General features: G+C 40.4%; 2 protein-coding genes, 2 long non-coding RNA genes and 3 pseudogenes across 4 annotated transcripts; 4 read left to right on the forward strand and 3 right to left on the reverse strand.

Annotated features, from left to right (window-relative positions):
- Window positions 1-17,297: 17,297 nt before the first annotated feature.
- On the forward strand, window positions 17,298-22,063 carry LOC150006212 (uncharacterized). Its single transcript, XR_016511736.1, has 2 exons — window positions 17,298-17,418; window positions 21,622-22,063. It is a non-coding gene; the product is annotated as an uncharacterized LOC150006212 (long non-coding RNA).
- LOC150006213 (U6 spliceosomal RNA) lies at window positions 19,789-19,859 on the reverse strand (annotated as a pseudogene).
- Window positions 22,064-23,467: 1,404 nt separating the features above from the next.
- LOC150006214 (large ribosomal subunit protein eL30-like) lies at window positions 23,468-27,412 on the forward strand (annotated as a pseudogene).
- Window positions 27,413-37,681: 10,269 nt separating this feature from the next.
- LOC150006215 (MIT domain-containing protein 1-like) lies at window positions 37,682-54,048 on the forward strand. Its single transcript, XM_090280125.1, has 5 exons — window positions 37,682-37,972; window positions 42,343-42,444; window positions 44,072-44,208; window positions 44,285-44,371; window positions 53,875-54,048. The coding sequence occupies exons 1-5, from the start codon at window positions 37,822-37,824 to the stop codon at window positions 54,046-54,048; spliced, it is 651 nt and encodes a 216-aa protein (XP_090136251.1). The 5' UTR covers window positions 37,682-37,821.
- A 20,746-nt stretch (window positions 54,049-74,794) lies between these two features.
- LOC150006216 (testis-specific gene 10 protein-like) lies at window positions 74,795-181,341 on the forward strand. The gene is made up of 15 exons (XM_090281514.1): window positions 74,795-74,926; window positions 75,482-75,637; window positions 81,861-82,031; window positions 82,120-82,197; window positions 83,099-83,250; window positions 112,989-113,104; window positions 115,417-115,571; window positions 119,473-119,528; window positions 120,617-120,785; window positions 127,238-127,348; window positions 130,922-131,107; window positions 161,707-161,916; window positions 178,777-178,979; window positions 180,902-181,006; window positions 181,188-181,341. The coding sequence occupies exons 1-15, from the start codon at window positions 74,876-74,878 to the stop codon at window positions 181,339-181,341; spliced, it is 2,073 nt and encodes a 690-aa protein (XP_090137640.1). The 5' UTR covers window positions 74,795-74,875.
- Window positions 121,003-127,843, reverse strand: LOC150006217 (uncharacterized). The gene is made up of 3 exons (XR_016511933.1): window positions 127,661-127,843; window positions 123,640-123,750; window positions 121,003-121,554 (listed from the first exon to the last, which is right to left on the reverse strand). It is a non-coding gene; the product is annotated as an uncharacterized LOC150006217 (long non-coding RNA).
- A 2,604-nt stretch (window positions 181,342-183,945) lies between the features above and the next one.
- Window positions 183,946-184,831, reverse strand: LOC150006218 (protein NipSnap homolog 1 pseudogene; annotated as a pseudogene).
- Window positions 184,832-268,842: the final 84,011 nt, after the last annotated feature.

Consider the following 268,842-nt stretch of genomic DNA (forward strand, 5'->3'; position numbering starts at 1 on the left):
GCAAAAGGGAAAAAAAGAAATTGGGGCAACTGTAATATAATAAACGATAAATAAATAAATAAATAATAGCATCTTAGAAATATGATGTGTCTCCATTTGTTTAGCTTTTCTTCTTTTTTCTTAAATAATGCTTTTAGAGTTTTCTTCAAATAGGTGTTGCTCTTTTTATTAATTTAAATTCTAGATATAGTATTTTTTATCTTTTTATTGTGTAAGATAGAAATAACATAAAATTTACCATTTTAACCATTGTAAATGTATATGTACAGTATTTTATAGCTTTTAGTTGCTATTGGAATTGGTGTCTTTTGACTTTTATGTTTTTAAATCACTTATTACTGGCATGTGGGAAAACTGTTGATTTTTCTATGTTGATCTTGTGTTGGCCACTTAATTCCCTTGATAGATTTAATAGTTTTTCAGTTAACTCTCTGCAACAATGATAATTTGGTTTCTTCCTTTCCAAGAAGTATTCTTTCTTTTTGACTTCTTGTTGAAGTAGTATCTTCATTACAATGTTGAATAATAGAAACAATAATGGAAATTTTTGTCTTGGTCTTACATTTTATGGGAATGATTTCAATATTTCATTACTAAGTATGCTATTAATTTATGGTCATTTTTCATTTGTCATGTTAAGGAATTTTTTTCTATTTCTAGCTTGCTAAAGTTTAATGGATTCTAATAAAACCAAGATCCTATAAGGTCCTATGTGGCTCAAAGATGTGCGTCATTCAAATCTGGCCTCCAAATATAAATCAAGAAGAAATTTCTATGTGTACTCTACTGTAACACACTTTCCAAGGGCCCCCTATTTTCTCCCTCCCCCAATCTTCTTTCACCTGGACCTACACTGGAGACCCTCACACTCTCCAACACCTCAATAAAGCTTTTTTAAACCCCAGTGCGGTGACCTCCCCCCTCCCATGGATTTTCTTTTTCCTGCCTTGTTTCATTATGTACTGCACTTCTCTAGATAAGGGCCCGCCTTCCCTCCAGCCTCTCGGTTGTATCTGTCCTTTCCCACCTTCTCTATTCCACACATAAGATATCCTGGGACCAGCTAGCAAAGTTTCTTCTTTAGAGGGCTGTCGATGGGGACACTCATTCACTTTTAAACTCTCTCAACCTTTGTATCCATTACAGTCTCTTTCAGTTATTCTGTTACCTCTCTGAAAGTTCTCACTCTCTCCGGCCAGCCCCTTAATTACCTATGCTTCCCAGACTGGGACTTTGGCATGCCTCGTTCTCGTGCCTCCTGGGCAATCTCAGCCACTTCAGGTCTTGCATCATGGCTCACACAAGATGACCCAAGTCTACCTGTCTAACCCCAATCTGTCCCGAGAGCCCCAGAATTGTATATCAGTTGCACAGTCAACATCTTCCACAGGATGTCCCTCAGGACCTCAGATTCCACAGGTTTAACCCCACTCACTTCCCCTGACTGCTCCTCTCCTGTATGCTCAAGTTTTGGATATCATACATGCTAGAAACATGGAAGTCAGCGCACCACTTCTCCACGCTTGCTCCTGTTGTTCATCCATCAAATCTTGCCATCCAAGTCTAGCTCACGCAGTCCTCCCCGCCAGAGCAAATGTGAGCTGAGCGCGGCCTCTTCTGGTAATTTTCAGAACTACAATTCCTTCGAGGGGCTGCGCTACCAGAGTGGCCGGCTGGAAATTCGAGTGTCTCCGCAGAGTAAGGTTGCTTTGGCCTCAAGGCAGTCTGTAAGCAGTGAGTAAATCGGCCATCTCCTCCTCTCCCAGCTCCCACCGCTCATTGCCCTCACTGCTCCAGGAGGCACACAACCTCTGGACCTTCCCCTCGCGGTTCCTCCTCTCCTGTCCTCTCCTGTCTCACAGCCGGGGCAGGACCTCCTGAAGGCAGGAGCCCCCTCTTCCCTTGGGCTAAACGAGGCCAAGCCAACGTGAAGATGGACATGCAGCCTGCTGAACCGGACACTACGTGTGGATGGATATCATCTCATCTTTCAGTATAAAGAAAGAGGTGCCTCTTCTTGATGCAAAGGCAACCCCTTCTCCTGGATGGATGATGGGAAGTGGGGAACTCGTAAGGGGCAGCCCAGTGCCCAGCAGCTTGGTGTTCTGAGAGCAGGCTGGGTTTCTTTAGCACAGCACCTTATTAAGGTGCCCTGAGTTCACAGCTCTGCTGCCTCTGAGATCAGTCCCATAATCTAATGGAGAAACAGACAAGCGACAGGCAATAAAATACAGGGATGGGAGGGGGGACAGGTCATTCACAGGTGAAACCAGCTGGACTTGGTGGTTGATTAAAGTCATTACATTAATATTAATTGAATGCTCCTGAGTGCCCAGTATTGTATGGAGTCTGAGGAAGAAGAAGGAGCAATTCCGAAATTTCTAGCATGAGAATCTGAAATGAGGAAAAGGGCAGAATGGACTAGAGAGGGTGGGGAGTGGCAGGATGGGTTCTGCGTGGACAAGCTGAAGGTGTGGTGTGGTGGAGACATCAGGTGAGAGGCCCAGTGCTCGGCTGACAGACGGGTGGGAGCTCAGGCTTGACAGCAGGGTGACAACCCTCAACATACAGAGGTAACTGAAGCCATGGAGAGTGAGATCCCCACAGAGGGAACAGGGGAAGTAAGGAGAGAAGAGGACCAAGGAGAGAGGAGCCCCAAGATCACCTGCTCTGAAGAGGCTGCAAAAAGAGGCCACAGAGGAGCATGTGGGGAGGAAATGTGTGGACGTGGAAGCCCAGGCAGGGTGCTTCAGGAAGGAGGGAGAAGGCATAGTGGGAAGTCCTAGGCTAATACAGGACCTGAGAAGTGTCAACTGGACTTAACCGCAAGGAGGCTGGAGAACAGTTCTGCTGAATGGACGGAGTCAGAAGGTGGACTACAGGGGACCGAGTTTGGGAGTGAGCTAGGGGAAGCAGTGAATGTAGGCATTCTCAGGACAAGAATGTCATTTGTTTTAATGGGGAAGACCTGAGCAGGGTCTGGGAAGAAATCAGGGAGGGGAATTGAAGCTAAAGGGCAAGAAGGGATGATTGAATAGGACAGATAACATGCGGCTCAAAACAATTTGGCCAAAAGTAATCTGGTGGAATGGAATTATTTAAGTATCAAAAAAAGGATTGGTTAGGTCAAACAAAGGTCTAACAACATGGAATTTATTGCAAAATATTTGTCTAACATCAGGTAACTAATTGAAACAAACAACATCTAACAATATAATTCTGAATGTTTTGTTATGTTTTCATCACAAAATAATACATACTTATCTCAGGAAAAATCAGAAAATACTACCAAACATCCATAAGTCCACTCATCTAAAGCTACTTATACTGGTATTGTGGGCTCCAGAACCTGTTCTATGCATATAACATTACTCTGCAAAAATATGGGATCATATGGTTTGCATGTTATGGATCTGCTGCAGAGCTAATTACCCCAATTCTTAATGGACTAAAACAACAGATATTTGCAGTTAATTTAATTATTCATGTAGTCTGTTTTTTGTTAACTCACCTACTTTTGAAAATGACCTTAAAGCCCCAAAATCAATACTCAAAGTACTTTCACAGTCATTTGCAGGTAAATGCAGAGCAGCAAAAAATTTGACTTGCCCCACGGGCACATTCCCAGCTGAGGTTGAACAATGTGCCCTCTGCCTTCTTATGTCAGCTCTCATGCTCTATAAACAAGTATACTTTCCTGTCTTTTTAGTGCCATAGTCATTTTTTAATTTTGTGCTTTCTGTTGGTGATTTTGCTGTTTAAAAAGGCCCCCTTAAACACAAGAAGGCTGAACATGCCTTACAGAGAAAATACATGTGCTGGATAAATTTTATTCAGTTTCTAATGAGTAATAATGCTGTTGGCCATGAGTTCAATGTTTATGAATCAACAGTATACATGAAGCAAAGTGTCCTTAAACAGAAACAGACATAACACAAGGTGATGTATTGATCTGTTGAAGAAAATATGACCAGACTTTTGTAGGAACCTAACTATATTTCCCCTAGAAACAATAGTTCAGTATTTGACAATTCAGCGTTCTCGGTGACTTTATAGAACATAACTGCCATGATCAATAAGAACCAATTGTATTGCCCTGGCTGGTGTGTAGCTCAGTGGATTGAGTGCCGGCCTGTGAAGCAAAGAGTCGCTGGTTTGATTCCCAGTCAGGACACATGCCTGGGTTGTGGGCCAGGTCCCCAACTGGAGGCACACAAGAGGCAACCACACATTGATGTTTCTTTCCCTCTGTTTCTCCTTCCTTTCTCTTCTCTCTAAAAATAAATAAATAAAATCTTTTTGAAAAGAAGAATCAACTATATATTATCTCACAGTTTCTGTAGGCTGGAAATTTGGGAGCAGCTTAGCGGGGTGAGTTGGCCCAGGGTATCCTGTGAGGTTGCAGTCCAGACGCAGGCTGGGGCTGTGGTTGTCTGAAGGCTCATCAGAGGCTGGAGGACCCATTTCCAAGATGCTTACCTCCCAGGGCGTAGGTGGGAGGCCTCACTCCCTTGTCGTGCAGACCTCTCCAGGGGCTGCTTCAGTATCCTTGTAACCTGCAGGCTACAGCAAGGAGGAGGCCCTAAGCCCTTTTATGCCCGAGTCTTAGAAGTCTGCCCACCACCACGAGGGAGTCAATTAGTGCAGTCCACCCTCAAGGGAGGAGTACCAAAGAATTGTTGGACTTTTTCAACTCCCACAACCAAATATCTCAGAAAAAAAATACACGAGATACCAGTATTTGTTTCCTGTGATGAAAAGAAATGGGCAGCTGAGAGATGAGAGGGAAAGAGGGAAAGGATACTTTGCATCCTTTTTATATTTAGAATTTTTAACAATGTAAATCTATTCGTTATCCAAAAATAAATAAACAGAATTTTAAATGACTCTTGAATACACCTTTTTTTTTTTTTTTTTTTTTTTTGGATGGCATAGAGGGTCTTGAAGAGCAAGCCTGGCATAGAGGCTCTATTTGGAGGCTGCGAAGGCCTTGGATCAGAATTGTGAGGCAATTAGAGCAATGTTTTAGGAAGAGCAGCCTGTGAGCTGAGTGTTAGTTGGATTTAGTAAGGTCTGCAGGCCAGATGGTCTGTTATAAGGCAATCTCAATGAGGAATGAGGTACAACGGTGTAGTCACATGCAGCACGCAGGCTCCACGCTGCTTGGGACTGAATACTGTGTCCACCACTTCCTAGATGTGATACTAAATCTGAGCTTTAAATGGCTAACAGATTCTTTCTTGTAAGGCTGTGTGAGGTTTACACCTGACTGGTAATTCTTGCACAGTGCTTGGCACATAGTAAAAGGCTTCATTAGTGCCAGCCCTTATTGTTACGGGAAACCCAGCCCCAGATGGTTGGTTGCAGAATTAGAAGGGAAGAACCACAGGGAGGGCAACATTTGGTGACTAATTAATGGGAGGAGAAAGTGAGAAGATGGCGTTATATGTGTGTGTATGGGAGGGGGACACAGAGTGTAGGGAACCGCTCCCCGTGGTTTAGGGAATTGTAGCCTCAGCCTGAGCATGACTGCTGCCACCATTCTGGTCACGCCTGTCTTTAAGCCTCAACGTAAGGCTGCACGGGAGACATAACCAAAAGCCACTCAGAGGGTTTTTGTGGGAATTGGATTTAAAAAATACTTCTTACGCTTTAGAACTTGCTCTGCTTTCTTTATCTGTAGTATAACATAAACAGTCTCTAGATAGGAATGTATGAAACCTTCACCTAATGCCAGTGTGGCGTCAAGATGTTTCATAGACCATGACTAACACAGACTAGTCACTGTACCCTCTGTACTAGTACATGTAATCTGTTACTGTCAACTGTAACCCTAATGCCTCTGAACTATTGATGATTCATGAATCTTGACCTTGTATCTCTCATGTGTATCCTCCTCAATAAAAGGCATGAGGGAAGAAGGTCTAATCGCTGTTCTCCACTAGAGAGGCAGCCACCTTCCTTCCCCCAGACATAATGAAATGTCCTGGGTAAAAGTTTGTTCCACCGTGGTCACGAAGCCTCTGCTGGACAGAGTGGCTTACAACCGAGCCTAGGGTGTGTGAGGCACATCCGCCGAAACAAAGTCTCCCAGTTTCCTGGTGAGGTGGCAGCTCTGTAAATAAAACCAGGGCACGCAGATAGGAGTAGCTTTCAAGGGAAGCAAGATGCCGAGTCAGGTTTGGGGTGTTGGCCTCACAATATGGGCAGGAAGTTGACTGGAGCTGAGAATGGAGGCCAGAACGGTGGACATAAAGTGGAAGCTGCCTGAATAAGTGTGGGTGGAGCTCATAGTGGGAGACAGGGGAGGCAGGAGAGAGCTGAGTGGGTCTGAGGGCTGAGAGGTTGTGGAAATGGGGAAGAGACCATCAGAGAAGCAGGGGAAACAAAAGAGGCCAGGAGCTCCAAAAGGGAATGTTTCAAACAAAAGGATGGGGTCAGCAGCATTGCCTGACTCAGAGAAATCAAGGAGAATGAGTGATGAAGGGCAGTTTCATTGGCTGGCAGAGGCCCGCCCAGGCCAAGAGACAGGGGAGGAGGGGAGAAAGTGGCAGTTAGGATGTACATTATTCTTTTCAGGTTTTCACCTATGACTTATCTTGTAGTTGTGTTCAGTGGCACAAGAACCATATACAAGGATGATTGTTACAACATTGTAATTCCCCCAAAACAAAAAATCCTTAATAAGAAGTTAAAAGTATGGTACATCTATATATGGAATAGTAGGCAGCTATAGAAAAGAATGAGAGAATTAAGAAAGTCTGATCTTCAACATCCTTTAAGTAAAAAAGGCAACAAAAGCAAAACATGTATTATCTGATCATTCGCATTTAAAAAAAAAAGATCATATGTTCTCTTTTTCTGTCTCTATCTCTGTCTCTCTGTTTCCCTTTCTCTCACACATAAGCAAACACATACATCTTTGTAAAAATACAGGGAAAAAGGTAACAGAGATTGCCTGGAAAGAAGATTTGCTCTCCATCTTTTATTTTTAAATAACTTGCACGTGCCCTGGCAATTCTATTGCTAGGTATTTACCCACGAGAAATGAAAACTTATGTTCTTACAAAAACCTGTACACCAATGTGTATATACCAGCTTTATTTATCATGGCCCCAAACTGGAAACTACTCAAATGTCCATTAACCCATAATGAATAACCTAACTATGGTACACCCATATGATGGAATACTATTCAGCAATAAAAAGGAACAAACTTAATACATGCAACAACAGAAATGAATTTCAAATGCATATGCTAAGTGAAGGAAGTCAGTCTTAAAAGGCTACATACTCTGGCATGTCACTTATATGACATTTTTGGAAAATGTAAAACTATAGGAAAGGAGAACAAATGTGTGTTTGCAAGGGACTGAGTTGGGGAGAGAAGTAAATAGAAGTAGAATAAGACAGGAGGGAGATATCTCGGGGTGTGATAGAACTGTTCTGTATCCTAACTGGGGTGAGGGTTACAGAACTCTCTACATGTGTTAAAACTCATAAAACTATTAGTGAAAAAGAGTGAATTTTACTGTATCCAAATTTAAATGCTGGGGCTACTTCTCTGGCACTTCTTTGTTCTACTCTTGTGTTGTCTGTCCCAGTGGAGACAGATCCAAAAGAAAAACGTGGCCATTTTTTTTTTTTTCTTTTTTCTCTGTGTGGTTGCCTTTCATTTGCGCCCCCAGCTGGGGACCTGACTTGCAACCTAGTAATCTGCCCTAGCTGGGAATCGAACCAGCGACACTGGGCTCACAGGCCGATACTCAATCCACTGAGCCACAGCAGCCAGGGCCTAAAATGTGGCCATTTTGATGCTATTTTCAGGTTATAAATAGATAAAATCATGCCCTGATATTGGAAGATGCTGGAATTGAAGGCGTTGGCCTCAGGGTCCCAGTGATGGCTGAGACACACCTGGATACGGGTATAGAGTAGGAACCAGCTCAGGGAAAGGGCTTTGGGGAGCAGGGTGCATTAAGGATGTTTTTAGTAGGAGTGGAGAAGAGAGGAGGGAGGCTGAACAGAGTATGAGAGCCCCAGTGGGGCAGGGGGAGGTTACCTTGAACAGGAGCCCTGTACCTGGTGGAGGGGAGGAGTGCAGTGTGCCCAGATGCAGAAGAGGGAGGTGGTGGACCACCCGCAACTGCCTGAGTGAGATTTGGTTGACAAAGAAGGTAGAGTGAGCGGTTCTCAGGGTCTGCAGGGTGTTTCTGCCTCCCACCTGACCTAAGGGGTCAGAGAGAGTGTAGGCCTGGCTCAGGGACAGTGATGGCTAAGATAGGTCTGGCTCTGGCAGTGTGTATGGCAGTGGGAGGGGTCAGGGGTGGTGGCCAGTCCCCAGGGCACAATCACAAGGGAGCTGAAGTCGTGGCTTATCAGCCTCATCTGAGCTGCTGCACTCCAATTCACCTCCCTTCATCCCCCTTCACCCCACGCCCCACCCCCAGCTCCAGCCCACTGCCCGGCCAGGGGAGAGGGTGGAAATGGGATCTCCTGGATTTCACTCACTTCTGCAGTTAATTGACCTCTAAAGCACTCCGCGGCCCCACCACTAACAGCACCTGCAGAGCAGAGGCAATTAGGAGAGAAAGCAGTATAATAACAATATCTTACACTTACTGACCTCCAGCAGTGTCCTTAAGGCTCTGCATGTATTAATTCATTTTATCTTTACAGCTCCTTGAGGGAAGAAGGCATTGTTATCTATGCTCATTTTACAGAAGAAACTGAGACACAGAGAGGTTAAGAAACTTGCCCAAGGCCACACAGCTAATAGTGAGAACTTGGGATGTGAACTTGGGGTGGGATTTTGTTCCATCTTTAAGACGGGGCTACCCATCAGGGAGGAGGTCTGGGCCCCTCATGTGAAGTGTTTTGGGTTCTCTCTCTCTCTCTCTCTCTCTCTCTCTCTCTCTCTCTCTCTCTCTCTCTCTCTCTCAGGACATGGAGGCAGGGAGGTAATAGTCCATAGTTTAATTCTGTTTCATAATGATCTAAAGATAGACCTCTATCTGGTGCTTGGATTGGTAGCAAAGGCGGCCAGCACTGCCACTCTGTGGTCATGCCAGTGAAGAACGTCTCTCCCTGTCCCCTCTGGGACTTGGAATGGGAGACTCCAGGATTCCTCTCCAGACTGAGGTTGGGGTTGTCCCTAAGTGCTCGATGGGCAAAACTCTCCCTAAGAGGGCCCCAGAGTCCCATCAGTTTAAACAGCATTTTCCCATAATGCTCATGAAGTCTATTTAGAGGATCACAACCAGTATTTTTAAAGGAAGAATTAGAAAAGAGTAGAAAATACTAGAGTACACAATATGTACTAAATGCAAACATCATTTCATGAAATTTCTGTTTGGAATATATGTACATATGTGTACTGAGATCTACTGAAAACCTGTTTCTCACTATGACACGAGGCCAAAATAATTGAAAAATACTGATTCAAGAATCTAAACTCCCTGGAGTTAAGAATCTATTTTCTTCAATTTATCATAACTCCTACATCCCCCTGTGTGCCATTTTTAAAAACACAGCTATTTCTTTTTTTTTTTTTCTAACAGCATTCCTCACTACATTTTTTGTTTTAATTATAGATGTGCTGTAAGAACACATTCTGGTTGTAAGAGTCAAGCATTTCAGGAGCGCAGACAGTAAAGTGAAAACTCACTCACCTTCTCCTCACTCCATTCCCAGGCCCGTTGGTCACCCAGGGGGCCCTCTGTGGGCTTCCTCTGGCCCTTTTTCATAGGTGACCAGGTGCATGTGTACATGTGTATATTATTTTTACTCATATTAAATTAAGCTGTATATATTATATCTGCATTTTTTTTCACTTACAGTATCTTAGAGATCTTTCCCTGTCCATACATGTAAATTTATCTTATTTCTTTTAAGGGCTGAGTGATATTCTACAGCGTGAACGAACCATACATCCTTAGCCTCTCCCCTGTAGGTTCCAGTAATTACTGGACTGTCTACCCACCCCCACCCCAGCCCATGAGCCCCAGCCTCCCTTTTCTAAACACCCGTACTTCCCTTCTCTCTCTATCACACTCATCTCCCTCATCCTGGCCTGGAAATATGGGGGCACCACCACCCCGCCTACTGGCTCCTCCCACCAGCCTCTGTCCTCTCAGCATTGGCCAGACCCTAGCTGGCAGCAGCCACCGCCTGGCATGAGGGAGCCTCCAGGACTGGAAGGCATTCACCGAGGGTGCTTAGCAACACTCTGATTTAATTATTTAATTGGGTGAAACATCCATTAGGGAGGATTCTCACTTTCCAGACAGCCTGTGAGTAAACATGTCGAGAAGAGTGAGGTGTTGGTGAAAGCTGCCATTCACCCTGGCTCCTCCCATACCCCCTCACCCCCCCACTTCCCAGCTGGGGAAGGGGACCCTGAAGGACTCTGCCCAGATGTTTCTTCTGCAGACTGGGTCAGGACAGGCTGGCAAGGCAGGCCCCTGAAATAGACTGTGTCCACAAGGAGGGGAAAATGTGTCTGGGGGTGCTCTGCCCTAGTACCACATGTACGACAGATGATGCTCTGGTCTGTAAACCCTGCTCACCCCCAGATAACTCTCTGGGGGGGGGGTAATTTGAGAACCCAGTTACTGAAGTGTTGGAAGAGCTGAAAACAGCTGAGTTGTGGGTGTATAGAAAAGCCCTCTGGGTATTTTAACCAGGGAGACATTTAATATAGAGAGTTAGGTGTTTCAAAACTATTGGAAGGGTCAACAGAGTAGGTTGTAAATCTGTAAATCTAGGAATGATTTCCAGAAGAATTCTGAACTGACTCTAGCAGCACTCCAACCCCTGAGACCATTCTTTGAAGTATAGGTTTGAAACCACTGTAGCTGCAATACAGAGATCAAGGAACCAGAATTAAGCCACTCTGACATTGTCACCACTGTCCTTGATACTTGACTCCCAGAAGCTAGAGAGTGAACTATGGAAGATGTTGCAGAAAAACACCATGTTTCTACAATCCTGCTAGTCATTGGAAACAACCAGAGGCAGAAAACAGCCTTGGCCTCTTGTCCACCATCCAAATTTCATGAGTGTAATGGATTGGTACAATCCAATTCAATTCCAGAACCCCAGCTGCAAGGAAGCCTGGGAAATGCAGTTTTTAGTTTTCCAGTCTCTCCAGCCAAAAGGAGGGTGGCATGGGAGGTTGAGGAAGCCCATCCTTAGTGTCTACCACCCCACTCATTGGAGATAGATTCAGCCAGGTGGAGGAAACAGTGCAGCACTGTGGACCACACTGTGTGATGGGGCCTCCAAAGGGTACAGAAGTTCTGAGCGGGCAGCTGGCCCTCTGGCTACCCAGAGTGGTGAACTAACGTGTATGCACATTCACAAGGGCCAGCCCCTGTGCCGCTCATTTTGTCCTCCCACTTACCTCATGAGACAAGGCCTATAGTATATCCCCATTTACTCACAGGGAAACCGAGGCTCAGAGAGGTGGACTATCCTTCCCAAGAGCACACCTCATTGTAGGGCAGAGCTGGGGATAGACCAGGGCTGCTTGACACTAGAGCTCTGGCTGGGTGTAAAGAGAGAGACGAAAATAAGGGTAGATGGGAGGAGAGGGATGGAGGCTGAAGGAAGACCCTCCAGGTGAGGAGCCCAGCATGAGCAGAGGCACCAGGGGTCTGAGTGGCATGGTGAACATGAGCCTCCATGAGCAGGAAGTTTGGTGAGGAGCGGGCACGCTGAGAGAAGGGCAGAGAAGGAGCAAGGCCATGCTTGGGAGATTTCCTGCACCACACAGCATGAGGATACTCAATGTGGACAGAGAGGAAGGGCAGCAAAGCCTGGCACCAGGGCAAACACCCAGGGGAGAGGGGCAGGAACTGGGAAGCAGGCACTGGTGAGGGTAAGAGCAAGGCCAATGTCAAAGGAAGAAGCTAAGGCTCAGGGGGCCACCAGAGCATGAGGGATCCTCGCCTAGGTGGGAGCTGTCTCCAATGCCAAGCAAACATCATTTCTGGGCTGGAGAACACACACTGCCAAGGGGAAACAAGGCCATGCTCACAGCTCTTCCTGCCTCATTCGTCCTCCAGAAAGCCCTCTTGGATTACCTCCTGGAGTCAGCTGCATGGTGTGTTGTCTGTGCAGTTGCCCAGGTCCCATGCTCAGAAGCTCTGCCATCACCAACTTGAAATTCTCAATAACTTTTTAACAAGGGGCTCTGCATTTTCATTTTGTACTAGGGTCCTGCAAATTATGAAGTTAGTCCTGCCTGGAATGAAGACTAATTTAAGAAAGGTTGGCCCTGGCTGGTGTGGCTCAGTGGATTGAGTGCTTGCCTGTAATCCAAAAGGTCACTGGTTCGGTTCCCGGTCATGGCATATGTCTGGTTCTGGGCCAGGTCCCCAGTTGGGGGTGTGCTTTTCTCACACATGGATGTTTCTCTGCCTCTCTACTTTGTGTCCCCTCTCTCTGAAAACATATAAATAAAATATTTAAAAAGGAAAAGAAAGGTTTTTGTGACTCCTGAGGATGTAGGGGGTTCCCCATGGACCTTTCAAGGAGGGTGGCTTGAAGGCCTTGAAGGCATTCCTCCTGTTGTTTTGGATTTCATGTGCATCCCCGATTCCTGCACCTCACATGCACCTGGAATGTTTCTTTGTAAATGTGCATGACTTTTTCAGATCCTGCTCTAAACACTAAGAAACAGGGCCTGTGTTGTCTGATTAGAGCACTTGGGCCACTAGCCCCTCCAACTCCACAAAGGGCCATGCACACAGTGGGTGCTCCAGAGGGCTCGCTGAGCCCGCCTCAAGGGCCAGGCTAGTCCTTCCTGCAGCCTGGACAGGAGTGGAGGAGGGGGTGAAGGGAGAGAGAATGTGTGTGTGTGTGTGTGTGTGTGTGTGCGCGCGCGTGTGCGCGCATTTGTGAAAGAGAGAGAGAAACAGAGGGAGGGAGGGAGGGGTGCCTAAAACAGAAACAAATAAAGAGTTCAAATGTGAAACGATTAAAAAAAATAAATCGAAGGCAGTGAGATAAGGCAGTGGAGCCTCTGCTCCCTAGTTAACATTCATTGGATTGAATAATCAGGCTTCATTATCTCAAATTGTCTGCATATTTGCCCTCAAAATGCTAATTTACAGTTGGCTGGGAGCAGTCTCGGCCTATTTTGACTAAAATATTATTTCACTTTATTGAGCGTTGTTCTTAGCTGTCGGGCATCTTGGTTTGGGAGGGAAAAGGGGATGAAATGGAGGGAGAGAGGAAAACATTTCCTATCAAAGCTCTGCCCCGCTGCAGCCTGATTATGGGTTCCCTATTTTGCGTAGAAATGGCATTTCTAAGCCTCCAAGTAAAATTAGAATCTTTATCATTTTTCTTTTAGGGGATAGACCGTTTATCATTAATCTCAGAGAAGAAAATAAGAGAAATAATTTTTTTTTCCTGTTTTACCGAAGGTGTGAAAAATCTTGCTCATCGCTACCCCCCTCCCTCCTGGGTGCTGAAACAACCAGCTCTCTCCTCCTCCTGCACTTTCTGCGTGATCTCCAAAGGCTCTGAATTCTCTGCCTTTTGCCCTTCCCTGTCCTCCAGGCCCCAGTGACCAAAGAAATGGTCAAAGGCTACTCACATCAGCTCAAAGGAGGTTCTGGAATTTCCTGGAATCTCAGCCCTGGAACTCTAGAGAGATGAGCTCCCAATGTTCTTCTAGAACTGAGTTGGAAGGATACAGCCCTTCTTGGAACTAAAAGTCCATAATAGTCCTTTCGAGTCTTTGTTCACATGGGAGTGCAGTGGTCCAGACAGCAAGATGTGGGCCAGGGGCTGGTTTTCAGCCAGGATGGGCGGCACTGAGGTGTCCACACTCTGTCCCTGCCCAACCTGCCTGTGAATGAGGACAGCAGCTGTGCTAACCATCGTCTGGGTCAGCACTCTGCCAGGCTGGTCACAGGGCTAGAGTTACAGGGGAGAGAAGCCTCGAGTTGTCTGATTCCAACCCCCTTAATCAGATGACAAAATTGGGGCCAGAAAGAAGTTAGTAGTGGAAGGTCACAAATCTAGTCAGTGGGTCACCTCTGTGATTCCTGTTACTATTTGGGAAACCTCTCTCCTCTCTCCTCTCCTCTGTCAGACTCCGTTCAGAACTCCCTCAATCCTCCTCCCTTTGTGTGTGTGTGTGTGTCTTACCCATCATAGCTCTCCCATGGGTGATGAGTGGCCATTCTGGGACTCCGTGGAGGTGAGAAGGTTCTGGATTGCTGGTGCCTTCCTTCTGCCTTGCCTTTGCTGTGGGGCCAGTCCAGGACCCTGAGACAGTATGCCCACCCAGCCAACAGGCCTCCAGCTCATCTGCTCCAAAGTCAGCCCCTCCCCAGCCAGCCAGGCCTTCCCTCTCCTCCAGAGCCTGGGGAGGAAACACTCTTCTTCACCCTAGAGGAACTGGAAGTTACAAGTTCCAAGGCCAAGGTCCAGGGTCACTGTTTATAGTTAGGCAGGTCATACACTGTGCATGGGCACCTGTACCAGGTGGGCAGTGGGACCGAGAACCTGCTCCTGCTTCCTTCACTGAGTGCCGTGCCCTGGCACGAAGCTGCTGCTGCCCTGGCACACAGGTGGGCTAGCCCTGGCCTTCAAGAGCTGGCTTACTCCTCTAGCCCACCTGCCCCAACCATCTGAGTTCAGGCTTCTCCCAGGGCTCCTCTCCTTCTGAACTGTCCAGAGCTTGAATGCATTGCATACATTGATGTTCTCACCCCCCTCCCTTGCCCTGAATCTATGTGGTGCATGGGGCCTCGCCATTTGTATTGAACAGAATTTGAAGCCTCCAGGCATTGGCCTCTGTGTACTGAGGGCAGCCAGCATCTGCCCTGGCTGGGTCTCCATGCCCCTCTGGCAAGCAAAGGGTCCTTGGTCAGGTATATCGTCAGGCATTTTACACAGAGGCTTCTGGAAGGCAGCATTACAATACAGCCTGCAGGCAAGGACCTGCAGGTAGAGCAGACAGGACATACCTACATTCCAGCCAGCGCTGCACCTGCTCTGCAGCCACACCCCGCAGATACCATTTACCCTCATTGTTAGCCAACACTAAAAACATACAGACACAACCCAGGAGATACTACATTATATGTACACCCACACTCAGCAGACACACACACCAGGTCAACACTCCCCACCAACCTACACTCATATTCAACAGAATCCATACACACCCTCCGCTGACACCATACACATACACACTCCCCAGGCACACACAGGCACATTCATACACAGCAGACATCACACATACATATATCCCCAACAGATACCATACACACTCCCACCAGTTCGCGCACATGCATTGTCACATTCATTGGAGTTGGTGGCCATGCACCTGGTATGATATGAGAAAGCTGAGACGACCCCACCAGCCCACCCCTACGTACATGATGCAATTTACTAAAAATAAGGACGAGATCCTCCAGCTTCCAGGATGCAAGCCTCTGGCTTCCGTCAACTCTGTCACTGCAAAGTCATGTGACCTGGATCACTCTTTCCTTAACCAGAAATAAAGCATTAGGAGGTGGACTTGTCCAAAGTCCCCAGATGGGTGTGAGGCCCTAAGGGTTCACCATACAACATATACTGAGGGCCACCCTGGGCTTTTTGCTGCAAGGCAGAGAAGGAATTTCAGGCCAGGCTTGGTCCTTACCCTAGGGGAGCTAGGCATCTGGCTTCTGGAGGGAGAAGTGGGGCTTGTTATAAGAGGACATGAGAATAAAAACACATCAATTGTGCAAATTTGCACTCTGGCAGAGTATTAAATGGGGTTAGAGGTAAAGCCTACCACCCTGGGGACTTGGGGTGAGGTGGGTGGGAGATGCAAGGTCATTTACACATTCATCAGCTATGTATTTATTTGGTACTCACTGCCTACTTAGGTTCTATTGACAATGACTTTGAGAAATGAGATCCCTGCCTCATGCAGCTTCTGTCCCAGCTGGGAGGCAGTCAGTACCAACCAGGTAAAGAGTGAAGAAGATGTCAAGGTGATGTCAGGCTGTGAGGCAAATCCCCAGGTAATGAATGGGCAGTGCCTGGGGCCACCTCAGGCCAGATCTGGGCTCCCTTAGGGCAATGAGGGCAGGCCTGGGACTGGGGTGAGGCAAGGAGGCACTCCCTCTCAGGTGTTGACCCTGCACTTGCTTGACTTTGAGAGGGAGTGCCTTCTTAAATGTGTGCCCTTGGTGGCTCATTTGCCTTGCCCCAGTCCCAGCCCTGTTCAGTGGTTTGAAGGGGAGGCACTGGGGCCTTGAGGTTCTCGTTTGCTACCCAGTCCTCTAGGCCTGATTTTTCTCCTGCCTGTGCCTTTGTGTTCCATTTCTGCAGACCTCCACTCACCCTGGCCCAGCCTCTGTGCCCGGCCCCAGCTTCTCCCTGGACCTTCCAGGCTCATGCCCATGTGCAGAGAAGCTAAGCCTTGAACTGTGGGCCAGAGACACGGGCTCAGAAGGCCAAGGCTGTTTTCCGGGCCTGGGGTGGCTGTTCTTGGAGAAGGAAGGAGTGCATGCTGGGTGCCTGGATGTAAGGCTGGGAAGAGGGGGAAAGAAACAAAACTGACTTCAGCTGGGAACCAGGTCTTGTTCCTTTGAAGCCATCACCCAGGCCTCAGCGAGTTTGCCCCCAATGACTTCCATATCACCCCATTTCTCTCTTCCCCTCTACTGACCTCTCTCGTTAACTACTTGTGGTGAAGGCCACCACGGAGGCACTGGGGCCTTGAGGGTGGTTGGGGGCACAAAGGGCCTCCCAACCCCTAGCTTCATAGTAGATCTCAGGGTGTCAAGCTCAGGCAGGCTCAACACCCTCTCCCTCATCACACAGAGGTCAGGGTGGTCTGGGGTCTCAAGTCCTGCAGCCTGGAGTGTGCCTGGGAAAGTTCGGAGGTTTTTCCTCTTCTCTTTCCCCTGGCAACCTGATGTCCTTCCCAGGGACATTCTCCTCCCCTAAGTCCGGAAGGACGTGAGCCCGAGAGGGGCTGGGGCACAAGGAGACCGAGGTGGGGGAAGGTCCTCACAGCCTCCTAGGCCCAGCGTGGGGTTTGGGGCGCCCGTCCCTGAGCCTGGCTAAACCCGCGGCTCACACCCTAATCAATGGGCCGCAGACAGAGGGGCTGGCGGAGGATTAGGGCGGAGAAGGGCAATGACAGCTTCCCGGCAGCGCACGGCTTTCCTCCGGCGCGGCTGTAATGCCACATTTCGGATGCAGCGCCGCTCTCCCCCTGTTTGCTCGGGGAGCCGGGGGCCCCGGGGCAGGAAGCCAACTTGCAAGTGTATCGGAGATTAGGAACTGTGGCGGCGGGGGCGGGCGCTGGGCAAACAGGCAGCTGCTACCTCAATCCCCGGTCTTGGATTCCGCCCGCGGCGACGCCGGCCGGCCGGACCATGGCTTGGCAGCGTGCGGGTGAGTGGCATGGGGAGCCCCGGCTCCTGCCCCGCCGGGGGCACCCTCGGAGCCCGCCCCAGGGGAGACTCGGCCGCCCGAGCCCGCAAGCAGACGGGGGTGCTGGGCTCCTCGGGGGCGACTAGGAGGAGGCAGGCATAGGGCGGGGGAGCAAAGGAGAACAGGATTATTTTTTTCTTGTTTCCAATGTTAGGAATTTGCACCTTTTCCTTAATGAGCAGCACGTAGAGGACCACCGATGCCTGTAAAATGAGAGAAAGAAGAGGGCTACGGGAGAGAGGGCAGGACCAGTGGGGTCGGGAAGACAAGGGAAGGGCGGAGGAAGGGGAAGAGGGAGGGAGGAGTGGCGCTGACTCAGGCACAGTCTCTAGTCCGCTCTCCTGAATTCGCCACCCCCTACCCCCCAGCCTAGTACTAACCCTCCCCTGTCCCTGCGCCTCTAGTCCTCCGTAGGCCTAGTGGAGCGAGGGTAAAGGGCTCCTGCTTGGCTTCCTGCCCCTGGGCCCCCGCTCCCCGAGCAAACAGGCGAGCGCGGCGCTGCTTGCGAAACGTGGCCTTACAGCCGAGACGGAGGACAGCCGCACGCTGCCGGGAAGCTGGAATTGCCCTCCTCCGGCCAGCCCCTCCGTCTCCCAGTCCAAGCCAGGGCTCCTCTCCTTCCTCGACTTGGCCAACTATTTGCGCGTGCGGGTCCCCGATTTCGGTCTTACGGCCAAAAGCCTCTCTTGGGCCATCTGCGGAAGTCTTCACGGGCCGCTGGACGGACCGCAGGCCCTTGTCCTTCCTTTGAAGCGCTTAAGAGAGGCTCCGAGCCCGGCCCCTGCTGCTGCCCTACGTATAACCCCCTTAATCTTTTCCTTCTCTGTATTGACAGTCCGGATGGCTATGCCCTTGGTCCCTTAGCACAGGGTATGGACCTGAGACCCAGCCGGTTGCCTATTTCTCCAAACCATTCGATTCTCCTTTTCTGGGATGGCCTGCGTGCCTAAGAGCTCTTGCTGCAGCGGCTATTCTTGTGCAGGAATCCTTAAAACTTGTTCCCTACGCTACTGTTGAGGTCTTCTCTTCCCACTCTGTCTCTTCTCTCTGAAGTCATCAGGCTGTAATTCATCTCCATCACGCCTCCAGTTCCTGCAGGCCGTCCTTTTACCAAGCCCTCAAGTGTCCCTTCACAGGTCTCCCCTTTCACTCCATGCGGCATCATTCCTTCCTCTCCTGCTGCCTATGAACACTTGACTCCAGGCACAGCTGCTTGGATATAGTAGATCATGTTCTCCATCCCTCCCCAAATATACAGGGCTTTCCTGTCTCCTCCAGTGCCTAACTGGTTCATTGATGGCAGTTCTCTTAAGCATCCCTGTCCAAGAGCAGGATACGCCACCGTCACACTTGAGACTACCCTTGGGTCAGGACCCCTGCCCCCAGGTACAACCTTTCAGCAAGCAGAATTAAGAGCATTAACCCCAGGCCCTAGTCCGGGCCAAAGGATTAGAGGTCAACATCTACACGGATTCCAAATATGCTTATCACGTCATTCATTCCCATACGCCCATCTGGCAAGAATGAAATACCTCACTTCTAAATACTCACCAATTATTAACAAGGATCTAATTCTCTAACTTTTACAGGCTGCCCCGTTACCAAAAAAAGCAGCCATCCTTTATTGGAAGGGTCATCAACAAGATAAGGGACCCCTAACACAGGGAAATAATGGGCTGATCACTTGGGTCACTCCATCACTGCTTCCCACTCCCCCAGCCCTGGAAAAGCCTTTCCTTTCTCTGGTGCCTCGATCGGTGTTCTCTGTGCTCTCAGTCTCCCCCAGACTAACAGTGACCGATGTCTAGGCCGCTCCTTACATGTGGCACATCAGCGGCAAATGGTGCCCCACAACTTGGTTTCATTCCCCCCTTCAAGAAGCAAAGAAGCAAAGTAAAGTCTGAGAGAGAGATATTTTAAATACATTCAGAATTTTAATTTAAACTATAAAATTATTATATAAATTATTATTTAAAAAGTTAAGCATCTTGCTCACATTTTTGAGAGCTTATTTTGTTAATTTTGTTATCACCATCTCCATTTTACAGACCAGGAAACCAGATGAGTCACATAGGTTAAGCTGGGACTGTCTTAGACTCTGTGCCCACCAAATCTCCGAGGAGTGGGGTAAAACTGCCAAGCTGAATAACAAATGAGTACAGACTGAGAACTACATTTCTTCTTTCCTTCCTTTCTTTCTTGTATAATGATATTTTTCTTATTTTTCTATCACAGTTATCTTTTTCCCCCCGTGCTTCCCCCTATCCCACCCCCACAGTCAGTGCCCACCCTGTTGTCCATGTCCATGGGTCATTCATACTAGTTCCTTGACTTGTGCAGGGGCCATGCTAATCTTCTCTGTATTGTTCCCATTTTCGTGTACGTGCTGCCAAAGCCAGCATGAGATTTCTTATCTAGCAGCTTTCCCCACTACATCTCTCCAATTTCAGATAGGAATCCTGACTCACTTTAGTAAGTATCTGCATAAACCCTCCCCAGGAAATAGAAACATGCTCTCATCATCTTAAACACAGTAAGCAAACTCACATTGGGAGAGGGCTTACCGTGCTGCAGGCACTCTGCTGGGTGCTCTGTGTTCTTCATTTTATGTCATCATCACAATATGTGCTCAGGGGGAAGCTATGTCAGTACTTCTACTTTTTAGGTAAGGACTCTGAGGCTCTGAGAGGTGAAATGACTTGCCCGAAGTCACACAGCAAGGTGTGGCCCAAACTCAGTTGGGACCCAGGTCTGTGTGAAGCTCTCAAGCCTTTGCACTGAACCCCTATGCTGAATAGAAATGACTGCTGCTTTTCCTTGACTTCACTTTACCAGTGTCCCAGGCTGCCTCCATTCATGATAAGAGGTGACTCATGTAATGCAGCCTGTTGTACCTGGGAGTCATTTTTAGCAAGTTCCTGCATAAATCCCTCTTCTCCTCGGTTAGGAAGGAGTCTGCTTCCTCGCTGCATTTTCTGGTTGGCATGTTGCTTTATGGTCTCCTTGATGTGCTGTGAGGTCAATCAGGAGGCTCTTGGAACCTGTTGAGATGGACGTGGGTCCCTCAACCAGCAGTTTGAAGAACACCCTCTTTGCCTTTCCTAAGCTGCCATTCATTGGGTGATCCGAGGGACAACCAGATTCCTTTCTGACCAAGCAAATGTCTTTGGTTTATCCTCTATGTTAAATTCAAAAGTAGTTGGAAACTATCTTTTGTTTCTGTACCGTGTTTCCAAAGATGTTTTAATTGATGGGTAGAGGTGGAGACCTAAATTATGTCCAGAGAATGGAGAGGGTGACTCCTAAGCTCATGGTCACATTCTTGACATTGGTAACTGGCTTCAACGAAGTTAACTTGCTCTCTACCTTAACAAAAGAAAATGAGTGTGCGGGTTACTTTTGCAAGGATACTTGGATTTTCCATTTGGGACCAATTGAAGTGACTTTTGCATCACAGTGACCTTTGCTGTCATCCATGCCAGACGTTACTAAGAGATCATGGCACTGTGGCCTGCTCAGAGCAGTCGTGATCTTAAAATCCTTCCCAGTTGAGGGCACCATGCAGCCTCTGCCACTGATCAAAATTGGTTTAGAGATAAAATCATTTTGTTGAGTGTGGCAGGGTGCAGTCTTTTCTTGTCCTGTTTTAGTTTAGGCATCTGTGTTTTCCTACTGCACAGCCTGGATATGGGCCAAATTGGATTGAGTTAAGATACTCATCAAGGCATCTGATAGGAAGACAAATTCCTAAACAGTGAGAGATGAAGGCGTAGGGGGTGATTTGTGGAAGGTCACACAGCTAGTAAGTGAGGCAGGAGATTTAGTAGATTTGGGAGTCAGATAGACCCAGCTTCATGTCCTGGCTAGGCCATTTCCTCCTTTAGTGATGCTGTGCACATCATTTCAAATCCCTGAGCCTAAAATGCCTCCTCTGTAAATTTGGAATAGAATGCTACCTACCTCACTGAACTTATGGTGAGGATTAAAATGAGATACTGCCTATGTAATGCCTAGGAGAGGGCCTGGCAGGTAGAGAAATTGCCTAATAAATGTTAGCCATTATTTGTACAGGTTTTTAAAAAATCATATGCACAAAACACTTAATATACATTGTTATGAAATGGGACAACTTTGTGAGGAGCTGTCATTACTCCCATTTTACAGATCGTCAGATGGAGACTCAGAAATAAGACGTCTTTCCCAGCATCACACAGAAGGTGAATGGAAGAGGTAAAATTCAAATGGCAGATATGGAAGGCAAAAATCCCCGCTTCCTTAAAGTCTTATTCAGATACCTCTATCTCAATGAGATGTAACACGACCGTCCTTCAAAAAGTTCAACCTCTTCCCGCGTGTCTGTTTTCCCGCATCCTGCTTCGTGCTTCTCTCCACAGCACTCTTTGCTTTCCCTCTCACTTTCTTGCTATATAATCTATTTATTTACTATGTGTATATTTTATTGCCTGTCTCACTCTTACTTGACTGTAAGCCCCACAAGAGCAGGGAATTTAATTTTGCTAACTGCTGTTTATTCACTGGACTGAAAACCATGCCCCACACACAGTAAGTGCTCAGTAGAATTTGCTGAATAAATGCATGAAATCTACCTTGCTCAAAGGATTGTTTTGTACCATACCATGTCCTCAGTGTTTCACAACTAGAGCTATCATTGGCTTGTTGTGGACCAAGTGCGAGAACCAAACGGTCGGAAACAATTAAATTAGAATGTAAAGAGCTTTTGTTAGCTGGCCAGCGACTACCCACTCTCACTCCACGCAGGGATTCAAGTGAGTAGCCCTGGGCCTCAGTACAAAGTTGCTTATATAATATAAACCCATATTCTGGGTTGCTAGCTGGGGTAGTGGCACAAAATAACCGTTACCGTGGGCAATGCAAATAACAAAACTATAGAATATAACATCCGTTGTTAAGCAGGCGTGGGGTAGTTGCTACCTACACTTGGCTGATACATGACTTGTTTGGGGGCAACTGTCCCTAGACTTTTCTTCAAATCTAGACAATTTCATTTCTAAATATTCAACTTAACATTTAGATCCTTTACTCTAGTTGTGGACTGCTTAGGTTAAAAATACTTTCCCAAACTTTATTAGAATCTTTGGGTAAAAATTAAACTATGTTCTTTTTCCCTGTTTTAAAATTAATATTTCCACAATCAAAAGGAATGGCAATAAATTAGCAGGGGCCAGCCTTTATGTACACAATCATTCCAACCAAGGGCAGCAAGGACACCTTTTGTTTCACATACTGGTCTCTCTTCAGTTAGACTAAGCTCTTTGTAGTTAGCATCCTCTCCAGGCCTTATGTGCACTGCATATTCAATAATTATTGAATTCAAACTGTAACTGCCTTTATAAATTAAGAATATCTGTTCTGGCTCTAGCCAGATGGCTCAGTAGGTTGGACCATTGTCCCATACACCAAACAGTTGCAAGTTTGATTCCTAGTCAGGGCACATGCTTAGGTTGCAGATTTGAGCCCCAGTCAGGGTGTGTACAGGAGGCCACTAATCACTCTCTCTCCAATCAATAAATATATCCTTCGGTGAGGATAAAAACAAAGAAAAAAAATGTTCTGGCTTCATTTCAGGCAGTGCTTGGTGCCCCAAAACATATATACTTAAGACAGGATGGATACTGGGATCACAAACAATGAATATGCCAATGTTATTGTTGCCTGAGCCAAATTTTACAAGAAAGAAAGGAAAACAATGGGTAACCAGAATTTGGATTCTTCACCATCATCAAAAGAATTTCCCAGAGACTTCCGGCCAAGATGGCGGCCTAGACAGACACACTCTGTCCCCCTCCACAACTAAGAAGGAATACAACTACTGCAAAACCATAAATAACCAGAAGTTCCAGAAAGTAAATGGAAGTACAACATATGAAGTTATAAAGAAGTGGTAATCATCTGGACGGGTAGGAGGGGCGAAGCCGGGGCAGAGAGGTCAAGCTGTGCTGGCGGCAGCAGCAGTGGCGACGTCAGAGGGATGACGGTAAGCACAGACGCCCGTATTTAAAGGGAGGCGAGAAGCGCCTAGGGAGAACCCTTGGCTGCAGACCAGACCCATCAGCTTGTGATTCCAACGCTGGGGAAGGCAGACACCCATTGCCTTGGACTGTGAGGCCCAGAGGGGGTGGGGACAGAAGAGGCGGCTCCTGGTCTCTCAGCAGACAGTGAATGGCAGGAATCTATCTTGGACACCCAACCCCACAGAATACACCACAGCGTGGTGAGAAGGGTCGTCCGGTTGTGACGAGTGCATGGGGCTCTGCCCCCTATAGCGTAGGAGGTGTGACAGCCCCACCCAGGAAGCAAAGGTAAACGCAAAACTGTCAGGATGGCACAGATCATGACAGAGATCCCGGTGACACAGATGACCAGACAGCAAATATCTAATCTAACAAAGCAGGAGATAGGAGATCTTTCTGAGGCACCATTCAGAGCTTTGGTTATAAGAATGCTTACAGACCTAACAGCAGATCTTAAACAAGACGGGGAAGGAATGAAGGCTAGTCCTGCTGAAATGAACAAAAACACATACGAAACTAGTGGTGAGGGAAAGAAACCAGGGACCAAATCAACAAATTCGAACACAGGGAAGGAACAAAAAGTCAACCAGTGCAGAAAGAGGAAACAAAAAGTGAGGAAAATGAGAGGCTCAGAAACCTATGGGACAGCTGTAAGTCGGCCAACATCTGAATCATAGGGTTGTCAGAAGGCGAAGAAGAACTAGAAATTGAAAAATTATGTGAAAAATAATGAAGCAGAACTTCCCTAATGTGGGGATGGAAATAAGACTTACAGGTCCAGGAAGCACAAAGAGTTCCAAAAAAACTGAATGCAGGGAGAACCACACCAAGACACATTATAATCAAAATGTCAAAAATTAAGGATAAAAAGAGAATCTTAAAAGCAGCAAGAGAGAAGAGAATTGCATACAAAAGGGTTCCAATAAGACTATCAGTTGATTTCTCAAAGGAGCCTCTGCAGGCAAGAAGGGACTGGCAAGAAATATTAAAGCAATGAAAGACAAAAACCCACAACCACGAATTCTCTATCCAGCGAAGCTGTCGTTCAAAATAGAAGGGCAGAGAAAGTGCTTCCAGGACAAAGTAAAACTGAAGGAGTTCATCAGATCCAAACCACTATTATATGGGATGTTAAAGGGACTTGTCTAGGAGAAAGAAAATCAAAACTATGAACATTAAAAATTAAAACTGTATCACAACCACCAAAAACAGAAGCTAGGGATTGAAACAAATGCAAACTAAGTAGGCAACGAGAGTGGGATAAGAATTATAAGTATGGGGAACATTCTTGGGGGAGGTCAGTGGGGAGGGGGAAAGGGGGAAAGGGAGGGAGATGATGCAGGAATTAAGAAGCATAGTAGGAGGAAGTGGAGTAGACAGGAAGATGTTGAGAAGAACTATATGCACAACCAATGGGCATGTACTAAGGGGGAGGGCAACTGCGGGGGGTGTTACTGGGTGGAGGAGAACAAAGGGAAAAGAAATTGGACAACTGTAACAGCATAATTAATAAAGCATATAAAAAATATTAAAAAACAAAAACAAAAAGTGGGGGCACAAAAAAAAAGAAAACTTCCTGTATTGCACCTCTCCTGAGATTCTTACTTCTTCCCACCCCTCCAGGTATCTAAAATAGAAAAAAAGAAAAAGAAATGAAACACTTCTAAAAGATTTCTCCCTTGTTTTTCTTCTTTTAAAAAGCAACCTCAGTTATTGGCCGAGGTTTCTTAGGAACTCAAAAAACACCAGTAAACTTTAGGCCAAGTAGATTAATAATTAGAAAACATTGTTAAATGAAGTAACAAACCTTATCAAATGTTTAACCACTTTCAGCCCAAGGTTTAATGACTTGGGCCAACACTCAGTTCTCTGGCAGAACAGGCTGTGAGCTCCTGAAGAGCGGCTCTGGATTTCTCCAATACATAACAAAGTGCTCACTCAAAGGGCCACTCACAGAATTCAGTTAAATGAGAAAACATTTTCTTTCCAGGTTAATGATTGCTAAGGTGATATATGAACCTAGATCTTCAAACAATGCCATTCTTACCCATGTTGTAGTGAAACTAACAGGGGCTAAGGGGAGAGAACTGAATCAAATAACAGCACTAAAACCTCCATGCCTATGGTAAGAATCACACCATATTTAGTCAGTAAAAATGACTAGCATTTAAAATATGTTTTAATAAAACTTTCTCACCATCTTTAAATAAAAATGATTTGCACTCTTTAATCTGAAACAGCTCTGACATTAGGACTTAATTACTTTCTGGTCCACAGGGCTTAGATGCCACCGCAATACTAACTCCCCAGTGCTCTTGAGGCAGGTGTGAGCCATGTCCTCCTGTTTTGGAAGTCCTTGTGGCAACCTCAGGGGCTTGATTCTGTGGCATAAGAAAATGATTTTAGAATTATACTAGGCAACAGCTTTTAAAAACTGCTGAAGTAACAAACAACAAACCTTATCAAATGTTTAACCACTTTTAGTTTTGCATTCACTGAAGGGATGTTCTTGTGAACTTGAGGAGTATGCGCCTACAAACGAAGGGAAACAGTGTTAGTGATCAATTTAAAAAACAGATGGTCCCATGTTTCAGTAAAATGTTAAGGTTAAGGCTCATTCTGCTGAAATCAAACTTTTAAACACATTCCACTAAATAACACATTTAAACAAAAAATAAATGATTAAATACATACCTTAAACTTTAAAAAGTGTAAAATTTAGCCCTGGCTGGTGTGGCTCAGTGGATTGAGTGCTGGCCTGCAAACCAAAGGGTCATGGATTCAATTCCCAGTCAGGGCACATGCTTGGGTTACAGGCAAGGTCCCCAGTTGGAGGCCGATGAGAGGCAACCACACATTGATGTCTCTCTCCCCCTCTTTCTCCCTCCCTTCCCTTCTTTCTAAAAATAAATAAGTAAAATCTTTTAAAAAAAAAGATTTGACTGTAGACTTGTCTTAACAACTTAAAAAATTATTTTTTAAAAAATTAAAATTTAATCAGCGGTAAAGATGATTAAACAGTTGCATACTTTTTCTAATCCAAGCATCTTTATTACATCTTTTTCCCAATATGGATGTCTTTTTATACTTTTTATTCTGGTAACAATATGCAGTTTATGAGGGTGCTGTGGGTCCCCACCATATTTTTCATGGTCTTCAGATGAAGGCTGAAATACTTAGAAAGGAAGAATCATAAATGGTAAATTTTCAACTTATACAATTTATATGTACCTGCACCCCCCAAAAAACCCAAATAAATACATAATAATCTCATTCCTAATCTGTCTATAATCCTCAATCTCAAATTGAACAGTTCTACTAGTCTGATTACTTTGATAGAATCTGAGAATTTCATACTCTTAAGAAAATATTGCACAGGCAAGGATTTTTGTTTTTTTGAAGGACAAGGCAGGAGCAACCAGGTGACACTAAAGAGCTTGGATGGGCATTGTGGGAATTCCTTCCTTTCTTGCTCATTGGCCATCCTGGCAGCTGCTTTAGTTGGTGGCTGTCCCACACTAACGCATGCAGGTGGCGGTCACAAAAAAAAGACAAAAAAGTCACCAGAGTAGATCACCTCTAGGCTCCACCTTATTATGAAAAGTGGAAAATATGTGCTGGAGTACAGGCAGACTGTGAAGATGATCATACCAGTCACAGCGCAACTGATCATCCTCGCCAACAACTGTCCCGCCTTGAGGAAATCAGAAATACAGTACTATGCCATGTTGGTCAAGACTGGTGTCCATCACGACAGTGGCAATAATACTGAATTGAGCACAGTGTGTGGGAAATAATGCAGAGTGTGTACACTGGCTATCATTGATCCAGGTGATTCTCGTATCACAAGAAGCATGCTAGAACAGACTGGTGAAAAGTATATCCTGCAAAATTTTTCTTAAATAAAACTGGTCAGTGCTTGGTTTAAAACAAACAAAAAATTTACAAAAATAAAGAGCTTGAATGCCAGGAGAATGTATTAGCACTATATGAACTGAGCATTGGGCTGCACCCCCTAACCCTGTTGAAATGGAGGAACAAACACGTAAGTCTAAAATGACAATAAAACATGAATATGATTTAAAGTATGATGAGAGTACAGACAAGTGACTGCCTATGACGAATCAGAAACAGCTCTACAGAGCTGACAGCTGAACTGATTCTCTAGGAATCAGAAGGTTCTAGGAAGCTATGCCACAGAAAAACTTCCATACGTACATAAAACTTCCATTAAGCATATCAAAAACTTAAAAGGCCATATCCATGTTCCTCAATAGACTAAATAAACTATGATGCATACATTCTAAATAAAACTAATAAAAAACTAAAAAATTATGATGTAACTAAACAAATTATAATGTGTCCTACTGGACACAATGCTGCCATTAAAACAAGTAAGTTTCACTATCGTAGCAGGTACTAACATTAGGATGACCAGAATACATTCTTGAACAAAAACAAAAAAAAAAACAAAAAAAAAATCCCCCCAAAACAACAACAAAACAACAACAACAAACCTTACCACATCACTTTATGTAGTAGAGTCTTGCATTTGTTTTATCTGTACATTATATGATGTAGTCTATAAGTTCGATTCTAAGACTTGTATATATATGCTTACATATGTCTAAAGGTCACAAAGGAATAGATCAAGAGTCACACCTCTGGAGCATCAGGCCAAAGAAGGACAAAAAAGGTGGTAGTTTAATAAAAAGGATCATTCACCAATTAAAAGTAATACTGTAGAAACTTATCCACTAAGAGGGCCACATTATATTACTAAATGAAGAAAGCAGCTAGAGAAACATTATACAGGGTGGGCAAAAGTAGGTTAATAATAAATAATAAATAATGAAACAATGAACTTGGTTTTACATACAACTGTGAACCTACTTTTGCCTACTCCTGTATATGAAAAAATTCACATGTCCATACAACAGAAAAGAATGTGAAACGTGTTTATAGTAGCGTAGGATTACAGGTGTTTTTTAGTTCCTTTTGCTTGCTTGTATTTTCCTAGTAATTCTGAAGAGATGTGGAGTGTGAAGAATAGCGGCAGGCAGAGGATGGGCAGGTGCGTCAAAGGAAAGGAGAGAAGATGGAAAAAAGTGTGAAGAATATCAAATATTTGGGAAAACCAAGTGGTTCCATGTGGCTAACATAGGAAAAAAATTCATTAAAAGCAATGCAGGGGATGAAGTTAAACTATGTTCAGCTATGCTGAGCCTTTAGAAATTTCCAGAAGGAATACAAAACTATTGAAGGTTTGAAGCAACATGACCACAATTCCAAGAGATTCAGAAAGAAAACTTACAGGAGAATAAAATGGGCTGGTGGTGGGAGACTGGTACAAGGAAACCCAGTTAAGAGACACTTAAGGCCATAGTTTAAGAGCCTGAACTACAGTAGTTGTAACAGGAAAGGGACTGATTTGGAGACTTGAGCAGTAAAATAGATGGGTTTGTGGAGGATGAAGGAGGAGGAGGGGTTGAGATTGACTCAAGAGGTCTCCAGTGTGGGAAATCAGGTAAAAGATGGTAGCATTAACTGACATAACTAATACAAGATGAGCACCCTCTTCTTGTTTAATTGACTAGAGGGCAAGTAAGCCAATGAGTTTAATATAGGACATGTTTAAACTTGAAATACCTCTGAGTTATTCAAGCACCAAGGTCTAGAAACCATCTGAGGATACAGGAGTAAGTTTGAAAGATAGGCAAGGGCTAGAGATAAACATCTCAGAGCCATTTCTATGCAGTTTAAAAGTTCGCGCATTTACTGCAGCTGGTGATCAAAATCAGTTCCTTACACATACATTTTAAACAAATACTAACATTTGTATTTATCCTCTTCCTCCAGAAGCTTACAGACTAAGAAACATGGAAAGACATAACACAATACAGTATTCCCTCACTTATCGTGGGTATTATGTTCCAGACCCCCCAGCGAAGTAGGAACCTTACATTTATTCTACACTCTTAAACCTACGTAACTTTAACAACATACATATACAGTACCATAAAATCCTGCGATATAGAGAAAAATCCATGATAAATAATTAAATATAATATTTTTAAAAATCCCACGATACAGTGAGGAACTACTGTACAGTTGGGGAAAGGACAGCAGCAGGAAGACCATGACTTGAAATGTGCTTGATAAAAGAACATCAAGTATGTTAAACTATCAAAATAACCAGTGGTAATACCATTTTATCTCAGAGAAGGAAAACTCTGACTCCAAAAAACCTCCGCTGCCTTGCGGCATACCTCTTCAGGGGAAAGGCTAAGGGAGTAAACCCCGACAGAAAATCCGGAGCCGGAGTCCCTAAGGCGGTTTGACGCTGTAGTCAACACCGGCAACTCCTGCGGCGCACCTGAAGCCAAGCTGTATTGACTCGGTCTTTCCCTTGGACCCTTCAGCTGCGAAGAGAGGGGGGGTCTGCTGCATGGGCAACAGCAGACCCTCCATATCACCCTGCCCAGGCTCTGTAGCTTCATCGCAAGATGTCGATTCAACACGGGAGGAGACAGATACCGTGTCACTCCCGAGTCGGACTGCACAGCCATTCTCGGCGGTGCAGATAGACTCTTAAGAAGCTACACCATCGTCTCTCGAGACGGACGGCTGCCAACGACAACGAATACCATTTTATCTCTTAAAAACATCAATGAAGAATGGTGGGTGCCGGGGGCTGGGGAACAGGGATGGGGACTTACTATTTAATGGTCACATAGTTTCAGCTTTGCAAGATGAAGAGGTCTGGAAATGGAGAGTGGGGATGATAGCTCATCCACTTCATACCACTTAAAATTGGTTAAGATAGTAAATTTTATGTTATCTGTATTTTACCATAATACAAAAAATGGGGGCAAAAACAAAAAAAAAAAACCTCTCAGGCTTTACAAAATTAAACATAGCCTTAACCACACATTCTAGCAATTGTATTCATTTACCTCAAATAAGGAGAAAACTTCCGTCAAAGAGCTCTATTTACTACTGCCAAAAATTGGAAGCAACCAAGATGTCCTTCAGTAGGTGAATGGATAAACACACTGTGGCACATCCTGACAATGGCATATTATCGGTCAATAAAAGGAAATAAACTGCACAGCCATGAAACTCAGGTTATAAATGTAAGTTTTGCCTTGGCCAGTGTGGCTCAATTGGTTGGCGCATCATCCTGTAACTGAATGGTTGCAGGTTGGATTCCTGGTCAGGGCACATACCTAGGTTGTGGTTCAATCCCTGGTCTGGGTTCGTATGGGAGGCAACCAATGGATGCTTCTCTCTCACATCACTGTTTCTCTCCATTCCTCTCTCTAAAAGCAATGAAAAAATGCCTTTGGGTGAGGATTTAAAAAAAAAAAAATGTAGCCCTGACTAGTTTGGCTCAGTGGGCTGGGCATCATCCTGCAAATTGAAAGGTTGCTGGTTCAATTCCTGTCAGGGCACATGCCTGAGCTGTGGGCCAGGTTCCTGGCTGGGGGTGTGAGAGAGTAACCAATCAATGTTTCTCTCCTTTTCTTTCTCCCTCCCTTCCCCTCTCTCTAAAAATAAATAAATAAAATCTTTTTTAAAAAATGTAGCTTTCATTACTTCCAAAACCTTTTTTGATTCTTAAGTCCTCAGATACTTTAATGGAAAACAAGTTAATGTTTGTAAACTCATGTTTTTCCTGAGTTCTAGCCAGATTTTCTAGTTCACTTATGGTTTATCATTCTTTGAATTAAAATACAGTTAACTAAAAAAAAAAACAAAAATACAAAAGAACTATCAAGTGATGGTTAAGACATCAACACACCTTAACTTCTTATTGCTAAGTGAACAAAGCCAGTCTGAAAGGGTTACATACTGTATTATCCCAATTATATGATATTCTAGAAAACGCAAAACTACAGACAGTAAAATGACCAGTGGTTGGCAAGGGTTGGGGATGAGGAGGGATGAATAGGTGTAGGAGAGAATTTTTAGGGCAGTGAAACTGTTCTGTATGCTACTGTAATGGTGGATGCAGGACACTATGTATTCGTCAAAACACACAGAGTGTACAACCCAAAGAGTGAACCCTGATGTAAGATTAAAACCCACCACTTAGATGGCAAGTGGCACATGTTTATTTTTAATAATCATTTACATAAATCCTGATGTTCTAAATTCTGCACTACTACCTCCATCCACAAATGATTTAACATAAAAGTTTTCAATATTACAAAAATAAGAACCTTTTAAAAATAACATGTTTAAAAAAACAGTAACATTAAAAAATAACCTTGTTCTTACTTTATCTGGAATTCTGCACTTGTTAAATTTATGACGAATCCGATCTCTACAACTGAGAGACTCCACACCTTTTGTCACAGTCTAAAATATGATATAAAACATCAGGTTTTTTAGAACTTGGCCTAGTGCAGAAATCCATACCCACCAATTTTAAGGTGACAGAAGTCTGTTTTTACCTCAGCTTTAATTCTTTAAACATTTATCTCAGCCCCCAAAATGAGTCTTACCACTAACATATAAGACAAAAGCACATAATTATAGACTTCTACGCCAAGCGTTGTCAATATTTTTCTGTACAGGACATGATAGTAAATATTTCTAGGTTGGAGCTATTTGGTTTCTATTGTCAAGTCTCAGTTCTGCCAATGTAGGCAAAAATAGCCTAGGCAATATAAAAACAAATGGGCATGAACAACAAGAGAAGCAGCAGGAGACGATGGGGAAGGAAAAGGAAAAACACAGGTTTTTGACAGGCTACCAACACTGGGCTTCCGTGCCTACCAGCTGAGAGAAATGAAGACCCTCTCAGAGGGTCAGTTTCCTCAGCCATAAAAAGGAAATAATACTGACCACACGGGATTAACCTGAGGTTAAGCTGATGTATGTAAAGCACCTGACATTACTATTATCTACAGCAGAAGGTGTGTATCTGGACTGTGGCCCTCATTAATAGGTTAGGCTGCACCACCACAGTTTCTATAAGAAAGACTTGAAGGAAAGATGCTATAGTACGAACATTAATGGTCTCTGGGGGATTGTTTGCCTTCTTTCTGCTTTTCTATATTTTTCTAATTTTCTAAGATTAAATGTACTCTTTTCATAATTGAAGGGGAAAAAAATCCATAAAACTTTGAAAAGATTAAGTCAGACCAAGGGGAATCAATGTTGGCCATTTTTCAGCAGCATGTTCTCCAGGAAAAGATCTTTAGTGATTCTAACTGCTTAGGGATAAAACAGCAAATAAACCATAATAAACAAAATTAATCCTCAACATTAAAAATAATATATAAAAATAGTTAAGTTTAAATTGCTTGTATGTTCTGTTAATTAGAAAACAGAAAAAAATTTTAAAGAGATAGAAAAAAAGATAACTCTTAAAAAGAAACACTTACATGTAGTTTGCCTGGGAGCCTCTGAACTATTGAATGCAAAATCCTGGCCATCAGTGTGGCGACTGTCCTCTGCAGAGGCTGTGAGAAGAGGAAACCGGTCTGTGGGTCAAATATGTCTTGGATACGACAGGTCTCCCCTCTGTTTAAAAAACTCAGCAAGAATTAAGTTATAGTAAGTGTTTTATACAGAGTTCCGCAAACCCGTAAGTACTAATTATATATTAACTACATCTCATTTTCACCAAATGAGTTAAGAGCCTTTGTTGATTAAACAAAAATGGAGCAATGAAGGTTACTATCATTTAAAAAATCTTCAACAATGTGGGAAAATAAAGAAGCTTTGTTATAGAACCACACACACAAAAAAAATCCCCCAAAAGTTGAAGGGACTGAAGAAATCCCTGCTCCTATCATTAGAACTGACAACCCTCTTAACTTATGTATGAGGAAAACAAATCCCAGAAAGTTCAATCACTCACCCAAGGGCACCCAGCTATTCAGGGAGTATATGGTCTGGAACTCAGTTCCATTAATACCTAGTCCAGTGCATTTTCACTAAATCATAACACTTTTCTGTAAAAAAAGAAAGTAGAATTCTTTTTGCTTATTTGTATTTTTAAACTATTCTTAACAAACAGGCATTGCTTCTATGGCCTACAAAAATCATGTTTATTTAGACACATAACAATTATAGCCTACTATACTGACATATTCTGAAAGCAGAAAGATAAGGTGCATGACTTTGGACCTCAAATATTACAATACAGCATAACAGTTTCTAGTTTAAATCATTCACTATTTACTTGGCTGGCTGTTTATATATTTGTACTGAGGCTTCCTTAGAAGAGATGCTTAGTCCTCTGGCCCTTCAATCAAATAGGTAATGCTAAATTATTTTCTCTACCATACCTCTGCCTCCCAAGTTAAACATTATATACAGTACTAACCCAATTCATTTAGCTTTATACTTTGCTAAATCTTTCTCTTATCACTTAGAATTCAACAAAAGCCTCCTACTTGGCCGTCTTGCTTCCATATCAACTTCCCTAAGGTCTTTTCTCCATAGCAGCAATCATCTCATTAAACCCTAAATCATATCATGTCAACTCCTTAGCTCAAAACCTTGCAAACAGCCAGGTTTGTCACTTTTGGAGAAGGTTACACATAAGAAGGGAAGGCTAGAATGATCCCTATGGTCCAATGACATGGGATTAGAGCTGGACCTCAGCTTCAGCTCAGTATAGATACTTATGGATAAAGACACAATTATAGACATGGATGCAAGATGGGCTAGCTGTTACCTCAGAAGACCTAATAGAAATGGCATCCCAGTAAAATGACCATGCCCAGTGACCACATCTTAGTTTCTAATAGAATTCTCTAATAAAAGGAACTAGGGTCCCTTGGAGAAATAGCTGAGTAAAGGGCTGCAGCAGGGTATATATAAAGGTAAGTCTGGAACACCTTGTAGTGCTAGAAAGGTACACTCAAAAAATCAAAATGATAAGGGAATGTCAAAGGAATGTAGAAGCCGACTGAAAGAGCTTCCAATGGCTAAAGTTGGACCAACTAATATGAGCAACAAAATAAGTAACGAAGTATTGGCTTATAACCCAAACCATAAAATAACCTTGAGTACATACTGATATAATTAAGTGAATAAATGAAATTAATGAGAAGAAACAAATCTCCCTTACTGGAGAATTCTAAATAGTTTATGTAGACATTCCCCCTCAAAGAGGTTGAGCAAAACCACTCATCCCGGAAGTGTGGGCTGTGGTCAATGACCTGCTCCCAGAGGACAATTTAGCAAAAGGAGAAAATAACACTACACTAGAGAAACCTGACAAACACTACACCAGCCAGGTGATAAAGATTAACATCAACTGTGATAAAGGTCAAGTTACTAGCCCTGTGCCCTTGATATGATAGAATGAGAATGGCACTTCACCTCTGTGGTCTTCTTCCCAAAACCCTATAACACCACTTTTTAAAGAAAAACATCAAACTCCAATTGATGGACATTGTACAAAATATTGCCTCAAAATTGTCAAGGTTATGAAAATAGAGCAGTCTGAGAAGTTGTAGTAGAAGCCTAAGGAGACATGATGATTAAACGTAGTAATGTAGTATCTTGTAGGAGACAGGCAGGCATGATTCAAGACTTTGATGACCACTGTGTGGAGCCTGGCCCGAGAACGGGAACCTGGGTCTTAACCGGCTGTTTTTTGTCTTTCATGCTTGCTATGAATCCCACTCTTCGGGGTGTTTTAAAGGTAGAATAGAAATGCAAAGTGGCTTTTAAGGAAAAGGGAACCTGCTCTGTTTTTCTCTGAAATGCCTCAAATTCTTGTCAGTAGAATTTGAAAAACAGAACAATTATATAAGAGGAAATATTTTGGAACTTGTGTAAAATACCTGGGCATTTCAACCCTTTATTGATCTGCATTTTCCTTTGTTATTACTCCCAACCATTTGGTGAAGGGCTGCATGTTTTTCTTATGAACTTATGCATGTAGAACATAGATAAAAACCCTGGCTAATAAAGAAACAGGGGCTATTTTCCTCAGAAAACTCCCCTCCCTTCCTTCCTCAGATGGTGAGTGTCTGAGTAGTTTCTTCATCCATTCCGAGGGACCCAGAGTCTCTCTCAGTATCTTGGATGGTATTCTGGAACAGTAAAAGAACATCAGGTAAAAACTAAGAAAATCTCAATGAAGTATGAACTTTTGTTAATAATATATCAAGTAATATTGGTTCATCAGTTATACTAATGTAAGATGTTATTAAATGGGGAGACTGGGTGTGGGGTATACCTGTGCTATCTTCACAAGTTCCTAAAATCTAAAACTATTCTATACTTAAGTTTATGTATTAAAAAATGAAAAACCTCCAAGGTCTGTCCATTTCAATCAGATTGATAGCCATCCTTATTCCACGCTTTTTGGACTTCATGGCTAAATATTCTCTTGCTCAGTTGCTAAACACATTGGTCCCCTTGCTGGTTCTGGAACTTGCCAGCTAGGCATGCTCCCTTGTGCTGGCTGTTCCTGCTCCTGATATTCACAGAGTTAATCCCCTTATTTCCTTCAATTTTGGGCTCGAATCTCATCTTTTCAATGAGGTCTACTCTGATTTCATCAGTTAACATTTTGACCTACACCATAATCACCAAGACTCCCAATCCCTCTTCCTTTATTTGATATTTTTTCCATAGCATTTAACTTCTTATATAATTTAATGAAGTTTGTTATTTATTGTCTATCTCGATCCAATAGCATGTTAGTCCCACAAGAGCAATTTTGTTTTGTTTTTGGTCTGTTCTGTCTATTCAGATGTATCCCAAGCATCTACCGAAAGCAGCACCTGCCATGTTGTAGATGCTCAATTAATTTTTGCTCAATGAATGAAATTTAAGTTACAAGACTTTAGAAGGTGTGACAGTCAAAAGCTATAAGTTTTACTAAAGGTTATTCTTAATAATTAGGCATATAAGTCTTGGACCTTGAAGCAATTATACTATCTCCTACTGTACAATAACTTTTTTATCAAAAGTGTTATTTATTTTTTATTGAATTTACTGGGGTGACACTGGTTAACAAAATTATACACCACATCATCTGTACACTATATTGTGTGTTCATCACCTCAAGTAATAACTTTTCTCTTGCACTGATGCAAAAATAGGAAAATACATGCATCATGAGAACTATAATCTTATTTCCATTTTAAAAAATGTCTGTTAATGTGTGTGTGTACACGGAAAAACTGTGGAAGGCTATCAGAAAAACGTTAACATCCCCCCCACCTCCCCACCGCCGCACCCCAGTGGTGGGGGGGGGATGAGGAGGCAGGCTCCCAGGGGAATCTTTCCTTTTCCTCCTGTAATGTCTGATAAGATTTTTTATTGCTGATCTTTTACAACACCATGCATGTAATTTTTACTTAAAAAAACAAACAATTTCCTTTCCTAAAGAGACATCTATGTAATAATGAGGGGAGCGGGCATTAGTAAAAATGAAAACAAAATTCCCCTTCCAATAAACCGAAATCTCTGAAGACAAGAAATGTCTCTTCTTTGAACCCCTAATGCCGGACAAGCACTAGGCAGCCTAAGTACCTTTTGGCAAAAATACGCAGCACAAACAGATTTGGGTAGGTAGCGACCAAGACATGGCTGCAAAAATCAAAGCTTTTAGTAAAATGACAAATATTTTAACTGCTAACTTCGATAAGTCCGCCTTCTTAAATGCAGCGACTTTAAAATAAAGCAATTTAAAAAATCTTCATTAACAAATTAAATTACGCTGATGCCCAATGGAAAGTCAGCATTATGAATAAAGCAGAAGCATAGAAAAGGCTAAACCAAACCTGAGTTTCCTTTCCCAGGCTGTCCAGGCTAGGCGGCTCAGCCCTTGAGCTTTGAGAATCCGGGCTCACGGCTCGCTCAGCAAGTGTCCCGGAATCCCTCCAACTGGGGAAGAGAATCGGGTCGGCCAGTGGCTTTTTGGGAACCAAAGGGACACTACCGGAAGCAGGCGCATCTAGGTTACTGTGACCCGCAGACTCAAATAGGGAAAATCAACGCGCATGTACATATGGTTCCCAGATATGTACTCCAGGCAAAAATGCAGTAGTTTTGGCCATAGATTCCCAACTTACTAGCGGTTGCTAAATGTTAAGTCTGAACTTACCCGTGGACAGGAAACTGAACAGAGAGACCATCAAGCGTTACACTCAAACTCTGCCGTTACAGCGCGCGCAAAACACTGCACTTTTGTTCCGGCTGTGTCCCTCCCACTCAAGGACCTGGAGAAGAGCGAGGGAAGCACGTTGTGTCACGTGATCGCTCCCCGAAGTGCGGCAGACCAGTGCAACTCTGGCTGGGTTTGAGGTGGAGAGGAGTTTTCAGAATTATGGCAAAATGTGGGCCGGGGCTGGATTCCGAGAGTGTAGCTGCAATCACTGTGTTAAAGCGGGCGGTGGAGCTAGATTCCGAGTCCCGATACCAGCAGGCTCTGGTGTGTTACCAGGAGGGGATTGACCTGCTCTTGCAGGTTCTGAAAGGTGAGCAATAAACCCTGGAGGGGGATTACAGAAAAAGGAGCGGGATCCCGCTGCGGGATCGCGCAGTGTAAGAGTTGGTGATCTTTGTGCACCACGAGAAAGCAAATGCAGAAGGTGACACATTTTACGGGTATAATGAATTGATTTCTTTTATATCTTTAATAGATTGATGTTATCAGGAAACGGGGGGTACTACTATAGATTTTTAAGAGACATAACCAAATATAATATATAAACCTTGGTAGGACTTGTGTTTGAAGTAACTAGAGAAGACGTTAGAAACCCCCCCCCCTTTTTTTTTTCACCCAGGACATTTTCATTGCTTTTAGAGAGAGAGGATTGGTATACTCCTGGGGGCCTAGACTGTGGATGTAGTGCCTGGTCAGGGCACCAAACCCGCAACCGGGGCTTGTGCCAGACGTGAATCAAAACCGAAACCTTTCGGTCACAGGTCAGCCCTCCAGCCAACTGAGCCACACTGGCCAGGGCTAGAAGACATTTTTAGATCATTTTGAAATATAGATTTGGTAACATTAAAATTATTAGCTTTCTTAAGCATTAGGGTTTCTTGGAAAACGTTTTTAATTTTAATTTTTAAAATTTTTTTAATTTTTAGAGATGTAGACCGAAATATTTTGGGAAGAAGTGTGGAAGCAAATGTAGCAAAAAAAAAAAAAAAAAAAGAACACTAACAAAAACCCTGGCTGCTGTGGCTCAGTGGATTGAACGTTGTCCTGTGAGCCAAGTGTCGCTGGTTCGATTCCCAGTCAGGGCACATGACTAGGTTGGGGGCGCGAGTGAGAGGCAAACACACAGTGATGTTTCTCTTCCTCTCTTTCTCCTTTCCCCTCTCTAAAAATAAATAAGTAAATAAACAAACAAATAAATAAACGCTAACAATTTTTAAATCGAGGTGCTGGGTAATAAGGATGTTCATTACACTCTTAACCTGTTCTGTTTAAACAGTTTAATTAAAAGTAAACAAAAATAAAATCACATAGTAGAAGAAAGGAGTTTTTTCATAAGAAATAGGTTTACTGATATTCGATGTGAGCAATGCTAGATTGTGGATGGGACAGGGAGATTTTTATGTAATTATTCAGTGTCGTGAAGTACCCACATAACCCTAACACCAGCACAGTGTCTAGTACTTAGTAGACACCCAGCAATTGTATTATATTGAATAAGACCAGCAGCCTCTGCTTCCCTCACCCAGTCTGGCCTAACATCTCTCCTCCTGTCCTCTGCCTTTTAGCCTGTGTATGTAAAGTAAGTGTTAAAGGGGTTTTGAGACAGCAGAGGGCGTTCTTCAACATTCGGTGCTTCTCTCTGCTATAAAACTGCCTTGCGCAGGGCATATTTAATGAGGATGATAACAATGAGTACCATTTATGAGTACTGAATGCTAGGCACTGTACAGAACATATTAAAAGCATGATCTTATTTCATCCTTAAGTTTCCCTATGAAGTAGGAGGTGATGTTATTCTCATAACGTAAAAAAAGTAGAGTTCGCTTTCCAATTTTGCTATAGTTGGTAGACTCACAATCCCAAATCAAAGCTTTAAAGACTCTGGTATTCTGACTGCCAAAAGGAGGGATGGTGTACACTGCTGGTCAGGTGGAACACTGCTCAAATACTGGCGCTTCAGGAATCTGAAGCAGAAGAATCACAGGAGTGTTGCTCCAGTGTGCTCCACTGATCCTGTAGAGGTTACAGAGACAGTGACATGATCTTACAGGTTAAGGTGCAGGTGGAAAATAACTAATACAGGAAATAAGTGCTAGGAGAGAGCTATAGACAAGTGCAATGAGGATTTAAACAGTTAAAGATCATTTGGGGGTGGGATGATGGATGTGGCTTTTGACAGATGGCTTTTAGAGGAATAACTAGAATTTCAGAAATCAGAAATTCAGCTAATAGTGTTCAAATTCTATCTGTGCTGTTTAACCAAATCAGTGGTTCACTTTAGTTCGGCATATGTCTATAGGGGAAGAGTAAGAAGTAAAGATTAATGGTAGATTTAGCTTTTAACTTATTTCATGGACAAGGAGAAGCCATTTAAAGTTTTTAACAGAGCAGTGATGTAATTAAAGTTGCATCTCAGGGCTTGTCTCTCTTAGAAATATCGTCTTCTCCCAAATATTTGCATGGCCTACTCCCTCTCCTCTTCTGTCTTTACACAAATATCACCTTTTTTTTTTTTTGTGAGGCCTTCCCTGACCTCCAGGGTAACATTACAACTCAACTTCAGGACTCCCTCATCCTTCTTCCTTTCTTTATTTTCTTTAATAACACTTACCACCATTGAACATACATGTTTTACCACCTGAATGATAGGGGAGAATTGTGTCTGTTTTATTAACTGCTACACCCCCAGTGCTTAGAACAATGCCTGGCATGTAGTAAATTCTCAATAATTATTTCTTGAGTAATCTGAATATGGCAAGATTGTAGGAGACACCTTAAACTGAAAAGACTGAAGTCAAGCAGACCAATTAAGGTGCTCCTGCAGGAATCAAAATGAGAGGTTATAAGGGGCCTAAATGAATCAGGTAGGTGACACCAATATTAGGAAAAGGAGGAGACAGTATGGATATTGAATTACTGACATTGGCATATGACCAAAATATCTGTATGACTCACTTTATTGTGATAATTGCTTTATTGCAGTCATCTGGAATTGAAGCTGCACTATCTCTGGGGTATGCCTGTATGTGTATATTTATAAGCCTGCATATACTTTCTAGCTGTGTTGACTGAAAGGGTCTAGATGTAGTGATAGGACTTTCCTAGTAGCAGTGAGACCACTTAGCACCCAGAAGTTGATTTCTTGATACCATTCTAATAAAAGGAACTAGGGCTCCTTGGAAAAATGGTTGCTTCCAGGGCTGGGGTAGGGAGAATGCAAAATGAATTTAAAACATTTTGTACAGAAAAGTAAGGAAGTGCTCGAAAAATTATCGGGCATGTTGAAAGAACACAGAAACCAACATTAAAGAGCTCTAAGCCAAAGCTGATATAATTTGAGAAAGGAAATAATGATAGTATTGGATTACAACCCATAGAATAAAATAAATACTCATGAATCCATATTGATATAAATTAATAATTGAATAAATAAATAGATGGGGAGAAGGGACAGTTCTTCCTTACAGTAAAATTCCAACTAATAAACAGGAATGATAGCAATAGAAAATCACCATCTGGCAAACACTATAGTAATACTTGTTGCTGGCAAGGACCATCGATGGATGCTAAAATTAATGGGTAAAAGAGTGATGAGAAACATGTCTTTCCACAAGATGCTTATTAATTACAAAGGAGAAAAATAGTGATTTTACAGTGGAGAGATTTGTGAACTTCACCTTAACCAAGTGGTCAGAATTAACATCACCGGTAATAAGACACATCAATATCATGTACAACTGGGAAGGGCACAACACTTCTGTGATTTTTTTTGCCAAGAAAACCATAACTTTAATCTAATCATGAAAGAACATCAAAATGAGAAACAAGTCTACAAAATAACCACTACTCTTCCTAAAGGACAGGGTAATGAAAGGCAGAGAGAGACTAAAGAACTATGACAGACTGGAGGAACAAAAGAGGAGACATAACAACTAAATGCTATGTGGGATCCTTGACTAGAAAACACACTTTTTTTAGTGAAAAAAATGGGGAAATAGGTGTATAGATGACTTAATAGTGTTGGATCAATTTTAATTTCCTAACTCTGATGATTGTGCTATGGTTATGTGATATGTTACTACTAGGGGAATATGGGTGAAAGGAGTCTGTGCTATTTTTGCAACTTTCCATAAATATATAATTAATTCAAAATAAAATGTCTTAAAAACTGAGCATTTAAAAAAAGAAGGAACCAGAAGTGATTTGGTAACTGATTAGGACTGGGGCAGGGGGCACTTTGGGGTAAGATTTTATTGATAATTATATTCAAAATTACCTTACATTTTGGGGTGGCTAGGAAAATGATTGAGCATAAGCTATAATGAAGAAGACTACAAGAGAAGCTGGTTTTGTGGAAGATAGATATTGTTAGCTTCCTTTTGATTATGTTAAGACTTCAAACCTGTGGGTGATTTAGGGCAAAATAGTGCTCACACTCAGGTATGACATGTATTAAGCCACCTTTGTTGCCGTACCAGATTTGGTGTATTCTGCAGTGAGACACAGTGTCAGAGTCCCCTCTTCTTTAGGGACTGCTTCAGATATTTAGTGCGCCAATGATCAAGTCAAAATTATGTGTTTTGGGGCAGAGGCAAACCAGGCAAAGGGGTAGACTTGGGAAGCTGGAAATAAGTAGAAAAACAGTTTTTGAAACTTGGGAATATATTTTTTAATTTGTAGGCACCAAAGATGATACAAAGAAATGTAATCTCAGAAAAAAAGTTTCTGGCTACATGGATAGAGCAGAAAACATAAAGAAATACTTGGATCAAGAAAAAGAAGGTAAAGTGGCCGTTTTAGAGAATGTGTTCATACATTATTGACAAAGCCCATTTCACTCAGTGTTCCTGGCTCTGCCTTTGGAGCTGTGTGAGATCTACATCATTTATCCCTGGAGCTGACAGGTTTACTCTGCATTTCTGCTCTCCTGTACAGAAGCTATTCTTACCCTTTGTGGGGGGAGGGGGTTGAGTGGGAAGTGAGGTGGTAGTCAGATAACCTCTTGAGAATCTGAAGAAAGCTATAAATACTGCAGATCTTTGCCTGCTGTTTTAAGGAATTCACAGATCCCCGTGGAGCTTATGTGTACATCCAGTTTAAGTTAACACTACACAGGAATACTGAATGTGAATCCTGTATTTAATTTCTTTTTTAATAAAATGCCCAAAACACTATAGTATCTGAAGAAATTCTTTGGGGTTTTGTTGTGACTCAAAACATTTCAGAAGTACTCCTAATGATTAGAGATGCCGTAATATTGCTCCCTGTTTATTACTAGTTTTCTCCTTATGAGCATTGAGTTTACAGACATAAATATAAGTTGCCACAGTTGCCTGAACTGCATGCACACTCTGCTGCTTTCTGCAGCCAAAGAACTTTTGCCCTAAAAAGCCAGTACCTCCAGCTCCCCAGTTGCTCTTTCTTCCTCTCCTGACTACAGCCCTCTCCCCACCTCTTCCTAGTATTCTGTACCAGCCACACCCTGGTTTCCCCACTGAGCTCCTCTGTTGAGTGGGAATAAAATTGTTTCCTTTACCCCAAACTGAAATCTACAATGAAATTTCTCTCTAAATAAGACATTGATGAAATACAGAAACATCAGCATTGTGGTTTGAATATATTGGGTTGAATTAACCTATGTGGCTCTTGGCTTCAGAACAGATTTATAGTTGCTAACAGTGTATCTGTGAAAATATTAGAAACAAAATACAAATTACTGGTTTTTAAACAGTTTGAAAGTGAAATCAGCATATAGATTAGAAACTACCCATTAGTTTTTTTAGCCTTTCCAATAATTATTTATTTTTATTGAACAAACTCATTGGAACTATCATACTAATCCTCTGGCACCCTAGTCTTTGGCTTGGGTTATTGAAAAGTACTATCAATTTCTGCTTAAAACACTCCCTGCAAGTTCTAAGAAAGACTTCTAAATTCCATATTATACTGCATTTATGTATTTAATACTCACTTTAGCTATTGAATTGCAGAACATAAAAGACTTAAATATTAAGAGAAGGACCAGAGAGCCACTCAATTATAACTTGTAGTTCTACTCATGGTGACAAGAATATCAGATATTTTTATACATATAGTCCTCTCTTGAATAAAATGCCTGGTTTCTAGGAATCAGCTCAAGAACCTGTTCCAAGAAATCTCTGGACCTTCCCACTTGCCTGGGCTCAGTAAAGGCAGAAATCACTCACAGAATGGTTTGCCTTACTTACCTCTGTATGTGTAGCATCTTGCCCTGTGCCTGGTATACAGCAGCCATTCACAAATGTTTACTGAGTGGAGAAGTTAAAAAATTAATTTGTACCTGATACTGATTAATTACTATATATAAATATAATATGTATAAAAAGTCGGCACTGGATTTTTTTTTTATATTAAAGCTTGTGTTTTGTAGATGGAAAATATCACAAGCAAATTAAAATAGAGGAGAATGCCATAGGTTTCAGTTATAAGACACTTTTTCAAGAATATCTTAATGAGTCAGTTACAGAAGTTTGGATAGAAGATCCTTATATTAGACATATTCATCAGGTAAGTGAAACAAACATGTGATAAAATGTTATTTAAAATGTATGAGTTAGTAATAACCCATCCTAATATCTTTCAGCTATATAACTTTCTTCAATTTTGTGAGATGCTTATTAAGAGACCACGTAAAGTAAAGACAGTTCATCCTCTCACTTCCCTGGATGAAGTAGGTATCTGAAGGCATTTACTCTTTCTCAACTTAATTTTATTCAGTTACAAGATGAAGTTCAAGCAAGGAAAACTGGATGTAATGCTTCAGCTAGAGCTATTTCCTTGGGGTGAACTTATTATCTACCAGTAGGCACAAAGCACCTTGAGAAAATGCTATTGATTTTAGTATCTTGTACTTTGAATTTGGCCACTTTGCTAAACTCATTCAAATATTTTGTTAATTTAGTCTCTTGGATGTTCTAGGAGGCAGTCACACTGCATTATTGACAATTTCATCTCATTTTTTTTCTACCAGTTACTACCTGTATCTCTTTTTCTTGATTGATTGCATTGGCATTCTGGGCGATCATATAGTATGATAGCGGACATCTCTCTTGATTTTGACTTACGTAGTTTAACAGGCTGTCATCCTTGTTGTATTAGACACTCAGCTAATGAGATCATAGGCTTAGCCCTCTGGTTCAATTTTGCTCATTTGTTTGTGTTGTTCATTAGTCTCCAGTAATAGGTGATATCATATGGTATTTTTCTTTCATTGCCTGGCTTATTTCACTATGCATAATTCTCACTAGTTCCATCCATGTTGTTGCAAATGGTAGAAGTTCCTTCTTTCTTTCTGCTACATAGTACTCCATTGTGTAAATGTACCACAGTTTTTTGATCCACTCATCTACAGATGGGCACTTAGGTTGTTTCCAGCATTGGGCTATTGTAAATAGCGCTGCTATGAACATAGGGGTGCATAGGCTCTTTTGAATTGTGTTTCAGCATTCTTCGGATATAATCCACTAGCAATGGAACTGCTGGTTCAAAAGGCAGTTCCATTTTTAGTTTTTTTGAGAAAATTCCATAGTGTTTTCCATAGTGGCTGCACCAGTCTGCATTCCCACCAACAGTGCACTAGGGTTCCCTTTTCTCCACATCCTCACCAGCACTTCTTGTTTGTTGATTTTTTGATGGTGGCCATTCTGACTGGTGTGAGGTGGTATCTCATTGTGGTTTTTATTTGGATCTCTCTGATGGTAGTGATGTTGAGCATTTTTTCATATGCCTTTGGACCCTCTGTATGTCCTCTTTGGAGAACTGTTTGTTCAGGTCTTTGCCCATTTTTAAATTGGGTTGTCTGTCTTCTTGGTGTTGAGTTGTGTAACTTCTTTATATATTGTGGAGATCAATCCCTTGTCTGAGGTATCATTGGCAAATATATTTTCCCATATGGTTGGTTCCCTTTTCATCTTGCTGATGTTTTCTTTTGCTGAGCAGAATCTATTTAGTTCGATGTATTCCCATTTGTTTATTCTTTCCTTTATTTCCCTTGCCTTAGGAGATATATCAGTGAAAATATTGCTATGTGGGATATCTGAAATTTTCCTGCCTATGTTTTCCTCTAGGACCTTTATGGTGTCATGGCTTACATTTAAGTCTTTGATCCATCTTGAGTTTATTCTGGTGTATGGTGTAAGTTGGTGGTCTAGTTTCATTTTTTTTGCATGTCCCTGTTCAGTTCTACCAGTGCCATTTATTGAAGAGGCTCTTTTCATTCCATTTTATGTTCCCCCTTTGTCGAATATTAGATGACCATATAGACCTGGGTTTATTTCTGGGTTCTATATTCTGTTCCATTGATCTATATGTCTGTTCTTATGCCAGTACCAGACTGTTTTGATTACCGTGGCCTTGTAGTATAGTTTGGTATCAGGTATTGTGATTCCTCCAACTGTGTTCTTCTTCCTCAAGATTGCTGTGGCTATTTGGGGCCTTTTTGGTTCCATTTATATTTTTGAGGTATTTGTTCTAGGTCCGTGAAATATGTCATTGGTATTTTAATAGGAATTGCATTGAATCTATAAATTGCTTTGGATAGTATGGACATTTTAATGATGTTGATTCTTCCCATCCATGAACATGGTATATGCTTCCACTTATTTGTATCTTCCTTAATTTCTTTCTTCAATGTTATATAGTTTTCTGAGTATAGGTCTTTCATCTCCTTGATTAAGTTAATTCCTAGGTACTTTATTTTTCTTGTTCCTATAGTAAATGGGATTTTTTTTTCTAGTTTCTATCTCTTTTATTGTTGGTGTACAGAAATGCCTTCGATTTCTGAATATTGACTTTGTACCCTGCTATTTTTCCGAATACACTTATTATGTTGAGCAGTTTATTAGTGGAGTCTATAGGGTTTTCTTTTCTTTTTTAAAATTGTTAGCGTTTTATTTATTTATTTGTTTACTTATTTATTTTTAGAGAGAGGGGAAAGGAGAAAGAGAGGGAGAGAAACATCACTGTGTGGTTGCCTCTCACTTGCACCCCCAGCTGGGGACCTGATGTGCAAGCTAGTCATGTGTCCTGACTGGGAATCGAACCAGCGACACTTGGCTCACGGGCCGATGCTCAATCCACTGAAGCACAGCAGCCAGGATTTAAGGGTTTTCTATGTGCACTATCATGTCATCTGCAAATAATGCCAGTTTTACTTCCTCCTTTCCAATTTGGATGCCTTTTATTTCTTTTTCTTGTCTGATTGCTGTGGCTAGAACTTCCAAGACTATGTTGAATAGGAGTGGAGAGAGTGGACATCCTTGTCCTGTTACTGACCTCAGGGGGAATGCTTTGAGTTTTTGCCCATTGAGTATGATTTTGGATTCAGGTTTCTCATATATGGCCCTTTATTATGTTGAGGTATTCTCCCTCTATTCCCATTTTGCTGAGTGTTTTCATCATAAATGGGTGTTGTACCTTATCAAATACTTTTTCAGCATCTATTGATATGATCATGTGGTTTTTGTCTTACATTTTGTTTATGTGGTGTATTACGTCTACTGATTTGTGAATATTAAACCATCATTGCATGCCTGGGATGAATCTCACTTGACTGTGATCTATGATCTTTCTAATGTGTTCCTGGATCCAGTTTGCCAATATTTTGTTGAGAATTTTAGCATCTATGTTCATCAGCATTATTGGCCTGTAGTTTTCTATCTTTGTTGTGTCTTGACCTGGCTTTGGAATTAGGGTAATACTGGCTTCATAGAAAGAGTTTGGGAGTCTTCCCTCTTCTTGGATTTTTTTGGATAGTCTGAGAAGGATAGGAGTTAGTTCTTTCCTAAATGTTTTGTAAAATTCACCTGTGAAAGCATCTGGTCCAGGGCTTTTGTGTGCCGGGAGTTTTTTGATTACTGCTTCAGTTTCACTAGTTGTTACTGGTCTGTTCAGGCTTTGTGCTTCTTTTTGATTCAGTTTTGGAAGATTATATGTTTCCAGAAATTTGTCCATTTCATCTAGGTTGTCAAATTTCTTGTGATACAGTTGTTCATAATAATTTCTTACAATCCTTTGTATTTCTGTGGTATCAGTTTTGATTTCTCCTTTTTCATTTCTGATTTTATTTGTTTGGGTCCTCTCTCTTTATTTCCTGATGAGCCTGGTGAAAGGCTTGTCAATTTTGTTTATCTTTTTAAAGAACCAGCTCTTGGTTTTATTGCTCTTTTCAATTATTTGTTTAGTCTCTATGTCATTTAATTCTGCTCTGATCTTGATGATTTCCTTCCTTCTACTTGCACTGGGTTTTGTTTGTTGTTATTTCTCTAGGTCAGCTGTCTCAACCTGTGGGTCGTGACCCTTTGGGGGTCAAATGACACTTTATAGAGGTTGCCTAAGACCATCGGAAAATACATATATAATTACATATTGCTTTTGTGATTAATCACTATGCTTTAGTTATGGCTGGGGGTCACCACAACATGAGGAACTGTATTAAAGGGTTACAGCATTAGGAAGGTTGAGAACCACTGCTCTAGGCCTTGTAGCTGTAAGTTTAATTTTTTATTAGAGATTCTTCTATCCTTTTTAGGTAGGCCTGTATTGCTATGAACTTTCCTCTCAGGACTGCTTTTGCTGTATCCCATAAGTTTTGGGTTGTTATGTGTTCATTATCATTTGTGTCCTGAAACGTTCTGATTTCTTTCTTGATGTCATTGTTAACCCATTTATTATTTAATAGCATGTTATTCATTCTCCATGAGTTGAATGTCTTTGAGTTTTTTCCTTGATGTTGATTTCCAGTTTCAAGCCATTGTGACCTAAGAATATGCTTGATATAATTTCAATTTTCTTGAATTAGTTGAAGCTTGTTTTTTGTCCTTCCATGTGGTCTATCTTTGAAAATGTTCCACGTGCACTTGAAAAGAATATATATTTTGCTTCTTTGGGGTGAAAAGTTCTATATATATATATCAACTAAGTCCATTTGATCTAGAGTGTTGTTCAATGCCTTAATATTTTTGGTGTTTCTTTGCTTCGAAGATCTGTCCATTGTTGACAATGGGGTGTTAAGGCCCCCTACTATGAATGTGCTGCTGCTGTCTATATCCTTCCTGAAGTCTTTCAAAAATGTCCTTACATATTTGGATGCTCCTATGTTGGATCCATATATGTTTACAAGGGTTATATCTTCTTGATGGATTTTTCCCTTAAGTATTATGAAATGTCCTTCTTTGTCTCTTTTTATGGTCTTTTCTATGAAATCTGTTTTGTCTGATATGAGTATTGCTACCCCAGCTTTTTTTTCATGTCCATTTGCTTGAAATATTTTCTTCCATCCCTTCACTTTCAGTCTGTGTAGATCTTTTGTTTTAAGGTAGGTCTCTTATAGACAACATATATGTGGCTCATGCTTTCTAATCCATTCAGCTACCTATGTCTTTTGATTGGTGCATTTAATCCATTTATATTTAATGTTATTATTGATAGGTACTTATTCATTTTCATTTTCCTCCTTTGTGCTTGTGTATCTCTCTGTCTCTGTCTGTTTCTTCAAGTTTTTTTTTAAATTAATTAATTTATTGTTTGTTTATTTTTATTTACTTATTTTTACAGAGAGGGGAAAGGAGAAAGAGAGGGAGAGAAACATCACTGTGTGGTTGTCTCTCATTCGTGGCCCCCAACTGGGACCTGACGTGCAACCTAGTCATGTGCCCTGACTGGGAATGAAACCAGCGACACTCGGCTCGCAGGCGGATGCTCAATTCACTGAGCCACAGCAGCCAGGGCTTGTTTCTTCATCTTCTTAAAGCATTCCCTTTAGCATGTCTTGCAATGCTGGTTTGGGGGAGATGTATTCTTTTAGTCTTCTTTTGTCTGGGAAACTCCTTATTTCACCTCCTACTTTGAATGAGAGCCTTGCTGGGTAGAGTATTCTTGGTTGTATGCCTTTGTTTTTCATTGCTTGGAATATTTTTTTGCTATTCCCTTCTGGCTTGTAGTGTTTCTGCTGAGAAATCTGATGCTAGCCTTATTGGAGCTCCCTTGTATGTTATTAGTTGTTTCTCTCTTGCTGCTTTTAGGATTCTCTCTTTGTCTTTGAATATTGCCATTTTAATTATGATGTGTCTTGAAGTGGGCCTGTAGGGGTTCATCTTCATTGGGACCCTCTGTGCTTCCTGGACTTGCATGACCTTTTCTCTCATCAAGTTAGGGAAATTTTCTGTCATTACTTTTTCAAACAGGTTTTCTGTCCCTTGGTCCTCTTCTCCTCCTCCAGGTATTCCTATGATATGCATATTATTATGTTTCATGTTTCTACGTTGTCCTCCAGCTCACTGATCCAATCCTCTGCTTCCTCTAGTCTCCTTTTAATTCTTTCCACTGTGTTCTTCAATTCAGAAATTGTATTTTCATTTCCTCCTGGCTCTTATCTCTTATTGATAGCTTCTATGTCCATTTTCAAGCTGGTTTAATTCTCAGTAAGTTCCATGTAGTTTCCCTGTTCTTTGTAGTTTTCTTTGAGCTCACTGATCTCATTGAGCTCCTCTATAATCCATGTTTTGAATTCCATGCCTGATAGTTTGCTTTCCTCTTTTTCATTCAGCACTCATTCTGGGGATCCCTCCTTTCCTTTCAATGGGGGGTTGTTTCCCTGTCTTCTCATTTTTGTGAATCTTCTTGTTTGTTACTCCTTCTTAGATTGATCTGTACTTCCTGGATCTGCCCCTGATGGCGTCAGATCGTGTACCAGTTTGGGCCTAGGCAGCCTGTTGGAGACTACTAGAGATCTACTGCCTTTTGTCTGTCTCCTTTAGTTGTTTATCTATTCAATCTGTGATCAGCCCTCAGGCTTAAGCACTGAGGGTGGGGCAGATTAATTCCTGTGGGCGGGGTTTTTGCTTCCCCTCAGGCTGATGCCACTTGGAGGGGAATTGTCTGCCTGCAGTATGGGAAATGAGTCAGCATTGGGACCCAGTCAGCTGCTCCCCCAGTTCTCTCCTCAAAGCCACTGCCCCAAATTCTCCCCACGCTTCTCTAGTCCTCTCTGCCTTCCCTCTGCTTGAGCCCAGGGTAAGTGGGTGCCAAAATAGTTTTGTACATGATCCACTCAAGAACTCTTTTTCTCCAGCCGTTTCTTTCAGGTCAGCAAAAATCCCTGTTGCTTTTTGTTTTTCACAGCTGGATGCTATTTTACTTTCTGCTCTGTTGCTGTAGGCTGGGAAGCCCAGCTGGGGGTTTAGACCCTGTCCTTCTCAGGGGAACTTCCGGCTGCTGAGCTATTTCTCAGTCCCTTCAGCTGACACCCATGGGAGCCCAGCCAGCCCTTTCACATCTCTGCACTTCCTACCCATCACATTGTGATGAAGTGGCCTTTTCTGTCTCTCCGTGGTTATAAGACTTCTCTCCAGCTAGTGTTCAGTTGGTTATTCCAGATGATTTCTCCACAATTAAGTTGCAAGTCCAGACTGGTCCTGGGAGGAGGTTAGTGTAGCTTCCACTTACTCCTCCACCATCTTGGATCCTCCCATGTATTTTCTTCCATCTTCAATATTCAAATGGTTATACAAAAATTCACCATTTTGATGTTTTTGTTTTTTTTTAAATGCACGCTGATATGACAGCTGTCACAATACAATCTTAACAAAATGTTTTGAATGAAGTTAAAGACAACTAAGCACAATAAGAGCCACCATATGGAAAAAAGAACCAAATGAACTTTTTGACCAATGCAGTAAATTGAGGTTGTTTTTACATGTTCCATGTTATCAACAATGTATTCATGAACATCTTTGTGGAAAGCTTTAATTATGCCCCTATAATATTTTCAAAACAATGCCTATTTGACATTTAGCTATATGATTTACTGGCAACATAACATTTAGATCAATATTAGACTGGGATGGACACCCTGAGGTCAGGCAATCTGAGTAGCAGGTTATATGGAAAGCCTATGAACAGTTTTATTATGTTTGGATGCTTTGCACATTTTTTTAAAGCAGTGCTTTATGAACTAATAAATGGCAAAAGGCTGAAAATACTAGCTACAGTAATGAAGTATTTTGACTAGTTATGGTTGTAAAGAAATCATTCTAGTCCAATTCTGTTTTTTAGGATGGTCACTATTTTCATTTAGGTTAAAGATCTGGGATAGAATGGATTATTTTATAATTTTTTAATCCTCTCCTGAGGTATGCTTGTTGATTTAGAGGGGGCGGTGGGTGGAGGTGGGAGGGAGGGAACAGACAGATAGACAGTCAATCAGTTCCCTCCCTTATGATCCCTGACCAGGGATGGAACCTGAAACCTAGGTATGTGCCCTGACCAGGAATCAAACCTGCAATTGTTTTGGTTTTCGTATTAAAGTCCATAACCAGGCTAAATCCTTTTGTAGTTATGTCCTAAAAACACAATTCCCAGGTTAAAGAGTCTCACATTTTCATCACTCTTGATGTTTTGAAAAATTATGCTGTGGAAAAGTTGAACTAGTTTACACTCCGTTCAGAAAGGTTAGGAGAGTTTAATAGAGGAAGGGATACTTAAACTGTTTTAAATTCTGATGGTGTTTACCAAGTGGATGGGAGTAGCATAATCCAGGCATGTGCAAAGACAATGAGTCATCTACTAATAAGGCATGTTTTGGGGACTCCCACTTCAGGGACAGAGTTACACAACTAGTCTTCTATGGCTACACTCCTCTAGGAAGTCTCTGTGGCTAGACTCCACTGCTTTGGTTAATCCCTTTGTTTTTGGTTCTGTTTGACTGAGTTTGATCTCATCCCTCATTCAGTCATCCAGTATTTATGGAGTGGTGTACAAGGCACAAGGTAGTAAGGGAATAGAGAAGGGGAGAAGACAAATTCATGTAATTCTAAAACATCTGGACTCCTAAAAGCAGCTGGAATCTATTGAAGTGTTTTTAAGCAGGAAGGTGTTACGTCACGCATTAAACAAAACTACCACTGCCAGTGGTATTGCGCATGAATTAAAGAAAAGCTAGACCAGGGGCATGGAGACCAGTTAATAGACTAATGCAATTGTCCAAGCTAGAGATAATAAAGGCCTCGACTTGGGTAGCAGACATAAAGAAGGGGACAGATATGAGAGACATTTAAGGCCACGGACTGGTTCTCGTTTTCATGGAACTCACAATCTAGTGGGAGATACTAAAAAGCAATTAAGGCAATAATTAAAATATTATCCTAAGGTGCTGTAATAGGGTAAGTACATTAGAGGGCCATCTATTACTCGGATTAGTGGAACTGACATTGAAGCTGAGATATAAAAGGGGTAAAGTATTACAGCAATATATAACAGCTTGGCAGGGAAAAAAAAAGACCCATTCAAAGAATTTAATTCCATCGGTTGACACTTAAGATACATAAAACCGCTGGTATTTAAGAGTGGAAGAATGGGGAGTTGCAAAAGATAAGGAGGCAGGAGAAATAGAGGTCAGATAATGAAGAGATTTAAAAATCCAAGTTAAATGCTTAATTTTACCGTGAGGGCCATGCTGAAGAGTTTTAAGGAAACTCAAAGATCAGATTTATACTTGAGACATCACCTAGAGATTTAAGCACGGAGAATCTACAATACTTGGCTGAGTGAGGGTGAGAGACAGTCAAGGATCTAATTTATACTTTTGCTTGGTGCATACTGAATCCAAACAAAAGAATTGAGTTATATGACTTCAATGTCTGATGGGATGACCGCTTTGGAAACCACTTTCTCAACTCCCGAGCCCTGGACAGATCCTGCTATTAAAACCAGGGTGTCCTCTCTCTCCTAGAGGAGGCTTGGATTCATCTGCGATAAGTGCACCTCTCTTTTATTTCATGCTTCAGTACCAGAGAGGTCCTCCACATGAATGATACTCCTTCTTTCGTGGTCAGGATATGGTCAAGTCTTGAAGGCATGGTAAAATTTTGTTTCAACTAAGTTTGCTTATCTCTTCTCACCTTGTAATGATGAATTTTATAGTTTTTCTTCAGAGGACAATCTTATTTCCACGTTCTAGGGGGCACTGCATCGCAAACATGTTTCATCACAGAACAGAAAACAAAAAATAATAGTCCCACTTATCCACCTAGACAGGCCCAGCTCCTTCAAAAGACTTCCAAGTTATTTTGCCATCTCTGACAGTGCGTCATTTACCCAGAGACGGTGATGTGCATGTTTTATTTCGCCTTTTCGTCTCCGTGGACACGAACGCGGCTGGAACCCAACACGTTTTAGTTTTTACTCTCCGGTATTGGCGAGAACCCTTTCACAACTGGAGCCGACTACTCCCAAAGGCTGAGCGCAAACTGCGGCACCTCCAGCACGAAGGTGCGGAGCCCGGCCAGCGGACCCCAGGTGCCCGGCCAGCCGCCGGCCCCAACACCCTGCGCCCGGAAGCCGCGTGGCTAGCATAACCCACCTGCTGCTTCTGCCCGCGCCCAGTGTCGCACGGCCTCGTGCCAGCTCCGGCCCTGCAGGATGCTCGCGCAGTTGTCGCCTCTTTCCCCACCCCGCCCCGGATGTAGCGCGGGAGGCGGGGCCTCGCTCTCCCCTGCGTGGTCCGGGCCCCACAGGGCAACCCAGGGGGTTTATTAGGGTCCTTGGGAGTGCCCGATGCGGCGCCAAGTCAGATTAGAGGCAGGGTCATGGTGCACGCCCAAAAGCCATAGATCCCCCAGTTCAAATGGACGGTCCCTGTGTGACAGCAAGAGCTAACGGTACTGGGGTGAAGGTAGGAACAGTGGCCGTGTCAGGCTGGAGGAGAGTGAGCCTAGGAGAGTAAGCCAGCAACCCCGGGCACTCAGGCCACACGCTAGGTCCAGGTGCCAAGTAAGTACTTTTACTGAGAGTTCAGGCATTGCGCCGGGTCCTTAACGGATCTCCCAGTCACAGCCCAATAGGCAGATAACTCTTCTTGGAAGGTAAGGAAACTAAAATCAGTTTTGAAAGACATTGCATTTAAAGGAATAAATGCTTGTATTCCCCATACAGAGATGGTAACAGGTAGGAAGGAGGGGGTGGGAAAACGAACACTGCGATGTGAATACTTCTTGGGGTGGCCCTCATTGCAGTTGGCAATAAAATCCTTGTGGCTCATCCAAATGGAAAATTACCCCCGCAAGCCAATGTCTCAGTTAACTATTGCTGCATAACGAGCTGTCTCAATAATTGGTGGCTTAAACCAGCAGTTTATTGTTTTCTAACATGTATGTGGGCAAGTTGGGTGATTCCTCCGCTGGTTTCACGTGGGCTTACATGTGTGGCTTCAGTCAGCAAGAGCTGGCTGAATGGGGCAGAGAGATCCAGAATAGCCTTATTCACACCCTTGACAATTGGTGTTGGCCAGCCTGGCCTTGGAAGTATCGCTTGGGCCACCTCCTTTTGGCCAAAGCAACCGCAAAGCAAGCCCAGAGTCAAGGGATGGAGTAATGGACCCCACCTCTTGAGAGGAGCCCAAGTAATTTGTGGTCCTCTTTGTCAATCTTCAGTGGAAATCAATTTCTCCTTCAGTTAGGATAGAAACCACGAAGAGTTGCATCTTGCAAAAAGAAGCATCCAGTGTTCACAGTTAGGTGGTGCTGATATGATAAATGACCAGGACTCCATATAAAGCTACAGTAAAGACACAACGGCTTCTCATTCATTTATTACCCTTTTGATTGAAGTCACTCTGAGTTAGTCTTTCTTGTACTATACAGATGGGAATGGATTCTCTGGGGAGTTGGCCCCAGTGGGAGTTTTCCTAGTTATCAAAAATAGCTACACAATACTATTGCACTCTGCTTATATTACATCTATCCCATTTCTCTGAAATCTGAGATGGTAGGTTTTTTTCCCCCTAATTTCCTACTGAGGTGGTTTTTTAGAATCGCATTCCCTCCTCTACTCCAAAACTTCTCTTCTTTGGTTATTCTCTTCTGCTGGAACCTTCTTTTACTGACAAACATGATTCCATCTTATCCTCACCATCTTCCGGTGACCTCACTTCTCTTTCCACCTTTTATCCTGTCTACTTCCCTTAGAGCTGAGCTTATTCGAGGAGTTGCTATACACATCCTGTATCCACTTCCTCACTTCCCATTCATTTTTCAACCTACTCCAACATGGTTTCTATCACTATTATTCTATCAAAAGTACATTTTTCAGGGGAATGAAATGAGTGAAGGTGGTTAAAAGGTACACATTTCCAGTTATAACATAGATATGTCCTAGAGATATAATGTGCAATATGGTGACTATAGTTAACAATACTGTACTGTATATTTGAAAGTTGCTAAAAGATTAGATCTTAAAAGTTCTCAAGATTGACAACTAAAGAAGACAAAGGCATTAGATCCCCGGAAGGCTCTAATAGGCTGCCTAGGGCCAGACTGGTACATGATCTGGCGCCACCATGGGCAGATCCAGGAAGTGCAGATCATTCTAAGAAGCACCAACAAACAATAGGAGTCACAAAAATGGGGAAACAGAGAAACAACCACCCCCCATTGAAAGGAAAGGTAGAATCCCCAGAAAGAGTGCTAAATGAAACAGAGGGGAGAAAGCTATCAGATATGGAATTCAAAACATGGATCATGCATAAGCTCAATGAGCTCAGCGGAAACTACAAAGAACTCCAGGGAAACTACAAGGAACTCCAGAAAAAGTACAAGGAACTTACTGAGAATTACACCAGCATGAAAAAGGACATAGAAGCTATCAATAAGAGCCAGGAGGAAATGAAGAATATGATCTCTGAATTGAAGAACACAGTAGAAGGAATTAAAAGCAGGCTGGAGGAAGCAGAAGATCAGATCAGTGAGCTGGAGGACAATGTAGACAAAAACTCCCAGACAGTACAACAAAATGAAAAAAGACTGAACAAGAATGAAGAGGTTCTAAGACAGCTGCAGGACAACATGAAACGTAATAATATCTGTATCATAGGAATTCCAGAAGGAGAAGAAGAAAAGCAAGGGATAGAAAACCTCTTTGAAAAACTAATGACAGAAAACTTTCCTAACATGAGGAGAGAAAGAGTCATGCATGTTCAGGAAGCACAGAGGGTCCCAATGAAGCTGAACCCCAACAGGCCCACTTCAAGACACATCATAATTAAAATGGCAATATTCAAAGACAAAGAGAGAATCCTAAAAGCAGCAAGAGAGAAACAACTAATAACATACAAGGGAGCTCCAATAAGGCTAGCATCAGATTTCTCAGCAGAAACACTACAAACCAGAAGGGAATGGCAAAAAATATTCCAAGCAATGAAAAACAAGGCCTACAACCAAGAATACTCTACCCAGCAAGGCTTTCATTCAAAATGGAAGTTGAAATAAGGAGTTTCCCAGACAAAAGAAGACTAAAAGAATACAACTCCACCAAACCAGCATTGCAAGAGATGCTGAAGGGTCTGCTTTAAGAAGATGAAGAAACAGAGAGAGACAGAGAGGAACATGAGTACAAAGGGAGAAAATGACAATGAATAAGTACTTATCGGTAATAACCTTAAATGTAAATGGATTAAATGCTCCAATCAAAAGACATAGGGTAGCTGAATGGATTAGAAAGCATGACCCACATATATATGCTGTTTACAAGAGACCCACCTTAGAACAAAAGATCTACACAGACTGAAAATGAAGGGATGGAAAAAAGTATTTCAAGCAAATGGACATGAAAAAAAGCTGGGGTAGCAATACTTATATCAGACAAAACAGATTTCACAGTAAAGGCCATAAAAAGAGACAAAGAAGGACATTTCATAATACTTAAGGGAAAAATTCACCCAACTTAGGAGCACCCAAATATGTAAGGAAAATTTTCAAAGACTCCAAGAAAGATATAGACAGAAACACACTCATAGTAGGTGACTTTAACACCCCATTGTCAACAATGGACAGATCTTCAAAGCAAAGAAACACCAAAGATATTGAGGCACTGAACAACACTCTAGATTGAACGGACTTAGTCGATATATATAGAACTTTTCACCCCAAGGAAGCAAAATATACATTCTTCTCAAGTGCACATGAAATATTTTTAAAGATAGATCACATGGTAGGACACAAAACAAACCTCAACAAATTCAAGAAAATTGAAACTATATCAAGCATCTTTTCAGATCACAATGGCTTAAAATTGGAAATCGACCTCAAGGTAAAAACTCAAAAACATTCAAACTCATGGAGAATGAATAACATGCTATTAAATAGTGAATGGGTTAACAATGACATCGAGGAAGAAATAAAAAAGTTTCTGGAAACTAATGATAATAAACACACAACAACCCAAAACCTATGGGATATAGTGAAAGCAGTCCTGAGAGGAAAGTTCCTGGCAATACAGGCCTACCTAAGAAAGCTAGAAGAATCTCTAATAAAAAATTTAACCCTACAGCTACAAGAACTAGAGGAAGAACAACAAGCAAAGCCCAGATCAAGTAGATGGAAGGAAATCATCAAGATCAGAGCAGAATTAAATGACATAGAGACTAAACTAACAATTCAAAAGATCAACATAAGTAGGAGCTGGTTCTTTGAAAAGATAAACAAAATCGACCAGCCTTTAACCAGGCTCATCAAGAAAAAAAGAGAGAGGACCCAAATAAATAAAATCAGAAACAAAAGAGGAGAAATCACAACCGATACCACAGAAATACAAAGGATTGTAAGAAATTATTATGAACAACTATGGCAAGAAATTTGACAACCTAGAGGAAATGGACAAATTCCTGGAAACATAGAGTCTTCCAAAACTGAAACAAGAAGAAGCAGGAAGCCTGAATAGACCAATAAAAACTAGTGAAATTGAAGCAGTAATCAAAAAACTCCTGGCACACAAAAGCCCTGGACCGGATGGCTTCACAGGTGAATTCTATAAAACATTTAGGAAAGAACTAACTCCTATCCTCCTCAGACTATTCCAAAAGATCCAAGAAGAGGGAAGACTCCCAAACTCTTTCTATGAAGCCAGTATTACCCTAATTCCAAAACCAGGTCAAGACACAACAAAGAAAGAAAACTACAGGCCAATATCGCTGATGAACATAGACACTAAAATCCTCAACAAAATATTGGCAAACCGGATCCAGCAACACATTAGAAAGATCATACACCACGATGAAGTGGGTTTCATCCAAGGGATGCAAGGATGGTTTAATATTTGCAAATCAGTAAACATAATACACCACATAAACAAAATGTAAGACAAAAACCACATGATCATATCAATAGATGCTGAAAAAGCATTTGATAAAGTACAGCACCCATTTATGATGAAAACTCTCAGCAAAATGGGAATAGAGGGAGCATACCTCAACATAATAAAGGCCATATATGAGAAACCTGAAGCCAACATCATACTCAATGGGCAAAAACTGAGAGCATTCCCCTTGCGATCAGGAAGAAGACAAAGATGTCCACTCTCTCCTCTCCTATTCAACATAGTCTTGGAAGTCCTAGCCACAGCAATCAGACAAGAAAGAGAAATAAAAGACATCCAAATTGGAAAGGAGGAAGTAAAACTGTCATTATTTGCAGACAGCATGATAGTGTACATAGAATACCCTATAGACTCCACAAAAAAACTACTCAACCTAATAAATGAATTTGGCAAAATAGCAGGGTACAAAGTCAATATTTAGAAATCGAAGGCATTTCTGTACACTAACAATAAAATCTCAGAGATAGAAACTGAAAGAAAAATCCCATTTACCATAGCAACAAGAAAAATAAAGTACTTGGGAATAAACTTAACCAAGGAGGTAAAAGACCTGTACTCAGAAAACTACATAACACTGAAGAAAGAAATTGAGGAAGATACAAATACATGGAAGCATATACCCTGTTTATGGATGGGAAGAATCAACATCATTAAAATGTCCATACTTCCCAAAGCAATTTATAGATTCAATGCAATCCCTATTAAAATACCAATGACATTTTTCACAGACCTAGAACAAATACTTCAAAAATTAATATGGAACCTAAAAAGAGCCCGAATAGCCACAGCGATTTTGAGGAAGAAGAACACAGTATGAGGAATCACAATACCTGATATCAAACTATACTACAAGGCCACGGCAATAAAAACAGTCTGGTACTGGCATAAGAACAGACATATAGATCAATGAAACAGAATAGAGAGCCCAGGAAAAACAAACAAACAACAAAAAAAAACGTTCTCATCGTGAGAAAAAAAACTGGTAACTGTGTGGTGATGAATGTTAACTTACTCTAATCATTTTGCAATATATACATATATAAAATCATGTTGACACCTAAAACTGATACAATGTCATGTCAATTATATCTTAATTAAAAATAAAATAAAATATTTAAATTATTAAAACAGTACTTATGAAGAAAGCTACTTACTTTCAAATGGCTGGGGTCAGGGACACAGAAAAGTCTTAGTACTATACTTGCAACTTTTCTGTAAATTCGAGTTGTTTCAAAATAAAAAGAAAATATATGTTAGGTGTCTGACATTGTAATACAGACTGTTAGTGCCCCCACACAGGCCCCCTTTACCTTCCTTAATCCATGCATTCATTCTCCAGCTGCTATGAATGTAGGAGCTGTCCTGTCCAGAGATGCCTGAGTGATTCATAACTTTGTGTCCCCTTCCCACTTTGGCTTGGTGGTGGACAACCAATGCCCAAATGGTATGAGGGTACAATAGGCCCCTTCCCCCAAAGTGGGACGGTGGAACAACTTTGCAGTGTGAATCCTCCAGAGTACCCTGTGGATCAGGACAAGAATTTATCCGAGTCCTCGTCCTTAATTGACTTCTTCTTCCCTATCTTGCTCTCCTCACACCTTTACAGGCTTTCCCCAAAAGTCATGTGCACCTGAATCCCTGTCTCAGGCAGCTTCTAGGCAATCTCAGCTAAGACAGTCACATACCAGATCAATAAATTATATATATTAGCATCAATGTGAACACCATTAGTTACAACAAACAATGCATATACCATAGGTATAGATACCCCTATTTCATGGGTATATTGAATTTAAATTCTCCTACCATCCTTATTTCTGCTGTATTACATTTTTATATGCACAATTTACTTATTAGAAACAACAAAACTCCAAAAAGTGCTCATTTGAGAATTCCCCTTGCAGAATTCTCCCCCAAAGAAATAGACATCTAAGTGAGGCTATTGCTCTGATCAAACTTATTCCATCCCACCCCTTACAGAAAGTCTTTGTGAATTTCCCTTCCCAGGTGTGCTGCCTAATCTATGCCTTGGATGGGATTTGGAGATCCCAAGTTTCTGATGTCTTAGCAGCAGTGGTTCTCAATGAAGGTAATTAATGATTGCATTTTTTGTTGTCTCAATAACTGGGGTGTGCCTCAATAACTGGGGTGTGCCTTTGGTCTGAATGACCAGGATGATGATGAAATCCTAGCATCAGTGCTGGCAGTGTCCCAACAAGAATATGTAAGACAGTATGAAGAAAAACAAAGCGCACAGAGATCCACCCCCAGAAGAGTTGATCGAGACCCAGAGACTGAAGACCATCTCCCAACCTTCCCACTCCTGCCACCTCACCTTCTTCGGCTTTCTCCCTCTTGCTTTCTTCCTCCTCCCCACCCTTGTGCCCCCTCTCATTGCTGCCACCACCATCGTCACCTGTCTCTTCACCAACTGATGTGCCCTGTTGCCCCCTGCACAGCACCATCCCTGCATACCACAGGGGACGTGGGCAAAGGGTGCCGAAGGTACGTGAATGCCGCACAGAAAAAAAACTAACTGGCAGCCAGGCAGCCCCCGAGGACAGACATTTAGGCAGAAGAAAGCTTCCCTGACCCCCATTCTTTCCAAGTTCAGAAAACCTTGTCACCCCGTCTTCACAACTATGCCAGGGTAGTGGGAGGAAGAAGCAGAGAATTCCTCTTTCCAGTACCCTAAGAATGTCTGAGCCTTCAATATTGAATTTATTTATTAAAATGTACTTCTATCTTATAAAATTAACCAATCAAACAACAAAAAGGATCATCCCAAATTCAACATCCAACACAAGTATCAAATGTCCCATTGGACATATGTGGACATGAAACACCAGTCTGTAATAACCTGAGCTCAAGTCCCTATTTTTAAAAAATGTGATTTTGCTAAGGTCACTGGTGACATTCATGTTGTTAGATCCTCATCTAACCTTTCAGTTGACCACCTCCACCTTAAAGGTTCCTGTGGGCAATCTTGACATTACTCCATCTTGGTTTTTCACCAACCTCACTGCCAATTCTCAGTCCCCTCCTTTGTCAGCTCCCCCTGCACTAACCAGCTCCTAAATGTTAGTTTCTTAGGACTTGATCTCAAACTATACATTCACCTTAAGCAATCTCATTCATTCCCATGGCTTTAAATAGCATTTCTATACATGACTTCAAAATTTATATTTTTAGTTCCATACATAACAACTGTCTACTTGCCTTGGATACCTGGTATGTCCCAAAACTGTGCGCCTGAGCACACCCTTTCCCCCCAGGAACCTTCATGCATTTAGCTATTTTTGCTAGAAACCTTTTCTTTGCCTCACTTCCCATTTTGAAACCATCAATATGTCCCACCAAACCTCACTTGGACTTCACCCCCTTCTTAACACCTCAGCTGGCACCATTATCTCACTTGGACAACCATGTCACTGCAAGCGCTATAAATGTGATGCCCTCAGAGAAGCCTGTCTAGTTCCCATTGTTAAAAATAAAGTTTATGTGTTATGTTTCCTCTTCTGTCATTGGACATTTTACTTTTTCTTCATGGCACATCACAATTTGTATCTTATGTAATTACTATCACCAAATTCAGCAGCATCTTAAAAAGATTATACATCATGACCCAGTGGGATTTATTTCTAGAATGAAAGGATACTTCAACATATGAAAATTGATTGATGTAATACACCACATTGTTGATGGGATTAACACAGTCAAAGGAAAGAATAGTGAACTTAAAGCTACATCATAGAAACTATCCAATTAAAAAAAAAGAAAAAAAGAGGATCAAGCAGCTTAACATATGTGCAACTGGAGCCCGAGATTTTTTTTGAGGGCACCGGGGAGGTACTCAGAATAAAAAGGCAAAATACAGGGTTGTTGTTTTTCTCATAGTGAAGCTTATAAAATGATGGAGAAACTAAGGGAATAGAAAGCCCAGGCCCAGAATTTCACAGGACTCTACCACAGGGAGAGGGCAGAGGTATTATGAAAGGGTTAGCTGGAGCACTGACCGCTGGGTTTTCATTGAGGGAAGAAAATTTTTACTTTCTTGAGCTGGTGGAGGAAATTAATAGTCCTTGATGTGAAAAAAAGGAAAGTTTTCATGCCCTGGTTTGGCTGTAAAATGATCTTTACATTTCCAAAGAGTCTTCAGTAACATCTAGGTGGTGTAAAAAAATGCTTAATTTTTCCCCGTAAGAGAAGTACTTTCCTACCTCGCATTAATAATCCCCAAGTCTTCACCTCTGAGAGTTTTGAGGTTCCTACATTTTTTCAGTAATGCTACCTAATGAGAACCTTTTATTCAAAATAATCTTAGTATCTGAAAAGAAAATGAGATTATACATTGTTCTCCCTAAAATAATTTTTCAGGTTGGTCTTTGAGAGCTCATGCTTTTTTGTAATTTATTCTATCAATTAGGTATAATCATATTTCAGAGGAAATGTAGTTCTTGGGACCTCTGACTTTTCTATATAAAATAGCAGCAACACTCAATTTAATTTTTTAGTATGTAGCTATACTTACAAAATATACATCTGAAAATAAACGCTACAAAGTATGAGAAAATGTAACGGCACATATAATGACAAAATCAGCAGAGAAGGAAAAACATGGCACTTATATTTTAAATGTACTTTTTATAAAGAAATTTGTTCTAATGTAAATTTTATTTATGCCTGCCAATAATATATTGTGGGAAAAAATGAATACGTACCTGTCAAAAACAAATTGTGAGGTTCCTTTTGAAATGCACAGGCAAATACTAAATCAAAATAATCAGATAACATCTTTAAAAACCTAGTTATCTATTTCCTCTGTGAGAAAGACAGAGACAAAGCCACCATTAAAGGGTCAGAAGCCCTTGAGTTATTTAAGAAAGGTGAAACATGTTAAACATTAAGAAATTAATTAAAGATTTCTTTTCAAGCTGAGCTCTAAAATTTTAGCAGAGTAAAAGGCAGTTCTCATTCTTTTTCATTGAAAAGTTCATTTTTCCACTTTTAGATAATGTGGTTAATTTTAACATAGTTGGATGGCCAAAAATATTATACCTGGTTAAGTTAAAATAGGGTTCCCTAATTAAGATGATACAGTTTAAATGATATTGAACAGGAAAACAATCGATACAGTATTAAATATCAATGATGTAGTAGAACTTTTCCTTTTAACCATCACCAGTTTTTCTGGAAAGGGGCTAGCATGTGGAGAAGGAATACCAATCAGGAATCTGACCTTTCATTGCTAGTTCTGCCACTGGTCGATTGAACCCTGAGCGGGACTGACAGGGGCTGACCGGGGCCTTAGTGCCGCCGGCGCTCACCCTCTGGGACCCTACCTGGGAGGCTCCCCGAAACCCGGCTACAGCAGGAGAGCGCACCAATTTTCCAGCGCCCAAGAGCAGCTCTTGGGAAAAACGAGTTCACTGAACGTGGATCCAGAACGGGTGTGGCTGATCTTTGGGAAAACTGGTACAAAGCCGTAGCAGCAAAGCAGCAGGTATTTCAGACCTTTGGGAAAGCAGCAGCAGGGCACACAAGCCTGCGCATGCGCCTTTCATCTCGGTGCAGCAGCAGGCGGCAGAGCGGAACTAAATCTTGGAGAACGGGTAGGGGCTGGTTACTGGGAGACGAGACGCTGGGGTGGGAGTCTAGGCACTGCGCCGGCGTGTATCTGCGCGGCGGGAATAGACCAGAAAGAGCTCTTTTTTAGGCGTCTGCTAGTGCTGGCAGGTGGACGTGCAGGGCTTGAGGTTCCCGCGAAAGGGAGGGTCAAGCCAGGTACAGTAGCGCACGGGGACTGTGGACGCGCGGGAAGGAAGGGAGGCGAAGGCGTCTGGGAGGTGGAGGACTAACTCCCTTCAGTTACAGAACGTGAAGGCGTAGCCTAAGGCGGCACCGGCCGGCGCTAATCGCCTCTGCCTCCTTCCCACCGGGTCCCCACTTCTTTCATCTCTACCGGGGCGGGGTCAGGTCGATTTGGAGGTGAAAGGGGAGGGGAAAGGGGCGGGGGATGGAGATGGGGTGGGGCCTGGGTCCCAGGCGGAGGTCCAGACCTGGGAATCTTCTGGAGGATCTCTAAGCGGGTCGGCGGTCGAGAAGTCCGGGGAGGGACCCGGAGCTCCAGGTAGAAGCAGCGGTGGTGTGCCGGGTTAGGGTACAGCAGCTCGTGGGTGAGAAGGCCCCTGAAAGGACAGCTGCTAGAGGGAGTGTGTGGCGAGGTTTGGCAGCTGTGGGTGACTCCGAAGTAGGTATTCACTGGTTGAGTGTTGTGAGGGACAGTAGCAGGCAGCGTTGCGGTCCCGGAAGCCCCCCAGGAGCCAGCTTTGCTCATGTTACCGTTTGTTAGGAGTTTAGGGTTGAGCCCAGTTCCTGTGGTGACCGCTTCGCTTCTTGCTGCAGCTCTCCGCTTGGTTGTTGGGGAGAGTATTGGAGTGGGGAATTTGGAAGTCAGAAATTTGAGAGTTAGACCTAGCTCATTCTGACTCCCAACCTCTCACTTCTAAGCCTCTTTACGAACTTTGGGAAGCCGAGATTACGTAGGTATTTGCATGAAAATCTCATATAATTTAAGTAGGTAAGGCAAGGTAAACTGGCTTTTGTTTGAATAAGTAGTTGAGACAAATTGAATAACCGAGGCGATCATGGAGCCAGATACGCATAGGAATCCTTTTTTCCCCCCTTTGAATAAAGTCAAGGATCGCGGCTTCAGGAAAAGTTTGCAAAGACGACAGTGTCCCAGAGTTTTCCTTCTTCCACTGCATGCTCCCGTATCTCAGGATATTCGGTGTTTTAAATTTCCTCTACTGGCATTTCAACTACACTTTTTTGCTGTTTTACCTGTAAGGAAATAAGTAGAATAACAATCGGTTTTTAAAAAGTAGAAGAAAACAGGTTAGTTATAAAAGAAAAGTGTCACATCATAAAACTGATTTGTTTGTATTTTAATCAATGAACTAAATCAGTCTTAATTAGTGGAAAATAAGTGGGAAGGTATATTAATGAAATATTTATTTTAAATAATAAACTTTGGCATTATTTAATGACAGTTTCCCAAATGTATCTTATTTTGTTTATCTTATGAAAAAAAATCACTGCTTTAGCCCAGCGTATAATCAGTTGTAGAGATTTTCTGGGCTCTCTTTCGGTCTTCTTTTTCAGTTGCTTAGTACGGTTCGTTTTAGGATAATTTGCTTTTGAAGTACTCCAGATGCGGAGGCAGTTAGAGCGGGTGTTATTTATTCCCTTTCCGTGCTACTCCGCAGTCGTAGCCACTATGATAGGCACTTGTTCTTTTTGATAGTTCTTTCATCTTTGTATGTGAACATGCACATTCTAGTTTGGCTTGTTTTTTTAACTTTATATAAATGGAATTTTACTAAGTATTTCTTTGCATTTTGCTTCTTTATTCAACATTGTTTCAAAGATTTATCCTTGTTATTGCTTATAGTTTGTTGTTTAGTGTTCTATTTTAAGAGTATACCGCAACTTACTCTTCTCTAGGTGGACATTAAGAACTTTACAGTTTTGGGTAAATGTGAACAACACTGTTGTGAACTTTCTTATACATGTACCTCATGTTAACCTTTTTTTTCCTTGATAATCTTTTGACGTGAGCTAGTTTGTAAGGCAATTCCGTGTCTTAGTTCTGCTACTAACATCAGTTTATATATCATTAAATTCTTTTAGTTCAGAAAAACCTCTTGGAAACAGCTTTTTAACCCCTTATGTTTCCAAGAGTTCTTGATAAGTGGTATTGCTACTAAGGCCATTTATTTATGCTCTTTTAAAAGACAAGTTATTTCTTCACAGTATAATCTTAATTGAAGAGAAGTGAGGACAGGGGGTTTGAATGGACTGACTAGGAGAGAGAACTTCTTTTTCATAGAAAAGGTTAAACATTGTGGCTTTACTGTTTTGTTTGAAGTGAATTTCTAAAGCATTTATTCTCTTATTTTTATTATAAACACAAAAACCTATCTCAGAATTACTCAAATTTTCGTATGGTTCTCTATATCTTTCTGTTAGTGAGGCTGTTCTTACTTAAAAGTGTTTATCAGTCTAAATATTTGGGGAAATTTTTATAAACAGAAAACAAGATGACCTTTTGTGGGACTAGAATTCAGAGTCCCATATAAAATATTCCAGTAGTTTCAATTATTCTATTAAAAGGTTCAGGAGACATTTGTTGAGCACTTACTATATCTCCGATATTTTGTTCAACACTGATGATAGTTTTTAGCACATGATCTGACTTCCATTTTCACTGAAAAATTAAAATTCTACCAGGCAGGGATCTCTTCAGATTTCTACCTCTTATCTTAATCTTCCCTTGACCTTGCTTTTTTCTTTCTTGTTTCAAAGGAGACAGATATCTACCCCTTGCCTAACTTCACCTGAACTTGCTTTTCTCTTTCTTGTCTCAGAGACCAGTCCACACCTTTTACCTGCGTTTCCTTTTGTTAGCCCAGTGGCCTTTCTCCATTAATTAGCATATCTTCCAATCATTGTGCTTACACTATAGGGCTTCCTAAACCTGGAGTATAAGAATTTAGGGAGTTCTTGAACCCCCTGAAATTGTAACGTTTTGTAGGTGTTTGCATTTAGAAGAGCAGCCAGGGCTTTTGTTTAATTTGGAAGCTTTCCTTAATGTAAAGAGAATTAAGAAACAAGTTTTTCTTCTTTTGTGATGACCTTTCAACTACCTTGGTCTTCTTTTGCTCTGCCTCTCTTCTCAGAATGGTACTTCCTAGAAGAAGTCTACATTTTCTATTTCCTTTTTATTACTAATTTATTTATTAGTACTTATCAAGTTTACTTTCACCTCATCTCTACCATTAAAGCTACTTTGTTCCAATCATTGAAACTGATTATTTTGAAAATGTTTTGTTAAGTACTGGTTTTGTGCTGAGCACATTTCTAGACATTAGAGATATAACAGTGGTCAGATAAGAATCTAGATCTCTTGGAGCTTACATTTTAGAAGGGGAATAAACAAGTGAAGAAATAAATGATATAACTTCAAATGGTATAAGTGTAAATAATCTACAGTATTCCCTCACTTATCGCGGGTATTATGTTCTAGACCCCGCTGCCCCCCCGCGATAGGTGAAAATCACGAAGTAGGAACCTTACATTTATTTTAGTATTTATATATTTATTTCTTTATCTCTTCACCCATCGATGGACACAGATTGTTTCCATATCTTAGCAATTGTAAATAATGCTGCAGTGAATTTGAGGTACATATTTTTTTGAGTTAATGTTTTTGTTTTATTTAGACATATGATAAATTTATTTTTAATTTTTTGAACCACCTCTATACTATTTTTTATAGTGGCTACAATGATCAGCATTCCCAGCAACGATGTATAAGGGTTCCTTTTTCTCCTCATCCTCACTGGCACTTGCTATTTCTTGCATTTTTGATAATAGCCATACTAACAGGTGTGAGGTGATATCTCATCATGGTTTTGACTTTTATTTCCCTGACGATTCAATGGTGTTGAGTATTTTTCATGTGCCTGTTCATTTGTGTATCTTCTTTGAAAAAAATGTCTATTCAGAGCTTCTGCTCATTTTTAAATAGAATTAAATTTTCTGCTATTGAGTTGTATAAGTTCTTTATATATTTTGGATACTAGCCTCTTATAAGAGCTATGATTTGCAAGTATTTTCTCACATTCAGTAGGTTGCTTTTTCATTGTTGATGCTTTTATTTGCTGTTTAGAAGTTTTTTAGTACAATGTCATTCCACTTCCTTATTTTTGCTTTTCTTGCTTTTGCTATTGGTGTCAGATTTAAAAAAACCATCCAGATCTATATAAAGGAGTGTACCATCTGTGTTTTCTTCCAGGAGTTTTATGGTTTCAGATCTTATGTTCAAGTGGTTAATCTATTTTCAATTAGTTTTTGTATATGGTATAAGAAATGGGTCGTTTCATTCTTTTGCATGTGGCTGTACAGTGTTTCCAACACCATTTATTAAAGAAACTGTTCTTTATTTTTATTCTTAGCTCCTTTTGTCATAAAGTAATTGATCTTTTATGTGTGGTTTTATTTCTGGGCTCTCCTGTTTCAATAGTATATGTGTCTGTTTTTATGCCATTACTATACTATTTGAAGTACTATTATTTTGTTCCCCTGGCTGGTTTGGCTCAGTGGATTGAGCGTCGGCCTGCAAGCTAAGTGTCGCTGGTTCGATCTTCCAGTCAGGGCACATCAGAGAAGGAAAACTCTGACTCCAAAAAACCTCCACTGCCTTGCGGCATACCTCTTCAGGGGAAAGGCTAAGGGAGTAAACCCCGACAGAAAATCCGGAGCCGGAGTCCCTAAGGCGGTTTGACGTTGTAGTCAACACCGGCAACTCCTGCGGCGCACCTGAAGCCAAGCTGTATTGACTCCGTCTTTCCCTTGGACCCTTCAGCTGCGAAGAGAGGGGGGTCTGCTGCATGGGCAACAGCAGATCCTCCATATCACCCTGCCCAGGCTCTGTAGCTTCAGCTTCACTGGAGAGGACACTCCAGCGTCATCGCAAGATGTCGATTCAACACGGGAGGAGACAGATACTGTGTCACTCCCGAGTCGGACTGCACAGCCATTCTCGGCGGTGCAGATAGACTCTTAAGAAGCTACACCATCGTCTCTCGAGACGGACGGCTGCCGACGACGATATATATATATTAAGGCTTTATAAACCCTTCCCACACCCTTATAAACTGTTCCTGGTCCCTTATTAACCTTTTCCACTCCCTTATTAACCTTTTGCCCACTTTTATAAACACTACTATGTTCTTAAACATATTCTACACTCTTAATCCTATGTAACTTTACCAACATACGTATACAGTCCCACAAAATCCCGTGATATAGCAAAAAATCCGCCATAAATAATTAATATTTTTAAAAATCCCGCGATACAGTGAGGCTGCGATTAGTGAACTGCGATGCAGAGAGGGACTGCTGTAATAAGAGAGTGACAGGGAGAGAGGATACCTTAGGTAAGAGGTCAGGGAAAACCCTCTGACATTTTAGTGGAGGTGCTGGGCTGAGGGTTAGATGAAGTCAACCATGAAAAGGGTTGGGGAGAGTGTTCCTTGCAGAGGCACAGCAAGGGCAGAGGCTTCGAAATGGAATGATACTGGTACAGTAGAGGAACAGAAAGAAAACTTACACAGCTGGTGGGTGAATAGAGAGTACTAGGTCTGTTTAGGGTGTGAAGGCAGGGGCCAAATCACAGAGGACCTTAAAACGTTTGGAAATTATACTGATTTCAGTGGGAAGCCATTGGAGTGCTTTTGAACAGGATCTCATTGTCTTAAAGTGATTGTTTTGATTTCAGTTTGGAAAATAGTTGCACAGAGCAACAGTAAAAGCAGAAATACAAGTTAGGAAACTGTGTGGTTATCTATGTGGGAGATCATGGTCACTTGAACCATGGAGGTGGTAATAAAAATGCAGAGAAGTGGGTGGATTTGGAGTTAGGACCAGCAGGGCTTGTTGATAGATTTGTTGGGGGTCAGGGAAAGAAGAAACAAAGACTCCTTAGTTTTTTGACCTTGGGCACTGCTCAAATGATAGTGCTATCTGACATGGGAAAGACTGGGAAGGAACACAGTGGAGGCAGGGCTGAGAGCAGAACTGCAGGTGGGAGAATTAGAGGTCTGTTTTAGACATGTTAAAGTTGCAATGGCTGTGGACATCCAATAAACACAATATAATGTGTTTATTAGTGTTCCGATAGGTCTATGTTCATAATTTTGGGGAATATGGAAAATATATTCTAAGTCTTTTGGAGTGATTCTAAGTTTTTTGTAGTCCTTTTCTCTATATTCTGTTAGCATCCATGTGCATTCCTCTGATGTGGCACTAATCATGCTGTACCCTAATTTCTGATTTGTTTGTTCTGGACTTCCCTAGGTTTATCAAGGGTCAAAATTATAGCTTTTTAATTGTTTTCCATCTTTCTATCTCCAGAACCTAACATTGGTTTGTCATTATTCTGGCTACATATAAATTTGTTTGATAATTGAATAAATGTGACTGTTCCAGTCTGATAGTATGAACTGAAACAGTGATAGAGATGGAAGAAGTTATTTGAGAGAGATTTTAGTGAAAAGATCAGTAGGACTTGATGGCCAGTTGAGTTAGTGAGAGAAATTAGTAATAATAGTAATTATTAATATTAAATATATATATAACACTTATTTTGGCCACGTACTTTTTAAGTGCTTTACATATATTAACTCATTGAATCCTCACAACAGCTCTTTGAGGCAAGTACTGTTATCATTCCTATTTTATAGATGAAGCCATGGCCAGAGAAAGAACTTGCCTATAGTGATGCAGCTAAGAAGCAGCAGAACTAGCATGACGAACATGAGCTGTCTGATGCTAACAAACATGCGCTTGACCACTATGCTTGCTATGTTACTTCCCACTTGAGAATGCTTGTGATTCTAGCTTGAGTGTTTGTGATAACAATTTGCTGCTTGTACAGTACTTTTACTTGCAATCTCTGAGTTGTGTACAGAACCACAAGTTCCATTTAGAGATCACAGGAATGTGGAAGATACTCAGATGGCAGGCTAGGTGGGGGCATTTCAGATACATTGATTTCTCTCCATTTTTATTGCCTCCAAAGCGAGTGCAGGGAAAGTAGTAACTTTAATGTGATTGCTCACAATTGTCAGGTAGTCTCTTGGCCTCTTCCTACTTTTAATTTCTAAATCAGTTTGATAGGTAATTTAATAGAATTTCTACTTGACTGTTGAGTTTACCAAAGAGAAGAAGGAAAATTCAATTTTATCTGCTTTAGTACACTGCTTCTTTATCAACTCTAGAAATTTTAGTGACATCTTTCTATTATACAAACAACTCTGTGAAGATTGGGGAAGTACAGAGAGCTCTAGGACCTTGCTTGTTCTTAACATTCTGGTGACCGTATGAGTAAGATATATATCCAGAACAACCACATAGCTACATAAATTTTTCTATAACCAATATATACAGAAGTCTCATTGAAGAAGTGATCACTATTTAATGGAGAAGACAGAGAAAACATTCTAGAGAATATGGAATTCAAGCGGAACTTCAGAAGTGTCTTACTTAAATGGAGAAAAGTGTGAGCAGACAATTCAATTAAAAAATGGGGAAAGGACCCGAACAAACACTTCTCCAAGGAGGACATACAGCGGGCCTTTAGGCATATGAAATGGTGTTCAACCTCGCTAGCCATCAGAGAGATGCAAATTAAAACCATAATGAGATACCACCTCATACCAGTCAAAATAGCCATCATCAACAAATCAACAAACAAGAAAAGCTGGCAAGCATGTGGAGAAAAGGTAACGCTAGTGCACTATTATTGGGAATGCAGACTGGTGCAGCCGCTATAGAAAACAGTATGGAATTTCCTAAAAAAAACTAAAAATGGAACTGCCTTTTGATTCAGCGATTCCACTGCTAGGATTATACCCAAAGAATCCTGAAACACCAATTCAAAAGAAGCCATGCATCCCTGTGTTCAAAGCAGCGCTATTTACAATAGCCAAGTGCTGGAAACAGCCTAAGTGCCCATCAGTGGATGAGTGGATCAAAAAATGGTGGTACATTTACACAATGGAATACTATGAAGCAGAAAGAAATAAGGAACTCCTACCTTTGTGATAACATGGATCAAACTGGAGAGTATTATGCTCTGTGAAGTAATCCAGGTGGCGAAATTAAAATACCATATAATTTCACCTAATACAGGAAACTAATAAACAAAACAAATAAATGAGCAAAATAGAACCAGAGGCATGGAAACAAGGAACAGATCAACAGTGACTAGAGGGGTGGAAGGAGGTGGAGAAGGGGGAAAGAAAGGGAAGGTTCTATCAAAGAACTAGTATAAATGACCCATGGACATGGACAACAGGGTGGAGATTGACTTTGGGCCAATGGGGGATGGGTGAGTGAGGCAGGGAGAGCAACAGTTTTTTGATCCACTCATCCACTGATGGGCACTTCGGCTGTTTCCAGCATTTGGCTGTTGTAAATACTGCTGCTATGATCATAGGGGTGCATAGGTTCTTCTGAATTGGTGTTTCAGGATCCTTTGGGTACAATCCCAGCAGTGGAATTGCTGGATCAAAGGCAGTTCCATTTTTAGCTTTTTGAGGAAATTCCATACTGTTTCCTATAGCGGCTGCACCAGTCTGCATTCTCACCAACAGTGCATTGGGGTTCTCTTTTCTCCACATCCTCACCAGCACTTGTTTGTTGATTTGTTGATGATGGCTGTTTTGACTGTCATGAGGTGGTAATCTCATTATGGTTTTAATTTGCATCTCTCTGATGGCTAGTGATATTGAGCATCCTTTCATATGCCCAAGGGCCCTCTGTATGTCCTCCTTGGAGATGTGTTTGTTCAGGTCCTTTGCCCATTCTAAAATTTTATTGTTTGTCTTCCTGGTGTTGAGTCATATGAGTTCTTTATATATTTTGGAGATCAAACCTTTGTCTGAGGTATCATTGGCAAATATATCTTCAGAAAACTTTGAAAACCCTATTCATTCTTCTGTCTCTTTCCTATTATCATCCTCAGTATTATAATTTGTATTGACTTTTTTTTTTGCAGTTTGTAGGGTGTGCTTTGGTAAAATAAAATTTATATTTCATACAAAACATTGGAAAATTTAAAGCTGATGTTATATTTTATTCTAGGTTCTTTTACCATCAAAGGTAGGCAAACAGAAAGAGGTAGAGTATCTTTTATTCTGTAAATATTCACCGTCTTCATATTTTATTTTAAGTGGATTACTTTTTTGATGCTTTTAAACATTTAAAAACCAAATCATTTTTTTCTGGCTTGATTTTCAGATTGAATTCATTTGCCAGCACCATAGTATAATAGTATTGGAAAATACAATGAAAAGACTTATATCTGTAAGTATACTTTTCTTAAATATATGTTAAGGAATAATTTTTATTCTGTTAGTATAGTAAAACTACAAAAAATTGTACATATGCTTTGACTCTCATGAACATTGTGATCAATAAAAAATGTGTTCTCAAATCAGCCACCTCTACTTCACCAACAAGGGTAATCCCATCTGTAAGAACAATGGTATTCATACTCCATTTCAACATTGCATTTTTTTCTCCTAAAGATGGAAGAACTTTTAGTTAGTTTTATTAATGCCTGTAGCTGTTTATTGATTTAAAATAATGACTGTGAGTAATTTAGTTCTCAAAATATAAGACGTATTTGTTTACACATTAACTTTTATTCTTCTTAGTAATGAATATCTGTATGTCACATTTTGTTTAATTCTAAGTAATGTTTTCTTTAACAATTTGAAATACAAACTGCTCTGTTTAGACATTTCAATGTTATTATTTAAAATATTTGAAACATCTCTTCTGTAAGTATATCTGTCATTTATTCCCAGTATGGCATTGGTAAAATAAATGCTGTAAAAGAAATGTTTCTAAATATATTAATGTGAATAGGAATGCACTTGAATGCTCATACAATGGATATCCAGCATTCATTTAATTTATTCATCCTTTGAACAATTACGGAACAAAACTTAGATGCTATACAAGTTATTCTAAGTAAATTAATTTTATTTCTAGAATTTTCGGCCAGATCTATGAACATTTCTAGCCTCTGAAATTTCTTTAACATTTTTTCTTCAAAATAACTGAGTAAATTTAGGGTAGTTAAATAAAAATATAGAACATTCAGAAATGCTAGAAAAGAAATATATCTAACTGCTTTTTAAAAGTTTGACTATTAAAAGTTATTTTTAAAACACCACATTCATTATATTTAAGGATCCTCTTTGTGTTCAGCTTCATGTAGAAAATGATGCTGTAGTTTAGCTTGAAGTAATGGCCTAATTTGTTCCTCCCTTTCAAGATAATTTTAGAGACTGAAAAAGCACAAAATAAATCTCTTTCCAGGCTCTGTTCCTTTGTGAAGGCTTTAGAAGCAGACAGGGATTACTACCAGAGTGAAGCTCAAAATTTGAGAAGGATGATCAGAAGTAGATCTAAAAGTCCAAGACGCCCATCTCCATCTTCCTCGGTAGGTTTTGAAAAATTGTAAATTATTGGAGTTTGTTGCTCAAACACTGACTTTTATTCTTTGATTTACCTGGAGATAATTCAAGTTGATTTGCATGGATTGGTATATCAAAGAGATTGGGAGACAGAGGTCTCTTTGAGAGACAGTGGATCATTGAAATTGGTTCTTTATCCCCAGCACTAGTCATGATTAGAGGGTCATCAAACAGATGTGGAGCAATTTGGAAAGAAGCTCTTTAAGGGAGAGGTGCTTTTGTCCTGGGCCGGGTAGCTCAGTTGGTTAGAGTGTTGTCCTGATACACGAGGTTGTGAGTTTGATCTCCAGTCAAGGGCACATCCAAGAATCAACCAATGACTGCATTAATAAGTGGAACAACAAATCATTCTCTCTCTCTCTCTCTGTTTCATCAATACACTTCTTAAAAAGTTAAAAGAGAGGATATTTTAAAACCTTTTTACATTTTCTTTCATATGTAGTGATGTACTGCAATCAGTAGCACTTTTCTATTCATACTACATGTCAAAGAATTTCAAATTTCTTATATAATCACTGTAGGGTACAAGCTGCGATGAAGAGTTTTTGAAGACAATGAGAGATTGTGAAGAACTTAAGCGCATGCTGGAAAAATATGAGTGTCATTTGGCAGAAATTCAGGGTAATGTCAAGGTTCTTATATCTGAGAGAGACAAGACCTTTCTTCTTTATGAACAGGTAAACTTGTTTATAAGGAAACAAAATATGTAAGTAACAACAGTTAACTATAGAGATTTGTTATTCTTTAGGTATGCTTAAACTTGCCAATCAAATTAACTTTAGTACCGTTTCGGAATTACCTTTGTTATTAAAGCATTTTTAATGAAATGTAATATATTTCCAATATAGTATGTGTGTAGACACACACATTATCCCCATTCCCATAAAAGATCATATACATGCATAGAAATAGTATGATTTTTTGAATAAGAAATGGGGAAAATGTTAAATGGAAGGGTATGGTGAATTCAAGGTAAAAAGATTTTATTTTGGGGATTAAAAAATCCTAACATATCATTTTCATATACTGTTAATCACTTTAGAAACTGCCATATAATTTAATTTTAGAGAATAAAATCAGTATGTAGTTTATCTTTACTTTTAGCTGAAAACTAATAGCTCTTATTAACCAAATTGTTTCTTTACTCAACAAATATTAAGTCCCATACATTACCAACATAATTTCTTATAAAAATGTCAAATTTTATTAAGAATTACAGAAACTTTGTGCAGGTTATGGGCCTGCTACTGCCAAGAGAAAAGAAATGATAAGATGCAGACACTGTTTTTTTCATTAAGTTTTAGAATTCATCTCAGTGGATCTTATTTTAGTTTGAAGTCAAGGTTAACCACGTGTTTTTCAATAACTAAAGTGACTTTGGATGCCATGATTATATGGCTTATTTGCTTCATTTTATATATGAGAAGTCATGTCTAATAAGGTTAACTGATTTGCCCAAGTACAGCAGGTTTCAGAGTCCAGATTTTCTGACTCCTATTTGGGTCTTCTCTTTGCCATTTAATTAAGCTTGTTGAAGATGAATTGGTCCTTGTGGAAATGGATCAGTCTGGACATGTATCTTAACATATAAAACAAATGCCCAGTGTATACTATATCATAGCATGAAATCCTTTTGGTTAAATCAGAGTACTGTTTTCTTTCACACTCTAATCTCAATGTTGTTAATTTCTTCTCCTCATAAGTTATTTTTAAAGTATATTTTATTAATTATGCTGTTACAGTTGTCCCAATTTCTCTTCCGTTTGCTCCCCTCTACCCAGTATACCCATTCCCTCCAGCAATGCCTCCCACCCCAATTAGTTCATGGCCATGGGTCATGCATGTAAGTTCTTTGGCTTCACCCTTTCCTATATTATTCTTAACTTCCCCCTGTCTATTTTGTACCTACCAATTATGCTTCTTAATCCTGGCACCATTTTCCCATTTCTCCCTCTTCCCCCTCTCAGCTGATAACCCTACAAATGATCCCCATACCCACGATTCTGTTCCTGTTCTGGTTGTTAGCTTAGTTTGTTTTTGTTTTTATTTTATTTTATTTTATTTTTAGGTTCTGTTGTTGATAGTTATGTTTGTTGTCATTTTAATGTTCATAGTTTCGGTCTTTTTTTTTTTAAAAAAAAACAAGTCCCTTTAATATTTTATATAATAATTGTTTGGTGACGATGAACTCCTTTAGCTTTACCTTGTCTGGGAAGCACTTTATCTGCCCTTCCATTCTAAATGATAGCTTTGCTGGATAGAGTAATCTTGGTTATTGGTCCTTGCTTTTCATCACTTTGAATACTTCTTGCTAGTCCCTTCTTGCCTGTAAAGTTTCTTTTGAGAAATCAGCTGATAAACATATAAGAACCCCTTTGTAGGTAACTCTTTTCTCTTGCCGCTTTTAAGATTGTCTCTTCCTCTTGAACCTTTGGCATTTTAATGATGATGTGTCTTGGTGTGGTCCTTCTTGGGTCTAGCTTGTTTGGGACTGTTTGTGCTTCCTGGACTTGTATGTCTATTTCCTTTGCCAAATTAAGGAAGTGTTCTTTCATTTTTTTTTTTTTCACATAAGCTTTCAATTTCTTGCTCTTCATCTTCTCCTTCTAGCACCCCTATGATTTGGATGTTGTCTCATTTAAAATTGTCCCAGAGATTCCTAAGTGTTTCCTTGTTTTTTGCAATTCTTATTTCTTCATTCTGTCCTGGTTGACTGTTTATTTCTTCCTTATGTTCCAAATCATTGATTAGAACCCCGGTTTCCTTTTCTTTACCATTGGTTTCATGTGGATTTTCCTTTGTTTCACTTAGCTTAGACTTCACTTATTGTCTTCTACATTTGCTGTATTCAAGCATATCTGTCAAGTTTGTGAGCATCTTTATCACCAGTGTTTTGAACTCTGCATCTGTTAGGTTGCCTATCTCCTCATCACTTATTTCTCCCACTGAAACATTGATCTGTTCTCCATTTGGGGCCATACTTCTCTGTCTCCTTAACTTGACAGGCTCCTGTGTTTGCCTCTGTGTCTTAGGTAGAGCTGTTGCACCTGTTACGTAAGGGGTGGAGCCTTAGATATTTGTCAGTGCAGGGCAACCCATTTCACAACATTGTGGTGCTGTATGTTGGGGAGGGGTGTTAAAGGGAACAATACCACTTGCTCAGCACTTGCCCCCTTTCCAGGTACTTCTTCCACTTCCCATATGAGACTGGCGCCTCTTTAGCTGTTGCCCTGACCCTGGTTCCCAGAATGGGTGGGTTTGCAGATGTTCTAGGACTGTGGGGACCCTCTGAAGAAACACACTCTGCTGAGAGACCAGCATTTTCTTCCTCTGCCCCAACCCCAACTGGTTTTCACAGTCAGCTTTATTTTCCCTGGCACTGGAACCATGAGCTGCGCAGTCTGGTATGGTGCTAGGAGTGCTCCCCAGGTGTCCCTTCCTACTTTTTTAAAAATGTGACTGTTTTCCGCAAGGCAGCCACAGCTACTGCCACTGCCACCACACCACATCCTCTGCCCCGGCTCCGCCCCTCCTACCTGTCTGGATGAATATTCTTCTTTATATCTTTGTTTGTTGGACTTCCATGCAGTTTGATTTTCTTGTACTTCTGGCTGGTTTGGTTTGTTTTTTTGCTTGTTTGTTTGTTTTCAGTTTTGAGGTAACTGTATTCCTTCTTAGTTTTGGAGGGAGATGCAGCATGTCTCCCTACACCTCCATCTTGGCCAGAAATCCCTCCTCATAAGTTTTTTAATGAGATTTTATTATACTTAAAATTTTAACATTACATTAGCTATTTAATGGATGATACATGATACTACCTACTAAAATTAGCTTTCTTATTTTTACTTTGAGCAGTTTAAATAGCAACTACCACTTCTAAGTTTATGGGATGATTGCTTTGATTAGAATTCTCTGGTGTCTGTGCCATGAAACCTGAATCAATGTACATAGACTATTATAGTATCATGACCGCTAAGGGGCAGGAAAGTCCTTTAATAAGAAGTCTGGCCCTGGCTGGTGTGGCTCGTGGATTAAGTGCTGGCCTGTGAACCGAAAGGTTGCCAGTTTGATTCCCGGTTGGACTACATGCTTGTGTTGTGGGCCAGGTCTCCAGTTGGGGGCATGTGAGAGACAAAGGATCAATGCATCTCTCTCACATTGATGTTTCTCTCCCTCTCTTTCTCCCTCCCTTCCCCTCTCTCTTTAAAAAAAAAGAAAAGAGACATTTGTGTATTGTAAGGTATGAGATTATTTTACTGAAACCTCTGCCTTGTAAATCCTATACTTGTATATAGTGTGTTATGAGTTAGTGATTTTCAAACTTTTGGTATACTCCTTTTCTTCAGACAATTTTATATTGAGATTTGAAGTGTAGAATAGTTCATGAGAAGCTTCTGTAATTCACCCCACTGCTTCATCAAGCTGTGAAATACTGTGGAGCACAGTTAAAAACATTTGCAGACATTGTTTTCTATGCAATCTAGTTGGAGAGATAAAGTATAATGTCTTGTATTTATTTTTTGTTACTTTACGATAAATAGTCAGAAGATGTTGAATAAGTAAAATAAGTGGATATTTTTATTTATGGTGATCAGGAAAATATTTGCTAGACCATGTGGAGTTTGAGTCCTGAGGGATGGGTGAATAGGGTTTCTATTATCTTTAAAGAGATAAGAAGGAACATTCTAGACTAAAGAAATGATGTGAAGCAAATAGCAAAGGCAAGAAAATCAACTAGATAAGTGAATCAGTTAAAGACTAGAATCAAAAGGATGTGTCAGAGAAGGAAGGGGGAGCTAAGACTTTAGAGGTAGAACGGACTAGAGCAGGAGCCTGCAAACTTTTTCTGTGAAGACCCAGATAATAAATATCCTGGGCTCTGCAGGCCATGTGATTTCTGTCATAGCTATTCAGCTGTTTTCGTGGCATGAAAGCATCCATAGACAATATAACCTACTCACTTGAGTAAATTTGCTATGTTACAATATAACTTTATTTATGGATGCTGAAATTTGGATTTCATATTATTTTACCTGTTATGAAATATTTTTCTTCTTTTAATTTTTTCCAACTGTTTAGAAATGTAAAAAAAGAATTTGCTTATAGACCCAAAAAAGCAGGAGACAGGCTGGATTTGGCCTGTGAACCAGATGTAGTTTACCAGCTTCTGGACTATGTGGTAGACGCTGTTCACTGGGCCTTATAATGGGTTTATACTTTGCTTTATAAACAATGGAGAGTCTATTTTTTAAGCAGAAGAAATATGATCAAAGCCACATTTTTATGGTTTTAAGCTGGTAACTATTTTATATTATCTTGTACATATCTTTATATGTTATTTTCTCATATAACAATTGCTCCTTCAAGAGAACTGGAGGAGGGAGAAACCATGGACTCTTTAGAAGGCTATTATAGTAGTCCATACATGAGGCTTTGAGGGACTGAGCTAGTGTTCTGTCAAGACAGACTTGACAACATTTGACTCAAGCAAAAAGACAGAATGATTGGAAATGTCTGTAGTTCTGTTTTGAATGACTGAAGAATGTAGTAATAGAAAAAAGAGAAAGGAAAGTCATTGGTGATTTGACAGAAAAGATGTGTTTGGTTTCAGACAGATGGAATATATTCAGGTGGTACTTGCCATCAGGCAGTAAGAAATGTGGAACTGGAGTGGGAAGAAAAGCAAGAGCTTCCTCTCTAGATTTAGAAGTCATCTGCTCTGAGTTTTGAGCCTTTAGAGTGGATGAGGTCTCTGAATGAGAAAGCTATAAATAGAGGAACATGGGAAACTCTACTAAGAGGAACCTTTGAAAGAGAGAAAGAAGATGGGAAACTAAGGCAGAACAATGTTATAAGACCAAGAGGGGAAGAAATTTCAAGGAGTGTTGAAAACAATGCCAAATGTTGCCAAAATATCAAGAACAGGAGCTGAGAAAATGCCATTAGATTTGGTGAGGTCATTTGTTGAAATTCTGGGAAGTGGTGGGTTACACTGGGGTCAGAAAGTGGATAGTAAGGAACAGGTCATGGTACAGACACTTAAAAGAAAGAAAAAGAGTCATAGGATGGTAAATGGGCTGCAACAGGATTAAGTGACAGTTTTTCAAGATGTGGGAGCCATGTGCATAGTTGAAAGGAGTAGATAGTCAGTGGAAAGAGTGCTATTCAGAGTGAGAGGAAATAATTATAATTGAGTCAGGGATAACTTAGAAGATACTTCAGGAGATGAGGTCCAGGATTCTGGAGAAGGCTTAGTTATGGAAATTGGGAAGTAACATATATTCCTCTGAGACTTGGAGACTAGCTGAATAGATAGTGATTACAATAGAGAAGAAGAGAGATAAAGTACTTACACCACAAAGTAGCATATGAAATCATCTTGCAGGTGTAGAATAGATCGAGAACCGAGGATGGTTCAACAGTATGTAGAAAGTATGTTGGGTTGTCAGTAAGAATTGGTGGTTCTTTCTGTCAGGATAAGGTAGCTAGGATAATGCTATGGCATATATATTTATACACAGAAAGATTAGAACACTATAATATTTATTAAACCAGTATTTTACCTGAATTGTGTTGAATTCAAGTTTATATCACAAAATGGGTGGAGTCTACTATATATATTTCTTAGTAAATCATTTTCTCTTGCATTAACTGCCTCCAAATTAATTTAAAAAAATTTTGGCACAGATATTGTAAATCAAACTTATATTTTTATACAATCCATTTGCATTTAGGGGCATCATTTGCATTCATTTGTATAAAGCCAAAATTATACCCTTGTCTTACTGCATGCATATTGATAATAGGTTTGAATTTTAACTGGCTGGATATAAGATACCTATATATATGTCTGTTCTAAAGCTTGTTAAATAGGAGTGTATCTATGTATTTAAATAATAGGCGCAGGAAGAAATTGCTCAACTTCGACGAGAAATGATGAAAAGCTGTAAGTCCCCTAAATCTACAACAGCAGATGCCATCCTCCAGCGAGTGGAGACTGAAAGAGATCTAGCCTTCACTGATTTACGAAGGATGACCACAGAACGAGATAGTCTGAGGAAAAGACTCGAGGTTTGAGAGAATTTTATCTTATGAACATATGTGAAACACAATGCAGTGACATTGAAAGTACTTTGCTTTGATTTTGTTTTTTAACCAGATTGCCCAAGAGACAGCGTTTAATGAAAAGGCTCACTTGGCACAAAGGGTAGAGGAGCTGGAGTGTACAGTTCATAACGTAAGGAATAATAACTTTTGCACTTTTGGCTATAAAATGTCAATGGCTTTCCCCTTTTCCTTTTTTTCTATGTTCAGAGAAGCTGTTTTAATTTTCAAAGATAGGGTTTGTAATCCTAAAAGACTTCATGTAGTATATGTGGTATCAATTGTCATTTTTCATTGTTTATTTCCTTCTAAAAATGTGGGTAAAATCTTTATGTTAGGTTGCAAAGTGTGTTCTTTTAAAAAAAAATCATTAGGGATACATTCTCAGGGATTTTAGTAAATTTTTCATCTCCCTATTTCATTAAAGATAACATTACAAGATACAGAGAAATTGGATTATTCTACCTAAAGAGAGAAAATTATGATGAAACGAAAATTAATGAGAAAAATATATGTAAACTGTATTTAAATATGAAACATTATGTTTTTTACTCATCAGGGACTTGAGATGCTATGAATATATATTTGAGATGATATGACTATATAAACAAAATTAAGGGAATTTGACTCTCTCTTGTCAATTTTAATTGAATATATTTTTAAATTCATCTGCATTATGTCATTATAATGAATAAAAAAAGTAGTAGGTAGGGGAAACACATGTTTTTTGTAATCCTACTTTATATCTGTAATTTGTTAATGTTTAGCAACAAATAAGAAATTTTTTTCCAAATAAGTTCTGTATGCTAGTCAAATTGAACCAGAATTGAAAATGTAGGTGAATATACTATTCTTGTTTCTACTCCACAAATACCTTGTCCATTTAGCCTCCCACAAGGTTCAAATCTAATCTGATCATCTCATCATATAAATCTTATCGTATACTAGTTTTTACAAAGAGAGGGTGTCTCTTTAGGAAGACCACTAAAAATTTTTTTAGTGATTGTTATAACCTTGTCATTCTACTTGTATAGCTTGATGATGAACATGTGGAGCAAATGTCAAAGATTACTTTGATGAAGGAAACCATAACCGCCGTGGAAAAGGAAAGGAAATCACTCGCAAGAAAGGCAATGGATACTGAAAGTGAACTTGGCAGACAAAAAGCACAGACTAATTCTCTGAGGTAAACTCAATTGCCTTCAACAACTAATAGTTTATTATAAGTAACTCGACTTTTTGTAGTTTACTTTGTAACAATAATTAAGTTATTTGTTGACTTTAATTTGGGGGAGGATTATGACGAAGCAGTTGTAGAAACCTCAGCACACATTAATTGATTTTCCCAAGGTCAATCACAAATTGGTAATGCCATACTTAACCAGGGCTCAAACCTCTAGCAATCTCAATCTTACATTTGGAGACAGCCTCACTGTTTAATTAAAATAGCTTTTACAAAGCTATTCTGGGTACAGAGCATGTTTGACTTTGGTATTTCATTGTTAATTTACCTTTATAACTTAAATTATATTCTGGGATCTGAACAGTGTAAGAACACACAAAACATAGGTTTTATAGTAGCTTGGAAAAAGGGTGGTTTAGAATATAATGAAAAGCCATAGCAGAGAAATAGGAACATGTCATGGAATTCATTAACTGAATGTCAAGTACTGTGCTTAGCCCTTCCTATATACAGTATTCCCTCACTTATTGTAGGTATTATGTTTTAGACACCCCCTCCGCCCCCCGTGAAAGGTGAAAATCTACTAAGTAGAAACCTTACATTTATTTTAGTATTTATATATTTTTTAAGGCTTTATAAACCCTTCCCACACCCTTATAAACTGTTTCCAGTCCCTTATTAACCTTTCCCACTTCCTTATTAACCTTTTGCCCACTTTTATAAACACTACTATGTTCTTAAACATATTCTATACTCTTAAACTTATTTAACTTTAACAACATATGTATACAGTACTACAAAATCCCGTGATATAGCGAAAAATCCGCGATAAATAATTAAATATAATATTTTTAAAAATCCCACAATACAGTGAGGCCGCGATAAGTGAACTGCGATATAGAGAGGGACTACTGTACTGGTACCATAGCAGAAGAAATTCCAGTAAAGTGGCCTATTGGCACTAAGTATAGGGGAATAAGGTTTTGAAGATCTCCATGCTAGTAGTTTTATTTTCCTTTTAGTGTCTATTGATGTGGAAAAAAGAGATTCTACAGATCCAGTGAGGTTGAAATTCAGTGCATCTATGAACATTTGAAAAACAGTAGTTCAAGTTCATGAGTTCCCAGTCTTCTCTTTGATCTTTCAAGGGTCTTTGGTACATACATTGGAATCACTTGTCAGGATAGATAATCACTCAAATTCTTCCCTTCATTTAGTTTTTAATTTCCTGCTTAAAAGGATATTGCAATCTCAGGTAAAATAAAAATAAAAATAAAACAACATCAACAAAGAAAACCTTGAAAAAGTGTAAAGAAAACTTAAATTACCATAATTCCCTAACCCCGGGGAAACTGTTATTAATATAGATCTGTTTTTAACCAGAAATGTTTATATCTGTGTGTGTATATATGCTTTCTACGTAATTAATATCATCCTATATTAAGTGATATATTTGAGCAATTTCACTTAATTGTATACCATAGCATTTTCCCATGTAATTAGAAGCTCTTTGAAAACATCTTACTAGTTTATTAAAATATTCTAACAGATAGATGTCTAATTGGAGTTTTTTTATTGTACATTTGTTTTAATAGTATTATTGAAGTATAATTGAAAAATATGTGCAGTAACTACATATGTTTAAAGTGTTCAGTTTGATCAGCTTTGACATATATATATACCTATAAAACCATCACCACAATCAGGATAGTGGCCCTAACCATCACTCCCAAAAGTTTCCTCATGCCTTTCTGTAACCTCTTCCCTACCTAGGAAACCACTGCTTTACTTTCTGTAATAGAAATTTGTATTTTAAAAACTTATATAAATAAAATCATACAGTATATATTCTTTTTTTTATAATTTCTTTTATTTTTTGGTTTTTCAATTACAGTTGTCCCATTTTTCCCCCATTGCTCCCCCCACCCAGCCCATCCCTTCTCCCACAATCATATCCCTCCCCGTTGTCCATGTCCATGAGTCATTTATACATGTTCCTTGACTAGACCCTTCCCTTACTTATCCCCCTTTTCTCCCTCCCCTCTTCCCCCTACTGACTACTATTCTACTCTTTGTTCTATTTAGTTCGTTTCTTTGTGTTGCTCTTTAATTTCCTGTATTAGGTGATATCATATGGTATTTTGCTTTCTTTGCCTGGCATATTTCACTAAGCATAATTCTCTCTAGTTCCTTCCATGTTGTCACAAATGGCAGGACTTCCTTCTTTCTTTCTGCTACATAGTATTCCATTGTATAAATGTACCACAGTTTTTTGATCATGGGCACTTAGGCTGTTTCCAGCACTTAGCTATTGTAAACAGTGCTGCAATGAACATAGGGGTGCATAAATTCCTTTGAATTCGGGTTTTAGGATTTTTCGGGTATAATCCTAGCAGTGGAATCGCTGGTTCAAAAGGCAGTTCCATTTTTAGTTTTTTGAGGTAATTCCATACTGTTTTCCATAGTGGCTGCACCAGTCTGCATTCCCACCAACAGTGCAATAGGGTTCCTATTTCTCCACATCCTCGCCAGCATTTGTTGTTTGTTGATTTGTTGATGATGGCCATTCTGACAGGTGTAAAGTGGTATCTCATTGTGGTTTTTACTTGCATCTCTCTTATGGCCAATGATGTTGAGCGTTTTTTCATGTGCCTATGGACCTTCTGTATGTCCTCTTCGGAGAAGTGTTTGTTCAGGTCCTTTGCCCATTTTTTAATTGGGTTGTTTGTTTTCTTGATGTTGAGTTGTATAAGCTCTTTATATATTTCGGAGATCAGTCCCCTGTCTGTGATATCATTGGCAAATATGTTTTCCCATATGGTTGGTTTCTTTTTCATCTTGCTGATGTTTTCTTTTGATGAGCAGAAACTTTTTAGTTTGATGTAGTCCCATTTGTTTATTTTTTCCTTTATTTCTCTTACCTTGGGAGATGTATCCGTGAAGATATTGTTACGTGTGATATCTGAAATTTTCCTGCCTATGTTTTCCTCTAGGACTTTTATGGTATCACGGCTTACATTTAAGTCTTTAATCCATCTTGAGTTTATTCTCGTGTGTGGTGTAAGTTGGTGGTCAAGTTTCATTTTTTTGTACATCCCTGTCCAGTTCTCCCAGCACCATTTGTTAAAGAGGCTCTTCTCACTCCATTTTATGTTCCTTCCTCCTTTATCAAAGATTAGTTGACCATAGAGGCCTGGGTTTATTTCTGGGCTTTCAATTCTGTTCCACTGATCTATATGTCTGTTCTTATGCCAGTACCAGACTGTTTTGATCACAGTGGCTTTGTAGTATTGTTTGATGTCTGGTATCGTGATTCCTCCTGCTGTGTTCTTCTGTTTCAAGATTGCTTTTGCTATTCGGGGTCTTTTTTGGTTCCATATGAATTTTTGGAGGATTTGTTCTAGGTCAGTGAAATATGTCATTGGTATTTTAATAGGGATTGCATTGAATTTGTAAATTGCTTTGGGTAGTATGGCCATTTTGATGATGTTGATTCTTCCCATCCAAGAACATGGTATTTGCCTCCATTTATTTGTATCTTCCTTAATTTCTTTCTTCAATGTTGCATAATTTTCAGTGTACAGGTCTTTTATCTCTTTGGTTAAGTTTATTCCTAGGTACTTTATTTTTCTTGTTGCTATAGTAAATGGTATTTTCTTTTTTGCTTCTGTCTCTGATATTTTATTGTTGGTGTACAGAAATGCCTTAGATTTCTGTATATTTATTCTGTACCCTGCTATTTTGCCAAATTCACTTATTATATCGAGTAGTCTTTTAGTGGAGTTTATAGGGTTTTCTAGGTATACTATCATGTCATCTGCAAATAGTGATAGTTTTACTTCTTCTTTCCCAATTTGGATGCCTTTTATTTCTTTGTCTTGTCTGATTGCTGTGGCTAGAACTTCCAACACTATGTTGAATAGAAGTGGAGAGAGTGGACAGCCTTGTCTAGTTCCTGATTTCAGGGGGAATGCTTTCAGTTTTTGTCCATTGAGTATGATGCTGGCTTCGGGCTTCTCATATATAGCCTTAATTATGTTAAGGTATGCTCCCTCCATTCTCATTTTGCTGAGTGTTTTCATCATAAATGGGTGTTGTACTTTATCAAATGCTTTTTCTGCATCTATAGATATGATCATGTGATTTTTGTCTTTTATTTTGTTTAGGTGATGTATTATATTTATTGATTTGCGAATATTAAACCATCCTTGCATCCCTGGGATGAATCCCACTTGATCATGGTGTATGATCTTTTTCATGTATTGCTGGAGCCTGTTTGCCAAAATTTTATTGAGGATTTTAGCATCTATGTTCATCAGTGATATTGGCCTGTAGTTTTCTTTCTTTGTTGTGTCTTGACCTGGTTTTGGGATTAGGGTAATAGTGGCTTCATAGAAAGAGTTTGGGATTTTTCCCTCTTCTTGGATTTTTTGGAATAGTTTGAGGAGGGTAGGAGTTAGTTCTTCCCTAAATGTTTTGTAAAATTCGCCTGTGAAGCCATCCGGTCCAGGGCTTTTGTGTGCAGGGAGATTTTGGATTACTGTTTCAATTTCCTTCTTTGTTATTGGTCTGTTGAGACTTTCCACTTCTTCTTCATTCAGTTTTGGAAGGTTGTATGTTTCTAAAAATTTGTTCATTTCTTCTAGGTTGTCAAATTTCTTGCCATACAGTTGTTTGTAGTAATTTCTTACAGTTGTTTGTATTTCTGAGGTATCAGTCGTGATCTCTCCTCTTTCATTTCTGATTTTTTTTATTTGGGTCTTCTCTCTTTTTTTCTTGATGAGCCTGGCTAAAGGCTTGTCGATTTTGTTTATTTTTTCAAAGAACCAGCTCCTAATTTCGTTGAATTTTTGGATTGTTTGTTTAGACTCTATGTCGTTTAATTCTGCTTTGATCTTGATGATTTCCTTTCTTCTTCTTGACCTAGGCTTTGTTTGTTGTTGTTCTAGTTCTTGTAGCTTTAGGATTAGATTTTTTATTTGAGCTCTTCTGTTTTTTTCAGATATACCTGTATTGCTATGAACTTCCCTCTTAGGACTGCTTTTGCTGTGTCCCATAGGTTTTGGGCTGTTGTGTGTTCATTGTCATTAGCTTCTAGAAATTTCTTGATTTCCTCTTTGATGTCATTGTTTACCCATTCATTATTTAATAGTGTTGACCCTGGCTGGTTTGGCTCAGTGGATTGAGCGTCGGCCTGCAAGCTAAGTGTCGCTGGTTCGATCTTCCAGTCAGGGCACATCAGAGAAGGAAAACTCTGACTCCAAAAAACCTCCGCTGCCTTGCGGCATACCTCTTCAGGGGAAAGGCTAAGGGAGTAAACCCCGACAGAAAATCCGGAGCCGGAGTCCCTAAGGCGGTTTGACGTTGTAGTCAACACCGGCAACTCCTGCGGCGCACCTGAACCCAAGCTGTATTGACTCCGTCTTTCCCTTGGATCCTTCAGCTGCGAAGAGAGGGGGGGTCTGCTGCATGGGCAACAGCAGATCCTCCATATCACCCTGCCCAGGCTCTGTAGCTTCAGCTTCACTGACACTCCAGCGTCATCGCAAGATGTCGATTCAACACGGGAGGAGACAGATACCGTGTCACTCCCGAGTCGGACTGCACAGCCATTCTCGGCGGTGCAGATAGACTCTTAAGAAGCTACACCATCGTCTCTCGAGACGGACGGCTGCCGACGACGATTTAATAGTGTGTTATTCATTCTCCATGTGTTTGGGTGTCTTTGATTTTTTTCCCTGAGGTTGATTTTTAGTTTCAAGGCATTGTGGTCTGAAAAGATGCTTGATATGATTTCAATTTTCTTGAATTTGTTGAGGCTTATTTTGTGTCCTATTATGTGGTCTAGCTTTGAAAATGTCCCTTGTGCCTTTGAAAAGAATGTATATTTTGCTTCTTTGGGGTGAAAAGTTCTATATATATCAGTTAATTCCATGTGGTTTAGTGTGTTGTTCAATGCCTGTATATCCTTGGTGTTTCTTTTCTTGGATGATCTGTCTATTGTTGATAGTGGAGTGTTGAAGTCCCCTACTATGAGGGTGTTGTTGTTAATATCCTTCTTGTGGTCTTCTAATATTTTCTTTATGTATTTGGGTGCTCCTATGTTGGGTGCATATATGTTTATCAGTGTTATATCTTCTTGATGGATTGTTCCTTTAAGTATTATGAAGTGTCCTTCTTTGTCTCTTTTTATTGCCCTTGCTTTGAAATCCGTTTTGTCTGATATGAGAACTGCTACCCCAGCTTTTTTTTCAGATCCGTTTGCTTGAAATATTTTTTTATATCCTTTTACTTTCAGTCTATGCAAATCTTTTGTTTTGAGGTGTGCTTCTTGTAGACAGCAAATATGTGGGTCCTGTTTTCTGATCCATTCCGTCACCCTATGTCTTTTAATTGGAGCATTTAATCCATTTACATTTAAGGTTATTATTGACATGTATTTATTCATTTCCCTTTGTACCTCTGTTCCTCTCCTCTCTCTTTTTTTTCCTTCTTTTTTCTTAGAACACTCCCTTTAGCATCTCTTGCAATGCTGGTTTGGTGGAGATGTATTCTTTTCGTCTTCCTTTATCTGAGAAACTCCTTATTTCACCTTCTATTTTGAATGAGAGTCTTGCTGGGTAGAGTATTCTTGGTTGTAGGCCTTTGTTTTTCATTGCTTGAAATATTTTTGACCATTCCCTTCTGGCTTGTAGTGTTCCTGTTGAGAAATTGGTCGATAGCCTTATTGGAGCTCCCTTGTAAGTTATTTGCTGTTTTTCTCTTGCTGCTTTTAGGATTCTCTCTTTGTCTTGGAATGTTGCCATTTTAACTATGATGTGCCTTGGAGTGGGTTTTTGGGGGTTCCTCTTCATTGGAACTCTTTGTGCTTCATGGACTTGCATAACTTTTTCTCTCATCAGGTTGGGAAAGTTTTCTGTCACTATTTCTCCTATCAGTTTATCTATTCCTTGTTCTTCCGATCCCTCTTTAACTCCAATTATTCTTATATTGTTCTTCCTTATGCTATCCTGTAATTCCCTTACCTCTTCTTCATACTTTTTCAATCTTTTTTCATTTTGCTGTATCATCTGAGAATTTTTTTTCTACATTATCTTCTAACTCACTAATCCGATCCTCTGTTTCGTTTAGTCTGCTTTTGGCTGATTCTACTGTGTTGTTCAGTTCAGAGATTGCATTCTTCATTTCTTCCTGGTTTTTGTTGATAGTTTCTATGTCTCTTTTTATGCTGGTGTAGTTCTCTACAAGATCCTTGTAATTTTCTTGGAGCTGTTGGTAGCTTCCTTGGAGGTTGTCATAGTCGTTTTTAAGGTTGTTGAGTATATTGAGCTTCGTCACCACCATTGTTTTGAATTTAATGACTGACATTTGGGCTATGTCTATTCTATCTACCTCTCATTCTGGGGATTCCTCTTTTCTTTTCATTTAGAGGTTGTTTCTGCATCTTACCATGTTGGATTCTTCTTGTTTGTTTTTGTTATTTGGATTTATCTGCTCTGCCTTCCCACCTTTGTGGTATGGGGTTCTATATTGGAGACCTGGGGGTTTCCGTGGTGCAGTCTCTTTGATCTCCTGAGCCTGATGTTCTTGGGGTACCCTTTATGTCGTTTGTTTATGCTGTCTGGTTATATTTCAGATGCTCTTTGTTAGGATCTTCCTTCTGGTTAGTTGATTGAGAGTCACTCTATCCACTTTGTCTTGAGTTCTTTTGTGGAGATGCTGTTAAAAACATAAACACACAGCCCCGGCAGGAGGCCCGCACCCTCAAAAATATCCCCCACCCTCTATCCTGCTATCATCAGCCAACAAGCCAGTATTAATATAAAGGTAGAGATTTAGAGCTTTTACACTATAGGAAGAATAGATAAGAGTTGTTTTAAGGGAGGAAAAATATGATTTTTGAGAGAGGGGAAATAGGTTAATAATAGTTGAGACTGTGCAAGACAGTAGGTAATATTTACATTGTATGTTAATAACTATAGAAGAAAAATAAGGGGAAGAGTGCAGAATATAGTAGAAAAGTGGAATTATATAGTATTGGATTTATATAGTAGTTATATTCTATTTATTTAGAGTCAAAGGGAGGCTAAACTAGGCCCACAAACAAACAACAATTAAAGAAGAAGGATAAGAAGGAAAGATTATATAAAACAGATTAGAGATATAGTTTTTTTTTCTTCCTTCCTTCCCCTCCTCCCTCCTCCCCTCCTCTTTCAGGAAGAAAAGAAAAAGGAAAAAGAGAAAAAGAAAAAAAAGGAATGTTTTTACTCAGTTCAGCCTTTGTGTGTCGTCTTCTTTTTCTGCGTCCACAGCTGGTCTAATGTGACGGGTCAGAGATTCCTATTCCTTGCAGCAGCGGTGTGCACGAGGTAGCCGGCAGGGCAAAATGCAAGGCTTCCGAGAGCCTGCCTCAGGTCTGCTACGCCTTGCTCCGCTCTGGGAAAGCAGGCTGTGTAGCGCTCCGGGGAAGCCAGGGAGGTGTTTTTTTCGCCAGAACGTCAGTGCGTGCCCAAGGAGGCCGGGGAACTAAGCTCAGGCCTGCAGCGCCGTGTTCCTGGAGTTGGTCTCTCACCTCTTAGGGCAGGGCCACAGACACTTGTGCTCAGTAGAAGTGTCTGTGAGTCGCTGCTGCCCGCTGTTCCCACGCCGCAGATGCCCACCGTTCCCGCACCGCCTGGGCGGGCACACGCAGAGCCTGAGTAAGTGCTCTGTGCTCTGGGCTCCGGCCTGGTACTTTGGCCTGGCGCCCACCAGGCTGGCCAGGGGCAACTGCGCACAGTCTTCTGCGTTTCCAGTGGGCCCTCCCAGCGCCCGTTGGGTCACTGATTTTATGTCTGTTGGGGTGCGTCCGAGGGGCACCTGAATGCACGGCCCTGTGCACCTGGGCCAGTGAATGAGGGCACTTCCCTATGCGCGCCCCTGCGACCCAAGGGTAGGGTTGGGGAGTGGGCAAGCGCACTTCAGCGCCTGCGCTCTTTAAGAATGTCCTATCACCCCCAAACTTTTCCTCCCTCTCCGCAGTTCACAAGAGAAAAATACAGAGGAAAAATTACGTTTTCACTTGTACAGCAGCACGTTGTCCCCCGTCTTCCAGCATCAGTGCCACCTGGTCGAGTCCTGTCTCTGCCAGCAGGCAGAGATCCGCTCTCCTCCCGACTCCCCCCTGGAGAAGCCTGTGGTTGCCAAAAAGCCTTTGTATCCTTCCAGCCGCAGCTCGGGCAGCCACCCCAGTCAGAAATCCCATCTCTTCCCTTTTTCTTCCGCTATCCTCACCAAACAGGTCGCTCCCAGATGGTTTTTCTCTAATCCAGCAATGCAAAGGCTCGACTCCTGCCAGTGTTCAGCCGCTCACTGAGGTGATCTGTCTGCAATTAGTCCAAACCACAGATGGGTCTTGGGATCCCGAGAGCGTAGCCTCCCCTCACTCCTCCGTCATCTTCCTCTGTAGTATATATTCTTTTGTCAAGCTACTTTCACTTACCGTAATTTTTTTGAGATTTATTCATGTTGTCACATATAATCAAGAGTTGATTTCTGTTTATCACTGAGTAATATTCATTGTATGCTTACACTGCATAGACATTTTGGTTGTTTACAGTTTGGGGGTTATGAATGTTTTTATATGAGTCTTTGTATCGACATATGTTTTTATTTCTCATGAGTAAATACCTAAGAATAGATAGAGTGACTGAATCATATGATGAATATACGAGGGAGGACCCCCAAAGTAGAATTTATTTATAAAAATTGTGTATTCTTGCATGGTTAAACTACAGTAAACTTAAAGTACTCTCCATTTGATGCAATACATTTGTCGAGACATTTTTCCATTGCTCAGAATAGTTTTTGAACTCATTGATTTTGACACCTTTTACTATTTCTGCCATTTCTTTGTTTCACCTCTTCCACATCTGCAAAATGTTTCTCTTTGAGGACTTTTTTCATTGGGGAAACAAACAAACAAAGAAGTCTCACTGGGCAAGATCCAGTGAATAGAAAGGTGAGACATGGGGATCATGCCGTTTTGGGTTAAACACTGCTGAACACTCAGTGCCTTTTGGGCAGGTGTGCTGCAAATCACCCATCGTGAAATGGGAAAATGTGCTTAGTCATCAAAAATATTCATTGATGCCAAAAGTAGCCTCTCAGAACAATGTCAGCTGGTACATTGATACAGATGGGTTCCTAGAACACCCATCTAAGTGGGAGAAGCCTATACTACAAGGGGCCCACCCTCCAGAAGCTAATTCTAGTTTTTGGGTCCCCCCTTGTATATTTAACTTCTGAAGAAACCATTAAACTATTTTCCGAAGTGGTTATACTATTTTATTTTACATTTGTACCGCTGGTGTATGAATGTTTCAGTTGTTCCATATCCTCACCAACACATGGTCTGTGATATCTTAACTTTAGCTATTCTGATAGGTATGTATTATGGTTTTAATTTGCCTTCCTAATGAGTAATAATTTCAAGCATCTGTTCATGTGCTTATGTGCCATACATATATCTTCCTTAGTGTCTGTTCAAATCTTTTGCACACTTTTATTGAGTTGTTTGTACTATTATGAAGTTGTAAATTTTTTTTGTATATTAGATATATCTTTTGTCAAGTATGTGTTTTGTAAATATTTTCTCCGAGTTTGTGGCTTCCCTTTATATGGTCTTAACAACGTCTTTTAAAGAGCATATATTCTTGATTATGATTAAGTGAAATTTATTAATTTTTAAAATTTTATATCCAGCTTTTTGTGTTCTTTTAAAGAAATCACTAAGCCTAAGGTAACAAATTTTTCTCTCATGTTTCTTCTAGCAGTTTTTATAATTTTAGTTCTTACATTTAAATCTATGATCCATTTCCATTTAATTTTTGTATATTGTACTAGATATAGATCCAACTTTACTTTTTTTGCATATGTATGTCCAATTGTTCCAGCACCATTTGTTGAAACACTAACCTTTCTTTTAAATCTCAAATTAGGAAGTGCTATTTCTCCAACTTTGTTTTACTCAAAGTTCTTTTAGCTATTCTAGTTCCTTTGCATTTCAATTTTAGAATTAGCTTCACACATACAAGTATACAAAAGAGCTTGTGGGGGAACATGACATCTAAAGACTATCAAGTGTTTCTACTCATGAACATAATATGTCTCTCCTTAGATCTTTAATTTCCCACATAGTAAGTTATAATTTTTAGTATATAGGAGTTATGCTTATTTTGTCAGATTTATCCCTACGTATTTTCTGTTTTTTGATGCTATAGTAAATGGAATTTTAAAATTTCATTTTCTGATTGTTTATTGCTTGTATATAAAAAAAGTTTTTAAAAATAAATTTTGTATTTTAGAACACTTTTAGATTTACAGAAACAAATTATGAAGATAGTACAAAGTTCCTGCATTCCTCATACCCAATTTCCTCTGTTATAAACATCTTATATTAGTATGGTACATTTGTTACAATTAATGAATATTGATAGATTATTATTATACTTCATTCAGATTTGCTTAGTTTTTCCCTAATGTACTTTTTCTGCTCCAGAATCCCATCCAGGACACCATATTACATTTAGTTGTCATGTCTCCTTCGTCTTCTCTTGGCTATGACCATCTCAGACTCCTTATTTATCTTTAAGTATATTTTTACTAATTATGCTGTTACAGTTGTCCCAATTTTTCCCCTTTGCTCTTCCACCTGGTACCCCTTTCCCTCCAGCAATCCCTCCCACCCCAGTTAGTTCATGGCCATGGGTCATGCATGTAAGTTATTTGGCTTCACCCTTTCCTATATTATTCTTAACATATCCCTGTCTATTTTTTACCTACCTATTGTGCTTCTTAATCACTGCGCCATTTCCCCCTTTCTTCCCCTTTCTCCTTTTGCTGATAACCCTCCAAATGATTGCCATACCTGTGATTCTGTTCCTGTTCTGGTTATTTGCTTCGTTTGTTTTTGTTTTTTTTAGATTCAGTCATTGATAGTTGTGTTTTTGTCATTTTAATGTTCATAGTGTCGATCTTCTTTTTCTTAAAAAAGTCCCTTTAACATTTCATACAATAATGGCTTGATGATAATGAACTCCTTTAGCTTGATCTTGTCTGGGAAGCACTTCAACTGCCCTTCCAATATAAATAGTAGCTCTGCTGGAAAGAGTAATCTTGGTTGTAGGTCCTTGCTTTTCATCACTTTGAAGACTTCTTGCCAGTCCCTTCTAGCCTGCAAAGTTTCCTTTGAGAAATCAGCTGATAGTCTTTTAGGCACTGCTTTGTAGGTTACTTTCTTCTTTTCTCTTGCTGCTTTTAAGATTGTCTCTTCCTCTTGAACTTTTGGCATTTTAATGATGATGTGTCTTGGTGTGGTCCTCCTTGGGTCTATCTTGTTTGGGACTGTCTGTGCTTCCTGGACTTGTGTGTCTATTTCCTTCACCAAATTTGGGAAGTTTTCCTTCATTATTTTTTCACATAAGCTTTCAATTTCTTGCTCTTCCTCTTCTGCTTCTGGCACACCTATGATTCGGATGTTGGCATGTTTAAAGTTGTCACAGAGGTTCCTAAGCCTCTCTTCATTTTTTTCAATTCTTGTTTCCCCATTCTGTACTGGTTGACTTTTTTTCTTCCCTATGTTCTAAATTATTGATTTGAACCCCAGTTTCATTTCCTTCACCATTGGTTTAGTGTGGATTTTCCTTCATTTCACTTAACATAGCCTTCACTTCTTCCCTTATGCGTTTGCCATACTTAAGCATATCTGCCAAGTCTGTGAGAATCTTTATCACCAGTGTTTTAAACTTTGCATCTGTTAGGTTGGCTATCTCCTCATTTGTTAGGTTGGCTGTCTCCTCGTTGCTTAGTTCTCCCACTGGAACCTTGATCTGTTCCCTCTTTTGGGCCATACTTCTGTATCTCCTCATCTTGACAGGCTCCTGTGTTTGTTTGCCTCTGTGTCTTAGGTAGAGATGTCGCACCTGTCATGTTGTGAGGGGTGGAGCCTGAGGTATTCATCAGTACTGGGTGACCCATTTCACCACGTTGTCATGCTGTATGTGGGGGAGGGGTCTGAGAGGGAACAGTGCTGCTTGCTCAGCATTCACCCCTTTTCCAGACACTTCTCCCACTTCTGTATGGGACTGGTGCCTCTCTAGCTGTTGCCCTGGCCATCGTTCCTGAGTGGGTGGGTTTGCCAATGTTCTAGGACCATGGGGGCCCTTTAAACAAATGGACTCTGCTGAGAAACTGGCAGTTTCTTCTTCTGCCCCAACCCCCACTGATTTTCACAGTCAGAAGCAATGAGGCTTTAATTACCCTGGCGCTGGAACCGTGAGCTGCTTGGTCTGACCTGGTGCTGAAAGTGCTCCCCAGGTGTCCCTCCTGACTTTTTAAAACATATGACTGCACTTTCCACCAGCCTGCCACTGCTGCAGCTGCTGCCACCACCACACTGCATCCTCTCTGCCTCAGTTCTGCCCTTCCTGCCTATCTGAGTATTTCTTCTTTATATCTTTGTTGGACTTCCATGCAGCTTGATTTTCTGGAATTCCTGGTTTTCTCTAGTTTTGAGGTAGTTGTATTCCTTCTTAGTTGTGGAGGGAAATGCAGCGTGTCTGTCTAGGCCTCCATCTTGACGGGAAGTCTCAGATTCCTTATTTTTGATGACCTTGGCAGTTTTGAGTACTGATCAGGTATTTTGTAGAATGTCTCTCAGTAGGGGTTTGTCTGATGTTTTTTCACGATTAGACTGAGTAATATGTTTCTGAGAGAAATACCAAAGACATAAAGTACCATTTTAGGGTGCATATATATCCAGGGTATCATAGGTATATACCACACTATCAATATGATTTATCACTGTTGATTTTGACTTTGATAACCTGTCTGAGGTAGTGTTTGCCTTTCTACGATGTCATATAATTTAAATTGTACATTGTACAGCCTTTTCAGACTGGCTTCTTTCACTTAGCAATGTGCATTTAAGGTTCATTCATGTATTTTCATACCTTGATAGCTCATTTATTCTTAGCATTGAATAATAGTTTATCATATGTTGTACCACTGTGTTTATTCATACACTTATTGAAGGATATCCTGGTTACTTTTTTTTTGGCAATTGTGAATAAAGCTGCTATAAACTTTCTTGTGCAGGTTTTTGTGTGGACATAAGCTCTCAAATAAGTTCTGTAAATATCTTGGAGCACAGTTGCTGAATCATATAGTAAAACTATATTTAGCTTTATAAGAAACTGCCAACCTCTCTTCCAAAGTGACTGTGTCATTTTGCATTTCCACGAGCAATGAATGAGTTTCTATTGATTCACATCCTTGTTAGCATTGGGTATTGTCAGATTTTTGTGTTTTAGCCATTGTAATAGGTGTATAGTGATATCGCATTGCTTTAATTTGCAATTCTTCAATGGAAACTGATGTGGAACATCTCTTCATATGCTTATTTGCCATTTGGATGTTTTCTTTGGTGAGGTTTCTATTTAGGTCTTTTGCCCGTTTTTCAATTATTTTTTTTTTACTTATTGTTGAGTTTTAAGAAATTTTTTGTGTATTTTGGATACAGCTTCTTATCAGATAGATATGTGTTTTGCAAATATATTCTCCCAGTCTGTGATTTGTATTTTCATACATTTTAGCAGTGTCTTTCGCAGAGCAGACATTTTAAGTTTTGATAAAGTTCAACTTGCAAACTTTTTCTTTCATGGATTGTGTTTTTGATATTGTAATTAAAAAGTCAGACCAAACCCAAGGGCACATATTTTTCTCCTTTGTTTTCTTCTAGAAGTTGTATCGTTTTTGTATTTTATTCTTAAAGTCAATGATCTGTGTTGAGTTCATTTTTGTGAAATATGTGAAGTATGTATTTAGGTTCACTTAATTTGTGAATGGACATCCTCAAATAGTTCTAGCACCCTTTTTTAGTCTTTAAAAAAATTTTTTTATTGTATTTTTTCCATTACCATTTAATCCCCTTATACTCCCACCCTACAGTTACTACACTGTTGTCTGTGACCATGAGTCCTTTTTCCTTTTTGACCTATCCTTCTACACCCTAACCTCCCTCCACCCAATAGCTGTCATCCTGCTCTTTATGAATGTGTCTCTATTTTTCTTGTTAGTTGAATTTGTTCATTATATTCCATATATAAATGAAATTATATGGTATTCGTCTTTCTCTGACTGGCTTATTTTATGTAGCATAATATTCTCCAAGTCCATCTATATTGTCGCAAAGGGTAAAATTTTCTTCTTTTTTATGGCCCAGTAGTATTCCTTTGTATAAATGTTCCATAGTTGTTTTATCCACTCATCTACTGATAGACACTTAGGCTGCTTCTATATCTTGGCGATTATAAACAATGTCCAGCACCATTTGTCGAAAGACTGCCCTTTCTCTTTGCTCCTTTATCAAAGATCAGTCGCCTGTATTTGTGTGTATCTGGGCTCTTCATTCTGTTTCATTGGTCTATTTTGTTTATTCTTTTGTCAAGTCACGCTGTTTGAAAGAGCTGCTGTAACTTTACAGTGAACTTGTATTGGCTATTCTGGGTCTCTTGCCTTCCCATGAAAACTTTAGAATCAGTTTATTGATATCTATAAAAATAGCTTTCTGGGATTTTAATTGGGTTTGCATTCAATTTTAGATCAAATTGGGAAGAATTGATATCTCAGCAATATGATGTTTTTCAATCTATGAGCATGGAATATTTATTTACTTAGATCTTTGATTTCTGTCATTGTGTTTTTCAGTTCCCTGTCTTTAGATACTATATATTAATTTTGGAGAGTTTTATGCCATTACTTCAAATACTTCTTATGCTCTTGTTTTCTTCTTCTGATTTTTCCTTATATCCACACTTTCTGGATGTTTTGTTCTTTTTTTTTTTTCTTCATTCTTTTTTTTTCTCTTTGTATTTCACTTTGGAAAGTTTTTATTGACCTGTCTCCAAGCTAAATGATTTATCCTAGACTGTAACCAGTCTACTGCTGAGCCTATGAAGGGCACTCTTTATTTTTGTTTCAGTATTTAGTTTTTTAGCATTTCCTTTTGATTCTCTCAGACTTTGTCTCTCTGCTTACATTATATACCTTTTACTGCATGTTGTCTACTTTTTCCATTAGTGGCCTTAACCAGTTAATCATAGTTATTTAAAATTTTCTGTTGGACAATTCCCATGTCCGTGTAATATCTGAGTCTGATTCTCACCCTTCAGACTCTGTTTTTGGTCGACTTTTGTCATGTCTTGTGATTTTTTGTTAAGAGTGAGAAATATTATATTGGGTATTAGTTAATTGAGGTAAATAGTCCTTTAATATGAATGTTTATGTTACTCTGGCTAGAGGAATTGATCTATTTTTTTTAATATGCTTTATTGATTATGCTATTACAGTTGTCCCAATTTCTTTTCCCTTTGTTCCCCTCCACCTAATGACCCCCTCCCTCCAGTTGTCCCCCCCCTTAGTCCATGTCCATTGGTTGTGCATATAGTTCTTCTCAACATCTTCCTATCTACTCCACTCCCTCCTACTATGCTTCTTAATTCCTGTACCATCTCCCTCCCTTTACCCCTCCCCCTCCCTGCTGACCTCCTCCCCAAATGTTCCCCATACATATAATTCTTTTCCCACTCTTGTTGCCTACTTAGTCTGCCTTTGTTTTGGTTCCCTAGCTTCTGTTGTTGGTTGTTGTGATACAGTTTTCACTTTAATATTCATAGTTTTGATCCTCCTTCTAAACAAGTCCCTTTAACATCTCATATAACAGTGGTTTGAATCTGATGAACTCCTTCAGTTTTACTTTGTCCTGGAAGAACTTTCTCTGCCCTTCTATTCTGAATGACAGTTTCGCTGGATAGAGTAATCGTGGTTGTAGGTTTTTGCTTTTTATTACTTTAAATATTTCTTGCCAGTCCCTTCTTGCCTACAGAGTTTCTTTTGAGAAATCAGCTGAGAGTGTTATTGGGACCCCTTTGTATGTGATTCTCTTCTTCTCTCTTGCTACTTTTAAGATTCTCTCTTTATCCTTGATTTTTGACATTTTGATTATAATGTGTCTTGGTGTGGTTCTCCCTGGGTCCAGTTTTTTGGAACTCTCTGTGCTTCCTGGACCTGTAAGTCTATTTTCTTCCCCAAGTTAGGGAAGTTCTGCTTCATTATTGTTTCACATAATTTTTCAATTTCTAGTTCTTCTTCTTCACCTTCTGGCAGCCCTGTGATTCAGATGTTGGCCCATTTATAGCTGTCCGATAAGTTTCTGAGCTTCTCCTCATTTTCCTCACTTCTTGTTTCCTCTTTCTGCACTGGTTGACTGTTTGTTCCTTCCCTGTGTTCCGATTTGTTGATTTGATCCCTGGTTTTCTTGCCCTCACCACTAGTTTCATATGTGTTTTTGTTCATTTCAGCAGGACTAGCCTTCATTCCTTCCCCATCTTGTTCAAGATCTGCTGTTAGGTCTGTAAGAATTTTTATAACCAAAGCTCTGAACTGAGCCTCAGAAAGATTTCGTTCTGTTGCTTTATTAGATTAGATATTTGCTGTCTGGTCAGCTGCGTCACCGGGATCTCTATCATGATCTGTGCCATCCTGACCATTTTGTGTTTACTTTCTTTCTGGGAGGGTTGTCACACCTCCTATGCTATAGGGGACGGAGCCTGTGCACTTGTCACTACTGGGAGGCCCATCTCACCACGCTGTGGCATTTTCTGTGGGGGTGGGGGTCCAAGATGGATTCCTGCCATTCGCTCTCCACTGAGAGACTGAGAGCCTCCTCCTCCATCCAAAGCTATGGAGGCCTGCCTTTTCCAGCATTGGAATCGCAAGCTGAAGGATCTGGTCTGCAGCTGAGGGTGTTCCCCAGGCACTTCTCACCTCCCCCTAAATATGGGTGTCTGTGCTTACCACTGTCCTGCCTCCGTTGCTGTTGCTGCTGCCGCTGCCAACACAGCTTGACCTCTCCACCCCAGCTTGGCCCCTCCTACCTGTCCGGATGAGCACCACTTCTTTATAACTTTATACGCTGGACTTCCATTTATTTTCTGGAACTTCTGGTTATTTCTGGTTTTGTGATAGTTGTATTCCTTAGTTGTGAAAGGAGATGGAAAGTGTCAGTCTAGGCCTCCATCTTGGCCAGAAGTCTCCTATGTTTGTTTGCTTCCATGTCCCAGGGAGAGCTGTCGCTCCTACTATGTTGCAAGGAACGGAGCCTTAGATATTCGTCAGTAACAGGCGACCTGTTTCACCACGTTGTGGCGCTGTACTTGGGGGAGGGGTCTGAGAAGGAACAATGCCGCTTGCCCAGCACTCGCCTCTTTTCCAGGCACTTCTCCCACTTCTACACCGGACTGGCGCCCCTCTAGCTGCTGCCCTGGCCGTCGTTCCCAGAGTGGGTGGGTCTGCGGATGTTCTAGGACTATGGGGGCCCTTTAAACAAGCTGACTCTGCTGAGAGACTGGCAGTTTCTGCCTCCATCCCAACCCCCACTGGTTTCCACAGTCAAAAGCAATGAGACTTGATTTTCCCCAGAACTGGGACAGTGAGCTGCGCGGTCTGGTGAGAAGCTGGGAATGCTCCGCAGGTGTCTCTCCTGACTTTTTAAACGTGAAACTGTGCTTTCCGTCAGCCTGCTGCTGTTGCTGCTGTTGCCACCACCACACGGTGTCCTCTCTGCCCCGGCTCCGCCGCTCCTACCTGTCTGGATGAGTATTTCTTCTTTATATCTTTGTTTGTTGGACTTCTATGCACTTTGATTTTCTGGAACTTCTGGTTGTTTCTAGTTTTGAGGTAGCTGTATTTTTTTTTAGTTGTGGAGGGAGATGCAGCATGACTATCTATGCCTCCGTCTTGGCCAGAAGTCTTCATCTTTTTAAAGAAGTCCCTTTAGCATTTCTTGCAATGCTAGTTTGGTGAAGATGTATTCTTTTAGACTTTTTTTTTCCCTTCTGAAAAACTCCCTATTTTGCCTTTAGTTTTTTTAAGTATATTTTATTGATTATGCTGTTACAGTTGTCCAATTTTTTTTATTTCTGCCCCCTTCTGCCTGGTACCCCCTTTCCCTCCAGCAATCCCTCCCCCCTTAGTTCATGTCCATGGGTTGTGCATATAAATTCTTTGGCTTCTACATTTCTTCCTCCGCTCCAACCCTCACTGGTCTGCACAGTCAGAAGCAATGAGGCTTGATTTTCCCTGGGGCTGGGACCGTGCGCTGCGTGGTCCGGTCTGGTGCTGGGATTGCTTCCCAGGTGTCTCTCTCTACTTTTAAAATGTATGACTGCGCTTTATCCCACTGGCAACAGCCACTGTCCTGCCACTGCCGCCACTGCTGCCTCCACACCACGTCCTCTCCACAGCAGCTCCACCCATCCTGCCTGTCTGGATTAAAAAGGTTATCACCCCACCAGCGAAACGGACAGGGGAGGCAGGGCGGGTGCAAGGCGAGCCCCGGGCCCGGGGTCTGCTCCGACCCACCCTGCGCTTTGGCCTCTCTGGCTCTGCCTTTGGCCCCAGGCCCGCCCTGCTCACGAACCAGCGGCGGCTGCGGCTCCGCTCCCCTCCGGGTACGGAGCACTTGAGGACTTCAGAGGGGGGCCAGCCTCAGACCCAGACACGGGGCGGGCCCCAGGAGTGCATGTAAAAGAAGCTCAGCCCAGCGGACGCTCCACTTCCCGGCATCCATCCCCGCGTCCCCATTTCCTGGCGGCCTTGTCCTGTGTCTGGTCACAGGCCAGCCCGGAATAGCAAAGCAAGGGGTTCAGCCTTGTGAGCACATCAGTGATGGTGGCGATGAGGCGGGAGGGCGGCACTGAGCGCCTGGACACTGAGGGGCAGCAAGGGGCACCCCCGGAGGGACGCACGCAAGAGGACTCGCCCACGCTCGCCCTGTACTGTCTGTGGCGTCTCCGCCTCTGAGCGCCCTTCTCCCGCTCCGCAGTCGTGCCGTGCGTGCGTGACGCTGGCCGGCCAAGGCCCCTGACTACGAACCAAAAACGTCCTCGCCTCATCAATGCACAGCGACATCCGAGAATCCTTTCTCTTTTTTATTGTTTTTTGAAATATGCGACTCAGGTTTTTCTTCTCTTTTTTTGGTTCTAACTGTATTGTTTATTAAGATATAGTTAATATATATCAGAGAAGGAAAACTCTGACTCCAAAAAACCTCCGCTGCCTTGCGGCATACCTCTTCAGGGGAAAGGCTAAGGGAGTAAACCCCGACAGAAAATCCGGAGCCGGAGTCCCTAAGGCGGTTTGACATTGTAGTCAACACCGGCAACTCCTGCGGCGCACCTGAAGCCAAGCTGTATTGACTTTGTCTTTCCCTTGGACCCTTCAGCTGCGAAGAGAGGGGGGTCTGCTGCATGGGCAACAGCAGACCCTCCATATCACCCTGCCCAGGCTCTGTAGCTTCAGTTTCACTGAAGAGGACACTCCAGCGTCATCGCAAGATGTCGACTCAACACGGGAGGAGACAGATACCGGTTATAAGCTCATCCGATTGGCGAAGGAAACGAGCGCCAGGGGTCTCCTCTGACGGTGGGAGAGGTCATCGCACCTCAGTGGACAGCTACCGTCTCGCCATGGCTCGCCTGCCCCACTGGGTGCGTGGGGATCAGAGAGGCGCCTCTCGAAAAGTGGGCCACAAAACACCCGCACCAGTTAATTCCAAGCAAACAACAAGAAAGAAGCCTCCGGCTCTTCGCCTTGCTAGCTGGAACATCAGGACCATGTGCCCCGAACTTACTGCAGACCTTCCGTGGATCAATGGTGCCAGGAAAACCGCTGTCATCGATAGGGAACTGGCACGACTAAACATCGACATTGCGGCTCTACAGGAGACCCGGTTGGCCGACAACGGAACTATCAGAGAAACCAACTACACCTTCTACTGGCAAGGGAAGTCTCGGGACCAACCAAGACAGCACGGTGTTGGGTTCGCTGTGAAGAACACGCTTGTTAACTCCATAGAGCCACCCACAGGAGGCACAGAGAGATTACTTACCCTCCGATTGTCAACAACTTTCGGCCCAGTCAGCATTCTTAGCGCATACGCCCCAACCCTCTGCGCCACCACCGAAGAGAAAGAACAGTTCTACCATGCACTGGACGAAGCGTTATCCAAGATCCCCAGAAGTAACGCTCTCTATCTCCTTGGAGACTTCAACGCAAGAGTAGGAGCCGACCACATGGCCTGGCCCACCTGCCTCGGAAACTTTGGGAGAGGAAAGATCAATGAGAATGGTCAGCGACTGCTTGAGCTTTCGTGTCACCACGGCCTGTGCGTGACAAACACATTCTTCAAGTGCAAAGAGATCCACCAGGTGTCATGGAGGCACCCCCGCTCCCGCCATTGGCACCAGCTTGACCTCGTCATCACCAGAAGAATGGATATTGGCAGCACCCTCCTCACCCGCAGCTACCACAGTGCAGACTGCGACATGGACCATGCCCTCGTGGTAAGCAAGGTGCGCATAATGCCGAAGAGGTTGCACCACTCCAAGATGAAGGGTCGCCCACGCATCAACACCAGTTGTGCCAGCAACCCAGTTAAGACCCAGCAATTCATCAACAGGATGGAAGATGCACTCGGCGAGGGAATGGCGGCAGATGACATTATCGAATCCAATTGGCCACGTCTCCACGACGCCATGTACAACTCCGCCATTATTGCTTACGGGAAGAAAGAGCAGAAGAACGCTGACTGGTACGAGGCTCACTGGGAAGAAATGGAACCCGTGATCGAGGCTAAGAGGAAGGCCCTACTGGCTTACAAGGTCACGCCCACTCCCAGTACACTTCAAGCTCTACGGGCTGCCAGGAACAAAGTCCAGAAGACCGCCCGCCACTGTGCCAACACCTATTGGCTAAACCTGTGCAGAAGCATTCAGGAAGCCGCCGATATAGGCAACGCACGAGGAATGTATGAGGGTATCAAGAAGGCAACAGGCTCAATCCCCTCCAAGATCGCCCCCCTTAAGTCCAAGACAGGTGAGGTCATCACTGACCAGGAACAGCAAATGCGGCGGTGGACCGAGCACTACCTCGAGCTGTACGCAACGAAGAACACCGTAACAGACACTGCTCTTAACGCCATCCCAGACCTACCAGTCATGGAGGAGCTAGACACCCCACCTACTGCGGCAGAGCTCGGCAAAGCCATCGACCGCCTCGCTTGCGGGAAAGCACCAGGAAGCGACGGAATCCCTCCAGAAATCCTAAAGAGCGGGAAACCAGTCCTGCTACAGCCGCTCCACCATCTACTCTGTCTCTGCTGGAAGGAGGGTTACATCCCCCAGGATATGAGAGACGCCAACATTATCACCATGTACAAGAACAAAGGAGACCGCAGCGACTGCAACAACTACCGGGGCATCTCTCTCCTCAGCGTCGTCGGCAAAGTATTCGCCCGGGTCGCTCTTGCCCGCCTGCAGACCCTTGCTTCCCGCGTCTACCCAGAGTCCCAGTGTGGCTTCAGAGCTGGCCGATCAACAGTGGACATGATCTTCTCCCTACGCCAGCTGCAGGAGAAGTGTCACGAGCAGCATAAACCACTCTACCTCGCCTTTATCGACCTTACGAAGGCGTTTGATCTGGTCAGTCGAAGCGGTCTCTTCAGCTTGCTACGGAAGATTGGCTGTCCACCACATCTGCTTGCTGTGGTCATGTCCTTTCACGACAACATGCACAGCACGGTGTCCTACAACGGCGCAACCTCTGAGGCCTTCCCAGTCAGCAGCGGAGTAAAGCAGGGCTGCGTCCTCGCGCCTACGCTGTTCAGAATCTTCTTCTCCATGCTCCTCCAATACGCCTTTAAGGACTGCAGCGAGGGTGTCTTCATTCACACCAGATCCGATGGCAAGCTCTACAACCTGGCCCGTCTACGAGCCAAGACCAAAGTCAAAGAGGTGCTCATCCGTGAGATGCTCTTCGCCGACGACGCAGCTTTGACATCACACTCCAAAGAGGGACTCCAGCAGCTAGTCACTTGCCTTTCCCACGCATGCAAGGAGTTCGGACTAGCCATCAGCCTGACGAAGACGAATGTTATGGCTCAAGGCACGGGGACTCCCCCATGCATCACCATCGACGGATACACCCTGGAGGTTGTCAACGACTTCACTTACCTCGGGTCCACCATCTCGAGCTCTCTGTCAGTCGACTTGGAGGTCAACCGGAGAATCGCCAGGGCAGCCACAGTTATGGCCAGACTGAACCGGCGAGCGTGGAACAATTCCAGCCTCACTGAGAAAACCAGACTGCGCATCTACCAAGCCTGCGTACTCAGCACTCTCCTCTATGGCAGTGAGACGTGGACCACCTACGCAAGGCACGAAAGGAAACTCAACAGCTTCCACATGAGGTGCCTGCGACATGTCCTGCATGTCACCTGGCAGGATAAGGTTCCCAACACCGAGGTGCTGAAGCGAGCCAATATGAGCAGTTTGCATGCAGTTCTTAGCGAGAGACACCTCAGGTGGCTCGGCCATGTCAAAAGAATGGATGCAGGCCGTATCCCCAAAGACCTCCTCTACGGCGAGCTAGCAGAAGGCAAGAGGATGACAGGGTGCCCAAAACTGCGGTTCAAAGACATCTGCAAAAAGGACATGACACAATGCTCCATCAATCTCAACACATGGGAAGTTCAAGCAGACGACCGCCTAGCCTGGAGGCTCGCGGTCAGGCAAGGTACGGCACGCGCAGAGGCTGCGCGCAATGAGGAGGTGGCCCAGAAAAGATCGAGGCGGAAGCAGCGTCAACAGCAGCAACAACGGCCATCTGCCTTCACCTGTAACAAGTGTGGCAGGGATTGCCACTCCCGAGTCGGACTGCACAGCCATTCTCGGCGGTGCAGATAGACTCTTGAGAAGCTACACCATCGTCTCTCGAGACGGACGGCTGCCGACGACATTTCCTATACTATTTTTAACATCCTCCTGTTTATTTTGTTCCTACCAATTATACTTCTTAATCCCTGCACTATTTCTTTCATTGTCTCCCTTCCGCCTCCCAGCTGATAACCTTTCAAATGATCTCAGTACCCGTGATTTTGTTACTTTTCTGGTTGTTGGCTTAGTTTGTTTTTTTATATTTAGTTTTCATAGCTGTGAGTTTGTTGTCATTTTAATGTTCATATTTTTGTTTTTCTTCCTTTAAAAAAATAGTTTCCTGTAACATTTCCTTTAATAATGGCTTGATGATAATGAATTCCTTTAGCTTTACCTTGTCTGGGAAGCAGTTTATCTGCCCTTCCATTCTAAATGGTAGCTTTCCTGGATAGAATAAACTAGATTGTAGGTCCTTGCATTTCACTACTTTGAATACTTCTTGCTGGTCCCTTTTTTCCTCCAACGTTTCTTCTGAGAAATAGCTGAGAGTTTTATGCAAACTTCTTTGTTGGTAACTCTTTTCTCTTACTGCTTTTAAGATTTTCTCTTTATCTTTAACCTTTGGCATTTTAATTATTATGAGTCTTGGTGTGGTCTCAACTTGTTTGGGACTCTTTGTGCTTCCTAGAGTTGTATATTTATTTTCTTCACCATATAGGGAAGTTTTCTTTCATTATTTTTTCACGTAAGTTTTCAATTTCTTGCTCTCCCTCTTCTTCTTGTGGCATGCTTACGATTTGGATATTGGTCCATTTAAAGTTGTACCCAAGGTTCCTAAACCTCTTCTCATCTTTTTTTTTTTTTTTTTTTTTTTTTGCATTCTTGTTTCTTTTTTGTGCTCTGGTTGAATGTTTATTTCTTCCTTTTGTCCCATTGATTTGAATCCTGGTTTCCTTCCCTTTACTGTTGATTCCTGTGTATTTTTTTTTTAATTTCACTTTGTGTAAGTTTCATTTCTTCCTTGATTTTTTTGCCATGCTGTATGAGTTCTCTGAACATCCTTATCCCTCGTGTTTTGAACTCTACATCTGATAGGTTCACTGTCGCAGACCTATGACCAGCAGAGTCCGTGGCATTGTGGATGAGGGAATAAATGCACAGTGACTGCAAGAATCCTGTGGAGAAGAGGGGACAGAACTGGCCACTTTCTAGAGGAGAAAGCGCAGTTTGCCCCTGCCTTAACAGGCTTTTATTGATTTCTTAGGTGGATTACATCCACGAAAATTGTGAATCATAGTGCCAATCGTTGCCTTATATGATTATTACTTTTACATGTTAGAGAAAAGAATGTTACACATGCATGGATTATAAGGATAACTTGTCTAGCCATATCCTGTTCTTAGAAATTGGCCCAGAATAGGCTCTAAGAGACTGGTTCAAGGTTACACGCTGAACATCTGTTGTTCTCAGCCCAGGATAAGGGGGTCTTTTTGCAGAAAGCAAGCTTGGTCCCCCACAGGCAAACCGGTGTGTGGAGTGGGTCCTGCGTACCACCATGCTCCCAGTGGTTTTCCACTCTGGGCCTGAGCTACATTTGCCACCACCAAGCACCCTGTCTTAGTATTGTGGCCTATGTAGAAAAAGCACCTATAAATTGTGTGTGGAGCGGAAGCCTAAGGTAATTGCAAGGCAGGGCCACCCACTTCACTGCTTTGTGGCTCTGTTTGTGGTGGGGGGCTAGGAGAGGGGACAGTGTTGCTGCCTGTCTTCTGGCAATTTGCCCAACACTTGCCCCATTTCCAGTCACTTCACCCACTTCCCATATGAAATTGGGGCCCTTCCAGTTGGTGTCCTGGATTTGCATACATTCTCAGGCCATATGGGCCCTTTAAGCAGTGAGATTCCAGCAGTTTATTCTGCCGCCCCAACACCCACTGGGTTTTACAGCCAGAGATAATGGGGGTTTATCTTCCTGGTGCTGGAACTGTGGGCTATGTGGTCTGGCCTTGGTCTGGGATTGGTTGCTCCCAGGGTATCCCTCCTAATTTTTGTCCACCACATGTGAATGTGCAACGGTCTATTCTGCCATTGCTGCTGCTTGTCTGAGCCACACCACCTCTCTGCCCCATCTCCACGACCCTGCCCTTCCTACCCGTCTGGATGAATATGGCTTCTTTAAATCCTTGGTTGTTGAACTTCCATATGGCTCGATTTTCTTTTGGTTCTAGTTATTTGTTTTGGGGATTTGGTTGTAATTCATTCCATGGTTGTATGAAGAAGTGAAGTGTGTCTACCTATGCCCCCATCTTGACCAGAAGTAGGCAATTGTCCCTTTTCTGAGACCTTCCCCACAGAGCCAGCAGGTGAGTGCCATATCTGAGGCTCCGTCAACCTAGCTAACACTGTTTGCCCTTCCCTAAGATCCCCTGTGTCTCCATCCCACCCAACTTATGGGCCCACCAAACTATTAACTGTGACTTTTCCATATGAATGGCTGGTCTTGGCTCATGATTCACAACTTCCTAAATCCTAATCAAATAAACAACAGTTGGCCTCAGTGAGCCCTCAGCCCCATACCTCTTTCTAAATGTCCCTAGTCCCCCACTAGCAGCAGCCAGCCTAGATTTACAGCTTGGTGTTTCCTGAGAATCTCCTAGCTCAGCACAAGTAGTAGCCACTTCAGATTGTTTTATAGCTCACGTATGGTGTCATGGGTCAGAACACAAGTGGGAGCTGAACTTCGCCTGCACCACCCAGGAAACCCCAGAGTCTGTGCATCCTGTAGACAGCTACAGACCACATCTGGGCTCTACAACCCTGCCCCTGCAGAGCTGATACTCTACGGAGGTTGGGGGTTGGTGGTCAGTGGTCATAGCCAGTCCTTCCAGCTGACTGGCCTGGGTAAATCCCTCCCATGGACCTGCCAACAGCAATCAGGGTGCAACTATTAGAGGGGGATATACTCAGCCCACACAAAGGGTGCACCTTGAGTACCCAGCTTGGGTGATAAGGAAGGCTGTGGCACTGGACCCTACAGGACACCTACTACATTTGACCATGCTACCAAGACAGGGAGTCATAGCAACTCTAATACAGAGAAACAAACACAGGGATGCTGCCGATATGAGGATACAAAGAAATGTGGCCCAAATGAAAGAACAGATCAAAACTTGAGAAAAAGATATAAAAAAAAATTGAAGACAAGCCATCTTTCAGATGCAGAGTTCAAAATATTAGTTATAAGGATGCTCGGTGAACTTATTGAGGACCTCAACAACATAAAAAAGATCCAGTCAGAAACAAAGGGTTCACTAATTGAAAACAGGACAATTTACAGGGATACAACAGTAGATTTCATGAAGCTGAGAATCAAATCAATTATTGGAACATAAGGAAGCAAAAAGCAAGCAATCAGAACAAGAAGAAAAAATAATCTAAAAAAATCATGGTAGTGTAAGCAGCCTCTGGGACAACTTCAAGCATTCCAACATTCTAATCATAGTGTTGCTAGAAGGAGAAGAGGAAGAGCAAGAAGTTGAAAACTTATTTGAAAAAACAATGAAAGGAAAATTCCCTTATTTGTTGAAGGAAATAGAAATGCAAGTCCAAGAAGCACTATAAGTCCCAAACAAGATGGATGCAAAAGGCCCATTCCATAATTAAAACGCCGAAGTTTAAATTTAAAGAGTGAATCTTAACAGCAGGAAGAGAAAAGCAGTTAGTTTTATATAGGGGCGTTCCCATAAGACTGTCAGTTGATTTCTCAAAAGATACTTTGCAGGCTAGAAGGGACTGGCAAGAAATATTCAAAGCCATGAAAAACAGAGACCTATAGTTAAGATTGCTCTACCTAGCAAAGATATTATATAGAATCAAAGGGCTGATAAATCTTCTGAGACAAGAAAAAAACTGAAGAAATTTATCATCACCAAACCATTAGTATATGAAAGTTAAAGGGACTTACATTTGAAAACGAAAATCAAAACTATGAAAAATAAAATGGCAATGAGTACATATCTATCAACAATTGAATCTAAAAATCAAACCAAGCAAACAAGAAAAACAGAGATGGAATAATGGATATGAAGAGCATTTTGATGGTTGCTAGATGGGAGGGGGGAGTGTGGGGCAAGTGGGTGAAGAGGTGAGGGGATTAATAACTACAAAGAGGTAGTTACAGAATAGCCATGGGGATGTAAAGTACTGTATAGGAAATGGAGTAGCCAAAGAACTAATGCATGACCCATGGACATGAAAATAATGTGGGGATTGCCTGAGGGAGAGGATGGTGCTGGGTGGAGGGGAACAAAGAGGGAAAAATTGGCATGACTGTAACAACATGATCAATAAAGTGTAATTAAAAATAAAAATAAAATAACCCTGGCTGGTATGGCTCAGTGGATTGAGCACCGACCTGCAAACCGAAGAGTCGCTGGTTTGATTCCCAGTCAGGGCACATGCCTGGGTTGCAGGCCAGGTCTCCAGTTAGGGGTGTAGGAGAGGCAACCACACATTGGTTCTTCTCTCCCTTTCTCCCTCCCTTTCCCTCTCTCTAAAAATAAATAAATAAAAATCTTTAAAAGTAAAAAAAGAAAGAAAAATTTAAAAATAGCAAAATAAAACCTCTATAACATAACATAGAAAAAGCCTAAATCACGTGGGGTATGGTCATGACAATGTTACAACTTATATGTATAGTTTTATGCTATTTATCACATGTACAGGTTCACATAACCACTGCTACATTCAAGATACAAACTATTTCATCAACACAAAGATATCTCTTGATTGTTTCTAGTTTTTGGCTATTACAAATAAGGTGTACCTTATGCATTTAATGTAATTATTGGTATGGTAGAGTTGTATGTTATTTTTTTTTTCTTTCTCCCCTTTTTTTTCCTGTCTTTGTTTTCTGATATTTGCCTTTCTGGGGTTACTTGAACATTTCTTTTAGAATTCCATTTTGATTTGTCTGGTCGTTACTATTACCTTGAGCCTAGCAATGGGTAGTGGATAAACTGATTTTGTCCAGTCTGACCTTTTCACTTACGTTATAGTCCTCAATGCTTTATGTGGGGTTCTTAGTCCTAATACTTGCATTGCAGACATCTCTATGGCCTCATCTTTTGTTTCCGAGTTAAGACACAAGACCCTGGACTACTGAGACAAGCAAACTTCAGTCATATCTAACATAACCTCAGTTCATGGTACATCCCTTACAAATTATTACAAGTTTTGTTATACATTTAAAAGGATGCTTCTTTATATTTTAGGATGCTTCTTTTTATTAGAGGACTTCCAGATAATCTAGTTTCCATAATGCTAGAAATTATATTCTGTTTACTTGTTTATTGACTGTGAACTCTATGATGGCAGGGCCATCTACTATAGGTTCCTTAACACCTGGTACCTGGTACATACTGGACATTTAATAAATGTAGAATGAATGAAATGCTGTTTATTACAGAATTATTATAGTAGTGAAAAACTGAAATGAACCTAAATTTCTAATAATAAGTGACTAATGAAGTAAATAACTCTTACTCATATATTTTTCAGTTAGAAAATGATGATTTAGAGGGCTGTATTATAGACTGAAAATTATTAAAGATTACGGGTAGGTGAAAAAAATCAGGATTTAATTTTGAATTTATAGTACGGTAACTTTAAAATATGCATAACACTGAATATGAAAAATACAAAAAAAAATAGTGAACACCAAAATAATAATAATAGCTTATGTTGGAGTAGTGGATTGAGGATCCCTTTTCCCCCTTTCTTCTCTAAACTTCCTATAATGTGATTCTATGAAAATACTAAAAAGAAAAAGTGTTTATTAGTGTTCTTAAAGGTTTTTAGATTTGAATACACTAAGGTCGATGAAACATAAAAATTTCAGAATCGGTTTTATTATTAAAATGTTTACAGAGTGTTATATGAACATACAGGAAAAAATCTTTCTGATACCCAGCGACACCTTGCTAAGAAAAAATATGAGCTACAGCTTACTCAAGAGAAAATTGTATGCTTGGATGAAAAAATTGGTGAGTTATTTTTTTCCTGATGTTACTTTTTTTAAAGTCTGGTAGAAAAATATTTTGTTTTCTTCAATTATAATATAGATAAACTTGGAGGTAGGTTCTTAGATTAAAAGTTTATGAGTCAATCATGGAAAAATATGTTTTTCATTGATAGTAAACTTTTTAACTTAGATTTAGGACCATAAATACTGAGACATGGCTTAATATTTTTCAGTGAAAATATATCAAAACAAAGCAGCAAAACTTTATAATTTATGTTCACCGCTTTTAAATTTATAAGTTTTTGTATGATATTGTGGCTTTTTCATGGCTATTATAATGAAACTTGGTACACATATATTACTTTTGGTGGAAAGTGTACATGTATTTGACTATATCTATGAGATTACTTGGGTTTATAGAGAAAATTATTTTTACAAAGTCTCCTGTTTATATTCCTTACCAGTGACCTCTATGAAAGTATCGCCATAATTTAATCTTTTTATAACTGTAAAGTAAAATTTTGGTTAGGACTCTAAAAGAGCCCATTTTAAAACAGAAGAAATATTTTTAACATTCACTATTATGTAGTTCAAAACTGTCTGTCATAAATAATTAGGTGGGTAGACATGCTTTTCATTGAGATAGAAAATATTAAAATATATATATATATATAAAAGGGGAATATTGAAAAACTCATTTTTAGATATTTTAAGTCTTAAGTAAAAATGTAAAGTAAACCATTAAATAGATAAGTTTTTATCTCTGAAGAGAAACCTAAGCTAAAGATATACATTTGGAACACAGCATATAAATGATATTTTAAAACCATTAAGTCATGTAGAGAAAATATAAATAATGAGAAGAGGATCCAGGACTGAGTAAGAGGAAGCTGAAGAAGTAGGAAGAAAACCCATATACATTATTTTGGGAGGCAAGACAGCAAAATGTTTTAAAAAGGAGGGGAGTAGCATCAATTGTCAGAGACATTCGAGAAGCAAAAATAAGATGGAAAAATGTTGATTGGATTTGGCACATTGGAGATTTTGGTAACACTGACAAAGTTTGGATTGAGTGTTGGATGTGGAAGATGGAATAAGTTAAGGAATGACTGGGAAGTGAGGAAGTAGAGACAGGAGAGAATAGAAATCTCTTAAGAAGTTTGCCTACTAAGAGTAGCAGAAAAATGGATGGTAGGTAGCTTGAGGTTCAGGATTTCTTTTAAATCTAAGAACTATTGGAGCTGTTTCAGAGCTTTCATTTATTATTTATTTTATGCTAATGGGAATGAACTCAGATATCAGAACACCCAAAACATGTGGTTTGCCTGAAAGCTAGTATTTCCCAGAAAAGGGAATTGATGTGTTCTCAAGTACTATAGAGATTATCCTCTTGGCATATGACATTGCTTCTCTTAGTGCTGCACTGGATGGCTGTTGGCAGGGATTACCTAGAGATCTACCAGTGGTTCTCAAACTTCAGGGTGCGTCAGTCACCTGGAGAGCTAATAAACATCAATGCAGCCAGGCTCCTTGGGATAGGATATAGCCAAGGCTTTTGTATCTTTACCAGTTTTCTCAAGAGGTTGTCAAGCTTTGTGGTGTATTAGAATCACGTGGGAGGGGTGCTTGTTAAAACATAATTGCTTTATCCACTCAGAATTTCTAATTCAGTAGGGCTGGGGTTCCCAAATGATGTTGATGGTGCTGGTTGAGAAACCACACTTTGAAAACTACTATTATATGTATACGTATCATTTAGGCCTTTAGCATTGACATTGGCTTGCCAGTGTTTTTACAAATCAAATCAGATGTCCTGGGATAATTTTTTTCTAGGAATTTTTAGAAAAAATTCAGAAAGTTAAAAATAAATTTTGAATATTAGGAGATATTTCACTCTGAAGATGACTTAATTGAATATTTTGTTAAGACCTATTAGTCACCAACTTATATATAACAGTAATTCTAGTCTAGAGCAAGGGAAAGTTAGGGGGGGAGAATGGTTGTTTTAGTATTCCCTCCAAGTTCATCCGCCTACATTCTCCTCCCCGCAGCAAATGTAAACCTACTTTGAGAACTTGTAATGTAGAGCTTTCCTTTGCTATTCTTATTCAAATGTGTTAATTGTGCTTTTACATTTATGAGTTATTTAGAATTTCATGATTCACCCTAATTTTCAGTCACTAACAACAAAAGCCATATTTTTATTTGGGATACAGTACTCACTTTTAGTCACTGAATATAATATAGGACAACTTAGTTTGAAAAGTATTTCAATCTGCTTGAACTGGAAAAAAATTATCTTGATTTAAAATGCCTTTATGATTACATACTTAGATAATTTTACAAGGCAAAGTATTGCCCATCGAGAAGAAATCGGCATTCTTGGTACAACCCTCAGTGATATGGCTAAAGCAAAGGAATGCCTGCAAGCATGCTTGGATAAAAAATCTGAGAATATTGCATCCCTTGGAGAGAGTTTGGCAATGAAAGTATGTTCTAAGAACTGTTGTTTAAAAAAATGTTTGCACTTGCATTGAATAAAATAATAGGATTCTCTCAGATTTATTCTAGAGAGCTGAAACTTTAAAATATGATTTTGAAATATCTCAGGATAGTCTTAAGAAGTATGTGTTCTTTCATCAATTTATGATTAACATAAACTAACAATAACTAATTCAAATATCAAAATGTGGAGCATGAAAAAAAAAAGTGAAGCATGATAAGATAACAGTGAGGCTGATTTCTTTTTGAAAGCCGCTCGAACTTACATTTTCGGGTAGCCATATTGGGAGGCAATATGTTTATTCTGTTAAAATCGTCTTTGTAATTGTATTCAGAGCTAAATGGACATTTTTATATCATCCTTAGTCATTGAGACTAGGTGATACGGAACTGGTAAATAAAGCTGGATGATATCTCCAGCCTTCAGTTTTTGTTGTTCAAACAACATAAAAGGTGTTGCCAAAAAAGGCAGGGAAATAGTGATACCCTTTTCTAGCTCATAAACTGATTCTGAAGGCCATTCCAACACTGTTTTCCACACATCTTAAACAAAGGCAGCATCTTTGGAATAAGGCCTTTCCTCTCTCTGAGAATGAATTTATTCATTTATTCATCCATTCATTCAACAAACATTTATTGACATGTACCAGGTATTATGTTAGAAACTGAGAAGAAGGCAGCATGCCTTCCTAAGCTTATAGTATAATTGGGGGAGAGATAAATAAGTATGCTATTATGATAGAATGTGCTAAGTGCCATATGATGTATGTACAATGTGTGGTTGGAGTTTGGCAGAAACACACTTGATTTAAGCTGGGGGTTGGATTAGGTGAGGAGGGAAATCTAGAAAGCTTTCCAGGAGATGATGGTGCCTGAATTTCCCTGAAATTGACTAAGAATTAGCCAGGAAAAGATTTAAAGAAAGGGTACAGTGAGAGAAGTGGTGATTCAGACTGGCAGAATACTTTTTACAGAAAGGGGAATCCAAACAGAGCAACTTAAATGAAAGCCCAGTGGCTTTCATAAGAGAATTTCATGGGATTTCTAGGTAGTTTAGTATGTCTGGAGAATACATTGCAAAGAGGTAAGTGTGGGGTGCAGATAGGGAGGAAAGGTGAAATGGGATAGATAAGCAACAAATTATTAAAATATAATTACTGTAGGGTTTAGATTATCATCATCAACATAGTGAATCAGATAAAATAATGTAAACAAAAAAATGACAATTAGATCTTCATTTTAAAAGAAATATTCTTGAACTTGCTAATCCATGTAAAAGATGGATTATAGGGAAATGAGAATAGTAACAAGGACACTAGTTAGGAGTAAAATGATAAGAACTGTTAGGATAGTGGCAGTACCTGTGACAGAAACAGATCTGTTAAGTAAGATTGACAAGATGTGTTTTCTCACTTAGGAACCATGTGAACAGTGTCTGTGCATGAAGTGGGAAAGAGGCTCAGAGAGGAAGACTATCGATATGCCTTTGGGACATGTAACTGAAATATTCATAGGCTCTTAGCTTTTTAGGTTTGGAGAGAAAATTTGAGTTAATAAATTTGGGAATCATGAGCCTAACTGAAGCCATCAAAGTACATGAGATAGTAAATTTTGGTTTACTTTTTTAAAAGGCTGACTTGTTACTTTGTAAGCTATACCTTAATACTTTTTTAAATTTTATGGTTTTTAGGGGTAGAGTCTTGTTTCTCATATTTAAAACACTTCTTCAATAGTTAGACATGATTTTCTTTAAAAAACTAACACTTAGAAACAAATTATTCAGATATTTCTGAATATCTTCCCTCTGCTATATATATATTTTACATTTCTTCCATTCTGCTAATAGTACCAACACTATCTTTTCCTTCACAAGGAATATTGAGTTGCAAGTTCATTTCAAATCAAGAACTTTATATAAGATCACGAACATAAACACATTCCTCTTTTGAAGGGAAAAAGATGTTTTAAATCAGGGTTAAACTTTCAGAAGAAGAAACGTTTTCTACAATGATATTTCAGAGCTGAATTTACAAATACCCTATGGTGAAAAGCAGTAGTTTTACAGCCTAATCTGGATAGTACAGAAATAATTTCTATGAAAAAGTTTATACTATAATAAATAAGGTGAAGTTTTTTAAAAAAAATCTTATTGGCAATCATAGTTAATAAAGATGTTCTACTACTTCATACTAGTTAAAGTGAGAAAACTCAATAACAAGTTCACAGATGTTTGAGGGATAAAAGCTAGAATTATTTGTGTAATATTTTAGTGTGTTTCTTTTTTCTAAGTAAATTTTTGACCATCTTGTCCAGAATGAACATGTAACACCTTGAATCTGTATGTCTGGTTGGACAAACATATTGGATTATACAAAAATATTAAATTGATAATAATGGAATGGAGTTCAGCAGTTTGAGAAAATGTGATATTAGGGCAATATTAAGAGAAAAATAGGACAAATAGGATATATTATTGGATCCTACCTAGTAATTTTGTTGCCCTTGATACTTTACAATGTTCTTGGATAATCTTACTTTCAAGATAAATTTCTGTGGATAAAAGAAAGTCTTTTTCAGGCCTATAAACCACATTTAAGCTTAACCAAGTAATGACTTTCAGAAACACTGAAAGTTCAGTTAGTTTTTCAGAATTCATTTAGAAATGTTTTAAATTATATTTCAACAGCATGTGTTAATATTCCATTTTAAGCAGTATTTTCTCTTTGAGTTTTTCCTCCATTGGCTATACTTTGCTAATGGATATGTTAACCATATCCCAGTATCCATTATTGCAAGGTTGTAATCTGCTGCATTCATTCTACCAGAAAGCAGAACGAGAAACTGGAGCTAAAACTACCCTGGAGAGGACCACATGAATAAAGGAAGATAATACCTACACATGTGTGCACACACATGCAACTAAACTGCCTTTCTAATGAGCAGAAACAGAACTGGTTCAGAAATATAGATTTAGTTTTTCATCTTGTTTACTTAGTTGCCAATGATTTCAAAATTCAAAGGCAAAGTGAAATCTAGTTATTTAGTGAAAGAACAGTTTTTCTACTTTTTTAAGGCTAATGTCAACCTAAGTGTCTGTGAATAGTATCTATAACTAGTTCACATCAATAAGAATTTTCAAAGGAGGAGGTGTGGGAATGGTATTGACGGCATGAAAATAATCACACCCATTTCAGCCTTGACTGACTCCATTAATCTACTCCCTCACCACACTCTTGAAAAAAAGATAATACCAATAGTTTATTTTATCTTATTTTATTTTAATTTAATTTAATTCTTTTGCTCTAGACCTAACTTTTACCTTCTTATTAACTCCCACCTAAACTTAATAATATACTTTTATAAATAACTTCATTTTAGCAGCTGTTTGAAGATGTTGCTGATGAATATAAATAATATAGTTCATCAAAGTTATTATTCTTAAGAACTCAATTTAGTTTTACATAATTCACTTTCATGGGTTTTATAATGTGAAGAGAGGAAGTGAATCAATTCTATTCCTCATAGAGGACATCCTAAATCAAAACATTGGTTGGCCTCTAAATATAGAGTGCTCATGAGGTTCTTGCATTGCCGGGTGACTGCACTAAATTTTAACAAAATATGTGATATATTGACCTCATATGAAGACACCTAAGTGTAGCCTTTACTTTAATGAGCATAATCTATTGTTTTTATCTAGTATGTATAAATATTCACATTGATATGTTAGGCTTTAGTTTTAGTATAGAAAAGATGAATAGAACATAAATATTTAAACCCAAATGGAAATTAAAAGGGGTGGGGTAAGTTTCTTTTTGTTCATTCAGTTTTAACAGATATAACAGTTTAAGATAATTTTTTCATTTCATACTCATATTAATTTTCAAGGAAAAGACCATTTCAGGCTTGAAGAGTGTCATTCGGGAAATGGAACAGGCATCAAGGTAAATCACTCGTTCAACAAGAATTTGAGTATTTATTAGGGGCAAAGTACTATGTTAGGTGTAAAGAAAGAAGCAAGGGAGTTACTGTTATATATAGGGTTATAACTTCCTAATATTGGAAGAAGGCCGAAGTCTGTGTAGGGAAATAAAAGAGGGTGTGGTATTTGCCAAAGAAAGGAAAGGAACAGGCATTCAAGGTAGAAAGGACAGCAAAGAATCACAGATAATGTTGAAGAGTCTCTGGAATGACAAGCAGGTGAGTATTGGAACCTGAAGTGTGAGAGGAGATGTGAAGGGAGGAAAGGCTAAACACAGGCTGGTGTTTGTCTAAATGAGTCTTGATTTTATCCCTTGGGAAATAAGAAATTATTGAATAATTTTGAAGAGATTTTTGCATTAGAAAGACTTCCCAGGCTGAAGAATGAGGATAGATTGGGGTTGGGGAGTTGGGGGACCAGGGTAAGGTGCTTGTGAGGAAGATGATCTAGGAAAATGCCAGTTTTTGGCTGGGGATGAATACTGGACATGTAAAGAGTATGGGAAAAGGTGATTCTCCTCTGACTTGGGAGAGCCATTGAGACCTTGTAAATATATCTCGTAACCAGTTAAATATAAGAGTATGGAGTATAAGGAAGAGGTTGGGTCTAGAGATAATGATTTCAGGGTTATATGGGGTTGGGAGCCATGGATATGTCGAGCAAAGACATAAAGTAGAAGAATCAGGGGACTAAAAGTAAAGCTCTCAGAACCATTAAGTTTAAGAGGGCAGAGGAAGAGGAACCTGCAAAGAAGACTAAGCCATGGCAGCTAGAGGTAGGATGAAAGCGTTTTTTATGTCATAATTTTTGAAATACTTAGCCAATCCTTAACTATTATGTGTATTTAGTAACCTTTTTGTCATAGGGAAATGTTGGCAATAGAGAAACTCCAATGCACTATCTTTGCAGTCTTTATTCCTATAAATCTAAATGTGTTTAAAACTTCTTCAAATGTTTTTATGCTAACTGTCCATCTTCTGTCCTGTGAGAATTTGTTATTCTGTTTTGACAAAATGTCTCTTCTTATGCACTGTTTGATTTGTGGAATAGACAGTCTACTGAAGCACTAATTATGTGTGAACAAGACATTTCCAGAATGCATCAGCAATTGAATGAAACAAATGATGAACTGGCTCAAGTTGCCAGGGAAAGAGATATCTTGGCTCATGAGAATAACAATCTCCAAGAACAGTTTTCTAAAGCTAAACAAGAAAACCAGGTATATTTGTTTTTAGTATCTATTTGTCGAAGAAAATGTATATTTCTTCTGAGGCTCAGGTCTCTTTTCATTTTGTAGAAAAAATCAGGCTTTCAAACCAGCCATTTTTTTTCTTACCTTTATTATGCAATATGCCATGTAATTTCTAAGTGAAATTCTCAGTCATAAAGTGATAAATATTAAGGAAAAGAGGGAGCAGGAGATATAATAGATTTGTATTAGATCTTAGGAGTACTCAACAAATGAAGATAAAAACCTTCCAAAACTTTTTAGAAAATGGTAGATTTATTTGATGGACTATTATTCTGTGTACGTATGAGTATATGAACTATGCCACATTTTTAGACAGCATTGTAAATTTTTTCAGGAAAATTTGTTTTATAATTACTTCCCTCTAAGCTAATGCATTTTATCCACAGTTCTCATTTTCAATATCATTAGTTTAATTTGACCATTAAAAAAATTCTATTTGGGAAGATTTCCAGTCAAGATGGAGGCACAGGTAGACATACTTCACCTCCTTGAACAGCCATAGAAAGAATTACAACCAGATCTCAATATTAATAACACCCAGAACTGCAAGAAAATTGAGCTGTATGGAAGTCCAACAACCAAGGATGTAAAGAAGACACATTCATGTAGATTGATAGGAGGGGCGGATTCTTGGAGATGGGCAGCATGGCAGAGTGGCATGGAAAGGCGGCGGCGGCGGCAGCAGCAGCAGCAGCAGCAGCAGCAGCAGCAGCAGCAGGAGCAGGAGCAGCAGCAGCTGTTGAATGAACAAGAAGCATAACGGGAGCAAGTGATCCCACTCCCAGACCAGACCAAACAGCCCAGGGTTCCAGCATTGGGAAGATAGACCCACATTACCTCTGGCTGTAAAAACTAGTGGGGGTTGGGGCGGCAGAAGAAACTGCCATATTTTCACTGCTTAAAGGGCGAGCATGGTCTTAGAACATACAAAAACCCACTCACTCCAGGATTCAGCACTGGGGCAGCCACTGGAAGGGCACCAGATGCATGCAGGAAAGTGGTGAAGTGACTGGAAACGGGAGGGCTGGGTGAACCACCAGAAGCCAGGTGGCAGCATTGTTCCCTCTCCAGGCCCACACCACACAGCCATAAATCAGTCAAGTGGCTTGCCCCATTCTAACAATTACCTAATGCTCCACCCCACACAATTTACAGGTGCCTTTTTTACATAGGCCACAATACTAAGACAAGGAGTAAAAGCAGCTTTACCTAAGGATACAAAGAAATATGGCCCAAATGAAAGAACAGAACAAAACCCCAGAAAAAGAACTAAACAAAATGGAGATAGCCAAACTATCATATGCAGAGTTCAAAACACTGGTGGTAAGGATGCTCAGAGAAATCCTTGAGTATGGCAGAAGAATAAAGAAATGAAGCTTACACTAAGTGAAATAAAGAATAATCCACAGAAAACCAACAGAGAAAGAAAGGAAGCTGGGATTCAAACCAATGACTTGGAACATAAGGAAAAGATAAACATTCAACCAGAACAAAAAGCAGAAATGAGAATTTAAAAAAACGAGGGTAGGCTTAGGGACCTCTGGGACATCTCCAAATGTGTCAACATCCGAATCATAAAGATGCCAGAAGGAAAAGAGAAAGAGCAAGAAATTGGAAACTTATTTGAAAAAACAATAAAAGAAACTTTCCTAATTTGGCAAAGGAAAGAGACATACAAGTCCTAGAAACACAGAGAGTCCCAAACAAGTTGGACCCAAAGAGGACCACACCAAGACACGTCATAATTAAAATGCCAAATGTGAAAGGTAAAGAGAGAATATTAAAAGCAGCAAAAATAGAGAGTTATCTACAAAATAGTTCCCATAAGAGTCTTAGGTGATTTCTCAGAAGAAACTTTGCAGGTAAGAAGGAACTGGCAAGAAGTATTCAAAGTGATGAAAAGCAAGGACCTACAATCAAGATTACTCTATCCAGCAAAGCTATCATCTAGAATGCAAGGGTAGATAAAGTGCTTCCCAGACAAGGTAAAGCTAAAGGAGTTCATCATCACCAAACCATTATTACAGGAAATGTTAAAGGGACTTATTTAAGAAAAAGAAGGTCAAAACCATGAACATTAAAAAGGCAACAAATTCACAGCTATCAACAACTGAATCTAAAAGATACAATCTAAACACACAACCAGAACAGGAACAGAATCATAGATATGGAGATCATTTGGAGGGTTATCAGCTGGGAGGGGGAAGGGGGAGAATGGGGAAATGGTGCAGAGATCAAGAAACATAATTGGTAGGAACAAAATAGACAGGGGGATGTTAAGAATAATATAGGAAATAGAGAAGCCAGAGAACTTATATGCATGACCCATGGACATGATCTACGGCAGGGAACTGCTGGAGGGAATGGGAGTACCGGTTGGAGGGGGCTAAGTGGGAAAAATTGGGACAATTGTAATAACATAATTAATAAAATATACTTAAAAATAAATATGACAGGAAGAAGACAGTGATAAAGAATGGTAGAGTATTATAAAAAGAATAAATAAAGATAAAATAAAATGAAAAAAAGTCTATTTGGAAGCTTTCTTCCCCACTGAAAATTTGTAAGTTCAAATGATATTCCCCACTTTGCTGTCACTCTCAATATGTTTAGTTTGCATCATAAAAGCCTGTATTTTTTAAATGTTAAGTATTCATTTATATAAAGACATAAAAATGCAGCATTTTGTTAATTATAAAAAACTGCCTGAGTTGTTAAATACTATGTTCAAAAGTTAATGCATAACGGGATCCTATAACTGAAAAGAACAGTACATAAAGTGAAAGAAATCTGTGTCCTGGATAGTAGCTCAGTTGCTTACAATGTCATTCCTGCACACCAAGGTTGCAGGTTCAATCTCTGGACAGGGTACATACAAGAAGCAACCAAATAATGCATAAATAGGAGGAACAACAAACCCATTTCTTGCTCCCTAAAAAAAAAAAAAAAAAAAGGAAAAGAAAATCAGTCACAAAAATTTTAATGAAAGAAATTAAATTAAAAATGGACTTTAGTTAATAATGTATAAATATTGGTTCGTTAATTGTGATAAGTATACTAATGTGAGATGTTACTAAAAGAGGAAACTGAACATAGGGCATATGGGAACTCTGTACTATCTTCACAACTTTTCTGTAAATCTAAAACTATTCTAAAATAAAGTTTATTTTTTAAAAGTTAACGAATAGCTATAAAAGGTGAATTTATGATTTTATGTCCTCTGTAGCTAGAGCAAATAAGCAAAAGATAAATATAATTTATATTCATGAAAACTAGATTAAAAACTCTCATTTTTGCCACCCAGAGTTAGCCACTTTTAACATATTTTTTACTGATTTTCAATGTATTTTTTAGAAGTTTATTCTTTTACATGAACTTTTTATGTAGCTGGGATAATACCACATACTCCTTTATATCTTGGTTTTTCTACATGAGAAGGCAGTAGAAGAATGGAGTGTTTAAAACACTCATGAGTTTGACCTCCCCTGCCTGGCTGTGTGATAATATTGCTTAACTTCTCTGAATCTCAGTTCATCATCCGTAAAAATGGAAAATAAACAAGAATATGCCTAGAGAGCACTTATCAGAGAGTCCAGCATAATCACTCGATATCTTGTAGGCTCTTGTTATATTACTGTAGCATTATAAGCACCTCCTTGCTTTGTTTAAATTTTGTAAACATTTTTAATAATCAGAAGAAATGATATAATAACAATTTCCATATGTTCAAGAGTAGTTTTTTTCTTTTGTTTGGGTCATAGGCCCAGGGGTAAAAGATGGATTTCTCTGTGGACTGCAGATTAAGAACTTGTATCATATAAGATTTGGAAAACAGAAACCTTAAAAAATTTTCACTCTCAATACCACAATTTTTAACAAGTTGGGATGAGGTATTTTAAGGTGTTTTATTGTGAATTTTTTTTCAGTATAAATGAACATTTTTCTCTATTATTAAAAATAATTCCAAGCATTTCTTTTTTTTAATATGTTTTATTGATTATACTGTTACAGTTGTCCCAATTTCTTTTCCCTCTGCTCCCCTCCACCCAGTGACCTCCCTCCCTCCAGTTGTCCCCCCCTTTAGTCCATGTCCATTGGTTATGCATATAGTTCTTCTCAACCTCTTCCTGTCTACTCCATTCCCTCCTACTATGCTTCTTAATTCCCGCACCATCTTCCTCCCTTTCCCCCTTCTCCCTCTCTGCTGACCTCTCCCCAAAATGTTTGTCATACCTATAATTCTTTTTCCCCTCTCGTTGCCTACTTAGTTTGCCTTTGTTTCAGTTCCCTAGCTTCTGTTGTTGGTTGTTGTGATACAGTTTTCATTTTAATGTTCATAGGTTTGATCCCCCTTCTTCTAAACCAGTTCCTTTAACATCTCATATAATAGTGGTTTGGATCTAATGAACTCCTCCAGCTTTACTTTGTCCTGGAAGCACTTTCTCTGCCCTTCTATTCTGAATGACAGTTTTGCTAGATAGAGTATTCGTGGCTGTAGGTTTTTGGTTTTCATTATTTTGAATATTTCTTGCCAGTCCCTTCTTGCCCGCAGGGTCTACTTTGAGAAATCAGCTGAGAGTCTAATTGGGACCCCTTTGTATATAATTCTTTTCTTCTCTCTTGCTGTTTTTAAGATTCTCTCTTTATCCTTAATTTTTGACAATTTGATTATAATGTGTCTTGGAGTGGTTCTCCCTGGGTCCAGTTTTTCTGGAATTCTCTGTGTTTCCTGGACCTATAAGTCTTATTTCCTTCCCCAAGTTCAGGAAGTTCTGCTTCATTATTTTTTCACGTAATTTTTCTATTTCTAGTTCTTCTTCTACGCCCTTTAGCAATCATATAATTTGAATGTTCATTTGCTTATAGCTGTCCCAGAGGTTTCTGAGCCTCTCCTTGTATTCCTTACTTTTTGTTTCCTCTTTCTGCACTGGTTGACTGTTTCTTCCCTATGTTCTGATTTGTTGATTTGATGTCTGGTTTTCATTTCCTCACCACTTGTCTCGTATATGTTTTCGTTCATTTCAGTATGACTAGCTTTCATTCCTTCCCCGTCTTGTTCCAAATCTCTTGTTAATTCTGTAAGCCACCTCATGACTATAGCTCTGAACTGAGCCTCAGAAAGATTTCCTATTTGCTCATCGGTTAGGTCCCTCATCTGCTGCCTGGTGAGCTGTGTCACTGGGATTTCAATCATGGTCTGCTTCATCCTGATAGTTTTCTGTTTACCTTTGCCTCCTGGGAGGGCTGTAGGGAGTGGAGCCCCATGCACTCTTCATTACCCTGCGACCGGAGACCTTTTTCACCGCTCTGTGGCGCTTTGTGTGGGCGCAGGGGTCCAAGATGGATTCCTGCTGTTACTCTCTTCTGAGAGACCAGGAGTCTCTTCCTCCATCCCCACACCCTCTGAGCCTCACAGTCAGAGGCAATGGGGGTCTGCCTTCCCCAGCTTTGGAATCGAGAGCTGATGGGTCTCGACTGCAGCCAGGATTGCTCCCCTGGTGTTTCTCGAAGTCCCGCCGCTATCCCTGCTGCTAGCACAGACAGCACCACCCAACTTTTCCACTCCAGTCACCCTTCCTACTCGTCCAGACGAGCACCGCTGGTTTATAGCTTCATACGCTGGGCTTCCATGTAGTTTCATTTTCTGGAATTTCTGGTTATCTTTGGTTTTGAGGTAGTTGTATTCCTGCGTAGTTGTGGAGGGAGACAAAGCGTGTCAGTCTAAGTCTCCACCTTGTCCAGAAGTCCAACATTTCTCATAGAGGCATTATGTAGATGCTTTATTTACTGCATCATTCACTTAATGTGAATAAATATTGTTACTATAACATAATGCCTTAACGAACATTCTTTTTCATTAAATTTTATTAGATTTAATTTAAAATTGAATAAAAGCTTATGGAGTTTTTTTTTTTTAATAGGTGGACATTTTCAAATATAGGGAATATGCATGGATCCATCTGACTCTCTTGTTTTTATTATTATTTAAAAATGTCTCTTGATACATTACCAGATAGCAGATCACAGATTTGGCTTTTGCAAATTTATGTTTACTCCAGTGATACATGGAAATGCCCATTCCTTGTCATAACAGAATAGCTTTAAATGTTTGCTAATTTGAAAGGCAAAATAGTATTTCCTTGTGTTAACTGACATTTATTTGATTACTCGTAATCTTTAAACTTTTTACAGTATTATCCACTTGTGTTTCCTTTATGTGAATTATCTGTTTGGGTTCTTTGCCTATTTACTATTTGGACTAATTTTCCCACTGTTTTTATATGAGCTCTGTGTATTAAGCATATTAACTTTTACTTATGTTATAATAAATATTTAAAAATTATTCTATGGTGATTTTGACATAGAGCAATTTTTTATTTTTATTTTTGTAATCAAATCTAGTTATTTTTTTCTCATAGGCACTGTCTAAACAATTGAATGATACTCACAATAAATTAAGTGATATAAAACAGAAGGTCTACGATACTAATTTGGAGGTTAACAAGCTGAAGAATATATTAAAGTCTGAAGTATGTATATATTTCTTCCTCTTTGCTCATGATACCTAAGAGTTTTCATTCAAATTATTGATCAGTTACACCGATGGAGAGAGCTGAATCAAGTTTTCCTTTAATACATAGCACAGTGTTGGCAATGATGTGTTAACTATATATTTAGAACATCACCAATGTCCAGAAAAGTGACTCAAGAATCTGCCTTTTTTAGTTTGCTACTCAGCCATTCTAGATACATACACTCCTCTTAACTGGATAAAGGACAAGGGGTCAGACTCAATTTGGGCTCATTCATATTTGAAAATGGTGGTGGTTTCAAGTACAAACCTTTGACAAAGGAGGCTCCATTTGATTGTGTAGCAGATCAGAATTGATCTCTCTGTTGTGAGGCTCTCAATTTTTTTAGGACCAGAAGAGAGATGGCTGTCCTCTGCACTTCTCTGTTAGTAACCATTCGACCAGGTGCATGGGTGTGACATCAGATGACTAAAGTAAATTTAGGTACATGTGTGGCAATCTTAGAATAAACAGAGAGCTTGATCAAGGATGCTAGATATGTCCATTTAGTAAAATATTATCTAAAATAGTGTAGTTGGGTTGATTAAAAAGTATAGTTGGATTACCATAGGTATAGTGTTACCTACGTACCACTGAAGTCATTAAGAGGAACTCCCCACCTCCTTCCCAAAACTGTTTTCCTTATTTTACTTAAAATATTGCTTAATATCAGTCCACAAACATATCTTTAGCATTTATTTATGCTGTTCATCAGACTGTTCAGGATGGTGAGAAATAGAGATTCTAAGGACTCCTAAATTGCAATCCTTGCTTTCAGACAGTAAAGCAGCAGGCTTACATTGACAAAGCAGACATTTTCCTGCACTTCTTGATTTTAAGATGCCAGCAATGTAATATCATGAATGGACAGAAGCTCTGCAGTGAGATAGGTCTGACTCCTCCCTAATGACATGGACTTAGGTAGGCTATTCAACCTCTCTGAGTCACAGTGTCCCCTCTGTCACTGGGAAGAACACCCAAGTAAGTCAGATGGATCTAGCACAGTGAGCCATTTAAGTCTATTTTGGAATAGGGCAGAATGTAAGTAAATATCTGAGCAATATTTAACATAGTAAACTTTCAATTAATGTTTGTTCCCTTTTTCTCCCTAGCCTGTCACATTAACTGAGATTTCACCATTAAGGGTGGGCGCTTTTAGATTCTGTAGTCGTGTTTTCCGACATCACACATCAAGCTTCTCTTAGCTTTTAGCATCCTAGTATGAGTTCTTTCATGAGATTTCATGTCACAATATAGCTGCATGGATCCAGGCACCCCTCCCCCCTGGGAGAACAAACTACGGGTAGTCCAGTAAGAATTATCTAGTGCAACTTTCATTCACTCATTCATCCAGTGTACATTATGCTAGGTGCAGAGGTGCCAGAGATGAAAAACTGAAAGGAAACCGAATGGCACCCCAGGCAGTGGGGAGAACATAAGCAAAAGTGTTAGGGGGAAATAATAGGTCGTGTAGCTAGAGTGACATGTATAGGTGGATGATAATAGAAAGGTAAGAAGGACTTGTTTGAATATTATTATCCAGAAACTTTAGTTACAACATAAGCACAGAAGTTATTTGAAAACTATTTTAGAAAGATTTTTCTGGAGATGTTGGGAAGAATAAATCAGAAGGGTAAGAAAATCAGAAGAAGAGAGAGCAATTAGAAGCAGTATCCATAATTCAGTCAAGAAGGGCAAAGGATTCCAGTTGAGGCAGCTAGCTTTGTGGTGGTGGTATTATAATGAGCCCAGTAGACCTCCAGAGAGACCTGTGAGGTACAAGAGTTGGGGAAAGCACCAGAAAACTGTGAAGACATCTTGAAGAGAGAAATGGAGAATACCAAAGATCGGTTTCACTTTCGTTTTGTTGTTGCATATCTTGGGCTCCACACTGCTCTGGCTGCTTTGGACAGATACAAAAAAGGGTAAAATTATAGTTTCTTGGTTGCCAGAAGGAGGGGGCACTAGGTCATTGGAGGGCAGGAAAGACGTTTTATGGCAATTATTTTTCACCACTTAAACCCTGAACCTGTATTATCTAGTCACAAAATAAATTTAACCTTAAAAATGATTCTTACCTTAGTCAGAAAACTAAATTTAATATAAAAATAGTTCCTATCTTTGAGGAACCCCATGGTTTTGGGAGACTGTTCATCCACACCTAATTACATAAAGCTCTAAGGCAGTTTTAAGAAAATGACACCAACAATAAGTGCAACAGAAAGTTAAAGAGCATAAAGATTGATGTGGGTAGAATTTAGTTGATGTATATTGTACCATGTACCTCCCAAGTACATACTTTGTACACAACTGCTATTTTTAGTACAATAATGGAAAACATGTCAGATCCCTACTGGCACATTCAGAGTATCTGAATCTTGAAAGACAGAACAGTAGTTTGGCTTGTTAACTTGTTAACATGAGCTTTGTGAAGAGCTTTCTCGTTCATCAAGGTACCATCAGGCCACAAGGTGGCAATGTTAACTGAGTTTCAACAAGACTCATGATCGATTATGTTTGTAAGAATTTAAATCTGATTTGAAAGCCTTACAGGATAAAGTGTTTCTTGCAGTTTCATCATTTTATTAAGCCCAATGTTTTTGATAGGGAATGCACTGCTAATTAGCAGGGGGAAGGAGAAAGAGAGACCTAGTGCTTTTTAAATAATTACCAAAATTATGAATTATTTTTAGAATGACTTGGCCAAACCACACTACTGAGATACGTTTTTAAATATAGCCTTAAAAATGATTATCCAGTATAGTATATTACTTGTGGAGCTGATTGTTTTCCTCTCAAAATAAAATCCCACTTTAGTCAATCTGCATGATAGAACTTTCAAGGTTTAAAAAATGTGGTTCTACATTATATGTCCAATATATATATGGATGTATTTTTATGAATAGTGTTTATAGGCTTGATATTTTACTTCTGGGCCATTTCAGGCAAGTTATTAGAATAATTAACAAAAGTGGATCAAAGAACAGTCTGTGATGGGGTTCTTGATGAAAAGCAGGAATCAGACAGGAAATGCACCAAGCCAAGAGAATTATCAGAAGTTGATACCTAAGATGCAAGTAGTCATAGCTCTGTAACCAGTACGATTCAGTAAAGTGGTCAGGAGCAAGGGGATAGACAGATATAAAAGGTCAGGCCAAAGCAGAATCTCAGAAACCAGGTGGTCCACTGGTCAGTAAGCAGATATAAATGGAAAGGAAGAAATGAAGGATTTTGCTTGAACAAGAGCAAATATAAGAGCATATTCATGTACGTTCTGAAGATAAGTGTAAGCAACTTCACTTTACTAGATGGGTATGTGTGACGTAGGAGACAGCAGGTCCTGGTCCCACTCCCTTCTGTTAATTACAGGACCACCACTTTTCTAAAACTGAGTGTATAGGTGGGATTCCGCAGCATTATGTTACAAACGATCCTTGGGGCAAGTAAATTCCCAATGACCTGGCAAATAATATTTAATTGCATGTTGAACATGTCACAAATTTTAAGTAATATCTAAGATTTGCTTTTCAGGAATCTGAGAACAGGCAAATGATGGACCAACTCCGAAAAGCCAATGAAGATGCTGAAAACTGGGAAAATAAGGCCCGGCAAGCAGAAGCAGATAACAATACCCTGAAATTAGAACTTATCACTGCTGAGGCAGAGGGTAACAGATTAAAAGAAAAGGGAGATGCCCTCAATAGAGAGATTGAGCAGGTAAGTTTGGGAAAATGTTCTTATAGTACATCTCCATCATATTTAGGAGTTTTGTTTAAATACATAAACACATACTTAAATTATTTATATATAAATAATTGTAGCCTGATAACTGTTCTCTTTGTACTCATACTGGTTTTGCTCTAATCTATTACCTGCCCAACGATTGGAATAATCTTTAGCATTTTTAAAAATTAGGAACTATTTCAAACATACCAAAAAAAGTTCAAAAAACAAGTAATACAAAACACATGCTTATACCCTCCACCCCCAGGTTTAAGGATGCTAACATTTTGCCAATTTGTTTCAAGTCTCTCTCTCTCTCCTTTTTAAGTATATTTTATTGATTATGTTGTTACAGTAGTTCCAATTTTTTTTCCTTTGCTCCCCTCTGCCCACTACCCCCCTTCCCTCCAACAATCCCACCTTCCTTAGTAAATGTCCATGGGTCATGCATGTAAGTTCTTTCGCTTCCGCCTTTCCTATATTATTCTTAACTTCCCCTTGTCTATTTTGTACCAACTAATTATGCTTCTTGATCACTGCACAACTTCCTCTTCTCTCCCTTCCTCGACCCAGCTGAGAACTCTCCAAATGATCCCCATACCTATGATTCTGTTCCTATTCTGGTTTGCTTAGTTGGATTTTGTTTTTATTTTTTAGATTCAGTTGTTGATAGTTGCGAGTTTGTTTTCATTTTAATGTTCATAGTTTTGATCTTCTTTTTCTTAAGTAAGTCCCTTTGACATTTCATATAATAGTGGTGATAATGAACTCCTTTAGCTTTAATTTGTCTGGGAAGCACTTTATCTGCCCTTCCACTCTAAATGATAGCTTGGTTGTAGGTCCTTGCTTTTAAGCACATTGAATACTTCTTGCCACTCCCTTCTTGCCTGCAAAGTTTCTTATGAGAAATCAGCTGATAGTCTTATAGGCACCCCTTTGTAGGTAACTCTCTGCTTTTCTCTTGCTGCTTTTAAGATTTTCTCTTTATCTTGAACCTTTGACATTTTAATGATGCTATGTCTTGGTGTGGTCCTTCTTGGGTCTAGATTGTCTGGGACTCTCTGTGCTTCCTGGACTTGTGTATCTATTTCCTTCACCAAATTTTGGAAGTTTTCCTTCATTATTTTTTCACATAAGCTTTCGATTTCTTGCTCTTCCTCTTCTCCTTCTGGCACCCCTATGATTCAGATGTTGGCACTTTGAAAGTTGTCCCAAAGCTTGCTAAGCCTCTCTTTGTTTTTTTCAATTCTTGTTTCCACATTCTGTACTGGTTGACTGTTTTTTTCTTCCTTATGTTCCAAATCATTAATTTGAACCCTGGTTTCCTTCCCTTCACCATTGGTTTAGTGTGGATTTTCCTTTATTTCATTTAGCATAGCCTTCACTTCTTCCCTTATGGGTTTGCCATATACTTAAGCATATCTGCCAAGTCTGTGAACATCTTTATCACCAGTGTTTTGAATTCTGCATCTCTTAGGTTGGCTATCTCCTCATTGTTTAGTTCTCCCACTGGAACCTTGATTCACTCCCTCTTTTGGGCCATAATTCTCTGTCTCCTCATCTTGACAGGTTCCTGTGTCTGTTAGCCTCTGTGTCTTAGGTAGAGCTGTCGCTCCTGTTACATTGTAAGGGGCGGACCCTTAGGTATTCATCAGTATAGGTGACCTGTTTCATTACATTATGGCGCTGTATATGGGGGATGGGTCTGAGAAGGAACAATGCCGCTTGCTCAGCACTTACCCCTTTCCTAGGCATCTCTCCCACTTCCGTATGGGACTGGCACCGCTATAGCTGTTGTCCTGGCCATTGTTCCCAGAGTGAGTGGGTCTGCGAATGTCCTACAACTGTGGAGGCCCTTTAAACAAGCGGACTCTACTGAGAGACTGGCAGTTTCTGCCTCCATCACAACCCCCACTGGTTTGCACAGTCAGAAGCAATGAGGCTTGGTTTTTCCTGGCGCCGGAACCGTGAGCTGCATGGTCTGGTCTCGGGCTGGGAACACACCCCAGGTGTCCCTCCTGGCTTTTTAAAATGTGTGACTGCGCTTTCTGCCAGTCTGCTGCTGCCGCCAACATGCCAAGTCCTCTCCGCCCTGACTCCGCTCCTCCTACCTGTCTGGATGAGTATTTGTTCTTTATATCCTTGTTTTTTGGACTTCCATGCAGTTCGATTTTCTGGAACTTCTGGTTGTCTCTGGTTTTGAGATAGTTGTATGCCTTCTTAGTTGTGGTGGGTGATGCAACGTGTCTGTCTAGGCCTCCACCTTGCAAGTCTCTCTCTATTTAAAGAAATAAAACATTCCAAGATCCGTTTCCTTTTCCTTTCTGCTTCTCTCTACCTAATGGTTGATGCGTATAAGGGTCCTGTCAGTTGTATAACTCTTTTGCATATGTTTATACTTTAAGTTTTTTTAAAGTGGTAATATAGTATGGGCATCCATTTGCAACTGGAGTGTTTTGCTCAATATTATAATTTTGAAATTTATTTTGGTATAGTGCACGTCTAAACAGATGCATCTATAATCATTGCATAAATATTTTGCTTTAAAAATGTGTTCTTATACTGAAGGAAATTTAATTGTCTTCATTTTTATTTTTCTATTTTTAAATTATTATTTTTTATTCTTTTTCTATTACAGTTGTTCCATTCTTCACACATTACTCTCCCCTGCCCCACCCACCTCCCCCTGTCCCACAGCCACTCCCTACCATGTTGTCCATGTCCAATGGGCCATTTATACTAGTTCCTTGACTAGACCCTTTCCCCTTTCCCCCCCTTTAACTCCCTACCCACTCCCCTCAGATCACTGTCAGTCTCTTCCTTGTTTTCATGCCTCTGTTTCTATTTTTCTCATGTGTTTGTTTTGTTCATAGTTTTCTCTATTTGGTGAGAACATACGGTATTTGTCTTTTGCTGCCTGGCATATTTCACTTAGCATAATACTCTCAAGTTCCATCCATGCTGTCCCAAATGGCAGGAGTGCCTTCTTCCTTTCTGCTGTGTGGTATTCCACTCTATAAATGTACCACTGTTTTTTGATCCATGCATTTACTGGTGGGCACTTAGGCTTTTTCCAGCACTTGGCTATTGTAAATTGTGCTGCTATGAACATAGCGGTGCATGGGTTCTTCTGAATTGGTGTTTCAGGGTTCTTAGGGTATAATGCTAGCAGTGGAATCACTAGATCAAAAGGTGGTTCCATTTATAGTTTTTTGAGGAAATTCCATACTATTTTCCATAGTGGCTGCAACAGTCTGCATTCCCACCAATAGTGCATTAGAGTTCCCTTTTCTCCACATCCTCGCCAGCACTTGCTGTTTGTTGATTTGTTGATAATGGCCATTCTGACCTATGTGAAGTGGTATCTCATTGTGGTTTTCATTTGGATCTCTCTGATGGCTAGTGATGTTGAACATTCTTTCATATGCCTGTCGATCCTCTATATGTCCTCTTTGGAGAAGTGTTTGTTCAGGTCCTTTGCCCTTTTTTAAATTGGGTTGTCTGTCATCTTGTTGAGCCGTATTAGTTCTTTATATATTTTGGAGATCAGCCCTTGTCTGAGGTATCATTGGCAAATATGTTGTCCCATATCATGATTCCCTTTTCATCTTGCTGATATTTTCTTTTGCTGAGCAGAAACTCTTTAGTTTGATGTAGTCCCATTTGTTTATTTTTTCCTTTATTTCTCTTGCCTTAGGAGATGTATCCATGAAGATATTGTTACGTGGCATATATGAAATTTTCCTGCCTATGTTTTTCTCTAGGATTTTTATGGTTTCACATCTTCCATTTAAGTCTTTGATCCATCTTGAGTTTATTCTGGTGTGTGGTGTAAGTTGGTGGTCTAGTTTTATTTTTTTGCACGTCCCTGTCCAGTTCTCCAACACCATTTGTTTAAGAGGCTCTTCTCATTCCATTTTATGTCCCTTCCCCCTTTGTAGAATATCAATTGACCATAGAGACATGGGTCTATTTCTGGGCTCTCTATTCCGTTCCATTGATCTGTATGTCTGTTCTTATGCCAGTACCAGACTGTTTTGATTGCAGTGGCCTTGTAGTATAGTTTGACGTCAAGTATTGACATCCTCCTATTGCGTTCTTATGTCTCAAGATTGCTGTGGCTTTGGAGTCTTTTTTGTTTCCATATAAATTTTTGAAATATTTGTTCCAGGTCTGTGAAATACGTCACTGGTATTTTAATAGGGATTGCATTGAATCTATGAATTGCTTTGGGTAGTATGGACATTTTAATTATGTTGATTCTTCCCATCCATGAACATGGTATATGCTTCCATTTATTTGTATTTTCCTCAATTTCTTTCTTCAGTGCTATGTAGTTTTCCGAGTACAGGTCTTTTATCTCTTTGGTTAAGTTTATTCCTATGTACTTTATTTTTCTTGTTGCTATTGTAAATGGGATTTTTTTCTCATTTCTATCTCTGATATTTTATTGTTGCTGTACAGAATGCCTTTGATTTCTGAATATTGACTGTACCGTGCTATTTTGGCAAATTCACATATTAGGTCGAGTAGTTTTTTCATGAAGTCTGTAGGGTTTTCTATGTACACTATCATGTCATCTGCAAATAATGACAGTTTTACATCTTCTTTTCCAATTTGGATGTCTTTTATTTCTCTTTCTTGTCTGATTGCTGTGGCTAGAATTTCCAATACTATGTTGTATAGGAGTGAAGAGTGTGGACATTCTTGTCTTGTTCCTGATCTCAGGGGGAATGCTTTCATTTTTTGTCCGAGTATGATGTTGGCTTCGGGTTTCTCATATATGGCCTTTATTATGAGGAGGTATGCTCCCTCTATTCCCAGTTTCTGAGTGTTTTAATCATAAATGGGTATTGTACTTTATCAAATGCCTTTTCAGCATTTATTGGTATAATCATGTGATTTTTGTCTTTCATTTTGTTTATGTGGTGTTTTACATTTATTGATTTGCGAATATTAAACTGTCCTTGCATCCCTGGGATGAATCCCACTTGATCGTGAGGTATGATCTTTTTAATGTGTTGCTGGATCCGGTTTGCCAATATTCTCTTGAGGATTTTGGCATCTATGTTCATCAGTGATATTGGCCTATAGTTTTCTGCCTTTATTGTGTCTTGACCTGGTTTTGTAATTAGGGTAATACTGGCTTCATAGAAAGAGTTTGGGATTTTTCCCTCTTCTTGGATTTTTTGGAATAGTTTGAGAAGGATAGGTGTGAACTCTTCCCTAAATGTTTTGTAAAATTTGCCTGTGAAGCCATCCTGTCCAGGGCTGCTGTGTGCTGGGAGTTTTTTGATTACTGCTTCAATTGCACTCTTTGTTATTGGTCTGTTCAGGCTTTCTGCTTCCTCTTGATTCAGTTTTAGAAGATTATATGTTTCTAGAAATTTGTCCATTTCATCTAGGTTGCCAAGTTTCTTGCCATATAGTTGTTTGTAGTAATTTCTTACAATCCTTTTTATTTCTGTGATATCAGTTGTGATTTCTCCTCTTTGGTTTCTGATTTTTTTTATTTGGGTCCTCTTTTTTTTCTTGATGACCTGGTGAAAGGCTTGTCAATTTTGTTTATCTTCTCAAAGATCCAGCTCCTACTTTTGTTGATCTTTTGAATTGTTTCTTTAGTCTCTATCTCATTTAATTCTGCTCTGATCTTGATGATTTCCTTCCTTCTACTCACTCGAGGCTTTGTTTGTTGTTGATGTTCTAGTTCTTGTAGCTGTAGGATTATATTTTTTATTTGAGATTCTTCTATCCTTTTCAGGTAGGCCTGTATTGCTATGAACTTTCCTCTCAGGACTGCTTTTGCTGTGTCCCATAGGTTTTGGGCTGTTGTGTGCTCATTATCATTTGTTACCAGAAACTTCTTGATTTCTTCCTTGATGTCATTGTTAACCCATTTGTTATTTTATAGCAAGTTATTCATTCTCCATGAGTTTGAGTGTCTTTGAGTTTTTTCCTTGAGGTTGATTTCCAGTTTCAAGGCCTTGTGATCTGAAAAGATGCTTGATATAATTTTAATTTTCTTGAATTTGTTGAGGCTTGTTTTGTGTCCTACCATGTGGTTTGTCTTTGAAAATGTTCCATGTGTATTCGAAAAGAATGTATATTTTGCTTCTTTGAGGTGAAAAGTTCTATCTATATCAGCTAAGTCCACTTGATCTAGAGTGTTGTTCAATGCCTCAAAATGCTTGGTGTTTCTTTGCTTTGAAGATCTGTCCATTGTTGACAACGGGGTGTTAAAGTCACCTACTATGAGTGTGTTGCTTTTGATATCCTTCTTGTAGTCTTCCAAGATTTGCCTTATATATTTGGGTGCACCTATGTTGGGTGCATATATGTTTACCAGGGTTATATCTTCTTGATGGATTGTTCCCTTAAGTATTATGAAATGTCCTTCTTTGTCTCTTTTTATGGCCTTTGCTGTGAAATATGTTTTGTCTGATGTAAGTATTGCTACCCCAGCTTTTTTTTTCCATGTTCATTTGCTTGGAATACTTTTTTCCATTTCTTCACTTTCATTCTGTGTAAATCTTTTGTTTTGAGGTGTGTCTCTTGTAGATAGCATATATGTTGGTCATGTTTTTATATCCATTCCACTACCCTATATCTTTTTATTGGAGCATTTAATCCATTTACATTTAAGGTTATTATTGACAGGTATTTATTTGTTTCCTTTTGTAGTTGTGTTCCTCTCCCTCTCTCTCTCTTTCTTTTTTTTTTTTCTTAAAGCATTCCCTTTAGCATCTCTTGCAATGCTGGTTTGGTGAAGATGTATTCTTTCAGTCTTCCTTTGTCTGGCAAACTCCTTATTTCACCATCCATTTTGGAAGAATGCTTTACTGGGTAGAGTAGTCTTGGTTGTAGGCCTTTATTTTTCATGGTTTGAAACATTTTTTTGCCATTCCCTTCTGGCTTGTAGTGTTTTTGCTGAGAAGTCAGTTGATAGTCTTATCGGAGCTCCTTTGTATGTTATTTGCTGTTTTTCTCTTGCTGCCTTTGGGGTTCTCTCTTTGTCTTTGAATGTTGCCATTTTAATTATGTGCCTTGGAGTGGGCCTTTTTGGATTCGTTTTCATTGAGACCTTCTGTGCTTCCTGGATTTGCATGACTTTCTCACATCAACTTAAGAAAATTTTCTGTCATTAATTTTTCAATCAGGTTTTCTATCCCATGCTCCTCCTCTTCTCCTTCTTTTATCCCTATGATATGGATATTGTTTCATTTCATGTTGTCCTACAGTTCTCTTAAACCCACTTCATTCTTTTTAAGTCTTTTCATTTTGCTGCATTGTTTGGGAATTTCTACATTGTCCTCTAACTCACTGATCAGATTTTCTGCTTTGTGTAGCTTGCTTTTGATTGATTCTACTGTGTTCTTCAGTTCAGAAATTGTATTCTTCATTTCTTCTTCGTTCTTATTGATAGTTTCTATGTCTTTTTTTATGCTGGTGTAGTTCTCAGTAAGTTCCTTATAGCTTTCCTGGAGTTCCTTGTAGTTTCCCTAGAGTTCTTTGTAGTTCTCCTGGAGTTTTTGTAGTTTTCTTTGAGTTTGTCGAGTTCATTGAGCTTCCTCATTATGATTGTTTTGAATTCCATGTCTGATAGTTTGCTTGGTTCTATTTCATCTATCCCTCCTTCTGGGAATTCCTCCTTTCCTTTTGGTTGGTGTTGTTTCTGTTTGGTGGGGTTTTATTCCATCTCCTCATTTTGGGTGCTGGTCTTGTTTCTGCTACTTAGATTGATCTGCTATTATTTTCTGCCTTTATGATGTGACCTTGTATACAGTTGTTGAGCTGCTGCCTTGAGCTGACGCCACTTGGAGGGGAGCAGTCTGCTTAAGTGATTTCTCCCATAGCACTGGGGAGGATTCTGTACTGGGACCTAGTCTATTGCTCTCCCAACTCTTTCTCGAGAGCCAGCGCCCAAAACTTATTACAAAGTGCCTCTAGTTCACTTCAACGTCCTTTGGCATCAGCCAGGGGCGAGTGCACTCCCTCATGCTGCCAGGGGCATGTTGACCTTTTGCGCACTGGGGTGGGCAGGTCCAAGGTGAACTGTTTGCTCACCTGTTCCTGCGGAGGGGGAGGCCTCTGTGCACTGGTAAGTGTGTTTGTTGTCTGCCTGTTGGGGCGGGACTGGGGGCGCCTGGGCGCAGCAGCCAGCACGTTGGTTTCACAGCTATTGGGGCAGGCCGGCTGTGCCTGTGCATGTCAGCAGGCAGGTTGGTTGTGAGCCTGAGTGGGCAGACTGTGGCACTTCTGTGTGCACACTCGCATGACCCAGGGGGAGGGTTGGGCAGCAGGTGAGTGTGCTTCTGCGCCTGCGTTCCTCAAGAATCTCATCTCAGTGAGCCCCTAGCCCCTTTTCCCCTCTCCACAAAAAAGCAAAAGAGAAAAAGGAGAAACACATTCATACACACACAACAGTACGCTGTTTCTTGCCTCTTAGACCCAGATGCCACCTGGCCCTCTCCTGGCTCTGCCAGTGAGCAGAGCATCACTCTCCTCCCGACTCCTCTCTAGGGAAACCTAGGGTCACTAAAAATTCTTTGCACACTGCCAGTCGCAGCTTGGGGAGCCAAGCCAGTCAGAAATCCCATCTCGTCCCTTTCTCCTCTGCTATCCTCACCAGACAGGTTGCTCCTAGATGGTCTTCTCTGATCCAGCAGCACCAAGTCTTTTTTTTTTCTTGATGAGTCTGGTTAAAGCCTTGTTGATTTTGTTTATCTTTTCCAAGAAGCAGCTCCTGGTTTTATTGGTCTTTTGAGTTGTTTAGTTTCTATATCATTTAATTCTGCTCTGATCTTGATTATTTCTTTCCTTCTACTCACTCTGGGCTTTGTTTATTGTTGTTCCTCTCACTTCTGTAAGTGTAAGGTTAGGAACACACAACCCAGGCAAGAAACCCATGCCCTCCAAAATATCCCCCACCCACAATCACGCTAGTAACAGCAAATGAGCCTGTATTAATATAGATGTAAAGAGATTAAGGCTATTATACTAAAGGAAAAACAGATAAGAGTTTACTAGCTGAAAGAAAAATGGTTTTTGAGATGGGAGTGGGAAGAGCAATAATAGTAGTGAGTAGGGAAAAGGCAATGAAAGACAGTAAGTAAAATTTACATTGTATGTTAAAAAATGGAGGGAAGAAGGCAGAATAAAGTAAAAGAGGGGAAGTGTATAGTATTAGGTTTAAACAGAAGTTATAGAATATATATTTAGTGTGAGAGAGAACATCGTCGTCGTCGTCGGCAGCCGTCCATCTCGAGAGACGATGGTGTAGCTTCTTAAGAGTCTATCTGCACTGCCGAGAATGGCTGTGCAGTCCGACTCGGGAGTGACATGGTATCTGTCTCCTCCCGTGTTGAATCGACATCTTGCGATGACGCTGAAGCTACAGAGCCTGGGCAGGGTAATATGGAGGGTCTGCTGTTGCCCATGCAGCAGACCCCCCCTCTCTTCGCAGCTGAAGGATCCAAGGGAAAGACGGAGTCAATACAGCTTGGGTTCAGGTGCGCCGCAGGAGTTGCCGGTGTTGACTATAACGTCAAACCGCCTTAGGGACTCCGGCTCCGGATTTTCTGTCGGGGTTTACTCCCTTAGCCTTTCCCCTGAAGAGGTATGCCGCAAGGCAGCGGAGGTTTTTTGGAGTCAGAGTTTTCCTTCTCTGATGTGCCCTGACTGGAAGATCGAACCAGCGACACTTAGCTCGCAGGCCGACGCTCAATCCACTGAGAGAACATAAAACAGACAAAAAACAAAGAAGAAGAAGTGGAAGAAAAAGTAGGAGCCAAACTAGAGAAAATGTTTCTCATTACTATTGGCAACCGTTGAGCTATGATTGAAATAGGTGGGATGGGAATAAGTGGGAACAAACAAAGAAAGAAAAGCTTAAGAGATGTCTAGAGGAAAGGGAAGTGAATTTGGGATGCCAGAGGGGATAGGTATATTAAGAATGAGGAATGAAAACCAGGCTAAGAGAGGGGAAAACCTTCAAATTTAAGATGAAAGAAGGAAAGGGCTGGAGGAAGGTATTAATGGAGTAGGAGAGGGGGACTGTTAGGACTTGAGATTTCAAATACTAAAACAATGAAGATCTATGAATAAAATTGCAGTAATGCCACAACTACCACCATATCCATAACCAATGCACAAAGATTGATCAAGGTGTAGAGAGACTGAGTTTGTGTTATGAACAGGAAAAGTAATGTGAGATGACTAATGACAGGAAGAATGGTTTTGAGAGACTGTAAAGGGTAAAAATAGTAAGAGTATGGAATGGATACTAGACATAGTAAGAGAGAAGATAGAATTTAAAACAAAAGTAAGAAAAGGAGATCGGATATTAAAGTGGAGTAATAGAAGGGAAGAGCAAAATATAATATTTGGAATAAGCTATAATATAAAAACTAGTGATGTAAAATGTATTAACTGGGAGGATAAGAAAATAACTCATGAAGAAGATCTCAGTAGTAATTCGTCCCAGTAGTATCTGGTTTTTACCACTTTCTTCTCTTTCTGGATCTGCTCCTGGTCAAAGTTCCATGGGTTTCATAACATCCTTTATGGCTGTCTGTCTGTGAGGAGATCTAGGTGGACGCTGAGGTTGCTATTCTCTTGCTCGTGGGTCTGCCGACCTTTCCCCATTATGGGAAACACTGGGTTGCCCCTCTGCCATTGAGTTGGTGTGCATGCCCGGAGTCCTTGCCAGGTCTCGCGTCTTGCTTGAGCTCTTCTTCCATAAAAGTGTCTGCGTGGCTTCCAGACTGCAGCACCGGTCTGCTCTTTTGTTTAGCAGAGCTATTGTGCCCATGTAGGCTTGCAAGCCCCAGCGTCCCTACTGAGTCTGTGTTCCACCTCGGCTTTCCTCTGTGTGGGCCCCTCCCTGCAGCACTCATCTGCATTTTTGTTTAACTAAGGTGCGTGCCGAGGGTCTTTGCCAAGTCTCGGGTCTTGCCTCAGCTCTCCTTCCAATAGTTTCATTGTGGCTCCAATGCTTCAGCACCAGTCCCCGTGCAAACCGCACCCCCCCATCTCCGTGCTCTCCCCCTCTCCAAAACTCACAGTCTCTCACAGTCAGGGCTGGCCTCTGTCTTCCCATGCGTCCACCTCCGACAGTTTCATCCAAACCTTCTCACTGAATCCCTCCCAAACTTTGCTGGGAAGGGCGCCTATGGCGGAAGCGCAGTTTCCATGCCTCTGTATCACCCTGGCCTTCTCTCTTCACCCAGATTAATCCCAGCTAATGAGCCAGTCCGCAGCTGTCCACCAGGTGCAGCCAGAGGCGCTGGACTTCAGCAACTCCACTTACAAAGTGCAGGCCGTGGTTTTTGCCCTCTCCCGCGCTGTTCCCAGGCTCCCATCCCTGTTTGCCCTGTCTGAAAGCTGCTCTCACTCTTCACTCCGTGCTTGTACTCCAAGTCTGTTCCATGATGGCAGCAAGCAGACAAGGCTGCTAGCTACTTTGCCACCATCTTTCCCCACCTCCTAATTGTCCTCATTTTTTAATAATAAAATGCACAAACATCCTTTTTTGTTTCTCTTTGGATATATATTTTTCTAGGCTTATGCCTGAAGTGGAATAACTGTATCCAAGATATGTGCAATTTTAATTCTTCTGCATATTTTCTGATTACTCTCTAAAGTTTTACACTTCCACCAGAAATCATGGAGTTATCATTTTCTCAAATATTAATCAATATTTGGTGTTACCAGATTTTCTGTTTTGTGTTCCCTTGATTACAAGTGAAATTGAGGATCTTTTCATATTTAATAGCCATTCAGGATTCTTCTTTTATGAATTTTCTCTCAATTTTCTGGAATGAGTTTTCTTAAACTCTCCTATTATTCTAGAGTTATCTTTTTTCATATTGATTTAAAGGAATTATCTATGTATTCTCGATAATAATCCTTTTAAAGATATTAACATTTATCTTCTCCTTACCTGTTGTTCATCTTTTATCTGTGCTTGCTTAATATAAGCAGAAGTTTTAAATTCTTGTGCTGCTGGAATCAGTCAACATTTTACCATACGGTTTATGCTTTTTTGTCTTCTTTAAGAAATCCTTTACTGTCCCCAGTAACTTTTCATTTAAAAGTTCTTTCCCCTTCACATTTAGAGCTTTAATTTACTTGAGGTAGACTTTGTATATCATTTAGAGATATAATTTTATATTTCTGTGTGTATTATCCTTTCTTCACTGACTTCTATTTTGTCATAAAAATAAGCTTCCATACATTCTGCCCCATTGGTCAATTTATCTGTCTCCTTGACAACAGTATACTCTTGGAGCTTCTATAGGTTGGTTAAGTCTTGCTATCTGGCAGGATTCATGTTGCCCCAAATTATTTTTACTGTACTTTGCCCTAAACTCTCAAATAAATTTTAGAATAAATTTACCACATTTCATGATTTAACATATTTCTTCTTCTATATGCATTTAAGACTGGGAATTTCTCTCTAAACATTTCTTTGGCTGTATCCCACAAGTTTTGAGGTAATGCTGCTATTACCATTCAGTTTTAAATATCACCTAATTCAATTATGATTTATTTTTGATCCCTAACGCTATTTTAAAAATATTTTAATGTACAGGGGACTTGAGATTATTATTCTATTTTTTATTTTAATTTTGTTGTGTATTATGATCAGATAAAATAACATATTAATCCTTTGGTATCTATAAAGACTTGCTTGGTGGCAGGGTACACAATATTTGATCATAGTCCAAATGAGCTTGAAAAGCATATTTGTTCACTTATTGTTGGGTGTGTGTGTGTGTGTGTGTGTGTGTGTGTGTGTGTTATATTAGTCTGTCCGGAAAAAGCACAGCCATTGTTAATATAATGAGAACAGTTTGTGTGACATCGATGTAAACTGTCAGCCAAGGAGAGTGGACTGGAATGCACACACGTGAACAATGATGACATCACTGTACTAGTCAGTGGGTGTGGAAGATGCTATTGAGTGAGCATGTGTACTGTATGGCAGTCACATTCAAAATGACTGAGTGAGTACAATGAATCCACATCAAATTTTGCATTAAGCTTGAACATTCCTCCATGGAAACTATTAGATGATTCAGAAGGTTGCAGCTACGGGCAACTGGTGATTGGTAGCTTCATCACAACAGTGCACCCCCTCATGCATCATGTCTCGTGCAGTTTGTTAGAAAGCATCAAATCACCCAGGTGACTCAGACCCCCTACAGCCCAGATTTGGTGCCCTGTGACTTCTGGCTTTTCCCAAAACTAAAATCACCTCTGAAAGGGAAGAGATTTCAGACTGTTGATGAGATACAGAAAAAAATCAACTGATGGAGATTGGGAGAACTGTGTGAGGTCCCAAGGTGCCTACTTTGAAGGCAACTTAGGTGTCATTCTCCTATGTACAAAGTTTCTTGTATCTTGTATCTTCTTCAGTAAATGTCTCTTTTTCATCTTGCATGGCCAGCTACTTTCTGGACGGACACACACACACACACACACACACACACACACACACACACAGACACATGATTGTACTTATTAATGGTGCCATTCAATTTTTTAATTTATTGATTTTTTAGATAGAGATAGACAAGAAGGGATACCCAGAGAGAGAGAGAGAGAAACATTGATTTGTTGTTCTACTTATTTATAGATTCATTGGTTGCTTCTTGTATGTGCCATGACCAGGAATCTAACCCACAACCTTGGCGTCTAGGACAATGCTCTACCCAATTGAGCTATCTGGCCAGGGCTGATGTCATTCAATTCTTATGCATCCTTAGTAAGATTGTATTTTTCATCTTTCAGTTACTTAAAGTAATGTGTTAAGATCCTCCTCTATCGTATCGTATCGTATCGGCAGCCGTCCGTCTCGAGAGACGATGGTGTAGCTTCTTAAGAGTCTATCTGCACCCCCGAGAATGGCTGTGCAGTCCGACTCGGGAGTGACACAGTATCTGTCTCCTCCCGTGTTGAATCGACATCTTGCGATGACGCTGGAGTGTCCTCTCCAGTGAAGCTGAAGCTACAGAGCCTGGGCAGGGTGATATGGAGGGTCTGCTGTTGCCCATGCAGCAGACCCATAGATCCTCCTCTATAATTATGGATTTGTCTGTTTTACTCTGATGATTTTCTCAGTTTTTCATTTATTTTTGAGACTATCATTGGCTTCATACCAGTTTAGTATTTTACATATCTCTAATAAAAATGTTCTTTGTGTAATAACTTACTTGAATAACTAATAATTTTTACTAGAAGTGTGTTTTATATATTAATGTAGCTATCTAGTTTATTTATTGTTTATGAACTACTGGTATATCTAATTTTTAATCAATTGTATTGAAATGTAATTTACATGAAATAAAACACTCATTTTAAGAGTGTGATTTGATGAGTTTTGACAAATGAACACAATCCCCAGTCATCACTACAATTATAGGTTATTTTATCACTTCCCTAATTCCCTCAGACCCTTCTGCAATCAATCCATCCCTATCCCTAGGCAACTACTGATTTGCTTTCTTTCACTTTGGATTAGATTTTGTTTTCCTAGAATTTTATATAGATGGAATCACACAGTAGATAATCATGGTGTCTTGGCTTCTTTCACTCAGCAGATTGATTTTGAAATTCATATTGTCACAATATCCCATTGTCTATAGCTATATCACAGTTAATTTGTATAGAGCTGCCATAACAAAATACCATAGATTGAGTGGTTTAAACAATAGAGATTTATTTTCTCACAGGTCTAGAGGCTGGAAGTTCTAGAACAAGGTGCCTCAGGTGTGGTTTATTCTGAGGCCTCTCAACTTGGTGGACAGTTGGATGCCTTATTACTGTGTCCTTACACATTCCTCTGTGCATGTGCACCCCTCCTGTCTCTCTCTTCTTCTAAGGACACCAGTCATATTGAATTAGGGCACCCTCCTTATTATCTCATGTAACCCTAATTACCTCCTTAAAGATCCTATCTCTAAATATAGTCACATTTAGGGTTAGGCTTCAACATATGAATTTTGAGGGGACAGAACTCAGTTTATAACAGGTTCTTTCTATGTGGCCATTATGAATAAAATTCCTGTGAATGTTGTATGTAAGTCCTTGTGTGCACAAAAGTTGTTTTTTTTGTTTTTTTTTTTTAATTTTTCTTGGATAAATAACTAGGAGTGGAATTGCTGGATTATATTATGGTAATTGTTCTCAACTTTGTATGAAACCCACTAACTGTTTTCTAAACTGCTTGTACCACTTTACACTCCCATTTGCATTATATGAGAGTTTCAGTTGCTCTACATATCTCCCAACACATGGTTTGTTAATAGATGTGTGCAGTTAGGGAGGTATAGCTTTAGTTTGCATTTCCTTCATGACTAATGATGTTGAGCAGCTTTCCACATTCTATCATCATATATATATGATTACTAATATATGTTCTTTTGTGAAGTTTCCAAATATGTTGTCCACATTTTTATTAGGGTTCTTGTTATTAAGTTGTAAGAATTTGTTTGATTATTCTAGATGTTCCTTTGTCAGACATGTGTATTTTAAAATATTTTCTTCTCATTGACTTGCCTTTTTATTTTCGTAATGAAGTATTTTTAAGAGAAGTTTGAAATTTTTGATAAAGTTCAGTTTATCAGTTTTCTTTTATACTTTGTACTACTTTGTCCCATCTATTTAATTTCTGCATACACCAAGCTGCATAAATTTTCTTCTGTTTCTTCTAGAAATATTGTACTTCTTACATTTAGATCTACGATACATTTTGAATTAATCTTTATGAATGATGTAAGATGGTCAAGGTTCATTTTTTAAAACTTATTTTTCAATTACACCTGACATACAATATTATATTAGTTTTGGGCATACAACACAGTTATTAGACATTTATATACCTTATGAAGTGATCATCAAAAGTCTAGTACTCATCAGACATTGTACATACTTACTACAATATTATTGACTATATTTCTTATGCTGAGCTATTTTTATAACTGGCAATGTGTACTTCTTATGTATTTCTTAATCCCTTCACCTTTTTCACCCATCCCCCCAACACCTGTCCCATCTGGCAACCATCAATTTTTCTCTGTATTTATCAATTTGTTTCTGTTATATTTTATTTTTTTAGATTTCACATGTAAGTGAAATCATATGGTATTTGTCTGATTTATTTCATTTAGCATAATACCTTCTAGGTTCATCCATGTTGTCACAAATGGCAAGATTTCATTCTTTTTTATGACTAAGTATTCCATTGTATATATGTATGGCATCTTCTTTATCCATTCATTTACTGATGGACACTTAGGTTGCTTCCATAACTTGGCTATTGTAAATAATGCTGCAATAAACATAAGGGTGCATATATCTTTTCAAATTAATGTTTTGGATTTCTTCAGATAAATACAGAGAAGTGTGTTTGCTGGGTCATATGGTAGATAGTTCTATTTTTAATTTTTTGAGGAACATCCACACTGTTGTTTTTTTATACTGACTGCACCAATTCCACCAATAGTTCACAGGGTTCCCTTTTCTCCATATCCTTGCCAACACTTAATGTTTGTTGGTTTACTGATGATAGTCACTCTGACAGGCATGAAGTTATATCTCATTGCAGTTTTAATTTGTATTCTCTGATTATTAGTGATATTGAGCATCTTTTTATATGTCTATTGGCCATCTGTGTATTTTCTTCAGAGAAATGTCTGTTCAGGCCCTCTGTCCATCTTTTTTATTTTTTATTTTGTTTTTTTTTTTTGGTATTAAGTTACATGAGTTAGTTTTATATATTTTGGATATTAACTTCTTATCCAATTGTATCATTAGCTAATATCTTCTCCCACTCAGTAGGTAGTCTTTTCATTTGTTGATGGTTTCCTTAGGTATGTTTACAGTTACCCTGGGATGACAGGGCCTTTGTGACTTTCTTCTGACCTCATTCAGCTGTTAAACTCCACTAATTTCTGGCTGTTTGTTTTATTGTTTTCAACAATGCTCTCCAGCATAAATTGTTTCATCAACTGATTCATTTGAATTTGGGTTGGCTTTATAGGGATAGTTCTAGAGGTCAATATGTGAGTGTTTTTTAACCTGAAAATGTTTTTCTTAGCCGTCTCCTTGTCTGGTATTCTTTAGTAAACTAGATGACCTGTGGTTTAGCTTATATCACTAAGGAGTTTACCAGCCTCTTTTTAATTTTTTTTGTTTACCACACCCTCCAAGCCTTTTCACCATAGCCTTCATTGTTCTTGAGAATACCTTAGGCTCGACATTCCCCACAGTCTGTTGCAAATGACATAAGCTTCTCCGGAAGAACTTAGGAGCTTCCTGCCTTATGGCCTTCTGCTCACTCTGGGCAGTCTCTGAGCCAGGTCTCTCAAGCTGGTGTGGGGACAGTGGTGCACTTCTCTTTGAGTGGCATGTCTATTTTAGGATCTAGGCACTTGGTAGGGATGGTGGGAGTATGGTTGTAGCCCCTGTTTCTCTGTGTGCCTGTGCTGGTGTGGAACCTCTTTTTTATGTGTCAAGGAGAAGCAGGGCCACTGCATTCACAGTGAACCACAAACAAAGATAGAACCTCTATCCTATGTGTAGAGTCTGGGCAGAAAAAGGAATCCCCCATCTTCCAGACATACTTGCCAGGAACTTAGCCTGAGGTGGGATGAGAAATACCAATATTCTGCCCCTGGTGTGAAGATACTGGAGTTCTTGACTGGGTACTCAGGGGAGAGAGCACACTATTCTTGAGGTGGAGTGGAGTTTTCATCGTGCTAAGCTGGGAGTGAGGAGAGGGAACAGGTCATCCTTCAGATGCCACAGACTTTCACTGTTTCTACCCAGTAATAGTTGGTTGTATTGAAAAGTTTTTTCATTAACTATGTCCTTAGGACCATTTCAAGAGACTATTTAAAGACCATTTAAGTTTGCTTTTTAATAATTTTCACCAGCTTCACTAGGGAGTAGTTCTGTGGAGCTCCTTACATTGCCATGCCAGAAGTAGAACCTTTATCCTACACATGTTTTCATTTTATTTTATGTCAAAATAATTTTCAAATTACCTTTATGTTATTTTGCAGTATTGTTTAATTTTCAATATTTAGAGATTAAAAATATCTTTCTAGTTTTTGAGTTTTTAGTCTTTTATATTTATTGAGACTGTGTTATGGCTCCATAAGGTCATCTTGCTGGGTGTCTCATATATACTTGAAAAGAGTATTTTTTTTTTTTTTTTTTGATGTTGGGTGAAATGTTCTATGAAAGTCTATTGGGTCAAGTTCTTCAGTTCTTATATCCACTGAGTGTCTGTTTAGTTCTATCAGTTATTAAGAGAAGAGTGTTGAAATCTCCAACTATATTTGTGCATTCATGTATTTTTTTTATTTATATTATGCTACTTTATATATTTGAAGCTGTGTTTTAAATACATATAGATTTAGGTTTTTCATTACTTCTTGATGAAATCATCTGTTTATCCATTGTAATGTTATCCTGTAGCAGCCTTCTTGTGATTATTATTTTCCAGGCTTTTATTTTATCTCTACATCTTTATGTTTAAAATAGTACTGCTTTAGATAGTGTATGGTTGGATCTTGCTTTTTTAATCCAATCTTATACTATCTGTCTTTTAGTAATAGTCTAAGGTCATTTACATTTAATGTAATTATGAATACTGTGTGTATAAATCTATCATGTTATTTGTTTTATATTGTCTTATCCTTTATATTTTTCTTACTCTTTTCCTGACTTTTTTCAGTGTTATTGAGAAATAGTTGACACACATTACTGTATAAGTTTAAGGCGTACAGCATGATGGTTTGATTTACATATATTGTGAAATCTTTACCACAATGCATTCAGGTAACACCTGTCTTCTCATATAAATACAATAAAAACAAAAGAAAGGAAGGAAAAAAATTTCTCCTGAGATGGGAACTCTTAGAGTTTACTCTCTTAACTTTCATATATATAATATAATAGCATTAGCTATAGTCATCATGTTATACATTATATACCTAGTTTTTATTTTTCTTATACCTGGAAGTTTGTACCTTTGCACTACCTTCCTCCTGTTCGCCCTCCTCCCACCTTTCACCTCTGTTCTCTTTTTCTGTGAGTTTTGGTCAGGGGGTGGGGGTGGGGGTGGGGGTTGTTTGTTTTATTTTTAGATTCCACATGTAAGTGAAGTCATATGGTATTCGTCTTTCTCTGACTTATTTCACATAGGATAGTACCTTCATAGTTCATCCATGTTGTTGGAAATGATAGGATTCCCTCATTTTTATGGCTGAATAATATTACATTGTGCATATGTACCACATCTTCTTTATCCATTCATCCACTGATGGACTCTTAGACTGTTTCCAAGTCTTGGCTATTGTATATAATGCTGCTATAGACATGGGTGTGCAGAAATCTTTTTGAGGTAGTGTTTTCATTTCCTTTGGATATATTCCCAGACATGGAATTGCTGGATCATATATTAGTTCTATATTTAATTTTTCCTGTCCTTTTTAAAATTGAGATTATTAGTATTCCATTCTATTATGGCTGCATAAACTATACATCTTTTTTTCCCTGATTACTCTAGAGTATAAATTATGCATCTTTTTTAAAAATAATGATGGCTTTGCTTCTTTATTTTCAATAAATTTTTAAAAGATTTTATTTATTTTTAGAGAGAGGGGAAGGGAGGGAGAAATAGAAGGTGAGAATCAATGTGGGGTTGCCTCTCATGTGTCCTCAACCGGGAACCTGTCCTGCAACCCAGGCATGTGCCCTGACTGCGAATCTAACCAGCTACCCTTTGGTTTGCAGGCTGGTGCTCAGTCCACTGAGCCACACCATTCAGGGCTTAAACCATGCATGTTTTAATTGTCACAGTTTACCTTCAAATAATAAATTACTTCATAGTACACTTTTATTTTCTCTCTCTACCTTTATTTTACTGTTCTTACATTTTACCTCTACATATATCATAAACCCCATAGTGCATTATTATTTTTACTTTAAATGATTATCTTTAGAGAAATTGAAATATGAGGTGAATGAACGCCTTTTTATTTACCCATATACTTACTATTTCTGTTTTTCTTCATTTCTTTGAGTGGGTCCAAGATTTTTACCTATTAACATTATCTTTTTCCTAGAAGAATTTCCTTTAGACATTTACATTTCTTCTACTAGTGCAGGTATTTTTGTTTTTGTTTTTGTATCATAGTCTCTCAGGAGAGAATTTGTTTTAGAAAGTGTTTATTTCACCTTAATTTCTTAACAACATTTTTGCTGGATATAAAATTCTAAGTTGGTAGGTCCTTTTTTTGCAGAATTTTAGCCATATTGTTATTGTATTCTGGATATGTAGTTTCTGGAAAGAAATCTGAGGTCAAGCTTATCTTTACTTCTCTAAATATAATATTCCTTATATTATTCTGGTTGCTTCTCAAAATTTTTCTCTTTATCACTGGTTTCCAGAAATTGGAGTTTGCACAATTGTAATTGGTGTTATTTTTGTGTTTATAATGCTCAGGGCTCCTTGAGAATATAAACTTCATCAAATACAGAAAATATTTTGTCATTGTTTCTTTAAATATTTTTATTTGTTTCTCCCCCACTCTTCTCCTTCTAGAATTTCAATTCCACATGTGTTAGATTATTTGGTATTGTTCCATAGACCATTAAAGCTCCATTTTCCCCAGGCTTTTTCTCTTTTTGCTTAATTTTTACAGTTGCTGTTTTTATATTTTCAAAACTACTGATCTTTTCTTATGATGTGTCTAATCTGCTGTTAATTCATTTAGTGAAATTTTAATATCATAGATTATATTTTAATTTCCAAAAATTCCATTTGGTTCTTTTGACTGTCTTCTGCTTCTCATTATTTTTATTTTCCCTTTAAAGCCTTGAGGATATCAAGTGCATTTATAATAGTTGTTTTAATGTCCTTGTTTGCTAATTCCATCATTTCTGCCATGTTTGCCTCTGTGTCTGTTGACCTACTTTTCCCTTGACTATGGACCTGGTTTTCTTTTTTTGAGTCCATTTACTAAATTCTGATTGTATTCTGGACATTGTTAATTTTACAATGTTGAAAGCTGGATTTTAACAGTGTTGGGTTTATTTGTCAAACTGTTAAGTTACTTGACATTCACATTATATTCCTGAGGATTGTTTATGAGCTCTTTAGGATAGCTCTAGAATGGCCTTTATTCTAGAGCTAATTTATCCCCACCACTAAGGTGTGACTCTTTTGGGATCTCTAATGAATGCCTTGTATAATCAATGAAGTGTCAAATTGTCTTCACTCTGGCTAAGATTTTGAATGATTCCTGGCCTTATATGAGGTATGGGAATTATTTGGCTCACAATTTTCCTGGTAATTGTTCTTTCCTAGAAATTTGGGCTTTTCCTGGCCTCTTGGAGTATCAACCTGTGTGTGTGCAGGTTCCTGGAGCTCCTCTGCATAGCATCCTTCTCTCTGTTGCTGTGCTTCACAAAGTCTAGCCACCTCAGCTTCTATGAACTCTGATCTTTTTTGTTTGAACTCAGTGAAATCACTGGACTGTGTTTTGTTTCTTTTTCCTGCATTATGGTCCCAAATTTAACTTTAACAAGATGCTCTGGCAATCATAGGGTTCACGTTTGTTTTCCTTCTCTCAGAGACCATAGTTCTATGCTACCTGGTGTCCAAGTCTGAAAGCAGGTTTTCCCTCCTATATTTTGCCCATTTTTTTTTCTGTTTGTGGCAACAGGGTAATCCAGATCTTGTTATTCCCTCTTGTCTGGGCAATAGCTATTTTAAGGCCCTTGTCTGCTAATACTATCATTTTTGTCATTTTTGCATATGTTTACATAAACTGATTTTTATCCTGTTTGTGGGTCACATTTTCATTCATCTTTACATGTCTGATATTTTTTAATTGGGTGGTGGACATTGTGAGTTTTACTTTGTTGAACATTAGATTTTGTTGTCTTTTTTTTTTTTTTTTAAGGATACTGGATTTGTTCTGGCAGGTTCTTAAGTTACTTGCAGATCAACTGATACTTTCAAGATTGTTTTTAAACTTTGATAGGGTGGGTATAAAGTAGCCTTTGCTGTAAGACTAGCTTAGCCCTACCATTAAGATGTGTGGTAGAGTTTTCTATTAAATACCCAGCCCAGGCTGTTCATTAACAACTCTTCACTTTGGCAAGTTCCGACTTTACCATTTCACCAACCGTGTATCAGCTGTGGGATTGTTTACTTTAGAGCTCTTCGATTGCTGTTTCTAAGGCTTCTGGAGTATCACTCTGTATATTCATGGCTCAGTATTCAGCAATAGTCTTAAGGAGACTTCTAGGCAAATTTCTGGATATCCTTTTTATGTAGATCCCTTGTTTCTGGAACTCCACCCAACATATTTCAGATGCTTATTTCAGCCTCTCCAATTCAGCAAAATAACTATGTTCTTGTTGAAGTTCCTTTCCTGAACCAGAGACTGGAGAGTGTCTCCAGACAGAAAGCTGCGATGCTTACAAGGCTCATCTTGTTTTCCTTTCCTTGCTGCCTGTTGTCCAATGACTAGAAGCAATTCCCCCACTCCCTTCCTTCTTTCCTTCCTTCCTTCTTTCCTTCCTTCCTTCCTTCCACTCCCCTTCTCCTCTCCTTCACCCGTCTCCTTTTTCTTTCCTAGTTTTCTAGTTTTTAACAATAAGAGGACAAATTCAGTGCCAGTTAGCCCTATCATCACTGGAAACAGAAGTACTATATACCCTTTAAAATTTTTTTCTTTTCAACTCTTTATCTCTAATAAAAATAGCATAGCTTGATTGTTTTTAAAAATTCAATCTGAGAATATCTTTCTGTTACCCAATAAGATTAATCTATTTGTATTGATTTGAATTACACATTTAGGCTTACTATTACTGATTTATTTTTTGCTTTCTCTTTGTCATGATTCTTTTGTGTTTCTTTTCTTTTGTCTGTCTTGAATGTATTTGTTTTCTTTACGCACTTCCTACCCCCACTGCTCATTTGTTTGAAAGTTACACATTCTCAATCTATTCTTTTAGCAGTTAAAATTGTAATATGCATATTTAACAAAGTCTATTGTTAGTAACTCCAACCCTCCTCTTAAACATTATGTGATTCTAGGAATATTTGAAAATTGAGTACAACACCCTGCATACTAGTACATGTTTGCTCTCTTTTATTCTCTCTCTCATACACACTCACATGCCAATCTTTTATGATATTGTCATAACTAATTTAGTTTCACTCTGTTTTAAATCTTTAAAAATAATTTCTTTCTTTCTTTCTTTTGCTTTTTTATTATAGCTTTCCCATTTCTCCTCCATTGCTCTCCCCTGCCCTGCCCACCCCCTCCCTCTCCCACAGTCAATCTCCACCCTATTGTCCACGTCCATGGGTCATTTATACTAGTTCCTTGACTAGACCGTCCTCCTTTTTCCCCCCTTTTCCCTCTCCCCCCACCTCCTTGGTCATTGTCAGTCTATTCCTTGTTTCTATGCCTCTGTTTCTATTTTGTTTGTTTTGTTCATTAGGCTCCTGTATTAGGTGAGATCATATGGTATTTGTTTTTTGTTGCCTGCTTATTTCACTAAGCATAATATATTCTTTCAGTCAATGCTTATTTGTATCCACCCACATGTTTACAACATTCTTCATTCATCATTGCTTTTTAAGTTTTGTTTCTTACTTCTAAATTTATTTTCCTTTCTTCAAACTTTCTTTGTTTGATCTGTGAGTTAATTTCCTCAATCTTTGTCTGAAAATGGCTTTATTTTACCTTCAATCTTGTATATTAGTTTAGCTGAATATAGAATTCCAGGTTGAGAGTTTATTTCCCTTGATAATATTAAAATAATTGTCTTTTTTTGTTGTGCAGAAGTCTGTTCTCATTGTAATTATCATTCTTTGTAAGCCTGTCTTTTGCCATTGGTTCCTTTTAAGGTAGTATTCTCATTTTCTTTGTTTGTAGTCACACTATAATATGTCTAAGTATGGGTTTATTTGGGGGGGGTCTTTGGTTTTGTTGCACTTTTTCTTCAGAGTAACCATGCCTTTTATTGTGGGGAAGCGCTCCTTTTGGTTTTGGGAACTGTAGCCCCAGCTGTGATCCAGGCTTCCCCTACCTCGGGAAGTCTCTAAGTCTCAACAGAACACTGGAAGGTTGTGCAGGAGACAGGACCAAAGGCCTCTCAGAGGGTTTTCATGGGAATTGGATTTAAAGAATGCTTATTATGCCTTGGAGCTTGCTTTTCTTTTCTTTTCTTACCTCTTAGTTAACTATAAACATTCTCTAGCAAGGAATGTATGAACCCTTGCGCCTAATACCAGTGTGGCATCTATATTGATACTTATAATATATAACTGTCAACTATAATCCAGGTGCCTAAAAGCTATCGATGACTTATGAATTTTGACTTTTAATCTCCTATGTGTACCCTTCTCAATAAAAAGTGTGAGGGATGGGGGTCTTGCACTTTCTTCACTAGAGGGAACAGCTACCTCCTTTCCCCCCCCCAGACAAAATACAGTGTCCTGTGTAAGTCTGTCCACTGTGGTCTTGAAACCTCTGCTGGACAGAGTAGTTTCAAACCGAGCTGGGGCATTGGATGCAGTTCATCCTCATATTATTGGTCTGGAAAATTCTCAGGTGTTATTTCTTTTTTTTTTTTTTTTTTTTGAGTTTAGCTGGCTGCAAAGCCTCAAAAAGAATTTTTTTTTTATTTTTATTTTTTTTTATTTTGGTTTTTCAATTACAGTTGTCCCCTTTTCCCCTAATTTCTCTCCCCCACCCAACCCACCCCCTCTCCCGCAATCATATCCCTCCCCGTTGTCCATGTCCATGAGTCTTTCATACAGGCTCTTTAATTAAACCCTTCCCTTACTTATCCCCCTTCTCTCCCTCTCCCCTCCCCCCTATTGACTGCTATTCTGCTCTCTGTTCTATTTAGTTCCTTTGTTTGTGTTGTTCTTTAGTTTCCTGTATTAGGTGATATCATATGGTATTTTTCTTTCTTTGCCTGGCTTATGTCACTAAGCATAATTCTCTCTAGTTCCATCCATGTTGTTGCAAATGGCAGGAGTTCCTTCTTTCTCTCTGCTGCATAGTATTCCATTGTGTAAATGTACCACAGTTTTTTGATCCACTCATCTACAGATGGGCGCTTAGGTTGTTTCCAGCACTTAGCTATTGTAAACATATTACTGCCTCCAAATTTACTCTACTGTCTCCTTTAACTTATATAATATTCTTTTTGGCTCTCCTGGTCCAAATGTTTATTAATATTTGTATCATAGTTTTTATATGTTTATCTCTCTGTAATGTGATCAGTTTTCTAGTTCATTCTTCCCTCTTAAGCTGTACTAGTCTATTCTTTGATGCATTTGTTAATTTTTAATCTCTGTGACTACTTTTTCTTTCTTTCTAGAAGTCCTATTTGATTCTTTTCCATATATGTATTCTTTTCAATTTTTTTTAGTGTCTTTAAATTTTTCATGAATATTTTTCCATGACTTCTAAACTACTTTGTTCAATAATTTGAAGTGCTAAAAGTTTGATCCTGCTATGTGTTATGTTACTCTGCCTCTCACTCATTCATGGTGGCTTGCGTTCTCTATTTGACTGTAAGTTCCCCTGAGAAGGACTTTTTTCCCCTATAGAATCTTGTATGGCCAGGGACATGGGTGTGCTTCCATAAAGGGACAAACTTTATGTTGATGTTTAGAATTTCAGATGAGTAATATAAAGTCTGACTTCAAAACTGAGTGAAGTCAGATCTACTGAGGTTTCAGTTTCTTACAGAAGACATTTTTTTCATATCCAGAGACTACGTCGGGATAAATTCTTGTTTGTATCTCTGTGCAGTTGAGTGAATCTGTTGCCCCCCACCCTGGAGCCTCCTCTCAAGGGTCCCAAAAGGTAGAGGTCTAAGTTCCAACTCTCTATTAATCCTAAATTCATTTCTTCTATCCTTGCTTGAATGTTGAGACATAAGCCATTCACTGTTAGTGGCTCTTTCTACCCCAACTTTTTTTGAATTTTTTAATATGCTTTATTGATTGTGCTGTTACAGATGTCCTAATTTCTATTCCCTTTGTTCCCCTCCACCCGGTGACACCTCTCCCTCCAGTTGTCCACCCCTCCTTAGTCTATGCCCATTGGTTGTGCCTATAATTCTTCTCAACATCTTCCTGTCTACTCCACTCCCTCCTACTACTCTTCTTAATTCCTGCATCATCTCCCTCCCTTTCCCCCTCCCCCCTCCCTGTTGGCCTCCCCCCATAATGTTCCCCATACATATAATTCTTTTCCCACTCTCGTTGCCTACTTAGTCTGCCTTTGTTTCAGTTCCCTAGCTTCTGTTTTTGGTTGTTGTGATACAGTTTTCATTTTAATATTCATAGGTTTGATCCTCTTTCTCCTAAACAAGTCCCTTTAACATTTCATATAACAGTGGTTTGGATCTGATGAACTCCTTCAGTTTTACTTTGTCCTGGAAGCACTTTCTCTGCCCTTATATTCTGAATGACAGCTTCTCTGTATAAAGTAATCATGGTTGTAGGTATTTGCTTTTCATTACTTTGAATATTTCTTGCCAGTCCCTTCTTGCCTGCAGAGTTTCTTTTGAGAAATCAGCTGAGAGTCTTATTGGGACCCCTTTGTATGTGATTCTCTTCTTCTCTCTTGCTGCTTTTAAGATTCTCTCTTTATCCTTAATTTTTGACATTTTGATTATAATGTGTTGTGGGGAACTAAAAAGTTCCTCAGCTGAAGTCTTACTAACCGACATCCTAAAGTTCTGCTTGACATGGCTTCACCATCCCATAATAGTTGTTTACTCCTTACTAGGGCAACGTCCCTCTTTCTATTCCTGGGATTGCTGTCCTGCAGTTTAACTCATATCTGCCAGATAACGCCCAAGCTGCAGCTGTGTTCCCCCCAAATGAAAAATTCCTCTTCTCCTAAGCTATAAGAATGCTGTTTTGACTAAGAATAAATGAGACTTGATCAGAGCACTGTCTTGTCTCCTCTCTTTGTGTCTCTTGCCCCTTCTTCATCCTCACTCCCCCTCTAGGGTCCTCGTTGCTCGACCTGCGGGACGGGTCAATGTGTCTTGGTGTGGTTCTCTCTGGGTGCAGTTATTTTGGAACTCTCTGTGCTTCCTGGACCTGTAAGTCCATTTCCTTCCCCAAGTTAGGGAATTTCTGCTTCATTATTTTTTCACATAATTTTTCAATTTCTAGTTCTTCTTCATCTTCTGGCAACCCTATGATTCAGATGTTGGTCTGCTTATAGCTGTCTGATAAGTTTCTGAGCCTCTCCTCATTTTCCTTACTTCTTGTTTTCTCTTTCTGCACTGGTTGACTGTTTGTTCCTTCCCTATGTTCTGATCTGATGATTTGATCTCTGGTTTTCTTGCCCTCACCACTAGTTTTGTATGTGTTTTTGTTCATTTCAGCAGGACTAGCCTTCATTCCTTCCCCATCTTGTTCAAGATCTGCTGTTAGGTCTGTAAGAATTTTTATAACCAAAGTTCTGAACTGAGCCTCAGAAAGATTTCCTATCTGTTGCTTTATTAGATTAGATATTTGCTGTCTGGTCAGCTGCATCACCGGGATCTCTATCATGATCTGTGCCATCCTGACAGTTTTGTGTTTACCTTTGCTTCCTGGGTGGGGCTGTCACACCTCCTACACTATAGGGGGCAGAGCCCCATGCACTTGTCACAACCAGGCGACCCTACTCATCACACTGTGGCATTTTCTGCGGGGGTGAGGTCCAAGATAGATTCCTGCCATTCACTCTCTGTTGAGAAGCCGGGAGTCTCCTCCTCTGTCCCCACCCCCTCCAGGCCTGGCCTTAGGGTCCAAGGCAATGGAGGTCTGCCTTTCCCTGCTTTGAAATCGCAAGTTGACATATCTGGTTTGCAGCCGGGGGTGCTCCCAGGTGCTTCTCACCACCCCTTAAATACGAGTGTCGGTACTTAGCACTGTCCTGCCACTGTTGCTGCTGCTGCTGACAGCACAGTTCGACCTCTCTGCCCCAGCTTTGTTTCTCCTACCCATCCAGAGAAGCACCACTTCTTAATAACTTCATACATTGGACTTCCATTTATTTTCTGGAACTTCTGGTTATTTCTGGTTTTGTGGTAGTCGTATTCCTTCTTAGTTATGGAGGGAGACGGAGCATGTCAGTCTAGGCCTCCATCTTGGCCGGAAGTCTCCTGTGTGTGTTTGCCTCTGTGTCTTAGGTAGAGCTGTCACTCCTGTTACGTTATAAGGGGCAGAGGCTTAGGGATTCATCAGTATAGAGCGACCTGTTTCACCACGTTTTGGCGCTGTATGTGGGGTAGGGATCTGATAAAAACAATGCCTCTTACCCAACACTCGCCCTTTTTCTAGGCACTTCTCCCATTTCCGTATGGGACTGGCTGCCACCCTGGCTGTCGTTCCCAGAGTGGGTGGATCTGCGGATGTTCTAGGACCGTGGGGGCCCTTTAAACAATTGGACTCTGCTGAGAGACCGGCACTTTCTGCCTCCATCCCAACCCCCAATGATCTGCACAGTCAAAAGCAATGAGGCTTGATTTTCCCTGGTGCTGGGACAGTGAGCTGTGTGGTCTGGTGAGAAGCTGAGAATGCTCCCCAGGTGTCCTTCCTGACTTTTTAAAACTTGCAACTGTGCTTTCCACCAACCTACCTGCCGCTGCCACTGCTGCTGCCACCACCTCACCGTGTCCTCTGTGCCCAGGCTCTGCCCCTCCTACCTGTCTGAATGAGTATTTCTTCTTTATGTCTTTGTTGGACTTCCATGCACTTTGATTTTCTGGAACTTCTGGTTGTTTCTAATTTTGAGGTAATTGTATTCCTTCTTAGTTGTGGAGGGAGGCACAGCATGTCTGTCTATACCTCCATCTTGGCCGAAAGTCTCTTCCCCAATTCTTATCTTCTGGTTTATTCTTATGCTTCCTGCTCTGACTTTGTTTTCTATTTGTTTTTGGCATGGGAGAATTTTTCTTTCTTTTTTGCAAGCTCATCTATGAATTACAAAAATATTTTTTGTTCTATTTTTATCTTAGCCTTTAAGAGAAGGTCTTCCTCTTAATCAACTCTTATTAGAAACTGAATCATACAGAGTGATTTTTCCAAAACACAAAACTGATCACATCACCTCCCTCTTTTAGACCTTTCCATGGATAAAGACCTTATTTTTAACCCACTGACTAGGATTCTGTCTTGTAAGTTTTGTACACCTTTTCAATTGCATTCCCTATCGCTCTTTACTGTGATATGAGCTCCATCCATACCAGCCTTCTCTCTTCTTGGAACATGTCATTTTCCCTCCCCCCACACACACTCCAAAGCTTTGCAGTTAGCATTCCTGACTTGAAAAGATGTTCTCCCCAATACACACTGTATATATCTATTCACCTTTCAAATCTCATCAGCTCAACTGTCATTTGCTCAGGAAAGCCTTTCCTGACTTCCCTGACTCTCAATTTAGGTCACTTTTCATTTTTATACACTTTGTTTTCCTCTAGAAATATTTGCTAAATATATATTAATATACTCATCTGTATGATTATTTGATTGGTATATGACTCACCCACAGTTGAAAGTTTTATGGGAGCAGAGACCATTTTCCATACCATTGCATATGCCTCTAGGCACATTGACTGGAACATAGAATATATTCAATAAGTATAGACCGGATGGTTAGATGGGTAGGTGGGTAAAACTATGGATAACAGATTATTTAAAGAATGAGTGAGAAATAGAGTGAGGAAGGAAGGGAAGGAGAAAGGTAAGAGTGAATTGTGGCCAAATAATTTCTCCCAGGAGCAATTTTTTTTGTGCTTTGTACTTGTAAATGGAGTTGTAAAAGCAGAAAAAGTCTTAACTTGCCTCTCAGTTCTGTTATCTTCACATAATAGCAAATACTTCTCTGTAGGTGGCAGTGTACTGACATAAGACACCTTTTTTTCTGGAAAAAAAAAAGGGGGGTGGATTATCTTGAGAGTTTGAAAATGTTTATATAACTTTAATCTCATATTACCATTTTTAAAACATACTCTTATTACTCATAAAATGGATGTATTAATTTATACTTGCCCCGAGTATTTTTCCCTTGGGTATAGTAAGTGCTAGAGAGTTATCAGTCCTCATTTTACGATATTATGGCCAATATCAACATGGCTTTCAAGGATTGGAAATAGGTATTGTGGGTGAAATAGTGGCTTATGTTTTGTTTTTCACTTTGTTGTTAAAGACAACAATAATATTTATATTGTAGAATAATTGAAACTGTGGCAAATTTAGACCAAATGTGTATATCTCAACCAGCTTTGGTGCTGAGACTTTTAAGTGGGAAAAGTTGTTTTTCAAATATGACCACTTGACCACCTTACTCATGGATTTTATGTATAGAAATTTGATATCCAAATTTATGTTTCCCAGAGTGTTTTATACAAATATTACTACCTATAGCATCAAAATTTCCTTATAATGTAAGTCTACCTTTGTTTAAAAATTTGCCCCATTTTGTGTTCAATGTTGTAGTTTTTTCCAAGTTAAAAAAATTATTTTATTTTTGCAGCACTTAAATACAGAAAGGTCTTATAAGTCCCAGATTTGTACCTTAAATAAATCTCTTGTAAAGATGGAAGCAGAGCTTCAGAAGGTTCAGTTTGAAAAAGTGTCTGCCCTTGCAGACTTGTCTTCCACAAGGGAACTTCATATTAAACTTGACTCAAAGAAGGAGCTTCTTAATCGACAGCTGATTGCTAAAGATCAAGAAATTGAAATGGTATGTAATGCATTTAAAAATGATTTTTTATATTTCTATTACCATACAATTACTACAAGTTTAGAAAAAGTTCTTCTTTTTAATAATATATTACATTGAGCCCTTTCTTTCACCTTTAGTTTTGTTTTATAAGTCCAAGAGATTAATTTGACAACTATATTCCAACAATTCAAGTGTGTAACAGAAATCTTCCTTTGAGTATTAAATTTATATTTACTTTTGGCAGGAAGAATTATAAAACACATTTATATACTAATCAGCAAAGAACCATGGGTTGAGGTTTATCTAGCTAAATTATAACTTTAATGACATTCTTTTAAGCTAAATTTATTTACTAATTGGGTTCTTCTAAACTAATTCAGTTGATTATATCTGCCTAGTTCCTGACATCACACTTGCCACTGTAAATATAATGTTCAAAAGATACAGGTTACTGCCCTCAAAGACCTTAAAGTATTGACATACAAATAATTTAGGATGAATGTTTTACAAATAAGAAATACTCAAGGTTTTAGAGAGGGAGTTTCTATTCAGCCTGTGAGTGTCAAGGAGGAGTTCACAAGGATGTACTAATGAGCACAGAGAGATGAGGCCGGTTCATTCAGTGGGAACAATAACATAGGGCATTCCCTATGGAGGTAAAAACGAATTATTGAGTGAATAGTAAGTAATTTTCAATGGCCAGTGTAGCATGCATGGGTGAAAATGGCTGGAGATGCATCTGGAGACATAGATGGAGCCCAGATCCTAAAAGGATATGTATACAAGTTGCATAGGGTAATTGAAGTATCAACAAATTTTGGTCATGTTTACCTTTCTATTATTATCAGATCCTATTGAAATTTTAGTTTTGTTAGTCTACTGTTTGTTAGGAGGATATGTTGCATTTGAGAACCACGTATCTAGCTGGTTTCTATAAGAACTCACTATTAATATTTTATTCATGAAGTATATGCCAGTATTGCCAGACTCTTCCTTAAATTATTTTTTAATTCAGCAAGAACATTTTAATGATGAAAGTAACCCATGAATGGATACTGTAAAAATTCAAATAATATGTCCTTAATTTTTTCTTTAAAAACAATTTTTCCTGTTTACAAATTAGAAAAGCAATATATGTTGTGATAACTGAAACACTTGTTATTTTTTAGTTTTTGGTTTTTTTTAATAATAGCTATTCTAATGGGTGTTAAGTGGTCAGGCTAATTATCATTTTATTTTAAAACACTCTTGACATAAATTCTTTTTGCCTTGAAATTTAGTTATTTATGTATACATGTTTATTCCCATAATAAGTGATGATTTCAAGGGGAAAGGACTTTGTACTTCGTTAGCTGTACTATGCACATAAGGGGCACAAATACTTAAAAAAAATTTATTGGAGTGACATTGGTTAATAAAATTATATAAGTTTCAAGTGTATCGTTCTGATATGGTAGTTATATATTGCATTGTGTGCCCATCACCCAAAATCAAACCTTCCTGTGTCACAATATATTTGACCCCCTTTGCCCTTTATTATTCCCCCAACCACTTCCCTCTGGTAGCCACCATACTGTCCCCTGTGTCTTATGAGTTTTTGTTTCTTTTTCTTGTTTGTTCATTTGTTGCTTTCAGTTTTATATCCCACAAATGAGTGAAATTATATGATTCTTGACTTTTTCTGTCTGACTTATTTAACTTAGCATGATATTCTCAAAGTTCATCCATGTTGTTGCAAATAGCAGTACTACATCTTTTCTTATGACTGAGTAGTATTCTATTGTATGTATGTACCACATCTTCTTTATCCAGTTATGTATCTGAGGATACTTCAGTGGTTTCCATGTCTTGGCCACCATGAATAATAATACTGCACTGAACATAGGAGTGCATATATCTTTGTGAATAAATGTTCCTACATTTTTGGGGTAGATACTCAGAAAAGGAGTTGCTGGATCATATGCTAATTCTATTCTTAATTTTTTGAGAAGCCTCCATACAGTTTTCCATAGTGGCTATACCAGTTTACATTCCCACCAGCAATGAATGAAGGTTTCTTTTTCTTTACACTACTTTTTTAAAATTAAACTTTTTATTTTGAGATAAGTGTAGATTCACATACAATTGTAAGACATAATACAAAGAAATCCTGTGTATCCTTTACTTCGTCTCCCCAATGGTAATGGTAACATCTTGCAAAACTATAGTGTAATATTACAACCAGGATGTGAGCTTTGATTGAGACAACATAGGGAACTTTTCCATCATAGGATCCATCATATTGACTTTTTGTAGTCCTATCTACTTTCTTCCTGTACCGAACCTCACTTTAAAATTTGTTCTCCATTTTTATAATTTTGTCACTTCAAGAATTTATATAAATAGAATCATGCAATATAGAACTTCCTTGGATTGGTGTGTTTTTTTGTGTTTTTTTTTCGTTTTTGTTTTTTTTTTTACTCAGCATAATTTTCTGGAGATTAATCCAATTTGTTGAATGGATTAAGTTTGTTTCTTTTTATTGCTGAGTAGTATTCCATGCCATTGGTTTAAACAGTTTATTTAACCATTCACGCATTGAAGGACATCTGGGTTATTTCCTGTTTTTTGATCTTACAAATAAAGCTATTGTAAACATTTGTGTACAGGTTTTGTGTGAACATAAGTCTTCATTTCTCTGTAAATGCCCAGAAATGCAATTTTTGTGTTCCATGATAGTTGCATGATTTGTTGTTTAGGAAAGTGCTGAACTATTTTCCCAAGTTTCTGTACCCTTTTGCATTCCCACCAACAATATGTGAGTAATCCATTTTTCCCACTTCCTTGCTGGCATTTGGTGCTGTCACTATTTTTTATTTTAGCCATTCTGATATGTGTAGTGATATATTGAAGTTCAAAGTTTTATGTGTTTGTTTATCTTCTTCGGTAAAATCTTTGCTTTTTTAATGTTGAGTATCGAGAGTTCTTTATATATTCTAGATTCTAGTCCTTTTTTTTAAATATGAGAAATAATCTCTAGTTTATTTTTTTAATATACATTAAATGTTGTACACGAAATATTCATAATGATTTGCTCTTTTTTAAAAATATGTTTTATTGATTATGTTATTACAGTAGTCCCAATTTTCCCCCCTTTGCTTCCCTCTGCCAGTACCCCCCTTCTCCCAGCAATCCCACCCCCCTTAGTTCATGTCTGTGGGTCGTGTATATAAGTTCTTTGACTTCACACTTTCCTATATTATTCTTCACATCCCTTTGTGTATTTTGTACCAACCGATTATGCTTCTTAATCCCGACACCATTTCCCCATTTTTCCCTCTTCTCCCTCCCAGCTAATAATCCTCCAAATGATCCCTATACCTATGATTCTGTTTCTATTCTGGTTTGCTTAGTTGGATTTTGTTTTTATTTTTTAGATTCAGTTGTTGATAGTTGTGAGTTTGTTGTTATTTTAGTGTTCATAGTTTTGATTTTCTTTTTCTTAAATAAGTCCCCTTAACATTTCATATAATAATGGCTTGGTAATGATGAACTCCTTTAGCTTTACCTTGTCTGGGAAGCACTTTATCTGCCCTTCCATTCTAAATGATGGCTTTTCTGGATAGAGTAGTCTTGGTTGTAGATCCTTGCTTTTCATCACATTGAATACTTCTTGTCAGTCCTTTCTTGCCTGTAAAGTTTCTTTTGAGAAATCAGCTGATAGTCTTATAGGCACCCCTTTGTAGATAACTCCCTGCTTTTCTCTTGCTGCTTTTAAGATTCTCTCTTCATCTTTCACTTTTGGCATTTTAATAATGATTTGTCTTGGTGTGGTCCTCCTTGGGTCTATCTTGTTTGGGACTGTCTGTGCTTCCTGGACTTGTGTGTCTATTTCCTTCACCAAATTTGGGAAGTTTTCCTTCATTATTTTTTCACATAAGCTTTCAATTTCTTTCTCTTTCTCTTCTCCTGTTGGCACCCCTATGATTTGGATGTTGGTACGTTTAAAGTTGTCCCAGAGGTTCCTAAGCCTCTCCTCATTTTTTTCAATTCGTGTTTCCTCATTCTGTAGTGGTTGACTGCTTTTTCCTTCCTTATGTTCCAAATCATTGATTTAAACCCTGGTTTCCTTCCCTTCACCATTGATATTGTGTGGGTTTTCCTTCATTTCATTTAGTGTAGCCTTCACTTCTTCCCTTATGTGTTCGCCATACTCAAGCCTATCTGTCAATCCTGTGAGCATCTTTATGACCAGTGTTTTGAACTCTGTGTCTGTTAGGTTGGCTATCTCCTCATTGTTTAGTTTTCCCACTGGAACCTTGATCTGTTCCCCCTTTTGGGCCATAGTTCTCTGTCTCATCTTGAAAGGCTCCTCTGTTTGTTTGCCTCTGTGTCTTAGGTGGACCTGTCACTCCTGTTACATTGTAAATGGCAGAGCCTTAGGTATTCATCAGTACAGGGAGACCCGTTTCACTGTTTTGTGGCACTGTATGTGGGGGAGGGGTCAGAGAGGGAACAATGCTGCTTGCTCAGCACTTGCCCCTTTCTAGGCACTATTACTTTTGTATGGGGCTGGCGCTTCTCTAGCTATTACCCTGGCCATCGTTCCCAGAGTGGGTGGGTATGCGGATGTTCTAGGACCACGGGGGCCCTTTAAACAAGCAGACTCTCTGAGAGACCGGCAGTTTCTTCCTCCACCCCAACCCCCACTGGTTTTCATAGTCAGAAGCAATGAGACTGTATTTTCCCTGGTGCTGGGACTGTGAGCTGCGCAGTCTGGTCAGGAGCTGGGAACGCTCCCCAGGCGTCCCTCCCCACTTTTTAAAATGTGTGGATGGACTTCCGGCCAAGATGGGGGCATAGGCAGACACGCTGCGTCTCCCTCCACAACTAAGAAGGAATACAACTACCTCAAAACTAGAAACAAACAGAAATCAAACTGCATGGAAGTCCAGTAAACAAAGATATGAAGAAGGAATACTCATCCAGACAAGTAGGAGGGGCAGAGCCGGGGCGGAGAGGATGCGGTGTAGTGGCAGCAGCATTGGCGGCTGGGAGAAAGTGCAGTCAAATGTTTTAAGTTCTTCCAGTGGGAGAACTAAGCGACTAGGAGATATCGAACGTAACAAATGAGAAAATAGACAACCTAACAGACGCAGAATTTAAAACACTGATGATAAAGATGCTCACAGGCTTGAGTATGGCATACACATAAGAGAAGTGAAGGCTATGCTAAGTGAAACAAAGAAAAATCCACACAAAACCAATGGTGAAGGGAAGGAAACCAGTGTTCAAATCAATGACTTGGAACACAAGGAAGAATAAAACAGTCAACCAGTGCAGAATGAGGAAGCAAGAATTGAAAAAGATGAGGAAAACTTCCCAAATTTTGCGAAGGAGATGGACATAGAGGTCTGGAAAGCACGGAGGGTCCCGGGCAAGCTGGACCCAGAGGGGATCACACCGGGACACATCATAACGGATATGCCAAAGGTGAAAGATAAAGAGAGTCCTGGGGGCAGCAAGAGAGAGGTGGAGAGTTGCCTACAGTGGGGTGCCTATAGGACTCTCAGCTGATTTCTCAGAGGACACTTTGCAGGCAAGAAGGGGTTGGCAAGCAGTATTCAATGTGATGAAAAGCAACCTACAACCAAGATTACTCTATCCAACAAAGCTATCATTTGGAATGGAAGTGCAGATGAAGTGCTTCCCAGACAAGGTGAAGCTAAAGGAGTTCATCATCACCAAGCCATTATTATATGAAATGTCAAAGGGACTTACTTAAGAAAAAGAATATCAAAACTATGAACACTAAAATGACAACAAACTCACAACTATCAACAACTGAATCTAAAAAATAAAAACAAAATCCAACTAAGCAAGCCGGAATAGGAACAGAATAATGGGTAAGAGGGTCATCTGAAGGGCTATCAGCTTGGAAGGGGGAGGGGGGGAAATGGGGAAATGGTACAAGGTTAATAAGCATAATCGGTTGGTACAAAATAGACAGGGGAAGTTAAAAATAATATAGAGAAGGGTGAAGTCAAAGAACTTATAAGCACAGCCCATGGACATGAACTAAGGGGGGATGGGATTGCCGGAGGGAAGTGGGGTACTGGGGAGAGGGGAGCAAAGACGAAAAAATTGGAACTACTGTAACAACACAATCAATAAAATATACTTAAAAATAAAACCTGTGGCTGCACTTTCTGCTTGTCTGCTTCTGCCACTGCCACTACTGCCACCACACCATGTCCTCTCCGCCAGGGCTCCGCCCCTCCTACCTGTCTGGATGAGTATTTCTTCTTTATATCTTTGTTTGCTGGGCTTCCATGCAGTTTGATTTTCTGGAACTTCTGGTTGTCTCTAGTTTTGAGGTAGTTGTATTCCTTCTTAGTTGTGGAGGAAGACCCAGTGTGTCTGTCTAGGCCTCTATCTTGGCCGGAAGTCTAGATTGTTGTCCTTTATCAAATACATAGTTTGCAAATATTTTCTCCCACTATGTAGCTTGTGTTTTTATTCTCTTAGCAAAAGTTTTTCTCAGAGCAAAAGTTTTAAATTTTCATGAAGTGCAATTTATCAGTTTTCCTTTTATGGATTGTGGTTTTGTTTTTAAGCATACAAATTCTTTGCATAGCTCTATGTCCCAAAGATTTTTGCTAGGTTTTACTCTTAAATTTTTACACGTATGATTCATTTTGAGTCGATTTTGGCATATGGTGTGAGGTTTGAGTCTAAGTTCTTTTAATGCCTAAGGGTGTCCAATTGCTCTAGTACCATCTGTTGAAAAAGCTACCTCTCCTTAATTAAATTGATTTTGTACCTTTGTGAAAAATAAGTGGGATATATTTGAGTGGTTCTATTTCTGGGTTTTTTATTCTTTTGCATTGATCAATCTGTCTGTCTTTCCACTAGAACCACATAGTGTTGATTAATGTGTAGGTAATAATAAATCTTTAAATCAGGTAGACCGATTTCATCGACTTTATTCTGCTTCTTCAGAATTGTCTTAGCTATTCTGGTTTCTGCTTTTCCATATAAATTTTAGAATAATCTGTCTATTTCTTCAAAAACTCTTGCTGGGATTCTGATAAAAATTGCATTAAATCTGTATATCAATTTGAGATGAACTGACATCTTTACTATGTTGAGGATTGGATTCCATGAACACAGTGTGTCTTGTTTAGATTTGATTTGATTTTTTTTATTACCTTTGTGTAGTTTTCAGCATGTAAGTTCTATACATATTTTGTTAGATTTACACCTACAAAGTGCATAGTGTTTTTTCTTTTTTTGAGCTACTGTAAATGGTATCCTATTCTAAGTTTTGCTATCAACGTTTTCATTGCCAGTATATAGAAGCACATTGATTTTGAATGCTGATCTATTATCCTGTAACCTTGCCAAACTTACTTATTAATTGTAGGACTTTTTCTGCAGATTCATTGGAATTTTATATGTAGAAATTATGTTTTTTAACAAAAAATATTTCTTTGAACTTCCATTATTTTGGTTTTTTTTTTTTAATGTACAAATGCAGCAGTCTAATTGATCCTTTATTTTGTCAGGAGTGAACTCTTAGACTAATCACAAGGTGATTTCTACTTTGGGATCTTGCCCCATCATGGGTTTAATTGGTAATGGAACACAGTTTCAGCCTTCTCTCAAACTCCCTCTAAACATATACTGATTTTCTTATGTAGACAATTATGTTATCTGAAAATAAAAAGTTTTATTTTTTCCTTTGTTCCTTTTCTTGCCTTTTTGCAATGGTTAGTACTTTAATGCTAATTGAATGATAGCGGTAAAAGTAGACATACCCTTGCCTTCTTCAGATATTAGGGGGAAAGCATCCAGTCTTTTACCATTATCTGTAGAATTTTGTATAGATGATTTTTATAAGGTCAGGAAGTGTTTCTATATTTCTTAGAGTATTTGTAATAAATGGATGTTGAATTTTTGTCAAATGCTTCTTCTGCATCAGCTAATATACTCATATGATTTTTCTCATTTAATCTGTTGATATGATATTGATTTACTTTTGAATATTGAACCAGACTTTCTTTCCTGCAATTATTCAGATAATTTTGTGTTTTTTTAAAAAAAAATTTATTGGGATAATATTGGTTAATAAGGTCATATAGGTTTGAAATGTACATTTTTATGATACCAAATCTGTATATTGCACTGGGGGTGGAGGGGAGCCTAATATTTGGTGATGGGAGATAGTTTGACTTTAGGTAGTGGGCACTCAGATAATTTTAAATGAGGAACTAAATGTTAAAGGCAGAAGATATATATCTTCACCTGCATTTCCAAGAAAATAATTTAAAATGCTAGAATAAGGAGCTTTAGAACCTTATAATCCTAGTCTTAATTTTCTTTCATTTATTATTTTTTAATTGAATTTATTGAGCTGAGAGTGGTTAATAAAACTATACAGATTTCAGGTCCATATTCCACCACACATAAGCTGTATACTCTACTGTGTGTTCACCACCCCAAGTCAAGTCTCCATCCATCACCATTTATTTTACTTATACCCTCCTCCACCTCTCTCCACTCCCCCCACCCCTGGCAGTCACAACACTGTTGTTCATATCTGAGAGTCCCCCCCCCCTTTTTTAAATCCCTCCATCCCACTCTCACCCAGACTCCCACCTGCATCCAGGCCCCCACCCTCACCCTGACAGCTGTCAGCCTGCTATCTATGAATCTGTTTCTATTTTATCTGTTAGTTTATTTTGTTCATTAGTTTCCACATATGAGTAAAATCATATATTTTTGTCTTTCTCCAAGTGGCTTATATCAGTTAGCATAGTGCTCTCCAGGTCAATCCAAATTGTTGTAAAAGGTAATATTTCCTTCTTTTTTACTGCCAAGTAGTATTTCATTGTGTAAATGTATCACAGCTTTTTTATCCACTCATCCATTTTTTTTTGTTTTAAGTTTATTTTTTTCCATTACAGTTGTCCCACTTTTTCAACCATTGCTTCCCCCCCACTCTGCCCACCCCTTCTCCCAGTCAATCCCCACCCCATTGTCTATGTTCATGGGTCATTTACACTAGTTCCTTGACTAGACCCTTCCCCTTCTTACCTCTTTTCTCTTCTCCCACTCCCCCGGTCACTGTCAGTCTGCTCCTTGTTTACATGCCATTGGTTCAATTTTGCGCGTTTGTTTGTGTTCATTAGTTTTCTGTATTAGGTGATATCATATGGTATTTGTCTTTCATTGCCTGGCTTATTTGGCTAAGCATAATTCTCTCCAATTTTATCCATATTGTCGCAAATGATAGGAGTTTTTTCTTTCTGCTGCATAGTATTCCGTTGTGTAAATGTACCACAGTTTTTTGATCCACTCATCTACAGATGGGCACTTAGGCTGTTTCCAGCACTTGGCTATTGTAAATCATGCTGCTATGAACATAGTGGGGCATAGGTTCTTTTGAATTGGTGTTTCAGGATTCCTTAGGTATAATCCTAGCAATGAAATTGTTAGATCAAAAGGCAGTTCCATCTGTGGATTTTGAGGAAATTCCATACTGTTTTCCATAGCGGCTACACCAGTCTGTATTCCTACCAACAGTGCACCAGGGTTCCCTTTTCTCCACATCCTCGACAGCACATGTTGTTTTTTGGTTTGTTAATGATGGCCATTCTGACCAGTTTCAGGTGGTACCTTGTTGTGGTTTTAATCTGCATCTCTCAGATGGCTAGTGATGTTGAGCATTCATATACCTGTGTACCCTCTGTATGTCCTCTTTGGAGAAGTGTTTGTTCAGGTCCTTTGCCTATTTTTAAATTGGATTTTCTGTCTTCTTGTTGTTGAGTCATATGAATTCTTTATATATTTTGGAGATTAATCCCTTGTCTGAGGTATCATTGGCAAATATATTTTCCCATATGGTTGTTTCCCTTTTCATCTCACTGATGTTTTATTTTGCTGAGCAGGAACTCTTTAGTTTGATGTAGTCCCATTTGTTTATTCTTTCCTTTATTTCCCTTGCCTTAGGAGATATATCAGTGAAAATCGTGCTCTGTGGGATATCTGAAATTTTCCTGCCTATGTTTTCCTCTAGGATTTTTATGGTGTCACAGTTTACATTTAAGTCTTTAATCCACCTTGAGTTTATTCTGGTGTGTGGTCTAGTTTCATTTTTTTGCATGTCCCTGTCCAGTTCTTTCAACGCCACTTGTTGAAGAGTTTCTTTTCCCTCCATTTTATGTTCCCTCCATTTTTGTCAAATATCAGTTGTCTATATAGGCCTATGTTTACTTCTGAGCTCTCTATTCTGTTCTATTGATCTATATGTCTGTTCTTATGCCAGTAACAGACTGTTTTGATTAAAGTAGCCTTGTGGTATAGTTTGATATCAGGTATTGTGATTCCTCTTTCTGTGTTCTTTTTCCTCAAGATTTCTGCAGATATTCAGGATTTTTGTTTTCTTTTTTCTTTTTGGTTCCATATAAATTTTTGAAGTATTTGTTCTAGGTCTGTGAAATATCCCATTGCTATTTTAATAGAGATTGTGTTGAATCTATGATATAAATTACTTTGGATAGTATGGACATTTTAATGATGTTGATTCTTCCCATCCATGAACATGGTATATGCTTCCATTTATTTGTATCTTCCTTAATATCTTCAGTATTTCATAGTTTTCTGAGTACAGGTCTTTTACCTCCTTGGTTAAATTTATTCCCAAGTACTTTATTTTTCATGTCACTATAGTAAATGGGATTTTTTTTCTAGTTTCTATTTCTGATATTTCATTGTTGGTGTACAGAAATGCCTTTTATTTCTGAATATTGACTTTATACCCTGCTATTTTGCCAAATTCACTTATGAGATCAAGTAGTTTTTTAGTGGAGTCTATAGGGTTTTCTATGTACACTATCCTGTTATCTGCAAATAATGACAGTTTTACTTCCTCCTTTCCAATTTTGATGCCTTTTATTTCTTATTCTTGTCTAATTGGTGTCACTAGAATTTCCAAAACTATGTTGAATAGGAGTGGAGAGAGTGGACATCTTTGTCTTGTTCCTGATCTCAGGGGGAATCCTTTCAGTTTTTGCCCATTGAGTATGATGTTGGCTTCAGGTTTCTTGTATATGGCCTTTAATATATATATATATAAAAACCCTGGCTGGTTTGGCTCAGTGGATTGAGCGTCGGCCTGCGAGCTAAGTGTCGCTGGTTCAATCTTCCAGTCAGGGCACATCAGAGAAGGAAAACTCTGATTCCAAAAAACCTCCGCTGCCTTGCGGCATACCTCTTCAGGGGAAAGGCTAAGGGAGTAAACCCCGACAGAAAATCCGGAGCCGGAGTCCCTAAGGCGGTTTGACGTTGTAGTCAACACCGGCAACTCCTGCGGCGCACCTGAAGCCAAGCTGTATTGACTCCGTCTTTCCCTTGGATCCTTCAGCTGCGAAGAGAGGGGGGGTCTGCTGCATGGGCAACAGCAGACCCTCCATATCACCCTGCCCAGGCTCTGTAGCTTCAGCTCCACTGGAGAGGACACTCCAGCGTCATCGCAAGATGTCGATTCAACACGGGAGGAGACAGATACCGTGTCACTCCCGAGTCGGACTGCACAACCATTCTCGGCCGTGCAGATAGACTCTTAAGAAGCTACACCATCATCTCTCGAGACGGACGGCTGCCGCCGCCGCCGATATATATATATATATATATATGTATATATATATATATATATATGACCTTGAGGTATGCTTCCTCTATTCCCATTTTGTTGAGTGTTTTCATCATAAATGGGTGTTGTACTTTATCAAATGCTTTTTCAGCATCTATTAATATGATCATGTGATTTCTGTCTCTCATTTTGTTTATGTGGTGTATTGGTGTATTGCATTATTGATTTGTAAATATTGTACCTTCCATGCATCCCTGGGAAGAATGCCATTTGATCATGGTCTATGATATTTTAAATGTATTGCTGGATCTGGTTTGCCAATATTTTGTTGTGGGCCTTAGCATCTATGTTCATCATAAATGTACTGATAAACACATTTATCAGATATTTGCCTGTAATTTTCTTCATTGTGTCTTGACCTGGTTTTGCAATTAGGATAATACTGGCCTCATAAAAAGAGTTTGGAGTCTTTCCTCTTCTTGAATTTTTTGGAATAGTTTGAAAAGGATAGGCGTTAGCTCTTCCCTAAATGTTTGATAAAATTCACCTGTGAAGCTATCTGGCCCAGGGCTTTTGTGTACTGGGAGTTTTTTGATTACTGCTTCAATTTTGCTAACTGTTATCAGACTACTCAGGCCTTATTCTTCTTCTTGATTAAGTTTTGGAAGATTTTATGTTTCCACAAATTTGTCCATTTACCCAGGTTATCAAATTTCTTGGCATTATAGTTGTTTGTAGTAATTCCTTAAAATTGTTTGTGTTTCTGTGGTATTGGTTTTAATTTTTCCTCTTTCCTTTCTAGTTTTATTTATTTGGGTCCTCTCTTTTTTCTTGATGAGTCTGGTTTGTTGATTTTGTTTCTGTTTTCAAAGAACCAGCTCCTGAATTTATTTATCCTTTGAATTGTCTTTTAGTCTTTATGTCATTTAATTCTGCTCTGATCTTGATTATTTCCTTCCTACTTCCGACTCTAGGCTTTATTTGTTGTTCTTCCTCTAGTTCTTGTAGATATAGTGTTAGGTTGTTTATTTGAGATTTTTCTATCTTTTTTAGGTAGGCCTATATTGCTATGAACTTCCCTCTCAGGACTGCATTTGCTCTGTTCCATTTTAAAATGATATCCTTGTAGGTTGATTAGTCTAGGATGCAAATTTGTGGTTTCATTTCAAGAAAATACTATGAAGTGGAATCCAACAACATATGAAATGAATTTTATACCATGATCAAGTTGATTTATCCCAGGGATACAAGGTTGGTTCAACCTGAAAATCAATTAATGAAATACATAAATACATAAGGAACAAACACCAATGATCATTTCAATAGGTGCAGAAAAAGCATTTCACAACATTCAACACCATTTTATGATTTAAAAATATATAAAGTAGGAATAGAAGAGAATTTAACCTAATATAAAACATCTTCAAAAACTTAAAACTAACATTATACTTAATAGGGACAAAGTAAATTCTTTTCCAGTTTCTTGTCAGTAACAAGACAAAAACACCCTCCTCACCTCTTCTAGTCAACATTGTACTGAAGTTTCTAGCCTGTGAAATAAGGGAAGAAAAAGAAATAAAAGGCACCCAGATTGGTAAAGAAGTAAGACTAGTTCTGTTTGCAGAATATATGACCTTGGTTGTAGAAAAATTTTAAATCACTAAAAAACTATTGTAACTGATAAAAGCAGTTATCAGGTTTGCAGGATGGAAGATCAGTCAATATACAATAATCAATTACATTTCTATATTAGCAATGAACAACTGAAAATAAGAGAGCAAATTTATCAAATGGAATGATACAAAGAGGGTTAGCATTAAGAGAGAATAAAATACTTAGGAATAAATTTAACAAAAGAAGTGTAAAACTTGTACTTTACAAAACTGAAAATCATTGTTAAAAGAAATTAAAGAAGACCTGAATAAATGGAAGGACTCCCATATTCATTGATCAGAACTACCAGTGTTAAAATGGCAACACCACCCTAAACTGATTTACAAATTTAATACAATGTCTATCAGAATCTCAGCTGGTTTTCTTGTAGAAATTGACAACATAAAGTTAATATGGAACTGCAAGTGACTTAGAAAAATCAAAACAATCTTGAAAAAGAAGGACAAAGTCAGAAAACCAACACTTTCCAATTTCAAAACTCACTAACAAAACTATGGTAATCAAGACAGTAACATAAGAAAAAAATATATAGGTCAATGGAACGGAATTGAGAGTCCAGAAGTAAACTCATATTTGTGGACAAATGATTTTCAAAAAATTGGTGCCAATACAATTTAGTGGGGAAAGAGCAGTTTTTTCAACAAATGGTATTGGGACAACTGAACATCTACATGGAAAAGAATGAAGTTAAATTCCTATCACATACTGTATGCAAATATTAACTTAAAATAGATTATAGGCCTGTATGTAAGAGCTAAAATTATAAATCTCTTAAGAAGAAAACAAGTAAATTTGTGTGACTTTGGGTTATGTAGTGCTTTCTTAGATACATATAGAAAGCATAAGCAATAAAAGGAAACAGCCTAAGTGCCCATCTGTAGATGAGTGGATCAAAAAACTGTGGTACATTTACACAATGGAATACTATGTAGCAGAAAGAAAGAAGGAACTCCTGCCATTTGCGACAACATGGATGAAACTAGAGAGAATTATGCTTAGTGAAATAAGCCAGGCAAAGAAAGAAAAATACCATATGATATCACCTAATACAGGAAGCTAAAGAACAACATAAACAAATGAACTTAAATAGGACAAGGAGCAGAATAACAGTCAATAGGGGGGAGGGGAGAGGGAGAGAAGGGGAATAAGTAAGGGAAGGGTTTAGTCAAGGAACGTGTATAAATGACTCATGGACATGGACAACGGGGAGTGATATGATTGTGGGAGAAGGGGTGGGCTGGGTGGGGGAGAGCAATGGGGGAAAATGGGACAACTGTAATTGAAAAACTAAAAAAAAAGGGTAAATAAAAAACAACTTCATCAAAATAAAAAAGTTTTGTGCTGCAAATGTTATCATCAATATAGTAAAAAGGCATTGCACAGAATGGAAAAAAATTTTAAATTATATATTCTAGAAGATGATTGTGTCCAGAGTATGTATAAAGAACTCTTACAAATTAATAATAACCCAGCTGAAAAAAGGGCACAAGATCTCGAGACATTTCTATATAGAAGATGCATAAATGGCCAATAAGCACATGAAAAAATGCTCAACATTATTAACAATCAGAGAAATTCAAATCAAAACTATACCATTTCATAAGCACTAGGATGTCTACAATAAAAAAAAAAAAACAAGGCAGTAACAAGTGTTGGCAAAGATGTAGAGAATTTGGAACCCTCATATGTTGCTGGTGGAAATGTGAGATAGTGAGGCCACTTTGGAAAACATTTTGGCATTTCTTAAAAATGTTAAAAATAGAATTTCCACAAATCCCAGAAATTCCACTGCTATCTATTGAAGAGGAATGAAAACACAGGCCCATGCAAAAACTTGTACACAGATTTTCTTAGCATTATTTATAATAGTCAGAAAGTGTAAATAACTGAAATATCCCTACATCTATGTAAGGGAACATTATTTGGCAATAAAGGTAATGGAGTACTGATACCTGCTGAAACATGGGTGACTCTTGAAAACATTAGGCTAAGTGAAGGAAGCCAGTCATAATTGACCACACAAACATTATATTGTTCATTTATATGAAATGTCCAGAATAAGGCAGATCACGGTAATAGAAGATAGATTAGGGATTGCTTTGGGCTAATTTGGGGGCAGCAGGCAGAGGGGGCATGGGGAAATTGCTGATTGTTTTATTTTGGGTTAATGAAAAATTCTACCCCTAGATTATGAGATTGTGTTATGATTGCACAACTCTTTTAATATACTAAAAAAACTGAATTGTATCTTTTAAATGGGTGAGCTGTATGGTATGTGAATTATATTCCAATAAAACTGATATCAAAAATAGTGATGCTCCATTTTGTATTCCTGCCATCAGTGTACAAAATTACCATTACCCTGTTTAATGTTAATTAAAACAAACTAAGAAATGTTCCAATTTGTTAAACTCAAACAGTGGTTCAACTGAAAGAGATTTTGCTCCCCAGTGGGCAGTTAGCAATGTTTGGAAACATTTTTGATTGTCACTTCTGTGGTGGGGGGATGCTACTGGCCTCCAGTGAGTAGAGGCCAGGGATGTTGCTAAGCATACATACATAGGGTATATATGTATGCATACATACATAATACATAGGGTAGTTCCCTATAGCAAATAATTATCCAACCCAAAATGTCAGTATTTTCAAGGTTAAGAAACTCTGGACTAGAAATAGCATCTTGTTTCAATTTATATTTCTTTGATTATTCATAAGAGTACATTTTTTCATATGTTTACTAATTAGTTATATTTTATAAATTTTCTGTTCATATTTCTCAATTTATATGAGTTTCTTATATTAGATATTAACTATTTATTTTATTTACTGTTTATTTTCTTCCAGTTGTTTTCTTGTAAATTTTGTTTATATTGACTATCAATATGTTTTTGTATGGTCAGACATCATTTGTTAATTATATCTCATCTAGCAAGTTCTTCCCCTATCTGCCTACCCCTCCTCCAATAATTTCATTTTTATTAAATTATTTTTTCTTAGTTTTATCTCTTCACATTTAATGTTTTAAAATACATATATATAATGTATTATGAGATAATTTTATGAATTCTTTTTTCTAAATAGTAATGTCTGGTTTTCTTTTTTTTTTGAAGAAACATTTGGCTAACAGTGTATCCCAGGTTCAAGATAACATTCAAAAGAGGTTAATGCAAGAGAGGGAATGTGTAATGACTCCTCATGTTCCTTAACAATGGAGTGCAATGTAGTTAGGTGTTTCTAATTCACCTAATTCAGTACAAAGCATAGTTACAGATATCACTATATCAGTCTTGCAGAAATATATAAATAAATATCAAAGCTGCAATTGGACATTGTTCGCAGTTTGGGATGAATAACTCATTACGTATTAATGAATTTTCTGATATAATCAAAGAATTGGGAAAAGTGATACTGTGTGTGTGTACTTGGTAAGAAGGACAATATTTCTAATCAAGAAATTTAAAAGGGTCATTAGTTTATAACATAGTACAGACATTTTATGTGTCTCTGATAATCTATTGGTAAAGTGAATGAATGGGAATAAGTATAGGTATCTTCCTATTATTGTACAGATGGAGAATGAATTAGATTCTGCTTGTTCTGAAACAGAACTCCTCAGGAGTCAGATGACAAGTGAGAGAATCTCCATGCAGAGCCTAGAAATTCTGGTGGTGGCCAGTGGAGACAAAGAGTATCAGTCTCAGATAGCGCTTCAAGAAAAAGAATCTGAAATTCAGCTTCTTAAAGATCACCTTTGTCTGGCAGAAAATAAAATGTGAGTTGGTTAGTAATATAAGAAAGCCGTATTTCTTATATTTTTGGTACTTTATAGGTTAGTAGAATTTTAAAACTCTAATTTATATAATTTAAGCATCCATAATTTGCCATTAATTAAACCGATGACCAGAAAGATTATAATTTGCCTAAGATTTAGTACTTATCTCTATTATCTGCTTAGCTAAATTGACTTAAATTTAAGTTTAACCTTCTCTGTTGATTGTTTCCAATAGAGCTTTGGATAGAATAGAATGTCTGATCTAAAATATTGTCTTTAGGAAATATTATAACCAGATTAGAAAAAAAGCACTTCTGAAACCAGAAGAATTTTTCTGTTTATGTACCTGTGTGGTATTGCTACCTAATCTTTCCATTTGTCACACAGTTATTTCCTTATGTACCTATAATTGTACGTACGAGGTACCTGGAAGAACTCCTGCACCCACAGACTACTAAAGACTTCCCTTAGATCATTGACTTTTGCTTCTTCTCTTGTTACTTATCTATTTTATTCATTCATTCATTTTATTTATTTTTAATGATTTTATTGGGGTGACACCGGTTAACAAAATTATACAGGTTTCAGGTGCACAATTCTACAGCACATTGTCTTTACTCTCTATTGTGTGTTCACCCCCAAGTCAAGTCTCCATAAATCACCATTTATCTCCCCTATACCCTCTTCCATCACCACCACCCCTCCTCCCCCCAGCAATCATCACCCTGTTGTCTATGTCCATGAGGGCTTCTTCTTTTAGAATCCCTAGCACCATTGCAGCTTATTGCATGACCTTAGCTGGAAGGTTGGGTAAGAAATGCCTACCTGAATAATGAATATTTTATTATTAAACTTGGTCACCTCTCACAGAAAAACTGATGAGGACCCTTAGCCTCTGTTCTTATCTGTCTCCTCTATAACACTTTTTCATCCAGCCTCAACTCTGCCCTCCTGACTGAGCTTGGGCCCTGGGGAATGATAGGAATCATGATCTCAGAAATCAATCACTCATAGGAGCCTCTTACTAAGCCAAGTCTGCAAAGCCAAAGCCAGTTTCCTTCAGACACTTTTTCCAGGTTATGTTGGCTGTCACTGAGTCATCTTTTAAGTCACCACAACTGGGCTTTTGTGATACCTTCAACCAGTTCTGCAAGATCACTTTCTCAAGCTCGTAGGTGGAAATCTGCCTTAGTGAAGTATAACAAAACTCCCACCTTAAAGGGTACATTATGTTTTAGACCGGCTTATAAGTGCTATCATTTAGAACTGGTAAACATGATAAACTTTTGTGCTCTTAGTCTCTAAGTTTAGATTTCAGCAGTATATATAATGCAGTCCTGGAAGCAAGCAAAGAGGATAGAATGTTTTGTACAAACAGCTTTAATCTCCATTATTATCTTCCTTATGATAGTATGCCTTGGTACAGGGTTTTTGTAGCATTCTTTAGCCCTAAAGAAGATCCTGCTAAAATAGAGTGTGTACAGGTATATCAAATTTAATTATAAGTATACATAAAGCACTTGCTTGATTTAATATGTATAACAGACCATATTAGTCATGGTGCTAGTGAATTCCAGTTTTGATTATTTGGTTATACTATTACTTTGCATATAATACTTCAAAGTACTTTTACAAAAATTATTTGCAGTAAATAGATAATATAGATAGATAATATTACTTGGTATAAACACAGGAAAACTGACAGAGAAAGTCTAAGTAATTGAATGTGACTGGCACAGCTTAAGCTTTTCAAGTAGGCTACTTTGTACATTTACTACATCTAAAATTGGCATATACATCCATAAAAATCACAATTTGGCTGTGGTCAAGCTGAGAAAACATTGCCAACATGATTCAGTGTACCCTAGGAGTCCTAGACATATTTTAAGTTCAATTAACTGTCACTCATATTCTTTACACAGGGCCATCCAGAGTAGAGATGTGACCCAGTTCAGGAATGTTGTAATGCAACTGGAAGCTGATTTAGACATTACCAAAAGACAACTAGGGATGGAGCGCTTTGAAAGGTAAATTGGTCTCTAAGCAGTATTTAGCCTGGGAAGCATTGTTTCTTAGATAACATCAGATTTTGATTATTCATGATGGTTGAGTTTTAAAGTATGAATTGAACTTCAGTTTTACCATAGTGTTGATAATGTCCCTGGATATAAAGTTTAAAAACATCTATTTTAAACGTTTTTGCTTTAGGGAGAGGACTGTGCAGGAACTTCGCCGCCAGAACTACTCAAGTAATGTTTATCATTTGAGCTCTACAATAAAGCCAAATGCAAAATGTCATTTACCAGAACGTGATCACCATCGATCTCCTGACCGAGGCCTAGATCGATCACTGGAAGAGTGAGTGGTTTGAGAATCCTGTGGGACCATATAGCAATATATACAGTGAATATTTGAGGGTGTAAGGAAACTCAGTGACAGTCTATCATTAATAGTGCTATGTAAACATGACTAGTATGTAGATATGCTCACATAAAGCATTTGATAATTAGTTTCACATAAATATTCTAAAGTGAAAAATCTCTGTTTACATAAATTATATTTTTAAAACCTGATTTTCTTTTTATTTCTACATCAATTCTTAAGTTTAATTAATTAACATTGATTAATAAAATACTGGTTAATTTTTATAGCACCAAAAAATATCTATGCTCTAGGAAAGCTAGTTTTTCAGAGGCAATATTTTAGATATATTCCTATATGTCACAAATTTTATAAAAGTATTTCTATTTGGAAATAATTTCAAACTTACAAGAAGTAACAAATATAAAAATAAAATAATACAAAGGACATCTGTATACCTTTTACCCATACACACTACTGTTAAAATTTTACCCCATTTGCTTTTTGTGTATTTATGGCACAATACATGTGCTGTTTCACACACTCACATTCTTGCACATGCTTCCTCTCTACATTTTTACAAAATAATCAGTAATTCCAGTTCCAGACCATCCTTGCAGACTTCTTCCATGCCTTCTTTCTTCTATTCTGTATTTGAATGTCCTTTCTTCTACAGTGGGAACCTGACTCAACATCAGCAGTTACTCATTTACTCAATCCCAGAACACCTCAAAAATATTTCAAAATTTCTTACCTATGTCACTACAATAAACAGACCAACTTTTTAAAAAGGTTCAGGATCTGTTTGCAACTTTCCTTCCTATCCCTATATAATGCCTTTAGGCTCAAGTCTTGCAGACATATACTTAAATATTGTGTTCGTAAGTTACTTGGATTAATTTTTTCTTTCTCTGTGGTTACTGTATGTATGCATTTGAAATAACATTAGATTTGTTTGTTTCAATTTGCTTTCATATTTTCACTTCTCCTATCCCTAGTTTTTTCCTTGATTGAATTTAACTTTTGAGTATGTAAATTAATATGCTTTCAAGAGTCAATATTATGTAAAAGTAATACTCAAAGTCACTCTCTCTTATACACTTTCTATCTCACCTCTCCACTGAGAAGGACTATTTTTGTGTTTTGGTTTCATTGTAAATTTCTAGTGTTACAGCATTGTGATTAGAGAATATTGTTTATAATATTTCTATTTTATGGAAACTGCTGATGTGTTCTTCATACTTTACTACATGATCCATTTTTGTGCACTTAAGAAGATGTAGTCTTTCTTCTCCGAGTATAGAGTATACATATCTAAAAGATTTACTTTTTAATTTTTATTTAGCTCTTTTATTTTGTTGCTTAATTTTTGTCCACTTGGTCTGTTTTACTAAGAATGTTTTTCAAATCTATTATTAGTATGTTTTTGTTTCTTCTTGTATCCTATAAATGTTATTTTATATAGGTGGTTTGTAGTTTTATTTGTTACAAAGATATTCTGAACTATCATATCTTCATTGTGGAATGTGCTCCTTTTTTTTTTTTATAGTAAACATTTAATTGGTTCCATCAGCAACTCTGGCACAAGTTTCCCTGAAAGGGAGGCAGAATAAACCTACCCAGAGGTTCATGAAGTGTGGGGGTCACTGAGGAGGCCCCCAAAGTCACTGACCCCACTCCACATATCCAGTGGCCCCAAAGAATGAGGGTTGGGCTGATCGAATGTGAAGAGGGAGAAAAGCGCTGCAGGGTGAGGGAAATAAAAGCTCAGGCCCATATCTTTGCCTGCTGGAAGGGAAAGGGAGGGCAGGAGACTCTCCCTGCATAGAAGGGCTGGGAACTACACACTCAAGTTTTCAACCTCATTATGCAGAAGGAAAGAGATGAGCCTCTTTCCAAGTGTCTTGTATTAGGAACCCCTCCCAAGTGGTCTTCTGTCACATCTGTTCTATCTTTGCCATTCTGTATTCCAAGTTCCGCAGTTCAAACCCAAGTTCTAAATTCTAAGTTCTACTTTCAGGATGCCTGATTCTGGATTCTATTCCTGTTCCATTCTGTTTTCCGACCCCCAGATCCTTTCCAGCTCCCTTTGCCCAGCCTTTCTAGGTGAATTAGGTGGACCTACTGCTGGCTTTGCTGATTGACGGTTTTCCTTTACTTGTGGCAATTCTAGGCTTTTTCCAAGCGGGGGGTGGTGGGAGGGGGGACTTGGTTCAGACTGCTCAGCAAGTGGGTGGCCAGGGAATTCCTGAGAACCTGGTCTGGTTTGACCTCTTCCCTTCCCACCCAACCTAACCACTAGACACACTACCTTTTGTTCAACTAAAGCTAAACTGAGGTTTTCCATGGTGGTAATTGGGGGCTGGTAGCCTTGAGATGAGGAATCTTAGGGGGAAGACATAAAAGGTAGTTGTTTTTCATTCAGAGAAATTAAGGACTGCTTCTGACACAAAGGAGTGGGCAGGGAAGGTAGGAAGACTCTGGGGAGAGCTGCAAGTCCTTCAGTTCCCCACTGTCTGAGTTGAGCTGCCAGAGTCCTCCCAGATCTGAGAGAGAACAGAGACAGCAGGACTGGAAGCTCCTCGGTCTGTGGCTGCCCTGAGGGAGAAGGGGAATGAAGTGAAGGCAGCAGCAGCATCATTGAAGAGGTGAGATCTTCAAAGGGATCATGATCCAAGACTCCATGTGCCGCACCAGGGGGACTGTGTAGTAGACATTTTCATCCCAAGCTCTCTTCCTCCAGGCAGCATTTCTGGTCTCTTCCCCAAACTGCAGGTCTTTATAGGCCCAGAGATGATGTACAACGTAGAGCTCTCCCATCTGTGAGAAGAAGCCGCCCACCGCCTCCTGGTTCTCCTGCCGGTACTTGATGGCCCGAGCCCAGTTTTTCCCCCATTCGATCATGGTTCCTGGCTTAAGCTTGTATGTCCTCAGCTCATAGATGTTGGGACCTGCTCTGGGCTGTGGTTCATTCCAGAAGCTGAACTCAAGGAGCATCTGATTTCTCCTGGACAGCAACATCTGGCTCCGCTCCTTTCTGAACTCCAGATACTCCTTGTTGTTTTTGAGCTTGTTCATGCAGTCCATGAGGGCTGGGTAACCGCCTGAGAATCGCCACAGGTGCACTGCCTGGTCCTGCTCCCCATACCACGTGTTCCAGTTGCCCACGAGCGAGCAGGGATAGTCTTCATCCAGGTGCAGCTTGGGCAGCACAGCCTCCATCAGGCTGTTGTAGGCATCCAGACACCCGGGCTTCACATTGTGAAACTGGACTTTCTAGAGGTTCCTGGTCTCCTTCTTGGACAGCAAGGTGGAGTGGGCGTCCTTCCGGGGATCCACCTTGTGCACAAACAGAGAGCGGAACCAGCTGCCTTCGTTGTCCTTGGAATAGAAGCGCGCCGCAGATGCAGCCACAACATCCGCGTTGCGGGGCCCGGGCCCCCCAGCAGCCACCACGCCGCAGCAGAGATGCTGCACAGCCACGGAGCCATGTTGGAGCGGAGCAGGTTGGAGGAAGCTGTGCTCCTCTTATGAAGTCCTTTTTGACACATTTAATTTTTTGGAGGGGTAGGGGCTTGGCATGTACTTTGTCTTTTATGATAGTTAAAACTCTTTTTTCTTTATTGTCTTCATTGCTTGGTAAATCTTTGTCAAACTCTTTACTTTTTAGCTTTTTTGAATCACTGCATTTTAAGTATCCTCATATATAGTATGGATTTGAGTTTTGCTTTATGAACCATTTGAAATTCTTTTTTGAAATAATAGGTAAGTTAAGCTTCTTCACAATATTGAGATGACTGTTAAATTTGGTCTCAACTCTGTCATATCATCTGATGATACTTGTGTTTATTATGTGGCATTTACTGTATTTCTTTCTCAACATGTTTATTCTTCTTTGCTGTTGAACATTTCTTTTGATATTCAGGAAGGTGTGTGTTTGTTATAGTGATTACTATTAATTAGTATTAATACTTCCAATGGTGCCATTAATCCTCTTCTTTTTCTTTTATTGAATTTATTTGGGTGACACTGGTTAATAAAATTATATAGTTTTCAGGTGTACAGTTCTATAACACATCACCTGTACATTGAATTGTGTATTCACCACCCCAAGGTAACTCTCCTCCCATCACTATTTATCCCCCCATACCCTCTTATGCATCCCTCAACTCCCTTTCTCTGTCATAATCACCATACTCTTGTCTGTGTCTATGAGGGTTTCTTTTGTTGTTGTTTTTGGCTTAATCCCTTCACCTTTTTCACCCAGCATGGCAACTCCACTCCCGTCTGACAGCTGTCAGTATGTTCTCTATCTATGAATTTGTTTCCATTTTGTTAGTTTATTTTGCTCATTAGATTCCACATATGAGTGAAATCATATGTCACTGGTCTTTCTCTGACTGGCTTATTTCACTTAGCATAATGCTTTCAGGATCTTTTCATGTTGTCACAAAGAGTAGTAATATTCCATTGTGTAAATTTACCACACTTTTTTTTATCTACTCATTCTCTGATGGACATTTGGGCTGCTTCCAAATCTTGGATATTGTAAATAATACTGCAATGAATACAAGGGTGCATATATTCTTCCGTATTAGTGTTTTGGGTTTCTTTGGATGTATTTCCAGAAGTGGAATCATTAGATCATAGGCAGATCCATTTTTATTTTGGGAGGAAATTCCATACTGTTTTCCACAGTGGTTGCACTAATCTGCATTCACACCACTAGTGCATAAAGGTTCCCTTTTCTCCACATCCTCACCAACGCTTGTTTGTTAATTTATTGATGATAGCCATTCTGACAGGTATCAGGTAATATCTCATTGTGGTTTCAATTTGTACTTCTCTGATGATTAGTGACATTGAGCGTCTTCTTATATGTTTATTTTCTGCTCCGGAGAAGTGTCTATTCAGATCCTTTGCCCATTTCGTAATTCAATTGTACTTTTGATGTTGTCTGAGTTCCTTATAAATTTTGGATATTAATCCCTTATCAGATGTATCATTGTGAAAATGTTCTCCCATTTAGTGCATTATTTTCATTTTGTTGATGGCTTTCTTTGTTGTGCAAAACTTTTCAGTTTATAGCCCCATTTGTTTACTTTTTCTATTGTTAGCCTTGCTGAGATGAGCTATATCAGAAAAAAATATTGCTATAAGAAATGCCCAAGGTTTTACTGCCTATGTTTTCTTCTAGGATTTTTATGATTTCAAGTCTTACATTTAAGCCTTTAATCCATTTTGAGCTTATACTTGTTCATGGTACAAGGAGGTGGTCTAATTTCTTTTTTCACACATATCTGTCCAGTTTTTCCAAAATCATCTATTGAATAAACTGTCTACTTCATTGTATATTCTTGTCTTTGTGGGCAAACATTAACTGACCATAAAGGTGTAGCTTTTTATTTCTGGGCTCTTTATTCTTTTCCATTGATCTGTAAGTCTGTTTTTATGCCAATACCATGCTGTTTTCAGTACTATGGCCTTGTAATATAGTTTGATATCAGGTATTGTGATACCTACAACTTTGTTCTTTCTCAAGATTGCTGTGACTAATCAGGATCTTCTGTAGATCCATTTAAACATTTGGAATATTTGTTCTAGTTCTGTGAGATACACCATTGGTATCTTGATCAAAATTGCACTGAATCTGTAGATTGCTTTGGATGGTATGGACATTTTAATTATGTTAATTATTCCTATCCATGAACATGGTATATGCTTCCATGCATTTGTATCTTCTTCAATTTCTTTCTTCAGTGTCTTGTAATTTCCCAAGTACAGGTCTTTTACATTCTTGCTTAAATTTATTTCTAGGTATTTTCATTTTTTTAAGTATATTGTATTGATTATATTGTTACAATAGTTCCAGATTTTCCCCCTTTGCTCCCCTCTGCCCAGCACCCTGCCTCCCCCAGCAATGCCCCCCACCTCCAGTCCATGCCCATGGGCCGTGCATACAAGTTCTCTGGCTTTACCCTTTCCTATATTGTTCTTTTTTAAAAAAATACTTAATTAATTTTTATAACAATAAAAATAACAGTACCCCCTCTCTCAGACTTAAGACCCTTTATAATCTTAAAAAGAACAATGGGCGAAGGTCTCATGCTCCTTTAGCTGCTTCAAGCTGGGCATGGTCATCGTCCTACCTACCCGTTGGGTCCAGAAATCCCTAATCAGAGTGGGGGTTTGGAGAGTAGGGTGGTCTTCCCACATGGGGAAGGATCATGCAGACTCCAGGTCAGTTGGCTGTCCCCGGACAATGGCATGCTTGGTTTAACAGGCTGGTATCCTTGTTGTATTCTGGGGGCAACAGATTTGGCAACAGGGTTAAAAGGCATCATTCAATCCATAACCACTAGATGACAAAAGGCAGGGATTAATTTTGCAATGTCCCATATTAGGGGAAAAAAAGGGCTTCTTTGGAGGAAGATGTGCAAGGCACGTCACACTTGTCCAAAACCTTTCTGCCCACTATACTTAGTTTGGGCTGAGGGGAATATTTTAGGTTCCCCCTCGTCTCAGACCTCTGGGCCCTTTCTGTCCAAGCCATTATGATAGAAAAGAGACACCAGTTTTAAAGAGAAATTCACAGATCACCCCATTCTTCACCAACCCAGCCACTTAGTTCAGCCAAACCGTTGAGTCTCAGGAGGCAGCGATGCAGACAGGACTAAAAGAGGCCTATACTTACAGACAATCACTCAGGTAATGAGATCATAGGCTTATGCCCTATGAAAACAGAAAACATGTGTTAATTTATGCAACATAACCCACAAACCAGTCTCTAAATCTGTAAGACTGTCTTATTGGAAAGACATCCAGTTACAAGTCATTTGACATTCTTCTTGCCTGCAAATTAAGCATCTTTAATTTTTTGATGCAATTGTAAATGGAATTGTTTTCTTAGTTTCTCTTTCTGATAATCCATTATTAGTGTACAAAAATGCAATTGATTTCTGGATATTTATTTTCTATCCTGCTACTTTACTGAATTTGTGTATCAGTTCTAGTAGTTTCTTGGTGGAACCTTTAGAGTTCTCTATAAACAGTATCATGTCATCTGCAAAGAGTGACAGTTTTGCTTCTTCCTTTCCAATCTGGTTGCCTTTTATTTCTTCTTCTTGTGTAATTGCTGTGGGTAGGAATTCCAGTACCATGTTGAATAAGAGAGGTGAAAGTGACATCCCTATCTTGTTCCTGATCTTAAGGGAAACACTTGTAATTTATGGCCATTGAGTATGATGTTGGTTATAGATATGTCATATATGGCCCTTATTATGTTGAGGTATGATCGCCCCATTCCCACTTTGCTAAGAGTTTTTATTATAAATTGGTGCTGGGTTTTATCAAGTGCTTTTTCCGCATGTATTCATATGATTATGTGATTTTTATCTTTTATTTTGCCTATGTGGTGTATCACATTTATTGATGTGGATATTGTACCAACAACCCTCCATCACCTGAATAAATCCTACTTGATCATGGTGTATGATCTTTCTAATGTATTACTGGATTTGGTTTGCTAATATTTTATTGAGGATTTTAGCATATGTTCATCATTCTCAGTAGTGTCTTTATCTGGTTTTGGATTTAGGATAATGCTGGGCTCATAAAATGAGCTTGGCCATCTTCCTTCTTCTTGAATTTTGTGGAATAGTTTGAGAAGGATAGTTATTAATTCTTTGAATGTTTGGTAAAAATCACCCATGAAGCCATCCGGGCCAGGGCTTTTGTTTTTTGGGAGTTTTTTAAATTATTGCTTCAATTTTCACTACTTGTAATCCAGAATCGGATTATCTGATTATTCCTGATTCAGTTTTAGAAGATTGTATGTTTCTAGGAATTTATCCATTTCCTCCAGATTGTCCAACTTGTTGGCGTATACTTGTTTGTAATATTTCCTTACAATCCTTTATCTTTCTTCGGTGTTAGTTGTTGCTTCTCTTCATTTCTGGTTTTATTTATTTGGGTCCTCTCTTTTTTTTCTTGGTGAGTCTGGGTAAAGGTTTTTTAATCATGTTTGTCATTGATCTTTTCTATTGTTTGTTTGACTTTATTTCTGTTCTGATCTTTTTTTTATTATATTTTATTGATTATGTTGTTACAGTAGTCTGAATTTCTTTTCCTTTTGCTCTCCTCTTTCCAGTACCCCATTCCCTCCAGCAATCCTATCCCTTTATTTCATGTCCATGGGTCATGCATATAAGTTCTTTGGCTTCACCCTTTTCTATATTATTGTTAACTTCCCCCTGTCTATTTTATACCAACCACTTATGCTTCTTAGTCCCTGCACCATTTCCCCATTTCTCCCCCTTCCCCTTCCCAGCTGATAACCCTGCAAAAGATCCCCACACCTATGATTCTGTTCCTGTTCTATTTGTTTGCTTAGTTGGATTTTGTTTTTATTTTTTAGATTCAGTTGTCGATAGTTGTCAGTTCATTGTTATTTTAATGTTCATAGTGTTGACCTTCTTTTTCTTAAGTAAGTCCATTTAACATTTCATATACTAATGGCTTGGTGATGGTGAACTCCTTTAGCTTTACCTTGTCTGGGAAGCACTTTATCTGCCCTTCCATTCTAAATGATAGCTTTGCTGGATAGAGTAATCTTGGTTGTAGGTTCTTGCTTCTCATCACATTGAATACTTCCTGCCAGTCCCTTCTTGCCTGCAAAGTTTCTTTTGAGAAATCAACTGGTAATCTTATAGGCACTCCCCCTTTGTAGGTAACTCCCTGCTTTTCTCTTGTTGCTTTTAAGATTCTCTCTTTATCTTTGACCTTTGGCATTTTAATGATGATGTGTCTTAGTGTTGTCCTCTTTAGGTCTAGCTTGTTTGGGACTCAGTGCTTCCTGTACTTGTATATCTATTTCCTTCACCAAATTTGGGAAGTTTTCATTCATTATTTTTTTACATAATCTTTCAATTTTTTGCTCTTCCTCTTTTCCTTCTAGCACCCCTGTGATTTGGATGTTGGCACATTTAAAGTTGTCCAGAGGTTCCTGGACCTCTCTATTCTTGTTTCCCCATTCTGTGCTGGTTGACTCTTTGTTTCTTCCTTATATTCCAAATAATTGATTTGAACCCCAGTTTCCTTGTCTTCACCATTGGTTTTGTGTGGATTTTCCTTTGTTTCATTTAGCATAGCCTTCACTTCTTTCCTTATGTGTTTGCCATACTCAAGCCTATCTGTCAAGTCAGTGAGCATCTTTATCACCAGTGTTTTGAACTCTGCATCTGTTAGGTTGGCTATCTCCTTGTTTGATAGGTTGGCTATCTCCTCGTTGCTAAGTTCTCCCACTGGAACCTTGATCCGTTCCCTCTTCTGGGCCATACTTCTCTGTCTCCTCATCTTGATAGGCTCCTGTGTTTGTTGGCCTCTGTGTCTTAGGTAGAGCTGTTGCAACTGTTGTAAGGGGCGGGGCCTTAGGTATTCATCAGTACAGAGCGACCCATTTCACCACATTGTGGCGCCGTGTGTGGGGGAGGGGTCTGAGAGGGAACAATGCTGCTTGCTCAGCACTTGCCCCTTTTCCAGACACTTCTCCCACTTCTGTATGGGACTGGCGCCTCTCTAGCTGTTGCCCAGGCTGTTGTTCCCGGAGTGGGTGGGTCTGCGGATGTTCTAGGACCTTTGGGGCCCTTTAAACAAGTGGACTTTGCTGAGAGACTGGCAGTTTCTTCCTCCACCCCATCCCCCACTGGTCTGCACAGTCAGAAGCAATGAGGCTTTATGGTTCCCGGTGCTGGAACCTCGAACTGTGTGGTCTGGTCTGGTGCTGGGAGTGCTCCCCAGGTCACCCTCTCAAATTTTAAAAATGTTTGACTGTGCTTTCTGCTGGCCTGCTGCTACTGCCACTGCTGCCACCACCTCACCACCTCCTTTCGCCCTGGCTCCGCCCTTCCTACCTGTCTGGATGAGTATTTCTTCTTCATATCTTTTTTGTTGGACTTCCATGCAGCTTGATTTTCTGGAACTTCTGGTTGTCTTTAGTTTTGAGGTAGTTGTATTCTTTCTTAGTTGTGGAGGGAGATGCACTGTGTCTGTCTAGGCCTCCATCTTGGCTGGAAGTCCTCGTAATTTTATTCTTTATGACTGTATTCCTTTCTTTTTTGTTGTACCTCCTCCTCCTCCTCTCTTTCTCCTCCTCCTTCTCCTCTTCCTCCTCCTCCTCCTCCCTCTCCTTCTTCTCTTTCAAGACCCTTTAACATTTCTTGTAATACTGGTTTAGTTGTAATTAACTCCTTTAGCTTTTTCTTGTCTTGGAAGGTATTTATTTTTCTTTCCATTTTAAATGATAGCCTAGCTGTGTAAAGAATTAATCTTGGGTGGAGGCCCTTTCTTTTCATCACTTGAATATTTATGCCAATCCCTCTGGCCTAAAAAGGTTCTGTTGAGAAATGAGCTGACAGTCTTTTGTGAGCTCCCTTGTAGGTAACTGTCTTTTTCTTGCTGCTTTTAAGATTCTCTCTTTGTCTTTAACCATTGCCATTTTAATTATGACATTTCTTGGTGTTGGCCCCTATGAGTTCATCTTGTTTGGGACTTTCTGTGCTTCTGGGACCTGTGTGTCTTTTTCCTTCACCAGGTTAGGAAAATTTTCAGCTTTTTTTTTCTTTCCAATTATTTTTTTAAAAAGGTTCTTTATCCCCTGCCTTCTCTCTTCTCCTCTGGTACCCCTGTGATGTGGATGTTGTTATGCTTTATGTTGTCCGAAAGGTCCCTTAAATTATCCTAATTTTTTAAAATTATTTTTTTCTTTTGGCTGCTCTGATTGGTTGTTTTCTGTTATGTTTTATTTCAAATTGCTAATGGAATCCTCTGACTCATCCAATCTATTGTTTATTTCTTCCTTTTTAAATGGTTTCTTTATCCATTTTGTGCTTGTTTCTCTTTTTGAAGTTCTCACTAAATTATTTGAATATCTTTGTGTTAAAGGGTATTTCTTAGATGTCCAGCCAGTAGGGTAATCAGCTGAACTTGGGTCCCGGACTCAGGACCCCCTAAGGTTGCATGCTCCGACCAAGCAAAACAAGGAACTTAACCTAACTGTTATTCCTTTGTCCTTTGAGCAATGATTTGGGGAATAGCAGTGACCTGTCCTTTGAGCAATGACCTGGGGAATAGTGGAAAATTTTTGTCTATACAAGCTGTATTTCCGTCCAAGTTCCTGAACCTGCAAGAACAAGAATGCACCTGAAATACTTTATAAACCCCCCAATCCCTAAAGTTGGGGCTGTCCACCTAAGTCTGGCTTGTGGACCGGTGGGCAGTCACTGGCCAGCTAATAAAGGCTCTTTAAATTCTAATTTGGTTATCTCTGACCGTTTGGTTCTCGCACTTGCTCCACAACACTTTGTAACCATTTTTTTGAACTCTGTGTCTGGTACATTGCTTGCCTCTGTTTTATTTAGCTTTGTTTTCCATCAGTTTCTCCTGTTCTTTCATTTAGGGCATGTTTCTTTGTATCCTCATTTTGGCTGCCTCTTCGTGTTTGTTTCTATGTATTAGGCAGATCTGCTATGACTCCCAGTCTTGGTAGGGTGGCCTTATGTAGTGGATGTCCTGTGGGACTCAGTGGCACATTCTCCTGATCACCTGAGCTAGGTGCTCCAGAAATGACCCTTGTGTGGGTTATGTGAGCCCTCCTGTTGTAACTGAGTATTGCGTTTGCTGTTGGCCCATTCATGAGTGGGTTCAACTTTCATGCTGGCTGACTATGCATGTTGACTCCCAACCACAGCGTACAAGCTGCTGTGTAGGTGCTGACCACAAGATGTGGAATTTACCTCAGCAGGGTCAGGTGCCTGCCAAGATATCCTTGTGGATATGCCACATGCAAAGCTTATTGCATTCTGCTCTGGTGTTACCTGAAGCTGAGCACTGGTTGTATCTGCTCTGGGGCCTTCTGGGAAGGACTCTGGTTCAGATCAATGTCAGATGCTGCCTGTGACTGGTCCTGGGCAACCTGTTTGGAGCTACAAAGCAACCCTCAGTTTGTGGCTGCCTTTGTGAGTCTTGGTGTGTGTGGTAAGGAAAAAGCTGTGTACCAAGGTCAGCTTCCACCAGGACTGAGTCTGGGGACAGGTCAGCAAAAGGCACACAGTACCCAGAGATCTGCCTCTGCCTATCTCCCCCTGCTGGCTGCCTTTTAGGCTCAGTTACTAAAAGAGCTGCTGGTGGTACTTGAGTTGCATGAGGTAGGTTCTCAGTGAGTCATCAGGTAGGGGTGAGTGGTGTTCAGTAGATTGATACAAGCTCAGACTCCTCGCGCCAGTGCTGTGTTTGAGGCCACTCAGAAAAGTCCCAGGGTATACCAAGTCTAGCTGTCCCCAGCCCCCCGGGTTCCCACAGTCCTTTGTTGTGGGGTAGGGTCTCAGAGAGTCCTCAAGGTGAGTTCAACAGAGTTTATCAGGCCCAAATAGACCAAGATTTAGCTGTGTGAAGGGAAGGCTGTGCAACATTTGGGCATGCAAGGGAAAAATGGTCACCATCCTTCTGCCACACAATCCAATCTGTCCTAGATTCTGTCCAGACCTCCTTGGCATTGTGGGGCTACCAGGAGTCAGAAGGATGGGGTTTCTAGGAGCCAAGACAGTGGGATTAGCATATTTCCTATGAGGGTAGGCACCACTCAGGTCCACAGGATAGAGTGTGGAATGGCCCTGCTCCAAAGCCACACAGCTCAGTTACTGACATCCCCTGAGTCTACTCAGAACTCCACACCCCAGCTCAGGAAACTGACTTCTTAGCAGGACATGAGCTCTGCAGGATGGGGCAACAGGGAATCCAGATATTGGGGCTATTGCATTCCCCCTGACTGATGCAGTAAGGAGGGAAGTACCCCACCCAAGAAAGATGGCTTCTGTAGTGGGTGAAAGGGTCTCAACATGAGGATCCTGGTATCTGTCTCTTCAACTCTCTCCCCAGTCTCTTTTCACGGGACTCTAGTCTGCTTTGCTCTCCCTCTGCCAGAGCACAAGGCAAGTGGCTGAGAACAAGGTTTTGTGCATTGGCCCTATAAGAGGGCACCTGGATCTTTCAGACTCCTGTATCTCCCTGGAGGACAGAACCCTGTTGATTTTCACAGCTAGATGTTACATGGGCTCCTCTTCTTGGCTCTGGTGCCTGGGCTAGGAGCCTGGGTGTGAGACCCCATACTCCTCAGGGGGAACCTTTGCAGGTTAGCTATCATTCCAGAATCTTAGCAGCTGTCTGTGGTAGTAGGGGCAGTCCTTTTCCTGTCTCTGCCTTTCTTACCAGTCTCAGTGTGGCTTCTCCTGTAAATCCTTGGTTATAAGACTTCTGTTTAGCTAGTCTTCAGTTGGTTATTCAGGTTGATTGTTCTATATTTTAGTTATAATTCCAGCTTGGTCCTGGGAGGAGGCAAGTGTAGCTTCCACCTATTCCACTGCCTTCTTGGATCTCCTCACTTAACTTCTGCTATTAGTTTTAAATGGTATTTTTTGACAGCCACCTATTATCTAGAAACAGTAAATGTGTTTCATTTACTTTTCTCCTGTCACTGGCCTGTTTCCTGTCTCTATAGTTTTGCACTTCCCAGGCTGTCATATAAATGAAGTCATATCATATGTATCCTCTAGTGGCTGACTTTCACTCAGCATAATATATTTGAGATTCTCCCAGGTTATTGTATACATCAGATGTTGTTGCATGTTTCTTTTAGTTGTGGAATAGTATTCCAATGTATGGGTGTACCAGTTTTGTCTTATTTTACATTTTATTTGGAAAGGATTACAGTCTTGCAGGCAGTTGTAAAAATAAGAGTTCCAAATATCCTTTCCCTAGGCTACCAATGGCAATATCTTACAAACCACAAGGTTAACATTGGTACAATAAAGTTAATCCATAGGCTTTATTCATTTTTCTCTAGTTTTTGCATGTAGTCATTTGTGTGTGTGTGTGCAGGGTTTTTTTACACACCACACGTAATTCACCACCACAGTCAAGACACTGAAGTGTTCTATCAGCACCAAGAAACTTCACTCCCTGGTGATAACCCTTTTAGTCAGAGCACCACCACCACCACCCTCATCCGCCAGCAAATGCTAATTTTTTCTCCAGCTCTATAATTCTGTCATTTTGAGAATGTTATATAAATGGAATCACAAGCACTATGAAACTTCCTGAGATTGACATTTTTTCATGTAGCAAATGTCCATGAGATACATTTAAGTTGTATGTAATAACAATCTATTCCTTTTAATGTTGAATATTATTCCAAGGTATGGGTGCATCACCATTTGTAAAAACGGAGCAAAAAATATACATTGTATCTATTTTTCTTCACAGAAGCTGGGAAAAATCAAATCTGAAGTATTGCCTCAGTAATGTTAGAATATACTTTTTGTACTTGGTGAAATTGCTGAGTTAAAAATATTAATCTGCACAATTTTTTTTCTCTTATAGGAATCTTTACTATAGAGACCTTTGACACATGAAAAGATACTGCACATCCTTGGGAAAGGTCAAAATTACAAAATAATTTTTTTTTTGCTGTGTAATTGCGTTTATCTTTTGAATGCTTGACAGTATTAAATGTAGTTATTAACTTTGTGCCTCTGAATCTCTGTTTTCATGTGCCATATTGCAGTGATTGGAGATGACTTTTAAAAACAAAAATTCATATGGCTCCTCTATCCATACTGTAATAGTGAGTGTAAAATCTGCTTACTTCGCTATTGAACACTGTTATGTAAACTATCCAGAGTAAATAAAGAAGTTTATAAAAAGAGGGAAAAGTGTTTTTTAAAAAACTGATTTCCTTTCCTTTCTTGGTATCTCAAATAATTGGTTGGTTAAATTTTTCTTTGGGATTTATACTTTCTTGGATGGTAAGCTGTGGCAAAATAGGCACAGTTTACCGATACTGGTCTGGAGCCCAATATTTCATTTTGGAACCAACCTGACATAAATTCCAGGCCATAATCTGAGTTCAAAGCAGTGGATAGTAGCAGTGTGTCTGGAGTTTTAGATCTGTAGTATTGTACCACTAATTAACATACATTTTCTACAATTGTGTTTACCTTTACAATTTTTAGAAAGGTAGGTGATGTTATGTCTGTCAAGAAAGTTTTTTAAAAAATCTGCATTATAATAAGTTTTCTTTAGAACATTAAAGTACTACAATTAACCTTATTGCCATTTTATTTATTTATTTTGCCTGTGGCAGCTGTATGTTCTATAGAGTAACAAGTTCAGTGACATTTCCTTATTTCCCCTAAAATCTAAATCTTTTACCTTTTCTGTCCATTGGCTTTGAATGAAAAACCTGAACACTACTCTATTTTACTGATATTAGCTATTCATATTCTTGCCATTTTAATTAAAAAACAACAAGTTCTGTCATTAATAGTATTCATATGATGGAAACAAGTTCTCATTTTATTGGGTTGGCCAAAAAGTCCATTTAATATTTTCTGTAAACTAAAAAACACATTTTTTATTTTCACCAAGAACTTTATTGATCTGGATATTTTTAGTATGTTGGTTATCTTCCTCTATTGGCTTCTAGTGGGTAGAGGCCATGGGTGCTGCTAAACATTTTCCAGTGCATAAGACAGCCCCACAGCAAAGAATTATTTAGCCAAAATGTCAATAGTACTAAGAAACTTCACAAACCACTTTTGACATGTTTGATCAGTCACAGCACCTTCTGAGTACACTGCACAGATCTTATTTTGCATTTCAGCTGCATTTTTATCTTTCTTGAAATCCGTCGTCGGCAGCCGTCCGTCTCGAGAGACGATGGTGTAGCTTCTTAAGAGTCTATCTGCACCGCCGAGAATGGCTGTGCAGTCCGACTCGGGAGTGACACGGTATCTGTCTCCTCCCGTGTTGAATCGACATCTTGCGATGACGCTGGAGTGTCCTCTCCAGTGAAGCTGAAGCTACAGAGCCTGGGCAGGGTTATATGGAGGATCTGCTGTTGCCCATGCAGCAGACCCCCCCTCTCTTCGCAGCTGAAGGGTCCAAGGGAAAGACGGAGTCAATACAGCTTGGCTTCAGGTGCGCCGCAGGAGTTGCCGGTGTTGACTACAACGTCAAACCGCCTTAGGGACTCCGGCTCCGGATTTTCTGTCGGGGTTTACTCCCTTAGCCTTTCCCCTGAAGAGGTATGCCGCAAGGCAGCGGAGGTTTTTTGGAGTCAGAGTTTTCCTTCTCTGATGTGCCCTGACTGGAAGATCGAACCAGCGACACTTAGCTCGCAGGCCGACGCTCAATCCACTGAGCCAAACCAGCCCCCTTTTCTTGAAATAATAAAGCATAATATGCCAAAAATGTTGCATAGTTTATTCCATCTTCAATATTAAAATAGCTGCACAAAAATTCACCAATTTTGATGTTTTCTTTTTAAATGCACGCTGATACAACAGCTGTCACAATACAATCTAAGAAAATTGTTTTGAATGAAGTTAAAAACAACTGAACACTACTAGGGCCATCATATGGAAAAAACTAAGTCACTTTTTTGGCCAGCCTAATATAGTCACTATTCAGTATGACTACAGTAATGTAGGGTAGTGCCCTGATTTAGGTCTTGTTTAATTATTAGCATTCTGATATTTTACCATAAGTTCATGCTACATATTCACTTTAGTTTGATTTTTAAAAACCTTAATGTTACATATTCAGTTTAGTTTGATTTTTAAAAACCTTGAGGTTTATTCATGTAGTTCAAGACACTCATTACAGATTGGTTTAAAAATTGAACAATTAATATATGTCCTTTTAAAAATATTTTATTTGCTAATATTAAATAATATATTAATAAATATGCAAAGTTAATGTTTGCTAGGTGGTGCAGTGAATCTGTCCACCTCCTAGATGAGCTGACAAGGAGCTGAGTGTCATCTGCCATATGCACTTAACATATGTTATTTGTCAAGGATAGTATGTTAGGAGAGGTGCATGAGAGAAATAGGAATGAAGTATGTAAGCCAATATTTCCATACTTGATTAAAAGTTTACTGTACTTGTTCTATTAATTACAGAATATTTAAAAAGAAAATTATTTGGTTAAGTATAAATGGGCCAATGTTATTCAAAGGTAGGGAACCTCAACTGTATTCTATATTGAAACTCAAAAGATTTTTTTTCTTATGGTAATATTTAAGAACAATTCATTGTTTTAAATCACACTAATCACTTGATGTAAATATATGAGTATATTAGCCTATTGATATGGTAGAGATTACCTTATGCAATGAAGTGCACAATACAAAAACTGTATCAAACACATTCTTTCTTTGATGGCAAAGAAGTCTAAAAAAGAGCTCTCATCTTTGAACTGTTTAATACAAAACATCCACTCTTGCTGAAGCAAGGGTATTTTGAAAGAGAATTGTTAACCCACTGAGTGAATAACTCAGTCACTCTGAATTAAATATGTCTGAACTTAATTAAACATATCAATACATCTAAACTGAATTAAACAATGCCTCCTCCTTGCATTCTCTGTCCTTGTTTCCCACCATAGAGTATCACCAGCCACCATGTCAGACACCTGAACCCTTAGCCCAGATGTCATCAGAGGTCCCTCCCTTCCCTTCTCACTGACAATTTAGTCAACCTAAATGTCACTTCCTTCTATGTATTGAAAAATTAAAGAAGACCTAAATAAGTGGAAAGACAGCCTGTATTCATGGATTGGAAAGTTAATATTGTTAAGATAACAATATTCCCCCAAACTATCTTCAGATTAAATAAAATTCTTATTGAAATCTCGATGGAGTTTGTTTATATTATTTTATTTTTACAGAACTGGAAAAGCCAATCCTAACATTTATATGGAATTGAAAGGGACCCAGAATAGCTCTAACAATCTTGAAACAGAAGAACAAAGTTGGAGGATCCACTTTTCTCAATTTCATAAACTTACTACTAAGCTACAGTAACCAAAATAATCTAGTAGTGCCATAAGAACAGACAGGGATAAATTGAATAGAATTGAAAGTCCAGAAATAGATTTATACATTTATGGTCAATTGATTTCAACAAGGGTGCCTCTTTAACATGGTGCTGGAACAACTGGAAAACCACATGCAAAAGAATGAAGTTGAACCCTTGACAAACACCACATACAAAAAATCTACCCAAAACAGAGTATATACCTAGATTTAAGTTCTAAGACTATAAAACTCTTTAAAGAAAGCATAGAGGCACATCTTCATGACCTTGGATTTCACAATTGTTTCTTAAACATGACTTAAATGACAAGCAACAACAAAAATAGATAAATTAAAAATTAAAAACTTATACATCAAAGGACACTATCAAGAAAGTGAAGGACAACCCAAATAATGGAAGAAAATATTTACAAATCATGTGTCTGGTAATGGTATAGTATCCAGAATATATAACGGATTTTTACAACCCAACCATAAAAAATACTCAATTTAATAATGGGTAAAGGACTTTGATAGACATTCTTCATAGAAGATATACCAATTGTCGATAAGCACATGAAAAGATACTCAATGTCATTAGCCATTGGGTAATGGAGATCAAAGCTATAATAGCATACCACCTCACACACACTAAGATGGCTATAATAGTAAAGATGGCAATAACAAGTACCAATGAGGAAGTGGAGAAATCAGAACTCTCATACATTGCTGCTGGAAATATAAAATGATTCAGCCACTGTGGAAAATGGTTGGGCAGTTCATCAATAAGTTAAAAATAGAGTTAGCACATGACCCAACAATTCAGCTCCTAGGTATATACCCAAAAGAACTGAAATGTGTTCAAACAAAAACTTGTACATGAATGTCCATATTAGCTCTAACTGGAAACAACTCCAGTGTCCAAGAACTGATGAATGGATAAACAAAATGTGGTACATCCCAACCATGGAATATTTTTTCAGTCATAAGTGTGAATGAGGTACTGGTACGTGGTATAACATGGATAGCCCTTGAACACATGTGCTAAGTGAAAGACTCCAGACACAAAACCAATATATTTTGTGATTCCATTCATATGACATTTTCAGAATAGGCAAATCCATAGAGACAATGCAGATTACTGGTCATCAGGGGACAATGAGGAGGGACTGCAGAGTGGGCACATGGTTTCTGTTTAGTGTGAGGAGTAAGTTCTGGAACTAGATAATGGTAATGGTTGTACAACATTGTAAATGTACTTATGCTACTGAATTGCATGATTTTAAATGGTTAAAATGGTAACTAATTTTTTGTGTAATTATTGTCTAATATCTCTTTCTCCTGTAGTATAAAATCCATCAGGGCAAGGGATCATTTCTGTCTTCACCATTGTATCTCCTAAGGTGTAGCACAATGCTTGACACATACTAGGTATTCTATAAATACTTATGTAACAAATAAAGAATTGAAGTACCCCCAATTCCTGACAATTCCATCTCCTAAATATCTTTTAATTAATCCACTTTTCTCTATTCTCACTTTAATCTAGACCGTAGTATCTTCTTAATCTGGAATAAAGGGACAGACTCCTATTTGCTTTTTTAATCATATTTCCATCTAATTCATTCTCCACACAGAAATCAAAGAAATAGTTTTAAATCACTAATATGATCACATCCCTCTCTGCACACATACCCTGTGAGTACCAAATTTACCATTAGACTAAAGTCCGTAACTTTAACATTACCTTCACAGACCTCATCCTTTCAACTCCATACCTCATGCCTCCCACTTTACAATTATGTGTTACAGTTATTCTGAATTGCTTTCAGTACCTGGAACAGTTTATACTCTTGCATCTCTTGACCCTTGCACATGCTCTTTACTCTGCCTGTATCACTCCTTTTTCTCTCCCCCATTCTCCCTCCAATCTGGAAAATTCTTGTTTGGCTTAACATGTGTCAGCACCACCTAGCACAGTGTCTGGCATATAGTATGTGCTCAATAAATATTATTTTTTTTTAAATGAAAGCATTCTTATTTCTTGTCTAATTTCTATTTATTTGTTATTAAATTCCCTTAGCCTATGTGCTTCATTGCATTGTTATTATATGGTCTTGTTTGTGAGTCATACCTGCTAGACTGTGAGCTCCATGAAGAAGGCAAGGAGAATAGTCTGATTATTTATCATTGTACAGACCATGCCAGACTCATGATGGCTTCCATTTGATCTATATTCATTGAAAGAATATAGACTATAGGTAGTTAAGATCATAGGCCATAGAGTCCCGCTGCTTGACTTTACATGTTGTCTTTGTACTTACTGTGTACTTGGGCAAGTTAGCACATACGCTTTCTAAACGTTTTCTCATCTTTTTTTAAAAATTGTTTTTCTATTACAGTTGTTCCACATTTTTCCCCATTGCTTCCCCCCACCCCACCCACCCCTTCTCCCACAGTCAATCCCACCCCTTTGTCCATATCCATGGGTCATTTATACTAGTTTCTTGACTAGACCCTTCCCCTTTTACCCCCTTCTCTCCCCTCTCCTCCCCCCCCACCCCAGGTCACTGTTAGTCTCTCCTTGTTTACATGTCTCTGGTTCTATTTTGTTCGTTTGTTTGTGTTTTTCATTAGTGTCCCGTATTAGGTGATATCATATGGTATTTGTCTTTCATTGCCTGGCTTATTTCGCTGAGCATAATTCTCTCTAGTTCCATCCATGTTGTCACAAATGGTAAGAGTTCCTTCTTTCTCTCTGCTGCATGGTATTCCAATTTTCTCATCTTTTAAAGGTATATTTGTAATAGTACCCAACTTAAAATAGTATCATGTGGGTTAACTGAGTTAATATATCTATAGTACTTATTCTCAGTACAATACCAGATATATACTAAGTAGTCAGTAGATGTTTTATTATTTGTGAAATTAGTACAGAAATCTATAGGCTTGAGACTAAAGAGGGAAAACTTGGCTGGAGAAAAAGTTTGGTAGTCCTCAGAAGGTATGGGGTAGGAAATTAATCAAATGAAAAACAAGATAGGGAAAACAAAAAACGGTTCAGGAAGGGTTTACCAAATGGCTCAATTGTAAATAGTACTTTAGAGTCTTAATAAAGTAAGCACTGAATATACATCAAAGCAAAATTACAAACTTAATTAATGAGAGGGTGAAGGAATGGGAAAGAAGCAATGTGTTATAAAAGTCTGCGAAGGAAATAAAGCTAAATCCTCTTCTTTCATAGTGGAAGTCAACAGATAATGCTTAAAATTAGAAACTCAAGAAATAGCCCCGGCTGGAGAGGCTCAGTGGATTGAGCCTGCAAACCGAAGTGTTGTGGGTTCAGTTCTCAGTGAGGGCACATGCCTGGGTTGCGGGCCAGGTCCCCAGTTGGGGGCGCATGAGAAGCAACCACACATTGATGTTCCTCTCCGTCTCTCTAAAAATAAATAAGTAAAATCTTTAAAAATATTTTTTTCAAGAAATAGTGATATAAGTATATTATTTAGAGAAAAGGGTAGCAAAACAATCAGGAACAGAGGTATAACTGCCTGCCTTGGGAGGGGAAAACACATAGTTGGAAATGAGGCCATTTGTAAACAATTGTCTTACTATGTGGAACAATTTGAATCTTTTGTAATTCTGATTAAAAAAACTGTATAAATATTGTTTTTATTTTAAGAAAGAAAGTGAGAAACAGGTCAATAGCTAGAAAGCTTTTGTGTCTTCTCTTTTATCCCATCAATCCTAGATTATTTTATCCTTCTCTGACTTTCCATTAAAATATTTACAGTTCTAGGCATTTATCACATAATGCCTTGTATTATACCTATTTATGCATGTACTTTCATTTTCTAATAGACTGAATGTTTTGAGATAAAGGAACATAGTTTTACCCATTAAAATATTTTAAATAAGTTTATTGATTTTAGAGAGAGCAGAAGAAAGAGAGAGAGAGGCATCAATTGGTTGCCTCCCATATGCGCCCCAACCAGGGATTGAACCTGTAGCCTTGGTATGTGCTCTGACTGGGAATCAAACACCCAACTTTTTGGTGTGCAGGACAATGCTCCAACCAAATGAGCCACCCGTACAGGGCAATTTTACCCATTTTTATTGTTATCCCCAAGGTTCTCAAAACAGTGCTTTGTACATGACAGGTAGTCTTTAAGTATATGTTGCATGGGTGACAGTGTATTTAACTTGGTCCCCACTTCATGTGTTTTTGCTTTGTTTCATCAGATATAATACAGGGAGCCAGTTTTTAAGTTTTTCCATCTCTTGCAATGCCTAAAATATAAGTAGGTGCTTAGTAAATGGCTAGGATGATTCAGAGGTGCAATATCAGATTGCTAAATTTTGAACTAGATAACCAGATTCATCAGTATGCAAAACTAATTTTCAAAAACAACCTACAGTGTTCTAATGTTCTAGAACTATAAAGTGGAACACATTTACACCTTTTATACCTTTACAGCAGTCTACTTAATTATGCTTATTTACTTAATACATGTTCTTTCTCTTATTTGTACACATCAGGATCTATTTGTCTGGTGTTCTCTGGTACTAGGAATATACAAACTTTATTCCTGTCCTCAAAACATTTCCTTTGAGTCAAGACTCTAGTTCCTCTCTCCTTTCCCCATTCCTAATGGCTTTCCTAAGATATAATTCCCATACCAATCACCTATATAAAGTATATAATTCAATGGTTTTTAGTATACTCACAGAGTTGTGCAAACAACACCACAACCTAATTTTAGAACATTTTGTCACCCAAAAAGAAATACTATATCCATTAATAATTATTCACTCCCATTCTCCTCCACATGCTTAACACCATGCCCTAGGCAACCACTAATCAGTTATCTGTTTCTGTGATTTGCCTGTTCTGGACATTTCACATAAAAGAAACTGCACAGCATGTGGTCTTTTGTGACTGGCTTATTTCATGTAGCTTAATGTTTTCAGGGCTTTCTATATTATAGCAGGTATTGGTGCTTCATTCATTTTTATTGCTAAATTAAATGCCATTGTGTGGACATAATGTGTCTTGTTTACCTATTCATGAGTTAAGCATTTGGTTTGTTTTTACCTTTTGGCTATTATGAATAATATGCTGAATATTCATGTACAAGTCTTTGTGTGGACATATTCTCTACCCTCATGGGTATGTACCTAGGAGTGAACTTCCTGGGTTACATAGTACTATTGGAACCTCCAATCAGTTTTCTAAGCAGCCGTACTACTTGATATCAGCGATGAATGGGGGTTCAAATTTCTCCACATCTTCCCCAGCACTTATCTTTTTTAAATACCTATCTTGTGAGCATAAATGGTATTGTTTTGATTTGCATTTTTTTCTAACGGGTACTGATATTGAATATTTTTTCATGTGCTTATTTGCCATTTGCATATCTTCTTTTGGGGAACTATTCAGATCACTGCCCATTATTTATTAATTGGGGTAACTTTTTTTCTAATGCAAAGAGAAGTTTATTTAGCAAGTAAATCAAAAGTACATTCAGAAGGAAGAATTGAGTGGGCTGCTTAGAGGGATGCCTTGGTGTCTCAGAAAGAAAGTCAGAGAGGCAGGAGAAGTGAGCCAACTGGGCTGTGTGGACTCAGGAAACAAGTTACACAGAGACAGAAGCGGGGCCTGGGGAGACAGGTTTGGGGGTCAGCCTGGGATGAGCTGCTCCCCTGGTTGTAAGTTTTCTGGGAACCTTTAGAGCTTAGGAGAAAGAAAGCAAAGCTATTCACCTGAAGGAAGAAGAGGGGGGAAGGCTTGTGTTCTCCAGAGAGAGTGAGAATGAAAGCGAGAGAGAGAGAGAGAGAGAGAGAGAGAGAGAGAGAGAGAGAGAGAGAGAGAGAGAGAACATGTGCACTAGGTCCTTTGCCTTAAGGATTTTATCTTTTTTTTAATTTTAATTTAATTTGGGGGACCCCCGCTCTGTAAAAATTCCTCCCTGTCATACCTAAGACCCTTTATAATCTTATAAAGGACAATTGGCGAAGGTCTCGTGCTCCTCTAGCTGCTTCAAGCTGGACATGGTCGTCGTCCTACGTACGCTTGGGTCCAGAAACCCCTAATCAGAGTGGGGGTGTGGAGGGGAGGGTGGCCTTCCCACATGGGGAAGGATCTTGCAGACTCCAGGTCAGTTGGTTGTTCCCAGGCAACAGCAAACTCGGTTTAACAAGCTGGCATCCTTGTTGTATTCTGGGACAACAGATTTGGCAACAGGGTTAAAAGGCATCATTAAAACCATAACCACTAGATGACAAAAGGCAGGGATTAATTTTTCAATGTCCCACATTAGGGGGGAAAAAGGCTTATTTGGAGGAAGATGTGCAAGGCACATCACACCTGTCCAAAGCCCTTTTGCCCACTACACTTAGTTTGGGCTGAGAGGAATATTTTAGGTTTTCCCCCCTCTCAGACCTCTGAGCCCTTTCTGTTCAAGCCATTAGGACAGAAAAGAGACACCAGTTTTAAAGTGAAACTCACAGACAACCCCATACTTCACCAACTAATTGGGTTAATTTTTTACTATTGAATTGTAAGTTTCCTTCATATATTCTGGATACTAGACCTTTTTCAGATATATGATTTGCAAAATTTTATCTCATTTTGTATGTTGTCTCTTCACTTTCTTAATGGTATCATTTATAATGCCATCTTAATTATATTAAGTCTTCTGACCCATGAATATGTGATATGGGATACCTTTCTATTTATTTAGGGCTTCTTTAATTTCTTTTGACAATATCATGTAGTTTTTAGTGCACCTCTTTTGATAGATTTATTCCAAAGTGTTTTATTCTTTTTTTAAAAATAATTTATTTATTTGTTTGTTTGTTTACTTATTTATTTTTAGAGAGAGGGGAAAGGAGAAAGAGACGGAGAGAAACATCACTGTGTGGTTGCCTCTCACTTGCGCCCCCAACTGGGGACCTGACATGCAACCTAGTAATGTGCTCTGACTGGGAGTCGAACAAGTGACACTTGGCTCGCAGGTCGATGCTCAATCCACTGAGCCACAGCAGCCAGGGCCAAATTGTTCTATTCTTTTTGATGCTATTGTACAATTATTTCTTCACTTTACTTTCAGATTACTCATTGCTATTATAATAAAATACAATTGATATTTTAATAATAATTCTAAATCCTGCAATATCACTGAGCTTTTGTTATGATGCTGGTAGGAATAAATTCAAGAGATAGTAAAGAGATAGAGGGATCAGGACTTAGAGAGAATGGTTTCATTATTTATTGATTCACCCATTCAATAAATACGTGTTGAGAGTAAACAAAAAAACAAAAAAAATACCCGCAAAATAAAAAGTTATAAAAAATAAAAACCGTTTGACTCTAGAAACAAGATGCTTATGTGGTTTTTGTCCTTTATTTTATTAATATGTATATTACAATAATTTATTTTTGGATGTTTTACCATTTCTGGAATAAATTCATGTCCACTTGGTCATGGTACATAATCCTTTTCATAACCTTTTTATATGTTGCTGAATTTGGTTTGCTACTTTTTTGTTGAAGATTTTTCAATATCTTCATAAAAACATCAGTCTATTGTTTTTATTTTATTGTGATATATTTTTCTGGTTTGGGTATCAAAGTAATTTTAATTTCATAAAATTAGTTGGTCAGGGTTTCTTACTCCTTTATTTTCTGAATGAGTTTATTAAGGATTGATATTAATTCTTTAAATGATAGAATTCACCAATGAGGCCATCTTGGCCTGGATTTTCTTTGTGGGCAGCTTTTAAATTCTATTTTTAAATTCATTCGACCTCTTTGTTTGTTATGAGTCTTATCAGATTTTCTACTTCTCCTTAAGTCAGTTTTGGAAGTTTGTGTCCTTCTAGGAACTTGTCCATTACATCTAAATTATCTAATTTGTTGGCATACAGTTGTACAGTTGTTCATAGGATTCCCCTGTAATACTTTTAATTTTTTGTGGTAAGGGTGTTAGCAATGGCCACTCTTATAGTCCTCATTTTAGAATTTTGAGTCTTATCTCTCCTTTTTAAATTGTAAGTATAGCTAAAGTTATGGTAATTATGCTTATATTTTATAGGAACTAACTTCTGGTTTTGTTCATTTTCACTGTTGTTATATTCTGTTTCATTCATTACCACTATAATTTTTATTAGTTCCTTCCTTCTGCTGACTTTAAGTTTGTTTTTTATTTCTCTTTAACAGTTTCTTTAAGTGTAATGTTAGGCTATTGATATGAAGTCCTCTTTAATGTAAGTACTTACAGCTATAATTTCCTTCTAACCATATTGTTTTATATAATTGCTTTTAAAACCATTTCTTTTTAAATGCAATAAAATACACATAACAGTATTTACCATCTTAACTATTTATAATATTGTGCAGCTATTACCACCTTCCATTTCCGGAATTCTTTTCATCAGGCAAAATGGAAACTGTGAACCCACTAATAACTCTGCCCCCGCCCTTCTCTCAGGCCCTGACAATGGCCACCCAACTTTTTATCTCTCTGAATTTGATTATTTTAAGTACCTCATAGAAATGGAATCATAGTGTATTTGTCTTTTCGTGCCTGGTTTATTTAACTTAGCATAATGTCCTCAAGTTTCATTCATGTTGTAGCATGTGTCAGAATTTCCTTCTTTTTTAAGGCTGAATAATATTCCATTGTGTATATATGTGTCAAATTTTGTTTATCCAGTCATCAGCTGATAGACATTTGCATTGCTTCTACCTTTTGTCTTTTGGGAATAATGCTGCTATGAACATAAAAGTACAAATATCTCTTCAAGACCCTGCTTTCAGTTTTTTGAGTATATTCATAAAAGCAATATTGCTGAATTCTGTGATATTCTAATTTTAATTTTTTGAGGAACTGGCATACTGTTTTTCCTAGCAGTTGAATTACTTTACATTCCCACCAACAGTACAAAGCTTTCCAATTTCTCCACATTTTTACTAAACTTGTTATTTTCAGGGGATAGTTTTTTTTTAAGTGTATTTTATTGATTATGTTTTAAGTAGAACCATTTTTTCCCCTTTGCTCCCCTCCACCCAGTAACCCCTTCCCTCCAGCAATTCCACCCCACTTAGTTCATGTCCAAGGGTCATGCATATAAGTTCTTTGTCTTCACCTTTTCCTATATTATTCTTAACTTCCCCCTGTTTATTTTGTACCAACCGATTACGCTTCTTAGTCCCTGTACCATTTCTCCATTTCTCCCCCTTCACCCTCCCAGCTGATAACCCTCCAAATGATCCCCATACCTATGATTCTGTTCCTATTCTGGTTTGCTTAGTTGGATTTTGTTTTTATTTTTTAGATTCAGTTGTTAATAGTTGTGAGTTTGTTGTCATTTTAGTGTTCATAGTTTTGATCTTCTTTTTCTTAAGTAAGTCCCTTTGACATTTCATATAATAATGGCTTGGTGATGATGAACTCCTTTAGTTTGCCTTGTCTGGGAAACATTTAATCTGCCCTTCCATTCTAAATGATAGCTTTGCTGGATAGAGTAGTCTTGGTTGTGGGTCCTTGCTTTTCATCACTTTGAATACTTCTTGCCAGTCCCTTCTTGCCTGCCAAGTTTCTTTTGAAAAATCAGCTGAGAGTCTTAGGTACCCCTGTGTAGGTAACTCTGCTTTTCTCTTGTTGCTTTTAAGATTCTCTCTTTATCTTTCACTTTTGGCATTTTAATGATGATGTGTCTTGGTGTGGTTCTGTTTGGGTCCAACATTTTTGGGATTCTCTGTGCTTCTTGAACTTGTATGTCTATTTCCTTTGCCAAATTTAGGAAGTTTTCTTTCATTATTTTTTCATATAAGCTTTCAATTTCTTGCTCTTCATCTTCTCCTTCAGGCATCCCCATGATTTGGATGTTGGTATGTTTATAGTTGTCCCAGAGGTTCCTATGTCTCTCCTCATTTTTTTCAATTCTTGTTTCCTCATTCTGTACTGGTTGAATCTTTTTTTCTTCCTTATGTTCCAAATCATTGATTTGAACCCACGTTTTCTTCCCTTCACCATTGGTTTTGTGTGGAATTTCCTTCGCTTAATTTAGCATAACCTTCACTTCCTCCCTTATGTGTTTACCATACTTAAGCATATCTTTCAAGTCTGTGAGCATCTTTATCACCAGTGTTTTGAACGCTATGGCTGTTAGGTTGGCTATCTGTTCTCTCTTTTGGGCCATACTTCTCTGTCTCCTCCTGTGTTTGTTTGCCTCTGTGTCTTAGGTAGAGCTATCTCACCTGTTACATTATAAGGGGTGGAGCCTTAGGTATTCATCAATAATGGATGACCTGTTTCACCACATTGTGGTGCTATATGTCAGGGAGGGGTTTGAGAGAGAACAATGCCACTTTCTCAGTACTGCCCTATTTACCAGGCACTTCTCCCACTTCCATAAGGAACTGGTGCCTCTCTAGCTATTGCCCTGGCCGTTGTTCCCAGAGTGGGTGGGTCTGTGGATGTTCTAGGACCAAAGGGGCCCTTTAAAGAAGCAGACTCTACTGAGAGAGCGGCAGATTCTTCTGTACCCGAACCCCCACTGGTTTGCACAGTCAGAAGCAATGAGGCTTTATTCTTCACAGTGATGGAACCGTGAGCTGTGTGGTCTGGTCTGGTGTTGGGAGTGTTCCCCAGGTGTCCCTCCTGAGTTTTTAAAATGTGTGATCACGCTTTCCACCACCCTGCAGCTGCCACTACTGCTGCCACCACCATACTGTGTCCTCTCCTACCTGGCTCCACCCCTTTTACCTGTCTGGATGAGTATTTCTTCTTTATTTCTTTGTTGGACTTCAATGCAACTCGATTTTTTGGAACTTCTGGTTGTCTCTAGTTTTGAGGTAGTTGTATTCCTCCTTAGTTGTGGAGGGAGATGCAGTGTGTCTCTGTATGCCTCCATCTTGGCTGGAAGTCTGGGATTGCTTTATTATTTTTTTTAATATGCTTTATTGATTATGCTGTTACGGATGTCCTAATTTCTATTCCCTTTGTTCCCCTCCACCCAGTGACACCCCTTCCTCCAGTTGTTCCCCTCTCCTTAGTCTATGCCCATTGGCTGTGCCTATAATTCTTCTCAACATCTTCTTGTCTACTCCACTCCCTCCTACTATGCTTCTTAATTCCTGCATTATCTCCCTCCCTTTCCCCCCTTCCCCCTCCCTGGTGACCTTCCCCCATAAAGTTCCCCATACCTATAATTCTTTTCCCACTCTCGTTGCCTATTTAGTCTGCCTTTGTTTCGGTTCCCTAGCTTCTGTTGTTGGTTGTTGTGATAGTTTTCATTTTAATGTTCATAGGTTTGATCCTCTTTCTCCTAAACAAGTCCCTTTAACATTTTGTATAACAGTGGTTTGGATCTGGTAAACTCCTTCAGTTTTACTTTGTCCTGAAAGCATTTTCTCTGCCCTTCTATTCTGAATGACAGCTTCGCTGGATAGAGTAATCATGGTGGTAGGTTTTTGCTTTTCATTACTTTGAATATTTCTTGCCAGTCCCTTCTTGCCTGCAGAGTTTCTTTTGAGAAATCAGCTGATAGTCTTTTGGGGACCCCTTTGTACGTAATTCTCTTCTTCTCTTTTGCTGCTTTTAAGATTCTCTCTTTATCCTTAATTTTTGACATTTTGATTATAATGTGTTTTGGTGTGGTTCTCCCTGGGTCCAGTTGTTTTGGAACTCTGTGCTTCCGGGACCTGTAAGTCCATTTCCTTCCCCAAGTTAGGGAATTTCTGCTTCATTATTTTTTCACATAATTTTTCAATTTCTTGTTCTTCTTCTTCACTTTCTGGCAACCCTATGATTCGGATATTGGCCCGCTTATAGCTCTCCAATAAATTTCTAAGCCTATCCTCATTTTCCTCACTTCTTGTTTCCTCTCTCTGCATTGGTTGACTGTTTGTTCCTTCCCTATGTTCCAAATTGTTGATTTCATCCCTGGTTTTCTTGCCCTCACCACTAGTTTCATATGTGTTTTTGTTCATTTCAGCAGGGCTAGCCTTCACTCCTTCCCTGTCTTGTTCAAGATCTGCTGTTATGTCTGTAAGCATTTTTATAACCAAAGCTCTGAACTGTGCCTCAGAAAGATTTCCTATCTGCTGCTTCGTTAGATTAGATATTTGCTCTCTGGTCAGCTGTGTCACCAGGATCTCTATCATGATCTGTGCCATCCTGACCATTTTGTGTTTACCTTTGCTTCCTGGGCAGGGCTGTCACAACTGTTACACTATATGGGGCAAAGCCCTGTGCACTTGCCACCACCGGGCAATGCATCTCAACAGGCTGTGGCACTTTCTGCCAGGGTGGAGGTCCAAGATGGATTCCTGCCATTCCCTCTCTGCTGAGAGACTGGGAGCCTCCTCCTCCATCCCCACCCCCTCCTGGCCTCACAGTCCAAGGCAATGGAGGTCTGCCTGCCCCAGCATTGGAATGGCAAGCTGTCTGGTCTGGTCTGCAGCTGAGGGTGCTCCCCAGGCACTTCTTACCTCCCCCTAAATACGGGTGTCTGTGCTTACCGCTGTCCTGCCTCTGTCGGTGCTGCTGTTGCCGACAGCACAGCTTGACCTCTCTTCCCTGGCTTCACCCCTCCTACCCATCCAGATGAGCACCACTTCTTTATAACTTCATACGTTGGACTTCCATTTATTTTCTGGTTATTTCTGGTTTTGCGGTAGTTGTATTTCTTCTTAGTTGTGGAGGGAGATGGAACGTGTCAATCTAGGCCTCTAAATTGGCCAGGAGTCTCCTGTGCTTGTTTGTTTCTGTGTCCCAGGGAGAGTTGTCACTCCTGTTACATTGTAAGGGGCAGAGCCTTAGGTATTCGTCAGTAACGCACGACCTGTTTCACCATGTTGTGGCACTATATGCAGGAGAGGGGTCTGAGAAGGAACAACGCTCTTGCCCAGCACTCGTTCCTTTTCCAGGCACTTGTCCCACTTCCGCACCAGACTGGCGCCCCTTTAGCTGCTGCCCTGGCCATCGTTCCCAGAATGGGTGGGTCTGCGGATGTCTAGGTCCATGGGGGCCCTTTAAACAAGTGGACTCTGCTGAGAGACTGGCAGTTTCTGCCTCCATCCCAACCCCCACTGGTTTCCACAGTCAAAAGCAATGAGGCTTGATTTTCCCTGATGCTGGGACCATGAGCTGTGCAGTCTGGTGAGGAGCTGGGAGCGCTCCCCAGGTGTCCCTCCTGACTTTTTAAAACATATAACTGTGCTTTCCACCAGCCTGCTGCTATTGCCACTGCTGCCACTACGACACTGTGTCCTTTCTGTACCAGCTCCGCACCTCCTACCTGTCCGAATGAGTATTTCTTCTTTATATCTTTGTTTGCTGGACTTCCATGCAGTTTGGTTTTATGAAACTTCTGGTTGTTTCTTGTTTTGAGGTAGTTGTATTTTTTCTTAGTTGTGGAGGGAGACACAGCGTGTCTGTCTACGCCTCCATCTTGCCCAGAAGTCCTGGTTTATTTTTTGATGGTAGCCATCCTAATAGGTGGGAAGAGATAAGTCATTTTGATTTTGATTTGCATTTTCCTAATGATTACTGACTTTGAACCATTTTTCATGTACTTATTATCCACTTGTAAAGCTTCTTTGGGGAAATGTCTATTGAAGTCCTATGCCCATTTTCAATTCTGGTTTTTCAATTTTTTTTCGTTGGGTTATAGAATATCTTTATATATTATAGATATTAACTCCTTGTCAGATACACAATTTGCAAATATTTTCTCCCATTGCATGGGTTGCCTTTTCACTTCATTGACTGTGTTTTTGGTTTTATATATAATTGCTTTTCAATCAGTTTAAAGAAGAAAGAATAAGGACTATATAATTATATAGCCTTTTATAATTACAAACATGATAATATTTACCGTAACTCCTTGTTTTATATTTTGATTCGAATTACCGACTGATGTTACTTCCTTTCAGTGTAAATAATTTCCTTTTGTATTTTTTGTAAAGGTGGTATGCCACTAACAAATTCTCTAAATTTATCATTAACTGGAATGTCTTTAATTTGCTTACTTTTTTGAGACATAGTTTTGCTGGATATGGAAATCTTGGTTGACAAGTTATTTTTCCCAGCACTTTTAATATGCCATCCCACTATCTTCTAGTCTCTATTGTTTTGGATAAGGAATTAGCTATTAGTCTTATTGAAGTATATAGAAAGTGGTCGTTTTCTTGCTGCTTTCAAAATTTTATTTATTGTTTTTGACTTCAATATCTTCAGTATGATATGTATGGGTACTCATATCTTTTTATTTATCCTACATGTAGTTTCTTGTGCTTACTGGACATATAGTTTAATATTTTACATGAAATATGTGACTTTTCAGCCATTATTTCTTCAAAATATATCTACTGCTTCTTCTTTCTCTCCTGTTCTCTGGTACTCCCAGTGTATGCATACTATTGTTACAGAAACAGGGGAGTCCAAAAATCCCCAGAGTTTGCTGCTGGGGGATGCGGAGAAGGAAGCAGCTTTCATAATGCCTCCACATGCCTGAGGCTGGTGGCCAATGTCTTTCTTATGCAAAATGGCTTTAATGTATCCAAAGCCTCAGGTAGATGGGAGGAGTCTTGAACCAGGGGACGGTATGGAAAGCACACAGAGCCTACATGGGGTTCTGTGAATGGTCAGAACTGTTTGCAATGCCCACTGCGTCAGAGGACGCAGTCAGGGATATATAAGCAGCTGCGGACATTTTAGCTCTCTCTCTCTCACGCGCGCTCTCGCTCGCGCGCTCGCTCTCGGTGTCTTGCTCTCTCGCTCTCGTGTGCTCCCTCCACGTGGCTTGGTGAAGGGGCCTTCTCCATGTGGCTTGGAGAAGGGGTCTCCAGGCTGCTTTAAGAGGCTCTCACCATGCAGTTTTGAGAAGGAGAGGAGATCCACGCGGTTTGCAAGAAGAAGGCAGTTTGCAAGGAGGCTGAGAATCCAGGTGGTTCTGCATTGAGAGCTGGAGGGCACCACAGCACAGAAAGGAACTCCCCAATCAGATTGAATGATTGGCAGCTGCTGGTAAAGCTGAACTGTGTTTGGAAAGTAGGGAAAGGGTTTCTCTGACTTTCCTAAAACTAGCCTGGTTTGGTAGTGGGGAGGCAGGGATATGTGTTTGTGGGTGCTTTAAAGAGCATAAGACTTAACAACAGAAATCCGCAAATAACTAAATCTATATAACTGTTAAATAAACAATTCTTTTTCTTTTCACTAAACTCTGGTATTGAGAGTTATAATTTTGGCGGCGGGCAGTCGGGCCCCTAACTAAAGAGCCCGTGGATTTGTTTTCAACTGGAGCAGCCCAGGGGTTCTGTAACACTATTGAGTTTAAAAGTGTTTCACATTTCTCTGAGGCTCTGTTTGTTTTTCTTCATTCTTTTTTTACCCTCTGTTCTTTAGATTTCATACTTTTTATTTATCTGTCTTTGTTTGCTGATCCTTTCTTCTACCAGATCAAAGCTACTGTTGAACCTCAGTAGTAATTTTTCATTTGGCTATTATACATGTGAGAAACGCTAACAATAAAAACTGGGACACAGGACTTGAGCAGTAAAACGAGGCCTTTATTCACGAGTCTGCAAAGCTGGGCGCACCCTCACAGCCAGGAGAATGTGTGCCAAGTAGACAAAGGAAACTGGTTTTATAGTCTTAGCTTCCCCACCCTGAAATTGCCACCCTAAAGTGATTATCTTCCTTGCCCTAAAGTGAGAGCGATTAGCTTCCCCGCCCTAATGCAATTAGCTCCCCCTCCCCTCTCCTTCTTCCCCGTTTCTCCATTACTGGTTACCCCGGAGTTACAATCTAACACAGTTATCTAATTGCCCCTTCTGTGGTTTGTAGATATGCCAGTGCTGTCAGCTCCCTTCTCAGAGACCCTCTAATTACATTTGCCCTTAAGACCCTTTAATTACATTTGCCCTTTGTTACTAATGACTTTTTACTGGTTTGGGAGTCACTATGTCCTTGTTTCTAACAATTCCCCCCTGTCTCTTTTGGAAAATTGACTACTCAAACCATTCTATTTATCCCTTCAAATCTAAGGAGGATTTCTCGACTTTCTTCCTCACAGTTAGGATTCCCTTTGGTCTCTCGGAGGAGGAGATTATGAAAAGTTGCTGGCACCTGTTTAGTTAGTGCAGTCTCAATTAGCCTTTGAACCAAACCTCTGATGCATGGAATAATACAACAGCCTAAAGCTGTGAGGACACCTGCTACCACTATGAGGGATACCAGAGCTGATGAGATCATTCCTTTCCAGTTGCCAAACCAGTTTTCTAACCATCCTGTTATGGGATTGTCAATACCTGAGTTTTCCGCCAGCTCATTTGCTAAGGTAGTTAGTCCCTGCAGAGCCTTAGTGATAGATCCATCAGGGGCAGTATTATTAGGGATAAAGGTGCAACACTGCCCCCCAAGCATTACACATACACCTCCCTTTTCTGCCAACATCATATCCAGTGCCATCCTGTTCTCCCAAGCCACTCAACTGGTGGCATCTAATTGTTGAGCGATTCCTTCTATAGTATTCCTAGTATAATTGATAAACCTCTGTTGGTTATAATAAATATAGTTTATCTAATCAACAGAAGAGCACTGACTCAAACCCTGCTGCTATCTGATTTCTAGCTTTAAACTCATCTGGAACTCCTCTGGGGACTCCAATGGCGTCACTATAGATATGAGGATTATAGAATTCACCAGGCACCACTGACCTTTTTTTTTCCTAACAGGGGCAGTCTGGGTCGGTTTTGGAAATGCTAGGGAAAATGGGATAGCCAATTGAACCAGGGCACAGGTTCCACTCCACCTGTTAGGTAGGATTTTCCAGAGACTCCTCTGCCCACAATACCACCAGACATCTGTTCTGGGGATTCGGAGGGGAATATAGTTGCTGGCCCCACTGTAAAGATGGCTCGCATTTCTGGTATGAGTGCATATTAGGAGTTCTTCCACAGGGGTACCCGAATTCGATTCCCACCTAGAGAGGCAAGAAGAGTAATTCATGGGCCCCACTGAGTATGAAGGGAGTGATTGAGTCCCATTACTCCTTATAGAGGGAAAGAGGAGAGACAAGCTTCTGCAAGTCTCATTTCCCCATGCATTCTCATCCTGGTAGAGAGCGAGCATACAGGCCATTCCCGAGGGGTCAGAGTCCCAGCCTAGTGGAAATGGTACAACCTGTGCCTGGGGTCTTCCTGTGGTACAAGCATAACAGTTGCTTTTATTCAGGGATTTAACGGTAAATTTGACCCATTCTACCCAAGCATTTGCGTCTCCGTACCCAGTCTCTATCTCTAAGGTCTGTCTGAGATTTAATACCTTAAAAACTTTTACCTTGGCTGGATTATTCTGGGGTCTTTTCTGAGGTGTTTCTGAGGTCCGGGTGGGGGAAGTTAGATTTTCTAGGGAAGGAGGAGTTGTCACTAAGTGAAGACCTAGCCACCCTACTGGATCTATGCCAGATACATCCACTCCTAAGCCATAAACTCTGGTAGCCACATGGGGTTCCTGACTTAAGGCCTGTGGCTGGTTAAGTGTTAGAAGAGGGTTGCACTGGAGAGGCTGGCAGTTTGGGGGAGGAGCTTCTTTGCTTAAAGTTATTTTAAGCAAAGGAGACCAGTTTTAAAATGAAGCCCATTGACCAACCCATACTTCGCCAACCCAACCACTTAGTTCAGCCAAACTGTTGAGTCTCAGGAGGCAGCAATGCAGATGGGCTTCTTAAGTGAGGCTTGTATGTACAGATAACCACTCAGGAAATGAGATCATAGGCTTATGCCCTATGAAAACAGAAAGACACACACATGTTAATTCACACAACACAATTCACAAACCAGTCTTTAAATTTGCAAGACTGTCTTATTGGGAAGACATCCAGATGCAAGGCACTTGATATTCTTCTTGCCTGTAAATTAAGCATTGTTGATATCACAGACCTGTTTTAACTTTCGAATGAAAACAAACTTTGAATTAAAATGAACTTTATAGACACAGTTAGCTGCACTAGTTTATAGTCTACCACTGAGCATTGTGATTTTCCTCAAATCATGATTTTTCTCCCTAAGATTACCCTACTCGTTATTAAAGGGACTGCATTAAGTCCAGTTTTAATTTAGCCTGTTCATTTGCATAAATACAACAAGAGCAGCCATTGATAGCATAAATCTTTTAAGTCTGCTTTGCTGGAACTTACACAAGGAACCTTCAGGATTACCTTTAGTCTGCCCTCTGGGCACAGAAGCTGAGCCACATACCTGCCATCTGGCCTTGCCTGTAAAACCCATGCTTTTTACAAGTTCTTCAAGCTTTCCATTGTGCCTAAAGTTTCCTCCTAGCCATTTATCAGGGAAGCAACCTTTGTTTCTTCCCTAGAAAGATTGCCATGGACCGCACAACCACCCAAGGTGCTAGGCCTTTCCCTCATGGGCTTGCATTAGCCTAGACATGCCTCCTTCAGGCATGACATTCCAGTCAAAGCCTCGGCTGACATTACCACCATTAGCAACTGGTCTCATTAGTTTTATGCAAAGGAACCTTATGTCACTTCTTACTTTTTTACAATGCCAAATACTGGAGGGTTTCGGTAAGGGTAAAAATATAAAGGCGTGAAGGAAAATCCTTGTCCTTCAAAACTGCATTTCCATGCATTATACCTTCTATTACTAAAACCATACAATTTCTTCTCAAAACCTTTATAAATTTCTAACCAACCTTTTTATTTACATGCCTTACACCTTTCCTGGTTCCCTTTCTTTCATGTGAAGTTTTAAAATTTCCCTGGGAAACCTCAATTCTTTCTTTCAGAGCATAAACAGAACACAAGCAGCTGAGGTTTTCTTTTCCCAGGTTTAAAGCTTCCATAACTTTCTTTCTTTTTTATAATTACAACTTTCCTCAGACCTTCTGCAACATTCACAAACTTTCTAAATACCCTTTACTGCTTTAGATTTAACCATAACATGCTTCCAATCCTTGTTCTTTTCCACACGGCGAAGAACTGTACTTAAACTCAGTATCTGGCAGCTAAAAGTTCCTAGATTTGCAGAGATATTCTGCAGTTTTTTTTTTTTAAGTTCCTGCTTCTCCTCCTCTCTTCTAACATACACTTTCTGAGCTTTCCTGAGGAGTTTTTCAGTTGCTTTAATTGGCCCATTCATTTACTTTTTGCAATTTCTTACAGATATTTGGCCAGTTTCTGTTACAATGGTGACTTTTAAGAGTCCCTGTCCTACAGCATTCTCTGGATTTAGACCAGAATACTTTCTCATTTTGTCCCTGAGCTTCTGCAGGGATCTGATGGAGCTGTATTTCGAATGCCTTGGAGACATTCTGTGCATGGGGAACGGACTCCTTGATTCCCCTGATGACGAGGCTCCTAAGGTCTTTCATTTGAGCCCTAGCCTCCGGCCTGTTATCCCAATCAGGGTCTATACTGGGAAACTTCTGTTTGGCCGGGACAATTCCCTGACTGGGGTGATGTTCCCTTTCCCATATCCTCATAGCTGTCCGTCTGATCACTCCCTTCTCTTCCCCACTGAAGATATCTAGTATAGACATTAATTCTGTCCACATGTATATGCTGGGTCCAGGGAACTGATCTAATTATTCTGCCAGTCCAAGGGGGTCCTTTACCAAGCGCTTCATATTGCGCTTGAAGTTTCTAACTTCAGTGCTTGTTGAAGGAGCATTTGACTTATCTAATATATCCTGGACCCCTGGAGAATTCCCTAAGGGGAACCGGCTGCTCTGAGGGAATGGGGAAGTTCTTTAGGTCTTGCTTACATTGTTTCAATTCCTTTCTTAATTTAGATAAGTTGCCACCAGCGCCTTAGGTGTCATGGGGGCGGATACTGGTGGGGTATCTGCTAGGTGTTCCTGGCCTCTTCCGTCTGTACTATCAGTCCACGGTGCCTCTGCCCAGTTGGCCGCCAGCTGGCCGGGGCTATAAGGCAGTGGGAGACAGGACAGAGGGCCCAGGCCTTATCTTTTTCTTTTTTACAGGGAAAAGACCTGCGGATCTGCTGGTAGGTGGTGATCAGCAGAGAGCATATTCCCTCTCTTCCTTAAAGGCTGATGCCTGGCCCTGGCTGTCGTGGCCCAGTGGACCAAGCACCAGCCCACGAACCAAGTGTCACTGGTTCAACTCCCAGTCAGGGCACACGACCAGACCACACGCCAGGTCCCCAACTGGGGGCACGAGTGAGAGGCAACCACACAGCGATGCCCCTCTCTTCTCTCTCCAAAAACAAACAAACAATCCAAAAAAGCTGAACACACATATAAGACCAGGGCTTAACAAACCCAACATTCATCAGACCCAAATCGGGGCTAGAAGACAGATTTCCCCTAAATGGGTTCCTTTGGCCAAAGGAAACAACAATAATTTACCATTGTCTGTTTTTCCTTACTTTTGGTCCCCACCCCTAGGCCTAAAATTTCCATTTCCCATCCTCAGCTGATTCCCGTGGCTGAATCCGGTTGTGTTCTCAACCTAACGGACCCAGCAGAGGGGCACTCTACACTCGCTTACTTCCACACAGACCGAGATGCTTCATTCGTCTCCGGCCGCTTCCCTCACAGGACAATGGACCCAGCGGAGGTGCACTCTGGCCGTTTCCCTCACGGGAGAATGGACCCAGCGGAGGGGCACTCCGGCCATTTCCTCACAGGACAACGGACCCAGCGGAGGGGCACTCTGGCCGTTTCCCTCACGGGAGAACGGACCCAGCGGAGGGGCACTCCGGCCGTTTCCTTCACGGGACAACGGACCCAGCAGAGGGGCACTCCGGCCATTTCCCTCACGGGAGGACGGACCCAGCGGAGAGGCACTCCACACTCGTACCAGCCACACACACAACTCGTACCAGCCACACGCACAACTCGTACCAGCCACACGCACAATCAGCTTCCCGAGGATGCCCAACCACCAAGGCAGTACTTAAGTCCAATTTTCCTACCTTGGCCCGTGCACGAGGTTGCCTGGTTGCCGCGGTGTTTGCTTTTGTTTCCCCCGTGTCGATCCACTGCTGTCCCAACAAGAAGTCTCGGGTCGTTTCCGGACACTGAGGCGGGTGAGCCCTGGGTCAAGCGGGCCACCCAAAAGCGGGTAGGACGCGTCTCCCCACCTTGGCTCAGAGCCCTTCCCGCACACAGGCGGAGGATCCCGGACGAGCCCCCAAATTGTGAGAAACGCTCACAATAAAAACTGGGACACAGGACTTGAGCAGTAAAATGAGGCCTTTATTCACGAGTCTGCAGAGCCGGGCGCACCCTCACAGCCAGGAGAATGTGCGCACCAAGTAGACAAAGGAAACTGGTTTTATAGTCTTAGCTTCCCCACCCTGAAATTGCTACCCTAAAGTGATTATCTTTTCCACTCTGAAATTGCCACCCTAAAGTGGTTATCTTCTCCACCCTAAAATTGCCACCCTAAAGTGATCATCTTTCTTGCCCTAAAGTGAGAGCAATTAGCTTCCCCGCCCTAACGCAATTAGCTCCCCCTCCCCTCTCCTTCTTCCTCGTTTCTCCATTACTGGTTACCCCGGAGTTACAATCTAACACGGTTATCTAATTGCCCCTTCTGTGGTTTGTAGATATGCCAGTGCTGTCAGCTCCCTTCTCAGAGATCCTCTAATTACATTTGCCCTTTGTTACTAATGACTTTTTACTGGTTTGGGAATCACTATGTCCTTGTTTCTAACAACCGTCCTTTCACTGGTGAGATTTTGGGGGTCAGCGTTGTCTATGAGCACAGTTCTGTGGGAAGCAAGGCGTGCTGAAGGGAGAAGCGCACCTCCTCCAGCTCTAAGCCCCCTGTTGTGAGCCTAGTATTTATCAACACGTTGCTGTGCTAAGTTTCTGAAGTGACGGTGCTCGCTGTCACGTTTAGAATTCCCCATCCTGCTTTTTCCAGTGGACACACTCTGCTCCCTTATTTGGGGTCAGGACCAACATCAAGGCTTCAAAGAACCTGAAAGTCACGCCCGCCTCCGTGTGCGCCCGCTCCCATGTTCTGTACGGAAGGCCCTGCGTCTGGTGACTGGGACCTGGGGGACTCTCGGGGCTCACTGCGTCCACTCGTGACCAAAGTGCCATGTGTTTGTCTTTGCCAGACTGGAGAGAAGCGTCAGCGGTTTCGTGCGTTACGTACTTCTAGTGGGTGGTTTGTCTTCTCATGGTATTTGCGCGCCACGAGGGCAGGCACTTTGGTTTGCGCACCGTGCGTGCCCCGTGTCTGACACAGTGCCCACTTGCTGAACGAAGGGCGCCGAGGCGCTGGGGCTGCGGGGGAGCCGCTGCTGCATTGCCAGCTGGCTGTGGCTGCGTTGGTTGCTGCAGAGGACTTGATACTAGGGAAGAACTTGGAATGTCTGTGATTTCACTGTTTGCTTTATTTTAGGTGACTGGGCCAGGAAAAAAGACTGCTCTGTGCCTTTACAATTTGGAAATGGTCTTTTTTTTCCCCTTGGAATTGATCTTGTAGGAATTGCTCCGGTGCTTATTTAGGCGTCGTTCTAAGTTCTGAAGACAGAAAACGGCCCAAGGTGACACTGAATGAGCGGGACTTAGAACGGGACCTTGGTGACGGGCCCAGACATTGTCACGCACCTGCCAGTGGGCAGTTGTGTTCCTTGGCTGCTTTGCACGGTGTGCAGTGTGCCCTGGGCCCCCTGCACAGGTCTGTCCTCCTCCTCCTGTGCGTGCTGGCTTCCCCGATCTGCTCGGCATGTGTTTACTGTCATTCAGATCAGGCATTTTGAGAGCAACAGGTGACTTACCTTCACTTTCTGTAAGGAAGGTCAGCATTTGGGTAGAAAGCAGGTGGTTCTTCCTCAGCCAGTTCCCTCTGAGGCTTGCTCTGCATGGTGCGGGGGTGCACAAATGCGCACACCCACACATGTTCAGTGAGCTCCGGTTGTTGGCTGTGGCTGAAGTGGGGTTCCAGGGTGGTGGCATTGTTCTCCGGGGCACGGAGGATTGCGCAGGCCCCGCCTCGCAGCCCGGTAGGACTCTGGGTGGGGCCAGTAGGCAGAAGGATGTGGAGGGGTGTGGACAGTCTCTTCTGACCCCTTAGATTTGCTAATGAGATTGCCTTCACTTCAGGACTCTTTAATATGTTTTTCAGCATGTTGAGAGTTTTGGGAAGACCTTAACAACTAGTTTTGTTGAGTGATTTCCAATGTTTTATGCTGAGACTACTTAATTCTTTTGAATCCTGATTTCAAAGTGAACAATTTTAAATGAACAATTTTACATTGAAATAGCAGTTTGTGTGGCTCCTGTACTTGTAACTTTTGGCAAACGGCAGGAGAGTGTGTGTACAAGAGAGTGCTTAAGGCACTGCTCCCTGATGGTTTTGTTTCGGTGCTGAAAAATGGGCGGGCTTGTAGGAGAGTCAGGGTGATTGCCGAGTCTCGGGGTGACTAGTGAAATGGTGTGTGAATTGATTCTCTGCCTAGCATTAAACGCTTATCTAGCTTGAATACATTTTGTTTTGCCTTTTGTCCTGTCTTTTTTTTTTTTTTTTTTTTTTTTTTTTTTTTTAAGGAGAAAGGCTAAATAAAAGTTTCACAATGTACAAAGCTGGGATTGGTGATGTGTCTCATATCTTTAGGTCTTATGGAGGGTTCAGTGCACCTGTTGGCAAACGGACTCTTGTGCGCTCAGGGACAAGGGTCCTCATGCCGCTGGAGTAGGTGGGCGGTCAGTCTCTCCTCCTGAGGTCCTGAAGGGAGTCGCTTACAAAGACTAGAGTCAACGGCTTTGTTGCAGGGCTTTATGGGATCGGGTCTTTAAGTACAGGGAAGTTGTTACAAAGCTGGAGAAGAATTAGGGATAGACCGATGGAATTAAGTGTAATCCCCAAACCGTGAGAAGATGTTTCCACGTGAGGAAACTGGTAGTCAGCCACTCAGCTTTGTGCAGGCAAAGACAGAGAATGGGCTGGGCACACTTGCTTTCTCCTTAAGGTCGGCCAAGTGAAACTAAGGTCAGAGTTCACGGTCAATGGTAGGCTGTGAGCCCCATCAGATGTGCTTCCAAGTGCCTGGCCTGAGGAGCCACTCAGGAGAGGCCAGTCCACTAGTCTCCTGGTGGCCCAGCTGTTGGCCAGCTTCCCTGCTGGCTTCTGCAGCCAGGCTCTGACCTCCTGCCCCGCCCCCACTTCTGGTGGTTTCTATAGTATTACCGCTTTGTGGTTTTGAACAGCCTTTTCTTGGTTAGAAGGAGGTTGCATATCTTTTTATACATTTACTGGCCGTTTGGCCATTCACTGTTTCATACAGTGCCCCTATTTTCCTACTAGGGTTTTACAAACGGCTTGCACCCCCTTTACATGTTCAGCAGTTCTTGGCTGGTTATGAGCTTTGCCTCTGTCTCTCCCACTTGGTCACAGGTGCCTTCGCTGGCCCCGTGGTGGGCTTCTGCTGTCGGTGATGAACAGAATTCTCAAGTTTAGTGCAGTGTATCAGTCTTTTCCTTTATAGTTGACACTTCTCATGTCTTTCTCTACCCTGAGATCATGAATTAATTCCTTTGCTACTTTCTTTTCTATAGATTTTATTTATTTATTTTCTGAGAGAGGGGAAAGGAGGAAGAAAGAGAGGTAGAGAGAAACATCAGTGTGAGAAACACCAATTGGTTGCTTCTTGCACTCACCCAACTGGGAACCTGGCCCTCAACCCAGGCACAAGCCCTGACCAGGAATCAAACCGGCAACCCTTCAGTTTGCGGGCCGGCTCCCAGTCCACTGAGCCTCACCAGCCAGGGCTGCTGTTTTCTAAATGCTTCATAGTTTTGCCTTTCTCCTTTAACTTTGTAATTCAGTTGACTTGGTTTCAGTGTCTAGTATGAAGAAGGGTCCAGTTTCATTAACATGGGGACATCTAGTTGTCCCGACACAGAGCATCCTTCCCCCAGTGCTCTGCAGTGCCACCTTTGTGGTGAATGAAAGACCCCCACACATGCGCATCTGCTCCTGGACTCTGTTCAGTTCTGCTGGTCCTGAGCTGCCTGAGTTACCGCAGCTTGACAATGTCTTAGCACGTGGTGGCACTCGGCCCACTTGGCTCTCCTTCCAGTGTGCCTTGGCTGCCCTTGCCCTTTGCACATTTGTACGTGTTTGAGCGTCACTTGTCAACTTCCACAAAAATGTTTCTGCATGTGTTTGGGATGACATTGAACGTATCGATCAATGTGGCGAGAATTGTTTCTTGTTTGGGGGTACTGCAGATAAAGTCTAGGGGTGTTTCTGTGTAAGGCTCTGTGGGAATGGTGGGTGCATGTGTAGCTTTTTAAGAAGGTGCACACTGTTCTAGAGGGGCTGTGCCGTTTCACCTTCCCGGCAGCAGCGGCTGGATTTGCGCTGGGCAGCACTTGAATGGCCAGCCTCGACCTTCCAGCCGGTGCACTAGGTGTCTAATGCCGTGGCATTGTGGTTTTAATTGACGTTTCCCAAACCCCCAGTCACGTTGGGTGTCCTTTCATGTGCTCATTTGCTGTCCCTATATCTTTGGTGTTCAAAGATTTTGCCTGTTACACTGTTTTTGTCCCTGATGGAGTCTTTATATATTCTGGATACAAGTCCTTTATCAGGTGCAAACACTGCCTTTGTCCCGTGCTGTAGCTTGTGTTTTCATTGTCCTGAGGACAGAAGTTACATATTTTGTTGATGTCCCATTTCTCAGTTTGTTTTATGGATTGTGGTGTTTTGGTGTCATATTTAAGAGATCTTTGCCTAATTTTAGGTCACAAAGGTTTTCTCTCATTTTCCCCTGCTAGAAGCTTTGTAGTTTTAGGTTTTACATTTAGGTCGATGATTCATTTCCAGATAATTTTTATTTATGGTGTGGCATATGGATCCAAGTTATTTGTAGGATTCTTGAGGTCTGGAGTGGAGGTAGCTGCCTTCAGAGAGCGTTTGTTTTTGTGTCAACCAGACTGGGGTCACCTCAACTCATGTTCAAGATTCGAGGTGCCTTGGCCCCCCCAGAGCTGGACCTCCTCCAGGGATGGCTCGCTTCTGTCAGCTCTCACCTGAGCTCTGTGGCCTTGGGGTCGTGTGATTGGGTCTAATTAGACACTTGGGGGAACCCGGCCTGTGAGTTCCGTCTCCTTCTCTGTGCTGCCGGGAAAAGGAAAGTTGAAAATGTCAGAGTTGGCAAATGGCTTCTGTGCTTGTTCATCTCCTCAGGTTCCTGATTCACTTTTATTTTCTCCAGGTGCTTCCTTATTGTCTTGTCAGTCCCTGGTTGCTTTTGAGATTAAGGCACTCTACCCATTTTTTAACTCTTCTTCAGAGGAGGGTTGTACCAAGTAACTGCAGGAAGCTTTTTCCTTTCTGCTCCGCTGCCTAGTGTCTGGCCTTGGACCTGCCACCTCCTATAGTGGCCGCTGGAAATTAGATTACAAGTTCTGTCCCACAGTCTCACTAGCCTTTGGTCAAGTGCTCAGTTCCCACATGAGGCTAGTGGCTATCGCACTGGACAAAGCAGAGAGAGAACTTTTTTTAAAAAAAGATTTTATTTATTTAATTTTAAAGAGAGGGAAAAAGAGAGGGAGAGAAACATCCATGTGCGGTTTGCCTCTCCTCCACCCCCAACTGGGGTCCCGGCCTGCAAACCAGGCCTGTGCCCTGACTGGGAATTGAACCAGCGACCCTTTGGTTCACAGGCTGGTGCTCAACCCACTGAGCCACACCAGCCAGGGTAGGACATTTTTGTCATCCCCCCAAGTCCTGCTGGACAGCCCTGGCCAGACTGAGCCCCTCCCCGGGCCTTGCCGTGGAGCCCGGTCTGCAGCGGAGCCACTGACACAGGTGTCCTTGCTGCTGAAAGTGTGCCCTTCTCTGAGGCTGGCCTGCAGCTGCAGCGCAGGTGACGGAGCCCTGCGTGGGGTCAGCTAGTCATGCAGCCTCCCCACAGCCTGCCGTGGGGCAGGGGGGGGCGCTCAGGCGGGGGCGGCTGGGGCACCGAGGGGAAGCCGACAGCCAGCTCCCGGGTGTCACCAGTGTAACTGAGCCGCACTGAGAACGCTGACTGACTAGGAGCTGGTGTGGACCCCTGCCCTCTGGGTCATGGTCCCGTCGGCAGGCACTGCAGCACCCTGTTTCAGTGCTTTGCAAAGCTGCAGGGTCCGGTGGGGCCTGCAGGGTGGCTGCACCCCCTCTCTGGGGGGGTTCAGGGGGAGTAGCCTGTGGAAGGGGAAGGGAGGGGAGAGCGTTCTGGTTGGAAGACATGCACAGCAGATTGGAGGTGGGACATGCGGAGAGGGCTGCACCTCAGCTTAGATCCTTGTAGCAAGAGAGGTGGGGGGCAGAGGCCGCAGATGTGAGCCAAGATCCTGAGGAGAAGACCTGAAAGGATACTCTGTCCATTCCCTCAGTGACTTCTGTTACTCGGTGAGGGTGGTGGTGTTGTTAGGGGTGCGCTGGAGCCTCTTTGCAGCTCACCAAGCTCCAGTCTTTGGGGAGTGTGTTTGCAGTCAGGACAAGACTTTCCCTCTAGGCCAGGTGCCATGCTGTGGGTGGGCCTGGCCGAGAAGGCGCAGGTCCTTCCACTTTCTCAGTCACTGATGACAGTTTCCTCCTTTTCTGTTAGGGTCACAAGCTGCAATGTGTGTCTTCACGTAGGTTTTTAAATCAGCATCTCGTTTTTAGTTGCCAGTAGTAAGAATGACGGAAAAATGATTTTGTACTAAGGATTTTGAAAGATTCACAGATGGGAATTGTGTGACAGTTTCTATTACATGGGTATTGTACTTTAGTTATAATTCAAGTCAAAATGTAATTTCAGTTTTATGGTAAAACTTGGTGTAAGTTTTCAGACATGCAAAACAGAATGTTGTCATGAACTCCCTGTGTGTGTGTTCATCACCACCTTCAACAACTGTTACTTTTTAATTTAATCTCTATTGTATTTTTCCATTACCATTCAGTCCCCTTATGCTGCCCCCAAACAATTACTAGTTAATTAATATTAACTGTATTTAGAGGTACCAGTCGATATTTAAAATACGTGGAGGTACTTGCCTTGGAGACATACATGCTACCACTGGGCAGATTTGGGGCCCCTGCTGAAAACTGACGTGATGATTTATGATGTGTCTTTAAGAGGGAGAAGGAATCAGTAGCTCTGTGGCTTTTCTAAGGCCCCGCACTGAGTTGGTGACGCAGTGATGTGTCCAAGGGTCCTGATGACCTGAGTATTGAGCAAGGCCATGAGGTCTCTCCATAAACTGGAACCTGGAGCAGAAGGCAGGCTTGCGTCCTTCCTTCCTTCCACCTGCCTGTCTGCTTTATACTTGAGTCGGAACGCATGGCAGCTGTGCTGTGCTTCGCTTCGCTGTCCAGGCGTGAGGCTCCTGGGAGCAGTGCAGTACAGACCTGCTGTTTCAACATGGTCCTTAGTGGGTAGGGGAAGCCATAGCTTTATTAGAGCAAAGTTCATCAGAGAAGTCTGCTTAATGTGTTAGTCTCTTTTGCAGAACGATTTTATGAGATCGTGAAGAGGTATGAAGTAAGATGTGGGTAAGCTACTCGTCTAGGTCAGGAGTGTTGGCCGTGGGTGTGGAGGGTGGGCGCCGAGCCCCACCGACGTCTCCGCTGGAGGGCTGGCAGACTTGCTCCATGAGGGCCTGACGGTAAACGTTTCAGGGCTCTAGGCCGCCTGTGGCCTCTGTCACAGGGCTCAGTCCTGCCTGGGCCGTGTGAAAGCAGCCAGGGATGGTGTGGACAGGAACAAGTTAGCTGGGTTCCAATACAGTTTTATTTCTGGTCCCACGTGCAATTCAGTGTTGTTATTCTCTTAACAGTTTCTTTAATCATATGCAAGGTGAAGACCAATTTTAGCTCATGGGCGGTACAGAAACAAATGATGGGGCCAGAGGGGCCAGGCCACAGCAGGCCGCTCTGGGCCAGAGGAGGAGAAGGGTGCGCACCTGGGCACCTGTGGCGCGGCATCACGCGGAGCGCGCCTGCCCCTCGGGGCCCCCGGGCGCTCCCCGCCCATCCCCTCAGCCCCCTTGGGTTCCTCTCCTCCCAGCCCTTTCCACCATGTGATATTGTTTGTATTTTACGTGTTTTCATCTTCTTCCTCTGAGGGCAGAAGTGCTGTATCCCTAGCGCTGAAAACATCGGCATTGCCTGAGTATCGGTTTATCATTTCTTATCTTTGTGCCCGTTTTGTCGTCTTTGAACTTGATACTAGGGGAGTCGCACTCTGCGGTTTTGTAGGACTCCTGTTTTGCACTCTGCTGATTTGAGACTCCCCCGATGGATGCACTTGTCATGTTCATTCACGTTCCCTGTCGCGTCATCTGGCCTACAGCTGATGGGCGGGAGGGTGGTCTCCAGCCTTGTGCTGTTGCAGACAGGCGGTGCGCGCACGTCCCCTCGCTGCCCACGTGAGCAGATGTCCAGCCTGCCTGCCCAGGAGAGCGTTGCTGGGTGCCTGCTGGCTGGCCTTTAGGGTGACCCCTGGCTGCCAAGTTGCTTTCCAAGTGCTTGTACCAATTTACATCCCCTCTTGTAGAAGGAGGCTGCCTCCTGGCTCCACGTCCTGGCCAGTCGTCTATTTGGTCTGGCTTTTTTTTTTTTTTTTTTAGTTTTGCTATTCTGTCAAGTGTGTAATAATATCTATTGTGGCTTTAAATTGAATTTCCCTTATTACCAATGCTTTTGAGCTTCTTTTAGTCTATTGGCCATCTCTCTTCTCTTTTAGGAAGGACTGGTGAAGTCATTGGCCTAATTTTCTTTTTCTTTTGATTTTCTTATTAGATTTGTAGCTGTTATTTCTACGTGTGGATTATAATAGTCCTTTTTCATTTCTTCCAGTGGTGGTTTGTCCTCTTATTTTGGTGTCTTGGAACTAACGTTCTTAATTTTAATACTATCTTTATCAATACTTTCTTTGATGATTAGATTATTTTTTTGTCTCATTTAAGGAAGCTTTCTTTACTTGAGGGCTAAATTTTGATGTGAGGTATTTTTATTTAGTTCATAAGGCACTTATTGTTCCATTCAATAAATGTTTAATATTTAGATATATTTTCTAATTTCTACTAACATTTCTTTGAAGTGTTTGATAAATTCCAAATGAGTGAATTTGTTTGATGTACCTTGTTGTGACTTATTTCTAAAATTGGATGGTAGTCACAAAATATGTTGTGCATGAAACCAGCTCTTTGAAATGTCGTCTTTAGTAGACTTGTGTCATGGCTCATTGTGGCTGAGATCTTGGTCTGACTTAGAAACTTCTGGGCTCCGAGCTCCTTAAACTCCACCTCTGTGTGATTTATACCCTGGTTATGCAGAATAGATTTGAGTAATAGAGTAGCCTAAGTTTTTAGTTAATAGTTTTTAATATTTTATGTTATTTTCTTATGAAGATTTTATGTTTTTATTTTTAAAGAGAGGGGAGTGGAGAGAGAAAGAGAAGGTAAGAAACATCGATCAGTTGCCTGTGGCACATGCGTCCCCAACCCAGGCCTGTGCCCTCACCTGGAGTTGAACTGGCAGCCCCTTGCTTTGCAGGACGACGCCTGCCCCGCTGGACCACAGCGTTCATGGCGAGTTTCCAACATTCATTTTCTGCTTCTGGAAAGATGTGTGCTGCTCCCTGGCTCAGGGTGAGGTGCTGATGCAGGACCGACCAGCTTGCGCCCAGGCTGAAGCCTGAGGAAGAGCGAGTCATCCACTCCAGGGTGCGGGCTCAGTGGGTGTTCGAGGGCTTGTGCTGGGACCGCAGCTGCCCCCTTCCGGTGGCATTCCCTAGTTAAGCTGTTTGGTTTTACTCTCTCAGGGACTGATTAAAGACCAAGGAAGGAAAGACAGTTTTAGTTTGTGGTTATTCCGAGGCCATTTAGCCTAGTGCTTATTTTATATGCCTGTCCTTTTAATTTTTGTTTTGTTTGTTTACCAAAAGTAGCATTAAGTGTAAAATTATAAAAACTAAACAGTGAGCCAGAAATTAAATTCTGCTCCTCCCCTGAAGCCTCAGGTGTTAGGGATTGAAGGCGTCTGTGGAGGGGGGCAGGTCTTCTTCACAGAAAGAACATCTCATCTAGGTAGCAGAAGAACCCGGTGTGAGTGTTGGCTCTGTCTCCGGTCACGCGATGTTGGACAGATGGTTTTGTTTCTGTACTTCCCAGTGTCCTTACCTGTAAAGTCCATGCTCGGGTCTCAGCCTCGGAGGTGACGTACACGGTTACCATGCAACGTGCAAACGAACGTGACGCACCGGTGTTGACCCTCTGACCGACTCCATCGCGGTTCACTGCTGAAGGCCTGAGCCCTGGTGCTCTGTGTGCTTCCCAGTCTGTCCCCAAGCTGGTCTGTTCCGTTAACGCCTTTGTTCAGCAAGTATTAAGTGCCTGTCTCTTGGTGGGTGCAGGCCTGGTCACAGTTCAGGGGCACGCAGTGTGGTGCCCTCAGTGCTCATGTGGCAGCAGGTGCTCCAAGGACCCAGAGGGCACCGCCCCAGAGCCATTCAAGTTCAGGAGTCACCAGAGAGTGAACACTTCCAGCTTCGTGGGCCACATGTGACCGTCATTTTTTTTTTCAGTCCTTTAACAAGGTAGAAATCATTCTTCACCAGGAACTATACAAAAACTGGTGCGGACTTCTGCAGAGTCTAGCTGCGGGGAAGGAGCTGTAGGAGGTCAGTGGATGGTGGGGGGCAGGAAGCGCCTTCCAGACCGGGACCCAGCTGTGCAAAAGCGCAGAGGTGTGAGAGGCTGGTGTGTGTGGGCCTGGCGGTTTCCACCCGGTTTGGAGAACAGGACGCAGTGGTACGAGGAGGAGGTGAAGGCGATAGTATAGGGCAGATCAGGGCAGTCTTTCCTGGGTTCTGACACAGAGCGGGGTCTGTGAGGCGGGAGAACGGCTGGGAGGGAGTGCCAGGGCTCAGTGAGGGAGGTGTTGCCTTAACGCATCTGGGAGGGGAGGGGACGCAAAACCGTGTCATTAGGGATGAGGCTGCCCAGCGTCGCCTTGCTAGTCAGGTGACTGGCAGAGTTCAGATGGTCTAGTTTAGCAGCCTGCATTCTTTCAGTTCCATAATTATGTCGTACAAGTCAATAAAGGAAGCCACACTTAGGGGTGCAGCTGAGGAGCTGGAGCATGGACGATGGGATGGAAGCCCGTCGTGAGTTCTTGTCCAGGCTCGGAGCCGGGAAACGCAGCGGCAGGGCCAGGGCAGGGCCAGGGCAGGGCTGACGTGGCTTCAGGTCTCTCCTCTAGTGACAGGCTCACAAAGCACATACGAGGGACTGAATGATTGCTTTGAGGGGCAAGCGTTCCCTCCCAGGTCCATGAACCCCGGAAACTGTAAGAGACTGGGTGTGCATGTGAGCATTTCCCTGGGGAGAGACTCTGGGCTGTCAGATTTATCAGAAGGCACCCAAGTCCAAGGGGGGCCACTCCTTGTTGTGAGAGGGCGAGCACCTGGGGCTCTGCTGGGGTGGGGGGAGCGGAAGGTGAGGCCCCTCATCGGTGTCACAGGGATCATGCTGGGGGCATAACTGGTACGTCCCGGCTGCCGAGTCTCCCAGGCACGTGCAGCTTGTCCTCAAGTCCAGCCATGTAAGCCGGCTCTTAACATGTCCTCTCGCCTCCCCAGTCCCCGAAAAGTTAGAACACGGCGTGCTTGGTACGCAGAAGCCAGCCAGGTGTTTGGGACTCCAACTGCCATGAAATGTTTTCAGCACACTATTATACACGAGACAGAACTACAGTTTATATTATTAGGCACGTCTTAACAGTCCCGTGGCTGTGAGAGAGGGACAGATGTCAATGTCAAGTGTAGGATATGCCGACACCAAAAATGAGTGCAGTTCCCCCTTTCAGGCTGGAAACATGGGAACCCAGGGTGTTCTGTGAGGCCTCAAGGGAACGCTCGCAGGAGCAGCAGGGCCGCTGGTGACTGCATGGCCACGCGGTGTCCTGAATCTGGCAGGATTTATCATGCTGGACATCAGCATGATTATATGCCATTTAGGAACTAGAGACCACAGGTGATAGCAACCCCCTTGGAGAGAGAGTGAGTCTGAGGAGAGGCGGCTGCCCGGCAGGGCTGGTTGTTAGAGGGCAGGCATTGGAGAGGGGTTTATCTCTGAGAAAGCTGCCTTTCCTGTTGAGATAAATTGTGGTCTCCATAAGCACGAAGTATCACGAGGCCAGCATGTAAGAAATGATGGGATTCAGTGATGGTGTAGAAGTTAGAAGTGAAACACCAGCTTCAGGATTTCAGGCTGGAGGTAGTTGTGACTCGGTGCAGGTGACGTGTTTGCAGCCTCCCTGGGCTTAGGTCACAGCCACATTTAGGTGGCAGTTTGCTTTCTGTTTGGAAGAAATAGTGTTAGTTGTACGCAGGTTGTCTACATTTGAATTAATTCACTTTATGTTTTAATTTTTTACTTAAAAATGTTTAATCCTCACCTGAGGATGTGCTTTTTCATTGATTTTAGAAAGAGAGGAAGTGGGGAAAAGGGGGAAGAAACATTGATGGGAGAGAGAAACATTGATTGGTTGTGTCCCGACCAGGGAACCCGCAACCTAGGTGTGTGCCCTGGGAATCGAACTGGCAACCTTTTGGTGCACAGGGTGATGCTCCAACCAAATGAGCCACCTGGCTAGGACTGTTTTTTACTTTTAAATAATAATTGACATACAGTATTATGTTAATTTCAGGTATACAGCATAGTGATTCATTGAACTAATCTTTGACAGCTTGTGGTTAATTATTTGGTTGGTAAAGAGTTGATGTCTTTGACTTTCATCTGTCCCGTGAGTCTGCCCTTTTGACCATTTCATTGGAAAGCATTCTAACTTTTCCTTTGGGCTTTGCCCCCTTTCTTTTTATTGCTTTAGATAATCTAGAATTTTAGAGGTTGATCTAAATTCAGGGGTCTGGTCCAGCACACCCACTTCTGAGGTGAGGAAACACCCAGGCAGGCGAATGGCTGTGTGGAGGGGCACGGGCGAGCTCTCAGGGAAGTCCTCGCCAACGTGACTCAGCACGGGGCAAGGCGGGCGTGACAACAGCTTACGAGAGCGCGCTGTCTCTTGGCAGAGAGGGACAGAAACCACTGATTGTCTTGACAAAGTGGCGTGAGAGATGGGTCATTGGGCCAAGTGCCTGGTTATTCCCAAGTGGCTCTGGTTTCCACTCACTCATATATGTCCACGTTGTCTCAGATGTTTGAGGAACGACAAGACATATATTTATATATTCTAAGTTTTAAAACACGAATAACATTAGTTCTTCTCACCTATCTATCGCACTTACGAGGTTTTCATGAGCCGCTCCTGAGCATCCGCGTGTGGCAGACTGTGCTGGGTGATGGGGAGTCATTGAAAGAGGCACCGTCCCTGCCCGCAGGGCGCTTGGAGGGGTGCCAGTGGGTTCGGAAGTCAACGCGCACAGGAGCCACCACAGCGGAAGCATGAGAAATGCAGGTGCCAGGGCCTCCCCAGAGGGGCTGGACGGCCTGTCGCTCCTGGGCTGTGGTGCCCGTGAATAGGTGTCGCAGATCATGGGGGCCTGCAGCTTCGGAGTCCCCATGACGACCCAAAAGAGCGGTGGTTCCCCAAGACTCACACAGCTCAGCAAAGCCTTTGCATTCACGGTTGTGGTTTAGGAGAGTAAACAGATATAGATGGAAATGGGCCAAGGAATGGGCGGGGGGTGGGGGACCAGGCTTGAGCCTCCAGGCATCCTCTTCCTGTGGAGTCACACTCGTTTCTCTCCGCCACACGCGTGGTGGCACACACTGAGCACTGCCGACCGGGAGGCTCCCCTGGGTCTTGGGGTCCAGGGTGTTTACTGGGGGTCGGTCACGCAGGCATTGCCAGCATGGCTGAACTCAGCTTCTGTCCCCTTCAGAGATCAAGCTGCTTTAGTGTGGCCCAAGGCTCCTCCCACAGTCACAGTGTGATGAAGGCCCTCTGGGGAGACCCGTGGCCCCAGCGAAACAAGCCAACCGTCAACCTTTCGGTTTGTGGGACATGCCCAACCCACCGAGCCAGGGCATGGGCCAGACCTCGCTATGGGAGAGTTGAATCCTCTACTGCATGAAGCCTAAAAACGAAATCATTATTTGTCACTACTAGGGAGTTTAAGAAAGTATTGCTTATAGGTAGCAGATACATGTTGCAAGCACATGCAGTATAATTTAACACAAAACTAGAAAATCAGAATTTCTACACAGATGTCTCCAGGAGTGTGTCATACTTGACACCTCTCCTAACGTTTTTATCAGGAATGTGAATAAAGAAAAGGCGTCGTGGTGGGAGACACTTCATTTTTAGAATCAGAATTTTACAATATTTTGACAAGTTGTAATGAAGTGCTAAAGTCAATAAGGGAAAATTGATCAGGAAGAAGTGTGTGATGGCAGACCGAAGGTAGAGAGGAAGGCAGCTGAGAGCATGGGAGCATCCTTGCAGGTTCTTCCTGACACGTGGCTGTGGCGTGTCCTTATGTTACAGGTTGATCCCTTCCAGCTGATGCTTATTTGTGAGCTTCATGTTTCAACAGCATTGCCCACTTCATGTCTCTGCATCACATTTGGCCATTGCAATGTTCCAGGCTCCTCTATCACTATTTTATTTGTCATGGTGCTGTGCTGTGTGGTCAGTGAGCTTTAGTGTTACCGTTGTAGCAGCTTTGGGGTGCCACACATGGTGCCCGGTAAGGCAGTCACTTAACTGATAAATGCTTGCTGTGTGTGTCATGACTGCTCTTCTGACTGCCGTTCCCCCACCCCCTGTCCCTCACCCTCTCCTTGGGCCTCCCTATTCTGAGACACAACAGTATGGAAATTAGGCCAGTTAATAGCCCTACAAGGGCCCCTAAGTGTTCAAGTGAGAGGGAGCCTCACGTCTGTCACCTGAAAGCTAAAATGATTAAGCTCAGTGAGGAAGCCATGTCAAAAGCCAAGAAAGGCTGGAAGCGAGGCCTCTTGTACCAGTGAGCCAAGTTGTGGGTGCAAAGGGAAAGTTCTTGAAGGAGATGAGAAGTGCTGCTCCAGTGAACACACCAATGATACGGAAGGGAAACAGCCGTCTTGCTAATAGGAAAGAAGTGTCAGTGGTCTACACAGAAGATCACACCAGCCGCCTCGTTCCCATCAGCAGAGCCTAACCCAGAGCAAGGCTCTTGGTCTTCTTCCGTCCTCTGAGGCTGAGAGAGGTGAGGGAGCTGCAGAAGCGAAGCCTGAGGCCGGCAGAGTGGGCTCATGAGAGTGAAGGAAGGGCGGCATCTCCATCACGTAAACGCACAGCGGAAGGCAGCGGGGGCTGGGGTAGAAGCTGCACAGGCTCCCCGGGAGGGCAGCTAAGATGCTTCATGCAGGCGGCTGCCGTGAACAACAGGTCTTCAGTGTAGGCGTCACCGCCTTCTGTTTGAAGAAGGTGCCGCCGGGGAGTTTGATGGCTGGAGGGGAAAGTCAGTGCCGGCTACACAGGACAGGCAGACTCTCGTTAGGGCCTAATGCAGCTGGTGACTTTCAGTTGAAGCCAGTGCTCATTTACCACCTGAAAATCCTAGGGCCCTTAAGAGTGATGCCACCTCTGCTCTGCCTGTGCTCCGTACATGGACAGCCACGCCTGGGGACAGCACATTTGTGTACAGCACGGCTTGCTTAATGGTTTAAGGCCACTGTGGAGACCTGCTGCACAGGAAGGAAAAGATTCCCTTCCAGATAGGACTGCACATCGACGGTGCACCCGGTCACCCACGCGCTCTGGGGGAGAAGGACAGTGAGGGGAGTGGCGTCGCATGCCCGCTGACGCAGCATCCACTCTGCGGCACATGGAGCAGGGAGCCATGGCAACGTCAAGGTCTCATGATTTGAGACACACGTTTCATAAGGCTAATGGTGCTGAAGACCACGATTCCTCGACGGATCTGGGCACAGTTTATTGAAAGCCTTCTGGGAAGGCTTCCCCATCAGGGGTGCCATTGGGAACATTCACGGTGCGTGGGAAGAGGTCAGAACATCAATGCGAACAGTTGTGGAGGAAGCTGATTCCAGCCCTCGTGGATGGCTGAGTGGTTCAAGGCTGCAGCGGAGGCCACAAGGAGACCCGGGTTAGAAGTGGAGGCCTGCAGCGGGACTGAACTGCTTCTGCCGCATGATCACCTGATGGAGGAGAAGCGGACTTTTGCAGGTGAGCAGAGAGCTTTTTCTGGAGGTGGAATCCACGCTGGTGAGATGCCGTGAGGACTGTTGAGGTGACAGCCAGGGATTCAGGATATCATGTGCCCTGAGCTGGCGGAGCGGCGGCGGGTTCGAGAGGACTCACTCCAGTTTTGAAGGAAACTCTACTGCAGCTAAAATGCTCTCAAACAGTAAATGGCTCGTGAAAGGAAAAGTCAGTTGATGTGGGAAACGCCATTGTGTTCCTTATATTAAGAAATTGACACAGCAGCCAACCCTGATCCATCAGAAGCGTCCACATGGAGGCAGGACTCCCGCCCCCAGCAGAAAAGTTAGGACTTGTCGAAGGCTCGGGTGATGGTTAGCATTTTTTAGCACTAAAGTATTTTCAAATTAACGTATATACATTTAAAAGGCATTATGCTATTGCTCACTCAGTAGGCTGTGGTACAGTGTAAACATAACTTCCACGTGCACTGAAAAGCCAAACAAATACCATGCATGTGACTTGCTTCACTGCAGTATTTGTTTTTTGCGGGGGTCTGGCGCTGAGCCGCAGTATCCACGGTCTACCTGTACAGGAATTAGTGTCTGAGGCCGCTGCGGGGAGGGCTGGTGGAGGTGAAGGTCACGGAAGCAGCTCTACAGTGAGTGGCTCCCTGTGGCGCCCCGGGATCGACAGCGATCTGGTCAGTCCGAGCCTCTGCTGCTGACTTCTGGTTGGAGCGGGTGCTTTCTGGGGCCTCCCTCAGGAGTCACTGGGATTCTCCGTGGAAGCTGTTCTAAGTCCTGCTGCCAAAGTTGGCAATTCTTTGTTCCTCCCTACGTGTCTGCCCGCAACTGTGCCTCTGCCCACAGCTGCCTCCTGAGCATCATGGGCTCTTCATTTTACCAGGTGCGTCCTTTTAGTTCCCACCGACACTGAGTCCTCGACGGCAGGGCTTTAGGAAACGGAGTCCCTGGCCCTTCTCTGTGAGGGCAGTGTGGACAGCGGTGGTTGGGACCCAGAATTGACCACAGGCCACTGGTCTAAACAAGAGGCACAGTTTCCACGCTGTTCACACAGAGACGGTGGTTAAAGCGAGGAGAAGGGTGGGCCTTGGGCTCAGAGTGACCTGGTTTGAGAGAAGAAGGGCAGTGCCCCCGAGGCAGGGAGGAGACCAGAGATGGCGTCCTGGAGCCAGGACTGGGTGGGGACCAGCGCTGGTCAGCAGCCGCTGACAGCGCAGGTGGAGCCAGAGTAGGCTGAGGCACCTGGAGATGACTGTAATCTCAGGGAGAAGCTTCCATGGGTGGCAGGGGCCGAAGCCAGTGGGCCCACAGGTAAAGGGGAGAGAAGAATTTAGGATATGGAGCATGTTGTATGTGTGCTGCTTCACAGGGTGGTGTGTGGGCTGATCTCACATTTGCCTCATCTCAACATAAGCTTCTCTTGAGCTCCCACCTGCCAGGTTTAGGGTATTAGTTAAGAGGGTCTGCTGATGGGTGGTGGGCTGAGTTCCATCCCCCTTTCCCCATGCTGTGCCCTCCCCAGAGCCGCCACGGAGCTCCGGTGTCCTCTGCAGGCTCTCTAGTCGGTCTCCCGGAGGATGGCGTGGAGTGGGCTTGTTGCTCCTCTTCCCCAGTCCTGGGGCCCTTCCCTTCCCAGACTCCTCCCACCACACAGGTAACGGGCACCTCAATGCCTTGGAGTCCCTGTGATCAGTTCTCTCTCAGTCCCTGTGGGAGATGCCCTTCTCATTCTTGAGGTTGCTTCCTGAGGCAGAGCTGCCTCCAGCGCCCCGGCTTGGTTGGAAACTCTGTCCAGCAGAGGTTTCAGGGCCATGGCAGAACAGATTTATCCAGGACACTGTGTTTTGTTTGGAGGGATGGGAGGTGGCAAATCTCTCTGGTGGAGAAGAGCACAGAACTTCTGTTTCCCGTGCCTTTTACTGAGGAGGGGATTCGGGAGCTACAAGGTCAAGACTCATGACTCATCAATAAGCTTTCAGATGCTCGGGTTACAGTTGACAGTTACTGATTACAGATATCAATATAGAGAACACAGTGACCAGTCTGTGTCAGGGTGTGCTAAACATCCCGATGCCATGCTGACATCAGATGCAAGGCTTCATGCATTTTTAGCTACAGAGTGTTTACAGTTAACTGAGGGATAAGAAAAGCAGAGTGAGCTCTGAAGCATAATATGCATGCTTTAAACCAATTCCCATGGGAACCCTTTGAGTAGCCTTCGGTCCTGCCTGCCTGACAGCCTTTCAGTTTCCCACTGAGACTTAGAGGCCTTCTCGTGGGGGGGGCCTGGCTCACAGCTTGGGCTGCAATTCCTGAAACCACAAGGAGCGGTCCCCACAGCCTCCTGGGTCCTTCTTTTGGTGTCTCTCTCAGGGACACAGTCACCCTGTGATAGGCCACAAGAGCCACTAGTGCTTTGGAATGTGGCTGGAGTGTCGCCTAGTCTTGGCTGTTAACTGTGTCTATTAAATATTATCAATAGAATAGTGTTTCTTTAATGTTTGAAGACTTGTGCAGTATGGAATTTTCTGGGGCTGTTATTTTCAGTGCAGAATTGACAGGCCTTGACTCTCAGGTCTGACCCTCGTCCCTGTGCAGTGTTGACCAGGTTACGTGAGCTCTGCATCTGTTTCTTCATCTCTTAAGAAGAGGTTATTCTAGCTCTTCTATAACGTGACCTAACATAGGGCCATATAAATAATTAACATCTTTCTAGGGAAGAAGCACTTGATGTTCAGCAAATACAGTTCCTGACAATGTAGTTATTTCTATTGCGGGAATGTAAAGGCTCACTTTAATCAATCCCTGGTTTACTTTGATTGGATTGTTTAAGAACTGGAAAGCAGTTTATAGTCATCATTTACTCTGCATACATAACAGGAGGGTTATTATTATTGTTAATACTGGTTTTTCAAAATTAAGTAACTTTACGTTTTCCTGTCTCTTAGCATATTTATGTAGTTGGCTGTTCCGTGCCAGTGGGCTGGCACACCCTGTACTGGGGGTGGGGGTTGGGGACAAGACACAGTCCCCCTGCCAGGGAGCAGCTCCATAGTCTAGTGTTAGTGTTTCGGCTAGAAAATTATTTTGAAACATAAGGAAGCTTTTGTTGGCCCAGGCAATTTTCATAATCATGTTTATGTTCTTCATATATTTTTGGTTTTTCAGAAAGTTACTTCTGACCTATGCTCTTCCAGAATACAGGCTGTAGCCTGCCTACATGCAGAAAGTATTGGTAGACTCAGCTTTCAGGAGGGGAACCTGCGTGAAGTGGTTGTATTTTTCGGACATTGGAGACGTTCACAACTAAATTGTTGGGGTGTTATGGGTTCAGAGGTAGTGGATTGGGGCCTTATTTAGCAGATAGCGTCCAACTGACCATTTCTTTGTCAGGGGCTCAGCTTACCTGCTTATTCCCGCCACATGTCTTATCCCTTGTCTGTATGTCACATTGGATGCTGCTCAGCTTTAGGAAGTGTGTTTCTGGCATGCTGGCTTTGGGACGCGCAGGTCATGTTCCGTGTGTCAGCAGTACTCGGTTGACTGGGGAAGCCAGAGCAGCGTCGTGGTTTGAAGAGTGCTGGTAAGCCAGTGTTGGAATCCCTGATCTCACCCTTGTTTGCTGTGTGACCTTGGAAAGTTTCTTGATTTCTATAAGATACAGTTTTCTTATATGTAAAGCGAGAATCCTAATTGTAACAGGTCAGGAGCTGGAGCATGCGAGGCACATAGGAGAACGCCGTGACCTAGAGACGCCCTACCAGTGAGAGGCACCGGCGTCCCCATGCTCGGGGTCGGTGTTGGGTCCCTGGGAGGGATGGGCAGTAGAAGGCTGGCCCAGCCGGGCTGTGCATCGAAATGAGGCCACTGCAGGCGGGTGAGGAAGGAACATATTGCACAGGTGGTGGTGCACAGGTTCAGTCTGTGACGGTGGGATTCCCGGTTTGCCTGTTGGAAGGGAAGGGTTTGAACGGCTCAGGCACCTACTTAGACCCGTCATCTCAGCAGGCACCCACTCCTGCCCCAAAGGTCGAGCATGCACCTTACAGACAGCTTCAGGGAGCAGACCGGAGGTTCATTGTATGATGAGCTGAGTTTAATCTTTCTTTATCCATTTGGGAGAAAAGATTTTTAAGCATTTTAATTCAACATTTTGGGAGATATCCAGTTGTCTGTCTTATTTGGATTAGTTCCAATGTTTGTGCTCATATTTGATTAATTTCAGAGTTAAAATATGTAGATTCATATTCTTACTAATGATAGGGCCGAAGGCAGCATTCATGGCCTGCTGCTAGGGTGGCAAGCACGTGCTCGGCCTACTGCTGAGAAAGCAGAAGGTTATTACTTGCCTGAATTCTCCTTAAGATACAAAATAAAGGCACCAGAAGCCACTGTGTCCGTTCATTCACTGGTTAAGTCATCTGTGTGTCAAGTGCTTGTTTGTGGACTGTGGGCGGTGGTGGTTTGGTAGCGTTCAGGAGGGTTATGGCACTGAGCGCAGCCAGGCCGGGGGTGGGGCTGGGATGTTCAGCCTTTCCACTTAGCAGGAAGAAGAAGGCCAGTTACAAGAGACTTGTAAAAAATTTTTAAAAGATGTTATTTATTTATTTTTAGAGAGAGGGGAGGGGAGGGAAAAAGAGTGGGAGAGAAACATCCATGTGTGGTTGCCTCTCCTGTGCCCTCCAGCTTGTAACAGAACGCCTGGGCCGCTCCAACTGAAACAGAACCCATGGGCTGTTTAGTTAGGGGCCCGATTGCCTGCCACCAGAATTATAACTCAACACCAGAATTTAGTGAAAAGAAAGAATTGTTTATTTAACAGTTATATATATTTAGATTATTTGCAGATTTCTGCTGTTGAGTCTCGTGTTCTTTAAAACACCCACAAACACATAGTTCTGCCTCCCCTACCAAACCAGGCCAGTCCCAGAAAAGCTAGAAATACCACTTCCCTACTTCTAGACACAGTTCAGCTTTACCAGTAGCTGCCAATCATTCAATTCTGATTGGGGAGGTCTTTCTGTGTTGTGGTGCCCTCCAGCTCTCAATGCAGGACCGCCTGGATTCTCAGCCTCCTTGTAAACTGTCTTCTTCCTGCAAAACCGCATGGATCTCCTCTCCTTCTCAAAACCGCATGGCAAGAGCCCCTCTTAAAGCAGCCTGGAGAGCCCCCACTAGAAAGTCCGCAGCTGCTTATATATCCCTGACTGCGTCCTCTGATGCAGTGGCTGTGACAACCAGTTCTGACCGTTCACAGAGCCCTATGCAGGTTCTGTTCACTCTTTTCAGTACCATCCCACAGTCTAAGACCCCTCCCATCCTCCTGGGCCTTGGAAATTTCAAAGCAGATCTTTGTGCAACAGAGTTTCCAGCCACTGGCCCCAGGCATGCAAAGGCATCCTGAAAGCTGCTTCCTTTTCTCCATCTCAAGAGCCGCAAACTCTGGGGTTTGTTTTTAGACACCCCTGTTTCTGTAACAAACTGGAGACCTGGCCCACCGCCCAGGCCTGTGCCCTGACTGGGGATCGAACCAGTGACCCTTTGGTTCTCAGGCTGGCGCTCAATCCACTGAGCCACACCAGCCAGGGCGAGACTTGTAATTACGAGTTCAGGCATTTTCAGGTTTATGCTTCCTACAGAATGTTATTACATTCCCAGAATTTTTCCTCTTAAAACTGCAAGTTTGTATCTTTTTACCACCTTCACCATTCCACCCCTCCAGCAACCACAAATCTGGTGTTTTCTGACTTTTAAAAAATTCTAGATTTCACATTAAAAATTTTTAGATTTCACATGATTTCACGTAGTATTTTTCTGTCTCTGTCTGCCTTACTTTATTTAGCATAATGCCCTCAAAGGCCATCCATGTTGTCACAAATGACAAGATTCCCTTCTTAACGGCTGAATAATATCTAGGTGTTTTTTAGACAACTGCGATCCTCTGTGTGTGTGTATGTCTGACTGCCCATTAGTATCTGTGGGACCTCCATACATCACCTGGACTTAAGCAGAACTGCTTCTAGTATCTGCGAGGGTCCTGGTGTCCACCTAGGTTCTGCGTGTCTGTGTGTCTGTGTGCTGATCTTGGTGTGTGCCCCAGTGCACCATCTGTGCACCCCGGGGGGCATGCTTCTGTGAAAGTGCTGCCCCCTGATGGTCACAGCCTCTGAACCTGCATTTTTCACCCCTGTCCCAAAACTTCCTGGCTGGCAGTCTGGCGACTTCTGAGCCTCCTCCCTTCCTTCTCAGAGAATGATCCACACTCCTGCCTTTTCCCACTCACACCTGCTCAACTCCACAGCTCACTGCAGTCCCAATTCCATGCCTTCCAATCTTCTAGCTCTCTCTGGGGCTAAAGCCAATGGGCACTTCTCAGTCTCACCTCTATTAGGTACCTCTGACCACAGCCTTCTTGAAATTCATAGTGCCACACGCTCGTCCTTTTCTGTCCACTCCTCCTGGCTCTCCCTTCCTGACGTAGCTCATCTTCCTTTCTCTGCCTGATCTTTAAATATATATTTATTTTATTGGTGAGAGAGAGAGAGAGAGAAACAGAGAAACATCCATTAGTTACTTCATACACACGCCCTGGTTGGGGGTGGAACTGCAACCTTTCAGTCCACAGGAAGATGCTCCAACCAAACCAGCCACACTAGCCAGGGCTGTCTAATCTTTAAATTCTGTATTCCCAGGGCTCCATCCTTGGTCACTTCCTGCTCTCCCCGCTGGCCCTGGTGATCCCCTCTGCATGTCCTCATAACTTTAGCTATGATATTATATCAGTGGCCCCCAAATCTTTCACTCACAGAAAGACATAAAAACACATACTCTGTACAGCCACACCTGTAGACAATGGCAGCACACTCACAAATAGATGCATAACATGCACACACATGCATACAATTATACACAACCAGCCAGACATATACATAGACGTCCAGAGAACAGCTCACAGAAATTTTTTAAAATTGCCTCCTCTGCTGTGCTCCAGGTTTGATTTCCTCATCTCCAACCACACGCCTTTCCTTGGACAGGCTACAAATGCCTCCTGGATCCCCAGACCCGGGGGTGGAGAGTAGCTATGAGAACTTCAGGAACATCTAGGGCAGTGAAAGCCAGAGGGGACCTCTATCAAACCAATGGCATCAAAGGCAGGGACCCAAAACCACGGAAACAGTTGCTTTAGAGCAAGTGGCAATAGAGGCTTCTGAAAAATCTTAATTTAAAAATACAACAAGGAGCCCTGATTGGTATGGCTCAGTGGATTGGGCATCATCACGCAAACTGAAAGGTAACGGGTTTGATTCTGGGTCAGGGCACAGGCCTGAGCTGCAGGCCAGGTAGGTCCCCAGTTGGGGGCGTGCCAGAGGCAACCAATCGATGTTTCTCCCCCTACCTCTATCCCTTTTCCTCAATAAATAAAATATTTTAAAAATAAAAATACAACAGGAATACATATTTCTAACAATGGCAGATGAGCTTATTGTAGAAAGACATAAAACACACACTCTGTACACCCTATGGCCATGAATCAATTTTCTTCCTTTTTCTTTAGTTCTTACCTTTTGTCCTTTATTCACCCATCAAACTACCAATATTACATTCTCACACAGCCATTGACCTTCTCCCCCACCAGAAAAAAAAAAAAAAAAACACAATGAGAAGCATCTCAAAACTTAAAAGGATTTTTTTCTTACTCATACACTAAGTCTATGACATTTATTTATTCAACTTTATTGTTTTAAAATACAAGCACATAGAGATATTTATATCTCTCTATCTATGGGGAAAAATGCGGTATCCAAATTGGCACCAAAAAGGCTAGCATGTCTTCTTCTGCATAGCTGTAGTATTGAGAAGTTTCCATTTCCTTTTCCCTCTCATTGAAATTCTGCACTCTCCCCACAGGGCATTTGGCAGCCTTCTCACGCTCTGGTTGAGCTTTCCTGTTCATGGGCTCTCGCTCTGCCCTCTCTGCATCTGTAATGGGCTTTGACATGACGGGCCCAGAAATATTGGATTTCTTCCAAGAAATTGGTCGGGGATTGAAATCGTAGAGTAGATAAGGATTTTGAGTCTTGGGCTGGTACTGGGGCTTTGCCACAGAGGAGCAAATGGGCCCTGCTGGGAAGAAGTGCAACCTGATGTTTTGTAGGGCACAGGGCTAGAAGCAGCAGACTGACGAATCTTGGTCTGAGGAGGGTTAGGCAAACCTGGTCTCAATGGGTTGTTTGAAATTGACTGAGTTGGGGATGGGTTGCTTGAAATTGCCTCAGCTGGTCTGGCTGAACCTGTTACAGACCAAAGTGTTGGCCTGGAGGAGTTTCCTAGAGTAGATTGAGCCAAGTTAGAACTGGGTTGGGCAAGGCCGGTGAAACCTGGTTGGGATGGGTTTTCCACAATTGGCTGAGCTGGTCTGGCAGGAGGTGTCAAAGATGCAGGTTTTTTCTCAGATGAACTGACTGTATTAGTTTGTGCCGAATTAGAACGAGGCCAGGCAGGGTTGGTCAAACTTGGTCGGAATGGGTAGTTCGCAATTAACTGAGCAAGTGTGCAGGGACCTGTCAAAGATGCAGGATTTTTCCCAGATGAACTGACTGTATTAGTTTGCGCCAAATTAGAACGACGCCAGGCAGGGCTGGTAAAACCTGGTCGGGATGGGCTGTTTGAAATTGACTCAGCTGGTCTGGCTGAACCTGTTAAAGACCAAAGTGTTGGCCTGGAGGAGTTTCCTAGAGTAGGTTGAGCCGAGTTAGAACTGGGTTGGGGAAGGCTGGTGTAACCTGGTCGGGATGAGTATTTCAAAACTGGCCGAGCTGGTCTGGCAGGAGGTGTCAAAGATGCAGGTTTTTTCTCAGATGAACTGACTGTGTTAGTTTGCGCCGAATTAGAACGAGGCCGGGCAGGGCTGGTCATACCTGGTCGGGATGGGCTGTTTGAAATTGACTCAGCTGGTCTGGCTGAACCTGTTACAGACCAAAGTGTTGGCCTGGAGGAGTTTCCTAGAGTAGGTTGAGCCGAGTTAGAACTGGGTTGGGCAAGGCTGGTGAAACCTGATCGGGATGAGTATTTCAAAACTGGCCGAGCTTGTCTGGCAGGAGGTTTCAAAGATGCAGGTTTTTTCTCAGATGAACTGACTGTATTAGTTTGCGCCGAATTAGAACGAGGCTGGGCAGGGCTGGTCATACCTGGTCGGGATGGGTATTTCACAATTGGCCAGGCTGGTCTGGCAGGAGGTGTCAAATATTCAGGAGTTGGCCGAGTTGAACTGACTGTAGTAGGTTGTGCCGATTTTGAACGATGCCAGGAAGAGCTGATGAAACCTGGTCGGGATGGTTTTTTTGAAATATACCGAGCTGGTCTGGTAGGAGCTGTCAGAGGTGCAGCAGTGGGTCGGAATATTGAATAGACTCCAGCAGGCTGAACTGTGTTACAATGAGGCTGGGTAGGCTTAGCCACAGTAGGCCGATGTGTTGCCACAGGCTGTGGCCTGCCAAGAACTGGTTGAGCCTGAGGCTTATCCAAGTTAAGGAAAAGCCAAGGTACCAACACGACCTTGCCGGGAGGTGGCGAGGCATACTGACATGGTAATGGACATTCTTTTTCAGCACTTCCATGTTTTTTCTGACATTTGACCTGAGTTTTTTCATGTGAGGTATCCAGCCATCGTTTGTGAGCTGGGGGTGGCTGGGGGCCTTTGGGGTTGCTTGTGTTTCCCAGGACCTGGGAGGCAGACGATTTAATTTTCCTATTACTCTTCTTTTGCAATGCCTCTAAAACCTGGGCAGACTCCGACATATGCATGCCCAGGCAGCTGCGAGGCCTTTGGAAAGTCTCTTGGGTCCACTCAGGTTGAGTTTTCTTCCACTTCATCTGGGGGACGGTTGGCTTCTCTTCTGCCGTGACATTATTCCCTGGCTGCTTACGCTCCTCAGCTTTCCTGGAGTTGTTGTCTTTGTTTCTTTTGGTCTTTTCCTGCCCATGGCTCTTAGTTTTGCCATTCCTGCTGGATGCAGCTTTCTGGGGCTGGCTCTTAACGCACTTGATGCTGTTCTCGGGGACCCTGTCACTGGCTACAACTTTGTGAATACCCACTTCTTCCAAGCACACACAGTCTGGGCTCTTGGGCTTGATTTTAACTTTGGGTGCACCGCTGATGGACTCAGAGGCTTTATATTTGTTCTTCTTGAATTCATCATAAGGAGCCTTAATGACTGTTGACTTTTTATGCACCTCATTCAACTTGATGGCTCTGGTATCTTTGTTTTTGAGCACCTTGGGACCTTTGGATCGATCAAGGTCATCCAAGGACTTTTCAGCTCGTGAAAGGTGACTGTTCTCCATCAGTGTAGCGATGTCTGCAGAACCATCATTAAAGTCAGTCTCATTTTCAAATGTCCCTTGGTTCTTAAGACTCAGGCTATTCTCTCCGAGACCAGCCTTTTCACAACCTGGCTGCTTTTCTGGGCCAAGGGGATCAATGCAGGCCTGGAAATGTTGAATATCAGGGTTTTCTAAAGGGAGCTGTGGAGAATCTTGGTTTTCTATTGAGATCTGGTAGGCATCCAGGGGCTTTGAAAGGTTGACTTTAGTATCATCCAAATTCTTATTCTCTTTCTCTTTCTGGCTTGGCACTGGAAGTGCTGCCAGGAGATTACTAGAAACCTGAACTGGAGCTAACATTGAAATGGCCCCGAGCTCAGGTGGTAGAGTACTCTTCAGTAAGTGGGTGCGTCTGCTCTTGCAGAACTTGGGCATTCCTGGAGTTTGTGGTAGGCAAAGTGTTGAGCTCGGAGGTTACAATCCCAGGGAAGTCTCCATCCCCAGGGAACATTCCATCACTACAAAGGAATTAAGGAGGAGAAGTCAGTCGCTGGTAAGCAAGATGCTCCCCTGTCCCCAATCGTGCACCTTCCTACAATGGGAAAGGGATTTCTACTGGCTATTCTTAGGATCATGGACAGTGCCCTACACTAGGTGCTAGAAGGCAACAGTTCTGCTTCCTCATGGTGGTCATTTGATGCCATTGTTCCATGGTTTTCTTTGTATTTCACAGGGATGTTATGAGTCAAAGAAAAAGTAAAAGTGATTTAGAAACTGCGTTAGAAACTTAGCAGTCTTATAGAATATTTTTAATTCTCTCCACTGTTCCGACAGAATAAGAACACCTCACACAACCAACTAGGAGAGGAAATGGAGCCGTTCCTGATGAAATAATATAAACAAGGACAGATTCTTAGCCTGCCTGCGGTGGGCATGATCTTGGAAGACAAGGTCTTAAATTCTGGCATAAACTAAGAAAGTGAGGGAAAGTGAAACTGGCACTGTCACAATAAGAGTTCTGAAATATCTTTACAATTAGAGTAAAGCAAGAAATCAGGCAAGGGAGTGTATTAGAAAGCAGTAGTACAGGGTAGTGAAAGGATGGTATCCCTTGGTATGCTCTTGTGGCTTTCTTAAATAGAGCACACATGGCCTTTACAGTGACCCACCTTCCGAACTCTATTCCATGTTTTCATAATGACTCTGAAAATGCAGAGCACTGGCTGAGGGTAGTAGCTCCTAAATCCACAGGACTTAAATACCACCTGTTGTATTAAATATAGTCGAAGGCGCAGAAGTAATTCCAGCAAGGAGAATGAGTCGGTTGCAGGGCTGCTGCACGCTCTGGCAGGTCAGCAATGAGCGGCGCAAAGACCTCTCCTTTTATTGAGTTTTACAAGTATACTAAAAATAGAAATCCGTAGGGAGGGTAAGGAATGGGCTCACAGGCACATTCCAATATTGATTACAATATACAATTACTTACTTGGGATTACAACAAAAGGAGGTTAATATATAAACTATAAAGACGGTTCCCTGACAGACAAAACTATATATCATCTATAGATTCAAAAACAGAAAAACAGGAATTCAATCATCTATTCTTCTAGGACTACGGGAACGGATACACTGTGCCTTAAACATTAACAGAAAGCACGCAAGGTTAAGCACTACCTGTGCTCGACTTTGTTTGGTTTCCTTGTCAACATCAGGGAAGATGGAGTACTCGGCAAGATTCCTTTTAAGTCACAGGATGTCTTGAAACCCTGAGGCCTGATCAGTCAAAGGCTGTCGGCGCCAGCGAGTCCAGCTCGCTAGCTCGGGTCATAGAACCCCTGGACCGAGAGGCATGAGAACATGCCTCAGTTTAGGAACCTTGATTTCCAGCATCACCGCCTCTCTGTGGACTCACTACTTCCCCACTGCAGATTGGCCCTATTCTTGAATGCTGACCTTATTCCTCTTCCATCTTGCTCTTTGCACTCACCTTGGAAATGCGTCTCTGCGATGGTGTGAGCAGAAACAGAGGAGGAGATTCCAGAGGTGGAGGCTAGTGGCATCACATTTGTGGGCTGAACATCCTTTAGTACCATGACCACCTCCGGTTGAGGGACAGAGGCCCTTCTCTCTCGTGAAGAAAGAACAGAGCCATAGGATTGGAGGTAGGGGCTGATTCCCCAGAGAGAAGAGGCCCTAGTGTGCCTAGACTACAGTAATATCCCTGTCTTCCTTCCCGATAGGGAAGTGACAGGCTATGTCCCTGATTTGGAACCTGAACAGGGCATGCAGAAAGTAATGGATATAGAGCTGCCGTGTTTATTGGCATCTGAAGTGGTGTCATACTGGGATGCCATAGACATGGAGGAAACAGCTGTATCTTGGTCAGTAACAGTCACAGTGAAGTCTCTGAGTGATGATGACTTCTTTTCAGAGCCTCCTGTGATAGCCCAGCGGAAATACCAGGATTGGAAGCAGCTGAGGTGGAGATCTGGCTCTGGCCAGTACCTCCAGGCCACATAGTTGTGCTAGCATGTTGGTAGAGGTAGGCGATACCCATGAGTGCTTGGAAAGAGGTGTCAGGGGCTGACGGCAGTAGCTTTTCTGAACTGACAGCTAGAGCAGAGGCTCTGGTCCAGTTGCGGACCCCTCCTGTTAGGGAGGCTGAATTGCTCACTACTGAAACAGAGAGCTGCAGTGGATTTGAAGTTCCAAGGAAAGGTGGATTTTGGCAATTGTGGGGAACAAGACAGTGATGAAGAAATCAGTGAGACTGATGAACTCTCACTATGTTTGAAGAATACTATTACCTTCAGATTGTCACTATCAGAGAGCCTCTAATACCAATACTCATTGAGATGTCAAAAATCAAACAGTTCATGATGTGTGTAAGTGCTGGAGCATTTTGCTGCTCTTCTGTCTTATCTGCCCTTGCTCCCAACTTGGCAAAAATATGCAGAAGATCCAAGTGGTTTGGTTCACGTATTGTTCTCCAGGGTAGAAGCATCCTCTCCTTGCCCTGTCTTCTTCTTGAGCTTGCCCTCGTGTGGATTTGCATGCTATTTCCTAGAACTGAAGCATTTAGAACCAGGAGTCTTTGGAAAATCTCTGTTCTCACATTCTCATTTCATGAGTAAGGTAACTGAGGCTCAGAGAGGTCAGATAGAGTTGTTCAAGTTCTCCCCTTATATCAGTATTATTCCAGGTTACATAACCTCAGCATTCTGACTGCCCTGCAGGACTGTGCTCTGAGCATTACACAGCCATAAACTGGGAGCAATACAACTCCAATGTAGGTGGGGTTTTGTCCATGAGAAACCCGTACAGCTATTACCATTGTAATCTTCAGTGCCTCACTTGCCCGAAGAATTCACACATTATTCCCTAGAATTCTCAGTCTAGTTTGGTAGGTTTAAAGTGTCAATCTTATTCTCTTGAAGCCTACTTTCTAGTCCTACCTCAAAATGACTGTCTGAGAGTGAGTTTCTCAAAGTGTTTTTTGAAAAAAAGAAACATCATTTAAACTCTCTGAGGTTTAGGCTTACTCCGCTATAAAGTGGCTATAATATTAACTGCAGTAATTCATACGTGAATAAGTGGTCATTGAAATATGACCGGGAAGTTCTGGAAAGAGAAAAATCATGAAAAACATACCACAGCACTAAAAAGAAATATATAGACATAAAAATTGGGGCTTGAGGCAAACATCAAAGCATAATAAATTTACTAATAAATGAACTTCTGTTGGATACATGCAATATTATAACAGAGAATATTGCCTATTCTATTTTAGTGAATGGAATTAGCCAAAAAAAGAGAGAGAACCTCAATGCACAAGAGATATAATTTTGAATGAATTTCTACGCAGTGCATTTGGACAGAGAAGACAAAATTGTATAACAAGCTGCAAAAAGCAATCAGTGTAGAAGTATCAGTAGCCCCAATCTATGCAGACAAATATTTCAGTGAAAACTGGTGGAAAGCAGAGAGCAAAGTAAGTGTAAAGAAATTCCATTGTTGTGCTTGTTCCTGTTCGTCTGAATATTACACAGCAAGTAACAGTGAGTCCAGTAGAAATAGATATTCCAATTAATATAACCACATAACAAATACAAATGAACACTTAGAAAGTATCATGAAGGTCTTTGTGTTTATCTGCAAACCTTGGTTAGAATCGTCTTCAACATCGAGGAATGTGCCGAACCCAAAGCCTCGAAAACCGTCATTGCTACAACCCAATTAAATTAAATTTAATGTAGGAATCGCCAAGAGCATCCACAAAATTGTTCCTTGATGAATGTGGAATTGGAGATGTGGGGCTTGACTTTTTTTATTTTTTTTGTCTTCTTAGGTAGCTGACACTTAAAAAGTGATGATGACTGTTTATCAGTGTGCTCCCTGTGTTAGGCAGAAACTAACTGTAAAGATGAAAATCAGCTCTGACTTGGAGCATACTTACCTCACAGAGGAATTACTCTTTCTGATTCAAATTAGGATATATCATATTTTTAAATCCTACTTTTATTTTTAATAGATAAATCACGGAAAATGTTATTTTCTCCAGCTCCCTACAGAGTTACTTTATTAATTTCTTGTTTATAGGAAACATCATTTCTACAATATAGTTTTTAAATGTTTACATTCAAAACTGTCAGTTGTCATCTGTGTTCAGAGGGGCAATAGAGAAAACACAGAAACTGAATATGGCTTTTGATCAATCTACTTTGCCTCGTGATACCCTGTTTTGCCTTTGTTACCTTCCTACTCTAGTAATGTGAGCATTCACTCAAATCAGAGCGTTTTCTTTTGGCTTTTTTGTTTTTGTTTTTTGTCCTATTCTGAGCAGATTTTACCCTACTGTCTTTCTGCTTTAATTTAAAATCTTGGGTTACCTTTAGCATTTCATTCCAAACTCCCCTTTTTGCTCTTGCAGGCTCCTCCATGCTGTCTTCCTTCTTCATTCTTCTTTTTTTTTTTTAACTAATTAATTTGTTTGCTTGTTTGTTTATTTATTTTTAGAGAGAGGGGAAAGGAGAAAGAGAGGAAGAGAAACATCACTGTGTGGTTGCTTCTCACTCGCGCCCCCAACTGGGGGCCTGATGTGCAACCTAGTCATGTGCCCTGACTGGAAATCGAACCAGCGACACTTGGCTCTCAGGCCGACACTCTAACCACTGAGCCACAGCAGCCAGGGCTTCCTTCTTCATTCTTATGGTTTCCTCTCCATCATTCTTATATTTTTCCCTCCCTCTGGGTTTCCCCTGCTGGCCTGTGCTGATCAAAACAATCCTAAACTTCTTAAATGTAGATACTTGCCCCTCTATAGCCCGGTACTCTCCATCCTCTTGTCCTATGTTCCCTATTGATCTAGTTTGGATAGAAAACTCACCAAACAGATGAATGTTATTTTTTGAAGAGCGCTAAATTCAAAATACTAAAGTTGAAGTATTATTGGTGGGAGACCATCACACATGAGATATCTTGTATATGTATTGTTAGTTTTGTACATCACTTAGGTTTCTCTCTGCTTCTGTTGAATTACCCTCAAGAAGCCTTGATTTCATTTTTCATATGGGTGTCCTTTAGGACTCGACATGGGAGTGAGAGAATAACCAATGTAACACCTATTGTAACAAATGACGAAAAAACAGATTTTGTGAGAGATTCAATGATTTGTCCAAAATTGAGGTAGTAAATGTCAAAATGAAAAGTAAAATTAGGTCTCCAGATTTCTAGATCAGTACCTTTCCCTCTTGTTTTATGCTATTTGACTCTACTGCTAAATTTGAGGGCAAAACAGATTTAATTAAAGCCTGTAAAAAGTTTCTTTCCTTACCTGAGATGGTGAAAGGAAAAGAGGAAATATCAACTGAAGATGCAAAGGGTGAGGACACAATATGAGAAGGCTGAGTGGCCGGAGCCAAAGAGCACTTGTGCCCAGTATGAAGGTCACTGGTCACAGTGGTCACTGGTCACTGGTCACTGGTAGGTTGCTATGATCCAAATTCATTCTACTGGGTGGTGGTAGGTTGGTGGGAGAATGATGTCACAAAGCAGGCAGTTGAAAGAGACCGGAGAGTCAATACTGAGCTCAGATTCCCAACAAGACAGGATTCCATAGAGGGATTGGTGGGACAGCTAACCCAACACCTGAATAGCTGAGTTCTGGGGCAGATGTGGTAGTCCACAAGGCAGATGTGAGAGTCTCACTTTCCCCAGGCTCTTACATTAGGGAAAAATATCATTTCAATGTTTCTATAAATGCTCCTTAATGTAATTAAATTGTAGTTAATTCTCTATATTACATTGTATAATGTATACATTTATCATTATATAGAGAGTTAATACTCTCTGGGAGAAAGGAAAGGGACATCCAGGTTGCACAGTTACAGTTGTCCTGAAGTTTTATCAGACCGTGTGATTAATGCACTTATTGCAGCTTTGGAGGAGCAGAGAAAGGGATTAAGGAGCTCTTTGCATGACTAGGTTAAAAAGTAAAATGACGTCTTTTGAGTACATGTTGTGGAGAATGATGTGGTCCAAAGCTCTCCACTTTAGTTCCTTCTCCTTGAATTCTACCTTCTTTGAGCTTGGCTCGGCTGGACCAGTTTGTACTGGCATCTCTCTTCTGCTTTCCTTTTCTTTTTCCTCTTTATTCTCCACATTGTGTCTGAGACAAGCTTTGATCTTGTATTCTACTCTCATGGGTGTTACTTCCTGTCAAATTTGAGCAGCTGGGTCTTCCCTTCAGTGTCTGAGGCTTCCCCAGATGGACTCTGCCCATTAGAAGCAAATACCAAAGAGCGAGGGGTCAGCTCATTGCAGATCTTTCCACTCCCAGCATTTGTCTGCAGTTCTCTTGACCAGAATTTGCCACCTGTACTTCCTTGACCCATGAAGGAATACTGGAGAGGTATTCACGATAGTCTCCTTTAACCTTCTCACATAAAGATTTTCAGTGTGGCAGTTACTGCAGTCTCCTCCCCCTTGCAACAGCTGCTGTAGAATTTTGGGCCTCTAGGATTCTCTGTCTGCCATGTTTTCGTGCAAGACCAGGCAGAAATGAAGAGGAGGATAGCTGGAGAAAGCCAAGGACATTCATGGAGAAGAGGGAAGAGGCAAGGTGAAAGTGACCAGGAAAAAGGAGATTCATGTGGCTTTTTATGTTTCCGTGAGAAACAGGTTGACCTATTTTGGCCTCATTTGGTATTAACAGAATATATGTTTAGGTAGTGCAGAAACTCCCAGGAGTTCTGCACAATTGAGAGAATAATCTTCCATGTATTTTCTACTTTGTTTTATGTCATATTACCTCATTCGTATCATTCACTGGTATGTTTGTAGAATATAGACTGCATCCATGCCCTGTTTCAATGCTCTGCTTTGCTCCCATTGTTTGTTTGTTTTTTCCTAGTCAAAAATTCTAAGATTCTGTCATTGTAAGACATATCACTTGTTTTTGTCCTATGACTATATTTAGAAGCATCACGAACCAACCTGACCTGATGGATTTTATGGAGAAAGTAAAAAAAAAAAAAGGTCGGTGAACGAGGCATTGTGGTGAGTTACACTGTGCACCAAGCAGAAGGGAGAGATGTGTGCAGTCAGCCCGACTTGGCCTGGGTTGCCTCTGCTTTTCTTCCCCTGCTTAGTGCTGCTCACATTCACCATTCTTGTGACTGTAGTGAGGGCTGAGTTGCTAATGACCTAACAGGGTGGGGCCAAAGTAGGTATACTGTTTTTCATATGGAAGATAATACAAAAAATTTATAAATAATAATACAAGAATAAACTGTTTCACCTGCTCACAACTGTACACCTACTTTGCCCCCACCTCTATATGGAATAAGCTGCTACAGTTGAGAGTTGAGTAATTGACACAGAGACGGCCTGGCTCACAAAGACTAACATTTTACTGTCTGGCCCTTTATAGAAAATAACTTCTGGCCCTTGATGTTGGTAGAGTCTTACAGGCTATTGTTGGATTGTTGGCTTTGAATTTGAGAAAAATGAGGCTCTCTGGGAGGATTTGAGCTGGAGGAGGACAGGATCTGACCAAAGTTTTAGTGGCTGTGTTGACAAGTTTTAGAGAGGCAAAGGTGGGAGCAGGTAAGCCAATTAGGACTGTGGTTCCCAGTACACTGGGGTGCCCGCGGAACACCACAACAAACTCACCCAGCTCACCCAGGGTGTAGCAGTGTATTTTAAATTTCTGAAGCATTTACAGTGACACTTGACCTCTGTTAGATACAGTGTGTGCTTCTACCTAGTGACTAGTCCACAGTTTCGGCATTAGGTCATGCTATATTCTTTTCAAAGTTGTCTTGTCTTTGTGAAGTTGAGTTTTTAGCAGTACATAATTTGTTACAGTGGCAAGAGGACACTGTTAGAGATTTTGATTCCCCTGGGACTTGTTATTACATAAATGGGTAAAAGGAGGCCGGTGTTGGCTCTTAACAGTGGATTCTGCGTAGGTTTGCTGGGAAAAACACATTGCTAACAATTATTTTTAATAATGGCATCGGGTTCTTTTGCCAGGTTATTGTCAAGAAAGTTTAATCCTTGTAAGAATATAAGCTCCTTGAGGGAAAAATCTTGCTTTTCTCATTCTTACTGTTTCCCCAACACCAAACTGCAGCAGTATCTGTCCGTGACAGGCACTAGATAAATAGTATTGACTAAAATATATGAATGAATGAATGAATGAATGAATGGCTTATTGTATCCTAAACTTTTATTTCTCTCTTGCTTTAGCAACAACCTTCCATTCGTGTTTAACCTCTAATGACTTTACATCTGAAGTAACAGAGATCCATAATAATTAGTTGCCTAACTTCTTTTCCCTCTACTCCATCCTCCTTACAGGTTAGTCTATGTAAAACAAAGCTCAGATATCTCACTTTCCTGCACAGTAACCTGAAGACCTAATGGTTTACCGATTAATTGGAAAGGAAGATGACATAATACTATACATAGAGAACCCAAAGATTCCAATAAGGAACTACTAGAACTGATAAATGAATTCAGCAAAGTAGCAGGATACAAAATTAATATCCAGAAATCAGTTGCATTTTTTATATGCCACTAATGAGTTAACAAAAAGGAATATTAATAAAACAATACTATTCACATTTGCTTCAAAAAGAATAAAATACCTAGGAATAACCTAACCAAGGATGTAAAAGACCTGTACTTGGAAAATTATAAGACATTGAAGAAAGAAATTGAAGAAGATACAAATAAGTGGAAGCACATACCATGTTCATGGCTAGGAAGAATTAAGATCATTAAAATGTCCATACTCCCCAAAGCAATCTACAGCTTCAATGCAATTCCCATCAACATTCTAATGACATATTTCACAGAAGTAGAACAAACATTTCAAAATTTCATAAGGAACCACAGAAGGCCCTGCATAGCAACAGTGATCCTGAAAATGAGGAACAAAGTTGGAGGAATCACACTACCAAATATCAAACTATACTACAAGGCCATACTAATCAAAACAGCATGGTAGTGGCATAAAAAACCTACACATAGATCAATGAGACAGAATAGAGAGCCCAGAAATAAACCCACACATTTACAGTGGATATTGGTTTTAAACTCCAAACCCACCATTTTGGAATGGTAAAAAGGCTGGCATCTGAGCACAATGTGTTCCCTCGTTGCTGCCGACCACTGTGTCTCATCACAAAATGAGGTGGTCTGAGGTTCATTATAAATTTTTGTCAGTGTTTTTAAATCAGTTATAAAACAGGCTCTGACACAGAAGATTGACAGGTTTATGTATATATGTATGTATGTATTTATGTACTTTAAGATTAATAAATCCCTTTAAAGCCACTGACAATATAGCAGGTAGATTAATGATTTCCTATTAAAATAACTTTGAATGCATAAAGTTGGAGAAAAACCTAGCAGAAATTCAAAATATTATTTCTTTTCTTAAGATAATTTTAAGCCAATTCAGTATTTACTAAGGTTACTTAAAATTAGTAATAAATTATTATACTGAAATTGTAATTACTACAGGGTAATCCAGTACTGATCGGTATAATAATTTATCAGACAATGCTATATACAAGATTATATGCTAATATATAACAATGTATTTATGGATTTGCAGCTCTCCAACTTTGTGCATGTATTGGAGTTACCAATTTGAAGTGTATAATTATACAAATTACAAGAGTAAAACTGCAGATTATAGTATAATTTCTCTTTCATCATGAGGTTGCATACTAATAGGCCACTTAATCTCTTCTAGACCCAAACTTAGTAGGGAAATTGTTTTGAATTATATATCTAGCAACTGGGTACAGTTAACTGTGCCATTCACTTCTTCCCATCCAATAGCACTTGTATCTAGAAAGCTGGTTTAACATGATAATCACTGATAATTGAACAGAAGAAATAAAAGACTCACATGAGAATTAAGCTCTCAGTGTGGACCTAAAACCTGAATTTGGTGAATTATATAATTCCTATAGAAACTAACCTCAATACTTTAAAAATAAACTTTTTTAGTTTTCAGTTACAGTTGATATTCAAAATTATATTAGTGTTTAGACATTTATATAACTTAGGACATTATCCATCATTTAGTCTAGTACCCACCTGGCACCATGTAGTTATTACAATTTATTGACTATCTTTCCTATGCTGTACTTTAAATGCCTGTGACTATTTTGTAACTGCCAATTTGTATTTAATACCTTCACGTTTTTCACACAGCTCTCCAAACCCCTCCCGTCTGACAACCATGAATTTGTTCTCTGTGTCTATGAGTTTCTTTCTGTTTTGTTTGTTTGTTTATTCTGTTTTTTCAGGCTCACACATAAGTGAAATCATATGGTATTTGTCTTCCTAAAGTCAGAGATTGGAAGCCTGCAAGGAAGGAATGGGAGAAAGAGCAGCCAGGCAGAATTTGAACACTTAGGTTAGACGTGGGTCTTGGTGGATCCACACCTCTCCTGTCCCTGCTGTTCCGACACTTCCCACATCATCAACATATATCTCTCTGACCCTGATGTTATACACAGCCTGCAGTGTGTTTAGTTAATTTGACTTAGCTAACCTTTGTTACTTGATCATTGCCTCTGGTGCACTAGACACAATCTAGCAAGTATGGAATCAAGGAGACTAGTTGAGAAGGTATTCCTGTGATCACATGATGGGTGGTTTTGATGGGTATTTGAGTGACAGCCTTAGTGACCGAAAAAGGTGGAGGGATACAGCACAGATTTTGGAGTTTGAACTGACAGGATTTGCTGAAGAATTTCACACAGGGACCAAAAGAAAGAAAGGAATAAAAAAATGACTTCTAGGTTTTTGTCTTCAGCAACCAGGTAGGCAATAAGATTGAGGGGATGAAAATTAGATGAAGATCAGAAAGGGGATTCTGTCTTGCCAGTGTCAAGTTTGCCATTGTTATTAGAAATCCAAGCAAAGGTTGAATAGGCATTGGGTATACATGTCTACAGCTCAGATAGGCAGAGGCAGACCTGAAATAAAAGTGTTTGAATCTAATACATTGTGGTGATTGAGGCAGGCTCCCACGGTATGAAAGAATAAAAGTGAAGGGGGAACCGAGGGTCACAGGGAGACAGGGTGGCTGCCCAGAGAATGAGAAGACAAGGCAAAAGAGTCTGGAGCTGGCTCAGCAGAAAATCAGTTCTTGAGAAGAGATTGGAAATACATAGAGTTCTAAAATCAAGTGAAGTTTGGAGAGAGCAGTGAAGAAGAAAAAAGGTTAGACAAAGCGGTGAGTCATAATTCAGTAAATGGAAAGATGGAATACATGTTTCCATGGTCTGACATCATTTCTGCTGTGGCTTCTTTCTTTCTGATGGGTCTGGAGTCATTTCTGGAGCATGGAAAATCCATGGATCAAAGGTAAAATAAGAAAGCTGACTAAATTAATGTAGGCATAAATAAGGCTAGATATTGACAAGAGTCTTATGAACCTGAAAGATGTGGGCTGATTAGATAGTTCAGATAAATATTTAACTACCTACTTCACAAAATTCTGGAGATTTAGTTAAATTCAGGAATATGGCTGATTTTGCTGACCAATCAAAAAAGTACTTTTTTTTTGGAGAAAAAGTGTCTACTAAACCTGGAAATACACACACACATATGTATATCAGGAAATACAGTAAAATTAAGTTTTTGTGCAAATTGAACTCATTGGCATGTGGTGTCTGCTGTATTTTTCCCAGGATATCCTTTTTATATAACTAAAAAAAGAATAAAGCAGATTATACTGAAAAGTATATTTGTGCGAGTAAAAGGAATAAAAATATTTTATAAAAATAAATATATAAAGGAAATCCTTTCAATCTAAGATTTTGTATCATTTCTGGCATGATATTTTTATATACTAGAGAAGTCATCTATAGTTATCTTATTGCTTTCTACATTTTTCTTAACAGAAAAAGTCATAAGAACATGTTTTGTACATCTTCAGTGTTCTCGTATTATTTTAGTTCTATCCCTTGTCAATTGCATAGAACTTGTTGCATCATCAGAAAATATTCCAAGTGAGAAATTACTGCCTTTCAAGTTCGTGGATGACCATAGTTTTGAGGATATATTGGTACTTCCATATGGGTCAGTTTAGAGGATAAAAACTTACCTGTTTTTTTTTTTGTTTAATTTTCAGAAAATAAAAATATTTCATTAATGTTCAATTATTAAACAGATAAATAATGGCATTAATTTTAGTGTGTCAGTATACTCAAGAAAAGTAAAAAAATAAATGTATTCTGGTGTAATGTAAACTCAATTGTCCAGAAAATAAATTATCTATTTTAAAAATAGATAAGCTATTGGTTTCTTACTTCCAGATTTTTGGTGATTATCACTGCCATTATAGGTAAAGAAGAAAGGAGTGAGCTATGAAACTCTTATGCAGTTTTCCTTTTACTCACAGTTACGGTTAAACTTGTAAGGGCCAAAAGAAAGCTTATTAAAAACTTCCCATTGAGATTCAAGTTATCTTAGACTTCTCTTAGCATATATTGGGACCAGGTATCTAACAATCCTAGCTTAAATGTGTTGTAAAGTCAAATGTTAACTGTTGTAGCTTCTGGAAAGAAACACAGCTAAGAAGTAAGCAGTGTACCGGAAGGTGGTTCAGGCTATGACTGGGTGCTCTCTAGAAGGTTAAAGAAGGACATACACAGAAAGGAAGGAGCAAAGGGAAGAAGGGATGTCTATTTCCATCTATTTAAATATTTTGGCTAGATTATCTCCAAATCACTGGGGATTTTATTGTTTCTTCAATAAGGAGGTTTGAGCTGTTATTGTAAACACTATTAGGCACATCCCATTAGCTGTTATAACCACTACTTCCTTACAACAGAACTGAATTTTGAAGTGTGTAGCCCCAGACAGTGTAATAATAGATCAAAGTCAATTAAAACATTGCTCTAACTTTCTGACAAACTGTCAACTTTGCAGGCTTTCTTTCTGCTACCACCATTCATATGAACCATCTGTAAAATGGGATGTTGAATGATCTCCAGGGATAGGGGCTTCCTTTAAGAAGTTTTACATTCTGGAAAAGAGACAAGTAGGATAGGAGATGCCTTTTTTTTAGTTCCTTGGTGCTTTGATTGTGTAAATGCCTGCATATTCAATAACCATCCTGCACCCACAAGATAACAAACATTAGGCAAGTGGAGCTAAGTCTAGTGAAACAGGAAAAAAAGAAAAAAAAGCCTAGACAACTAAACTGATGCTTGTAGCATTCTATCTTTAGACTTTTATTATAAGTACTGTATTGTTTAAGCATTGGAAGTTTAATATTCTGTCAAATTTGTTATTCTCGTTTGTTGAATGAACATAATTTCACTTGTTTACTTTTGCTTTTGTAACTTTTGTTTTTACTGTCAAATCTGAAAATATCATTACCGAGACTGATGTCTGTTTTCTGCATTGCTCATCCTTTCTTCGAAAACTTCAACCTGAATTTCGTTTTGCTTACACATTTTTCAGTTCACTTATTCATTCTGAGCTGTGTTTAATCTGGACTTAAACTTTTCTAATCAAATTGTAAACTTTTCATTTAATTCTTGTTATAGTTTTTAGTTTTCTACTAAATTTCCCATCCCGTTATTATAATTGTGCTAATAACTTCAAAAGAACTTTATCTCCTATGGTTCACATACCATATAATTCATCTACTTAAAATATGTAATTCAATGGCTTTTAGTATATTCAGAATTGTGCATCTATCACCACACCTAGTTTTAGAACAATTTTGTCACTAAAAAAAAAAGTATCATTAATGGGTATATATATTTCTTAACAATACTATTTGTTTTGTTTTATTTCAAGCTAACCATTATCCATGGAAATGTGTATAGACAACCTAAGGCTCTCGATGACATTATCTTCCTCCATAAACATTTGGGTTGAAATGATCTGTACATTTCCATCATTCTGTGGCTGAAGAAACTCAAGTGTTGTACAAAGATGTAGAGGCCACCCCCAGATTTTAATATAGCTATTCAGAGAAAGAGAATAAAGGGCTGATTTCTTTTCATTCTACTTGCATGGGACCAGATAAAATGTATAGTATATAAAGAGAGAATAAATATCAGATATAGGAAATTAGAAAATATAACTGAGGTGAGGATGTGAAAAATCATTGTTTTGAGGCTATAGAAATCAGTATATCTATGCATTGTTTCCTCTCTTTCTTTACTATAATATTATGAACCTTAAAGTAAACTTTCTTTTTACTATATTAAAATTCATTAGCTACAGAATTCCTTTTTTATAATCACAGAAATTACATACCTGTTTCCACAGGCACAATTGTATTAGGCATGGTTAATCCAAATTTGAGTTGTAATTTAAACTTTGATATTGGTATAAATAAAAAAGGAATAATGATTTACTTTTCCTTACAAATCTAGTTACAGAATATAATATCTTTAATGAAATGACTATACATTTGGGTAAAGTAGTAATAATCTTCCAGGCATGAAATAAATGCAGGTGAAAATTTTTACTTAATCAAAAGTTTAATGCACTATCTTCATCTCCATAGAGCAAATACATTCACATACCTTCCTTCATATTAAGATAACATTTGCTTTTCCATTGTATAAAAATTGGTGTAATTAATAGAGAAAATTAAAATGGCAAGCAATAAATGGTACTGGCAAAATTGGACAGATACATGCAGAAGAATGAAACTAGATCACCTTCTTACACCATTCACAAGAATAAACTCAAAATGGATTAAAGTCATATGTTAGACTCAAAACCATAAACATCCCAGAAGAAAACATAGGCAGTAAAATCTCAGACTTGTTTGTAGCCATATTTTTTTTCTGATATATGTCCTTAGGCAAGGGAAACAAAAGAAAAAAATAAACAAATGGGACTACATCAAACTAAAAGGTTTTTGCACAACAGAGGAAACTACCAATAAAATGTGAAGGCAACCCACTGAATGGGAGAACATATTAGCTAATATAACTGACAAGAGGTTTATATCCATAATTTATAAGGAACTTATAAAGCTGAAAACCAAAAAAACATATAACTCAATTAAAAAATGGGCAAAGGACCTGAATAGACACTTCTCCAAAAAGGATATGCAGCTGGCCAATAGACATATGAAAAGATGCTCAACATCACTAATCATGAGAGAAGTGCAACTTAAAACCACAATGAGATATCATCTCACACCTGTCAGAATTGCTATCATCAATAAACCAACAAAGAAGCAAATGCTGGTGAGGATGTGGAGAAAGGGGAACCCTTCTGCACTGTTGGTGGGAACGCAGATTTGTGCATCCACTGTGGAAAGCAATGTGGAGTTATTTCAAAAAATTGAAAATGTAACTGCCTTATCATCCAGTGAGTCCACTTCTGGAAATTTACCCAAAGGAACCCAAAATACTAATTGGAAAGAAGATAAGCGCTCCTAGGTTAATGGCAGCATTGTTTACAATACCCAAGAACTGGAAGCAGCTCAAGTGTCCATCTCTACATGAGCGGATAAAACAACTAGGGGACATTTACACAAGGTACTACTACCCAGCCACAAAAAAGAGGAGAAGTTTACCCTTTGTGACAGTATGGATCGACCTGAAGAACATTATGCTAAGTGAATAAACCAGCCAGAGAAAGACAAATACCATGTGATTTCACTTATATATGGAATCTAATGAACGACCTGAACTAACAAGCAAAATAGAGACAGATTCATAGAAAGCAAGCTGACAGCTTGGGGAGGGAGTGTGTCGGAGGAACCAAGGAAAAAAGAAAAAGATCTCATGGACACAGACAACAGTGTGGTGATTGCGGAGGGAGAGTGGGTGGGGGTGGAAGAGGATATGTGGGCAATCAATGGTAATGGAAAAATACAATAAAAATAAACTATTAAAAAAAGAAATGGACAAACATAGTATTAAATTCATCAAGCATATTATTAAATCAGAGGTAAACAACTTTGCTTTAGAAAAGCTGCTATCACAGAGTTTAGAATAATAAAATTATATTTCAAATTGCCTTAAATTGAGACCTGATATACTATGTGAATAATTAAGAATCTACAAATGGTAATATTTTCAAATAGTATATGAGGTTGTAGACTGACGTATACTAAATATGTATCACAGTTTGATATATTTATTACTACTGTGGAAAATTTTAAATTCAAAAGTTTATGAAGATCGTGCTTTAATTTAATCCTTTCTTTTAACTTCTATGTTCTTCAGTTAGTGAAGTTTATTTTCTGTGCATATGTATGTCAACAACAAAATTTCTATGATTTCTATTTAATTCAGGCTATAATAATTAAGTTAATTAGTGTGTGAGGCAGAATTCTAAGGTGATCTCTGTGCTTCCGTTTCTTCAAGTTAAGCCCCTGATTATGTTATATTACATGACAAAGGGATCTTGCAGATGTAATTAAGGTTTTTAATCAGTTGACTTTGAGTTAATCAAAAAGGAAATTATCCAGGAAAGCCTAACCTGATCACCTGGGCTCTTCAAAAGCAAATGGTTTAGTTTGGCTGTTTGTTTATAGAAGTCAAACTGATTCAAAGAATGAAGGAGATGCAAGGAAGGTTCTTCAAGGCTGTGATGGAGGGGGTTACAGGGCAAAGACCTGAGAGAGCAGTCACAGAGGCAAGGGGAGTTCTTAGCTGACAACGAGTATGTGCATGAAAATAGAGACATCAATCCCATGAACACAAAATAATGAATCCTGCCAACAACCTGAAGAATGACCCTGAAAGCAGATTTTTCCCAAAGTTGAAAGATGAAACTCAAACCAGCTGACCCTGGATGTTAATTCTCTGATGATGCCCTGAGCAGAGACCAGTCATATGTGGTCTGGAATTCTGATCTACTGAAACTAGGAGATTAAGTAAATTGGTGCTTTAAGCTACTAATTTGTGGTAATTTGTTATGGAGCATTAGAAAAACTAATCCAATCAGTAAATTTTGTTCAATGGCTTGATAAAAATCCGTTGCAGGTTCAAAGTAACAAGTTTGGGAGCATGATGTGTAGGCTAGTTCAGAGTACTGGATTGCAGAAAATTAGGGTAAGCGAAAAGCTTAGTGTAGATGAAACAGGGCCCAAAGGAGACTTACCTGAGTCCTGATTTTGTCTGTATCCCCACATCAATAGAGATAAATAATTTGGAATTGGAGAATCATAGAATTTTCCTGGGAAAATTCCTGGAAGAAAAATGAGCTTTATTACTAGTAAATGATGAGAAGGTGGTATAGAGGAGAAGTGGCTGCTTTTCTCATGGGCAGTAGTTCCTGAGTAAAGAAAGAAAAACTAGGTCAGGTAAGAATTTAAAACATCATAAGTGACAAGTCTAAATCTGGATGAGGAAAAAAAAAAAAATCTGGATGAGAAGTGAGAGGCCCAAAGTGAGAGAAATTTGAGAAAGTCGATAGGGAAAAGGAAAACGTTCCAGGAAGAGTTATAGAAAGAACAGTACCTAAGCTATCTAGAAGCCAGGGAAAAATAATTTGAGTTATACTTTAACAGACACCTGCAGCACATCGATCAAAATAAATGTTTACGGGCATTTTTTTTCAGACACTATAGCAAATTCAGGAGTAATATTTTGGGACTCTCTCTGGTTACACCCTGTAGGAGCTGTCTGTAACAGATGTGTACTAGCACAATCTTGAGTAGTTCTGTTATTTTGGCAACTGGAAAAATATAATGTATTTATATTTATAATATAACACAAGCAAAATATAGATAATACTTGCAAATATTGTGAAAATCTCAGTCTTTTTAGACAGTCCTTCTTATTACTTTTTAACTCTATTTTTATTATTTTATTACTTTATGACTGATTCTGTTATTTAATTCATTTTCATTCTCACTCTGATTTTTAATTATTGTAGTCAGAAGAATCTACGTATATATCTTACTAGTTTTGTCTTCTGAGTAATAGTCACTATGATCCTTATATTCTTGCTCTACATTTCCTTTGGATTGGTTTTACGGTTCATTTTGTAACTTGAATGGTTTGAATAATGTCTAATATTTTTAACTCCATTGCTCTTTAATAATAAAAGGATGTATAAGTCCATGAATTTTCCACAGAAAATGTATACAACGAAGATCAAAATACAACTTTATTATTATTTAGATAATTTCCACTTCCTCTTAGGTAAAACTACTGTCAGGGTCCTAACGTGGGAAGAACCCAGCAGTGTAGGGACAGAACTAAAGCCGTATGCTTGTGTTCACATTCCCTAAATCCAGCCAGGGGTTTTCACCCACAGACCTCTTTGAAGTACCTTTACCTGAAAAACTGCACCAATTTCTATTTCAGATTTGGTGTACTTCTTGAAGGAATGTGGAAAATAAGCTCCAGAAAACAAATCCAATTTCTCATTGAGCAGACAAAGGGAGAAAGATGAGGTCATAGATACATTTAAGAGAAAATGTGTTCTCTGTTGTTAAGGCACAACCAAATAATAAAAATTCATCTCCCTAGTCATCACAGCTGCTTTAAACAAAATTCCAAAAATATAAATAAAGTCCTTTTGAGAAGGGGTAATCTGTAAAGGAAAAATCTAATTAATACCTGTTGACATGAAATATGATTGATTGTTGCCAACTAAACACAAGTCAAAAATACACTTGTACTTTATTGTGTATTTTGTCCTTTTACTTTCTCAGTACAAAAGCAAAGGATGGTACCTCTTTAGAATACACACTTGGTTCAATACCTCAATGTGTGAGTTCTAAAGATTTTAGTTGTCTCTTTGACTCTTTATTCACCCTAATTCTGATGAAAAACCAGTACTTAAATGTGTGACTAATCTCTCAGAACCTGAAAATAAAATTAGGTTTTTCAAGAAAACTCAAGGAGGTTCCATATTTTCTTCAAAGTCATTGTCTCTCGCATTAGTTTTCTAGGCTGCCATAATAAACTGCCTCAAACTGATAAAAAAAAAAAAAAAACAGACAGAAATTTATTCTCTCATAGTTCTGGTGGCTAGGCAATGAAATTAAAGTCTCAGAACTATTTTCCCGAGAGCTCTGAGGGAGAGCCTGTTCCGCGCCTCTCGCCCAGCTCCTGGTGGTTGACCTCAATCTTTGGAGTTCCTTGGCTTCTAAATGCATGTCTCCAATCTCTGCCTCTGTCATCACATGTCATTATTATTGTGCGCCTGTGTCCAAATTTTTCTCATCATAAGGACTCCAATTATTGGTTTTAGGGACCACCCTAATCCAATATGACCTAATTTTAACTTGATTTCTATCCAGGAAGACTCTGTTATTAAATTAGGTCTCATTCATAGATATCAGGGCTTGAACATATATTTTGGGGGAACACAATTCAACCCAAAATACCTCTTCTTCAACAACTCTCAGCAATTGTATTAGTCAGGCTTCCAGAGAAACAGAACTAACAGGATGTGTATGTATATGAAATAAATGTGTGGCTGGAAAAAAGCAGGTTGGGGCTAGCTGTAGGACCTTGTCAGGTTATAGTTTAGGAATTTCTACATGGTTCTGTAAGCATCAGATATTTATAACAAGGAGGCTATTTTTATTGCTATCCAATTTTTGAAATTTAGCTGTTTTGACATGTAGAGGACATATTGAGAGCATGAGTGGTGGTGTCAGGGAAAATTATTAGAAAGTTATTGCCGTGGTCAGTTAAGAGAAGATGACTCGGCAGGTGTGAGAATGCAGAAAATGAGACATGGGAGAAATCTCTTTCGTGAGACATTACATTTCATGCAAAGTATTGAATGTCTATTTAAACCTCAGGTAGTAAATGAAACACCCCAAAAGCTATTGGTAAAGAAGGTAGATTTATCATTCAATAAATGTTAAGCTTCTTCTCTCTACAAAGCATTTTATAACAATACGATCTGATATTGTGATAATGTCATAAAACTTGCTCAATCTTCATTTTTTTCACCTTCTTCTAACTTACCTTCAGTACAACTACGAAAGCACTGACAAAAGATTTTATTTAGGCTTAGTTGTTGGTGGGAGCCAGAGTGGTTCTTGGAAGGTCAAATTAAAATCATTTTTAAAAGATGTCTTCTAGTTGCTATGTAAAATTTTGATAATATACACGAGTTAGTCAACTCAGACAAATACTGTAGTGTCAGTTAAAAATTCTTTGAAAGAGGCAAATCATAGTTAACTCCAGACAATGTAGCCTTCTAACTTCTGAAATCTGGGACTTGTTGCTAGTTAACATTGATAACTGCTAAATATACTTCTTATTTCAACAATTCAGTGAGAATTGAGATTTTTTTTTTAGTAATGATCTCTTAATTTTCCCTTTTCCCTAGATCTTCTTTAGCATGAATTTTCCATGTTAGCCTTGACTTATATTTCCAAGTTTTGATTTATATTAAATTGTATGACTTTGTTCTCTGAAAGAGTCTTAACCTCAATATATTAGTATGCAATTACATTTCTCTTTGCTGTCTTTTCCAATGAGCCCCTTTATTTAAATTGTAAAGCTAGAACTTCATTCGTGTGTTTTAATTAATTAACTTTAATGTCCACTGCAAAATTCTACCAACTTTCCTTGGATTGTATCAGAAAGAAGTTTTTTATTATATATCACTGCTGAATGTTCTACAAGTTAGTCATTGCCAGTGATACACTACACATTTGATATTTGAAGAGTTTATAAAATATAATAAATCAATGTAACAAGAAGCTTTCAGTTCACAAATCACATTCAATAGAGGTATTAAAGTTTCCCTAATGTTTGTATAAGACCAATTGAGGCGTGCTTCAGACTGGCTGAGGGATTTCTTTGTGATACACAACCTGATGTGCCTCTAATTATGCATTTTTAAGTTATGCATGTGACTAATTTTACATTCAGTGTTTAAACGTCATTACTACTGATTCATAAAGTTCTTCAGCAGCACTGAGGTCTTCCTTATGATTTAAACATCAGGCAATCTGGTGTTCTCTCCCTTGGCACCCCTACCCCCACCCCCTCTACCAAGGCTTCCTATCAGCACATTGTATGTGGTAGTTTGTTACACTAGCCAGAAAACCAATATAGATGTTGGTATTACCTGGAAGTAGGGTGCTGCTATAACAAATACTATATATATATAATGTATATATTGGAATTAGCTTGAAAACTAGGTAATGAGTAGAAGCTGGAAGAAGCTTAAGAAGCATTCTAGGGAAAGCCTAGCTTTCCTTATACAGGCTGTAATAGAAATAGGAGCATTTAAGGTGCTCAGTGAGGGCTCAGAAGAAGTGAGAAACCAAGTAGAGAACACCTATATTGTCTTGGAGAATACTTAAATCCTCACAAAAAGATTACTCACATAAACATGGATATTTAAGCCACTGCTGATGAGAGTTCAGGAGGAAACAAAGAAAATTTTACTGAAAACTTAAGAACAGGGTATTCTTGTATACATGGCAGGAAACTTAGTCTTAGAGTTGTGTGGAGAGTAACCACCATGAGTGATGAACTTAGCTGTGTAGCTGAAAGATATGGCTTGGTTTCTTCTTGTTACTAATAGTAAAACATAAGAGGAAAGATAAAAATTGTGGAATGAACTGTAAAGCAAAAA

The sequence above is a fragment of the Furipterus horrens genome, unplaced genomic scaffold (genome assembly GCF_987537825.1).
Source record: "Furipterus horrens unplaced genomic scaffold, mFurHor1.1.pri manual_scaffold_6, whole genome shotgun sequence".
Lineage (NCBI taxonomy): Eukaryota > Metazoa > Chordata > Mammalia > Chiroptera > Furipteridae > Furipterus > Furipterus horrens.

Excerpts from the sequence above, each read along its gene's own strand:
- LOC150006215 (XM_090280125.1), top strand. The coding sequence starts at position 37,822 with ATGGCAAAATGTGGGCCGGGGCTGGATTCCGAGAGTGTAGCTGCAATC. Across the intron at positions 37,973-42,342 it reads GCTCTTGCAGGTTCTGAAAG|GCACCAAAGATGATACAAAG; the intron begins GTGAGCAATAAA and ends TTTAATTTGTAG. Across the intron at positions 44,372-53,874 it reads CTCTCACTTCCCTGGATGAA|TTTTTACTCTCCGGTATTGG; the intron begins GTAGGTATCTGA and ends AACACGTTTTAG.
- LOC150006216 (XM_090281514.1), top strand. The coding sequence starts at position 74,876 with ATGATCAGAAGTAGATCTAAAAGTCCAAGACGCCCATCTCCATCTTCC. Across the intron at positions 115,572-119,472 it reads GAGAGAGTTTGGCAATGAAA|GAAAAGACCATTTCAGGCTT; the intron begins GTATGTTCTAAG and ends TTAATTTTCAAG. Across the intron at positions 119,529-120,616 it reads GAAATGGAACAGGCATCAAG|ACAGTCTACTGAAGCACTAA; the intron begins GTAAATCACTCG and ends TTTGTGGAATAG.